At 41.9% G+C, this 288,358-nt stretch overlaps 8 protein-coding genes, 1 long non-coding RNA gene and 1 other non-coding gene across 17 annotated transcripts; 5 read left to right on the top strand and 5 right to left on the bottom strand.

The window, feature by feature from the left end:
* Positions 1-17,923: 17,923 nt before the first annotated feature.
* Positions 17,924-26,829, bottom strand: LOC120059417 (ERBB receptor feedback inhibitor 1-like). 2 transcript variants are annotated; one of them, XM_039008452.1, is made up of 4 exons: positions 26,482-26,829; positions 23,513-23,717; positions 22,786-22,874; positions 17,924-21,571 (listed from the first exon to the last, which is right to left on the bottom strand). In XM_039008452.1, exons 2-4 carry the CDS (start codon positions 23,602-23,604, stop codon positions 20,427-20,429), a joined length of 1,326 nt encoding a protein of 441 aa, XP_038864380.1. In that variant the 5' UTR covers positions 23,605-23,717; positions 26,482-26,829; the 3' UTR covers positions 17,924-20,426. The 2 variants fall into 2 exon arrangements, with proteins under 2 accessions (XP_038864380.1, XP_038864381.1); XM_039008453.1 differs by lacking the exon at positions 26,482-26,829 and adding an exon at positions 24,106-26,411.
* A 27,038-nt stretch (positions 26,830-53,867) lies between these two features.
* On the top strand, positions 53,868-61,302 carry LOC120058709 (coiled-coil domain-containing protein 63-like). The gene is made up of 13 exons (XM_039007455.1): positions 53,868-53,934; positions 54,083-54,182; positions 55,613-55,802; positions 56,501-56,623; positions 56,721-56,834; positions 56,936-57,003; positions 57,150-57,337; positions 57,657-57,803; positions 59,153-59,235; positions 60,036-60,204; positions 60,548-60,711; positions 60,975-61,029; positions 61,298-61,302. The coding sequence occupies exons 1-13, from the start codon at positions 53,868-53,870 to the stop codon at positions 61,300-61,302; spliced, it is 1,473 nt and encodes a 490-aa protein (XP_038863383.1).
* Positions 61,303-62,335: 1,033 nt separating this feature from the next.
* Positions 62,336-72,665, bottom strand: zgc:154075 (uncharacterized protein LOC556929 homolog). 2 transcript variants are annotated; one of them, XM_039008447.1, is made up of 14 exons: positions 72,580-72,665; positions 71,156-71,267; positions 70,815-70,899; positions 70,476-70,549; positions 70,222-70,281; positions 69,892-69,999; positions 69,581-69,637; positions 69,061-69,191; positions 68,900-68,954; positions 64,937-65,029; positions 64,590-64,724; positions 64,068-64,169; positions 63,519-63,680; positions 62,336-63,110 (listed from the first exon to the last, which is right to left on the bottom strand). In XM_039008447.1, the coding sequence occupies exons 1-14, from the start codon at positions 72,627-72,629 to the stop codon at positions 62,991-62,993; spliced, it is 1,344 nt and encodes a 447-aa protein (XP_038864375.1). In that variant the 5' UTR covers positions 72,630-72,665; the 3' UTR covers positions 62,336-62,990. The 2 variants fall into 2 exon arrangements, with proteins under 2 accessions (XP_038864375.1, XP_038864376.1); XM_039008448.1 differs by having other exon boundaries at positions 71,156-71,264; positions 72,580-72,663.
* On the top strand, positions 72,621-74,552 carry taf10 (TAF10 RNA polymerase II, TATA box binding protein (TBP)-associated factor). 3 transcript variants are annotated; one of them, XM_039008450.1, is made up of 6 exons: positions 72,621-72,730; positions 72,899-73,058; positions 73,388-73,545; positions 73,789-73,853; positions 73,976-74,090; positions 74,254-74,552. In XM_039008450.1, the coding sequence occupies exons 2-6, from the start codon at positions 72,926-72,928 to the stop codon at positions 74,344-74,346; spliced, it is 564 nt and encodes a 187-aa protein (XP_038864378.1). In that variant the 5' UTR covers positions 72,621-72,730; positions 72,899-72,925; the 3' UTR covers positions 74,347-74,552. The 3 variants fall into 3 exon arrangements, with proteins under 3 accessions (XP_038864378.1, XP_038864379.1, XP_038864377.1); XM_039008451.1 differs by having other exon boundaries at positions 72,676-73,058; positions 74,257-74,552; XM_039008449.1 differs by having other exon boundaries at positions 72,676-73,058.
* Positions 74,553-74,688: 136 nt separating this feature from the next.
* On the top strand, positions 74,689-111,426 carry ppih (peptidylprolyl isomerase H (cyclophilin H)). 3 transcript variants are annotated; one of them, XM_039008443.1, is made up of 9 exons: positions 74,689-74,916; positions 102,931-102,995; positions 103,258-103,281; positions 107,445-107,489; positions 107,838-107,880; positions 108,207-108,299; positions 108,475-108,562; positions 108,655-108,695; positions 110,656-111,426. In XM_039008443.1, the coding sequence occupies exons 1-9, from the start codon at positions 74,851-74,853 to the stop codon at positions 110,722-110,724; spliced, it is 534 nt and encodes a 177-aa protein (XP_038864371.1). In that variant the 5' UTR covers positions 74,689-74,850; the 3' UTR covers positions 110,725-111,426. The 3 variants fall into 3 exon arrangements, with proteins under 3 accessions (XP_038864371.1, XP_038864373.1, XP_038864374.1); XM_039008446.1 differs by lacking the exon at positions 74,689-74,916 and adding an exon at positions 78,104-78,266; XM_039008445.1 differs by lacking the exon at positions 102,931-102,995 and having other exon boundaries at positions 74,846-74,916.
* Positions 111,427-120,369: 8,943 nt separating this feature from the next.
* On the top strand, positions 120,370-127,472 carry ybx1 (Y box binding protein 1). 2 transcript variants are annotated; one of them, XM_039008441.1, is made up of 8 exons: positions 120,370-120,626; positions 122,365-122,428; positions 122,698-122,731; positions 122,867-122,956; positions 123,691-123,966; positions 124,680-124,765; positions 125,695-125,966; positions 127,154-127,472. In XM_039008441.1, the coding sequence occupies exons 1-7, from the start codon at positions 120,521-120,523 to the stop codon at positions 125,939-125,941; spliced, it is 903 nt and encodes a 300-aa protein (XP_038864369.1). In that variant the 5' UTR covers positions 120,370-120,520; the 3' UTR covers positions 125,942-125,966; positions 127,154-127,472. The 2 variants fall into 2 exon arrangements, with proteins under 2 accessions (XP_038864369.1, XP_038864368.1); XM_039008440.1 differs by having other exon boundaries at positions 123,691-124,029.
* Positions 125,000-125,080, top strand: LOC120059643. The gene has a single exon (XR_005478167.1). It is a non-coding gene; the product is annotated as a small nucleolar RNA SNORD111 (small nucleolar RNA).
* Positions 127,462-163,657, bottom strand: arhgef16 (Rho guanine nucleotide exchange factor (GEF) 16). Its single transcript, XM_039008442.1, has 15 exons — positions 163,529-163,657; positions 157,472-158,085; positions 156,497-156,548; positions 154,899-155,056; positions 152,605-152,661; positions 148,687-148,847; positions 144,450-144,602; positions 143,892-144,021; positions 143,131-143,205; positions 139,888-139,980; positions 139,560-139,714; positions 136,946-137,131; positions 130,688-130,752; positions 128,281-128,382; positions 127,462-127,942 (listed from the first exon to the last, which is right to left on the bottom strand). The coding sequence occupies exons 2-15, from the start codon at positions 157,988-157,990 to the stop codon at positions 127,803-127,805; spliced, it is 2,046 nt and encodes a 681-aa protein (XP_038864370.1). The 5' UTR covers positions 157,991-158,085; positions 163,529-163,657; the 3' UTR covers positions 127,462-127,802.
* A 1,061-nt stretch (positions 163,658-164,718) lies between these two features.
* espn (espin) lies at positions 164,719-267,667 on the bottom strand. The gene is made up of 13 exons (XM_039007454.1): positions 267,284-267,667; positions 258,208-258,401; positions 244,751-244,937; positions 241,048-241,230; positions 236,805-236,936; positions 229,106-229,355; positions 226,690-226,970; positions 209,216-209,377; positions 206,287-206,518; positions 195,114-195,259; positions 180,457-180,819; positions 168,326-168,405; positions 164,719-167,158 (listed from the first exon to the last, which is right to left on the bottom strand). Exons 1-13 carry the CDS (start codon positions 267,575-267,577, stop codon positions 167,011-167,013), a joined length of 2,652 nt encoding a protein of 883 aa, XP_038863382.1. The 5' UTR covers positions 267,578-267,667; the 3' UTR covers positions 164,719-167,010.
* Positions 187,347-189,132, bottom strand: LOC120059410. The gene is made up of 3 exons (XR_005478143.1): positions 188,972-189,132; positions 188,641-188,694; positions 187,347-188,300 (listed from the first exon to the last, which is right to left on the bottom strand). It is a non-coding gene; the product is annotated as an uncharacterized LOC120059410 (long non-coding RNA).
* Positions 267,668-288,358: the final 20,691 nt, after the last annotated feature.

Here is a 288,358-nt window from a genome sequence, read left to right as displayed (position 1 = left end):
CCTCATGGTGAAATCCCTGAGCGGTTTCTTTCCTCTCCAGCAACTGAGTTAGGAAGGACGCCTGTATCTTTGTAGTGACTGGGTGAATTAATACACCATCCAAATTGTAATTAATAACTTCTCCATGCTCAAAGGGAAATTCAATGTCTGCTTTTTAAAGGTTTTCCAATAAACCAATAGGAGCCCTTCTTTGTGAGGCACTGGGAAAACATCCCTTGTCTTTGTGGTTGAATCTGTTTTTGAAATTCACTGCTCGGCTGAGGGACCTTACAGATAATTGTATGTGTGGCGTATAGAAACGAAGTAGTCATTCAAAAATCATGTTAAACACTATTATTGCACACAGAGTGATTAAGCACATTTTGACTCCTGAACTTATTTGGGCCATAACAAAGGGGTTGAATACTTTTTGACTCAAGACATTTCAGCTTTTCATTTTCTATTAAATTGTAAAAATGTCTAAAAACATGATTTCACTTTGGCATTTTGGGGTGTTGTGTGTAGGCCAGTGACCCAGAAAATCTAAATTTAATCTATTTTACATTCAGGCTGTAACACAGCAAAATGTGGAAAACGTAAAGGGGTGTGAATACATTCTGAAGGCACTGTAGATAACAATGGGAAATGGTGGGAATTGGTGGGAAACTCAACATTTACAATCCTTACCATATGTATTTGGATGATACGATTTTATCAAATGGGGTGGCTATATACATAAAATGCATTAATGTCTAAATGGTAAAACATATACAGTACATATATATATATATATATACTGTATATGTATATATATAAATATGAAAATACCCCCAAATAAAAGGTGACATTGTCACTTCATATTTATCATTTGATCTTAAATCCAAAATGCTGGAGTTTAGAGCCAAATTAAACTGTTTCCTTCACTGCCCAAATATACTGAACAAAAATATAAACGCTACATGTAAAGTGTTGGTCTCATGTTTCATGAGCTGAAATAAAAGTTCCCAGAAATGTTCCATATGCACAAAAAGCTAATTTCTCTCAAATTTTGGCCACACAAAGCATATCTCCTTTGCCAATATACAGTAATTAATCCACCTGACAGGTGTGGCATATGAAGAAGCTGATTAAACAGCATGATCATCACACAGGTGATGTGTTGGGGACAATAAAAAGCCACTCTGAAATGTGCAGTTTTGTCACACAACACAATGGCACAGATGTCTCAAGTTTTTAGGGAGCGTGCAATTGGCATGCTGACTGCCGGAATGTCCAACAGAGCTGTTGCCAGAGAATTGAACATCAATTTCTCTACTATAAGCCATCTCCAACGTCGTTTTAGAGAATTTGTCAGTACATCCAACCGGCCTCACAACCGCATACCACTTGTAACCACGCCAGCCCAGGACCTCCACATCTGGCTTCTTCACCTGTGGGATTGTCTGAGGAGGGGGAAGGGGGGGGGGGTATATTTTTGTTCAGTGTATATATGGTGAGGAGGACTATAGTGTCTCCTTTGTGTCAACACAGGACGGCTGGGCATCCCTGTAAACTAATTTCTGTAAAACAAAGTTAAATGTTGCTAATGGGACACTGACAAGGCAAAATAATATTCATAATCCTCACTTACTGAGTACAGATTTATCTCAAGCAAATATTACATGTCTGATTATGATTAGCATTACTGAATATCTGAATTTGCATGAATACTCATGTCACTCAAATTAGGAACCCCAATTCAGAAAGAACATATATCTATGTACTGGGATTTTAATGGGCATCTCTGTGGGGCCAACACCTATTTTATTTAATCTATTGAACTACACTCTTAATACGACACAGCACACTCATGCATATCATAATTAATCATGAATAAAAATATTTTATTTATGGAGCGCTCTCAAAAGTGTCAACTACAAATGCAGGTGCAGTGACGAACACAGATATTTAACATGTACTATTCTTCATGTTTTTTCAACATTATATGAAATTTTAAGACATCCGAGTTCTTGCATGTCTCAAGAGAGAGCAAAGTTTAAGACCCCCTCTCTAACAAGCCGGTCCCTGGCATGTGACAGACTGGTTGGTTGTTTTTCTATAATCAGTTAGCACAGGCTGCCTTTGAAAATGTCAGAAAGAAAGGATTCTGTTTAACAAAGATGAAAGTTACAGCCTCAATTTTACATGCTGTCTCAATTGGTTTCACTAAATCAATCTGGGTGACCAACCCATGAAAAGTGAATCAGTTGATGCCCCATATGCCTCCCACTCACTCCCAACCCAACTTTCACTTCTGCTGTATAAGTGTGTGGGTGAGTGAGTGAACACGTGATAAAATATAAAAATTATTTGTGTACAATACACATTTTATTTGGTGGCCATTTTATATTTTACAATTCCATTTGTTTTCCAGGTTTAAGGTTTACTGGACAATTATCCTGAAAAGATGAGAAGAACAAGTAAAATGGCCCCCAAACATGTGAAATTGATACATCTATGGAGAACATATTTCATGAAACGTGTGAGAATAGGTTGAAACCTATTAGTATGTCTTAGGCTCTTACTCATTTCTGCAATGTTATCTTACGAGACTATAGCCTGTGTGTTGAAAGTGAGTCTACTTGCCACAACTTACACCAATATGTATAAACAGCAATAAATGCAAAAATGAAACTTTTTCAACAACCAGTTTATGCTTAGTTTAAAATGACATGATCTGGCACAATAGCCATGCTTGTTTGACTGTGAATTGAGAGTCTGGACATGGTCACATTGTAGTTCATTGTTCCCTGTCGAGGGTCCTAGATTGAGAAATCTGGATAGTTTCCTTTATAGTGAATATGGTAGGCCAGACTGACATTGCAATCACAACACTGGTTCAGCAAGAGACCAAGCCGATTAGAGAGGCAAAACATTGATTTAAATCCCCACTTTTCTCCCCCAATTTTCCAAATGCGTTGGAAGCCATTGGACAGGAAGTAATCCATTGAGTCTGACCAAATTACTCGGCAAAATCGCTCTTCTCAATCTTTCGGCTGTCTCGTCATGACCGTTTGGTTTCAGAGAGCGTGGAGGTCTCAGTAAACGACCTGAAACACAAATGTTAGTGCAAACCGATAATCCGATTGAAAATGGAGAAAACGATTCCCCATACAATTAAATGAGGCGTTCGCTAGATTTAGGGGCCACTGTGTCTATGGTCACCATAGACAACCCCAGTAATCTCAATTAGGAGTGGGGTATTGGATACAGAGATGGTGCATAAACCCTGAAATACCACCTTTCAAGCAATTTGGACATCAACTTCTACCTCAGTGACAGCCCAACCATTCATTGTGTGTTATACATCTCAGTCATTTTGCAACCGTGCTTTATGATGGAAGTACTCAATGCATGACTATGACTACTACTACGACTACTGCTACTACTTTTACCGCAACTTCCATCTCCTCTACAGCCACTGTCATGTTCTCATTGTTGAGCTAGTCATCTGGTTCTACATGTGTATAAAAGTATGGAACCGGCATTAGGCCTACAGTATGTGCAATCCTTAGAAGCACGTAATACCATTTAGATACTTGTTGAAAATCAATCAGTCTCTCAAACATAGAAAATACATATTTTATATTCTGCCTTTAGACCTATGTCACGATCGTCTTGCTGAGAGAGAGTGGACCAAGGCGCAGCGTGTGCAAAATACATTCTCTTTTATTTTAGAGAAAAGGAAAAACACGTAACGAACACTTTAACAAACCGAAACAAAACAATCGTGAAGCTATCGACGTAAGTGCACACACAAGCTACAAACGTACAACATAGACAATTACCCACATTAACCTAGTGCCTATGGCTGTCTTAAATATGGCTCCCAATCAGAGACAATTAATGACATCTGTCTCTGATTGAGAACCATTCAGGCAACCATAGACACAGCTAGACACCTACACTAAACACAAACCCATCTACTCTACTTAACCCCCTAAACCATACAACCACCCTAGACAATACAAAAACACATACATTCCCCATGTCACACCCTGACCTAACTAAAATAATAAAGGAAACAAAGAATACTAAGGCCAGGGCGTGACAACCTAGTAGATTCATGCAATAGCACAGGAGTAAAATTGCATTTGTGCACATTTCAGTTAGACACTCAACAAAAACATCCCATTGCCATATTGAAAGCACTCTAAACCCAACACAAAGTTCATGTTCGCAGGCCAGTATCGTAAACATAGCTAATTTCTTATGGTGGGGTATTTTTTACCATTCTCCGGCTTGTTATCGGCCCCATCCAAGCATCGCTAAGTTGTTTTTCACAGGCGATTACTGCTGGAACAGGCTGTCTCAGAGTCCAGAAGAGCATGGGACCTCCATTAGGGGCGCGAGGCACCTCTGGGATCAATGGTAGCCATTTTGTTGATCAACCAACGCAGATCCACCATGCAAGATGCATTTCGTTTGCTAAGTAATTATCTGAAGTGCCTATTCATTGGGCGATTTTTCACAGGAAAAAGTGGATAGCGTGATGATGACGCTGTTTGGTTGAATAACATTTCTAGTCTTTATTTGGCACAATGTTATATTATATTATTACTGTGGACAGACTGCTGTGGTATTCTTACTCTTCCTCAACTGATCTACTTTAAAGGGTGTGTCCAGTCAGTAGGCCCATGTCTGCATGCATGGACAACACCAATTTGGTGTCAATGAGCAAGCAAGAAGGTTATTAAAGTTCTTTAGTCTATTGACTGCTATCATTGTAGCACAAAAACAGATATTGCTTTTTGTGTACTTTGTTCTCTTAAACTGGACGAGGAAGGCAATACTTCAATTTGTCCATCTAGAGAGCCTCCACATTTCTATTGGGATCCAAAGTGTGCTATGCAATGGTGTGGCCAACAATGTTAGACCTACTTTGGGTTATGAAGTTTCAATCAGACCTGGGTAAAATATACATTGTATTTTGATTCAAATTTTGAATGTAATTTTCTTAAAGTGTTTTCAGACTATGCCGCAATTTCAATCAATTGCATATAACTAACTGTAAGTCGCTCAGGATAAGAGCGTCTGCTAAATGACTAACATGTAAAATAAAGGAAAGCCCACTACAGGTTCACTCCAAATGTTTAGTTTACCCTGTATCAGGGGTGTTAAGCAGTGGTGTAAAGTACTTAAGTAAAAATACTTTGAAGTACTACTTAGGTTGTTTTTGGGGTACATTATTTTACTATGTATATTTTTTGACAACTTTTACTTTTACCCATAGTACAGAATAAGGACTTAAAAGGGTGGACATCTGCAGATCTGAATGTCAGGAGTGTATATACGCTTTTGTTCCCGCCCAGCTCATACCTGATTACAAAACTAAGCTTATCGCCATGATCTGTTATGTTGATTATTTAAGTCAGGTGTTAGAGCTGGGACAAAACCCTTCACACACTCCTGCTCTTCAGGACTTCCTGCAATGACTGAAACAGACCAAAGCAGGAGAATAGTGTTCCAGGTTGAAACAGCTTACTAGTAGCTATACTAATGAACTGCTGTCCAGAGGGTAACAGCAAAGAGATGAATATCTAAAGTAAGCACACTGTTGACTCACAGTGGTGTAAAGTACTCAAGTAAAAATAATTTGATTCGTTTTTTGGGGTATCTGTACTTTACTAGTTATATTTTTGACTACTTTAACTTTTACTTCACTACATTCCTAAAGAAAATTAGAAACCTTTTACTCCATACATTTTCCCTGACACCCAAAAGTACTTGTTACTTTATGCCTAGCAGGACAGGAAAATGGTCCAATTCACACACTTATCAAGAAAACACCCCTGATCATCCCTAATGCCTCTGATCTGGCGGACTCAATAAACATACACTTCATTTGTAAATGATGTCTGACTGTTGGAGCGCTCCCCTGGCTATCCGTTAATTTAAAAAACAAGAAAATGGTGCCGTCTGGTTTTCCTAATATAAGGAATTTGAAAGAATTTATACTATTACTTTTGATACGTAAGTATATTTTAGCTACTACATTTACTTTTGATACTTAAATATATTTAAAACCAAATATTTTTATACTTTTACTCAAATAGTATTTTACTTTGTGACTTTCACTTTTACTTGAGTCATTTTCTATCAAGGTATCTTTATTTTTACTCAAGTATGACAATTGGGAACTTTTCAACCACTGGTGTTAAGCACATTACAAGAGACACACAATCAATTCCTTTTGTGGAAATTGGCACATTACCTGTGTGATCCGAGAAAGGTCCCCAAGTTTGACTGACCGGGTTTTGAACCTGGGTCATCCAGACAGCTCAAGACCATGCTAGACCACTGAGCTAAAGTTTAGGCATTAGGGCATATACCTAAATCCATCTCTGCTACACATGCATTGATCATCTATCATATTGAAGTGAATTTGGGGTGTTGACAGTGCATATAGAACCAAACTCCTGATCTTCTTGTCCCAAAACAAACACACTAACCAGTCACTCTCCTTACCAAAAATGTAAACCAAAATTGATTGCTGGCTCTGTGAAGTCATGTATTCATAATCTACAAAATGGTTACAACATAAAACCACTGTGATATTATCCTTATAACAATTTTAATGTTGTATTTCAAAATGATACTGATCATAAATGCAACAGCTTTGGACTATTGTGACAGTTGGGACTGTTGGAACAGTATGTCAGTTAGTTATCAAGGTGCAAAGCAAAGGATGCTCATCTTTTGTGTTGATGGCAGTCCGGAACTCTTCACTTGTATATATAGAGTTGGGAAGGTTGCAAAGCATTGGTAATGTTTATGCCAATGTCTCGTATTTTAAGGAAGATGGCATTACTTTTTACTTGGTTGACCTGCTACAAACAATTGCTACTTTGCGGTTTGAACCTTTCTTACTGAAAATCTTTTCATGGACTCAATGTGAAAGCAATACATTTTAATTAAGACAAATATCATTTTATACGTGATTTGAGAAAAACGGAGACATTGTTCATCTCTCAGCTGTGAAAGAGTATGTAAACAAAAATTATTTTTTTCCAGACTCATTTTATTAGTGACTAGTGATCTGAAATGGCATGCAATTGCAGTTGAGACTTGTTGGGCATGATACAATCTAAACTTTCAATAATTTTAAATATCCACTTGTTTCAGATGAGTAATTTCATAAGAAAGAGGTAAAAAGGAGGAAATCATGTAAGAATATTTAGATTCATCAGATAGATCCATTTAACTGGCGTGTTGCTTCTACTTCGATTTCTGATATTATACTGCCATCTGCTGTTCACAATTTGAAAGCATCTGCTTGATTGAAGCAAGGATCTTTTATAGAACAAACGAAACGCGAACGAGCATGTACACGCTGGAATTAGTATGCACAGTAGTGAATGCCAGAAAACAGACGTGAATGGTCAGCGCCGTCAAAAGCGTCATGCGCTTCCAATTACATGCTGGCCACACCGGCCTCGTTACGTTCGCGAGCGTTGAAAAATAAATGTACACACGTTATTGAATAATTTCATCCAAACTGCTCCCGCCCATCAACAAGCATCTGCGTAGGGAGGCGCTAAATAGACGCTTGATGCACTGCAAGTCCTGCCTCTCCCATCTCCTCATTGGTTTTTAGGAGCATATACCCATGTGGTGATTGAAAGATGAAGAAGGTCCACACTCCAGTCCAGCTGGCTGCAGTAATGCACCTTGAAGTTGGTTGCCAACGTCATATAACATCCACAGAAGAAGAAGACTGAACTAGGAGAGATTACTAGAAACTAACTAGGTTTCCCCTTTTCTTTTTTTTAAAAGAAGCTGCAATGTGGACATTGGTGTAGTGCTATTGTTTTTAGGTGAGAGAGTGCAAAAAAATTATGAATGAAATCATAATTTCTCAAAGTTTGTACCGACAGATGTACACTGAACAAAATTATAAACGCAACATGTAAAGTGTTTGTCCCATGTTTCATGAGCTGAAATAAAAGATCCAGAAATTTTTCAAAAAAAATTCAATAAACTTCTTTCTCTCAAATTTGGTGTGAAAATGTTGTTGCATCCCTGTAAGTGAGCATTTCTCATTTGTCAAGATAATCTATCCACATTTAAAAATATATATTTATTTTTTATTTCACCTTTATTTAACCAGGTAGGCCAGTTGAGAAGAAGTTCTCATTTACAACTGCGACCTGGTCAAGATAAAGCAAAGCAGTGCGACAAAAACAACAATACAGAGTTACACATAAACAAACGTACAGTCAATAACACAATAGAAAAATCTATGTACAGTGTGTGCAAATGTAGAAGAGTAGGGAGGTAAGGCAATAAATAGGCCATAGAGGCGAAATAATTACAATTTAGCATTAACACTGAAGTGATATATGTGCAGATCATGATGTGCAAGTATAGATAATGGGGTGCAAAAGAGCAAGAGGATAAATAACAATATGGGGATGATGTAGTTGGGTGTGCTATTTACAGATTGGCTGTGTACAGGTACAGTGATCGGTAAGCTGCTCTGACAGCTGATACTTAAAACTAGAGAGGGAGATATAAGACCACGTGTATGGCATTGTGTGGGCGAGTAGTTTGCTGATGTGAACGGAGTTCCCAATGGTGGCCATGGGGCTATGGTATAGGCAGGCACAAGGAACATAATTCCATTTTATTGATGGCCATTTGAATGCACAGAGATACCGTGACGAGATCCTGGGGCCCATTGCTGTGCCATTCATCTGCCGCCATCATGCATGGCCCCATGTCGCAAGGATCTGTACACAATTCCTGGAAGCTGAAATGTCCCGGTTCTCTTTCATTGTTTGCATTCCCACCAGACATGACACCTCTTGAGCAAGTTTGGGTTACTCTAGATCGACGTGTAGAACAATGTTCCAGTTCCCGCCAATATCCAGCAACTTCGCACAGCCATTGAAGAGGAGTGGGACAACATTCCACAGGCCACAATCAACAGCCTGATCAACTCTATGCAAAGGCGATGCCGCGCTGCATGAGGCAAATGGTGGACACACCAGATACTGACTGGTATCTGTGACCATCAGATGCATATCTGCACTCCATTGATTAGGGCCTTACTGATTTCCTTATGTGAACTGTAACTCAGTAACATCTTTGAAATTGTTGCATGTTGCGTTTATATTTTTGTTCAGTGTAGTTGAGCCAACCATGTTTGTTTTACCCCGTTGTGTTGCTAAACAACCAACGCTTCTATAAGGCTGAAATTAGATTTCATATGGAGATTACAAAGGTTTATGACAGCTCTAGTGCACCAAAGCTTGTTTTAGACTTTTTTCAGTAGTCAAGTGGATGGGACTTTCTATGGGTTAAGGAAGGATCACATAATTCCATCCAGGTCATAAGGAGAGATGTTTTTATTTTTTAACATTTATTTAACTAGGCAAGTCAATTAATTATACTCCTGAGCAAATATTCCATAACTGCAGGTGGCAGTAAATCAACAACCGTAGCTTTATACCTGTTCAGAAAACACAATCCAGATGGCAGTATGCACCCTTTCAGTTTGTTTACCTAGTCAAGTATAAGAAGAAGAAATGTACTACTTCAAAGAGCAACTGAACATAATAAGCAACTTCAACTTTGGAAAACAGCCTATAGACAGACAGGTTGGCTGACATTGTTACGAAAATTATGTAAATGATTTGCGTGCATCGACGTGGCCAGAAGGCGTGCATTGTTATGATTCTGAATGGTCAGATGGCTAGGAACAATGACAAGAAGCTGCCGTGTGGGGACTCGTAGGTGGCTCGTTTCAGCTCATTTAGTCTTGTTATTGATACCATTTCTTGTTTTTTAGGTGTTTTGATTGATGTCATGACTCTTGTCTATGCTAATATGATTAAAATAGCTAGCTATCTAACCAACGACTGTAACAATTTATTTGAGAGACAGCAAGTGCTCATTTTGCAAACGTATTTATATTTCAATCAAAATTGAGACTAAATCATATTTACATGTTGTCAACAGTCTAAGCCATCCCTGTCTGTTTTTCCCCATAGTTGCGCATACATTGGTTTTGTTGCTAAACAACCAACCTGTCTATGTGGCATCGACGAGTCAGAAACATTTATTGTAGTGTCAAAATTGACTACGTGTAAATAGGATCATTTTGAGGATAAGATTTGCAAGATAATTAGGAAAAAATGGTATGTCACGGAATGAAGTACGTAACAGTTTCTTCAAGTTTTATTGGCGAATCGCAACCAACTGCATACACCGCCACCCACTGTACTGGAGTGTGAGGCCGGTCACACTTTATCTATACCACTATATTATCTTAACTAACCCTGAATTTCTAATAAAATAAAATAATTTCCTACAAACCTCACTACTCCTATCACCCTCACCAGAAATACCACCCACTCCCATTCCATTCCAACCTCTCTGACCCTGTCAAGCCTCTCCATTTCTACATCATACATTTCACAAAATAATAATACATGTTAAACCGTTTCCTCTTCCATACATCCATTACACATTCCAGTACCATGTTGCCCTATCAATTTCAAATATGAATTCAATCCCGTATGCCCTAATCTCATCCTACACAACCTCCTCCTTTATGTTCCCATGATATGACACTATCTACCATGCAGATTTCCTTGTCTCTGCCAGCAATCTAACCCATTTTTCTGAATCAATGTTTTAATTTCTCCTCTACCCAACCGCACCTGTATGTCCACAATATTACTTTTCACTGCTCTTTTTGCTATTATACAGTGCATTCGGGAAGTACTCAGACCCCTTGACTTTTTCCACATTTTGTTATAATACAGCCTTATTCTAAAATTGAGCAAATTATTTGTTTTACTCATCAATCTACACACAATACCCCATAATGACGAAGCGAAAACAGATTTTTTGAAATTTGTGCAAATGTATAAAAATTTAAAAACAAATATCCTATTTACATAGCAATTTAGACCCTTTGCAATGAGACTTGAAATTGAGCTCAGGTGCATCCTGTTTCCATTGATCATTATTTTTCCTCATCAATCTACACACAATACCCCATAATGACAAATCAATAAAAAATGTAAAACTGAAATATGACATTTACAGAAGTATTCAGACCCTTTACTCAGTACTTTGTTGAAGCACTTTTGGCAGCAATTACAGCCTTGAGTCTTTTTGGGTATGACGCTACAAGCTTGGGACACCAGTATTTGAGGAGTTTCTCCCATTCTTCTCTGCAGATCCTCTCAAGGCTCTGTCAGGTTGAAAAGTGAACCTTCGCCCAGTCTGAGGCTCTAAGCGCTCTGGAGCAGGTTTTCATCGAGGATCTCTATGTACTTTGCTCCGCTCATCATTCTCTCGATACTGACTAGTCTCCTAGTCCCTGCCACTGAAAAACATCCCCACAGCATGATGCTGCGTAGGGATGGTGCCAGGTTTCCTCCAGACGTGACGCTTGGTATTCAGTCAAAGAGTTCAATCTTGGTTTCATCAGACCAGAGAATCTTGTTTCTCATGCTCTGAGAGTCCTTTTGGGCAAACTTCAAGCGGGCTGTCATGTGCCTTTTACTGACGAGTGGCTTTCTTCTGGCCACGCGACCATAAAGGCCTGATTGGTGGAGTGCTGCAGAGATGGTTGTCCTTCTGAAAGGTTCTTCCATCTCCACAGAGGAACTCTGGAGGTCTGTCAGAATGACCATTGGGTTATTGGTCACCTCCCTGACCAAGGCCCTTCTCCCACGATTGCTCAGTTTGTCCAGGTGGCCAGCTCTAGGAAGAGTCTTAGTGGTTTCAAACTTTTTCCATTTAAGAATGATGGAGGCCACTGTGTTCTTGGGGATCTTCAATGCTGCAGAATCTTTTGGGTACCCTTCCCCAGATCTGTGCCACGACACAATCCTGAGCTCTACAGACAATTCCTTCGACCACATGGCTTGGTTTTTGCTCTGACATGTACAGTCAACTGTGGGACCTTATTTAGACAAGTGTGTGCCTTTCCAAATCATGTCCCATCAACTGAATTTACCACAGGTGGACTCCAATTAAGTTGTAGAAACATCTCAAGGATGATCAATGGAAACAGGATGCACCTGAGCTCAATTTCAAGTCTCATTGCAAAGGGTCTAAATACATATGTAAATAATATATATATATATATATATATATACACTGCTCAAAAAAATAAAGGGAACACTAAAATAACACATCCTAGATCTGAATGAATGAAATATTCTTATTAATTACTTTTATCTTTACATAGTTGAATGTGCTGACAACAAAATCACACAAAAATGATCAATGGAAATCAAATTTATGAACCCATTGAGGTCTGGATTTGGAGTCACACTCAAAATTAAAGTGGAAAACCACACTACAGGCTGATCCAACTTTGATGTAATGTCCTTAAAACAAGTCAAAATGAGGCTCAGTAGTGTGTGTGGCCTCCACGTGCCTGTATGACCTCCCTACAACGCCTGGGCATGCTCCTGCTGAGGTGGCGGATGGTCTCCTGAGGGATCTCCTCCCAGACCTGGACTAAAGCATCCGCCAACTCCTGGACAGTCTGTGGTGCAACGTGGCGTTGGTGGATAGAGCGAGACATGATGTCCCAGATGTGCTCAATTGGATTCAGGTCTGGAGAACGGGCGGGCCAGTCCATAGCATCAATGCCTTCCTCTTGCAGGAACTGCTGACACACTCCAGCCACATGAGGTCTAGCATTGTCTTGCATTAGGAGGAACCCAGGGCCAACCGCACCAGCATATGGTCTCACAAGGGGTCTGAGGATCTCATCTCGGTACCTAATGGCAGTCAGGCTACTTCTGGCGAGCACATGGAGGGCTGTGCGGCCCCCCAAAGAAATTCCACCCCACACCATGACTGACCCACCGCCAACCGGTCATGCTGGAGGATGTTGCAGGCAGCAGAACGTTCTCCACGGCGTCTCCAGACTCTGTCACGTCTGTCACATGTGCTCATGTGCTCAGTGTGAACCTGCTTTCATCTGTGAAGAGCACAGGGCGCCAGTGGCGAATTTGCCAATCTTGGTGTTCTCTGGCAAATGCCAAACGTCCTGCACGGTGTTGGGCTGTAAGCACAACCCCCACCTGTGGACGTCGGGCCCTCATACCACCCTCATGGAGTCTGTTTCTGACCGTTTGAGCAGACACATGCACATTTGTGGCCTGCTGGAGGTCATTTTGCAGGGCTCTGGCAGTGCTCCACCTGCTCCTCCTTGCACAAAGGCGGAGGTAGCGGTCCTGCTGCTGGGTTGTTGCCCTCCTACGGCCTCCTCCACGTCTCCTGATGTACTGGCCTGTCTCCTGGTAGTGCCTCCATGCTCTGGACACTACGCTGACAGACACAGCAAACCTTCTTGCCACAGCTCGCATTGATGTGCCATCCTGGATGAGCTGCACTACCTGAGCCACTTGTGTGGGTTGTAGACTCCGTCTCATGCTACCACTAGAGTGAAAGCACCGCCAGCATTCAAAAGTGACCAAAACATCAGCCAGGAAGCATAGGAACTGAGAAGTGGTCTGTGGTCACCACCTGCAGAGCCACTCCTTTATTGGGGGTGTCTTGCTAATTGCCTATAATTTCCACCTTTTGTCTATTCCATTTGCACAACAGCATGTGAAATGTATTGTCAATCAGTGTTGCTTCCTAAGTGGACAGTTTGCTTTCACAGAAGTGTGATTGACTTGGAGTTACATTGTGTTGTTTAAGTGTTCCCTTTATTTTTTTGAGCAGTGTATATATATATATATTTTTTTTTTTTCTTTTTATATATATATATATATATATATATATATATATATATATATATATATATATATATATATACATTTACACAAATTTCAAAAAAACAGTTTTCGCTTCGTCATTATGGGGTATTGTGTGTAGATTGATGAGTAAAACAAATAATTTGCTCAATTTTAGAATAAGGCTGTAACTTAACAAAATGTGGAAAAAGTCAAGGGGTCTGAATACTTTCCGATACTGTACATTGTTTGTAATTTTGTACCTTTGCGCTTCCATGGCTTTCTGTTGTACTTCACATCCTCCATATGCTGCACTGTTCTCCGTCACAGTTACAACATTTAACTTTAGCATCAGGCCCACATTTCCCATACTCGTGACCCCTACCACACTTTGCACATCTCATTTTACCTTTGCACCCATTAGCAACATGCCTCATCCATTGACACTTAAAGCACCGAAGTGGAGTCGGCACATATTCTCTAACCGGATCCTAGCCGCACCCTATTCGGCAGGTTCCCCTCAAATTGTAACTATGCAGTTGTAGTGTCCACTCGACTCTTTTTGCTTTTCGCGTCAATAACTTTTCCTCCTTTCAGGGAAGCCTTAACTTCTTCCATGGTCATTTCCAATGGCATCCCAGCAATTACTCCTCCTCAATTAATCCTTTTAGACATAGCACCGGGAATGTGACATTTCACTCAACCCCCATTGAGTGAGTTCAATTTTAAAACTTTCTCCTGCTGAATTTGACTATTTGCAATGATCCGGACCTTCCCGTAACCCATCGGTTTGGCATCCTTAATCACCCCAATCTCTACCCCAATCTCTGCCTTTGTCAATCAAATGCAAAGGATGGAAGTACTTACCTGCTGGTTCTGGGAACACTACCATAACTTTATCTGTGCTTTACAGGTCTACTCTCAACACTACTCATTGTTTCCCCAGCAGTATTCATCCCTCCATCACCCTCATTGCGATTTATCTTACTCCTGTTCCTCCTATTTACAAGAAAGGTGTAAATAGCTGATCATCACTGGCTTTATCATCATTATTAATTGCCCTAATGCTACCATCTGAACTATCTGCCATGCCGACCACAGTCACAGTACAATTGTGCCAAATGCACCAAGCCAAGATAGATCTTGTTCACTCTTTTCAACCACCTCCAAATGACTATGGGCACTAGTCAATCTGTGTCACATAACAGTTTTCCTTGGGTTGGGTTTATTTCAACTCTGCCCACAGCTGGCAGCACCCAAGTGATTATCACTTTGGAGCCCAGCTGCACATGATATAATCATAATGCCCATGGTCAATTCAGTTTGACATCCCTATGAGGCTAGTTAGGGACCATCAGTAACTTACAAAATTTACATTTTTATTTAACTACACAAGTCAGTTAAGAACAAATTCTTATTTACAATGACAGCTTACCAGGGAAGTGTTTTCAGGAGCAGAACAACAGATTTTTACCTTGTCGGCTCAGGGATTCGATCCAGCAACCTTTCAGTTACTGGCCCAATGCTGTAACCACTAGGCTACCTGCCACCCCATACATGGCACAAACCAACTATATTATAGAAATGAATATACACATATTGAAAGCATTTAATAAGACAACTAAAAGGTGTGCAACATGAAAATATTTTCCCATTTACATTGTGTAATTTTTTGACGATCCCAAACAAGCCCCATAGATAGGCTATCCAAAGTCAATCCAACTTTGCCAAGGTCGCACACCAGCTGACTGAAGCTAAATGGTGAAAGAAGTTGGCAAGCTAGCTTGCTAGATAGTCTAGGCTTCTTCCAGATACAAGACCTGGTTAGAATGTTTCAAGTTATCTAGAAGGGTGAGTGACTGTAACTGTGTCCTGTTTTGGCAGGGTGAAAGTACAAACGCTTTCCACATTCGAACACACATACAAGAGGCACCCCACATCAAAGCACGCCTACAAAATCCAAATCTCATTCTCAGTCGCATTTCCTACTAAGGATAATTGAAACTGAAGCTAAATCAGGAAGTTCAGTCGCCCGGGAGGGTAAATTTCTCCTTATTTGCAGTCTTTTTACTCAATGTCTTTAGCTTGCTGGTAGACTAGTGCTTAGATCGTTGGGCCAGTATCCAAAAGGTTGCTGGATCAAATCCCTGAGCTGACAAAATAAAAATATTTTGTTCTGCACCTGAGCAAGGTGGTTAACCCACTGTTCCCTGGGTGCTGTGGATGTTGTTTATGGCAGCCCCCCACACCTCTCTGATTCAGAGGGATTGGGTTAAATGCAGAAGACACATTTCAATTGTACAACTGATTAGGTATCTCCCTTGTTTCAAAATTGGCTTGCTCCGAGTTTGGTGTATGGAACACAACAAAGGTTTTTAATGACGTTCCAAAGTCACTTTACTTGCCTTTTCAGAAATGTACACTAGGGGGAATCCAGAGACGTCCGTGTACATGCGCCACCTCAGTAGCATCACAGAATTGTCACCATAGAAATATAATCTAACTAGATCATTTTTCTACGGTTGTCACTGCAAACTATTGTCCACTAGATGGTGCCTAAGACCTTGATGTGGACAGAATTTAAAACAACTTGACCCCTCAACCCTGCTTTTTCCTGTAAGGGAACTGTAGCCAGTAGCCTGTTAAATAGCAGGGATCAAGTGCAGTTAGCTTAATATGTTTTTGTTATGTCTCATGTTGTTGAACTGCACATGTTTAGAAGTTGTAGTAACTCTTGATAAAACAGTAGAACCTTTAGGTTGGAATGGATTATAGTATGGATTATGGATGACCTATATTACGGATTGTGTGTAACCTACTGCAACTTTTTTTTCGGATCCCTATTAGCTGATGCCAATGGCGACAGCTAGTCTTACTGGGGTCCGACACATCACGAAAAAGACCTAACAGACAAAAAACTTGACCATTTACATACATTTAAAAACATTAACATGTAGTGTGCGTGTGTGTGCATCTATCAGTTACACATACATGTCAGTACACACAACAAGTAGATCACATGGGGGAGAGGCGTTGTGCCGTGAGGTGTTGCTTTATTTGTTTTTTGAAACCTGATATCTACCTTGACATTTTGTATGGCTAGTTGCCTTAGTGCCAAAAGGAAGTGATGCTCTCTTACAAAACACACTTTCATAATATTCACTATCACTTGACTTAGCCAGATTAGGCTACAGCTAGTAATAACAACAACGATAGGAGATGTGTTCTTACACTAAATAATGATAACCCTATGAGAACTAGTCGTGTTGATACATCAACACAAAAATGTAACACTGTGTCTCTTTTTTGGACAATGGTGTCTCTGTTTCGTTTAGTGCCATGATCAGTGGTGTAAAGCACTTAAGTAAAAGTACTTTAAAGTACTACTAAAGTTGTTTTTGGGGGTACCTGTACTTTACTATTTATATTTTTGACTACTTTTACTTCACTACATTCCTAAAGAAAATAATGTACTTTTTACTCCATACATTTTCCCTGACACCCAAAAGTACTCTTTACATTTTGAATGCTCAGCAGGACAAACATTTTTTCAAATTCACAAGAATCAAGAGAACATCCCTGGTCATTCATACTGCCTACTATGTTGGAGTGTGCCCCTGGCTATCCGTGAATAAAAAATAAATTGTGCCATCTGATTTGCTTAATGAAAGCAATTTGAAATGATTTATACTTTTACTTTTGATACTTAAGTATATTTTTGCAATTACATTTACTTTTGATACTTAAGTATATTTAAAACCAAATACTTTTAGACTTTTACTCAAGTAGTATTTTACTGGGTGACTTACACTTTTAATTGAGTTATTTTTTATTACGGTATCTTTACTTTTACTCAAGTCTGACAATTTAGTACTTTTTCCACCACTGGCCGTGATAAAATATTCTCGTTCCTGTTTCAGCTCATACTGAAACTAATAAAAAGTATAGATTGAAAAGAGTGTCCTGTGACAATCCATTTTTTGAGTAATGTTCAACACTGGTAAGTTGAACCATTACGATAGTACAAATGTTAGCAAAATGTGTTTGTAGTAAATATCTGTGTATGTATGGGGTTAACCACTGTGCATGTTATGATGATGATTTGAATGGGTTAATTGCCTAATTTACCATAAAGCATTATTGTATTGAATACCATATGATAGCCTGAAAATGAAATGCAGAAAAAAACATTTAATAAATAAGATATTTATTTAAATAGATTAAGAATACATCATTCAACATTTTTGTCCAACATAAGCACTTTTAAATACTGTAGAGAACTACCCATGAAATGACAACACTTTTTAAAGCAGAATCTAACCATGTCTGCTATGGGACAAACTTCAACGTCTGTTGATGTAACAAGTATCATATCATGTAAACAGTTTTCTGAACTTCAGAATGAAAGGTAACACTCTCGTTTACAGCACCTACATAGCCCCCCCCCCCCCCCCCCCCCCCTCTATCCCTCTATCCCTCTATCCCTTGAAATAGATGTATGCTGCAATACACAATTGTAGAAACTACAAAGTCACCATACATACAGTGCATAAAAATATTATAATGAATTATATTCCATGTTAATTGCATTGATCATATTAAGTAGCACTACCAACTCATAACAATTTAAGTACAGATATAAATCCATAGTATTTACCTGGTTATCATTGGGCGGGAAATCAGTGTATAGGGAAGAGTAGCCAATACAACTAACACACCCTCATTCTATCTCCCATTAATATAGACACTTTTCAAATACATTTACAAAGAAAATACTGTGAGGTGAAATCAAGAGTTAAACTTGGCCAAATTATGATAATATAAATAATGTTAAATGAAAAAAGTAGATACAATTATGAGAGAGAGACTTATTTATAGAACCAGAAAATCCACAACATCCACTTTGTGTAATACTTGAAAACAGACCAGCTGTTCGAAATGGAGGAGCGACCCAATCTCCATTCATTGTTAAAGGCCCTGTGTTTTTCCTGTGTTTTATATCGTATTGTACAACAGCTGATGAAACTAACACTGTAAAAGTAAATCAAATGTGATCAGTGTTCTTTCCTGATAGTTGCTGGTTGAAAATACAATCTACACAGGACCTTCTAATCAGCAGGTTTGCATGGCTGGGAGTTCCCACTGGGCAAAAACTTGTTGAATCAAAGTTATTTGTAAAAAATTCAATGTGATGACGTTGAATCAACTCAAAAAACTTTTAAAGTCATCAATGTAAAGGAATTTCTTTCTTTTTTACCCACCTTTTAACCTAAACCCATGACACAGTGAAATGTTTAGTTGATTTCACATTGAATTCACATTAGTTGACAACTCAACAAAATGTAAATCAAAACTAGACATTGAACTGATGTCAGTACCCAGTGGGTTTCAGCTTTCCGAAAGAGTTCCAAACCTCTCTGCCAATAACAGCTAGTTTTCGATTTTCCCCTCCCCACTCAGACAGCCTTAGCTAAATTCTTGCTTGAGAAATTGTTTTTCGCTAAGAAGCAATTTTTGCCCATTTAAATGGAAATCTATCACAGTGAGGTACTTAATTGTTACCCAGAAATGATTTGATATTGGTATAAAAACGGCTGCATTGGGCCTTTTAATGTAATCACATAGATTGTGGGGTAACTTTGATGTACAGCAAAGGCCAATAAAACAACAGTCTACAGCCACCCCCAAAAAATGCCTTTCGTGAACTAACATTCGCACTTGACCTTTTCCCCTCTTACTAGTTCTGACTTTGCTGACTAGCTACTTTGTTTAGGAAACATTTACTTACTGGGATAAGTGGTTGTCCCACATAGCTATCTTAAGATGTATCTATAAGTTGCTCTGGATAAGAGCATCTGTTAAATGAATAAAATATAAAATGTCTGAGTCAAGGCCATCCACTGTAAAAATCTGTGTCAGGTAATCCAATAGGATGCCTACTAGGGGGGAAATCTTTGTGACGTCCAACTCTGGTCATACTGGGTCATATTCATCAGTGCACACACTAGCAAAGCGTTTACCAACAGAAAATGAAAATGAACGTTTCTTATTGGACAAGTTCAGGTAGTCCCTCCCTGTTTCAGTCGGTTTTCTTCCATTTGGTGACTAGTTAATACGACTCTGGCTGAAAAGGGACGATTTCTATACATATTTTTTTGTGAACAGATAATTAGTGGGTACATACTCCCTAGACTTGGAATATTATAAATATACCTTTCCCCACATTGAGTAGAACATTTTCCATTAGTTGACACATAACCATGAACAGTAGGAGCCAACTAGACCTAGATCGATTAGTTTAACACTAAACCGATACCTTCAAATGAATCCCTCAACAGATTGGTCTTTCAACAGCAAAATAATGTACAACAAATGTTTCACTTGCATGTCTTCAGTTAACCCATACCATTTAACAAAGCACTACTCACAGAGCACCACAAAGACCACCTTATACCAATCCATTACACTGTTTTCTGTTTGGATGTAGTGACAGTACAGATCGGACACTTGAAGCCTCCAGGCATCTATGGTTTATCTTTGCAAAAATTCTGTTTGTTGCATCAAGTGAGGTGGCAAAAGTTTTAGTGGTAGCACCATAGACTGAATGACTAAGGGTTCGTCCCGAAATGGCACCCTATTTCCACTATATAGGGAATAGGGTGCAATTAAAGATGCACATTAGTGTGTGGGGGTTCAGTCTTCAAGCTTCCCGCAATGCTGAAGCTCTATATGATGACAGGGGGTTTCTGCCTGTTCTGGCAACCCCACCCTGAGCTGGGAGTGTTGCTGGACACCATCTGCCTCCTTCTCCCTCAAGAACCTTTCTAACCTGTCCATGTAGGATGGCCGCCGGGGTAGGAGGAAATAGTGCGTGGCGCTGGCTTTCCTCCCATCCTCCATGATGGGCACGATACAGGGGGAGCGTGGGCCCACCAAGGGCCCAGTGGTCCCATCCCTATGCTGCTTTTGTGGCCTCTGGAGGACCTTGCTGACATATTTGGGGTTGGGGGCGAAACTCTGCGTAGGGGGCATCACCCCATTCACGTATATAGGGAGGCTCTTGGGACTAGGGGTGCAACAGGAGCCACAAGGGGGCGCTATCGGTTCCCTGGGAGGGACTTTGGGAGGCTTGTCTTGGTCCTCGGCGACAGACCAACGGTGGCAGTTGGCAGTCTTGGAGGGGCGTGGGGGGATGGGGATGCGGGGAGGAACTTCAGGCTTGTCCAGCTGGGGGTGGCCCCTGTAGCTGCCATGGTGGTGGTGGTGAAGGTGGCATGACTGGCGCAGGCCAGAGGGCTTGAAGGAGCTTGCAGGGCCCGAGTGAGAGCGCCGCAGCTTGGACCATTGGGGCCGATCGGGTTGCTTGCTAGAGATGTCCCTCGCCGCTACCACCACGGCCCCTGGCCCTCTCTGTCCCCCAAACTGGGCCTGCTGCTCCTGGGTTCCACTTTGGGCTCCACCATTAGCCGAGCCGCTAGCCCCGGGGTGCCCCTCAAGGTAGGCATAGTTGACCTGGCCACAGCCCCTGAAGCTGCGTCGTCCGGTGGCTCCATAGTGGAGGGCCAGGGCCTTCGTGGAGCAGCGCTGGGGGAGTAGGTGCCGCCTCTCGTCGATGAAGAATTCCACCTCGCTGTCCGCCGCCTCATCTGAGGAGTTATCCTCTGGGTCAGGGAGAGGGGGCAGGGGCTTGGGGCCGCAGGACGGACCCTGCTCGTAAACTGATAGTCTCTGGAAGGAGGGGACCACCTGGTCCCCCTCAGGAGGGCGGGGCATAGTGGAGTGAGAGGTCAAGGGATGGCTGCTAGAGTACAGTGGATGGTGGGGCTGGGGCATCTTGTCTGTAAAGACAGCAAATAGAGAGAACATTCAACATAACTTGAATGAAAGAGTCATATTTGCTATACAGAATGAATCTGATGTTTTTAATACTCACAATTTACAGTCAAATTAAAAGAGAATGAGCAAAGGAGAAACATTAATTTATTGAACATGGAAAATAGAAAACAGAAACATTTTAGCCTTAGGATTGTATTATCTTCACTCTTATCTCCTCCCACAAAACAACAGATTTGAACCAAATTTATTCAACAATAGTGTACCACAACCACTACATATAAATGATACAAAGAGCATCAATTTCCATCACAAGGAAGGAGTGTCCTCCACAGACAGACCACTTTCTGAGAGGAAGCTCTGCTCTCTGTAAAACATCAGCCACAACAACACCCAGATTAGTTGACGAATAATTTATCAGCGACGCAAGTGACAATCTTCAAGAAGCTTCCCATAACCTTCTGGAGCTTCCTGAACAACATCCTCCAATGAAAACATCCGATTCTGATTCCGCCACAGAGCTCAGGGACAGCCAGTGACCAGACAGCGAGAGATAGCCTTCTTCCTTTCTCTCTGCCCCAGCCCTCCCTCTCTCCCATCCCCGAGCCCAGTGTAGACTACAGCAGACCTGGGTCCAAGCAGTATTTATTTTCTTTCAAATACTTTAGGTGAACTTGATTTAGCTTTTAGCTGACCTGGCATAATGGAACCAAACCCCTCATACATTTCCGCTTTAGGGACTATTCCATTGTTGCCATTATGCTTGGCAAAGCTCAAGAAAACAAACTACTATTTCAATCTAGGTCTGATCAGACTCAATTCAACTCTAGGCTCAATCAAATCTACAATCCAGTATTAACACAGTGGCAAATAAAATTAAAATTCCATTTGTCGAACAACACAACATAACAGCTTTGGATCAGAAACAATCCTAGGTAGACACTGCCACAAGTGGAAGGTTCACGTTTTCTAAATAAGACACATGGCATGTCCACAGTAGGAAGTACTTTGAAAACAAAGACACTGGGGAAATGTGCGTTTACACATGCAGCCCAATTCTGATCTTTTGCCCAATTATTGGCAAAATAGCTGATCTGATTGGTGGAAAAATATCAGATTTGGGATGCTTGTGTAAATGCAGCCTCAGACTGGTTGAATTGAATTGTTTTTGCTAGTGCAAGAATATTGCAAATGTCTGCCGCAAAAGTATTTCACTCACTGTCAAAGCCCTGGGACACTGTGTGGTGTTGGTGATGCTCTCTCAAGTTGTGTTCCATTGCGTCGTCAGCATCCAGGCTAAAGCACAGGCTGAAACACAATGACACACAGAAGAATGCTTGAATTCAACACTTGGCCATGTAGATAGTAGATACAGTATGTAGACTGGTCCTACACTTGTCATTGTGGCTGTAATGTCATGCATTATGTATGCATTAAGCTTGAGTCCGAATTCTAACTTTAGACAACTGCACGTAATTCAAATGAACTCAAAGAGAAGTCAATGCAGGATTTTTGTGAGAGTTGGGCGCGAGTTAGGATTCATCCTTCAGTAACATGATTGCACTAAACCCATTCTCACTTTGTGCAATAACCATACTATGTGTGTCAATATTTGACAAGCATCAATATAACAATATCGATTATGGATATCATAAGGTGAATGCACCAATTTGTAAGTCGCTCTGGATAAGAGCGTCTGCTAAATGACTTAAATGTAAATGTAAATGTACACAATTTGAATGAATGATTTTTAAAAAAAAAATGTTTTTATTGCAACAATAACAATATTACACATCAATACAGGGACATTCCTGGGAATACAATGAAGTTACAACTGATTATCAAGTATTTCTGAACTACATGTTACATTGTTTTAATAATGAAATGTTTATCAACTAATAATAATTCCTTAAAGTGTACCTTATTGTAAAGTGTTACCCACTCACCTGTTTGTGCAATGTGGCTGTCCCCAGTATGCCTTGTTTCGGGCCATGCTGTGACAGAGACTGGGGGAAGGCAGGCTGCTCCTAACAGACATGTAGATGTAGATCCATAGAGCACCCAGTCCTCACAGAGACACTGTCCATCTGCTTACTGCAGTCCAGCCAACCAGTAGTTGTCATCCTGTCTCCTTGTTAGGTGCTGGCATACCTGAATAAGAGAGTGAGAGCGAGAGAGAACGAACGAGAGACAGAAAGGGCACGAGAGAGGGAAAGAAACAGAGAGAGAGAGGAAAAGAGAGAGGGTAAGAGAAAGATAGTGAGAAGAAATAAGCAAACATTCAAGTGTTCATCAACTATGTTGCTAACCATTTTGCTAACCATTTATTTCACAGGCCTGTTTCAGCTTCCGTTTGCCTGGTATTTTTGCCTTGTACACAACAGGTAAGCTACCTGGTACTAAATACATAGTGGGCCTTGTTATAATAAATCCAGTCAACAACAAAGTAATTATTAAACTATGTACTTTCCATTTGACAACATAATTTCTCTGAAAACACCAAATAAATTACCAATAAAATTGAATCATAACCTCTTACCCCTTTAACCATAACCTGACCACTACACTCCTTGTACCAGCGGTTGCTTTGCCTTGCTTTACTGAGCTAAGCCTGTCATGTGTGTCTCTCCTTTGTAGATCCAGCTCAAAGAGCCTGACTGAGTCTGACTGAGGCATTGCACAACCTCTGGGTCAACAGTGGGCAGGCCTAAGCACTTTCTCCACTCCTTCTTCCCCTCCCAGGCCTGTGAGGCTGTGCTCTGCTCTCTGTACTCTGTAGTCATTCTTATTGCAGCGCTGCAGCGTAGGCCCACACCAAGGGGCCACAACAGAGGCCATTGTGCAACAAGCTCCTGTGACGCTGGAATGACAAACACTCCCAGTGTGACAGTGCGCCAACACTCACCGAATGTGCGAAAAGTTCCTCACACATTTACATACAAGCGTGCACACAAACGTACACACGCACACACACACACAGTAAAGACCTACTTGGTTAGGAGGAGAGCGCCACTGGCAAACAGTTCAAGTACTTTCCATATGTCATATGAAAAAAGTGATTGTCTCCGATACCACAGAGATCAACATGTTTTTTTCAGAGCTGTACAGCCAGGTGTTCTTTTCAACTTTTTTCTTTGAACATAGTCTTCATACTACCCAGGAAAAAAGGTTCAATTCCAAGTTCAAAACACTGACAGCTGACAACAACAATATCGATAATGACAAGTCCACTGGGGAGGAAGACTGGACAAAGTGTCACCACATGCTACACAACAACCTGTGCCCTTTCCTTGCGCCACGAACGGGTCATGGTCTTGCGAAAAGCTGCTCTTTATGTAAACAAGTGTCAGTGTGACAAAATGGGATTTGAACTATAACTGTAATGGTGAAAAGTTGGTTAACGTGTGGTGTGGGAAGCTTATGCATATACCATCCATGGAACGCTCTCTAGACAAGACATAACATTTATGTACCTTCAAGTACAAGAAACAACTTTCTACGTAATTTATGTCAAGAGAGAGCTCAGAGATGCAAGAAACCAAACAATAAGGAATTCTACCGGCAAATAACTCAGTGGTCATGAATGGGGCCACTCTGGGCCATGAATGGCCCTTTGTGTTTTGGCTGTGCGGAGAGAGGCCTGCGAATCCCAACGAACTCTCCCATGAGGTCAGGCCAGAGACATGCCATGGAAACATCCAGGGATGGCAGAGGTGTGTGAGAGAGAGAGATTCCTGGTGAGATTATGACCCGCCATTGGCATCTAGAGATCCGTTTGAGGAAGAGGAAACTAACCTAAAACACAGTTAGCACTAAGCCCATTAGAAGAGATATGTGTTTATCGTCTATCAGGGGCTGTATGATAAGGGGGGGGGGGGTTGTAAACATTACACCATTGATAGGCCTCTCACTCTTACCCCTTGAAACAGGTGTAAATTATGCTATTCATCACATATCAAGCTTCTCTGGCGTTCAGCCATTTGTGGACTATTGCCCAAATTAAGGTTGACAGCAAAGAAAAAAGTGAAGAACGGTGATAACTTGTGCAATATTACACCAATATAAACTATATTTTAAGACGGAGTAACTCACTTCTGATAGTCCTTAGTTTTAGGCTTGAATACGAATAACACCACCTATCTCAATTTGATCAGACTACTTCATACTATTTTCTCTTTTCATAGAGCCCATATTGCAATTAGGCCTACATTATTGTGATTTGTTTTATAACGTGGCAAAAGAGCAAAGAAAAGAAAAATCAAGGTAATAAAGACAAAAATATATATTTAAACATGACCAGAATATGGCACTATAATATTATATTTGGACTGGCCTAGCCTAATATAATAGGCTTATTATTATCATGGCGTATTACAGGTCAATAGCAACATTCTTATTATGCATTTCTGTCAAACGTATATGTGATTAAATAAAATTATTTTGTCACTGTCAAATGTTCCCAAACCGGGCAACTATACCTGCTCTACCTGTGCAACAGGCAAAGAAGCACAAACAGAAAACACACCCTGTCCGGCAGACTCTCCCAGCTGACCGGTGACTCAGGTGCGAATCATTTCCCAAATAGAGGCCCTCTACATTATTCCATTACTGTGTTCAAGTCAAGTTTATTTGTCATATGCACAGGATACACATGGTAGGCGACACAGTAGGCTACAATTAAACGCTTAATCGCTTATTTCCGACAATAATATTAAGATATAACTTTTTTTTAAATAAGCCTGTTGGTCTAATAATCTTCTCATTCACAAATAGGCTAGTGTCTGTTATTGACACAATACTTTCATTCCAGTCGCAGCAGGCTTTAACATAGTAGCTCCTAGGTTAAAACAGCCTATTTAATTGTAATATTGTGCTACTATACTGTCATTGTAAATGAATTTAGTAGGCTACTTACCATCAAAGTAGGCTGCTGTGTAGTAGAGGTTTCGTAGTATAGTAGCTCCTTCGATTTCTAGCAGGTCTATCCAGTTATTGGCCGACTGCTGACGACAACAAAACTTGCACGTGCTATATCTTTTCCGACAACATTCGCTCGGGAAATTAATTTGCTCACAGAAACGCGGTTTCTCTATCTTTTTATAAGCATGGGTCAACGCTTGAACATTTGCTCCACCCGTGCCTTGCTCTTAAAGTGACCAGTTCTTATTTCCAGTTACTTGTAACGTTATCTATCCTCTCTCTTTGAACTATCTCCAATACAGCACTGTTCCGAGGTGTAAAGACAGGCTACCACCCAGAATACTCTGACATAGTAACCTGTCCGACTTCTGACACCAATTGGACACTTCTTACACCAGCATAGCAAAGGAGGGCGGGGATTATTGGAACAAACATTTAAACCCAACAGGAGAGGTTCGATTATCTGGTGAGGACAGTACAGTAAATACTGGTCAACTGGACATGACATGTTAATAACACTGACGTGTTAAACAGTTCCAGAGTAATTAGGCTACAGTTTAAGAAGTAGTTTTCGATTATACCAATTTATATTAACATTTATTTCTGTCAGTGGGGGACGAGGTGTTGCTGACTGTAGATACTATCACCATTCACCAACTTTGTTTACCACCGCATGAGGTCCAGATTTAGATTTGATTGGGAACCCAATTAGCCAACGCCAAAGGCAGCATTCTCGAAGTAGGGCTGCTGAGGGTGCTGCTTCATTTGAAAGAAATTGGCAAAATTATGTAAATTAAGTATTTCTGTATTTTAGTCACAATACAGTTGCACATTTTTCTAAAAACATGTTTTCACTTTGTCATTATGGTGTATTGTGTGTAGATGGGTGAGGAAAAAAAACATACATTTAATCCATTTTGAATTCAGACTGTAACACAACAACATGTGGAATAAGTCAAAGGGTATGAATACTTTCTGAAGGCACGGTACCTATACATATGCCTTATCTAGGTTTACTAGGTCAGACGTGGAGAGGAGTTGTGTTGTGAGGTCTTGTTTTAATTGTTTTTTAAAGAAAATGTTGCTGTATGCTTGGATAATTTGAGATGGAAGGGAGTTCCAAATGATCATAGCTCTATATCAGGGTTCCCTAACTGGTGCCCGCAGGTTGAAATTTGGCCCATGGGTGATTTTATTTGGTCCCCCCAAGTTTTCTGGACATAAATGACTGCAAGAACACCAGCATATCAGCTCTAAGTGATTTTCATTTTGAAAATCTGTTCCAAAGTATTCCCATGCATTATAGAGAGATATATGTGATCGTTTGGAATTATTGTTTTCGTCAAATATTACATCTGTTTGGGCTTCTTGTGGGCTACAAATGATTTGTAATTATGTTCCGGCCCCCTGACCATCCGCTCAAGAAAGAATCGGCCTGCGGCTGAATCTAGATGAGGATCCTTACTCTATATAATACTGTGCATTGCGTTTCCTTGAATTACCAGATGGACATTGATGAAGTGAAGTTCTATTGCACGTCAGATAACAATGTGAGGGTGTGGGGACCCAAGAGCGTGTGTGGGTGGAAGTTCACGGGCGAGTGTGTGGGTGGCTTTGGGCGAGTGTGTGTGAGTAAGTGTTTACATGACAAGTACAGTACAATGTTTCTGATCCATAAAGATACAGTGGAAGGGCCATGTGAGCAGGTTGGAAACCTCTGTCTGAACTAACTTGTCTGTTGTTGTGACCAATATATAATATCCATGAACTTTGTTCTACCAAACCAAACACACACACACACACACACTACCCACCTAACCCTTCACCCTTCCTTTAGGCCAAGAGTTTGATGTGTTGACATCATAGAGACAGGAACTGCCATATAAGGACATGTCTGACTGCACCTGCAGCCAGGCTGCAGAGGAACAGAGGGGCTCTACAGTATATAGATCCACTGCAAATGCTCCAGCAGCACAACAGTTTTACAGCAGAATCATCTGGTGGTTTGACAGTTTGAAGTGTGAAATAGACATGTCATGTCTATCTGTGTCAGTTCTCACTAATGTCACATAGTATTTATTTAATCAATTGATCACTAGTCACTTTAAATAATGCCACTTTAATAATGTTTACATATCTTATATTACTCATCTCATATGTATATACTGTATTTTATACCATCTATTGCATCTTGACTATGCCGCTCGGCCATCGCTCATCCATATATTTATATGTACATATTCTTATTCCATCCCTTTACATTTGTGTGTATAAGGTAGTTGTTGTGGAATTACTGCACTGTCGGAACTAGAAGCACAAGCATTTCGCTACACTAACCATGTCTATGTTGCCAATAACATTTGATTTGATTTGAGTAACTTTCATCTTTGCGACCTCCACGTCAATTGGGCTTCTTTCTGCCAAGCTTTCTGCTGGGATAATTCAAGCAGGGGAATAACATGATTAATTTCCTAATAAAACAACCAGTACGCTGGTTATTACCCAGCGGGTGACGTTTGGAAGTTTTGTTCATGTATTTTTAGCAACCAGTAAAAAATATTTTTGGGACTTGTAAACTAGTTTTGTGGTTGAGAAGACGTCATATAACAGATTACAACCAACTGATCTCTGTTATAACCAGGTATCTTGTCTTTTTTCATTACAAGATAAAGATGTTATTGGAAAGACGTTATATTTTGGTTGTTATCAGTCAAATAACCATATAACAACCAGATAAGTTAATAAATTAATAACAAACATTTCTTATACAACCATTACACAACCTGACCATAAAAAGATGTCATAATGACGTCATCATTGCAACCGTTTTTGCCCACTGGAGAGAGCACTCAATGCCTAAATACAACATAACTATTCTCTAAGGCTTGGCTGGATTCAATCAATTAAACTGGCACTGATGTCAAACTGCACTCTGGAAAAATGCCTGTTTTCATGTCATGTGCCATTAAAATGTAAGATTATATCAAGGTAACTATTGGCGAATAGAAATTGTTGGAAGTAATATGAAGTCACTTTGATTTTAATCAACAATTTTTTGCAGAACATTTTTCCATGCAGTTTTGATTGAATTTTAGCCTAAGTCTTTAATCATCTCATGGATCTTGAGGTCCACTTAGTGAGAGGACATTAACAGACATGCATGATATATGGCTTGGTCCTCTCCCCCTGTTCCCCCCTACTGCAGTTTCTAACAATGGGCCATTCCACTGAGAGCTCTGTGGGTTGTAGCTACATTATGGGGTGGGCCCAACTGAACTCCCACAGGGGGAGGTCGAGTCACTTCCTGCTTTGAGACCTCTGTCCCTCACATCTGTTTGTGCCATGCAGATCCCCCATTTGCAACTTCCTCGGCTCCATCTCCATCAAAGTCTTATGATGGATAGATTGCCGTGAAGAAATCTTCAAGCTCTTTGACTTCAAACAGTTGGTCTGAACTGTTTGAAGTCAAAGAGACGTTTTTGAGTTTTTTTAGCAATAAAGCTCAACATGAAATCAAGAATCTGTACATTGTATGAATGTTGAATGTTCATTCTCTTACTGGCTGGCAGTTAGCCATGCTGACATGTGTAGGAGGTGAAATATCCCAGCTGTCTTGATTAAAGGTGTTCAACTGTACACATCCATTCTGGTAAATACATTGTGTAGGCTTGGCTTCATTACATCATGTCAAGAGGAGTTTCCTTATAGAGAAACCACCTATGAACAAACATGACATAACAATTACATTTCCAGGACAGGACTTTATATGACTGGGATGAACTTTGAATTTAACTATAAATTATGGTTAAGTAATGTCCTTGAATCTGATTGTAAAAGTAAAGTTCTAATGCAGTAATTAAGAATTAATACAGTTAGTGCTGTTAAGAGAAATACATTAGGAGAAAACAACATGTAGGGAAAACGTACATTTTGCAACATTAAATCCAACTTGATCTCAATACACTTACCAGTCAAATAGACTCCTAAAGTACATTCAAATCAATTAAAACGTTATTTCCAAAACACTATATCCAACAATTTTTCACATTTGTGTTTCTTCACCAGAAATGATTGCCTATGGGTACCTTCATTTATGTGTAAAATATTACTGTTCTAAGATTTTTAATTCATAGATTCGAGGTGTGTATTAAAATCTGTTTTTTTTGTTGCAAAATGCTGTATATCCATTGTTGAGCTTGAATGGAAAGGTCATACCCTGTATATTTGACTGTGGTATTTGATTGTCTCACCTAGCTATCTTAAGATGAATGCATTATCTGTAAGTCACTCTGGATAAGAGCATCTGCTAAATTACTAAAATGTCAAATGTAAATGTTTTACATACAGATCTAATATTACTGTACTGATTCATAAAACAAAATATATATATACACTGTATATAGATGTCACAAATGTATCATTTTTACAGTTCTTTATAAAAAAATGTAGTTATTTGTTTCATTTACTGTGTAAAACCTAGCATTACTACTTACTTCTCTTAGAGTGAGGCGGCTATACAGTATAGCATTTTGCAAAAAATCTGGATTATTTGTCTCTTTGTGATAGATTTCAAAGAAATACATGTCTGTCATTCAACAACCCCATGCTATGATTAGATAGTTTTAAAAAACACCTATCCCTTTCATAAGTTCTTTAAACAATAACAACTAACCATGTAACATTTCTGAAAATGGATATATAGCATTTTGGAAAGAAACTCTTCAATTATTGAAATATGTTTAAAAATTATAATAAAATTGAAAACCTAAAAGTAAAATTAATTCACCAGCAAAAAGTAGGTCACATGTTGTGGGAAACATAACAATTAACCTTTATAGGATTAAGATAGGATGAGACAGATAGGAGTTTATGGTCATTGTCACACCCTGATCTGTTTCACCTGTCTTTGTGCTTGTCTCCACCCCCCTCCCGGTGTCGCCCATCTTCCCCATTATCCCCAGTGTACTTATACCTGTGTCCTCTGTTTGTCTGTTGCCAGTTCGTTTTGTTTCGTCAAGACTACCAGCATTTTTCTTGTGCGCCTGTCTTTCTCTAGTTCCTGTTTTCTAGCGTTCCCGGGTTTTGACCATTCTGCCTGCCCTGACCCTGAGCCTGCCTTCCGTTCTGTACCTTGTCACACCACCCTGAATTACTGACCTCTGCCTGCCCTGACCCTGAGCCTCCCATTCTGTACCTTTCGGACTCTGCTCTGGACTACTGACCTCTGCCTGCCCTTGACCTGTCATTTGCCTGCCCCCCTGTTTCTGTAATAAACTTTTGTTACCTCGAAACTGTCTTCATCTTCTCCTGAGCCTTGATAGTCGTAACTGTATGCTCCTAAGCAAACAATGTCAACACAGCCTTGCATTCCAACTCCACTACACTCATACCTCTCCTTTGCAATATCAAAATGGTATTGGGTAAAGTAGGTGTACAGTATAGTATACAATGGGCATTTCACTATTTCATGACCACTTGAAGTGATCCGCCTCATTCTCAATGGGCGATGTCACAATCAGAATCCAGGAAATGTGCCATAAAGGTTGTGACTAAACTGTGTGATGAGGGCCATGACTAATGTCCATATTACGTTCTTACTTACTGACTTATCAATTTATTCCACTCTTTGTATTATCACTTTCCTGGTATGTGTTTATAATGTACTGCTTTTTTCTCTCATAAAGCCTCCTCTTGAGCACAAGATGAATCATTGTCCTTCACAAAATTAAGGTCTATATGGGTCAGTTTCCCTATATGGATCAGTTTTCCTTACCCAGAGATTAAATGAAGCCCTGGATGAAATATCATTGTTGATATATCATTTCTTTGTCCAGGCCAGGACTAGGCTTAAGGTCCTAGAACCCTGCCCTATGTGTGTTATAGATACAGTACCAGTCAAAAGTTTGGACACACCTACTCATTCAAGGGTTTTTCTTTATTTGTACTATTTTCTACATTGTAGAATAATAGTGAAGACATCAAAACTATGAAATAGCACATATGAAATCATGTAGTAACCAAAAAAGTGTTAAACAAATCAAAATATATTTTATATTTGAGATTCTTCAAAGTAGCCACCATTTGCCTTGATGACGGCTTTCCACACTCTTGGCATTCTCTTAACCAGATTCACCTGGAATGCTTTTCCAACAGTCTTGAAGGAGTTCCCACATATGCTGAGCACTTGTTGGCTGCTTTACCTTCACTCATCCCAAACCATCTCAATTGGGTTGAGGTGTGGTGATTGTGGAGGCCAGGTCATCTGATGCAGCACTCCATCACCCTCATTCTTGGTCAACTAGCCGTTGAAAAACAAATGATAGTCCCACTAAACTCAAACCAGATGGGATGGCGTATCGCTGCAGAATGCTGTGATAGCCATGCTGGTTAAGTGTGCCTTGAATACTAAATAAATCTCAGACATTGGGTCTTTCTTTCCTGTGGCGGTCCTCATGAGAGCCAGTTTCATCATAGCGCTTGAAGGTTTTTGTGACTGCACTTGAAGAAACTTTCAAAGTTCTTGAAATTTTACGCATTGACTGACCTTCATGTCTTAAAGTAATGATGGACTGTCGTTTCTCTTTGCTTATTTCAGCTGTTCTTGCCATAATATGGACTTGGTCTTTTACCAAATAGGGCTATCTTCTGTATACCACCCCTACCTTGTCACAACACAAATGCATTAGGAAGGAAAGAAATTCCACAAATGAACTTTTAACAAGGCACACCTATTAATTGAAATGCATTCCAGGTGACTACCTCACGAAGCTGGTTGAGAGAATGCCAAGAATGTGTAAAGCTGTCATCAAGGCAAAGGGTGGCTACTTTGAAGAATCTCAAATATAAAATATATTTAGATTTGTTTAACACTTTTTTGGTTACACCATGAATCCATATGTGTTATCTCATAGTTTTGATGTCTTCACTATTATTCTACAATGTAGAAAATATTAAATAATTAAGAAAAACCCTTGAATGAGTAGGTGAGTCCAAATGTTTGACTTGTACTGTATGTTTATTTTAAATAAAGTAAGCTTAAGAACAAATCCTTCCAGGAGTGCTACCAATATGGCAACCCAGTCATTGAATGAATAACTGCTATATTCCTCAGTGTGCTGTAAACTGAATATCCTGATAGTCTTTCCCTCTACTCACAAGTCACTTCCTTCTCTCTCAGATGTTCCTTATTGAGTTCTCCTTTATGTGTTTACTGATGTCTGCCCGTAGGCCTACATCCTCGGGTTACGCTCTGGGGAGGATGCTAGCCAGAGTAGCCAGGTGACTGTAACTTGTTCTTCCGTTCTGTGAGCTCTGTGAGCTCTGGAGGGTGGGCTGCTGTAGGGATACAAAGGCCTAGCGTGGTGGTGTGGTAATGACATTACCGCGCCAGAGAGCTACTCTGCTAAATGGTTTTGGCTTATCAGTCTCCATCTCCTCTCCTCTCACCAACACTATCACCACTTCCATTTCCTAATCGTTGTAGCTAACATCCAATAGTGCTACTTTTGTGGGATTTTTTATTTAGAATTGATATGCTGATGAAATATCTCATTAATTATGGAAATTATTTGTCTTATGCCAATTCATAGCTATATTTCCTGTATCGTATCTATTCATTGTGCATTTTCTTTAAATTAACATTATACACACCAGTATCTGACTGGTGTATTTCTAGGGAGATCCAACCAATCACAGCCATGTCACACCTGCAGTATGACTCAAATAATAACATGTATACCAGGGCAATATCATAGAGCTCAATCTTTTTTAAGTAGTGGAACCTGACTGGCCAGTTGGATAACTTGTACTTCCGGTTGTTGTACTAAAGAAGAATTGGTACATTTGAGTCACATCCAATCAGTGAGCACCTTTTTACATGTGGCGAACCATCCAATGATCAAGCGGTCAGTGGGAGGGAGTGGTTTGCCACTGTCACCCCATGGTAACACACACACATACAGTACACAATGTCAAAATACACACACACACAATATCAAAATGCACACACATGCACTAATTAACAGTGTGATTTCAATAACAGAGGCTTGAACAATCGGATGCTTGTTTATCAATGTGTCAACGTGAACGTATCTGTCCCTATCCAACTAAACTATTCATGAAATAAGCCTGGCTGAATGAAAGCTTGGCATATCTGCTTTGGTCCAACATGAAAAGGAACTGGACTCCTTAGATGTATGCGTGGGCTATACTATGACCTTTGACCTTGACCCAGAAGAGAACAGCTGTCACAGCAAGGTGGCGGGCTGAGACATCAACCACGGGGAGGAAGAGGAGGATGGACAGAGGATGGATGATGTTTGTTTTTCTTCTGCGAGTCAACTAGGAGGTGGGAGAAGAGCTCCGGTAGCCCACAGATGTGGAATAAGATTGATATACCTGAACCAATGAAAGTTGTGAATAAGCACTTTATGCTGTATGCATTAGGGCTGTAACAATATTGAGTCTTTAAAGTTGATGACACAAGTGTACCAATATTCTGTGTCTGTGTTGTGTATATGCATTGGTCATTTCAACCGGATAACCTAATCAAAACACTGCACTCTATCATATTGAGGGAACTTGAATGCAGATGGGAAAACCCACTAGGCACAGACGTCGTCAGTTCAACGGCTAGTTTTGATTTACATTTGGTTGAGTTGTCAACTAACGTGAATACAACATGAAAACAACAAAACATATCGACATGTTATTGGATTTAGGTTAAAAGTTGAATGAAAAAAATATGAAATTCCCTTACTGTGAGGACTTTTTGCAAACCCAATCAGTTTTCCACCTGTACATAGCCCATCTGTAAACAGCCCATCTATCTACCTCTTCCCCATGCTGTATTTATTTATTTATCTTGCTCTTTTGCACCCCAGTATCTCTACTCACACATTCATCTTCTGCACATCTACCATTCCAGTGTTTAATTGCTATATTGTAATTACTTCGCCACCATGGCCTATTTACTGCCTTAACTCCCTTATCTTACCTCATTTGCAGTCACTGTATATATACTTTTTTGTTTTCTTTTTTTCTACTGTATTATTGACTGTATGTTTTGTTTATTCCATGTGTAACTCTGTGTTGTTGTATGTGTCGAATTGCTATGCTTTATCTTGGCCAGGTCGCAGTTGCAAATGAGAACTTGTTCTCAACTAGCCTACCTGGTTAAATAAAGGTGAAATAAAAATGACAACAAAAAAAATTGATTCAATGTCTTCACATATATTATTTTGTTGTTGAAATGTTGTGGAAACAACGTTGATTCAACCAGTATAAATTACATTGTACTGCATATACAGCATTTCAGCTACACACAGTTGTTTGCAATCATGGCCAGCTGTGGTTAGAAATGTTGAAATATGGTTCTATATCATTTTGTTGTGTTGTGTGAGTGTATACAGGGGTGTATTCATTACGCCGATTCTGTTGCGAAACGCTTTGTCTGTTACAAATGTTTAGCAACATAAACCGTTTACTCCAAACGGAAACCGGTTTGCAACGAAAATGAGAGTTTCTGTTGGACAAATTCAGGTAGGTCCTTCCACGTTTCGTTCTGTTTGCTTCTGTTTGGTTCTTAAACGATAAACGGTTTCCGTTGCAAGACGTAATGAATACACCACTGGATTCCATGGTTGGTATAAAAAGTTGGTAGTTAAACCCTAGGGAAAAGTATAGAGTATTCAGTCCGTATCGTAATCCTGGGATTCCAATAGAACAGAGTATGTTTTTTAATCAAGGATAATTGTTTCAATTGCCAGCAGGAGATTGGAAATGAAAAGATTAGCACTAGACTACATACACAAACACACACACATACACATACTTTCACAGGATGCTGAGAGAGGGTGAAACAAAGTGAGTCAGTGACTAAACAACTGGGCAAGGAAGTGGGCATGGATTAAAGTGATTTTAACACAACACAAATTATTTCATGGTGACGGCCAACTGTGAAAGCAAGTTTAAGTAGGATCTCCTAAATGAAAGGGGTGATTCTTTGCTGTTTGCCCAGGATACAGCACTGGAGGCCTGGGCAGCTTCCCTACCCGTAGTTCCAGGCCATGGCCAGGGCAGAAGGTTTGCAGGCCCAGCAGGAGGCCTTCCGCAGCCCATTGTGAGAGAAAGGCCCAGTGCATTAATTTACCAGTGAAAGACTGGGAAAAAGAAACTCCAGCACACTGGCATTCTTGTATGATCCACAATGTTTTTAATGGGGCTACTACTACTGAAGTACTCCCAATTAAAAAGAGGAAGAGAGGGCGAGTGGGGAGACAGAGAGACATAGATAGGCTTATTTAGGATTAATTCAAGAGAGATATATAGGCTTATGATGAGTGGGTTGGAAAGTAAAAATGTATTTCCACACCAACACTGAAAATATGATGAGTACTTTGTGAAATGTCAAATGCTTATATTCATCATTCTATGACATTTTTATATTTACTTGTTTTCTTTCCCGTCAGGGACGCTGTGAGTGGATAAGGGTGACAGTGTGTACACAGCGTGTGTAACCACCTCCTGGTGAATGTGGTAGTGGTGTTGCTCATGTGTGTTTGTGTATGAGTGTTTGTGAAGTTCTGTTGTATGTATTCATCTGATAAAGTTAGGGGAGCAGTGACTGGGACGTCTATGTATTTTCGGCCCACAAATTTCCTCTGAGGTCCTCTGGCCTCTCTCTCTGGCAGGAACTTGTTTTGGAATCCAGAGGCATTACAAAATATAGCCGCACCCCCTCCTCCCTCCTTTCCTTCTCCCACCTACTCACTCCCACCCTCCTCTCTTTCCATCCACCTCACACTCCACTTCCTGTTGAGTCACAGAACAAGACAGAACCATGTTTTACACTTTTACAGCTCCCCTCATCCCTTTCTCCCTCCCTTCTTTCTGCTCTGTCTTTCGTTTTGTTCAATCCCTTACAGAGGGAGAATGAGTTGGAAATATCTTTCCCTTGGCAGCAAGCAAAATCAATGAATAGCAGATGGTATGAGTGTACAGTATGTATCCATTCCTGGCAATTGAAGTTCAGCAGAGTTCATTGCTACAGTGCATGACAAAGTGGATCATTGAATTATGAGCTTTGCAGAGAATATTCAACGGCAATATTACACCATAAAGAGAGGATAGAGGGGAATCTGTGAATTGTAACCATCCTAAGTGCTGGTATGTATCAACATAAACACATTCAAAGGCACACACACACACGCGCGCACACACGCGCGCACACACGCGCGCACACACGCACACACACACACACACACACACACACACACACACACACACACACACACACACACACACACACACACACACACACACACACAGATACATAGTTAGTGTGGAGGCACAGCAGCCAACTGAGTCAGCAGCAGTATTTTAAATGAGTCAACCAGGCAACCACTGAGCCCTTAGTGTTTCCAGGTCCTCCCACACGCATACAAGCACGTAGCCTACATTACACAGTGCCCTCCCTTTGCCTCACCATAGACCTTTCCCTCTGTCTGCCAAATTTGTTACCACCTGGTTTTTATTAAATGTAATGATGCTTGTATAATGTCAAAGTATGCAATATATTTATAGCGAGGAAAAATGTTTGAGGCAACAAAATTGGACAGAATTGGACAATGCTGTAATGACATTTCTCGCAAATGGGCTCTCTAGTAGTTACTTTACCATATATGTAGCCTACATAATGTTAGGGAACGAGAAACACTGAGATAGGGTGCAAACAATTTAAGGGTTTTATTTATAAAATTTGCAAAATACAAATTAAAACCAGAACAAAGTGCTTTAAAGTGCTTAAAAAAATGATAAAAATGAAATATATAAACGATTTATTTAATTTTTTTAAACAGACCGTCCTAAAAGCATCAATTTAAAAAATAACTGAGGATAAGGTTCAGGAACAGAGTGTAACATACAACTCACAAGAGGGGACTACAGACAGAGAATTTTGGAGTGGCCAGTTCCATTCTCAGATTGAAGGGGGAAGTCTGCAAACATCAATTTTAAATACAGACTAACATTACATAAAAATTTTATGTACTGATCAAATTTGAAATACAAACATTATTTTACATTATTGTAGCATTAGTACACAACATCAATGTATCAAACTACTTAGCTATTTTAAACTTTTTAAGGGAAATTAATTCCCCCGCGGTGAATAGAGGGGTGGCATTTCCCAACACTGCTCCAGATCCATTCTTCAGTATTCCTTTACCAGAACATAACCGGCTTTCATGCTGCGCAGGCATGTTGCCGGTGTGGTGATACTGATGATTTGTCGAGACTGATGGTTTGTTGACAGCAGTAGCATTTTAGCTAAGCCTAACCTACTACGGACAGAAGTGACTTTTCGCAGCAGTTTATGAGAACCATGCAGCAGGTTAGGGGAATTAATGTAGCAGATTAGGAAAAGTGTAAGGGTTAGGTTTAGCAAAAATGATTATCCCAGACGTGACAACTAGATAGATCTGTACTGGTAGCCACAACCGTACAAACCTGTCTCGACAAACCATCAGTATCATAACACTGGTAACTCTGAAGAGACATAGAGGTGAAGAACATATGGGTAACTTTTACTGTTTGTTAAATTATAAAGTTAGATGATTAAATTATAACAGTGACTGTTAATGTAAAACTATGAAGCAGGCATTCAAGAAACGCTGTTAACAAATGCCAAGATTGCATTTTTTAATTTCTGCATAAAGTTATGTGATATAAGAAACAAAATATATTTGTCACGTTGCTATTTATATATTATGTGTTAAGTGTATCGCCATGTGGATAGTGCAAAGTGAGTGTTGTGTATATAAATAATATCTGTTTGGCAGTTTCTTACTGTGCAGTGCAGCCTTCACACATACCGACCTGGGTCAATAGGTACTTGATTTAGCTTGCCTGGCGTGACAGGTTGACAGATTTTGCACTTTTGGGAATATTACATTGGCTCCATTTTGCTGGGCAAGCTAAATCAAACGCATCTATAATATTTGAACGACAACAAATACTATTTTGACCCAAAGAAGCCCCTGACTTGAGCCAGGCTAGAGTATTTCCTCTGATTCTATCCCTCTAGTGACTTAATCTGTTTACACTATACCCACCCACAAATATTGTCACAGCCATGTAGGAATTGTGTCAATTGCTACAAGAAATGAAATGTGGTTCTACTGGTAATGTGGACATTGTGACGTAGCCAGGATTACTCACATTAGAAGTGTTGCAAGAACATGATCACTCACATCAACATTCCCAACACTGTAGACAATGACATTAGGTCATGACATGAGCAAATAATCAGTGGTATGTACAGTACTAGTCAAAAGTTTGGACACCTACTCATTCAAGGGTTTTTCTTTACGTGTACTGTTTTCTAATGAACTTATCCTCAGCAGCAGAGTGGGGGGGTACTGTCACGCCCTGACCTTAGAGAGCTTTTTATGTCTCTATTTTGGTTTGGTCAGGGTGTGATTTGGCTGGGCATTCTATGTTAATTTTTCTATGTTTTGTATTTCTTTGTTTTGGCCGGGTATGGTTCTCAATCAGGGACAGCTGTCTATTGTTGTCTCTGATTGGGAACCATACTTAGGTAGCATTTCCCCACCTGTGTTTTGTGGGTAATTATTTTCTGTTTTGTGTTTCTGCACCTGACAGAACTGTTCGTTGTCGTTTTGCTCTTTGTTATTTTGTTCAAGTGTTTTTTCAGAATAAATCATGAACACTTACCACGCTGCGCTTTGGTCCACTTCTTCATGCAACGATGACCGTGACAACAACCATGAATTCGCATCACCATTGTTTCTCTACTAACATCATCAATAATTTAACAGGGCATTAAGTATGCATGTTTATGAGAAAACAATATTCTTTAGAACCTATGAGAACATTGATACCACTATCAATAACAAACTGCAAATGCATCCAAAAATGTTGTAGTCATAAGCTTGATGTAGTCATTGCTTGCTAGAAACTGTAATACACTCTAAGTGAATTTGTCCAAATACTTATGACTTCCTCAAATGGAGGGACTATATACAGTACCAGTCAAAAGTTTGGACACACCTACTTATTCAAGGGTTTTTCTTCATTTGTACTGTTTTCTACATTGTAGAATACTAGTGAATACATCAAAACTATGAAATAACACATATGGAATTATGTAGTAACCAAAAAAGTGTTAAACAAATCTAAATATATTTTATAGATTCTTCAAAGTAGCCACCCTTTGCATTGACGACAGCTTTGCACACTCTTGGCATTCTCTCAACCAGCTTCATGAGGTTGGGCTGGGCTGGAGGCCGTCTCTGGAGGCTACGGGCTGGGCGCAGGCACAGGACTCACCAGGCTGGGGAGACACACAGGAGACCTGGCTCTGGGAGCAGGCACAGGACTCACCAGGCTGGGGAGACATACAGGAGGCCTCTTCCTTGGCCAAGGCACCGGATACACTGGGCCGTGGAGGCGCACTGGCGGTCTCGAGCGCAGAGCTGGCACCACCCGTTCTGGCTGGATGCCCACTTCCACCCGGCAAATGCGGGACGCTGGCACCGAGCACACCGGCCTGTGAATGCTCGGCAGAGACACAGTGCGCATCACCACATAGCACGGGGCCTGACCAGTCACATGCTCGCCACGGTAAGCACGGGGAGTAGGCTCAGGTCTCCAACCTGACTCTGCCACACTCCCCGTGTGCCCCCCCAATTTTTTTGGGGGGGGGGCTGCCTCTCGGGCTTCCTTGCCAGCTGTGTTCCCTCATAACATTGCCGCTCCGCTTTAGCTGCTGCCTTCGCCTTCCTCTCTGCTTCTACCTGCTCCCAGGGCAGGCGATCCTTCCCGGCCAGGATCTCCTCCCACGTCCAGGATCCCTTGCCATTTAAAATGTCCTCCCATGTCCAGTCCTCCTTCTTACCACGCTGCTTGGTCCTTTGGTGGTGGGAAGTTCTGTCACGTTCGTCGTCGGAATGAGAAGGATCGGACCAAAGCGCAGCGTGGTAAGTGTTCATGATTTATTCTGAAAAAACACTTGAACAAAATAACAAAGAGCAAAACGACAACGAACAGTTCTGTCAGGTGCAGAAACACAAAACAGAAAATAACTACCCACAAAACACAGGTGGGAAAATGCTACCTAAGTATGGTTCCCAATCAAGATGGAGTTGGCGTGCCTGGATGACAACCTTTCCTTGGACGCGCTCGTCGCGATGGCCATCCATCTGGACAACCTCCTTCAGGAGTGCCGGCACCTTCCTCACCCCTTGCCCTCCTCCAGAGACAGAGACAGCTGGAGCTGTGTCCCTATTGTGGCCAGGAGGGCACTAACTCCAGCGGTGTCTGGTACATCCCAAACCGAGGTCCACTAGGGCAGAGGGACTTCCCCGTGATCATCCGTCTCCCAGGGTAGGTGTGAGTATTCCTTCATCGTTTTCCGCCAAACCCTTCCTGGTTTCCATTTTGCTGGCTGTCCCTCAGGTCGTGTCTATACAGCCCTAGTGTACTCCGGTGCCGTGGGGAATTTCATCGACCAGACCCCCGTCTCCTCCCTGTACATCACCTCATACCTGCTCTCCTCTCCTTCTGGCACTATCACGCACATCACAGCACCACTCACCCTTACCGTGGGACCCTTGCACCAAGAAAGCCTTCCCTTCCTCATCATCACTGCACCCATTCACAAAGTCTCCATGGTGATGGATAAACTTTACAACAATGGGCAACTATATCGGGACTCTAGAGTAACTCCCTGTCTATTTTAATTCAATGTTCAAATCTGAGTTTGTGTTGTAGTGTATCATGACAACTTCAACTATAACAAATGCATGCGCTATTGATCTCCTCTTGACAAGGAAAGGGTTGCATATAGCTCAGGTTAATGTATGTAGCCTTCCTCACAAAATACATTAGGTTTTTAACTTGGTCAACATAAATAATATTAATATTTTAGCTTTGACCGAAACACATTTGGATGAATCTGTAAATGATGGGCAAATTAACTTTCATGATATAGTCTACTTAGAAGAGATAGGCATGGTGGGGGTGTAGTACTGTACATTCAGAATCAAATACCTTTTAAGAGGGGGGCGACGTTAAGGTATGTCAAATAGAGGCACTATGGGCTCAAGTACATCTGCCTCACCAGGCACCCATATTGGTAGGATGTGTGTAGGACACATTAGAGCTAGGTGGCCTATCTGGGTGATTTATGCACTGGGTTTGACCAGGCTACAGTAACAGATGTATTTATCTTGGGTGATTTCAATATAAATTGGAAGGATCATAATGTTACATTCGTCGATGGATGGATCGGACCAAGGTGCAGCGTGGTAGGCGTACATTTTAATTTATTAAATGAACACCGAAAAAACAACAAATACAAAACGAAAGTAACTTCTAGTAGGGCTAAACAGCACAGTACCAAAAACAAGATTCCACAAACTACAGGTGGAAAAGGCTGCCTAAGTATGATCCCCAATCAGAGACAACGATAGACAGCTGCCTCTGTTTGGGAACCATACCCGGCCAACAAAGAAATATAAAACATAGATTGCCCACCCTAGTCACACCCTGACCTAACCAAATAGAGAGTAAAAAGGATCTCTAAGGTCAGGGCGTGACACATAATTAAAATATAACTCAATTAATGCGATATGCAGAGAGCTGTGGTTTGAAACAAATGGTTAATGATACTACTAGATCATCAACTAAGTTAGGTCACTGTTCGGACACGTGCATTGATCTGCTCTTCTGTAATATACCATTGCAATGCTTAAAATCCAGATCAATGCCAGTGGGCTGGACAGACCATAATATTGTGACCATAACCATGAACACCAAGGTTCCAAAGAAACCTCCAAGGATTGTGGTCAAGAGAAATGTTAAAACACTTAATCAGGAGCTATTTCAAAATGATTTGGCTGCTGTACCCTGGGAGCTGATTTATCTCGAGGATGATTTAAATCACGCTACATAATGTTTCATTGATTTGCTCACTGAGGTAATGGACCATCATACTCCAGTAAGAAAGAGTAGCCTGGTTGAGGATTAAAATCACCACCTGGGCACCAGGATGCCTGAAGACCTGCTTTCCCTTACCTTGTGGTTCCATGTCGGTTGAGAGTAGAGGTCGACAGATTATGATTTTTCAACGCCGATACCGATTATTGGAGGACCAAAAAAAAGCCGATACCGATTAATCTGCCAATTTTTATTTTTTATTTATTTGTAATAATGACAATTACAACAATACTGAATGAACACTTATTTTAACTCAATATAATACATCAATAAAATAAATTTAGCCTCAAATAAATAATGAAACATGTTCAATTTGGTATAAATAATGCAAAAACAAAGTGTTGGAGAAGAAAGTAAAAGTGCAATATGTGCCATGTAAAAAAAGCTAACGTTTAAGTTCCTTGCTCAGAACATGAGAACATATGAAAGCTGGTGGTTCCTTTTAACATGAGTCTTCAATATTCCCAGGTAAGAAGTTGTAGAAATTATAGGACTAGTTCTCTCTATACCATTTGTATTTCATATACCTTTGACTATTGGATGTTCTTATAGGCACTTTAGTGTAACAGTATAGCTTCCGTCCCTCTCCTCGCCCCTACCTGGGCTCGAACCAGGAACACATCGACAACAGCCACCCTCGAAGCATCTTTACCCATCGCTCCACAAAATCCACGGCCCTTGCAGAGCAAGGGGAACAACTACTCCAAGTCTCAGAGCGAGTGATGTATGAAACACTATTAGCCCGCACCCCGCTAACGAGAAAGCCATTTCACACCGGTTACACCACCTAATCTCGGGAGTTGATAGGCTTGAAGTCATAAACAGCGCAAAGAGCTGCTGGCAAATGCACAAATGTGCTGTTTGAATGAATGCTTACGAGCCTGCTGCTGCCTACCACCTCTGTCAGACTGCTCTATCAAATCATATACTTAATTATAACATAACACACAGAAATACGAGCCTTTGGTCATTAATATGGTCGAATCCGGAAACTATCATTTCAAATACAAAACGTTTATTCTTTCAGTGAAATACGGAACCGTTCCGTATTTTATCTAACGGATGGCATCCCTAAGTCTAAATATTGCTGTTACATTGTACAACCTTCAATGTTATGTCATTATGTACAATTCTGGCAAATTAATTACGGTCTTTGTTAGGAATAAATGTACTTCACACAGTTCGCAATGAGCCAGGCAGCCCAAACTCCTGCATATACCCTGACTGCTTGCACGGAACGCAAGAAGTTACACAATTTTCCTAGTTATAAGAGATTCATGTTAGCAGGCAACGTTAACTAAATATGCTGGTTTAAAAATATATACTTGTGTATTGATTTTAAAGAAAGGCATTGATGTTTATGGTTAGGTACATTGGTGCAACGACAGTGCTTTTTTCGCAAATGCGCTTGTTAAATCATCACCCGTTTGGCGAAGTAGGCTGTGATTTGGCACCGCATTGATTATATGCAACGCAGGACACGCTAGATAAACTAGTAATATCATCAACCATGTGTAGTTAACTAGTGATTATGTTAAGATTGATTGTTTTTTATAAGATACGTTTAATGCTAGCTAGCAACTTACCATGGCTTCTTGCTGCCCTCGCGTAACAGGTAGTCAGCCTGCCACGCAGGCTCCTCGTGGAGTGCAATGCAAGGCATGTGGTTAGAGCGTTGGACTAGTAACCTGAAGGTTGCAAAAACTAATCCCCGAGCTGACAAGGTAAAAATCTGTCGTTCTGCCCCTGAACAAGGCAGTTAACCCACCGTTCCTAGGCCGTCATTGAAAATAAGAATGTGTTCTTAACTGACTTGCCTAGTTAAATAAAGGTGTAAAAAATAAATAAATAATAATAATCGGCCAATCGGTGTCCAAAAATACAGATTGTTATGAAAACTTGAAATCGGCCCTAATTAATCGGCCATTCCGATTAATCGGTCAACCTCTAGTTGAGAGTCCTGTGAGCGCCCTCCAGCCCATCTTTCCACCCTCCCGTATCGTTGGTCCTGTGTTTTGGGATGTAGATGTGGACATCCGCCAGGTTCTGGAGAGGGACCCGGCGCCTGCTACCTGCCCTCCTAAGCACATCTACATCCCCACGGTGGTGAGGGATCGGCTGTTGACCTGGGCACACATATCCCTTGCCGCTGGACACCCAGGTATCACCCCCACCAATCAATCCATCTCCGTGAAGTACTGGTGGCCCAACTTGGCACAGGATGTCGCCCGCTACGTCAATTCATGTTCTGTATGTGCCCAAACAAAATCTCCCCGGCACGCTCCACCAGGGAAACTCCTTCCCCTTCCCGTGCCTCAGCAACCTTGGTCCCATCTGTCCATAGACTTCGTTACTGATTTCCCTCCGTCTGATGGTTTCAGAGCTATTATGGTTGTTGTGGACAGATTCTCTAAATCCTGCTGTTTTATCCCTCTGGTCTCCCTACCGCTCTCCAGGTCGCTAAGGCACTGTTCCAGCAGGTCTTCTGGCACGATGGCCTTCCAGAGGACATCGTCTCCGACCGTGGCCCCCAATTCACATTGTGTGTATGGAAGGCCTTCATGGAGCAGCTGAGGGCCACAGCCAGCCTCACATCCAGGTACCGTCCTCAATCCAACGGGCAGGTGGAGAGGACTAACCAGGAGCTGGAAGATTCTTTAGAAGGACCGGTAGGGGGAGTGGGCCCGGTTCCTTCCCTGGGCAGAGTATGCCCACAACTCACTTCGTCACTTCTCCACCAGGCTGACTCCTTTCCAGTGCATCCTGGGGTATCAGCTGGCCCCGAGGACCCTGAGCCAGATCGAGGTCCCTGCGGTGGATGAGTGGTTTCGGCTGTCACGCCTACTCCCGCTACCCCGCTCAGGCGCCCAACGTCGCCGTTCTACTAACCACCGGCCCTAGGAATCTTCATTACACACACCACTGTTTATCATATGCATAGTCACTTTAACTATACATTAATGTACATAGTACTTCAATTGGCCCGACCAACCAGTGTTCCCGCACATTGGCTAACCGGGCTATCTGCACTGTGTCCTGCAACCCACCAACCCCTCTTTTACGCTACTGCTACTCTCTGTCCATTATATATGCATAGTCACTTTAACCATATATACTGTACATGTACATACTACCTCAATCAGCCTGACTAACCAGTGTCTGTATGTAGCCTCACTACTTTTATAGCCTCGCTACTGTTATTTTTCACTGGCTTTTTACTATTTTTATTTCTTTAATGACCTTTTTTGCACTATTGGTTAGAGCCTGTAAGCATTTCACTGTAAGGTCTACACCTGTTGTATTTGGCGCAAGTGACCAATAAACTTTGATTTGATTTGCAACATGTCCCTGATAAGTCTGTAATACCAACATGTTTCAAGCAGACCACCATAGTCCCTGTGCCCAAGAACGCAAAGGCAACCTGCCTAAATGACTACAGACCCGTAGCATTCACGTCTGTAGCCATGAAGTGCTTTGAAATGTTGGTAATGGCTCACATCAACACCATTATCCCAGAAACCCTAGACCCACTCCAATTTGCATACTGCCCCAACAGATCCACAGATGATAAAATCTCTATTGCACTCCACACTGCCCTTTCCCACCTGGACAAAAGGAGCACTTACGTGAGAATGCTATTCGTTGACTACAGCTCAGCGTTCAACACCATAGTACCCTCAAAGCTCATCACTAAGCTAAGGATCCTGGGACTAAACACCTCCCTCTGCAACTGGATCCTGGACTTCCTGACGGGCCGCCCCCAGGTGGTGAAGGTAGGTAGCAAAACATCTGCCACGCTGATCCTCAACACTGGAGCTCCCCAGGGGTGTGTGCTCAGTCCCCTCCTGTACTCCCTATTCACCCACGACTGCATGGCCAGGCACAACTCCAACACCATTAAGTTTGCAGACGACACAACAGTGGTAGGCCTGATCACCGACAACGACGAGACAGCCTATAGGGAGGAAGTCGGAGACCTGGCCGGTTGGTGCCAGAATAACAACCTATCCCTCAACATAACCAAGACTAAGGAGATTTTTGTGGACTACAGGAAAAGGAGGACCGAGCACGCCCCCATACTCATCGACGGGGCTGTAATGGAGCAGGTTGAGAACTTCAAGTTCCTTGGTGTCCACAACAACAAACTAGAATGGTCCAAACACACGAGAGAGTCGTGAAGAGTGCACGACAAAGCCTATTCCCCCTCAGAAAACGAAAAAGATTTGGCATGGGTCCTGAGATCCTCAAAAGGTTCTACAGCTGCAACATCGAGAGCATCCTGACTGGTTGTATCACTGCCTGGTATGGAAACTGCTTGGCCTCTGACTGCAAGGCACTACAGAGGGTAGTGCGTACGGACCATTACATCACTGGGGCAAAGCTGTCTGCCATCCAGGACCTCTACACCAGGCGGTGTCAGAGGAAGGCCCTAAAAATTGTCAAAGACCCCAGCCACCCCAGTCATAGACTTTTCTCTCTATTACCGGATGGCAAGCAGTACCGGAGTGCCAAGTCTAGGACAAAAGGCTTCTCAACAGTTTTTACCCCCAAGCCATAAGACTCCTGAACAGGTAATCAAATGGCTACCCGGACTATCTGCATTGTGTGACCCCCCCCAAACCCTCTTTTTACGCTGCTGCTACTCTCTGTTTATCATATATGCATAGTCACTTTAACTATACATTCATGTACATTCTACCTCAATTTGGCCGACTAACCAGTGCTCCCGCACAGTGGCTAACCGGGCTATGTGCATTGTGTCCCACCCACCACCCGCCATCCCCTCTTTTACGCTACTGCTACTCTCGGTTCATCATATATGCATAGTCACATTAACCATATCTACATGTACATACTACCTCAATCAGCCTGACTAACCGGTGTCTGTATGTAGCCTCGCTACTTTTATAGCCTCGCTACTGTATATAGCCTGTCTTTTTACTGTTGTTTTATTTCTTTACCTACCTATTGTTCACCTAATACCTTTTTTGCACTATTGGTTAGAGCCTGTAAAGTAAGCATTTCACTGTTGTTGTATTCAGCGCACGTGACAAATAAACTTTGATTTGACTTCATCACCTTGATTACCTTCCTTTTATTTAGCCCTGTCATAAGGTCTGCATCGTATGAGACACTGTGTCACGCCCTGACCGTAGATTGCTTTGTATGTTTCTATTTTTAGTTTGGTCAGGGTCCGCCTGTCCGGCACTGCCAGAGCCTCCCGCCTGTCCGGCGCTGCCAGAGCCTCCCGCCTGTCCGGCGCTGCCAGAGTTTCCCTCCTATTCGGGATCCATTGTAAGGGTCCCCAGTCCGGGGTCGGCGGCGAGGGTCGCCACTCCAGAGGCGCTACATAAGGGGGCCAAGACTAAGGTGGAGTGGGGTCTACGTCCCGCACCAGAGCCGCCACCGCGGTGAAATGCCCACCCAGACCCTCCCCTATTGGTTCAGGTTTTGCGGCCGGAGTCCGCACCTTTGGGGGGGGGGGGGGGTACTGTCACGCCCTGACCGTAGATTGCTTTGTATGTTTCTATTTTTAGTTTGGTCAGGGTGTGATGTGGGTGGGTATTCTATGTTGTAGGTCTAGGTTTTCTATTTCTATGTGTTTGGCCTTGTATGGTTCCCAATCAGAGGCAGCTGTCTATCATTGTCTCTGATTGAGAGCCATACTTAGGTATCCTGTTTTCCCACTTTTGTTTGTGGGTGGTTATTTTCTGTTTAGTGTTTGTTGCACCTTTCAGAACTGTTCGTTGGTCGTTTTGTTGTATTTGTTCGCGTGTTCATCTTTATTAAAAGTTTATGGATACGTACCACGCTGCACTTTGGTCCTCCTCTCCTTCTCCCAACGACAATCGTTACACACTGACTGCAGATTGGGTTCCCAGTGGGATGGACTAATAAATGGTAATCTTTGATCATCACTACTATAGTTAAAATGATCAAGTATTAATTTCCTGTGCTAAGTATGAAGATCCCTCCTGAGCTCCATACGATCTTAGCGGGTGTAGGGATAAACATGAGGCCCTTCTCCAGAAGTTACTGTTCTGCCACTGTAAGCCTAAAAGTAACTGATAGGTTAAGGACATTGGTGTGTTGGGGAGTGACACTAGTACTGTCTTCCCCTCTTAGTAGTTTAATTGGTCTAGCCAGTAGTTCAAAATCTTTACAGCTGCATCTGGTCTCCAATGCACTGAATCGTAATGCGCTGTGTAGAATCTGAGCTCAGTTCCGTAAAAATGTCTGGATATGCTTATTCAGTTGGTTCAGTTCCTCCTGCAATTCCCATGGAAGCTCATCCGAAAAGTGTATGAGTGTGCATGAGAAACTTTAGTTGCTCTATTCAGTAGCTGTTGTAACTGTTTGACTGCAGTAGTGTACTCCTGATTCAGACCATTAACAAGAACCACTGATAGAATAACCTGTGTGTTCAGCTGTGGCTCCAGCTTGCCTATCACTCCTGAAATATGTCTGAAAGTTGCTCTAGGGAAACTATCTGTATGCTAGTGTCAGTGAAACTAGGAATGCGAGCAAGGTTGGAATCCCCAATAAAATCCACAGGTTTTGTAATCTCAACACTTGACTTTCAGTGCTAGATTGACATTGGGTAGAGAAGTTAGCGTTAGCCACCTAGTAACTTTAGCTAGGTGGCTAAAGCTAGCTAGGGGTTAAGGTTAGGGTAAGGAGTTAAATTAAAGGGTTAGGGGAAGGGTTGGTGACCTAACAGCTCAGCAACTCGGCGGAAGCAAATATTATGTTTGAATCAGATGGCATGCCGAGTGGAGATGCGCGTGAGAGGAATTGCAAAAGGAAATAAGAGAAGTAAAGTGGTAGTGGAATCTAGTAAATGAAAGCCTAGTTATTTTTTGGTTGGAGTAAGGGTTTTGGATCAATGTTATCTGGGAGATCTGATTGAAGTCTCTATAAAAATTGTGTAGGTGTTGGATGAGGTGGCTTCTATGAGAGCAACGAGAAGTGTGCTAATCAGTTTTTTTGTGTGTATCTATGAAACAGAAGGAGCGTGCTCTGCACCTCAAGAAGATATCAGATTGTAATGTGTCGTGTGGTGTGTGGATCTTCGAAGCAGGGCGCCTATCAACGGTATCTCTGGGGTGGCGCTAGAAGTAAAAGCAAATTATATATATGAAGAATTGGATGAAGTGGTTGGTGCGCACAGACTAACCAGCATGGTGGATGGAATGAGGAAGCCCACTCCATCCATTCTATTGTTTTTTTATGAAGAGTCTCTCCCTTCTCACGCGTATTTGGGTTTTATGATATTTGGTCATGTGTCAAGTGTATCTAGACCGGGGGGGGGGTATCGTATGCCAGCTGAGCAGAAATGTTGCAATTGTGGTGGCAAACATGCACCCAAATTTCTGAAGTGTCCTGTTAGGGTGAAGGAGACAGAGGTGAAAAGAATATGGACTGTCCAGCATGTCTCCTATGCGGAGGCAGTGAGAAGAGTAGAAGAAAGGAGTGAAGTTGAAGAAATAATGATAGGAGTAGAGACGCCGGATAATATTCCTTGTCAACAGAGGGATCCTGACATGTTGCATGTCAAGTAGATGGACTTTGTAGCGTTTATTGCACTGGTTGTCAATGGCACAGCGCAAACAGAGAGGAAATCTGAGAAAAAAGGCATCATTGTGAGCGTGGATGAGCAAATCTTCCTGCAATGGAATTGTTTTTTTTCAATACCCCTTAACAATCGGTGTAGTCTGCCATAAAACCTCAAAGAAGAAGAAGTAGGGGACGGGTTAGCTAACATGCTAAGTAGGTGCAAAGTAGCTACAAAAGTAGTAAGTAGTTGCAAAGTTTCTAATTAGCTAAAATGAGGTTGTCCATGATGAGATTCAAACACGCAACCTTTGGGTTGCTAGACATTCGTGTTATACGCCCATCCATCTTTCGTTTTTGCCTTAAGTAACCTTCTGTCATTTGTAACCATACCAAATGTAACATATCATACTAATTTGAGTGTCCCAGATTTACATTTACTATGTTACGTCTAGTCTATGAGACCAGGCTGGTGTCGCGTGCTCACTGCTCAAGTAGCCTAGCTTCATTAACGTTTAGTCGGTCATTGACCATAAATCTATATCTAATAAATCTATATCAAGCGTCATACATTGTTAGCCATATAGGCTTTGACATTGGGGGAATATGTACTGTCACTCTCTTTGCACATGAATTCACTGGTTGTCAGTTGGGGTGTGCTGGAGCGTGCACACACACACACACACACACACACACACACAGTGGTGTAAAGTACTTTAGTAAACATAGTTGAAAGTACTACTTAAGTAGTATTTTTGGGTATCTGTACTTTACTTTACTATTTATATTTTTGACAACTTTTACTTCACTACATTCCTAAAGAAAATGATGTACTTTTTACTCCATTTTCCCTAACACCCAAAAGTACTCGTTACATTTTGAATGCTTAGCAGGACAAGAAAACAGCCTAATTCATACACTTATCAAGAGAACATCCCTACTGCGCCTGATCTGGCAGACTCACTAAACACATGCTTAATTTGTAAATTATGCCTGAGTGTTGGAGCATGCCCCTGGCCATCCGTAAATAAAACAAAAACAAGAAAATGATGCCATCATGGCTTGCTTTTTTATAAAGAATGTGAAAGTATTGATACTTTTACTTTTGATACTTAAGTATATTTAAAACCAAATACTTTTAGAATTTTACTTAATTAGTATTTTACTGGGTGACTCACTTTTACTTGAGTCATTTTCTATTAAGGTATCTTTACTTTTACTCAAGTATGACAATTGGGTACTTTTCCCACCAGTGCGCACACACACACACACACACACACACACACACACACACACGCACACACACACCAGAGGTTGTCTAATACAATACAGCTGTAGCATAACTATCCATAGGCAAGGCCTAATATCTGTTTTGGCCTACACAGACAAACATCAAAGGTGCTTGACAGACAAGCGTAGAGGTTGAACAACTCTGACACCCAGTGGCAGTCACTGAAACTGCAAAAAAATAAGTCGGTCTCACAGTGCCTTCTATAAAATATCCGCGCTTCAAGATCCTTCATATACACTGAGTGTACAAATAATTAAGAACACGTACTCTTTCCACGATAGACTGACCAGGTCAATCCAGGTGAAAGCTATGATCCCTGATGTCACTTGTTAAATCCACTTCATTTTATTTAAGTGCCTTTGAACGGGGTATGGTAGTACGTGCCAGGCGCAAAGGGTTGTGTCAAGAACTGCAACTCTGCTAGGGTTTTGACGCTTAACAGTTTCCCGTGTGTATCAAGAATGCTCCACCAACCAAAGGACATCCACCCAACTCGATCCAGTCAACTGTGGAGCGCATTGGAGTCAACATGGGCCAACATCACTGTTGAACACTTTCGACACCTTGTAGATGCCATGCTCCCAATGACTTGAGGCTGTTCTGAGGGCAAAAGAGGGTGCAACTCAATATTTGGAAGGTGTTCTTCGTGTTTTGGACACTCTGTGTACACATACTGTCATTGGTCTATGACCCAATGTTTGTTTGTCAATATCATGGCTGCATACATTATTTACAAACTCACATCTAAACTACCTAAAACGAACGATACAAATCTAGAAATTTAACGTAACTTATCAGTACTGCAACATTGTAACTGGCCAACTAGCTACATATTTTGTCAGTAGATATTTTGCTACATGTGTGTCGCGTGCTCAAGTAGCCAAGCGTCGTCAACGGTTACAATCGGTCATTGACATTGGAGAGAAAGTCAGCTAGCCAGTCATAGGCAAATGTGTTGCAAATTATTTTCGCAAATATCTACAAACTACAAGGCTAGGACCAAGTAGAGGTAGTCAAAAAGGAAGCTTCAATATCCTGATAACAGTAAGAAAGTCACAAATTTTTGTTAGCCAACGTTAATGTAAGTTAACCAGTGTTCGCTGCAGCCAGCCAGCCAAATGAGGCAGTTTGTAAATACCGTTAATGTTAGGTGTAATTATGGCCGTTGGACAATATGCCTTATATTAGTGGTCATTGGCCAAAGGCTGTTCCTTCATATTTTTTCTGATCTAGCTAAATATATATATATATTGTAACTAAATGCATATCAGGTAAGCATATAGCAATTATATGATGTTAGGCATAGCTAACTTTATCAGGGGTCCACCCTATGTTCCTTCAGCCTTATGGCCCTATGTTCCCTCAACCTATATTCCCTCACCCCAATGTTCCCTCAGCTCTATGTTCCCCCAGGCATAGGGCCCAGGGAACAAAGGGCTGAGGGAACATAGACATGGTCCCCTTTATCATATCACATGATGTGATCTGAATTTCTCTCCTCCAGAACAATCACCACCATGCGTCGCAGAAGATCAGCTTGTAGAGTCAACTCTGACAGCAGTGAGATCGATATTGATCTCTTAGGTATGCGTTTTCACAGTTCACCTACCTACAAGCACTCAATAGCATCTGTTGCATGACTAAGAAATGTCCTTTTATCTGATATCCTACCCATTTTTATCCCATAAAACATTGGGATACACTTACCAGTTTTCAAAGTTGTGTGTTGCAGCTGAGACAGAGTTGAGCAAACTCCAGAGACAGTTTCGCATCATGGAAGGAGACAGGCAGGCGTACAGCGTAGAATCACAGGATCTCATTCGCAGACAGCTGTGAGGATATTTTCGTCTTAAAGACTGAAAACATTGAAGATTACTTAAGATTCAGTGTACCTCTAAAGTTGTCTTTTGCTATGTTTACCTGGACATTGAAACTATACTGTATGCCCATGACAACTTATTGTGGGACATGTGAACTCCATTCTGCCACCTCTGGTCACTTGTCCCCCCCCCCCCTACTCCAGTCTCCTTTTTACCTCATTTATCACCTGATTTACTTAGCAAAAGGCACATCTTAATAGGTGGTCCAGGTAGCATCATGAAATTAGGATTTTTGTCTTGTTCTCTATTGCTAGAGGGGGAGGCCGATGACATCAGAGAGCGCCATAAGACCAACTCCTTGAATGGCCTACTCCTTGAAGTTTGCAGTTGTGTCTGAAAAAACATTATTTGCTCAAAATAATACTATTTTATCCTTACGTGTGTTCATTACTGTATTTATACGTGGGATATTGTTTTTCAAAAGGAAAAGTTCAAAAATAGCTGGAGTGCGTCTTTAATACCCCCCCCCCCCCATTTGTTTTAAATAAATGACGCCCTTGCTTTTCGTGAAGTAATACTATTTTTTCCTACTAGCACTGACTTTGCTGAAGGCTACTTTGAGGAAAAATGTACTTACTATGACTGAGATGTGGTTTTCTCACCTAGCTTTCTTAAGATGAACACACTAACTGTAAGTCACTCTGGATAAGAGCGTCTGTCACGTTCCTGACCTGTTTTCTGTTGTTTGGTATGTGTTTAATTGGTCAGGGCGTGAGTTTTGGGTGGGTAGTCTATGTTATGTGTTTTCTATGTTGGGTTAATGGGTTGCCTGGTATGGCTCTCAATTAGAGGCAGGTGTTTGGCGTTTCCTCTGATTGAGAGTCATATTAAGGTAGGTTGTTTCACATTGTTTGTTGTGGGTGGTTGTCTTCCGTGTCAGTACATGTTACCACACGGGACTGTTTTCGGTTTGTCTGTTCCTGTTCGTGTGTTCTTCGTTTCATGTAAGTTCGTAAGTTTAGGTCTGTTTAGTTCGTTTTGTTATTTTGTTTTCTAAAGTGTTATTTTGTGTTTCGTCGTTTGTCTAATAAATCATTATGTCCACATACCTCGCTGCGTGTTGGTCTGATCCATGCTCCTCCTCATCCGAGGAGGAGGAATATGACGACGATCGTTACAGCGTCTGCTAAATGACTAAAATGTAAATGCAAAATGTAATAAAAAGGAGTTTAGTTGGAGAAATGTGGCCAGCCCAGCCACTGTCAATTGAACTGGCTTAATTGCTAACAAAAGATTTTTAAAACAGTATGATTAAGTGTAGTACAGTGTTCCTCCATATCAGGGATAACGCTGTCTCTAGTAAGAGCACTAAGTCCAGTATGACACAAGCACATGGCTTCTTCCTTTGACACTGAAACGATGCATGTCTGTTACCCAACCAGGAGGGAGATCCAAAGGCTCCATGGTGAACGCGAGGAACTTCTCCGTAGCCTGCGTGTCTCAGAGAGTCCATTTCAATGCTGGGATGACACAGACGCCACGCAAAATCTGAGCAGCATGCTGGTGTACCGCGACAGGGTGGTGGAGCAGCTCGACTCTGAACAAGGGAAAATGGCTTATCTGAGACAGGAGGTGTTTGTATTGACGATTGCTTTGTTACAAACATCATAGATGTGAATTGCCCAGATAATCAGGAATTCATGATAGTTTAACCTCATCCTACCCATGCTAGAAACTGACTTTACCCCCAAACCTGCAGGTGTAGCAGAGGGGAAACTCTTTCAGCAGCCTGAAGTGTCGCCCCTTGCCCTGTTGAAGGCTTTTTTCAATAGCGCGATGGGTTGGAACTTTTTAGGAGGGCGGTCATGTGTTTGGGAGGTTGTGAGTTTGAGAGCTGAATCAGAGGAGAAGCAGTACTCACTAAGCAAGAAGCGTGACATCCTTTACAATGGTGCTGTGACCCGGATCTGCAGCTGCACTCAGCTCAACCGCTGGGATTGCTGTGGAGTGAGTTTGGAGGGGGAATGTAGCAGATGAGGACTTGTGAAACTCATTCCTCAGCCTGCAGTGTCGCCCCTAGCTCTGTTGAATAAGGCCTTTTTTCAATAGCGCAGAGTTCCTAGATTTGAGTCTTGGTATAAGCTGAATCAGGTAGAAGCGCTAAGCAAACAGCATGAAGTCCTTTACACAGGCCTATATCTTTTTCAAATTTATTTTATTTTAATCAGCTCCAATTGACAATGTTTTATTCTTGATCAAATACCTAGTGATATTACTTAGGTAACCAGATTTAATTGCTTATCTGCTTTTATCTGCTTCTTCTGTGGTAGATTTTGACTTGGGAGAGTAAGCTGGCTGGCCAGAGGAGAGGGAGCACCACATACCACAGTCAGAAGTCGGAGGCAAACCAGACACTGAAGAACAGCCTCATCCTGGAGAACAAACTGGACAGGGTTAGCAGTAGCCTGAGTGCCAGTCTGTTTCTGCGCTCTTGCCAACTCCTTATGGAATTGTCATGGTGTTGACATGCCACCCATGTCTTTGCACCAGGGTCGTGTTCGCTTCAACAAGCTTTTGGCCAAGAACGGGCAGCTGAGAGAGGAGCTGAAGATCTTGCACGTGGAGAGGAAGCAGTTCCTCCACCTCTACTGCAGGATGGAGAGGGTAAGGCTCACAGCACCATAAAAATCAAATTACTAGAATGGGTAATGAATTGGGATGCACCCAACTCACTGAGCAATGTTGTGTTCCTGTTTGTAATTCAGGAGCTGCAGGAGATTCGCAAGGACATCCGAGACATGATGGCTCAGTCCACTGCTGCTTTTGAGGCCAGGTAATACATACAGCTTTTTTGTGTTGATGTGTTTTTGAGTAGAAAAAGGTTATTTGGTCTGCATTGTAGAAAACAGACTAAAACAGGGAGGGACTACCTGAGCTTTTTTTTTAAGATGGTGTGCCCTCATGAATATGATCCTTCAGAGTGGAGGCTCGGTGCAAACGGATGCTGCTGAAGGAGAAAAAGGTGAAGGACCTGACCCAGTATGGCACGGAGGTGAGCGAGCTGCAGCGGGTCATCTCCCACGACCACCGCCTAAAGACCTTCATGAGCATCAAGGGCAACGAGTGCAGCAGCCAGGAGGAGGGCCAGGACCTGAGCCGCAGACAGGGTCATAGATGAGATACTTATTATAAGCCTTGTTATAAGACATTATAAAGGCTTATACATGCTTATGACAAGTGACAGAGCATTATACCTGTATGCTTTAATTCACACAATGACAACAATTACAAAATGACAAATTACTAAATCAAATACACAGCGCAATGGCTTTTCAGCAGACCGATTATTTTATTTAATAGCCGAATGCAACGCAGAATAAGCAATAGTTGAATAGTTCTGATTTGGTGCACTGAGTTGATGGTGTACTGCTTTATGTAAGTCTGACTTATATCTGTCTGATTCTTACCTCTAACCTCTGTCTTTAGTTGAGGAGAGGCAGCGCAGGAGACTGGGACTGGACACTCAGGGAGGGACTTTTGGGACTCTCGATTCCTTGCAGGAGACCTTCCACAAGATCCACTGTGTCACAGGGGAGGAGGACCTGCACAAGCTGGTGGGGACCTTCATTCAGAGTGAGTCACAAAGCCATGTCTCCTCAGCAAAGGGGCACCTCTTAACTTCAAAATAATCGCATTTACTACTTTATTATGGAAATATGATAAGGAAATATGCCGTCCTCATATTTTAGGCCCTCGAGTATGCTCCTTAACTCTCAAACTACCAACATATTTTACATACATTTTACAAACTATTGGAAAAAGCAACAATCATAGCAAAATATCAACTTAATTATTTTAAAACATCATTAGACATGTAAATAATGTTATCTGAAATAAAACAATAAAAATAACCAGTAAAAGTATAGTTAATTAGCATAATCTGTCAAATTAAGATATACATTTTTCCCTTATATAATGTGCAGCATTTTTCAAAAGTATAATCCACATTATTAATAAAAAGCTAATTTACAACCATTTGATTGTAGTATCATTTCGTTTTTTTGAATTTTGAAGTAAATATTAACGTTGCCATATTTGTGGTAAAAAACAACATTTGAAATAGCCTATACTTAATGTTATTGACAATAAGTGAGAGATGGCCTAGTTTTCTTTATTTACTTACCCCACAGCCAACATTAGCATTGCTGCTTGTGTAACAATGGGAGTGGTAGGGCCTATGGCAGAATGCTTAAAAAAGCAAGCCAAACCCTCAAATTCACTTCCAACCAAATGTTATAGCAACCAAAATACCATAAGTTGCAAATATAGAATATTGGAGGGTATTGTATGAGTTCTGGTATTTCTATAACATTTTCCATATAATCACATTTTTTGTAGAATAAACACCAATATGCGGCAGGTAGCCTAGCGGTTAAGAGCGTTGGGCTAGTAACAATGTTCTCTGGTTCGAATCCCTGCAGCCAACTAGGTGGAAAATCTGTCGATGTGCCCTTGAGCAAGGCACTTAACCCCAATTGCTATGGGGTTAAGTGTAATAAATGTATTACAGCACTGTGCAAATTCAGAAAGTTGCTGGTTTCTGTAATTACAGTTCTACCAAGTATTCATAGCACTGACAGACTTTTATGAGCTGTTTTGACTGCAACTAAGCATATAACTAATTTAGATTTTGTACACGGTCATACCTAGTAGTTATAACCATAGGCGAAGGTGCATGTGATCTGTTTATCCGGTCAAGATCGCTCCACCCTCTGAGGATATGTATGACTTGATATTATGAACAAGTTGATTGACAAATTTGAAGAATTTAATGAACCACCTTTAGGCTATGATAAAAAATATATATCCCAGTCGGTAGTTTGAGGGTTAAACAAGATCTGTGTTGACACGAGGCCATCTAAGATCTATTCTGTTATATTTGTAACTGTGATAAATACCTTTTGTGTTTCTGCATCCTACAGTTGAAGACAAGAATTTTGCTTTGCTAAACTTTGTTAACGAACAGAACAACGAAGCCGAGACCTTGAAGGACGAAATCAACCAGGTCTGTATGAAATTGAAACTACATGCATGTTTACCTTTGAAATAAGTAATTTCTTTGGATGTTGTGCTTTAATGCACACAGTAAACTACAGGGCACCTTCCTTTCTATTTGGACACTTTGTTAAATGTAGCCAACTAATTGGAGGAGTGTGTGCATGTGTGAGTTCTACGTGTGTGTATTATTGTGCATTCATGTGTCCATTAGGTGCCTCTTCTACTTTTGTGTTCAACCTGATCTCAGAGCATTTCATATTATTCTGTATGTACATCCGAGACATTTATTTTTGTATGATATGTTACGCTTCGTATGGTATGTATTAATTTGTGAATGTCCGTCACCCATTTTGTATGATACGTTATGAATTACAATTTGTACAATATGTTACGAATTAGCAAAACTTTCAATATCTTACAAGTTTGCAAAACGTATATGTTACAAATTCTAGCTAGGTTGGTAACGTTAGCTAGCTGGCTAGGGGTTAAATATAGGAGTTAGGTTAAAGGGTTAAGGTTAGCTAAAAGGGTTAGGGGAAGGGTTAGCTAACATGCTAAGTAGTTGAAAAGTTGTTAAATAGCTAAAATGCAAAAGTTGTCCGTGATGAGATTGTCCGTTATGTGCCTACCCATCCACCCCGACCAACCACTCTAGTTTCGTTTTTGCCTTAAGTAACTACCTGTCTTATGTAACCATACCAAACGTAACATATCATACTAATTTGGGTGTTACAGATTTACATTTACTATGTTACATCTAGTCTATGAGACCAGGCAGTTGTGTTTTGGTGTGTGTGTGTGTCACAGATCCGCTGTGAGATGGAGGTGTTTTCCAGAGAGGAGCGCAGGCAGCATGAGGAGAGCAGGGCCGTGCTTCGGGGGGTCAGTGTGCAGCAGCAGGCCACAGAGCAGCAGATGGGAGGCTACCAGCAACGCATCACCTCAGTGGGCAAGATCCTCAACCAGCTGAAGACAGGTATGGATGGGAAAGAATGGTTTGTTTTGTTTCAGCCCAGAACTATCTACATCTTACGGCTATGACTTCCCTTCCTGTGGAGGCCTTAATAAGCTACTTACTATGACTTTTGGTACTTATACTACTATAACTAATATAACTATTACTACTAACTTATTTTTTTCTTCAAATTCAACTAAATCAAGGGTGTGTTAGTGCTGGGCTGTAACAAAATGTGCACCTCCTGGTGGTCTTGTCTCTCATTGCAGTGAAGAGACTCGCCGAGTGCCAGTTTCTATCTGCTTCTTTAGACAACCAGATTGAGAAGAACCCTCAATTCTTCTTGTGTGTTTCCGTGCACCAGGAATAGACAGTGTGTGCCACAACATAGACTGTGACCGGTCAGTGATCGAAGACAAGTTAGGCTCCTCGACCGGGATCCGGGACAGCACCATTATGACTTACCTGGGATTGGTGGAGCGCAGGACCAACGAGCTGCTGACTTTGCAGTCTTTCCTCAGCTCCAAGGTCATTTCAATGTCACAAGGTTATTTAAAATGCATCCATCCCTCCTTCATTACTTCTCTGGAGTAAGAATGGATCCGATAGGACTGGATTGATGAAAGCTATTGTAATGTAGTGGAAACCTACTACTACTATCAAATTGTGTCAGATCAGGGATAGGCTACATCAGTGGAGGGAGGGTGGAAGTATGGATTTTAGAAGTGAACAGAGCCTCAGTGAAGTGTTGCCCTTGAAACATTTTATGTTGTTCTCTGTCTCTGCTCCAGGACCTTGATAAAGATTACAATCCTAGAATGGTTGCCAGGCACCTCCTAGGGCAAAGTCCACCACTGCCTAGGCAAAACAAAACGGTTGAGCCTCCCACTTCTGGGTATGTCTGTCTGTGTGTGTGTGTTCAATATAGAAGCTGCTACATCTAATGCCGGAAAGGGATGCCAATGAACAGTCAATGGGACAGCAGCAAGTTTGTTTGCAATCCTGTAACAATAACCTATAAAATACATGTGGTTCTGTTTCTGAAATATATCCCCGACGATGCAGTTATATCCACTTTGCAGCTCATGTTTTTTTTGTTTTACTTGTGCTGCAGCTTAGAAACTTTTTAACCTGCCCAACTGTATTCACAACCTTGCCGGAGGACAAACTAGTGTGCTATTCCAGGGCAGTGTGCTATTTTAAGAGCCTATTTTAGGAGTAGGACCTACATTTTCAGTTTCTCACGTTCATAAGGAAATAGTAAGTGAAAGCAATACTTGGAAGTGTGTTAACCATAGAAATATAACTTATAGTTTAACTTTATGGTGGTAATGTAAGACTACTACTATTTTAGGGATAACAATGACCCAGAGGAGTCCCTGCTAACAGACCAGGTGAAGCCCCTCTCCAAGGAAGAGCTGCTCCCGCTGGTAATGACGAGGGTGAGGCCTTCCCTTCAATCAACATGGACCACCACAATCATATAGCCGGGGATGGCCTACCTGACTCTAGTTTAACCCTCAATTGGTAGCAAAATAGTGTCCACAATTATAAATATCATCCATACCTGATCATTGTTATTGTAATACTATGGGTTGATAGCATTCTGAATTTCCTACCGCACACATAACAAAATACTGTCTCATTGGGTTGTTTTCTGCCACAGATGCAGAGGAAGGCAAAGATCGTCCGACCAGAGGTCCGAAAATCAGACTCCAAACTCAGCGTTGTGGCCAGCAGAATCCACCATGGCTCCCTAGGACTCTGAACTCATCATCCCTTTATGAATATTGATTGGACACACAAGGAAATAGTTTATTGACCTCATCCCTGGTAGATAGACAGACCTCATCCTTGGTACCTTGACCTAGTCCCTGGTAATCTGACCTCATCCCTGGTAGTCTGACCTCGTCCCTGGTAGCTGCAGACTGGGGGACCGCAGGAGGCCCACTCCTGTGGAAAGCAGCATCACAGCCCTGCTTTCATGAGCCATTCATAATCTGTTACTTTTATAATGCTTCATTAGTTGCAAAATTTAGTTTAAAATAATTGAAGTATTCATTATTTGTTCATCAAATAAAATATTCTGTGGTGTAAGCGTTTAAAGATGTATAATAAATAATTTAAATCAGAATAAATGCCAGCCTCGGAATTCAGATAAGACATTTTATTTTTACTATGGCGTGCAACATGGTTCAACGTGCCAATAAATCAGCACAAACGTCTTTTTCGGTTATCCAAATTGGCAGCGTCTTGGAGCAAGAATTGGTATCATCTATACTGTGCTAATGACGATACAAAAGAAGAGTAATGTAGAGCAAAGTACAATATGGCAAAAGAGCCATTTTTGGTAAGTGCATGGAGTGTATTTATAGATGTTTGCTTAGATACGCTACATGTGTGTAATTTCAAAAGCACTTTCGAGGGGGCCTTGATTCCAGTTTCATACACGATATTAGAACAAACACACAATCAACATTTTTAAAAACTGGCAAAATATCTGATTCTTTGAAAATCAGTTTCTCACATTAAAACAGTTGCTGACATGACAAACAGTACATACATCATCACATTTTGTTAAGAAAATCATTTTCATGGAATGTGCACAAAACAATCCTTGAATTAAACAATCTCATCACTAGGCCTAGCTACAAATTACATAACAGTAAAATTAAATATCCAGTTACTTCATCATTTTCATGTGCTGCCTGAGTGAGCTCTGTCATAATCATTAGAGTTGAATCATTAATGTTGATGATCAAAATGATTATGTCCCTTCACGTCACCGTTCATGTTGACGTCTAGTCCTAGTCAGTCCCACAGAACACCACCTTGCTCTCCAGTCGAGCCCGCTCAGCCTCAAACACCAGCTTGTGGCTCAGTAGAGTCTCCTCTGGTCCGGAACGGATAAAAGATGCATCTCCACTCTACGCGACACACACAAACACGAGTCACATTTTTCCCATCCACATGAGTATAATGTAAGGTTACTATGAGTGATACTGCAAAAGGTGTCATGACTTTTTTTAAAGGTGTTATGAATGCCTTTTGTATACCCCCTTCAGGTAAAGAGTTAGGTTAAGAGTTTTTACAGCACCCAATACCATTCTGTGATTTTATTGAACCAGGTACTGCAACAGTGTAAATTTCACAATGGGGTTTGATTGAATCCTAACAACGATCTAGATAACTCAAATAACATTTTGTTCCACGACATCAATTTTTAGGCTTGTGTTAATCATAATTAACACAAGCCTAAGTCAAAGAACAGATCTCAAGTGAAAAAAAAATATTGTCCCTCAATGTTGACATTCACACAGGCTCCCAGCACTCACCGCCACAGCAGAGATGAAGGCTTCCACCAGTTGGTAGTCTGCCCCGCCGTGCCCGCCCATGCCAAAGGCCCCTGGGGCGCAAGTCTCTGCTGTGTGCTTGGTGGCCCTCCCTGTGAGGAAGTCAAACACTCGAATCTCATGTCCGTCACACGACAGCTCCCCCTATAGGAACAAAGCAATCATTACATGATAAGAAAATGTTTGCAGGTTATCTTTATGTACTAAAATCAGACAGTAGCCAGATGCAGTAAAGCTAGAGCTGGATGTTACTACAAATACAGATGATTATAAGGATAAATATTCCAGAGAGAGATAAAGTTCATAAACTATGACACAGAAATTCAGGTCAATAAACTATTGCAGTTTGTGTGTGTCCAATCAATATTCATAATCTATCTCTTTCTATTCAATCAATATCCGTATCTTATCATATCACATTGATTCCAATCACACAAGTGGCATATTAATGATCAACAATGAATTATTCATAATGATTTAACTTGATCTTGGATTATTCAAGATTGTCTCTGGACTGGAGTGCTACAGTACCTTGCTGCCATAGATGGTGGTTCTCCGCTTACATATCTCCTCTGTAAATGCCACCATGGAAAAAGCAGCTGTAAGACCCCCTTCAAACTCCATGTTCACCACCTGTACACCCAGGTACAACAAGGTGAGAGAAGAGAGATAAAGAGAGGAGCTGTGTCGACTTGAGCCTATATCAAATCCAAATCAAATCAAATTGTATTTTTCACATACATGTGTTTAGCAGATGTTATTGCGGGTGTAGTGAAATGCTTGTATTATTATTTCTGACCGAAGCATAAACTTAATTTAAATACAACAAAAGTGTGCAGGACTTAATTTACAATTCTGTAACCTCTCTTCTGACACTTGGAATGGTCTCTGTTACGAAAGAGATACTTATTCTAAAGGAGATATCCTGTTAAAATAAAGGTGAAATACCGAGTAATAAATAATAATACGTGTAGATGTATAAATGTAGGATAAACCTTTTTCTAAGCATGGTTTCTCTGCACTAGCGGCTAGCCAGATGGTGGTCAGTCTTACCTGGTTGGTGCAGACGTCGTTGTCACACTGGTAGACACAGCGGCCGTACGGCCCTGATTTCAGAGCCTCGGTCACAGACTCAATGTCTGGGAGAGAGCTGGAACATATCACAGACACGGGCCAGCCCACACAGCCCTGAGAGACACACACAGGCCGGGTTACTGTAAAGTGCTTTGTGATAACTGCTGATGTAAAAAGGGCTTTATAATTACATTTGATTGATTGACACAGATATAGATACACACACACGGTCATTTTCTATGTGCCTTCTAATTTACACTGCTTGCCCTGAATAATAATTGCCCCTCGTGGGACAAATCAAATGTAATTGACATGAATGGAAAAACCTGTTTGACTCTGTCCAGGTAGATCTTGCGTGCAGAATATGGGCAAGATTCCTCTACAGGGCAGTCTAGGCAGCGGTCTGCAGCACCTGGTGGCTGGAGGAAAAACTCTTTAGCACTGAATCACCTTTGACTATTCTAGGGTGGGTTTCCCGAAAGCGTCGTAGCACTCACATCATTTACAGCAAATCCGTTGTAGGCAATGGACGAAAGATGATCTTAGTGCTACAAAGCTTTTCGGAAACCCACCATTATACACTGCTCAAAAAAATAAAGGGAACACTTAAACAACACAATGTAACTCCAAGTCAATCACACTTCTGTGAAATCAAACTGTCCACTTAGGAAGCAACACTGATTGACAATAAATTTCACATGCTGTTGTGCAAATGGAATAGACAAAAGGTGGAAATTATAGGCAATTAGCAAGACACCCCAAAAAAGGAGTGATTCTGCAGGTGGTGACCACAGACCACTTCTCAGTTCCTATGCTTCCTGGCTGATGTTTTGGTCACTTTTGAATGCTGGCGGTGCTCTCACTCTAGTGGTAGCATGAGACGGAGTCTACAACCCACACAAGTGGCTCAGGTAGTGCAGTTCATCCAGGATGGCACATCAATGCGAGCTGTGGCAAAAAGGTTTGCTGTGTCTGTCAGCGTAGTGTCCAGAGCATGGAGGCGCTACCAGGAGACAGGCCAGTACATCAGGAGACGTGGAGGAGGCCGTAGGAGGGCAACAACCCAGCAACAGGACCGCTACCGCCACCTTTGTGCAAGGAGGTGCACTGCCAGAGCCCTGCAAAATGACCTCCAGCAGGCCACAAATGTGGATGTGTCAGCATATGGTCTCACAAGGGGTCTGAGGATCTCATCTCGGTACCTAATGGCAGTCAGGCTACCTCTGGCGAGCACATGGAGGGCTGTGCGGCCCCACAAAGAAATGCCACCCCACACCATGACTGACCCATCGCCAAACCGGTCATGCTGGAGGATGTTGCAGGCAGCAGAACGTTCTCCACGGCGTCTCCAGACTCTGTCACGTCTGTCACATGTGCTCAGTGTGAACCTGCTTTCATCTGTGAAGAGCACAGGGCGCCAGTGGCGAATTTGCCAATCTTGGTGTTCTCTGGCAAATGCCAAACGTCCTGCACGGTGTTGGGCTGTAAGCACAACCCCCACCTGTGGACGTCGGGCCCTCATACCACCCTCATGGAGTCTGTTTCTGACCGTTTGAGCAGACACATGCACATTTGTGGCCTGCTGGAGGTCATTTTGCAGGGCGCTGGCAGTGCACCTCCTTGCACAAAGGCGGAGGTAGCGGTCCTGCTGCTGGGTTGTTGCCCTCCTACGGCCTCCTCCACGTCTCCTGATGTACTGGCCTGTCTCCTGGTAGCGCCTCCATGCTCTGGACACTACGCTGACAGACACAGCAAACCTTTTTGCCACAGCTCGCATTGATGTGCCATCCTGGATGAACTGCACTACCTGAGCCACTTGTGTGGGTTGTAGACTCCGTCTCATGCTACCACTAGAGTGAGATCACCGCCAGCATTCAAAAGTGACCAAAACATCAGCCAGGAAGCATAGGAACTGAGAAGTGGTCTGTGGTCACCACCTGCAGAATCACTCCTTTTTTGGGGGTGTCTTGCTAATTGCCTATAATTTCCACCTTTTGTCTATTCCATTTGCACAACAGCATGTGGAATTTATTGTCAATCAGTGTTGCTTCCTAAGTGGACAGTTTGATTTCACAGAAGTGTGATTGACTTGGAGTTACATTGTGTTGTTTAAGTGTTCCCTTTATTTTTTTGAGCAGTGTACTATGTAGGACAAAATGGAAGCTCATTGTGGACTTATGTCCGAAAGGGGCCAAAGAGGGTTGAGTACCTTTGACAGAATCAAAAACAATCTACAAACAAACATTAATACAACAAATGATAATATCACAGAATGAATACAGTATGATTAGAAGGTAACTCAAAAGTGGAAATAAAATGTAAATGCATGGACATCAGCTGCTTCGGGAGAGGTGGATGTAAGGCAGGAAAATGGGGTTGTGGTTGTGGGAGTGTGATGCAATGCTTTGTCAGCTATATTTTCCCAGACAAAGAATCACCAGGAGTTAGTTACAGTCAGTTCTCAGGCTTATGGGGCAGCATCTGTTCTCCCACTGTATCGCCTGTGGTGTACTGTTATTCTGACACAGTGACTCTGTGTAAAGGTTGTATCTGCTGTTGCTGTAATGTTTTCCTTACCGATCCATATTTTCCCTAGTTTGGGTCCAAATAGTTGTGAAATCAGTGATTCCAGTATATTAAAAACTAAATGATATATAAAGTATTTGAGATGGTACGGGAATGCGGATGCTAATATGTTAAAGTAACACATTCATTCATGTGTATGTAACTATGGTTGTCATCACTCCAGGGCCTGTATTATTGTTCAATGGCATGCCAAACCCATTGTTTAAAACTATTTTGAGTTCATTCAGTGTCCAAAACAGACAAACATAGTTGTACCACTTCCTTTCTGATTACGTGCATTCGGAAATATTCAGACCCCTTTACTTTTCCCACATTTTGTTATGTTACAGACTCATTCTAAAATTGATTAAATTATAATTTTCCCCTCATCAATCTACACACAATACCCCGTAATGACAAAGTGAAAACAGGTTTTTAGATCTTTTTGCAAATAAAAACAATTTAAAAAATACCTTATTTACATAAGTATTCAGTCCCTTTGCTGTGAGACTTGAAATTGAGCTCAGGTGCATCCTGTTTCCATTGATCATCCTTGAGATGTTTCTATAACTTGATTGGAGTCCACCTGTTGTAAATTCTAATGATTGGACATGATTTGGAAAGGCTCACACCTGTTTATATAAGGTCCCCCCATAAGGTCCCACAAACCAAGTCATGAGGTCGACAGAATTGTCCGTAGAGCCCCGAGACCAGATTGTGTCATTTGGAACAACCAACTCTTCCTAGACCTGGCCACCTGGCCAAACTGAGCAATCGGGGGAGAAGGGCCTTGTTCAGAGAGGTGACCAAGAAACCGATGGTTACTCTGACAGAGTTCCAGAGTTCCTCTGTGGAGATGGGAGAACTGCTCGGAAGGACAACCATCTCTGCAGCAGTCCACCAATCAAGCATTTATGGTAGAGTAGCCAGACGGAAGCCCCTCCTCAGTAAAAGGCACATGACAGCCCACTTAGAATTCACCAAAAGGCACCTAAAGGACTCTCAGACCATGAGAAACAAGATTCTCTTGTCTGATGAAACCAAGATTAAACTCTTTGGCCTGAATGCCAAGTGTCACGTCTGGTGGAAACGTGGCACCATCCCTACAGTGAAGCATGGTGGTGGCAGCATCATGCTGTGGGGATGTTTTTCAGCGGCAGGGACTGGGAGACTAGTCAGGATCGAGGGAAAGATGAACAGAGCAAAGTACAGAGAGATCCTTGATGAAAACCTGCTCCAAAGCGATCAGGACCTCAGACTGGGGCGAAGGTTCACCTTCCAACAGGACAACGACCCTAAGTACACAGCTAAGATAATGCAGGAGTGGCTTCGGGATAAGTCTCTGAATGTCCTTGAGTGGCCCAACCAGAGCCCGGACTTGAACCCGATCGAATATCTCTGGAGACACCTGAAAATATCTGTGCAGCAACGCTCCCCATCCAACCCTGACAGAGCTTGAGAGGATCTGCAGAGAAGAATGGGAGAAACTCCCCAAATACTGGTGTGCCAAGCTTGTAGCGTCATACCCATGAAGACTTGAGGCTGTAATTGCTGCCAAAGGTCTAAAAACCTGTTTTTGCTTTGTCATTATGGGCTATAATGTGAAGATTGATGAGGGGGGAAAACGATTTAATCCATTTTAGAATAAGGCTGTAATGTAACAAAATGTGAAAAAAGTGAAGGAGTCTCAATACTTTCCAAATGTATATGAGAAGACCACACACCCTTTTCTCTTTGCGGAAGTGACTGAGAGATCCAAATGATGACACTTTCAAACACCTGTGAAGAACAAGCTTTTTTTAATAGGGCTGTCAGTCGATCAAATAAATTAGTTGATTAACTTGTTATTTTATTTATAAAAAAATTAAAAACATTGCCTCTTTACCTTCGTCCTCCAGCCCAGTGATGTATCAAGTCAATGTCATGGCAGGATTTGGCCAGAAGTGCAAATGAGCTCTCAGCCTCATTCCTCCAGTTCCCTCGAACAAAGGAGTGGGCAAAGTGAAAGAAACCCACCTAGAACAGGAGAAAGTAACCATGGAAATCTTTGCAGATACTTCAACCCATGCAGGCTGCACTGAGAGTGGAGTGGAGGTCACTATTCAAATGTACAATACTGTACGAAGACCTGGGTTCATATACTATTTGAAATCGTCCATAGATATAAGCGTTTGCTATAGCCTGTCTGGAGAGCCTAGTTGAGCGTGCTTTGCAGTTTTGCAACTATTCTATTAAGTGAAGTTTATTTATTTATTCTCTTGGTTCCACTGTGCACGGCAAGATCGCTCAAACACAGATAAATTAAATAGTATTAGTACTTTATAGTAATAGCACTTGAACCCAGGTCTGGCTATGCTCCATGTAAATTATGTAAAATTTACACAGTATTGTAAATACATCCCTACCGGTTCTAGGTGTTGAATATGGACCGGGTCTCCAATCGCTCCACTGTCCATCAGCACCTGTGGGGTCAATTCCAAAGCGTTGGCAACGCACTATATGGCAGCTCTTCTCAAGATTGATTTGACTGCTTCTATCCCGCGAGGAGTACCTTGTTACTAGGCCTATTTTCGCTCAAGCTCTGATTGGGCATTAAATCCAATCACAGTAGCCACTGTCCTAATGATGCTGAGTGAAAAAAAACTTTTGCTACGCAAAAAGCACAGATCTGTGCAAAACATACTGTAATATTTCAAATAAATGAATATACACTTACTTTTATCTTGTGAATGACAGGGTCATATCGGAGGACATGGCACACTGTTAGCATCACACCATTTTGAATGCAAGTTCTTACAATCTCTGTGCAGTCCTCAGCTGTTACCTAATATGAAAAAATATACATTTGACACTGTGCGTACACACGCCTGCACGCCCACAAAAACAAACACGTACAGACACAGACACACTCTTTCTATATCTCTAGATATGATTGATTGTATAAACTACGTGTACTGGGCTGGTATAGGATAGCTGAAATGATCTTGTCTTGATCAGACATCACAACAACACACATCGTTTCTACAGGGGTTGGGGGAACACTCACAGCCATGGGCTTCTCCAGAAGAATATGGTAGCCTTTCTTTGCCAGTGCCACAGCGGGGTTCTTGGCAAGAAGACAAGAACACACACTCACTCAGAACAGCCATCATGGATTCTCAATCTTAGCCTGCTGTAGCATCAATGGGCAAAATACTAGACACTGAGCATCCTAAAATAGTTCTGTTGAAATGGTTGCTCAGATTCTGTGATATACCAAATTTGATTAATTGAGTAACAAGTATGCTCTACTACTATTACCTTATGTTGGCGGTCTGGGGTACAAATGAACACAGCATCAGCAAACTTCTCCCTTTGTACTATACCATGCCAATCTGGGAAGGAGGAATATAAGTAACATATGTCATACCACTTTTCATAACTGATTACAATGCATGCAAAATTATACTGGTTTGTACTTGACATTCAGAGACACAAGATGCCACGAGAGCTTATTTGTTATGACATGCTTGTGATAATATGACGCTGTTATGACGTATAGTTCAAATGAAGTGCTACCAAATAATCAATCCAGCGTATATCAAAAAGGAGAGGGAGAAAATGGGTGTGTACCGACAATTAAATATTTTTCACTCATACCAGCAAACACGTTGACATCTGCTATTCTGTGTTGCTTCTGAAGTTTCTCCCGTGCAAATTTCCTGGGTTCAGCCACTCCAATGACCTACAATTCATTTGAGTTATCATTGTTTCCATTATTATCATCATAATCATCATCATGACTTTTATGTAAAACCTTAGTCAAGACCGAATGGCTACTAATCGGTAGCACACTTCAATTCTGATGGAAAGAAGTGATGAATGATTTAGCCTAGCAGGAATGAAAGCCTATATCTCACTAAGATCAGATGGTCTACTCATTAAGTTATTTCAGTCAATATTGACAAGATCAGATGTAGAGAGATGTTGGGGAGCCTTACTCGCATGCGTTGAGGCTGGAGGGAGGCAAAGTGTGAGTACGTCTCCCCACGGTTCCCAGCTCCCACCACAATGACATCCACAGGTGATGCCATCCTGTCTTTCTGGGCCCTGCTTCAAAATGACGAAGACATCAGTTCAAACCAGCCATGTTTCATTTATTGATGTATATGATGTTTAATGCTATTGTTGTCGTTGACTGGACATCCTCTTAAGATTGACTGAGCTTTGTGTAATAGATCGTGCATGGTGAAAAATATTATTGTGCCAAGTTATATTTGAAGAATGACTCATTTCTTGTTTTCCTAGTTGAACTTCTTTTATTTACGTTTACATTAATAATGTATTCTTTTAAACAAGGTTGTTACTAGTTAACACAGCCACAAAGTCATAATTGGCCATGTTGTAAAAATTCATGCAAACAAATATGAGGTTTTTGGTCTTCATTCAAGCTTAGCAGTGTTGTTAAGGTAAGGTTTCAAATCTGATTTTAACATGCTAACTACACCGGGCACGCATGTTGATTGTGTCCATCCACAGCAGACACGATCAGAACATGCAGGTTGAAATATCATAATATCATAACGAACTCTGAACCAACTATATTAATTTGGAGACAGGTCGAAACACATGAAACATTCATGGACATTTAGCTAGCTAGCTTGCTGTTGCTAGCAAATTTGTCATGGGATATAAACATTGGGTTGTTATTTTACATGAAATGCGCAGGGTCCTTTTTTCCCTGGATCTTTGTAGAATTGTGACTAATTTTGAGTCACACAAAATCGTGTGTTATCTAATCCGACAATTAATCCACAGATAAATGGGGAAATTTAGATAGTTTCTAGTAATCGACTTTATATGGCAGCTAGCAACCAACTTTAAGGTGCATTACCACCAACAACTGGACTGGAGTGTGGACCGCCAGCTTCCAATCACCTGCGTGGGTATATGCTCCTAAAAATCAATGACATGGGAGAGGCTGGACGTGCAGTGCGTCAACCGTCAAAAATAGAACCAAGACCTATTTCAGACCTATTTCATAGGAGCTCGTTGACGCACACAAGCAGTTTGGATGAAATTATTGAATAACATGTATGTGTAAGAATGTAAGAAAATATATTGTAGAAATAGGCGGGGTTTAGCCATAATTATGACTGTGACTGTGTTAACTAGTGACGATCTTTTAAACAAAGCATGTACGTTGTTTCCCTTTACTGACAAGATAACGTGACTGTCACATGTAAAACTCAGCAATAGTAGGCTAAAGGTTCAACGGGGATGCAATATTTCAACAACAAAAACACAACGACCATTATTCACGCCAGAGTTTATCTTTGACCGTGTACAAAAAACGCGAAATTCAGATCTATATTTTTTTTCTACAAACGTTTGCATACAATATAGGCTACAGTAGTCTACCTACCTTAAAAACCGGTGGTCTTCTTCAGTGAATCCAAGATTCGGTGGATGCATCTGCGCACATTCTTCTGGGGGGGGGAACCAATAGTAGGATAAGACATGGTTATGCCGGACATTGAAATTGATGCACACGGAAGGCGTGAAAATACAATTTCGTAAGCTAACGCCACTGTTTGCTAGCACGATTATAGTGTACGAATGATCTTTATTTTTCGCTATTTGCCCATACACTGTTGTAAAAGGGTATTTTTGGCAGTTAATTTAATCCTTTCACTATAGCTAGCTAGCTAACTTAATTTTTTGATTTTGTCTATTTCACCAAGCGAACTGCGGTGCAGCCAGCAACCAATATGAACGTTGATACTCCACAGCCAGTCATACCAGGGGGCTCTTCTTTAATTTCCTCGACATCCAGTAATTGCATCACTAACAACAATGCAGCAACTAATGTCAGCAGTATCCCCTCGGTTGCCATAAGTAATGGTAAGTATTTCCACTCATTTTGAGGTTATAAACAGCTTTATGAGCTGGCTTTAGACCCGGTTACACAACACACGAATGGTCTGCTATTTACTAGCTAATCAAACTAGAACCAAAGTGACTCAGAACTGTTGAAATTCTAAAAGGACAGTAGCCCACACATCATATAGCACTATACAGAACTTGACACCCATCTTAGATCTAGCACGTTCATTGCTTGCTGCTTTGTAAAACAGTCCATAGCTTAGCCAAGAGCTGGACCTTGGCTATCAACATCTCAGCTACATTTAGGAAGATATTAAACCATGTCATTATATGTTTTTTTGTTTCAGCCCCAACCTCGGCTACCATGGCTACACCATCATCTGACACATCCGTGTCCAATGGTGTCTATGTTCCCGGTGGCATTGCCAACGGCGATGTGAAGCCTATAATCTCCACCACACCACTGGCTGACTTTCTCATGCAATTGGAGGACTACACTCCTACAGTGAGTCATACCCCTTTTTAAGTCGTAACATTAGTTCACGAGAAGACAAATGTAGATTACTTTTTTCGCATACCTAGGCTGATGTCGACAGTCAATTTACTTATATACATATTGCATATTTGGGTAAGTAGTTTATATTTAGCATATAAATGTCCTTCCGGTATCAATTGTGGTGATGCTAGGGTACAAAATACCATACCAAAACGCATCACAATGACTTAAGTCCAACCATTTGTTTGCCAGATCCCTGATGCAGTGACAGGCTACTATCTCAACCGGGCCGGCTTTGAGGCGTCTGATCCGCGAATGTAAGCCTCATCTTGTTTACCTCTTTACCTGCAAAGTGTCCTCCATCTATCAGCTTTTACACCAGTTATAGCAACTCATTTGAGCTCCAAATGTAAACAACATATATGCCCATCGTTTTCAGAATCCGTTTGGTCTCCCTAGCAGCTCAGAAATTCATCTCAGACATTGCTAACGATGCCCTGCAGCATTGTAAAATGAAGGGCACTGCCTCTGGGAGCTCCAGGAACAAGACAAAGGTTGGTGCATTTCTGATGGTATTAAAACACAACATAGGCTATACATCTCAGTGAATGAACACATTAACTGTTTACATGAGTTGCACAGAATTATTCATGCACAAGTATGACTGTATTGTTGATTGGTTTCTCACTACGTCATCCCACCTCTTCTCTCCCAAAGCAGGACAAGAAGTACACATTGACCATGGAGGACCTCTCCCCTGCCCTGTCTGAGTATGGCATCAACGTAAAGAAACCTCATTACTTCACATAGGATATTGGCATATGCAGTCTGGCAGCTTCTGCTGTTTCTGCACCTCATAAACCCCTTATGATGGTCCTTTAGGATGGCCATGGAATATTAATTGCAGTCACTCTTTTGTTCCGTTTTTTTTCCCCCAAGTAGAGCATGCTTTGCTTTGTGTGAATTTGAGCTTGTAATATTTTATTAAGACAAATAAAATGTTCGGCAATTACTTATTTCTGACATTGTGCCTTTTCATTTATGCACTCTGGTGTACAAGGAGAAGAGTTATGGGTCGTTTATATACTCCATGATTTGGACGCGATAACACTAGTACCCCCAAAAAATGTTTTCTTGAGTGGGGGCAATCAGTAATGTTTGTCCATGGAAGTGAGCCGTAGTAATTGTCCACCTGCGGCTACCGTAGATTTAGGAACCGCAGTTCTTTTTGAATTAGTTCGCTAATGACATGCTTTTGGCTAACCACTGAAGAGTTTCACGTATTGTTTTACTTGTGAGTGAAAATAAATAACAATGAATGTTCAGCCTTCTAACCCCAACAACCCGATTGTGTTCTTTGATGTCACCATTGGAGGACAAGTGAGTAACTAGTTTTATTGCTTTCATAGCTATGAAATGGCCAGCTAGCACGTTGTTGGCTAGCCTGCCAGCTAACGTTAGCTAACTTTCCCCCAAAATGTAATTATGACAAATCTAGCTAGCCATCACGTTGAGGCTCAAAAACATCCCATATAATATGTAGACATGTGGTCTCAAGCAATAGATAGCACTTCGTACGTTAGCTAACGTTACGTGATAATAGTTGATTTGTAGAAGCTACGAATGCACAGTTTCTAAATCCGCAACATCGCGAGACTTCCGGGAACGCTTGCGATACAGATCAAGCTTTCAGGAATGAGAGAAGTGAAACATTCTCCCTTTTAGAAAATGTACTACTCTGAAGATGCAACGTAGATTCGAGCCAATGTCTTCATTATTTTAACATGTTATTAAGAAAGAGACAAACTGACACGTTTTCATTTGTCAAAATGCTTCTCCAATAGAAATTCCCCATCACACTGGTGGGCGACGTTGGCTTGGTCATGCGGAGAACACGTAATCGGAGCGCCTTTGATTTGACGGCATGCACATGCGCAGTTCGTCGTGAGACGGCCTTTAGACCGGATGACGTTTCTCTTCATGAATTTAGCTAGCCAACGTCGTCATTATTTTATTTATTTATTTATTTTCACCTTTATTTAACCAGGTAGGCTAGTTGAGAACAAGTTCTCATTTGCAACTGCGACCTGGCCAAGATAAAGCATAGCAGTGTGAACAGACAACAACACAGAGTTACACATGGAGTAAACAATAAACAAGTCAATAACATAGTAGGGGGAAAAAAGAGAATCTATATACAATGTGTGCAAAAGGCATGAGGTAGGCAATAAATAGGCCATAGGAGCAAATAATTACAATTTTGCAGATTAACACTGGGGTGATAAATCATCAGATGATCATGTGCAAGTAGAGATACTGGTGTGCAAAAGAGCAGAAACGTAAATAAATAAAAACAGTATGGGGATGAGGTAGGTAAATTGGGTGGGCTATATACCGATGGACTATGTACAGGTGCAGCGATCGGTTAGCTGCTCAGATAGCAGATGTTTAAAGTTGTTGAGGGAGATAAAAGTCTCCAACTTCAGAGATTTTTGCAATTCGTTCCAGTCGCAGGCAGCAGAGAACTGGAAGGAAAGGCGGCCAAATGAGGTTTTGGCTTTAGGGATGATCAGTGAGATACACCTGCTGGAGCGCGTGCTACGGGTGGGTGTTGCCATCGTGACCAGTGAACTGAGATAAGGCGGCGCTTTACCTAGCATAGCCTTGTAGATGACCTGGAGCCAGTGGGTCTGACGACGAACATGTAGCGAGGGCCAGCCGACTAGAGCATACAGGTCGCAGTGGTGGGTGGTATAAGGTGCTTTAGTAACAAAACGGATGGCACTGTGATAAACTGCATCCAGTTTGCTGAGTAGAGTATTGGAAGCTATTTTGTAGATGACATCGCCGAAGTCGAGGATCGGTAGGATAGTCAGTTTTACTAGGGTAAGTTTGGCGGCGTGAGTGAAGGAGGCTTTGTTGCGAAATAGAAAGCCGACTCTAGATTTGATTTTGGATTGGAGATGTTTGATATGGTTCGTTGGATTACATCGCCTACAAGTGTGATTGGAGCTTTCTATTGGAGAATACTTTTAACCTATCTTCATACTGTTATGTCTTTGACAAAGGCAAAAGCAGTACCAAAGATTTTTATTAATAACCCAAGATGGACCACAGCCTGTCGTTTCCAATGGGAGAAAATTAATCAGTGGCGCAGCGGTCTAAGGCACTGCAACCCAGTGCTAGAGGCGTCACTACAGACCTTGGTTCGATCCTGGGCTGTATCACAACTGGCCGTGATTGGGAGACCCGTAGGGCAGTGCGCAATTGGCCCAGCGTCATTAGGGTTTGGCCGGGGTAGACCGTCATTGTAAATAAGAATTTCTTCTTAACCGACTTGCCTAGTTAAATAAAAACAAGCAAGGAGATGGGCAGAGCAAAGCATGAGCTAGCAATATCCTATTGGCACGTTCTAGCAAGTATTTCCATATTTCCGTTAGGGAAAGGCTACTTCGTGAAGTGCGTGTTTGCAATAACTCAATTCACCCTTTTTTATATTTTTTATATACATTTTGTTGAAACTTTGGCAAAGGGTAAAGTCTACAAAACTTAGTCCACTCTGTTTGTAACAGATAGTTTTGGAAACAAAACTGTATTGAGATCAAATGTTTCATCGATGAGTAAATTAGCAGCATTCTGGCCACTGGGCTTCCTCTCATTACCATATAGTGAGTGGAAACGCCAGCTGGATGCTTCACATTTATACATCTGGTGAAATATCTGGTTCATTGTTCCATCTGTGACAGTACAGTATGTAGATAGCCAGAAAGTGCTGCTCCAATAGAAATCCCCAATCAAACTTGTAGGCAATGACATAGGAAAGAAATAGTAATGCTGTCTTTTTGTATGCACTAACTCCGCCATGGTTCGTTGGACAAAGTTAATGTAGAAAATAATGAACTACAATCCCAAAGCTCTGTTTTAAAGTTGAGAAAAGTTATTAATCCTCACTAGTTTTAAGGTTTCGGAAACCTTTGGAACTTAACTTTCATATAAGCAAGAAAGAATCTTTCAAATATAAAAGATAGGCTTACTGTGTGCAGTTTAGCAAAGTAGCACCCAGCTGTTTTTACACACCACCTCGCTATGACACATCCTCTCACTTTGCGGTCGCATTTCCAATGGACCATTCAATTTCACAATTCCGTCTAGATCACGTTTCTCAAAATACAGCAGGGTGCAACTTTCTTAAACTGCGTACAGCTAAGTGTATCACAAGTATGTATATATATATCTTTTTTATTCTCGCTTATATGAAAGTTAAGTGTTTTTAAAGTTGTATCGCATGCTAGGCGTATTTGCGTTTAGACAGAGCATTTCCCTCACAAGGTTAAAGGGGATGTCCAATGGCTCAATGTAATGCAATGGAATTGAAGTTATGAATAAGTTCTAGTGGTTCTCCAAAAACCAGAGAATATTCGGAAAGATATTAAATCCACATTTTGTATCAAATAACATTTTTTGCTTGCATGTGTGTGTCTTTGTTTTGGTCACACTGTCTGATGCGCAGTTATCTACTTCTAAACATGGCCACGTCGCATAGAAACGACTAGTTGCTGCAAAGATGTTGTGAAATGCAACATGTCTGGCAGGTGAAATGGTGAGGGAACTACTCACTCAGTGCAAAATGTGGATTTAATATTTTTCTGAATTTTGTCTGGTTTATCGAGAACCATTTGCAACTGGACACACATTTACAAGATACAATTGTCTTCTGAATTGAGAACAAAGTAAGTAGGCTATCGCCAAGCACAGGTTAGTAGAACATTTGCCTGGAATGCTTTACACTAGCTACTTATCAACAACTATCACTCAGCTGGAACGCAGATAGTAATGATCAGACTAGCCAATGATTTATTAGCTAGCATTGTGGCTCTCCTCACCTAGTCAGCATGGCTATGGGTCTCCAGGTCTATAGGTCAGGGGTGTTCGAATCCCAGCCTGGAGGTCCAGACTAATAGTGCTGGTTTTCTGTTCTACCTGATAATTGATTGCGCCCTCTGCACAGAGTTGTGTGGTGTCCACTCCTAGGTCTAAATCAGTCCTTGTTTAGAGGGAAAGAATGAAAATCAGCAGTGGAACTGGGCTGGTTTTGAGGTCCAGATTAGAGTTTTACTTTGGTAAGGACCAATTCATTTGGAATTTGACTCTTTCCTCTCCACCAGATACACTAAATAATAGACAGCCATTCATATTTTAATGTAATCTGACACAAGAAAGTTTGGTCATGACTCATGAGGACATTGCCCATTTGACATGACCAGCAGATGGAGTCTGTTACCAATATTGTGAATTTTGTTAGGGCAGTTGGACATTTGTCACTTTACGAAAAACACACAGCGTAATTGGCAGGAATGGGCTGGACTGTGTCATCACATTTGATGACTTAAAGCTGTTTTTTAATTGTGTGTAGGACAGTGTAGGCCTACACTGGGGGCTCAATTCAATCATTGTTGTACAGTAGCAGTCTTTTCTCATGGTCAAGGCCATGAGGTCTCATAGGCCATTCCATGGTTGCATATCCCAAAATATTTTTTGGTATCTCAGATTGTTCTGGTAATTCTCACAGAAACTTATATTGAACTAAAATATAAACGCAACATGTAAAGTGTTGGTCCCATGTTTCATGAGCTGAAAAGAAGAAAAAAGACATTTTTCACACACACATCTTATTCCTCTCAAATTTTGTGCACAAATTTGTTTACATCCCTGATAGTGAGCATTTCTCCTTTGCCCAGATAATTCATCCACCTGACAGGTGTGGCATATCAAGAAGCTGATTAAACAACATGATCATTACAGAGGTCATTACAACACAATGCCAGAGATGTCTCAAGTTTTGAGGGAGTGCAGTTGGCATGCGGACTGCAGGAATGTCCACCAGAGTTGTTGCCAGAGAATTGAATATTAATTTCTCTATCATAAGCAGCATCCAACGTCGTTTTATAGAATTTGGCAGTATGTCCAACCGGCCTCACAACCGCAGTCCACGTGTTGCCATGCCAGCCCAGGACCTCCACATCTGGCCTCTTCACCTGCGGGATCGTCTGAGACCAGCCACCCGGACAGCTGATGAAACTGAGGAGTATTTCTGTCTGTAATAAAACACTTTTGTACTGGAAAAACTAATTCTGATTGGCTGGGCCTGGCTCCCCAGTCTTGTGAAACCCATAGATTAAGGTCGAAATAATTATTTCCTTATATGAACTGTAACACAGTGAAATAGTTGCATGTTGCGTTTTATATTTTTGTTCAGTATATTTGGGGGGAATGATGCTTGATATGCTTTTTACATTTGTAAAATAAACCATATTTAAGGAAATTGTGAAAGTGGCAATTGTAGGCCCTTTTTAGACCTATACAGACCTATACATTATACACACTACCTTTGTTTCATTATACTCGGTTGAAGCTATATGAGTGAACAAAGTAAGCATGAGTCATTTGGCACATTGTGGATATAGGATACTCCATCTTATTCCTGCACAATAGGCCTGGCTGTCATTGAAAGATTCAGGTTGATGTATCCTTAGTTGTAATGCGTCATTGAATTTGCAAACGGTGTAGTCAGTGTGAGGAAGTTAGTTGTAAAACAAGAAACAGACCGAGAGTTTGTTTTATGCACCACATATTTTTGGACAAACCAGACCTACAAGAAAGTGTCTACCATTGTCCTAAAAAGAAAGGCATCTTTACTTTAGTTGGGTCATTCTCACAAAATTGACATTTGACAAAACAATTCTCAAGTGTCATTTTTCACAATTTCCTCTCTTGATCACTGAGAGTACTTATCTATTTCATACTTTTTGTTTATTGATCAGATATAATTCATTTTACCACAATTTCCAGTACCAACGCAAAGATTCTCATTACTGCTCATTACCAAGTCCAAAAAAGTAAAACAAATCAATGTGTATGTGCATTTATCTCATTACTGTTATTATTATATATACACTACCGTTCAAAAGTTTGGGGTCACTTAGAAATGTCCTTGTTTTTGAAAGAAAAGCACACTTTTTTTGGTCCATTTAAAATAACATCAAATTGATCAGAAATACAGTATACATTGTTAATGTTGTAAATGACTATTAGCTGGTCTAGTCAGCATATTAGCTCAATCTGCAAATAATAGGGAACGGCCATTTATGAGTCCGCAAAGAATTAACCACATCACTAAAGCCCATTCATGCCTCCATGTTGCTAAGGTAATGCTTCTGACTTTTTCCCAATTTTGAGCTTTTTAGCCGTTTCGGTAATGAGAAGGTCAAGTGGGATAAAGGGGGTGTTTGAGAATAAGAGTCTAATTCTGAAGGCTTATATGCGAATTCGTGAACTTGTGATCAAATTCAGACCCCTTGACAGTTGAAACTGGATTTTAAAGATCGACTCTCTGCTAGACACTAACAAAAGACCCATCATATCTGGCCCTGTGCCCTCTCTGAATCGTGGCATTGAACGCTCTAGCAGGATTCTTTCTCTTCACAACTGGCTACCTGATTATTGCAGCTCAATGGGTGTAACTTTTGTGGACAATTTCGATAGCTTTTGTAAACAAAACACGTTTTATCAGGAGGATGGGATCCACCCAAATAATTTGGGTTCATGGATCCTTTCACAGCATTATGAGGCTGCTTTGAGGCAATGACTTATCAATGACCCAAGCCCAGGTCAGCTAATCCCTACCATTGTGATGCAGAGTTGTCATAATGCTTCAGCAAATATACATTACACCAGGGGTGTCGGTAGATGCAATATAAGTAACTTAATGCATGTCTCTCTAACTGCTCTGAATGCCTCTGCTGATCTTACAGCTATTGTATGCTGTAATCACGTGCCTATGAACCCGATTTATACTGTTAGCACTGAGCCGGTGTGCCCTAGTAGGAAGTCCCACTGTGTGCAGCTCACCCTGCACTAGCATAAAGAACACGAGCGCATCTACTGCTGTTAAGTTTCTGAGTAAAGCAATAAAAACAAGGGAGCATCCCAGAAGAAAAGTGCTCAAAATAGCCCACGTTAACACATGTAGCTTAAGATCAAGGTTCATGAAATCAATAATTTGCTAGTAACAGATGACATTCATATTCTATCTCTGAAACTCACTTAGATAATAACTTTGATACAGTGGTAGCTATACAAGGTTATAATATTTACAGAAAATATAGAAATGCCAATGGTGGAGGTGTTGCTGTATATATTCAGAACCACATTCCTGTAAAGATTAGAGAGGATCTCATGTTAAATTCTGTTGAAGTAATATGGCTGCAGGTTCATCTGCCTCACCTAAAGCTCGTTCTGGTGGGAAGCTGCTATAGACCACCAAGTGCTAACAGTATCTGGATAACGTGTGAAATGCTTGATAATGTATGTGATGTCAATTGAGGTTTACTTTCTGGGTGATTTTAAATATTGACTGGCTTTCATCAGGCTGCCCACTCAAGAGAACATTTCAGACTGTAACTAGTGCCTGCAACCTGGTTATAAATCAACCTACCAGGGTTGTTACAAACAGTACAGGAATGAGATCATCAACATGTATTGATCATATCTTTACTAATGCTGCAAAGATTTGTTTGAAAGCAGTATCCAAATCCATTGGATGTAGTGATCACAATATAGTAGCCATATCTAGGATAAGTTCCCAAGGCTGGGCCTAATATAGTGTATAAGAGGTCATACAATATGTTTTGTAGTGATTCCTAGGTTGTTGATGTAACGAATATGTTGGTCCGTGGTGTGTAAAGAGGAGCAAACAGACACTGCACTTGACACATTTATGAAATTGCTTATTCCAGTTACTAATAAGCATGGACCCATTTTTTTATTTTTATACTTTGTTTTTATTGTAGGAACACAAAGAAAGTACAAATAAAGTCAAATAAAAGAACAAAAATGATCTGGCAGTTACAGTGCACTTCATACCTTCATCATCATATCATCATATTAGTTACATTAGCATCTTTGAATTAGACCTTTTCCAAGTATGAAACCCATTTCTCCCAGTATTCCTGACCTCTCTCTTGTTGAGTTCTTAAAGCAAAGGTCATACGCTCCATGTGGTGTATTTCTTCTACAATGTCTATCCATTGTGTCACTGTGGGAGGGTCTTTTTGTAGCCATTTCCTAGTGATAGCCTTTTTACTGGCTGCCAGTAGGACCTTCAAGAGGTACTTTTCTCTATTGTGTAAGTTATCTGGTGTTTCACCCAAGTACAAAGAAATGAATGTTTGTTCTATGTCAAATCCCATTATCTTTCCAATGTTAGATCTTATTTCTCCCCAGTAAGTTTCGATTGCGGGGCAGGACCAAAAGATATGAGAGTGGTCCGCCCTCAATAGACCGCATTCTCTCCAACAAGGGTGTGGTGAGCCAGTCTGTTTTGATTTCAGTTTAGGTGTTATGAAGAAACGTATAACATTCTTCCAACAGAATTCTCTCCATGACCTTGAGTTGGTGGAGCTTTGTTGAGTCTCTAATATGTTCAACCATGTTTCATCAGTTATTTCAATGTTAAGTTCCTCCTCCCATTTCTTTTTAATATAGTTTGTAGAATGTTTCTTTGAGGATTGAATACCCAAGTAGAGATTTGAAATCGTTTTTTTGTTACTCCCCAAGTTGTATGCGTTAGTGAATACTTGGATTAATTTTGGAGGTGCTCGAGGGTCAGTCACTTTTATCTCCCTTAAGAAATAGTGTCGGACTTGTAGGTATCTGTAAAAATCTTGTTTATCCAAGCCATGTTTTTTACTTAAGTCCTGGAAGTTATCTAGGTTCCCATTCCTTATAATTGTACTGAATAATGTGATGCCTTTCTGCGTCCATTGTTTAAATCTGCTGTCCTGAGTTGCAGGGATGAAGCTGGGGTCGTATGCGGGCCAACTCAGCAGTTTGATCTCTCTGTCTAAATTATTTTGCTTAACTACCCTAAACCATGTCTTCGGAGAGAAATTAATCCACTGATTTTGTCTATTGTATATTTCTTTTACCATGTCCTTATTTCCCAAAACTGACTGTATGGGTATCCCTGTCAAAGTAGTCTCGATGTCTTTCCATTTGGATTCGTATTCTGAATTGAACCAACAAACCAGGGGTCTCAATTGGGCTGACACATAATAATCTTTTAGGTTTGGTAAGGCCATACCCCCACAGTTTTTTGGTAATTGTAATGTTGTATATCTAGTTCTTGGTCTCTTACTGTTCCAGATAAACCTTGATATCCGTTTATCCCATTCCCTAAACTGTTTAGGTGGGATTTCTATGGGCAGTGATTGGAACAAATACAATAACCTCGGCAGGATGTTCATTTTGATTGTTTCGATTCTACTACTAAGATCTAAGGGAAGTGAGTTCCACCTGTCTAGGTCATCATATATTTTCTTGTTGATGTGATCGTAATTCATGCAATAGAGTTTGGGTGTATCTTTTGGTAGGTATACTCCAAGATATTTAATGGATGAAGAGGTCCAGGTGAAGTTATACCTATTCTTCAGCTCTTCCTGTGGGGTATAATTATATACTAGGGCTTGGGTCTTGTGTACGTTAAGCACATACCCTGAATATGTTCCAAATGTTTGTAGAACATCCATCAATCTAGGTACGCTTGAGCCTGGGTCTTTAAGGAATAACAGAACGTCATCCGCATACATGCATATCTTATGTTCACTGTCTCTTATTGTTATTCCCTCTAAGGTTGGGTCCTGTCTTATTGCCTGTGCTAATGGTTCGAGGTACAAGGAGAAGAGTGTGGGTGAAAGATTACAGCCTTGTCTTGCCCCTCGCTCTAATTTTATCGTTCGTGTCAAATGTCCATTTATCTTTATTCTAGCGGTCGGACATGAATACAGTGTTTTGATGCACTGTATCACTTCTTTGTTGAAACCAAATCTTTCCATAACTTGGAATAGGTAATCCCATCCCACTGAATCAAATGCTTTTTCTGCATCTAGACTGATTAATATTTCACTTGTCTTATTCTGAGTAATGTGGTCCATGACATGTAGTGTTCTCCTTATATTGTCCGTGTCTGCCTATTTTGTATGAAACCAGTTTGATCTCCGTCAATCAATTCTGGGATTATGTTCTCCATTCGTTTGGCTATTATTGATGCATATAGTTTATAATCTGTGTTAAGAATTGCGATAGGTCTATATGAACTGCATTCTTTCTTATCTTTACCCTCTTTTGGGATTACAGATATGATGGCCTCTCTCCATGACGGTGGGAGACCACCCTCCTTCAGAGTCCAGTTAAAACAGGCCTTAAGTAGAGGTGTTAGTTGTTCTCTGAAGGTCTTGAACCATTCTGAAGGGAAGCCATCAGTGCCTGGAGACTTGTTGACTTTTTGTTGAGATATTGCTTTATTAATTTCTTCGGTGGATATTTCTAAAGTTAGTCTATCATTTTGCTCTGTCCCAATTGAGGGGAGATCAAGTGAGTTCAAAAAGTGCTCTATTGTCTGTGCATCTGCCTTCTCTGGTTGCTTGTACAGATTTGTGTAATATGATTCAAATGCATTCTGTATTTCATCTAATTTGCATGTGATCTTTTTTGTTTTGGGGTCTTTTATTTTAAAAATTGTATTCTGTGCTTGTTGTTTCCTGAGTCTCCATGCTAGTAATTTGGTTGCCTTTGAGCCTGCTTCATAATATCGTTGTTTCAGGAACCTAAGCTTTTTCTCTACTTCTTCTCTATAAATCTGGTCAATTTCCTGTTTTACCTTTTGAATCTCTCGTAATATAAGAGGGTCTTTGTATTGACTATGAGATCGTTCTAAGTTTCTTAGGGTTTCCTGTAATTTCAGCAATTTCTGTGCTTTAATCTTTTTCTTGAGAGACGATGTGGCTATGATTTTTCCTCTAATAACCACCTTAGCTGCATCCCACAGTATAGCAGGAGATACTTCCCCATTATCATTATTCTCCAGATAGATGTTCAATTCTGTCTTTATTGATTCCTTGAATGCTGGATCATTCAGCATGCTTGTATTAAGTCTCCATGTAGTATTTCTTGGTTTGCTATCAAGGTGTAGAGTGAGGTAAACTCCATTATGATCTGATAAGTCGCTCTGCCCGATCCTACAATCCTTAAGCCTGTGTCTATCTGCACTGTACATAAAAAAGTAGTCTAACCTGGAGTATTCAGTGTGGCGGGCTGAGTAAAAAGTATATTCCTTATCGGTCTTGTGGGTGTCACGCCATACATCGAGCAGTCCTAGATCCTGCAGTATCCTATTGATCTTTTTGGCAACTAGGCTCATTTTCCTATTTTGATTTGTGCTGTCCAATTTTGAGTTTAGAATTGTGTTAAAATCCCCTCCACAGATAAGAGTGCCAGTGGTTTCTGTGGCAATTAAATCAAATACCTTCCTATAGAAGACCATGTCACTCCCTGGGGGTGCGTATACATTAAATAATGTAACTTCCTTGTTATCCAGTTTACATTTAACAAGTATAAATCTACCCTCCTTGTCTTTTATTTCTGACATAAACTCAAAATTAACTGAATTTGGGATCAAGATTGCAACTCCCCTTCTACCCATTTTGTAAGAAGAAAAAAAAGTGTTCCTATATCCCATTTTCTTGAGTTTCTCGTGTTCAGGTGTGGATAAGTGAGTTTCCTGCCAGAATAGTATGTCAACTCTCGCCCGTTTCATCTTTGCTATTACCTTACTTCTCTTGATGGCACTCCCCAGTCCGTTTACATTGAGACTTATGACCTTAAATTCCCGATGATGCATCGATATAAATAAAAAAAGCTGTGCACCATATCTGCCTGCTTATCATGAACCTAAAAATGAACGAAAATTCAAGAACGATAATAAAGTAAACCAAAGTGGGAAAGTACTTTGGTATTTGAACTCCCATGTCAGAGGACTGTCTCTTGCCTCTGGGGTTTGAGGGGATGAGCCTGTCCGCAGGATGGGCCCCTCGCTCAGATATGAAAATGCGTGACGTAGTCACAAACAAGACCTGGTGGAAGCGAAAATAATAAGGGCGCCTATTTCGTCGCTTATACACATCGGTTAATTACAAGTGAAAACTATATCGGTCATGCGTGCATATCATGAATCCTCCCCTTGATATGCCATTCTGTCGCCCCGTTGTCAATGTGTCATTAATCCTTAGCTAATATATATGTTATTAACGTGACGCTACTTAATGTGTTCATAAAGAACACATGCTTTTGGGTACTCACCCTTATTCAGCATTGGGGGAAAATAGGGGAGATATTTTATCTATTGCAATGTCAACCGTAACAACCCAAAGTCTTAACAGCTGCGGTAACTATTAATTCTGTTAAATCCGATTCAGTGTCTTTCATCTTCCCGTTGGAAATGCCTGAGTTTCTCTCGGATGTGAACGTCCTCTCGCCGAGATGGTTTCCCTCTTTCTCCATGACCTTGCTTGTTGACAATGATCCATTGGAGAGCCTGCTCGAGTCTTTCTGCTGGTGATGTCGCCTTTCTCCTGGCGGTATACTCCACTGGGAAGCCCCTTGACTTCAGGTCCTCAGCCGCCTCGTCTGCATGCTCGTATGTAACCGGGCCATTTTTCAGAAATACCCGCATTTTTGCCGGGTATGGTGTTTGGAAGCGAATACCCTTCTCTTTAAGTGCTTTCTTAATGGGGGTGTATTCTTTCCTTCTTTTCAGTATCTCTCCCGCGTAGTCATGATCAAAGAACACTCGTTGGCCTTGGAAGTTAACAGGTTTTTTCCAGGTAGCATGTAAAACTTTCTCTTTGACTGAGAATTTTAGGAACCGTATTACTATGGATCTTGGTGGGGCGCCGCTGGGGGGTTTTGAGGCCAGAGCTCGGTGTGCTCTCTCGATTCCCAGGTCAGTTTCGTCATCAAGTATGTCCTTGAATAGACTCTCCACGAAGTTGGGCATAGAGTCTTTTTCTGCGCCCTCTACTACGTTATAAAGTCTAATGTTGTTTCGACGTGAGAAACCTTCGAGTTCTGTCACTTTTGCCTGTAGTGCATGTTGGCTTTTCAGTGACTGTTCAAGTATTTCCTTGACTGCGAAGTTCCATGTGTCCGTTTCCCCAATGCGCTGTTCTGCGTCCCCCATTCTTGTAGATATGCTGTGAAGTTCTAATTTGTTTTCTTCCAGTTTCTGGTTAATGCCCTTCTTGAACTCATTTAGTTATTTTCTTACATCTTCTCGAAGTTCCTCTCGTAAGCCTGTGAGCGCCTCGCGCAATTCCTCCTTCATCACCTCACGAAATGAGGGTTATTTTGCTGCTGCTATCTTATTTGCGCTAGCATTAGCCATTTCGGGTTCTTCGACGATTATATCTTCTGCTGTCTTGTTACAGGCTGTTGTTGTAGCTCCACGACCTTTTCCTGTTTTCCCCTTTTCCATTTTGCGTAAGTTATTATAATGCTCAGAGTAAATACTTGAATTTGGGGGGGAAATTCCCAACCGATGTGCAGTACGAGAAACTAGGCAGCCATTTCCTAAGTTGCGTCACCCAAGCATGGACCCATTTAAGAAAATTACTGTAAAAACTGTTAATGGGGATTGATGAGGAATTGAAACATTGAATTGTTGAGAGAGATGAGGCAAAAGGAATGGCAAATAAGTCTGGCTGCACAAACGATTGGCAAACATACTGCAAAGTGAGAAATCATGTGACTAAACTGAAATAAAAAGAAGAAGAAACTACACTATGAAACAACGAAGATAAATGACATAAAGACTGATAGAAAAAAGCTTTGGAGCACCTTAAATTAAATTTTGGGAAAAAATGCTAATTCAGCTCCATCATTCATTGAATCAGATAGCTCATTCATCACAAAACCCACTGACATTGCCAACTAGGGTTGCACATTTTGGGGAATATTCAGAGGTGGAAACTTTCCGTGGGAATATATGGGAATTAACAGAAATATATGCAAATGAATATTAATACCATTTAAATGTAGATGTTTTTTGCATTGGATATATTTACCATATCATAGGGAGACAGAAACCTAAATACTTTACCTCATAAGTAGAAGTAAACTATTTAGTTCCAAATTGAACTTTAATTAAATGAGTTGACTCTTCACATGGGATGATTTCACTGAACAACAAAAGAAAGGGAATATTGAATGATCCCCAATGATCCATTGCATCTCCCAAAAACATTTAACAAACATTTGTAAAATGATAGTCTAGAAACTAAAGCTTTGGTTGTCTTCCTCTCACAGGCCGACTACACCGCTCACGTCGCGTGCGCGAGTGTTGCAAAATAAATTTAGACATACATGTTATTCAATTATTGCACCCACACTGCTCGCGCGCGCGCCAACGAGCATCTGCGTTGCCATGGGCTAAAATAGAAGTCAGTTCTATTTCTGACGCAGATCGCACTGCAAGTCCTGCCTCTCCCATCTTCTCATTGGTTTATAGAAGCAGGTACCCACGTGCCATCTCCTCATTGGTTACACCCACGTGGGTGACTGAAAGACGAACACGGTCAGTGCCGGTAATGCACTTAATTTCTGAAAGTTGCCAATCGCAATATAGAGTCAAGAGAAGAAAAAATCTGGAAGGAGGAGAGATGACGAGAAACAATTCGGTTGACCGTTTAATGTGTGGATTAATTGGCTGAGTAGAGAACTTTGTGCATTTCAGGTAAAATAACAACTCAATGTTTATATCCCAGAACAAATTAGCTAGCAACAGCAAGCTAGCTAAATAGGACAAATTAGCTAGCAAGTGCAAGCTAGCTAGCTAAATTGCCATAAATGTTTAATTCTTTTCGACCTGTCCCAAATTAATATAATTGGTTCAGAATTTGTTTTGATATTTTAACCTGCATGTCGTGATCGCGTTTGGTGTGGGGGGACAAAATACATTTATGCACGATGGCGCACGCGCACAGCCGGTTTGGGTTCCGTGTCAGGCTTCCATGTCTTCTCCCTGGACCTTCTCACTGTCCACCTCTTGAACATCAGACTCTGAGGCCTCATCTTCACTGTCACTTTCCTGGTTGAGGATGGCTCGTTGTCAGGCTCAAAAAGCCTCAAATATGCCCGGATGGCCACCAATATTTCAACCCTTGTATTGGTCAGCCTGTTGAGTGCGTTGGTGTGTCTGTGTGTGTTCCCAAACAAGGAACAGTTGCACTCCGAGGCAGCTGATGTTGGTGGGATTTGGAGGATGATGGGGGCAACAGGGGAAAGAGCCTCAGATCCACAAAGTCCCTTCCACCAGGTGGCTGATGAGATATGTTGGCACGGCTGACATCCCAAAGCCCTTGCTTGGAAGTATACTTCGCCAGACTGCCAAGAACCTTGCCCTCATCCAGGCCAAGGTGGCGAGACACGGTAGTGATGACACCATAGGCCTTGTTGATCTCTGCACCAGACAGGATGCTCTTGCCAGCCTACTTGGGGTCCAACATGTACGCTGCGGTGTGTATGGGCTTCAGGCAGAAGTCTTCACACTTTTTGATGTATTTCAGAACTGCAGTTTCCTCTGCTTGGCGCAACAGTGAAGTGGCCAGTACAGATTTCTTCTCTTACATCTGCAAGCAGAGTCTGAACAACAGACAGGATAGCATTGTCTCCCTCAATCTGTGCAATGGCTACTGCTATAGGTTTCAGGAGTTTCATGCTGCTTACCACTCTCTCCCAAAATACATCATCTAGGAGGATCCTCTTGATGGGGCTATCCATATTGGCAGACTGTGATTATGGTCATTTCTTGGAGAGACTCCTTCCCCTCCAGGAGACTGTCAAACATGATGAAAACACCACCCCAACTGGTGTTTCTGGGCAGCTTCAATGTGATGCTCTTATTCTTCTCACTTTGCTTGGTGAGGTAGATTGCTGCTATAACTTGATGACCCTTCACATACATAATCATTTCCTTGGCTCTCTTGTAGAGTGTATCCATTGTTTTCAGTGCCATGATGTCCTTGAGGAGCAGATTCAATTAATGAGCAGCACAGCCAATGGGTGTGACGTGAGGGTAGAACTCCTCCACTTTAGACAGTGCTGCGAACATGAAAGCTGCATGGTCTGTCACCAGTGCAAATACCTTCTGTGGTCCAAGGTCATTGATGACTGCCTTCAGCTCATCTGCAATGTAGAGACCGGTGTTCCTTGTGTCTGTGCTCTTGTAGAATACTGATTGAGGGGTGGAGATAATGTAGTTAATTATTCCTTGCCCACAAACATTCGACCACCCATCAGAGATGATTGCAATACAGTCTGCTTTCTCTATGATTTGCTTGACCTTCAGTTGAACTCTGTTGAACTCTGCATCCAGCAAATGAGTAGATAAAGCATGTCTGGTTGGAGGGGTGTATGCTGGGCAAAGAACATTCAGAAATCTCTTCCAATACTCATTGCCTGTGAGCATCAGAGGTGAACCAGTTGCATACAAAGCTCGAGCAAGACATTCATCAGCATTTCTCTGACTACATTCCTCCATTGAGTCAAAAAAACTTCTGATTCCACTAAGACCATGAGCTGTTGCTATAGATAAGGTGCCTGCTTCATTATTTTCACCTCGAATAGAAGTAGAGGGACTTTTGTCAGAGGTTGCTTGTTGTGAGCGCCGAGGGAACTTTATGCACTTGGCCAGATGATTCTGCATCTTTGTTGCATTCTTCACATATGATTTGGCACAGTATTTGCAAATGTACACAGATTTTCCTTCTACGTTAGCTGCAGTGAAATGTCTCCACACATCAGATAGTGCCCATGGCATTTTCCTGTAAAGATTAGGTAAAAAATGGTAAAACAAATACAATTCCATGTTTAATCTAACTGCTTAACTATTTATCTGTACAACTCCTTTGTAAGATAAATGTTTTAAAATGAAACATGTATGGAAACAGGTGAATTAACACTCCTCAGTTAGCAGGCTCAAGCAAGCTTAAACCCACATGGTAGCAAAAACGAACTAGCAGAAATTGTGAACAAGTTAGAAATGATTTAAACAAACTATTTTAAACACACTGTTACTACTACTATTTACTAGTTAACTTCTTCTGGCTGCAAGCCCGAGGCCGCCCACAATATGACAACAGCCACTTCAAGTGCAGGGCGCGAAATTCCAAATATATTTTTTCGAAATATTTAACTTTCACACATTAACAAGTCCAATACAGCAAATGAAAGGTACACATCTTGTGAATCCAGCCAACATGTCCAATTTTTAAAATGTTTTACAGCGAAAACAGCACGTATATTTATGTTAGCTCACCACCAAATACAAAAAAGGACAGACATTTTTCACAGCACAGGTAGCATGCACAAAGCCAACCTAACTAACCAACAAACAACTTCATCAGATGACAGTCTTATAACATGTTATTCAATAAATCTATGTTTTGTTCGAAAAATGTGCATATTTCAGGTATAAATCATAGTTTACATTGCAGCTACAATCAGAAATTGCACCGAAAGCAGACAGAATAATTACAGACACCAACGCCAAATACCTAAATACTCATCATAAAACATTTCTGAAAAATACATAGTGTACAGCAAATGAAAGACAGGCATCTTGTGATTCCAGCCAATATTTCCGATTTATTAAGTGTTTTACAGCAAAAACACAATATAGCGTTATATTAGCTTACCACAATAGCCAGAAACACAAGCCATTTCCCAGCAGCAAAAGTTAGCGATCTTAACAAACCAGTAAAAGATATATAATTTTTGACTAACCTTGATAAGGTTCATCAGATGACAGTCCTATAACATCAGGTTATACATACACTTATGTTTTGTTCGAAAATGTGCATATTTAGAGCTGAAATCAGTGGTTATACATTGTGCTAACGTAGCTACTTTTTCCCACAACGTCCGGATTTTTTTCTGACACTTTTTCTGACACACATATTCTGACCAAATAGCTATTCATAAACATAACTAAAAAATACATGTTGTATAGGAAATGATAGATACACTAGTTCTTAATGCAATTGCCGTGTTAGAATTCTAAAAATAACTTCATTACGACATCCAGCTTAGGTATGGCGAGAGAGTACCCAAAAGCTGGGCGCAAACGACTAGTTCACATGTTCGACAGATATATGAAATAGCATCATAAAACGGGTCCTACTTTTGCTGATCTTCCATCAGAATGTTGTACAAGGTGTCCTTTGTCAAGAACAATCGTTGTTTGGATTTAGAACGTCCTTTTTCCCTCTTGAATTAGCAAGCGCACTAGCCAAGTGGCGCGAAGCTCTCCTTTCTGAACAAAGGCACACAACGCAACACGCCTAACGTCCCGAATAAATTTCAAAAATCTAATAAAACTATATTGAAAAAACATACTTTACGATGATATTGTCACATGTATCAAATAAAATCAAAGCCGGAGATAGTAGTCGCCTATAACGAAAGCTTTTCAGAAGGCAATTCCAGGTCCAACCTCGCGCCTTCCTGAAAACAGGAAATGGGTGACACGTCATTCCAAGAGGATTTATTCCAACTCAGACCAAGATAAACACTCCATTTCTTCTCTCACAGCCTCTTGACATCCAGGGGAAGGTGTATGACGTGCATGTATACTAATACGTATCATGCCCATTTATAGGCAGGACCAAGAAGAGAGCATCGATTTCAGATTTTCCACTTCCTGGTCAGGAAGTTTGTGCCAAATGAGTTCTGTTTTACTCACAGATATAATTCAAACGGTTTTAGAAACTAGAGAGTGTTTTCTATCCAATAGTAATAATAATATGCATATTGTACGAGCAAGAATTGAGTACGAGGCCGTTTGAAATGGGCACCTTTTATCTGGCTACTCAATACTGCCCCTGCAGCCCAAACAGGTTAACAAAAAATCATGTATGTCATAAAATATTTTCACCACACCCAGTATTGTAATCAAAACGTACCAGAAAGCATGTAGTCCTTGGCTCAGACAGTGTAGTAGTGTGGGCTGAATAGCATCTCATTAGTGTGCAAGATCTTGAGAATCAGCTGCACAGTCATGGCCAAAAGTTTTAAGAGTGACACAAATATTCATTTCCACAAAGTTTGCTGCTTCAGTGTCTTTAGATATTTTTGTCAGATGTTACTATGGAATACTGAAGTATAATTACAAGCATTTCATAAGTGTCAAAGGCTTTTATTGACAATTACATGAAGTTGATGCAGAGAGTCAATATTTGCAGTGTTGCCCCTTCTTTTTCAATACCTCTGCAATCTGCCCTGGCATGCTGTCAATTAACTTCTGGGCCACATCCTGACTGATGGTAGCCCATTCTTGCATAATCAATTCTTGGAGTTTGTCAGAATTTGTGGGTTTTTGTTTGTCCACCTGCCTCTTGAGGATTGACCACAAGTTCTCAATGGGATTAAGGTCTGGGGAGTTTCCTGGCCATGGAACCAAAATATCAATGTTTTTGTACCCCGAGCCGCTTAGTTATCACTTTTGCCTTATGGCAAGGTGCTCCGTCATGCTGGAAAATACATTGTTCGTCACCAAACTGTTCCTGGATGGTTGGGAGAATTTGCTCTCGGAGGATGTGTTGGTACCATTATTTATTCATGGCTGTGTTCTTAGGCAAAATTGTGAGTGAGCCCACTCTCTTGGCTTAGAAGCAACCCCACACATGAATGGTCTCAGGATGCTTTACTGTTGGCATGACACAGGACTGATGGTAGTGCTCACCTTGTCTTCTCCGGACAAGCTTTTTCCGGATGCCTCAAACAATCGGAAAGGGGATTCATCAGAGAAAATGACTTTACCCCAGTCCTCAGCAGTCCAATCCCTGTACCTTTTGCAGAATATCAGTCTGTCCCTGATGTTTTTCCTGGAAATAAGTGGCTTCTTTGCTGCCCTTCTTGACACCAGACCATCCTCCAAAAGTCTTCGCCTCACTGTGTGTGCAGATGCACTCACACCTGCCTGCTGCCATTCCTGAGCAAGCTCTGTACTGGTGGTGCCCCGATCCCGCAACTGAATCAACTTTCGGAGACGGTCCTGGCGCTCGCTAGACTTTCTTGGGCGCGCTGAAGCCTTCACAACAATTGAACCGCTCTCCTTGAAGTTTTTGATGATCCGATAAATGGTTGATTTAGGTGCAATCTTACTGGCAGCAATATCCTTGACTGTGAAGCCCTTTTTGTGCAAAGCAATGATGACGGCACGTGTTTCCTTGCAGGTAACCATGTTTGACAGAGGAAGAACAATGATTCCAAGCACCACCCTCCTTTTGAAGCTTCCAGTCTGTTATTTGAACTCAATCAGCATGACAGAGTGATCTCTAGCCTTGTCCTCGTCAACACTCACACCTGTGTTAACGAGAGAATCACTGACATGATGTCAGCTGGTCCTTTTGTGGTTGGGCTGAAATGCAGTGGAAATGTTTTTTGGGGATTCAGCTCATTTGCAAGGCAAAGAGGGACTTTGCAATTCATCTGATCACTCTTCATAACATTCTGGAGTATATGCAAATTGCCATCATACAAACTGAGGCAGCAGACTTTGTGAAAATTTATATTTGTGTGATTCTCAAAACTTTTGGCCACGACTGTACGTTTTGATGGAAGAATTCACTGTGCATGCAGAGGGTTGCAATTCCATTGAATTGGGGATAGTTTAACAAAAATATGCCACAAGACCTAGAATTGCCTTATGTGTATCCCACAAAAAAGGTTCACTGTTGTAAGCTAACTCTTTTGATGAATTTAAGCCAAATTCCTGGGCTTAACTTCCCATGGAAATTTACCAGAAGGTTTCCGACCCTTTGCAACCCTATTGCCAACTACTTTAATGATTTTTTTTTTTACTTTAAATATTTCAAAAACTAAAAGCATTGTATTTGGGACAAATCATTCACTAAACCCTCAACCTCAACTAAATCTTGTAGTAAATCATGTGGAAATTGAGCAAGTTGAGGTGACTAACCTGCTTGGAGTAACCCCAGATTGTAAACTGTCATTGTCAAAACATATTGATACAGTAGCTAAGATAGGGAGAAGTATATCAATAATAAAGCGCTGCTCTACCTTCTTAACAGCACTATACAAAGGCAGGTCCTACAGGCCCTAGTTTTGTCGCACCTGGACTACTGTTCAGTCGCGTGGTCAGGTGCCACAAAAAAATACTTAGGAAAGTTGCAATTGGCTCAGAACATGGCAGCACAGCTGGTCCTTGGATGTGCACAGAGAGCTAATATTAATAATATGCATGTCAATCTCTCCTGGCTCAAAGTGGAGGAGAGATTGACTTCATCACTACTTGTGATTATGAGAGGTATTGACATGTTGAATCCACCGAGCTGTCTGTTTGAACTGCTTGTGCACAGCTCGAACACCCATGCATACCCCACAAGACATGCCACAGAGGTCTCTTCACAGTCCCCAAGTCCAAAGCAGACTGGCAGGCGCACAGTACTACATAGAGCCATGGCTACATGGAACTCTATTCCACATCAAGTAACCGATGCAAGCAGTAAAAGTAGATTTTTAAAAAACAACATAAAAATACACCTTATGGAACAGCAGGGACTGTGAAGCAACACAAACATAGGCACAGACACATGCATACACACACATACACGATAACATGCGCACTATACACACACGTACAAATGGATTTTGTACTGTAGATATGTGGTAGTGGTGGAGTAGGAGCCTGAGGGCACACAGTGTGTTGTGAATGTATTGTTATGTTTTTAAAATTGTGTGAACTGCCTTAATTTTTCTGGACCCCAGGAATATAATCAATACAAAAGTAAGGATTACTAATCTAGATGATGCATCATGGGAGAATAAATATGTATTTAACTGTTTTTACAGGAACTTGAAAAAGTGTTACTTTAATGAGAGACTAGTATAGAATTTTTATTATTTATGGACAAACTACAGCATACTGTTTTTATTCAAACAAGTTAAAATTGTTAAAAATGACCAGAGAATTTAATCCTGACACATTTCAGTAATGAGAATTAGGGGTGTAAATTTACAAAATTCAGGCAGAAATCTCAAATGTCTTTAAAATATGACACTTTACCAAAAACTAGGCATCTAAGTCTTCAGAATGATAGTTGCTTTTTGCAGATGCATCATGGTTTTGTAACTCAGTTTGCAACAGACAGTTAAAACTAGTTTAATGAGAATCGCCCAGTTTCTCTAAAGCATATTGAAAAACCTGTAACAGAGAAACATGAAACTCGAGGAGTGGGAGTCAGTACAGGTAGTTTATTGAGAAAACATACAAAGTACACTACTACATAAAGTGTTGCAGGTCCTTTATTATGCCCATGTTGTTGGATGTGTTTGTCGTAACAATGAGAGAGCCTAAACTAACGGCACCACCCTTCATACAGTTAACATATCAAGGGCAGGAACTACTGAGAATCATATAGGATCGTAACAAGGCTATCAGTAGAAGTATGTAACAGTAAAATTGCTTTCTTTGTCCTCATATCTGAAACAAACATCATCAAAGGATTGTAAAGGTAATACAGTAGGCTTATCTCGCATCGTGAGCCAAGTCCTCTTTTGATTGGCCTAATTCAGACATGCAGGAGTGGGTTTCTGTCCTTGCCTGACAGGCTGAACACAGTCTTGGGAAGTTTCTCAGAGTCTCTAACGGGTCCTCTACTTAAGTGCCAGTAAACCTGCCACTGGCAGATGTCGTCCGGGAGATCGCTGTACGGCCCCAGCCAGTCGCTTTTGAGCCAGAACACCAGCCCTACCAATAAGCTGTTGGCACACTCCAACCACAGGAGGTTGATGGCAATGTAGGCGGGAACCGCAATGCCCCAGAGCTCACAGGCAACGCACATGACCAGGTATGATCCCCACGTTGTGCTGAAGCCCAAAGTCAGTCCGAGGTAAAGGGGGTACCTCTGACATTCGGTCTCCACCGCCAGTGCTTTCTCCTCGTCCTTGTCAGCCCCTGGCTGGCCGAACTTGGCATACCTGAAGCTCAAGTCGCTGTGCAGCGTTGGGTTGATGTTGTCCCTATGCTCTGAGAGCCTGTTGGCCTCCTTCAGCCACGAGGAAAGACATTTGTAGTGCAGCATCAGCACACAGCAGATGGCTACGGAGATCCCCACTGAGAAATGTACTACAAACACAGACTCTTGCACCACGCACCCTAAAGCATGCCTCCCTCCCTCGTACTCCACCTCTATGAGGTTGGTGAAGGATGAGCAGCCGGAGCGCACGCCGGCTAGCACCCACACCAGAAGCGTCAGGGTGCAGTTCCACAAGGCCCTGCAGGGGGCGGCATGGCTGGAGGTGTAGCATGACTCTGTGGCGTAGTCCAGCAGCCCCAGGCCCAGCACGGGCAGAGGGAGCGCGTTGAACACGGCCGAGGCCTGCGCCAAGAGGAAGCACATGGACACTGGGGAGCGGGCAGGTCCTAGTAACCAAACAGCGACAACGGCGCATGCCAACGCCACGTCGACCAGGAAGACGGAGAAACCACAGACGCCCATGAAGGAGGTGTTAAGCCGGCGCAGGCTGATGAACAGGACCAGACAGTCCATGCCCACCTTTAACAGCAAGATGAACAGAAACTGGCTGGTGTTGTCCTTGATACAGCTCCCTTCCTCTTCCCACGACTTAATGATGGCCAGCATGTTGAAGCTTTTGCCGTTGAGACTGAGCCCAGACCAAGAAGTAACCTATTGGGTCTGTGATGTTCCGGTCGACGTCACCATGCTCAGGAAAAAGCTGTCGACGAGAGAGTGGAGCAGTTAGCAGTAATCTACAAACAGCTTTTACCAAGAAATTAGACTGTTTCTAGTGTTAGCAGTACTACCTGGCTTTTCATGAGTCGTCTACAGAAACAACAACACCTTATGGAAGTCGAAAATAAGAAACTTCAACTCTCCCTAGTGTATGTTGGCACCAGTGTGCGGATAATATTTTTGGTTTCTCAGATTGTTCTGGAAATTCTCACATTTCTCACAAAGACTTAAGTGTTTTCGGAAAGTATTCAGACCCCTTCCATTTTTCCACATTTTGTTACGTTACAGCCTTATTCTAAAAATGGATTAAATACATTTTTTCCTCAGCCATCTACACACACTACCCCATAATGACAAAGCAAAAACAAGTTGTTAGAAATTTTTGCAAATGTATAAACAAAAAAAAAGAGACCTTATTTATGTAGGTATTCATATCCTTTGCTATGACACTCTGGTGAATCATGTTTCCATTGATCATCCTTGAGAAGTTTCTATAAGTTGATTTGGAGTCCATCTGTGGTAAATTCAATTGATTGGACATGATATAGACAGGTGTGTGCCTTTCTAAGGTCCCACAGTTGACAGTGCATGTCAGAGCAAAAACCAAGCCATGAGGTTGAAGGAATTGTCCGTAGAGCTTTAAGACAGGATTGTGTCGAGGCACAGATCTGTGGAAGGGTGCGAAAAAATGTTTGCATCATCGAAGGTCCCCAAGAACAGTGGCCTCCATTCTTAAATGAAAGAAGTTTGGAACCACCAAGACTCTTCCTAGAGCTGTCCACCCGGCCAAACTGAGCAATCGGGGAAGAAGGGCCTTGGTCAGGGAGGTGACCAATAACTCAATGTTCACTCTGACAGAGCTGTAGAGTTCCTCTATGGAGATGGGAGAACCTTCCAGAAGGATAACCGTCTCTGCAGCACTCCACAAATCCAGCCTTTTTGGTAGAGTGGCCAATCAGAAGCCACTCTTCAGTAAAAGGCACATGTCAGCCCACTTGGAATTTGCCAAAAGACTCTCAGACCATGAGAAACAAGATTCTCTGATCTTATTAAATGAAAATTGAACTCTTTGGCCTGAATGACAAGCGTCACGTCTGGAGGAAACCTGGCACAATCCCTAAGGTGAAGCATGGTAGTGGCAGCATCATGCTGTGGGGATGTTTTTCAATGGCAGGGACTGGGAGACTAGTCAGGATTGAAGGTAGGATGAACGGAGCAAAGTACAGAGATCATTAATGAAAACCTGCTCCAGAGCGCTCGGGAGCTTGGAAGGTTAACCTTCGCCCCCAGTCTAACAGGACAACGACCCTAAGCACACAGCCAAGACAATGCAGGAGTGGCTTCGGGACAAGTTTCTGAATGTCCTTGTGTGGGCCAGCCAGAACCCAATCGAACATTTCTGGAGACCTGAAAATAGCTGTGCAGCGACGCTCCCTATCCAACCTGACAGAGCTTGAGAGGATCTGCAGAGAAGAAGAATGGGAGAAACTCCCCAAATACATGTGCCAAGCTTGTAGCTTCATACCCAAGACTCAATGCTGTAATCGCTGCCAAAGGTGCTTCAACAAATTACTGAGTAAAGTGTCTGAATACTTATGTAAATGTGATATTTCAGTGTTTTATTAAAAAATTAGCCAACATTTCTAAAAAACTGTTTTTGCTTTCTCATTACGGGATATTGTGTGTAGATTGATTTTTAACCCCCTCATCAATGTAATCAATTTTAGAATAAGGCTGTAATGTAACTATGTGGGAAAAGTAAAGAGGTCTGAATATTTTCCAAAGGCACTGTATGTTGTAAATCGCCCATAAGTTTGAAAAATATAAATATGATTTCTAGGCCATATTGCCCAGCCCTAGTTTGAAGAGTATATTGCTACAAACAATATGTCCTTAAAATAAGAAAAATAGAAAATGGTAGTTTTAAGATATTATTATTTTATGTTGAATAAATGAATGTGAAAATGTGTATTTCAAAATCTATACATAGGCTTACTCCATATTTCTGAGAATGTTAGGTATAATGACACCAATATGTTGCCTGTATCATGTACGGTTCACAGATCATAGGGTCTTACAGGAGGAGGCATGTATATGTCTAAAAAAGGGCCTAAAATTGCCAATTTGATTATGCTTTTCTCAAAAATGGTTTGTGATACAAAAGTATGTTAAAAATCAGTCCTCCCAATGAAGTTCCTATGTGAGAATTCTTAGAACAATCTAAGATGCAAAAAATAGTTTCCACTCCCACTGGCGTGGAATCGCCCATGTAGCATGCCTCAACACTCATTGTTTGGAGTCCACCAACCTCAAGTGTTAGGAAATACAAGTAGCCTATTATGTATATATTTAACTGCTGACAGCCTGAGGCTAGACAAAAGCTAATGTTTCAGGTCTGGCAATCCAATCCGTTTACTATTCCTATAAAAAAACAGGTTTGTTTACGCGTAGGAGGAAATGCGTGCCTTCTTTTGATACACTGCTATTGCTTAACCCAGACATTTCCAGTTACGGGAGTCTTCAAAGATTAAACAATATTTTAAAGCGTATCAACTATCATGCTGATCTCATGGAATGTTAGTCCTGGCATCCATAGCTCCATCTATGAATTTGAGCATGATTAGGCTACATTCAGCCAGCCCCACCCCTCAGCTCAGCTCTATTGCAAACCCAGGGATAGGGCTGCCTTATACTTAATAATACAAATAAATCGAATTAAGAATTGTTTTACGATGACAACGAAAAAGCTATCAATCCACATAATACTGTGATCTTTTGAACACTGCAAGTAGGCCTTACCTCTTAATCGTTGTGGGTAATCCTGGTCATTTGTGTAGTTTGAGATCCAGTGGCAGCATCAACAGGTGTGTGCTTTACTCTTAGCAACAGGCTAGTGTTTGGCAAGCACTTCCTTATTATATGGTCATTTTACTGCCTCATTGTGGGTGGGTCTATTACCTGCTCAGGCTTTTCTGGGAGAAACTAGCCTTGTAGCCAACCTGACACACCTGTAATTCTACCTGGCGGTTTCAACCATCCTCCTTGCCCTTCCCTCCTCAGGTACAACCTTTTCTCTGTTTTGAATAGCCTGTTGAGTTTTGGGTGGGGTGAAGATTCACCACTAAGACCATGCAGAAACTGTTGTTTGGTTGAAGAGTCCGTGTGTCTTACAAACATGCTCTTCCGCCGTGATGCCGATATGGGGACAACACTGTTCAAACCCGAGACATCCATCAGGAATGATTCCTGTAAAATCGAGTCTAAGCTTATGGTCTAGAGTTCCATTTTATAATGTAGTCCCCCCCCCCCCCCCCCCCTCATCAGGCTATCGATGATGTGAACTGTTGTTTTGTAAATGCATGTGTACTGTAAATGTATGGCCTGAGCGGTGTAACGGGGTTTTTTATGACAAAGTAGTTTGACGTTCATGATATGTGCTGCTAATAGGTTGGCATATGTTGGTTGGGCATTCTTTTGTTGTTGTAATGGCGTGTTTTGCATAGCAGGCTGAGGGCTATGTAAGGTGTGTAGGAGGGGGGAAAACACATCTACTCTGTTTGTTCAATGCAATAAAGAACTCCCTACCACCTCAGTGACCCAACCCCTGCATTAGAGCAGCCAGAGGCCAGCCAGTGTTTGCTTGGTGATCTCTGTAAATGTTCAGGATATTATGTCAAGTGATTTGTTTTGGTTCAGGGGAAGTGAAATGTACTGTCTCCAAGGGGAACAAAGGCCAGGTCTAGATTTCTTTCTCAACCTGAACAAATTGTTAATTAACAGTGATGAAAGGAACACCTATACTAGGGTGTTAAAGCCTATTTATGGCCTATCCGGTATACATTACGCAAAGGATCCGCTGGGCGATTGAGGCAATTACCGAGAAAATCGAAGTGTGCACGGTGTTGGCTAAGTGGAGGGTGCCCCTGCACCTCCAATATTTGTTTAACAACACAGAAGCTCTCCGGGGATGCCTTGGGGACAAATGGCTCTTTTCAGAGGGGCTGAATTTCAAAGCTGTAGCACAATATTTGACATAAAGCAGGTTTTCAAAGAGTTTAGTCTGCTTCTTATTTTCCTTTTTGCCATGGAAAATTTGAGTATCGTCTCACGGGGTGGGCAATTCCAGTCCTAGAGGGCCTGATTTGGTGTCACAGTTTTGCCCCAGCTAACACACCTGACTCCAAAAATCACCTAATCATGGCCTTCAGTTTAGAATGCAATTTGATTAATCAGCTGTGTTTTGCTAGGAATGGAGAAAAAGTGTGACGCCAATCAGGCCCTCGGACTGGAGTTGCCCACCTCAATAACAACTAGTATCATGACAACCCTACAGTTGGTACTGCTTAATTAATCCAGTGGGAACAGGTATTCATTAAGTAGCCTATTAGTCATTTAATTTGCGTAAAGTGTCATACCATGTGAATAAGATATGATGATAACAAAATATTGTTGAATACAAGAAACCAGAAGTTCTTTGGTCAAAAGATATAGAGACTATGTTTTGTCATATACATTTTACACTGCTTCCAGAAAACCATTTCTCATGCAAAACATTGAATGTAGTTTAGAAATACTAATTGATAAGCATACCAGGAAATATGAATGTGGACAGAAGCGGCTTTCAAAACCCGGTCGAGCAAGGTGATGACTATTGTGTTCTCTTTCCTGTCAATATTTGCATGTGGAGTGTTTACAGAAATCAGCCCTTTGACTTACTGTTTTCCAGGAAGTTGGGAGAATGAAGGTAGAACTCTTTGCCGATGTGGTTCCAAAGACGGCTGAGAACTTTCGGTAATTTGACCTAAACAAATTGCATGACTTCCTAGTGCAAAATCATGCCTTAACTGTCACATCAAGGCCACATTCAGTATGGCATAATGTTGTAGAATGTCGGATAGAAAATAATTCTGTAGAAGAGACATGCCTCTGACATATCTGCAATGTTTAGTACATTGCACAAATCCTGAATTCTTAAAGATTTGTTAGAGATGATTAGTAGAGGTGATTTTTGCCCTTCCAATGAAGAATAAATTATTTATTTTGTCTTTTACAGGCAGTTCTGCACAGGGGAATTCAGGTAAGGGCATCTCTATGGATACTAGAGTAGGCTATATATTTATCCCTGGTACACTTGCTTATCTACTCGCTCTGACCACCCAGCTGTACCCATGTACTACTACAGTTACAAGCACAGTCACTGTATGAAAGGCTGTAGTCAGGAGAGATTTTATTGCTCACTTGACACAAGTATCTAGCAGGTTAAGGTGTTGGCTGTACAACGCCATCTACTGGAGCTGTAGAACCCTTCCCACTAGCATAGTTCACCCTTGAAGAGAGTTCAGTATTTGATTAAAAGAATGGGCCTGTTCACCGGCCGTGGTGTCCACTTAGTGGAACAGGTGTATAGAGTGTTATTTTTTTCCTCGGTACAGGTGTTTTAATTGTGTTAAATGTCCCTTTTCACTTATTGTTTAGGCTGTTGAGCACAACTTAAATGACAGTAGTCGGGCCAGTTCCTTTGAGATGTGTCAACTCTGCAATATGCAAAACCTTCTGTGCACTCTAATAGGAGAATGGTAGGGAATCAGTCTTCACACCCCAGAGTCAATACTTGGTATAATCTCATTTGACAGCCTTTACAGCTGTGAATAGTTTTGAATAAGATTCTACTAACCCATTGCAAAAGCTCAGTAAATTTGGTTGGGAACAGCAATATTCTAACCTTATCTCTGATTTTCAAGCAGATTTAAGTCAGGACTGAGACTGGACCATTCAGTAACACTCAACACCTATTGGAAAGCTATTTTGGTGTGTCTTTGGCATAAAAATGTGTGTAATTGTCCCACTGAAAAATAACAATATAAACTCTCACTGTCAACTGCGTTTATTTTCAACAAACTTAACATGTGTAAATATTTGTATGAACATAAGATTCAGCAACTGAGACACAAACTGAACAAGTTCCACAGACATGTGACTAACAAAAATTGAATAATGTGTCCCTGAACAAGGGGGGGTCAAAATCAAAGTAACAGTCTTCTCCTCATGGACTGCACAAGATTTGCCAGTTCTTGCTGTGAGATGTTACCTCACTCTTCCACCATGGCACCTGCAAGTCTTTCTGGGGGGAATGGCCCTAGCACTCACCCTCCGATCCAACAGGTCCCAGACGTGCTCAATGGGATTGAGATCCGGGCTCTTCGCTGGCCATGGCAGAACACTGACATTCCTGTCTTGCAGGAAATCATGCACAGAACGAGCAGTATGGCTGGTGGCATTGTCATGCTGGAGGGTCATGTCAGGGTTGAGCCTGCAGGAAGGGTACCACATGTGAGAGGAGGATGTCTTCCCTGTAATGCACAGTGTTGAGATTTCCTGCAATGACAACAAGCTCAGTCCGATGATGCTGTGACACACTGCCCCAGACCATGACGGACCCTCCACATCCAAATCGATCCCGCTCCAGAGTACAGGCCTCGGTGTAACGCTCATTTTTTCGACGATAAACACGAATCCGACCATCACCCCTGGTGAGACAAAACCGCAACTCGTCAGTGAAGAGCACTTTTTGTCAGTCCTCTCTGGTCCAGCGACGGTGGATTTGTGCCCATAGGCGACGTTGCCGGTGATGTCTGGTGAGGACCTGCCTTACAACAGGCCTACAACCCCTCGGTCCAGCCTTTCTCAGCCTATTGCGGACAGTCTGAGCACTGATGGAGGGATTGTGCATTCCTGGTGTAACTCCGGCAGTTGTTGTTGCCATCCTGTACCCGTCCCGCAGGTGTGATGTTCGGATGTACCGATCCTGTGCAGGTGTTGTTACACGTGGTCTGCCACTGCGAGGACGATAAGCTGTCCGTCCTGTCTCCCTGTAGTGCTGTCTTAGACGACTCACAGTATGGACATTGCAATTTATTGCCCTGGCCACATCTGCAGTTCTCATGCCTCCTTGCAGCATGCCTAAGGCACGTTCACGCAGATGAGCAGGGACCCTGGGCATCTTTCTTTTGGTGTTTTTCAGAGTCAGTAGAAAGGCCTCTTTAGTGTCCTAAGTTTTCATAACTGTGACCTTAATTGCCTACCGTCTGTAAGCTGTTAGTGTCTTAACGACCGTTCCACAGGTGCATGTTCATTAATTGTTTATGGGTCATTAAGCAAGCATGGGAAACAGTGTTTAATCCCTTTACAATGAAGATCTGTGAAGTTATTTTGATTATTACGAATTATCTTTGAAAGACGGTCCTGAAAAAGGGATGTTTCTTTTTTTGCTAAGTTTATATATTCAGAAGACTGAGACAGAGTTTTCTCCTACTTTTTATCAGGGCTTTGCTCCTTTCATATTTCTTTTGATCCTGACAAACTCCCCAGTCCCTGCCGGTGACAAGAATACCCATAACGTGATGCTGCCACCACAATACTTGAAAGTACAGATGATCAACAACATTGCATTTACGCCACATTACTGGCCAGTATGGCAAAGTGAAAAGAAAAAAATCCACTCCTGTGTTAAAAAAGATCGACTCCAAATCATCCATTGTTTTTGCAACAAGGCTGTTAAGTGATACTGCAAGACAACACGGCAAAGAAATTAACATTTTGGCCTAAATTAAAAACTACAGGCTTGGGTCAAATACTACACACTACAGGGTGAAACCCTCTATATTTTCAAGTATTGTGGAGGCAGCATCATGTTATGGGTATGCTTGTCACCGGCAGGGACGGGGGAGTTTGTGATGATCAAAATGTTTTTAAAAATCCCCCCCATTCTTCTGAAAGCCTAACCCTAGCTTGGTTTCCATCCAATTGGCGACAGATTTTCCTGCAAATATTAAAACATCTGCATAAAGGAAAATATGCACGTTTTCCCACCAGTGGTGTTTCCACCAAAGTGACTTGTGTATAAAAAGCAGTGTGTGATGACGTAGTGCACATAAAAGGTACTTTTTTGCTTACGTTTTCATGTACTGAATGAAAATGTAAAGTTCAATATTTTTCCAGGGCATTTTCAACTCTACCAATTTAGTTTTGTCACAAACTGTTGCGTTAAATAGCAAATGTGCCCACTCTGGTCTTGGCACGTACGCTCTAGCCAACAGCTCGCAGATACAATGCATGAGAATATTATGAATGAGACTCACCGCCCTGTGAAGTTCATAATTTATTTAATCTGTAGCCTAATAAACTGCATGCACCACACAACATATCATCACGTGACTTCAAGTTTACTTCAATATGATGGTTATTATATTCATATTTGAGCAGAAAGGCGTTTTCATTGCCATTTCTTGCGTAATGAATTCCGTTCCCGCCATGTCGAATGAACAAATTGTCGGTCAACATTTATGAAATTGTACCGACATTTCCTGTTTCCATCAGTCCGGCCGTGACTTTTTTTATGCTACGGGTAATTCATCCACATGAAATGGTTGGATTGAAACCTGGTTCCTGAGAGTTTTGTTTTTCAGCAGGACAATTAACACATTTTAATGCCAAAGACACCAGAATGGCTTTCCAAGAGGTGTTGAGTGTTCCTAAGTGGTCGAGTCTGTCCTTATTTAAATTAGCTTGAAATCTGAGAATATTGCTGTCCAATGATTCCCAACCAAATGTGCTGTTTGACCAATTTTGACAAATAAAATGGTTAAATGTTGTCTTCAGAGTTATGCAAAGTTGGTAGAAGCACCTTTGGCAGCTATTACAATGACTGGTAGGCCGTCATTGTAAATAAGAATTTGTTCTTAACTGACTTGCCTAGTTAAATAAAGGTTAAATAAAATAAATAAGATTTCACCTAGTATTAACTCTATGGTGTGAAGACGTACGCAGTTAAGATATTTGAGTTTTATGTAATTTCGCAACATTTTCTATAATTTCTTTCAATTTGAAAATGTGCAGTAGAAAAAAATAATTGAATTTATTTTAATTTGGGATTTAATTTTAAGGCAGCAAGGGCTGCGTAGACTTTCACTAGCGACTCTATATTTCCCAGTTAATAGTAAGGATATATGTCTGGTTTGTGAAACTTAATGTTTATTACTTTTCATGTGAGTGCGCTATTTTTAACTACCTAGCGCTGACTTGGAGGTGTAAAATGAGCTAAATCTAAAAAAGGTTTTGTTTTAGTGAACGAGCCTATTCCTTAAACTTTAGAGTCTTTCTGTATACTCTGCTGACTTTTATATCAATACCACAAAGGAGGCAGTACCATGTTAACTTATCTGTACAAACTCTCTCCTACAGAAAAGATGGTGTCCCTATCGGATTTAAAGGCTGCACCTTCCACAGGTATGCTTGAGGGGGATGATGGAAGAAGATGTGACAAGTGTTACTTTACATATATTTTTGATCTGACATCAAATCACAATAATGGATATTGTGATAGGCTAGGCATTGTCTCTTAGAAGCAACAACATGCATTTTAAGTAATTATTGAATCCATAAAACCTATATCTTGATGGGGGTGTTTAGTGTCTTTGTGTTGGTAATGCTTTTCTTCGCAAGCACATTCTTACGTGTTATGATTTGGTAAGATACAATATGAATATTTTTGTATAATTGAATTTGATTGTTAGATAAAAAGCTCCTCAGTCTGTTGCCAGTTTTTTAAAGTTGTTTTATTGCCTCCTCTACTAGGGTGATAAAGGACTTCATGATCCAAGGCGGGGACTTTGTAAATGTAAGTCAATTCACTGTTCTTTGTTGTTTCTGATTTGTTCTTTTAGAATTCCCGCAAAACTATTAGTTTAACCTATATCTGCACTGCGGTGCAGGTTAACTTTCTCATGTACCCAACTGTAATAGTGTGCTACAGAGTTGGAAGCCGCACATATCTGCTATTCGATAAGTCAATTAAATATGGTGCGAAATATGTAATGGGCCGGCTGACTATCGCTCTCTGCGACTCTGGACTCTGTAATGCCAATGTATTGCTAATTTAATACAATCTAGTTCTAATCTAATTTGTCCTCCTTTGTTTCCCTTGATCCTGTGGTGCACCTGTAGGGTGATGGTACAGGTATCTGCAGCATCTACAGAGGACCATTTGCAGATGAAAACTTTAGAATGAAGCACTCTGCCCCTGGCCTCCTATCCATGGTACCTTTTATTTCAGACAAAAAAATCACACGTATGCACACACACTGCTGTTCATACCCACATGTTCCATTGGAGACATTTAAACATTGATATGAATAGACATTGATTATAACTGATGTTATTGGTTGATGTAGGTGAAGCATCCAGTATTAACCCTCCAATCCGTCCTCTGCAGGCAAACAGTGGCCCCGGAACCAATGGCTGTCAGTTTTTCATTACCTGTACGAAATGTGACTGGCTAGATGGAAAGCATGTGGTCTTCGGTGAGTATTACTATATTGTGGATTACAATGGATAAGCTTTAACATGCTGTATGTGTATTTGGCTCATAAAATATTTGATTTCAACATTTCAGGGAAAGTGGTCGACGGCTTGCTTGTCATGAGAAAAATTGAGGTAAAAGCTCTTCATTTGATAAGGGTTTGTGCCCAGGGCAAGATATATAATGATGATCCTCAACAAAGATCAAACTTTAAGGGCCGGTGGGTTCCATGGAAGTAGAAGCAGGGAATACTGTTCTTAGATAATCCAGATTTAGAAACGTGATTTCAGAGCCATGTTTTAACCTTGGATTACATAGTATTGGATTATTGAGTCCTTGACTGCTAGAGAATAACAAGGCTAATTTATCATCTGAATTAGTCGCTTAGTAGATCTAAATAACATTGGGGCTGTTTTCTCGACACAGATTAAGCCTAGTCCTGGACTACAGAGAATTCTCCATTGAGTTTGCTTTTTAGTCCAGGACTAGGTTTAAAGGGAGACTGAACGCAAACACCAATTTATCTGAAAATGGCTTATGTGGCATTGATATTAGTCAGAAAAAGTTATTCCAGAACCAGAATGGACTAAAAAGTGTAAGTAGGTTAATTTTGGTTATTGAGTGCGTATCCTCCAAAACATAGTTTTGTGAGATTTGTGTAATCGAGGTCGTCACGATACATGAGGTTTGGGTTTGGATTACAATCATGCCTACTAACATAGGATTTTAACGCCTAGGGAGAATTTTCATGCACAGAGAAACAGCTGCGTTCATTGCGCTTTATTCAATCATAGCAGTGAACCTCCACAGACACTGAGACAGACCTGCCCATTACACAGCGCCTTGGACTTGGACCTGTTTACATAAGACAACACGTCGCCAATGTTATGTTGAAAGAACACTTGGCCCTTAGCCGTTTATGGAGTGGCCACTTCCTGGTGTGTTTCATAGTGAGCACTTCAGTCTGCCACTATTTTGGGCAAAATGAGAATTGAGACGATGCGCACTTATATCAACTGCCACATGTCAATATAAAGAAATTCTAAAACCTTTTGCAAGCATTTTGTGTCCTGCCGCGACCTGTTTTGTAACATGATCTGCAATGAAACACTGCCAGACAGACATACTCTAGCAATAGATAGTGAGAAAGTTGTAAAAACTAAATGGCACCGAAGCACACACGTTGCTTGATAAGCTAATTTAGCTAACTTGGGCAGCTACTAGCTAGCTTCATTGACAAGCAGAGATGGAACTTTGCTAGCTAGCTAGTGATTTTGGGCACTGATACACAGCGGGTAGCAGCTTGTGCTTTATTTACGATAGTTTGACAGCTTGCTGCTGATGAAGTTGTAGACGTTCTCTGAAATCAGTCCTGAGCGCAGCTGCCGGCAGCTGCCTCCATACTGTCTGCAGTGCACTTTTTTTTAATGCAAATGTTTTTAACTTGAGAAATACTGCACCAAACACCTTAGCTAGATATGAAATTGTGTGACTAAGACCTCTGCAAAAATGTCAAAATTAAAGATTTCATGATTTAGCTTAGATTAATTCAGACTATTTTTGAGGAAGTGGTAGTGACTATGTTGTTGCTACTGTGCCTCAATGACAAAAAACAACTGCCAGGGTACGATAAAGCAAAGTAAACCCATCCAAATCGTACCACATCCCCAAGACCAAAATCTTGTTTTTCATAATGAGCAGCAGAAAAGCATGTGGAATCATTAATCCGCTCTTTAATCTGTGTCCGGAAACTTCCCCATTTGTGTTTCTTGAAAGCAGACATATGTTGTTGTATAGTCAGTCAGATTTGACTATACATATCTGTCTGGGGATAAAAATCTTAGTTTAACCTCAAAACCCTTCTACACTTCAGAGTACACACTGTTTAGACATGAAAATATCTGTCGCCGGTCCCAAGCTGTCTGCAACAACCATCTGATTAATATACGTCAGAATTCTTTGTATACAGTACATCTATTGCTGGTAGTAGAATCACAACCCTAATTTGGTCTCCAACAAATGTCGTAGTGTAGAAATTACTGTACCATTTTAGAATGTTATATTAAACGTTATCTGGACTCCTCTTTCCCACAGAACGTTCCTACCGGCCCAAACAACAAGCCCAAGCTTCCCATCCTCATAGCTCAGTGTGGGGAAATGTGATTCAACTTACAGAGCAAGTTTCTTTTTTAGGACAGCCACACAACCTCTTTTTGTACTTGAATAAGTGTGTTCTTCTCCCATGTTTGCGCTCAATAGACATCAACCAAATTCTGTTTACTTCTGTAAGTTGAGTGGAAGTCAGTTTGTCAGTTTGCCACACAATCATGACGTCTCCTATGAATAGTATAGCTATACAAATTGCCAACACTTTTGCATTGCTTGAGTCGGTAAAATTCAGAGACTGTAAATCTAGGATGTAAGACATCTTGGACATCAACTAGACTTGAGCCTCATTACTCCTTACAAAAAAATGTTTCAGTTCCAAGTATCACCAATCGATACATGTCCTATGTGTAATTCGATAACTCACTAGTAATTGTATAGACTACTGTAGCTTACTCAAATGTTTTCTCAATGCCTAGCTATGAATAGCAATTATTGGGAATTCAATGTTTTGTATGGAATCTGTTGCCTTTTTATAAATGGATAATATAAATGTGCTTTTTGGTGCAGCGGTTTTGTTCAGTAGTTGTTTTTCGAAATGTCAGGTTTTCAACAATTATTTGGTATCCCCCACCAACAATGTACGTGAGTAACAAGACAAGAGTTTTCGTATAGCCTAAACAGAATAGATTCCACATATGGACAATATTGAGGTTTATCAATTTGTCAGGTATAATAAATTAACTTCTTTGTCAACTACTGCTGGTATTCTAATTTATTAAGACTTTTAAACCTATGAACCAGATTATATATTAGGGTTGAGAAGCAATCTCAAAGGCATTCACAAAGTTCCTCAGGTAATGGATGGACTATAAATTGGACAAAATCTGACCTTTTTTAAAACGGGACTTAAAGAAAATACGCTTCCCAACCCCCACGCCTGAACTCGCCTTGGACCCTTTCCCTCCCAGTACAAAAGAATCCTTTCAGATGGAGCTCGGCTCTCTTATGGAGCAGGAAGAGTTTTTGGGGGGCTTGGTGGGAGGCTTCTGGGGTCAATGTTAAAGGCCGTCTTTGTGTGGGACAACAGGGTCCGACCATTAACAACAGGCTCTTCACACATCAACCAGTACTCATAAACCGTGCCAGCGGGGCATTAACATGACAAAAGATGGGGGGGTGGTTTGGGGCTGTTTCACACTCAGGCTTGGGATGGCTGGCTGTCTAGTCTACCACACTGGCAAGTGGATCCTTTTAAATGTTGGATTTTAATCGAGGACAATGATGACAATTTAGCAGTGGTGTAGAGTACTTAAGTAAAAATACTTTAATGTACTACTTTGGGGTATCTGTACTTTACTATTTATATTTTTGACTACTTTTACTTCACCACATTCCTTAAGAAAATATTGTACTTTTTACACCATACGTTTTCCTTGACACCTTAAAGTACTCGTTACATTTTGAATGCTTAGCAGGACAGGAAATTTGTCCAATTCACGCACTTATCAACCAAACATCCTTGGTCATCCCTACTGCCTCTTGATCTAGCGGACTCACTAAACACACATGCTTCGTTTGTAAATTATGCCTGAATGTTGGAGGGTACCTATGGCTTTCCGTAAATTAATAAAACAAGAAAATGGTACCATCTGGTTTGTTTAATTTAAGGAATTTTAAATAAAGTTTAAAAAGAAAAAGTATAAATTAAGTATATTTTAAACCAAATACTTTTAGACTTTTACTCAAGTAGAATTTTACAGGGTGAATTTTACTTGAGTCATTTTCTATCTATACTTTTACTCAAGTATGACAGTTGGGTACTTTTTCCACCACTGCAATATCGGGTTTGTTTGATTTGAGGTATATTGTTGATAGGAAAACCAAGTCCCTTCCTGTTAAAATGAGCCAGAAATCTTTTTGGATAGAAACGCCTCTTGGTGCTGCTACAGACTAAAGAGAAACACTTCACATACTGTTGAAGTCAGAAGTTTACATACACCCTTAGCCAAATACATTTAAACTCAGTTTTTCACAATTCCTGACATTTAATCCTAGTAAAAATTCTGTGTCTAAGGTCAGTTAGGATCACTATTATATTTTAATTATATATATACAGTGGGGAGAACAAGTATTTGATACACTGCCGATTTGGCAGGTTTTCCTACTTACAAAGCATGTAGAGGTCTGTAATTTTTTATCATAGGTACACTTCAACTATGAGAGACGGAATCTAAAACAAAAATCCAGAAAATCACATTTGTATGATTTTTAAGTAATTCATTTGCATTTTATTGCATGACATAAGTATTTGATACATCAGAAAAGCAGAACTTAATATTTGGTACAGAAACCTTTGTTTGCAATTACAGAGATCATACGTTTCCTGTAGTTCTTGACCAGGTTTGCACACACTGCAGCAGGGATTTTGGCCCACTCCTCCATACAGACCTTCTCCAGATCCTTCAGGTTTCGGGGCTGTCGCTGGGCAATACGGACTTTCAGCTCCCTCCAAAGATTTTCTATTGGGTTCAGGTCTGGAGACTGGCTAGGCCACTCCAGGACCTTGAGATGCTTCTTACGGAGCCACTCCTTAGTTGCCCTGGCTGTGTGTTTCGGGTCGTTGTCATGCTGGAAGACCCAGCCACGACCCATCTTCAATGCTCTTACTGAGGGAAGGAGGTTGTTGGCCAAGATCTCGCGGTACATGGCCCCATCCATCCTCCCCTCAATACGGTGCAGTCGTCCTGTCCCCTTTGCAGAAAAGCATACCCAAAGAATGATGTTTCCCCCTCCATGCTTCACGGTTGGGATGGTGTTCTTGGGGTTGTACTCATCCTTCTTCTTCCTCCAAACACGGCGAGTGGAGTTTAGACCAAAAAGCTCTATTTTTGTCTCATCAGACCACATGACCTTCTCCCATTCCTCCTCTGGATCATCCAGATGATCATTGGCAAACTTCATACGGGCCTGGACATGCGCTGGCTTGAGCAGGGGGACCTTGCGTGCGCTGGAGGATTTGACGGCGTAATCCATGACAGCGTAGTGTGTTACTAATGGTTTTCTTTGAGACTGTGGTCCCAGCTCTCTTCAGGTCATTGACCAGGTCCTGCCGTGTAGTTCTGGGCTGATCCCTCACCTTCCTCATGATCATTGATGCCCCACGAGGTGAGATCTTGCATGGAGCCCCAGACCGAGGGTGATTGACCGTCATCTTGAACTTCTTCCATTTTCTAATAATTACTTTTACAGTTGTTGCCTTCTCACCAAGCTGCTTGCCTATTGTCCTGTAGCCCATCCCAGCCTTGTGCAGGTCTACAATTTTAACCCTGATGTCCTTACACAGCTCTCTGGTCTTGGCCATTGTGGAGAGGTTGGAGTAGGTTTGATTGAGTGTGTGGTCAGGTGTCTTTTATACAGGTAACGAGTTCAAACAGGTGCAGTTAATACAGGTAATGAGTGGAGAACAGGAGGGCTTCTTAAAGAAAAACTAACAGGTCTGTGAGAGCCGGAATTCTTACTGGTTGGTAGGTGATCAAATACTTATGTCATGCAATAAAATGCAAATGAATTACTTAAAAATCATACAATGTGATTTTCTGGATTTTTGTTTAAGATTCTGTCTCTCGCAGTTGAAGTTGTACCTATGATAAAATGTACAGACCTCTACATGCTTTGTAAGTAGGAAAACCTGCAAAATCGGCAGTGTATCAAATACTTGTTCTCCCCACTGTATATATGTATTATAATATATTTTAAGAATGTGAAATATCAGAATAATAGTAGAGAGAATGATTTATTTCAGCTTTTATTTCTTTCATCACATTCCCAGTGGGTCAGAAGTTTACATGCACAATTAGTATTTGGTAGCATTGCCTTTAAATTGTTTAACTTAGGTCAAATGTTTTGGGTACCCTTCCACAAGCTTCCCACAATAAGTTGGGTGAATTTTGGCCCATTCCTCCTGAGAGCTGGTGTAATTGAGTCAGGTTTGTAGGCCTCCTTGCTCGCACACGCCTTTTCAGTTCTGCCCACAAATGTTCTATAGGATTGAGGTCAGGGCTTTGTGATGGCCACTCCAATACCTTGACTTTGTTGTCCTTAAGCCATTTTGCCACAACTTTGGAAGTATGCTTGGGGTCATTGTCCATTTGGAAGACCCATTTGCGACCAAGCTTTAACTTCCTGACTGATGTCTTGAGATGTTGCTTCAATATATCCACATAATTGTCCTCCCTCATGATGCTATCTATTTTGTGAAGTGCACCAGTCCCTCCTGCAGCAAAGCACCCCCACAACATGATGCTGCCACCCCCATGCTTAACGGTTGGGATGGTGTTCTTCGGCTTGCAAGCCTCCCACTTTTTCCTCCAAACATAACGATGGTCATTATGGCCAAACAGTTCCATTTTTGTTTCATCAGACCAAAGGATATTTCTCCAAAAAGTATGATCTTTGTCCCCATGTGCAGTTGCAAACGATAGTCTGGCTTTTTCATGGCGGTTTTGGAGCAGTGGCTTCTTCCTTGCTGAGCGGCCTTTCAGGTTATGTCGAAATAGGAGTTGTTTTACTGTGGATATAGATACTTTTGTACCCGTTTCCTCCAGCATCTTCACAAGATCCTTTGCTGTTGTTCAGGGATTGATTTGCACTTTTCGCACCAAAGTACGCTCACCTCTAGGAGACAGAACGCGTCTCCTTCCTGAGCGGTATGACGGCAGCGTGGACCCATGGTGTTTATACTTGAGTACTATTGTTTGTACAGATGAACATGGTACCTTCAGGCATTTGGAAATTGCTCCCAAGGATGAACCAGACTTGTGGCGGTCTACAATTTTTTTCTTCTGAGGACTTGGCTGATTTCTTTTGATTTTCCCATGATGTCAAGCAAAGAGGCACTGAGTTTGAAGGTATGCCCTGAAATACATCTGCAGATATACCTCCAATTGACTCAAATGATGTCAAATAGCCTATCAGAAGCTTCTAAACCCATGACATCATTTTCTGGAATTTTCCAAGCTGTTTAAAGGCACAGTCAACTTAGTCTATGTAAATTTATGACCCACTGGAATTGTGATACAGTGAATTATAAGTGAAATAATCTGTCTGTAAACAATTGTTGGAAAAATTACTTGTGTCATGCACAAAGTAGATGTCCTAACCGACTTGCCAAAACTATAGTTTGTTAACAAGAAATTTGTGGAGTGGTTGAAAAAACGAGTTTTAATGACTCCAACCTAAGTGTATGTAAACTTCCGACTGTATACATATCAGCCGAAAATGATACACGAAAGCTGTAATATGATAGAGATGTGCCTAGAAGTACATTTGGCTATTGAATAATATCCTTTATTTGTAAAGCGCAATTTCATACAGTGACCAGCTTTTGTTCATAATAAAGAATGCATATAAAAACAATGAAACATATTAAATGATAAAAGCAGCATAGAATAATACAAATTAATACAAACACATAGGAATAAGATGTTAAAAAGGAAGACAAAAGTGAGCAAGACTAATTACAAGCCAAACTAAAGAGGTTGAATCTTAACCTTGCTTGTAAAAAAATAAAAAATGGTTACTGTTTTTTGCCTCCTTCCTTTATAGATGACGTGGTACAGCATTCCAGTTGTGGGTTGTAAAAGCTAAAAGCCGCTTCCCCACTTGACAGTAATATGTGTACGGAATTCCAGAAAAATCTGGAAAATACTTAGAAATTGCCTTGGAGCACTCTATTAATAGCTCCTAGAATAATCTGCTCTTTAGTTTTGATGTCAGCAACTATAGACATTACTATAAGGTTACATTAACTGACTAATAGCCTGCATTGTTTAAGGGCACTCTGTTTTTTGAAATGATGCTGGGACACAACAGGACACTTGACATTCATGAGAGCACCCTGGAACCTACCTCCTTCCTATTCTCTTTTCCCAACCCACAGCCATTCCAGTGGGGATTTTGGCGCCATTCTGGCCATGATAACCAAACTGAAACATGTCCAACTTTTATAACAACTAAAGGATAGGCTAGGTAGCTATCCGGAGCTCCTGGCTGAGTGGTTCATAGCTAGTGGAGACTGGTAAATGTGAAATAGCAACGTGAAGGGCACAGTTAAACTCAAAGCAACCCTTTTAATATAATAATATATGATTCACAGAGAAAAAAAATATGAATTATGAATTATTTCATTATTATTCATTTGTTATTTTTCATTCATTCATGTATAATAATGATTGATCCCACTTAAAATGAAAAATGACTAAGGCATAATGAAGCCTTCACCTTTCATCAGGCCTATATAGATGCTTCAGAAATCATTCATTAGCAATTGTCTATAGTTATAAAAGGGTGACAAAAGGCTTGTTCCACTGTCATATTTGGCAAATCACCAGAAGGACCTTTTATATCACTCATATGACTTTGCTTAGTCCTTTATGTGATTTGTGAAAGATGTATGTAGTGCTTATGAAGACTTTATGAATGCTCTATAAACCCTTCAAGTCGTTGTTAGTTTAAAATGATGAGGCCCAACATTTTATACAGACATACAGTAGCAGTCAAAAGTTTGGCCACACCTACTCATTCCAGGGTTTTTATTTATGTTTACTATAATCTACATTGTATAATAATAGTGAAGACATCAAACTATGAAATAACACATATGGAATCGTGTAGTAACCAAAAACGTGTTAAACCAATCAAAATATATTTTATATTTGAGATTCTTCAAAGTAGCCACCCTTTGCCTTTGACAGCTTTGCACACTCTTGCCATTCTCACAACCAGCTTCATGAGGTAGTCACCTGGAATGCATTTCAATTAACAGGTGTACCTTTTATTCAAAGTTAATTTGTGGAATTTCTTTCCTTAATGCTTTTGAACCAATCAGTTGTGTTGTGACAAGGTAAGGGGGGTATACAGAATATAGGCCTATTTGGTAAAAGACCATGTCCATATTATGGCAAGAACAGCTCAAATAGGCAAAGAGAAACAACAGTCCATCATTACTTTAAGACATGAAGGTCAGTCAATCCAGAAAATTTCAAGAACTTTGAAAGTTTTTTCAAGTGCAGTCGAGAACCATCAAGCGCTATGATGAAACTGGCTCTCATGAGGACCGCCACAGCAAAGGAAGACCCTGAGTTAACTCTGCTGCAGAGGATAAGTTCATTAGAGTTACCAGCCTCAGAAATTGCAGCCCAAATAAATGCTTCACAGACTTCAAGTAGCAGACATCTCAACATCAACTGTTCAGTGACTACTGCGTGAATCAGGCCTTCATGATTGAATTGCTGCAAAGAAACCAGTACTAAAGGACACCAATAAGAAGAGACTTGCTTGGGCCAAGAAACACGAGCAAACACTTAACCAGTATGGCTACCACAGCATTCTGCAGCAATACGCCATCCCATCTGGTTTGCTCTCAGTGGGACTATCATTTGTTTTTCAACAGGACAATGACCCAACATACCTCCAGGCTGTGTAAGGGCTATTTGACCAAGAAGGAGAGTGATGGAGTGCTGCATCAGATGACCTGGCCCCCACAATCACCCAACCTCAACCCAATTGAGATGGTTTGGGATGAGTTGGACCACAGAGTGAAGGAAAGGCAGCCAACAGGTGTTCAGCATATGTGGGATCTCCTTCAAGACTGTTGGAAACGCATTCCAGATGAAGCTGGTTGAGAGAATGCCAAGTGTGCAAAGGGTGGTTACTTTGAATAATCTAAAATATAAAACATTTTGATTTGTTTAACACGTTTTTGGTTACTACATGATTCCATATGTGTTATTCTGTAGTTTTGATGTCTTCACTATTATTCTACAATATAGAAAAAATAAAGAAAAACCCTTGAATGAGAAGCTGTATCCAAAGTTTTGACTGGTACTGTATGTAACATATGTTTATTGGTGAAACTCACTCCTCAGCCTGAAGTGTCCCCACTTGCACTGCCAAATAGCTAGCTTTTCAGTGGTGCTACTAGGTAAGATGCTTCAGGAAAGCAGTCATTTGCAAGGCGGAGGCCCTGTGGTCGAGCCTTTGTATGAACCGAATCAGGAACTCGCAATGCAAGCAGCGTGACTTCCTTTACACTGGTGCCAGGACCCTCATCAGCAGTTGCGCTCTGCTAAAAACGGGGGTCACTGTGGAGTAAATTGGAGGGTGAATGTATCACATGGGAATGCGTGAAACTCACTCCGCAACCTGAAGTGTCTTGTGCCGCTGAATAGCTAGCTTTTCGGGGCTGTGACTTAGAGACTTCTGGAGGGCGGTCAAGTGCGTTTGCGAGGCAGAGGTCCTGGGTTCGAGCCTCTGTATGAGTTGAATCAGTGCAGTAATCAATAACAATGTAATACTAAAAATAACATACTCTGTCCAGGGGCCCCCCTTGGGTGCACATTTAGTTTTTTGCCCTAGCACTACAAGGGTGATTTTCAAATAATCAAAGCTTGATGATGACTTGGTTTTTTGAATCAGCTGTGTAGTGCTATGGCAAAACCTACAAATAAGGTATTTAAAAATAAAAAAAACTAATTTAGTAGCAATAATTTAAAAACATGCATACCAATCAGGTTTCTGGGTCAGAATTAACATTTGAAGGTTTAGCCTCAGCATGTGTTTCAAGTTTTATGTTAACTTTGACCTAAACCTGGTTAATGTTTTGTTTTATCTTTATTGTAGTTGCTGGGAGCACTGTACAATGTATCTTTACAAAATTGTGTAGCTACAATGGCGGAATCGATTATGCTCAGTCGCGGGTCACCGGTATATGGCCTGGGACGTGAACGCGCAAAAGTGGTGAGGGAGGAGCGCCTTCTCAAATCGAACAGTAATCTCAGCCATGTTGTCAACAAGGTGCAGCTTCCAGAAACATTTCTTTTCCATAAAATATGTTTCAAACTAGTTTTAATTGGGAAGGCAGATAAAGCGTTTTTATCAAGTAATCTCTTTTGCATGTGGAAACACAGAATCCTACTCATTACTCCACATGCTCCCACATCACTTGGGTTTTGAGCCGATTTCGCCGTGGGCTTTGAACAGGGCAACTGTTTTTTCGCCATTGAGGCAGCCCGGTTCCAAAATGTATGCAATCAACTTTCACCCGGTGCAAAACTCGCTTTGCCGGGCCAGATTAATCTAATCCCCTGTCTTGGTCGTCTGTCTGGCTCTAGCTCATAGGTCTGGCTCTGTCTTGTAGGCGGTGTTGGTTTTCGACATAATTTCTCTTGTACCAATTAATTTTCAGGGCAGCCATATTTCTGAAAAACTGGCAACCAATGAGGGGATTCTATGAATCTGGCTCGAGCGCCCGGTAGACGTATTTTGCGCCGGGTGAAATTTGATAGCATTCGTTTTGGAATCTGGCTGACTCCCGGGCGTGAGCCAGGTGACCTGCTCAAAACCCACTGCGAAGTCTGCTCAAAACAAAGTCGCATAATTAAGCACGTGGAGTAATGAGTAGGACTGTGTTTTGTTTCCGAAGTGATTGCTTAAGATAACGCTTGATGTGACTTCCCAATTAAAAGTCGTTGGCAAATTAAAACGTATGTACGTTCCTTTCCCGTTCATGTCACGGGCCATAGACCGATGCCCCGCGGTTTAGTTTAATCGAATCCGCCCATTATTACGTTTATCGAGAGGAAATAATTGACCAATTATATTAGAGTGGGCGGGACTATGGCTGGGGATAGTCCACTGCATCGTTTCTCGTTCCTCCCAGTTCGATCGGCAACGGGAGAGAGGAAAGTTGAGAGCCCGAAGGCAGCAGCCCCCACCACCGCCGGCCCAGGTTACCATCTAGCACCGGGAATCTACACTAGAGAGCCACCGCCGGCATTACCAACCAGAAACCATGAGCAGCGAGGCCGAGACACAACAACCGCCGGAGCCTGCTGTGGATTCGGAGAGCCCACCCAGCCCGCCAGCTACAGCTTCCGCGGGGGATAAGAAGGTCATCGGTAACGTTAAGCTACATAACGTTAGCCAAGTGGAACATTATTGAATTCCAAATTAGATTTTATTGGCACGGTAACGTTGTTTTCAAACATGAATCAAACTAGATACGTCTAAATAATTGTAGTTAACTAAGTTAGTAACTAGGATGGTTAGCGTGAAATCGTTAACTAAAACGAACGTTATGTTCTCATCAGATGTATGTTAACTAAAGTGCCAATTCAAAATGTCAGTTGGTTTAACGTTTTTCTACTTCATACGTTACCTAGCTGACGTTACCCAAATTCTCCGAATTTACTAACTATAGTGCTTAGATACTATAACTCGTCAGTATGCTGACCATATATATATATATATGTGAGTCAAGTTCCGAGGTAATGAATACTGGAAGTTAGCCTGTCCTCCATATCCGCTGTCTCAGGCTTCTATGTCCTAATAGTGATTTAGCCAACCGCAGCTAGCCTTTCTGCTAAATGTCTTGAAAGAGTTGATATTGGCCTTGTTCGTGACCGATTACCGGACCCCCAAACGCATACTGGTTGCACATAAAATAACACAGATCCCATGACCAGGATAGGTACTACACAACGTGTATTTTACGCAATTCCCATTTCGAAAGTAATTGTAGCCCTTTTTTAGGGAGTTGGAACAATGAATTGGAGGCCAACGACTGCACACAGAGCCACGATTGCAATCGTATGATATCCCTTTGTTTGCGGAGATGCTAGCTTGCTGGTTAGCCTTAGCACGATGGCTATCAAGCAAGCTAAGGTAGCTCGTTACTAACGTTATATTGCTAAATTTCGATAACTAGCTAATGTTATGTTTCACCTCCCCCAGAATTAGTATTTTGTGCAAACTTAGTTAAGTTGCAGATGGAGTAGCTAGCCAACCAACTAGCTTCCCATTATGTAGAGTGGATAGTGGCGACCAAAATGTCCGCCTCGATGTTCGGATTCTATTAATTTCTTTTGTCCAGCTTTGGCTGACAATTTCACTGTTATCGCGCCTAAAACCTTACCCATCACCCGCGTAAGAAATACTCACTCGGTGCCCATGTGGGTATTTATTTGAGTTGTTGAATAACAGGTTTAAGCATCCTGGCCCGTATCCAACCACATGGTTGAGACCAAAGGCAATATGCTAACTAAGTTAGCTACAGTAGCTAGCTAAGCTTGCTTGCTAAATCGCTAGCTAGCATCTTAGGGCGCGACACCACGTGTAAAGATTCAAGCACTTCCTTGTGCGCATTGAAACTGGGTTGTAATGGTTTTGCATCTCTAGTTCCGGGCAGTAAATGATCCGCCCATGTTACACATTATACCAGACACTCTGATCAGTTGTGTACATGGCGTAGAACACGTTGAACGTCTAGGTTGGTACTGGTAAGCTCTGGCCTCATAAGACCCTCGTCACGTAGGACGGTCATTATTGCAAGCTAATAATATGCGTTGGACCATGCCATAGCAGCTGGCAGACAAACACCAAGGGTTTAGCGACGGAATCTATAAAAAGCTCAACAGTTAATTATAACTTGCTTCCCCAGTGTATTTTCCTATCCTGGTTTGTGTCTGTAATCTTTCATTATCAGTCTTGCCATTTGATTGCCCACATGAAGTGCTCTTGACCCTTTCCCCCTTTGAGTAATATTTGATTGAGAACGAAAGCAGCTAATGTGCACGGTACATCTTTGCAGGGCTATTTATTATAGTTGGTAACTCAGCTACATTTTGTCTTTTTCAGCAACTAAGGTTTTGGGTACAGTCAAATGGTTCAACGTCAGAAATGGCTACGGGTTCATCAACAGGTATGTTGCACCCTCCTGGGCGTGTCCAAAAGCCGCAAATATGAAGTGTGTGTGAAAGAACATTCTCAATCCTATTATGGCTTTGATTTGCTTACAAAGCTGGGAAGCAGATTTGGCTGTCCGCGGCATGCTCTTGTTGTAGTGTAACAATTAAGCCAGATGGTACTGTTAAAAGCTGTTAGCCTCAATTATAAAACAGACATATCTTTTAATCCAGTGGTTTTTATTGGCCTAAATGTAACTATTCGCATTCTCCCTTCTACCACAAGGAATGACACAAAGGAAGACGTCTTTGTCCACCAGGTAACAAGCTCAAGTTCTCCACGGATCGAGTAATGTATTGTGTAACCTTTCACCCATTTCCAGGAGTCAAAATCAGATTACAGTTGGTGTCCCAAAGGCAAAAGTTTATAATGAAATGTTATGCTTTTTTTTTAGACTGCCATAAAGAAAAACAACCCAAAGAAATACCTTCGCAGTGTTGGAGATGGCGAAACTGTGGAGTTTGATGTGGTTGAGGGGGAGAAGGTAGTTGCAGGCTCATATACATTAATATGCCTTAATATGTTTGGGAATGTTTAAAGCTTGAAATATGAGTTATAGATCTGTCATTCTCATTGAAAGCAAGTCTAAGTGGTAGAGCTGTTCTGTGTGCTTCCTGTTAAGTGTAGTTTTACTTACACTAGCTGAAAATAAAACAGTTATGGAAAATATATTTCAGTGGTTTCGGCTGTACAATCATTCTCTACACAATATTTGCTTGTTTTGGTACAAACTGAAATTAGGCAAACTATAATTTTGGCAATCAGGAAATAGCTGCGCGATTGCTGCCTAGTGCACCTTTAAGGCATCCAAATGTACTCTAACATCACGTACCTCCTCAGTTATGATAAACAGTGATTCTAACGTGCCTGGTTAGTTTTGACTAGTCATCAATCCTATGCAAAATAACCTAATAAATAACAATTTAGTGGGTGCTTATATTTGTCCTATTAAGTATTGTGTGTATTGGAAATGTTTTTATTGCATATCCCAACTCTCCCTGAGACTCCCTGGGGTATGGCATCAATTCCCTAGAGCAATTAGGATTCAGTGCATTGCTCAAGGGCAAATTGACAGATTTTTCACTTTATTTGCTCGGGTATTCGAACTAGCAACTTTTCGGTTACTTGCCCAACGCTCTTTGATCGCTAGGCTACCTGCCGCCCTAAACTTCTCCAGAATGGTAGTGGTCTGAACAGTGTGTTTGAATCTCTTCCCAGGGAGCAGAGGCAGCCAATGTGACCGGCCCAGCGGGTGTCCCAGTCCAGGGGAGCAAGTATGCAGCTGACCGGAACCGCTACAGGCGGTACCCCCGCAGGAGGGGCCCAGCCCGTGACGGCGAATACCCGGACAACTACCAGAGTGACGGCGAGGGTGAAGGAGAGCGCCCCCCCCGCAAGAGCCGCGAGTGTGCTGAGAGTGCCCCAGAAGGAGAGATGCAGCCCCAGCAGCGCAGGCCCCCCTTCCCCGGGAGACGGCGCTACCCCCCATACTTTGTACGTAGACGCTACGGCCGTCGGCCCCCGTACACCAACGCACCTCGCGGAGAGATGACTGAGGTACGCTGTCACAGGCACTCCTGAAGCAGTCCGGCCCCGTTCCAGTGATGTCATACACACTCTCATCGAACACGCGCGCTACACTTGGTTTTGGCCGGACAAAACCAAACCTCGAGTGTATTAGTTAACAGACCAATACAGGTTCACCAAAATAGGTCTACATAGTCTATATACTGACAGGACCTAAAATTGTCTCCAAACCACTTGTCAACAGACTACAATTAAACCTTGAGTGTGTTGGTCAACAGACCAATACAAGTTGACCAAAATAGGTCTGTCAATCCATCATAAAACCCCCAAAGCGTTACACCTGCTGTTGGTCGCCACACGAGCAGAGACTAAAATATAATATGGTGGCTGGTGCTTCTTTCTATCCAGATAATAGGTAGAATCTACCGCACACCAAGGCAAAACTGGAATAACAGGAAACGTGCAGAACTGGAAAAACAGGGAAGTGTCTCCCCACAGAGGCAAATTAATTTAATGGTAGCTAAGCTTTCTGTCAGTCAGTTGTCATCAGAGCATATCTTTTCCTGTTTTTTCACATTCTTTCTATACAATAGTGAGTTTCAGACCCGGATCTGGGTTGAGTCAGGACTTCGTGAGCCTTGAGTGATTCATGACTGTGACTAACTCTTGTTTGTTTTTAGGGTGGCGAAGGTGACGAGAACCAGGGAGGTCCAGACCAGGGCAACAAACCAATGAGACAGAACTACTACAGAGGCTTCCGACCAAGGTTCGCATGTTGTGTTTATTGACACAAGGCTGTAAGAAGGGGTTATAACCTCAACACGGATGGACCCAGAACTTAATTGAGCAGCTGACCTATTACAACAGAGTTTAGTTCTGGGTTAACCAAGATGATCCCTATAAGTATTATGAAATGCATGACCCTGGTGAATTGGCCAAACCGTATCTATGAACTATGATCTTAAATAATTCCAGAACCAAACAATGTTTGTAAATATCAATGCTGTTGAAATGATGATTTTCTCATGTCTCTTCTCTGACAGAATAATGGAGAGAGCATAAACACCTCTGATCTCAGCATGTTCACATTTGCTTGCCCCTCAACAGCCCTGTTTAATTTGAGAAATATTAGTTTTTTTCCATTTTGAATGTCATTGTTTTGTCAAACCGTAGACTGTTTGGTCGTAGATATTTCCACTTCACAATAGCAGCTCTAGCAGGGCAGAAATTTGACCAACTGACTTGGTGGTTGCATTCTATGACAGTGCCGTGTTCAAAGTCACTGAGCTCTTCAATAAGGCCATTCTACTGCCAATTGTGTATCTATAGAGATTGCATGGCTGTGTACTCAAATGTTTTATACACCTGTCAGCAACGGGTGTGGCTGAATCCACTAATTTGAAGTGGATCCACATACCTTTGTGTGACTGTCTCAATTCAGTCTTATTTAGATATACATTAGATTAAAGTAGACTCAGAGCAACAACAAAGAGATATATTGCAGTTGAGGAACAATTGGAAAATAATTCCGCTTTGAAAGTTAAACTTGTAACCACACTTTTGAGAAAATGTAATTTTTAGTGGTTACATTTCAAATTCCCATCCTTAAAATGGAATTTGTTGTCATGTTATGGGTGCTAGGGGCCATCTTGAGTTGAGGCAGATGTTAAAGTGTGTGTCCCTCAACTCCTACAGCAGGGGTGGCGGTCCACCCCGTCCCAGACCGGTGCGGGACGGCGATGGGGAAAACAAGGAGAACCAGGATGGTGATGGTGAGAACCAGGAGCCCCGCCAGCGCCGCTACCGCCGAAACTTCAACTATCGCCGCAGACGCCCACAGACTGGCGGCAAGCCCCAGGATGGCAAGGAGGCCAAGACCGACGGCGAACCATCTACAGAGAAAACGCCCGCTCCCGCGGCCGAGCAGGGCGGGGCTGAGTAGAAACTGCCGGCATACCATCGTCCGGGTGAGTCCCCAACACACACATTGCTACTCAGCATACCCGATTTCTGGGGGGGAAATGATAAAATCCCATGCAGCTAGCATGCTGGATTAAATTAATGCAGTCAAGCTTAATTTATTCGATATAGGACTGCAAGATTATTCATGGTAAAACGTACAAATAAATTAACTTTTTCCCACACGCACGCATAGATATTTATTGTATAGGTTGGAGAAACAGGTCCTTATTGCTTAACTTCTCTGGGATATGTGGGACGGTAGCGTCCCACCTAACCAACAGCCAGTGAAATTGCAGGGCGCCAAATTCAAATTCCTCAAACATACAAGTATTATACACCATTTTAAAGATAAACTTCTCGTTAATCCAGCCAAAGTGTCTGATTTCTAAAAAGGATTTACGGCGAAAGCACACCAAACGATTGTTAAGTCAGTACATAGCCACAGAAAAACACAGCCATTTTCCCAGCCAAAGATAGGAGTCACAAAAAGCAGGAGATAAAATTATTCACTGACCTTTGATCTTCATCGGATGACACTCATAGGACATCATGTTACACAATACATGTATATTTATATCCACAAATCTCGGTTTACATTGGCGCCATGTTCAGAAATGCGAATTAGAATTAAAGATACACTTGTTCTTAATGCAACCGCTGTGTCAGATTTCAAAGACATTTATGGAAACACCACACCAGCCTCAGAATTCTCACTTCCTGTTTGGATTTTTTCTCCGGTTTTTGCCTGCCATGAGTTCTGTTATACTCAGACAGTTTTAGAAACTTGTGTTTTCTATCCAAAAGTGAAAATGCTGCCCCCTATCAAAGTTAAAGATCAATTTCAATTTAGTGATGTGCGAGTGTCGTTAATATTCCAACTATTAAGTACATGCATTGTTGCATTAAATCTGCGACCCGATTCAGTGGAAAAGTCCATATCAGATGGCCATTGGTGTAGTGTCCTGGGCCAGTTCACTCGAGTTCTAAAGCCAGGCTCAGTCTGCACTTTCTATTGACACTGTGCTCCATCGCCCAAGGCAGGGGCAGAATGAGGTAATGCCATGGATTTGATAAAGCAAACTGGCTGCCTGTTTAGTCCTGCCATTGTGCCAACCTCTGCCCCGGTTGCACATTCATATCATTTGACTGATGTAATGTATTTTCTTTAACAGTCTCCCTCTTTTCTCTACAGTTGTCATCAAGAAGAAACAAAGATCTGAGCAATAAGAAAGATTTGACTTGACGATCGTCTTAAGCTTGCACCATGAATTTGACCAGATTACCACCGATTGCCTGCAGAATCTATGCAGACCTGTTTTGTTCCATTATTTGTGACAGCTAAAAAAAGTTTGGGGGAAACGGCAGATGTTTTTCTAAAATCGGTCCTAAGTTTTTACACCAAATGGTTTTTAAAAGTAATTTGATATCTGGTCAGTTGACATTTTTAAATAACTTTTTATGTATTCAAACATGAATTTTAACGCAAGCTCAAATAAAAAGTCAAAGGAGAACTGTTGACTCAACTGTTTGTTTTGCACCAATGGTCTGTCCAAATACATGACAACCACTTGGTTGGGTATACTGTAGTTAAGAATGTATACAAGTTTGAATATTTATTTGGCACTTGCAGGCATCATACACAATTCTTAACATTGATGGGGAAGGCATTGCTGACACTGTCCCACCACCATGGCATGTTTCAAATGAATGTAAAATAGAAATACATTTACAGAATAACTGACATTAAATTCATACAACACTACCATTTCAAATGTACATGGCAACTACTTCCTGGCCAAGCAAGTGAGGTCTACTGATATGGAGGCGGGGATGTTGGTTGGCTAAACGTTGGTCTCCTTGCGCAGACGCTTCATACGCTGTACATTGTTCTCCATAGCAATGCGGTTGGTGATCTCCGTGGCACAACTGGCAGGAAACCAGCCTCTCTCTCCATCCCTCATCCTCTCCCCATGGCACCAGTCTACAACAGGAAGGAAGATATTTTGGTAGCAATATGATTTAAGATTATCCTAACCTACTCAGTTTAGACACGTCAATGCATTATTTGCCTTAAAGCAGCAAACCGCACTCCATGGTTTCACTAAAATGCTGAGGGATGGGGTTTGAGAAGTAACCAAACTCAACCAGAGCTATGGATGCAAGGACTGACATGGGTGAAGCTATACTTTTGATTCAAACATGGATTAACGACAGTTGGGGTAAACTACGGCATTTCTTTAAATCAATGGGTACATACTAATTTACAAGTCCCAAAATTGATGTGGCTGCTGCAGGTTGCCCGTTTCTATCCAGACTTACCCTCTTCTTTCTGCAGGAGGATGACTACCTCTGCTTGCTGCAGGCCTAGCTCGTCTGGCTCCTTGGGCATGTAGGCTTTGGTGGCCTCGTACTGCGGCAGGCCTGAAACACACCACCATAAAAAGGCCCACTAAGTTAACCAATGTCATTGAAATGGAAAGCAGATACATGAAGCTAGTCACATCTGAAATTGTTTAAGTAAATTTAATTAGTATAGATAAAATCAAACATTTAATCTGCATTAACATTCAAGTTTAAGGAACTATTGTGGCTTCCTGTTTCACTGGGGTATAGAAATGGGTAACGTGAATGTAAAATCCCTTCTGCTGTTTTCCATGGTGATGGATGACCTTCATAAAAAACAGGCAACGGGTACAAAAATTGAAAACAAACAAATTTACCACTAAGGGAACAATTAAGTTTGGTAGATGACCAAGGAAAACACTTTTGCCTCCCAAAAGAAAAAGGCCATGGCCACAGTTGGAGAATAACAGAACTTAGTCACATCTTAGGGTCTCAATCTACAATGAGACACCATCTCCATGCCAATAGGCTATTATTGAGATCACATGTAAACACCTTGATTTGCTAAATAGCATTGGCACTTGGATTGGAACCGGATGCTCTGGTCAGATGAGACAGAACACCAGTGGTGGGTTTGGCCTTGAAAGGAAGCATATGCAGAAAACCTCATACCTACTGTAAAATATTAAACTTGGCCGCAAATGGATCTTCCAGCAAGACACTGACCTCAATCCACACTTTATTGACCACCAAAAAAATCAATATTTCAATCACAATGGCCATCTGTCTCCAGACTTGAACCCCATTTAAAACTTGTGGTTTGAATTGAAGAAGGCAGAACATAGGCTCAGACCGAAGTATGGCCCTGGAAAGATTCTGTGGTCTAAGATGCCAATATGTACTTTAATCTCATGAGATTTAGCTTTTTTCTAAGTGATGTTATCCTTTCAGAGGGTATTGAAAACAGGTTGCAATAACTTACATCCATGTTTGATATTTTTTTAATTGTATTAGTATAAAATAACACTTCCCAATACAATGTAGCTCAGTATTTGAATAATTTAAAGCGGGTTTTTTTGTGTGAAACTCCATGAGCTGGCGCACACCCCTGACTAATAGCGAGTAAACTAGGCTTTAAAAATAGTCATAGGACCTCCCGAGTGGCACAAGGCATCACTACAGACCCAGGTTCAATCCCAGGCTGTGCAGCTGGCCGTGACCGGGACCCATGAGGCGGCGCGCAATTGGACCAGCGTCGTCCGGGGAGGGTTTGGCCGGCCGGGATGTTCTTGTCCCCTCACCTAGCGACTCATGGCGGGCAAGGCGCATGCACACTAACTTGTCGTACGGTGTTTCCTCCGACACATTGGTACGGCTAGCTTCCGGGTTAAGCGAGCAGTGTGTCAAAAAGCAGTGCGGCTTGGCAGGGTCGTGTTTCGGAGGACTCATGGCTCTCGACCTTCACCTCTACAGAGTCCGTCCGGGAGTTTCAGCGATGGGACAAGACTAACTACCAATTGGGGAGAAAAAGTGGTAAAAGTTTTAAATGTAAATAGTCAAGCATTCATGATATTACCCTGCAGAAGGCACTGATCCCAAAACGTTGGTTTACACAATAAATTACTGGGAGCTTATATACTGTATATAGTGTGCAATAATTTTTATAGCATGGTCTTTTTTGCTCATCTTTATCAAGGGTGCTAATCATTTCAGATGTGATTGTATATGCCATCAGTGTCTTCAATTTGAGCCAAAAGGTGCAAGTCATTTGATAAGGGAAAATATAGGTGTGCCTCAGGAAAGTTTATTCCATCAAGTTGTGCTGCAGTTCAGAAAAGGTTGGAAACAGATATACTGCTTATGTTATCTACGGTAAATAGCCAAAAGATGGCCAATATCCAGTGGTGGACTAGTGAACTACATGTAGTTCAACTAGTAATTGAACTACCTTTTGCAGTAGCTTGGTTGTAGTTTAATTAAATTCCAAATATTGGTAGTGTTTTCAGTAGATAATTACTGATTTTCCATGTAGGTGGTCTAGATAACCACACTACTGTTTTGGCAAAAATAAAATAGGGTATTATTGCCCTTCACCCATGTCTCGGCATCAGACCTGCCTAATTCTCATTTGAAACATGTTTGTGTTTAAAAGGCCAAATTATACATTCTGATAAGGCATTTCAGATTTGCATATGATTTTTCAAAAAGTAGATCACTAGATCCAAAGTAACGTCAGTTAGAACTATATTTTTCTTAAGGTTTAGTGTAGCTTAACTTCTTTCAGTGTGAAGTAGTTGGTCAATTATATTTTCAGAGTAGCTTCCCCCAACACTGACATCACCATTCAGCATCATTCAAGGTAAATTGCATCTAATAATCCTACCGTCTGCACTGGTCCTGTTCTGCTTGTGCTCCCGGAGAGCACTTACCCAACGAGCACGGTCGACCCTTGAAATTAAGACAAAGATCAGACACTCAAATGATTAAAGAACATGGCATTGTTAGTAGAAACTGATTGTATCAGTTAGTGGTGCATTCCAAAGCATGGGGAAAGCGGGTGAGGAGATTGATTATCAGTTTCACTTTTGGTAAAGATGCTCTACAGACTATCCTAACTCTGACCCTTATTCGAAACCTAACCGTAACCCTAGCAAGCAGTTGCTTATCAACAGATAATATGACCATCTGTAGAACATCTACAGATGGACTATCCAAATAAGGTGTGACCCCACTTTGTTTCCAAAAATGCTAGCCATGATATTCTGGATTTTGCTAAATTACTAGTTAATGAATTTTAAGCTAAAACTATCCCTATAAACATGTGGTATAATGCAGTTACAGTGCATTCGGAAAGTATTCAGACACCTTCCACATTACAGCCTTATTCTAAAATTAAGTCGTTTTCCCCCCTCATCAATCTACACACAACGACAAGGCAAAAACAGGTTTTTTGAAATGTTTGCAAATATATTAAAAACAAACTGAAATATCACATTTACAAAAATATTCTGAACCTTGACTCAGTACTTCGTTGAAGCACCTTTGGTGGCGATTACAGCCTCGAGTCTTCTTGGGTATGATGCTACAAGCTTGGCACACCTGTATTTGGGGAGTTTCTCCCATTCTTTTCTGTAGATCCTCTCAAGCTCTGTCAGGTTGGTATTTGGCATTTTATTAGGATCCCCATTAGCTGTTGCACAAGCTACTCTTCCTGGGGTCCACACAAAAACATAAGACAAAAACAGCTCAAGGACAAAACTACATACATTTAAAAAATAAAAAAAATTAGGGCACACGTAGCTACATATCAATGCATACACAAACTGTCTAGGTCAAATAGGGGAGAGGCATTGTGCCACGAGGTGTTGCTTTATCTGTTTCTTGAAACCAGGTTTGCCGTTTATTTGAGCAATATGAGATGGAAGGAAGTTCCATGCAATAAGGGCTCTACATAATACTGTACATTTTCTTGAATTTGTTCTGGAGACTATGAAAAGACCCCTGGTGGCATAAGTGTGTGTGTAAGTTGACTATGCAAACAATTTAGGATTTTCAACACATTGTTTCTTATAAAAAGAAGTGATGCAGTCAGTTCTCAACTCTTAGCCAAGAGAGACTGGCATGCATTGTATTTATATCAGCCCTCTGATTACAATTAAGAGCAAAACGTGCCACTCTGTTCTGGGCCAGCTGCAGCTTAACTAGGTCTTTCCTTGCAGCACTGGACCACACAAACTACTGGTTGCTCGACATTTGCTTTCTCTCCAGTATTGAATAGTTTACAGTCCGGTTGAAATATGATTGATTATTGATGTTAAAAACAACCTGAGGATTGATTATTAAAAACGTTTGACATGTTTCTACAAACTTTACGGATACTTTTTGGAATTTGTCAAGCCTTGATGACCTGCCTAAGGCTGTGTAATACTGAACATAACGCACCAAACAAATGGAGTTTTTTTTATATAAAAATAATCTTTATCGAACAAAAGGAACATGTGTGTAACTGGGGTTCTCGTGAGTGCAAACATCCGAAGATCAAAGGTAAGCGAATAATTTTATTGCTTCTCTGGCTTTCGTGACCAGGTGTTCTTAATGTTTTGTCTAGTGAAACTAAAACACTTGGATTGCTTTCGCTGTAAAGCATATTTTCAAAATCTGACACGACAGGTGGATTAACAAGCTAAGCTGTGTTTTGCTATATTGCACTTGGGATTTCATGAATATAATTTTTTTTAGCTTTTTTTTATTTATTTGGCGCTCTGCAATTCAGCGGTTGTTTATGAAAATGATCCCGCTAAAGGGATCCGTGCGTCAATAAGTTAAGGAATGATTTGTATCAAATACAATGCTCTTAGTTTTAGAGGTGTTCAGGACCAGTTTATTACTGGCCACCCATTCCAAAACAGACTGCAACTATTTGTTAAGGGTTTAAGTGACTTCATTAGCTGTGGTTGCTGAGACGTATATGGTTGAATCATCAGCATACATGTGGCTTTGTTAATGCCAGTGGCAGGTCATTGGTAAAAATAGAAACGAGTAGAGGGCCTAAAGAGCTGCCCTGCTGTACACCACACTTTACATGTTTGACATTAGAAACGCTTCCGTTAAAGAAAACCCTTTGAGTTCTATTAGATAGATAGCTCTGAATCAACGATATTCCGGAGGTTGAAATCCCATAGCGCTTAAGTTCTCAACAGGTTATGGTCAATAATATAAATTTCAACCAATCATCAGTCATTCGTGTCAGTGCAGTACATGTTGAGTGCCCTTCTCTATAAGCATGCTGAAAGTCTGTTAATTTGTTTACAGCGAAATAACATTGTATTTGGTCAAAAAAAGATCTGCTGTTAGAACCAGTAAAGGCCGCTTTACCACTCTTGGGTAGCGGAATTACTTTGGCTTCCCTCCAGGCCTGAGGACAAAGACTTTCCTCTAGGCTCCGATTAAAAATATGACAGATGGAAAGCTACGGAGGATGGTGGCTGACTATAGCCAAGCCTAAATTGTCAATGATTTTTCCACCTCTCCTACACTAACTTTCTCTTTCATTATTACATGTATTTTTTTATGCATGAATATAATTGCTCACTGTTTGTCGTGGGCATTTCCTGCCTAAGTTTGCCAATTAAATAATAATTAAAATAATTGGCAACATCAAATGGTTTTGTGATGAATAAGCCATCGACAAAAGATGGAGTTGAATGTCTTTCTGCCCATAATTTCAAGTACAAGTTTTTTTCCATCATTCTTTATATCATTGATCTTGGCTTCATAATACAGTTTCTTCTTTTTGTTGAGTTTAGTCACAATCTCAATTTGCAGTAAGTAAACCAGTCAGATGTCAACCATACAGTTTTTCAATTCCTCATCAATCCATGGAGCCTTAATAGTTCTAACAGTCAGTTTCTTAACAGGTGCACGTTTATCAGTAATTGGAAGAAGCAATTTCATAAATTCATCAAGTGCAGCGTCTGGATGCTCCTCATTAATCACATCAAACCCACAAATATTTTTAATATCCACAGCAAAATCTTTTGTATGATCTCTTATACACTATTTTAGGCCCAGCTGTTGGAACTTTGGTTTTCCTAGATCGCCACTATATTGTGATCACTGCATCAAATGGGTACGGATATAGATTTAGAACAAAGTTCTACAGCATTACTAAAGATGTGATCAATACATGTGGATCATCTTGTTCCTGTAGTGTTTGTAAACACCCTGGTAGGTTGATTAATAACCTGAACATGATTACAGGCACTGGTTACAGTGATAAGCTTCCTCTTGAGCAGACAGCTTGATGAAAACCAGTCACTATTCAGGTTCCCAAGAAAGTATACCTCTGTTTACATCACATACACTATCAAGCATTTGACACATTATTTAGATACTGACTGTTAGTACTTGGTGGCCTATAGCAACACCCCAAAAGAAAAAAGGCTTTAGATGTGCCATGTGAACCTGCAACCACAACACGTCAATAAACACAAAGATTTTCTCTAAGCATTACAGGGATATGGCTCTGAATATATACAGCAACTTCTCCCCCATCAGCATTTCTGTCTCTTCTATGAATATTATATCCTTGTATTGCTACTGATGTACCAAATTAATTATCTAAGTGAGTCTCAGAAATGTCTAATGTGAATGTTCTGATGTTAGCAAGTTATTGATTTCATTAACCTTATTTCTAAGACTACATATATTGATATGGACCATTTTCAGCCCTTTCCTGAGTAGCTTATCAGAGAGACAAAGCAATACATAAAAATAAAAAAAACACATTCAGCAGTCCATTAATCAATTTGTGTGTGCGTGCGCTGCGGGGTTACGAACCCATAGGCTAGGCTCTCATCACTTGCAGGCTTCTGGAGGGAGGGTGGACAATGAGCCTGTCGTAGCGGATGTACGCAATGTCCCCACACACTCTGGCACCTTTCATGGCTGGGATCAGTGCTTTCCTCTGGCGCACAGCTTCAGGATAGTCCTCGTTGAGGAAGATATACGTTCCTCTCCAGTTCTTGGCTCTTTGGCTCTCGTACCCTGGGAGAACTGCAAACTGTTCTTCAGGTCCTGGACCTCTGGTCAGGTCGTCCATTCTTTTATTAGTAGAATCGACGAGTATTTGGACAAAACACTTGAAACTATTTTCTTGTTGTAACAACTGCTTATATGTCTCTTTTTGTTTGTTTAAAAGATCCTTCACGTGTGATAGAGAGACACCACTGGCACTGTCCTCAACGGTACTCCCGCTGGCTTTGGTCCTTGTCATGGTAGCTAGCAACGTATGTTAGGCTGTTACTCCTCGCAGTTCCAGAAAGGGCAGGTCACAGGGAAAATTGAAAACATCAGGGATCTACAGTCACAAACCCGGGACAATCTGCAGTCCCAGCCACAATGGCTAACCGCGTCGCGGGCTGCGTTCAAGAACACTGCACTAGCTTGACGTCCAGCTAGCTAGCAGCGACGCCAAATAGCTCCTCAGACCCGTCCTTAGTCGGCAGGATCACTGGAACAATACAAGCAGTCCCAGCAACTGATGCCAACTGCGTCGCGGGAACCAATATAAGCTAGGTAGCTACCAAGAACTTTCCAATATACTTTTAAACAAACAAAACCGAGCTCTTCCTCGTACAACAGGAAGTGACGAAATTAAAGTCTACATAGCTGGATGGGGAGCGTCGCTGCACAGCTATTTTCAGGTCTCGCCAGAGATGCTTGATCGGGTTCAAGTCCGGGCTCTGACTGGGCCACTCAAGGACATTCAGAGACTTGTCCCCAAAGACTCTTCTGTGTTGTCTTGGCTGTGTGCTTGGGGTCGTTGTCATGTTGGAAGGTGAACGTTCACCCCAGTCAGAGTTCCGGAGCAAGTTTTCATCAAGGATCTTTCTGTACTTTGCTCCGTTAAGCTTTCCCTCGAGCCTGACTAGTCTCCCAGTCCCTGCTGCTGAAAAACATCCCCACAGCATGCTGCCACCATGCTTCACTGTAGGGATGGTGCCAGGTTTCCTCCAGATGTGACGCTTGGTATTCAGGCCAAGGAGTTCAATCTTGGTTTCATCAGAACAGAGAATCTTGTTTCTCATGGTCAGAGTCCTTAATATGCCTTTTGGCAAACTTCAAGCGGGCTGTCATGTGCCTTTTACTGAAGGGTGGCTTCCGTCTGGCCACGCTACCATAAAAGCCCGATTGGTGGAATGCTGCAGAGATGGTTGGTCTTCTGGAAGGTTCTCCCATCTCCACAGAGGAACTCTGGAGCTCTATCAGAGTGACCATCAGGTTCTTGGCCCCCTCCCTGACCAAGGGCCTTCTCCCCCGATTGCTCAGTTTGGCTGGGCGGCCAGCTCTAGGAAGAGTCTTGGTTGTTCCAAACTTCTTCCATTTAAGAATGGAGGCCTTTGTGTTCTTGGGGAACTTCAATGCTGCATACATTTTTTGGTACCCTTCTCCAGATCTGTGCCTTGACACAATCCTGTCACTGAGCCCAACAGACAATTCCTTCAACCTCATGACTTGATTTTTACTCTGGCATGCACTGTCAACTGTGGGACTTTATGTAGACAGGTGTGCCCCTTTCCAAATCATGTCCAGTCAGTTGCATTTACAACAAATGGACTCCAATCAAGTTGTAGAAACATCTCAAGGATGATCAATGGAAACAGGATGCACCGGAGATCAATTGCAAGTCTCATAGCATAGGGTCTGAATACTTATGTAAATAAGGTGTTTGTTTTGTTGGAATACATTTGCAAACATTTCTAAAAAGCCCCCCACACCTGATTCAGAGGGGTTGGGTTAAATGCGGAAGAACCATCAGTTGGACAACTGACTAGGTACCCCCCTTTCCTAAAAAACTGTTTTTGCTTTGTCATTGTGGGGTAGTGTGTGTGTAGATGGATTAAAAAAATAATTTTAGAATAAGGCTGTAATGTAACAAAATGTGGAAAAAGGGAAGAGTACTTGACGAATGCACTGTATATGCGTTAAGACTTATCATGAACAACTGCCTTATGATGACCCTGACTAAATACAATTCTGATAACATAAGCCTTAAGACTTTAAAAAAATGACTCATACATGCCTGTAACCAGTTGTTGACATGTATTGGACTGAATGAGAGTGAAAGAGCTAGTGATACCTGGACTCAGCGACCAGAGCGATCTCCTCCGGTCTCCCCTCGCTGTTCCTCGACATCAGCAGCCGCAGAGACAGGTGGGCGGAGCCTCCCTTGGCGGGTGGTGATGTCCGTCCCTCCATCTCCTCCGCCGATTCCACCTCCACATTCACCAGCGTGGCATAGTCCATCACCACATAGCTCTCGTCACTGGACACACGAATTACATGTTCATGTGTGTTTGAAACATATCCTGTACATGCATGTATAATATCACCACACACAGTACCAGTCAAAAGTTAGACACCAACTCATTCAAGGGTTTCATTTTTTAAACAATTTTCTGCATTGTAGAGTAATAGGCTGAGACAAAACTATGAAATAACACGTATGGAATCATGTAGTAGTCTGAAAAGTGTTAAAACAAAATATATATATATTTTAGATTCTTCAAAGTCACCACCCTTTGCCTTGACAGCTTTGCACACTATTGGCATTCTCTCAACCAGCTTCATGAGGTAGTCACCTGGAATGCTTTTCCAACAGTCTTGAAGGAGTTCCCACAGATGCTGAGCACTTGTTGGCTGCTTTTCCTTCACTCTGCGGTCCAACTCATCCCAATTGGGTTGAGATCAGGTGATTATGGAGGCCAGGTCGCAGCACGCCATCACTCTCCTTGTTCAAATAGACCTTACACAGCCTGGAGGTGTTTTGGGTCATTGTCCTGTTAAAAAACAAATGATAGTCCCACTAATCCCAAGCCAGATGGGATGTCGTATCGCTGCAGAATGATGTGGTAACCATGCTGGTTAAGTGTGCCTTTAATTCTAAATAAAATCACTGACAGAGTCACCAGCAAAGCACCCCGACACCATCACACCACATGTGTAGATCATCCGTTCACCTACTCCTCGTCTCACAAAGACGACGGTTGGAACCAAAAATCTCAAATTTGGACTCAAGACCAAAGCACAGATTTCCGTCGGGCTAATGTCCAATGCTTGTGTTTCTTGGCCCAAGCAAGTCTCTTCTTATTGGTGTCCTTTAGTACTGGTTTCTTTGCAGCAATTCGACCATGAAGGCCTGATTCACACAGTCTCCTCCTGAACAGTTGATTTTGAAATGTGTCTGTTACTTGAACTCTGAAGCATTTATTTGGGCTGCAATCTGAGATGCAGTTAACTCTAATGAACATCCTCTGCAGCAGAGGTAACTCTGGGTCCTCATTTCTTGTGGCGGGCCTCATGAGAGCCAGTTTCATCATAGTGCTTGATGGTTTTTGCGACTGCACTTAAAGAAACGTTAAAAGTTTTGAAAGAATGACTGATCTTCATGTCTTAAAGTAACGGACTGTCGTTTCGCTTTGCTTATTTTAGCTGTTCTTGCCATAATATGGTCTTGGTCTTTTACCAAATAGGGCCATCTGTATTCCAACCCTACAACTGATTGGCTCAAATTCATTATGGACTAACTAATGAAGCTGGTTGAGAGAATGCCAACAGTGTGCAAAGCAGTCATCAAGGGAAAGGGTGGCTACTCAAATATGTTTTGATTTGTTAAACTATTTTTTGGTTACTACATGATGCCATGTGTTATTTCATAGTTTGTCTTCACTATTATTCTACAATGTAGAAAACAGTAAAAAAAAAAAAAGAAAAACCCTTGAATGAGTTGGTGTCCAAACTTTTGACTGGTACTGTATACAGTCAGGTCTATAATTATTGGCACCCTTGATAAAGATGGGCAAAAAAAAAGAAGTATATTATACTGATACAATTTCACAAGTCATAAAAAAATTATTATATATATATATTTTTTTTTAAATCAGGGGGTTAAAAATTGCCACCCCTTTTCAATACTCTAGCACCCTCCCCTCATGAGGATAAAAACAGACTTTTGCTAAAAGGTTGTGAGATTAGAGAAGACATTGTGTTGAAATTAGAACATTCCGCCATACAGAATCTTTCCAGATCCTTGACATCCTTCCTCTGCACTTATGAACTGCTCTCTTCAATTAAAACCATAGGTTTTCAATTGGGGTACAAGTCCGGAGACAGATTACCATTACAAAATGTTGATTTTGTGGTCAATTAACCATTTTTGTAGATTTTGATTAGTGCTTGGGGTTATTGTCTTGCTCTAAGATCCAACAGTTGGCATGACTACGGAGTAGGCAAAAGCACAAACAGATCTGGGACCAGGCTTCTTTCGACAGTCATTGTGACCTGAAGAAGATTGTAAGATTGCCTCGAGACACAGTTTTGAACATGACACCAGCACACTGGCATATCGCTTCCTCTCACCGTTGACATGGATATAGCCTTCTCACTCAGGGGCATGGACACACACACATGCTGACTGGAGTCTGCTGAACAGACATGATGTAAGGGGGTTCTAGGAATCCCAGGCATGCTCAGCAACATTTTCCCTCCCTCTATCCTCTCCTACCTTTCATGACAGGTCACAGCTGGCCCTACTCACCCCCCCCCCATGTTGCTAGAATCCGCCCTGGGACAAATGTTTTATGGACGGAGGCCAGAATTAAAAATCAAACCACATTGCGCCGACATCAAACTGCACTTAACTTTTAATCTCAGCCCATAAAGATTGGTATTGTCAAAGGCTGAGGCTCTCTCACCTCTTCTTTTTGGTGACGATGAGCACGTCGTTGAAGAGGAACAGGTAGTAGCTCCTGTGGCTGAAGGCCTTCCAGAAGATACTGAGCTCCTCAGTGCAGACGGCCAGCTCCCCGCGCTTCTGCAGCCACCGTGATGACGACACCAGTGGGAAAGGCTGAGGACAGATTCAGGTTTATTTTATTAATTAAAAAAGGTACTCAGTCACAACACATTTAAAATAAGATGGCTCAAACAATAAGTATAAATAAACTGGTAAAAAAGCTAACAAGACAAACAAAAATGTATCTTGAAATGTAGAGCTGTGAGTGAAGGTCTGCTTGGCCGTACCTTGATCTTGCCAAACTCCATCTGCTTCTGAATAGTGTACATCTGTTCCGTCCTCTCCATTCGCCTTGCTCCGTTGTTGCAGCTATTCACCAACTGATGGGATGAGAACACATGTAACAAAAGTAATACATTTTACTTAGATCTATTTTGGTTGCACAATGCTCAGTAATCCAACACACAGCAAAGGAAATGTACTGTGCATTCAGACCTGGACTTTTTCCACTTTGTTACATTACAGCCTTATTCTAAAATGTAAACTCAGCAAATAAAAGAAAAATGTCCTCTCACTGTCAACTGTGTTAATTTTCAGCAAACTTAACGTGTAAATATTTATGAGCAACAAGATTCAACAACTGAGACAAACTGAACAAGTTCCACAGACATGTGACTAACAAATGGAATAATGTGTCCCTGAACAAAGGGGGCGGGGTCAAAATCAAAAGTAACAGTCAATGCAACTGGTGGCCACACCACACCAATGTCAGAACGCTGACATTCCGGTCTTGCAGGAATTCACGCACAGAACAAACATGGTCACATTGTCATGCTGGAGGGTCATGTCAGGAGGAGCCTGCGGGAAGGGTACCACATGAGGGAGGAGGATGTCTTCCCTGTAACGCACAGCGTTGAGATTGCCTGCAATAAGCTCAGTCTGATGATGCTGTGACACACATGGCCTGGGGCAGCAAGTAGCCTAGTGGTTAGAGCGTTGGACTAGTAACCGAAAGGTTGCAAAATCGAATCCCCGAGCTGACAAGGTAAAAATCTGTCATTCTGCCCCTGAACAAGGCAGTTGTTCCTAGGCCATTATTGAAAATAAGAATTTGTTCTTAACTGACTTGCCTAGTTAAAAAGGTCAAATAAAATTTAAAAAATTAACGCCCCAGACCATGACGGACCCTCCACATCGATCCCGCTCCAGAGTACAGGCCTCGGTGTAACGCTCATTCCTTCAACGATAAACGTGAATCCGACCATCATCCCTGGTGAGACAAAAAAAACACAACTCGTAAGTAGAGAGCACTTTTTGCCAGTCCTGCCTGGTTCAGCGATGGTGGGTTTGAGCCCATTGGCGACGTTGTTGCCGGTGAAGACCTGCCTTAGAACAGACCTACAAGCCCTCAGTGCAGCCTATTGCGGACAGTCTGAGCACTGATGGAGGGATTGTGCGTTCCTGGTTTAACTGTACCTGTCCCGCAGGTGTGATGTTCGGATGTACCGATCCTGTGCATCTGTTGTTACACGTGGTCTGCCACTGCGAGGACGATCAGCTGGCCGTCCTATAGCGCCGTCTTAGGCGTCTCACAGTACGGACATTGCAATTTATTGCCCTGGCCACATCTGCAGTCCTCATGCCTCCTTGCTGCATGCCTAAGGCACGTTCACGCAGATGAGCAGGGACCCTGGGCATCTTTCTTTTGGTGATTTTCAGAGTCAGTAGAAAGAACTTAGGACACTAAAGAGTCTTCATAACTGTGACCTTAATTGCCTACCGTCTGTAAGCTGTTAGTGTCTTAACGACCGTTCCACAGGTGCATGTTCATTAATTGTTTATGGTTAATTGAACAAGCATGGGGAACAGTGTTTAAACCCTTTACAATGAAGATCTGTGAAGTTTGGGATTCTTACAAATTATCTTTGAAAGGCAGGGTCCTGAAAAGAGTTAATTAAATAAAAGCTCAATCTACACACAATATCCAATAATGACAAAGCAAAAACAGGTTTAGAATTTGCCACTTTATTAGCAGAAATACCTTATTTACATAAGTATTCAGACCCTTTGCTATGAGACTTAAAATTGAGCTCCGGTGCATCCGGTTTCCATTGATCATCTTTCAGATGTTTCCACAACTTGGAGTCCACCTGTGTTAAATTCAGTTGATTGGACATGATTTGGAAAGGCACACACAACTGTCTATATAAAAAGGTCCCACAGTTGACAGTGCATGTCAGAGCAAAAATCAAGTCATGAGGTTGAAGGAATTGTCCGTAGAGCTCAGAGACAGTATTGTGTCAAGGCACAAATCTGGGGAAAGGTACAAAAAAAATATTTATGCAGCATTGAAGTTCCAAGAACACAATGGCCTCCATCATTATTAAATGGAAGAAGTTAGGAACCACCAAGACTCTTCCTAGAGCTGGCCGCCCGACCAAACTGAGCAATCGAGGGAGAAGAGCCTTGGTCAGGGAGGTGACCAAGAAGCTGATGGTCACTCTGACAGAGCTCCTGAGTTCCTTTGTGGAGATGGGAGAACCTTACAGGACATCCATCTCTGCAGCACTCCACCAGAACTTAACATGAACTTAACATGAAAACAAGATTCTCTGGTCTGATGAAACCAAGATTAAACTCTTTGGCCAGAATGCCAAGCGTCACATCTGGAAGAAACCTGGCACCATCCCTACGGTGAAGCATGGTGGTGGCTGCATCATGCTGTGGGGATGTTTTTCAGCGGCAGGGACTGGGAGACTAGTCAGGATCAAGGGAAAGAGGAACGGAGCAAAGTACAGAGAACTTGCTCCAGAGTGCTCAGGACCTCAGACTGGGGCAACAGTTCACCTTCCAACAGGACAACGACACTAAGCACACAGCAGTGGCTTCAGGACAAGTTTCTGAAAGTCATTAAGTGGTCCAGCCAGAGCCCGGTCTTGAACATCTCTGGAGACCTGAAAATAGCTGTGTAGCGACGCTCCCCATCCAACCTGAGAGGATCTGCAGAGAAGAATGGAAGAAACTCCCCAAATACAGGTGTGCCAAGCTTGTAGAGTCATACCCAAGAAGACTTGAGGCTGTAGTCGCTGCCAAAGGTGCTTCAACAAATTACTCAGTAAAAGGTCTGAATACTTATGTAAATGTAATTTCAGTTTATTTTTAATACATTGCAAAAATGTCTAAATACCCATTTTTTCTTCGTCATTATGGGGTATTGTGTGTACATTGAGAAAAAAAACGATTCAATCCATTTTAGAATAAGGCTGTAACGTAACAAAATGTGGAAAAGTCAAGGGGTCTGAATACTTTCCGAATGCACTGTAAGTTGCTACAGCGCCAGGGTACAGCTGTAGCAGTACTGCAACATACCAACAATACACCATGCACGATTAAGTTAGATGTATAGAACAATATGACAAATCAAAATGGATGTCTGTTGCGGGCCTGTGAAGCGTTCAAAAAGGTCGATATTTAGAAATGTTGGAGGACGGACGAAACAATGAACATGCAGGGTTTGTGGAGCAGCCTACCTTACTGATGGCCTTCAGGGCCCACACTGCAGCAAAGTGTTCCGCCGTTGTGTCTAGAGTTTTCTGACAGATCGTCTGGTTGGGAGAGAGAGATGGATGAGGTTGGGGAAGGGAAGCTCTCCCAGATACTACAAAACCACCTACTATTGCCCATCCGGATTTCAACCCCTGGATGCCAGACGTCGCAACTGGTTTACCCTGGGAATCTGCTTATAGAACAATGAATACCTCTAGGCCCTATAGTAGTAGCCTAGTCGGGTCACGTCGACAGGAGAGACTCCTGTCCGTAAGGATACACAATCCCTCTACAACAGGGGTTTCCAATGCTGGTCCTGTGGATGTACAGGGTGTGCAGCAATTAATTCCTGCCCAACACTAACGCATCTGTTTCAAATAATCAACTAAACAATTAGTTGAATAATGAGTGTTGGTGTTGAGCAAAAGCCTGCAGACCCAGCAGCACTCCCCAGGACTGGAGAACCCTTTCCTATACCAGTGGCAGGGCTTTGACTATTATTGGTCTGGTGTCAAATCTCTCCATTAGGGTGCGCCCAAGGCCTCTCTGCAGTGTGTCATAGCAATTCAGCAATGTTTGAATCTCACGGAGCTCTCTCCTTGAGGGACATTACGAGATCAGAGGAAAATACCTAATTTTCTCCTCACTTACCCTTGACGTTTTGAAAAGGAGGATGCGAAGAATCAAGACAGACTTTTGGGATTCACCTGTTGACTCCATCATAGAGGAATCGTGAGGGACTTACATCTAATAGCAGCGGCAGCCGGGTGACTCTCTGCATTGGAAGGATGAGGAAGGAGATCATGGGCAGGCCTTGAGACTCGCCACTCCCCTCAATCCGTTTCAGCACCTCCTTAAAAGCAGTGTTGCTCGTTCTGAGAGAGACACACACACAAGGAGAGAAGATGAAGGAAGCCAATATAAGTCATGTTTGAATCATATCAACATCCTTTAATACTTAGCCCAATCACTGATCGGACATGACTGGATTGGTATAACCTACGTAGTGGAAAACTTGATTTTCATTTATCCAACCATTTAGATTTGGTGATTTGATTACTTTAAGGAAAGGATGCGAAGTGATGCATGTTAAAAGGATTTTAAAATCAAGGTTTCTGTTACTGGCCCTGTTCGATTACTTCAGAAATGCATACTTCTTTTCAACTTTACCTGATGTAATCACAGAGCTGAATTAGTTTGATTGGATAGGTGTACTCTCACCAATCTCTTACAGATCTGTACTTGATGGAAGGATGCATTTCTGAAGTATTCAAACAAGGCCCTTAATTTGTCCCCTACTCACAGCAGCTTCTGCAGCGTCCTCTGCTGGAAGGTCTCGTTGGAGCAGTACACGATGTAGGGCTCAAAGTGGTGGGCGGCGTGGTTCTGCACTATGTCGCTGATGTCCTGGATCACCACGTTGTGATGGTGACGCCTTTCAAGGTCGTCAAAAAACCTGTCGAGAACAGAACACATGCATAACTGCCCCCTTCCCTCTCTAACCATGATAAGAGCTACTGTACCGGAGCAGCCGTTGAATAATAACCGAGGTGACTAAGGCAGTTACGTGCAGAATATTCCAAGCGCAGCCTGCAGCAGCATTGCACAAAGGTTGTAATTGACCTCTTAGTGCTGCCCTGAAAATGGCACTTGTGAGCTTTTGATTGCTTAGACTTTTACAGTTCAATACCTGAGACTGATAGCTTGTCATAATGCAGGGTCTCCCCAAACTCCATCCTTGGGCCCCCCCAGGTGCACATTTTGGGTTTTGACCTAGCACAACACAGCGGATTCAAATAATCAAAGCTTGTTGATGGGTTGGTTATTTGAAAATCAGTGCTAGAGAAGAAAAAAAAAAGTGCACGTGGGGGAGGGCAGGAACCAGGACCCAGTTTGAAAAACCATGTCATAATGAACAGATCTAAAGACGGGTGGAGGGAGGGGGGACATTGATTTTATTTGGTCGTGAACCGATATTGGAGATAGCAAATGTAAAAACAGTTGTTTGTCCACTTTCAAAAAGGCATAAGGTGGTAATAAAATGTATGTTCCACTATCTCAGAGTGCACATTAATGAAAATAACACAATCTACTACTCTAAATGTGAGCCAGGAAAGCATTCAAAGAAATCAAAACACAATTAGCTAAGCTAGTGAGGACAATGATGTATTACTTATAGGGCTGGGCGGTATACAGTATTTTATGATATACCGGAAATGGGAGGATGGTTTGGATTTTTACTTTAACTTCTATACCGGTATTTGAATGTTTGGTTTGTTAAATGTGATATACGCCATGTGTACTTTACTTCGCTACTTGGAGTGGCAGGTAGCCTAGCGGTTAGAGTGTTGGGCCAGTAACCGAAAGTTTGCTAGATCGAATCCTTGACAAGGTTAAAAAAATAAAAAATAACGTGTCGTTCTGCCCCTGAACAAGGCAGTTAACCCACTGTTCCTAGGCCATCATTGTAAATAATGTTTTTAACTGACTTGCCTAGTTAAATAAACTTGAGTCATCTCTCCACTCTTTCGCTCAGTGCCGCTTTGCACACAGACCTAGGCCCCTGTCACTCAAGGAGCGCATTTGATGTTCCTCAACCACGAGACATTTGCGTTCAGTCTGCATGGGCAATGCTGCACATGATGACAACAATGCTGTTTTCACTTTACTTCTTAATATAAATCCACTAGCGTTCTATAATGACACTGCTAGTTTGTCTTTTCCTTAGCAAGTTGCCCTAAATCTTGTGAGTCGCTAATTGTTAGCCGCTAATGCTAATAGCTAGCTAATAAATGTACTGAGTAAGAGCAAACATAGCTAGCTAATACAGCCTGATGGTGTAGACCTAAATCAGCATGTTGTTTGTGCAACAGTGTCTTCTAAATCAAAGAAAAATATGCAAAGCAAGAACATGTTAGCTACATGAAGTAGCTAAGAGAAAACATCCAATGTAGCCAAAGCTTATAGGGTCCCCTAGGAAACACTTAAGTTCCTACCCTGTCACAATAACTCCTCCCTGGCATTTTAATTCGTTGTCATCTCAAACACTGTATTATAGAAGAGTGATTCTATTTCCATGATTCCAACAGTTTTGCTCTAATTCGCAAGTCAAATCGCAACATTTGGTTAAAAATAAATCCTAGATTATTTGCCCATATCGTGCAGCCCTACGTGGCAGTGTGGAAATTCTCTCAATTGAGCAGTGGTGTAAAGTACTTATGTTCAAGTACTATTTAAGTCGGGTTTTTTTGGTATCTGTACTTTAATATTTCTTGACAACATTCCCAAAGAAAATATCCTACTTTTAACTCCATACATTTTCCCTGACACCTAAAAGTACTTGTTACATTTTGAATGCTTAGCAGACCAGGAAAATTGTCCAATTCACACACACTTGTCAAGAGAACATCCCTGGTCATCTACTGCCTCTGATCTGGAGGACTCACTAAACACAAATGCTTTGTTTGTAAATTATGTCTGAGTGTGCCCCTGGCTATCCGTAAATTAAAACAATTAAAATGGTGGCATCTAGTTTGCTTAATATAAGGAATTTGAAATTATTTACACTTACTTTTGATACTTAAGTATATTTAAAACCAAATACTTTTACTCAAGTAGTATTTTACTTGGTGACTTTCACTCGAGTCATTTTCTATTAAGGCATCTTTACTTTTACTCAAGTAGGACAATTGGGTACTTTTTCCACCACTGCAATTGAGTGCAGAAAAGTGAGTGCTGAAATTTGTTTTGGTTGAAGTTGAATTGAAGAGTATAAAACGATCAGAATGCAGAAGGGCTCATTGAAATCACTTAGGATCACTCACTACTCATAAAGCAAATGTAGAACTTATTATTCAACAACTAAAAACACCGTCAAACCGTCCAATATTTTTTTCACCCAGCCCTAGCTTCTAATAGTACAATTTCCAATGTGCCAGTAGATAGTAAAGCTACAGTTGTTACTTCCAGCCCCACCCATTACAGGGACTCATTTTTTGCTGACAAACCTTGAGTAAACTGACACCCAAAACAACAGCTCAACTGAAGCAGCAATGTCACACACTCCCACACGATAGTCGAGCAAACCCTGTCAAGACAAGTTCCACCCATCAGTTTCATTAGAACTGCGCACTTTCCATTAAATTTTAACAGTGGGCAGCCGCATAACGATTTGTGCAATTGCCATTGACAGAGACTAGATCAATTTTCATTCAAAAAGCAGCAGTAACAAACAATAACAATGTAGCCTTGAACGCGACATTATTAAGCTCTGCTGAATACAACCTGACCTACTAGGCAGTGGAACCGGTTGAGCCAGCGTGTCTAAACACGTTCCGTGAGTCCTTCCAGGAGACTTGCTCCTGTTCAAATTCCATCGGAGGCTGCGTTTACACAGGCAGCCCATTCTGATCTTATATCCCACCAATTGGTCTGTTGACCAATCACATCAGAACTTGTTCAGAGCTGATCGGTCAAAAGACCAATTAGTGAAAGAGATATCAGAATTGGGCCAGCTGTTTAAAGGCAGCCTAAATGAACCCATTGTGAACCTTTAAGCTGGGCAAACAACCAAATCTAAAATGGGAATAACAGTACAGTATTTCATTACTAACAGATTTTTTTATTCACAGATGTTTCAATGTTGTGTCAATGTTTGTCCATACAAGCATTTCCAAAACATTGATAACATCAATCATTTTGCTCTAGGTATGTCTGTTACTAGTCCTAGCTAGAAGAGCCAGGTCTGCTAGCTTTCATTGAACCTCAGATAAGATGCAAATTCACTCTTAGATGGCCTGTAGTTTCTCGGAGATCGAGCAAGATAACTGAAATAATGATTTCCACCATCAAAGTCACATAAGTAATGAATGACTTGACTGACCAACAACAACCTAAAGCTGAGGGTCAAGGAATATGTTGTTTCAGCCTCAGCCTGCACTTCTGAATGCCTCCAGCTGCTCAGTTTGTGGAATTTGATGCTTATGGTGAGATCTCCTAGTGCTAGCCTAGTCCAGATATGCGTGCGCTTCAGCCAACTGCTCAGCTCTGACTATTATGCATTGGTGATACAAATAAATCGATAGTTACATATCTGGATATTATTTATGACGATATAGTGTATCGCTTTGACAATATAAATTGTGCTAGTTGGCTGTACCTGCGCCAACACAACTGAGAATGCCAACAGTGTGCAAAGCTGTCATCAAGACATAGGGTGGCTACTTTGAAGAATCTCAAATATATTTTGATTTGTTTAACACTTTTTTGGTTACTACATGATTCCATATGTGTTATTTCATAGTTTTGATGTCTTCACCATTTTCTTACAATGTAGAAAATAATTTAAAAAAATAAAGAAAAACCTTTGAATGAGTCAGTGGGTCCAAACTTTTGACTGGTACTATATATAGGCCACGGCCCCATTTGCCACTAAATAACCTCACTATTCCAATTGCAGGCCAGATAGAAATGTTGTGACCTTCATACTGAGACCATCCTAACCCAGCAGTCTCCAACTGGAGTCCGGAGAAATATAGTACCTTTTGCTGACACCTTCGATGACAGCAATGTTGGAGAAGAGGTGGTGGTGCTCTGTGGCAGTTATGGTCTTCCGCAGTGCCTCACTCCCTTTGAAGTGCCTCACCAGGATGCCAAGGCTGTGGAGGTACGAGAACTCTGAGGTGATGATCTCAAAGATGGCCTGCCAAAACCACATGAGAGAATGTCAGTGGGGAAAAAGGCCCCTTATATGGCAGGGTGAATCCTAAAAAGAAGACCTGTATTGTGCAATGAACAGTAGTGAAAAAAATATATTTTAAAAACCCAACAATTTCAAAGACTTTACTGAGTTAGTTAGGCGAGCTGGCGAGCTGGTTATTGTCATGCACGAGACTGCCAGTTTCTGTAAATTGACCGTTAATTAACAAAAACAGGTTTAGCATCTACAAGCCTCCACACATACAAGCAGCTGCTACGTGCCATCTACATTTTAAAAAGTCTAATAAATCAATTTAATATACACATCACAATAAATCCATTATTTTAGTCAGGTTAAAAGAAACATTATGTATTTAAGAAGAACAGAATGAGTTGGCCTACATTATCTGGCTATGTGCCATAAGATGACAAGATATGCTTATAAGTCCCATGACAATTTTATTGTAAGAAGAATAGAATTAAACTTAACTGAATAAAATTGAAAGAGTATTTTTCCCATTACAGAGCGAGTGCACGTACGAAGTGGCTATGTTGAGCGTAAAAGTGATAATTTGAAAACAGGTCCTATATGCTAGATTGAGTTATCGGCAACTTTAGTTGCAAATGATAAACCTTATATGTTTTGATCTAAGAAATTCTTTGGGCTGCATGATGCGATCATAGGCCATTGATGATTTGAGAAAGTAGCAAAAAAAATTAAGTGATCATATTTTGACCCAGTCTATTTTCAATGTAATCTTGTCTTTAAAAATCATTTTACATATTAGTAATTTAGAATGGCTTTTCCGCAAGTCTGTTTTGTAGGCTACTTGGGTTTTATAGCGGAGCATGTGCTTAATATGAGCAGCTGAGAAATATTATAAGAACATGTATCAACCACTGATATTCCTGTCGCGCAGTTACATGTTTTCGCAATGAAACATTTCACTAAACTGTTTGACAGCCCGTCTGTGCGCTCAAGAAAGGAATAAAGGAGAAGATGGAAATGCATGGTGGTGAGATATTCTGTATAGCTTATGGTAATGTCACAATTCATTCTTAAAATCCCTATCACTAGGCTATTCAAAATCAAATTCGTTAATTGTAGGCAAACCCTGCACAATCAACAAACCTAGGGCTATACGCCTAGGGCTATACGTTCTTTCCCAGACTCGTGTATAGACATTTAAGTGTAGCATAAGGTAACCAGTCAATCCAGTATGCATAATAATACTACTACAGTCCACACTCAAACGTGATTACTTGAATGTTAGTTTTTGGAGTATATTTTGGGGCTTGGGCTCATAAGCCCTCATATGGAGGTTTTGAATTAATCACCGCTGTCTATTTCATTGTGTTAGTGTAAAACATGTTTGTTTTTTTGTGGATGTTTCAAAACATGGCTCAACCTGCTGTTGAAGTTTTTTCTTCAAATTGATCATCACTGTGAGGAGAGTTGTAAAAGTACTATAGGCCTGCTGTTTTGATAAGTGTTTGATGTGATTTTCAAATGCATTTACATTGATGTCAGAGGTTAGAGGGACAATAGAGCCCTGAGTACCAGGTCATTAGGACCTGGCGGTCATTAGCAAGTTGGGTACTACCAAAGCATGTCCAAAGTGCATAAAATGAGATTGCATGATTCAACAGTCACATGGAATTTTACTGCGGTCATGACTCATTACTGCCAGTGTGGCGGTAATATGGTCACCGCAACAGCCCTAGTTACAGTTCATATAAAGGAAAATAAGTCAATTGAAATAAATTCATTAAGCCCTAATATATAGATTTCATATGACTAGATACAGATATTTATCTGTTGGGTCACAGATATCCTTAAAAAAAGGTAGGGGTGTGGATCAGAAAACAAGTCAGTATCTGGTGTGACCACCATTTGCCTCATGCAGCTCAACATCTCCTTTGCATAGAGTTGATCAGGCTGTTGATTGAAGAGTGAGATAACATTCCACAATGGCTGTGCGAAGTTGCTGGATATTGGTGGGAACTGGAACACGCAGTTATACACGTCGATCCAGAGCATCCCAAACATGCTCAATGAGTGACATGTCTAGTGAGTATACAGGCCATGGAAGAACTGGGACATTTTCAGCTTCCAGGAATTGCGTAAATATCCTTGGGACATGGGGCCGTGCTTTATCATGCTGAAACATGAGGTAATCGCGGCGGATGAATGGCATGACAATGGGCCTCAGGATCTCATCACGGTATCTCTGTGCATTCAAATTGCCATCGATAAAATGCAATTGTGTTAGTTGTCCGCAGCTTACACCTGCCGATATCATAACCCCACCATGGGGTACTCTGTTCACAACATTGACAAACCGCTCGCCAACACTATGCCATACATACTGTCTGCAATCTGACCAGTACAGTTTAAACCAGGATTCATCTGTGAAGAGCACACTTCTCCAGTGTGCCAGTGGCCATCGAAGGTGAGCATTTGCACACTGAAGTCAGTTACGACTTCAAACTGCAGTCAGGTCAAGACCTGAAGCTGGATGTAGAAGTCCTGGGATGGCGTAGTTACACATGGTCTGCGGTTGTGAGGCCGGTTGGATGTACTGCCAAAATCTCTAAAATTACATTAGAGGCAGCTTATAGAGAAATGAGATTCTCTGGCAACAGCTCTGGTGGACATTCCTGCAGTCAGCATGCCAATTGCACACTCCCTCAACTTGAGACATCTGTGGCATGGTGTTGTGACAAAACTGCACATTTGAGAGTGACCTTTTGTCCCCAGCATAAGGTGCACCTGTGTAATGATCATGTTGTTTAATCAGCTTGATTTGCCACATGGATTATCTTGGCAAAGGAGAAAATGCTCACTAACAGGGATGTAAACAAATGTGTGCACAAAATGAGAGAAATAAGCATGTGTATATGGAACATTTCTGGGATATTTTATTTCAGCTCATGAAACCAACACCTTACATGTTGCGTTTATATTTTTGTTTAGTGTCTTTACAAATATAGCGGTATACATATACAAAGGTCTGAGCAGATCAGCATTCAAAGATACAACTGGATGCATACTGCTAACGACAATAATTAGCAAACAGCAGCAATGATAGAGAACGTAGCATCGCCATTTCGTTTGTTTCATTCGCAGACACGTCCCTAGAGTTAACTATTATAGTAAAATAACCTTACAAGATGTGTAAAGGATTAAATGGGATAATAATATTGTGAATGGGATGCAAAGGCCACTTGTTTGGAAACCAAAAAGGTCACTGAAAGGTGAAACTATTTTGAAGAAAACTTTTCTTTTTAATGACGTCTACTATGTGTTCCCAACTTGTATGGGAACAAAATGTTACACATCTTTTACCATTTTGAATGGACCGTGTCCAATTCATACACAATAGAGAGCCATGCCTGTACATTACAATGTTTAAAGGACACTAATGCAATAAAATATATGGACTAAAAGTTGAGCTAGCTATAGCTTTACGCATTCGCCTTACAGAAGATGTATCACTGAAATCTAGTTTGAAACTCAGCTAGCTGCTTCTAAGACTTTTGAGAAGGGTGACCGTGCTATTGACATTACAGGGTTAGCCAGCAGGAGTGGAGGGACTAAGTTAGCCAACAAATGGAGGGAGTGGCTGCATTTAGCACACAGAGAGCGTACCGGGTGGACTTTGATATTTAGACAATAGTGTGTTCTGACTACCAATAAAAGAGTCCCAGGGCTGGCACTCTCAAAGACCCTGCTGTAAACTCAAAACAGAGTCCCTTACCTCCTGTCGCTTCCGCTCCTCAGCAGAGATCAGCTGAAGAATGTCGTTATCCTTCACCTGAGGAAGATGTTCACAGCAAAATGATTAGTACATAAACTGGCTGTCATTACATCATAGTCAGGTCCATCAATATTTGGACATTGACCAAGTTATTGTTTTAACTGTCCACCACAGCATATTGGAGTTGAAATTAAATAATGAATATGAGCTGAAAGTGCAGACTTTTACATCCAAATCTGGTGACTGGTGTAGGAATTAGAGCACTATTTATATGTGGTCCCCACCTTTTTTTAGGGACCAAAAGTAATTGGACAATTGGCTACTCAGTTGTTCCATGGCCAGGTGTGTTTTATTCCCTCATTCATTCACTTACAAGTAAGCAGACAAAAGGTCAAGAGTTGATTAAGTGTGGCATTTGCATTTGGAATCTGTTGCTGTTAACCCTCAATAGGAAATCCAAAGAGCTGTCACTGCCAGTAAAGCAAGCCCTCATTAGGCTGAAAAATCTAAACACACACATCAGCGAGATAGCAAAAACATTAGATGTGGCCAAATCAACTATTTGGTACAGTCTTAAAAAGAATGAACGCACTGGTGAACTCAGGAACACCAAAAAGACCACAGAAAACAACTGTGGTGGATGACAGAAGAATTCTTTCCCTGGTGAAGAAAACCCCTTTCACAACAGTTGGCCAGATCAAGAACATCCTCCAGGAGGTAGGCGTATCTGTGTCAAAGTCAACAGCCAAGAGAAGACTTCACCAGAGTAAATACAGAGAGTTTACCACAAGATGTAAACCATTGGAAAGCCTCAAAAACAGGAAGCCCAGATTAGAGTTTGCCAAAAAAACATTTTTAAAAAGCCTGTACAGTTCTGGAACATCCCATGGACAGACGAGACAAAGATCAACTTGTACCAGAATGATGGGAAGAGTATGAAGGGAAGGAACTGCTCATGAGCCAAAGCATACCACCTCATCTGTGAAGCATGGTGGAGGTAGTGTTATGGCGTGGGATTGTATGGCTGACACTGGAACCCTTGTATTTATTTATAGATAATGTGACTGCTGACAAAAGCAGCAGGATGAATTCTTAAGTGTTTAGGGCTATATTATCTGCTCAGATTCAGCCAAATGCTTCAAAAACTCATTGGACGGCACTTTACAGTGCAGATGGACAATGACCCGAAGCGTACTGCAAAAGCAACCCAATACTTTAAAGGCAAAGAAGTGGAATGTTCTGCAATGGCCAAGTCAATCACCTGACCTGAATCAAATTGAGCATGCATTTCACTTGTAGACAAAACGCCCCAAGAACAAGCAGGAATTGAAGACAGCTGCACTAAAAGGCCTGGCAGAGCATCACCAGGGAAGAAACCCAGCAACTGGTGATGCTATGGGTTCCAGACTTCAGGCAGTAATTGACTGCAAAGGATTATGTTAGTTTGTCCAATTACTTTTGAGACCCTAAAATTGGGGGGCTATGTACAAAAATGGTTGTAATTCCTACACGGTTCAGACAATAATTGACAAAGATGAAAGTCTACACTTAAAGCACATCTTGATTGTTTCCGTTCAAATCCATTGTGTTCGTGTACAGAGCCAAAATTATGCAAATTGTCACTGTCCTAATACTTATGGACCCGACTGTTATATGTTGTTTAAGCAGTATGACAGAGCACGCAGTCAGAAAATTGGATCCATATGGGAATGCAATTGCACTGAAAATGTTGTAAAATGCAGAGTTAAGATGGAATTGAGCCTCTATTAATGAAAATGGCCAATACTGTCAGGCGAGTTGGTTTTGAATTCATTCATAAATAATGGTTCAAATAGAATTGAACACCACCTTTTCATTTAAAACAGTATATTTGTCTTTATGGAACTAGGCAAGTATAAAAAGTTAAATGGAAAATGATAACAGTTCTGTTCCTAAAATCTTTAATTTGAAGTCTTTGAGTGATATACTGTGACTAAGTTGAATTGAAGAGTGCAAGTTATTTTAGGATGTTTTTAGGCCACATTGTCATAAACGCAGTCAATGCATTGTTTACTTCACAAGGCTTTCTGTAGAGCTTGAATTAAAATTCTAAGACAGCCACAAAATAATTAAGATTGGGTTCAAATTTCAGAAACCCATCCCTTTTATTGCCTTCGTTAAAGCGTATGATCCACTCCGAAGTTCGGTGTTGATGCACAGTCACACAGATATCTGCTGTCAGGGTTCAGACCCCACATCTGTGCCCCTACCAGTCCCTGCTGGCCTGGAAGACCCCTCTGCTCCTCCCTGCTTACCTGTTGTAGCGAGCTCCAGGTGACCTGCGCTGGCCTGTAGCTCTTTACCACTATGGCCTGGTCCTCCCCAGGTGGCTCCACGTGGACAAAGTCATCATCATCCGCAATAGTGGTGGGCTGCAGCCCCCGCTCCCTGATCTCCTGGTACAACCGAGGATCTACGGCCAAGAGAAACGAATTGGAATAACTTTATTGTTCCATGCAATGTTGAAATGGCTTTTGTAGTTATGTGATACTGACATGGAAAATGTTGAAATGTTTGAAGAACTTCAAGTCCTCACTTGACTGTCATTAAGAACACTTAATTTGGCACATTCAGCATGGTTACATGGACACAATAAGACGATTATTGTGGATAGTCAGATTAATGTACGTTACATGCTTTGCAAGAAGAACGATTTCCCTAACAAGCCTGTATACAGTACATCTGAAATCAGGCTACTGATGGGCCTTTTGATACATGCAAAACATTGGCTTTCTACCACAATGACCATGTTATTTTTGCGAATACTATTTAATTTGGAGTTGGGACATAGTTCTCACATATACATTTTAAGATGCATATACGTTTTTCCGCACTCACTTTACTTGCGCACAAGAGCGAGGATTGCGCTACCGGTGCTGGCATGTGCATAGATCAAATATACAGCTGATTAAGCGTTCCAGTACCATGTCCTAATAATTCAAAAGATTGCTCAGAAAACCAGGTGCTTTAAAATCGGCATGTTTACTTTATAACCTTAACGTGATTAAGATAAGCAGATCGAGGTGCTTACATGACTAATACCATACTCCGCCTTCTGCCATAATCAGTTTAATATTGAATTATTAGTGTGCATGTTAACGTACTTAATGAGAAATATCCAGTATCTCTAGGAGCAATAGTTACGATTTGTCGGGTTGAATATTTTCTTAGCCATAAAATAAGCTTTTAAAACATGTTTTTATCCAGGGTTTCCCCATTTTCTGCCTGTGGGATGCCATTGTCCATTCTAGAACACAGGCACACGAGTATCTCCCACTTCTACAGGCGGAAAATGGGAGACCCTGGATAAAAACGAGTTTTAAAACGCTCATTTGATAGCGAAGGACACATTCAACCCGACGAATCGTAATTATTGTTCCTAAAAATACTGGATATGCCTCTAACGTTATTTTGGTGAAGTAGTTTAGATTTGGTTGATCAAGGACGCCAGGCTACGGAAGTTTCCGCAACGAGCCATCTGTCTAAACAATGGCTCGTTGCAGGACAAAGCCACATGCTAACCAGGAATGACGGTCAACCAACTCTATTTGAACTTCAAGAAGTGAATTGAAAATAAATGACAGAAATCTTCACTCGAAAGAAATAATGCGCAATTTTAGATTCATGAACTGGATTTTGATTAATCCCCTGACTTTCCCATATTTAAAAATGTATTGAATAACAAAGATGCTAACTGTTTTTTGTCATTTGATCTTTTCCTGTCATCTGCTAGCCTGGGTGCCAGTCTGTTTCTGCTCTTTTGCAAACTTATGCAGAAATACACTGGCATGACTAGTCATCTGGATCTCTAGGGGCAAAGCCCTGTCAGCCGGGAGGAGTGACACATAAGTACCGTCTTTGAATGAGCCCCCGTGCCTCTGGTTCCTCTTTCTCCCCAAGGTTCTCTAGAAAGGAGATGGTGGAAACATGAGTTAATCATAGAACAGGCATCATCAACTAGATTCAGCCACAGGATGATTTTTTCTTGAGCGGATGATCAGGGGGCCGGAACATAATTACAAATCATTTGTAGACTGCATAAAGCCCAAACATAATATTTGGCTAAGACATCATTTCAAACCTTGCTTACATTGGTATACAATCACATACTGTATATCTCACGATTATGTGTGGAAATACTTTAAAACATATTTCAAAAAAGAAAATCACTTGGAGCTGATTTGCTGGTGTTCTTACAGTCTTGTCCCCCCTCCCGGCAAAAAATCAAATAAAAAAATAACTCGCCCCGGGAAAAATTTGGCCCACGTGCCACCAGTTTGTGAACATTGTCACAGAGGAATGAATGTAGGAGAGGGCCTCCACAGAAGGACATGGAGCCCTCTCAATTTTGTCAGTATGTTTTGCTCCATGTTAAAACCATAGTGCAGGACTTCCTCGACTGACAACACTAACAGTTTATGCATGGGAAGCTGTCCTGGAAATTTGACCTCACTAACTAAAAAGATGGCTTCTAACTTAGGGACTTATCACCAGCACTATGGCACTGATGACTCAAGACAGCTAGGTTGCTGAATAGACACACTGAGGAGTGAGGTGTCCAATAGAACTATCCCTTCCAGAACCACAGAAGTTTCCTACCACAGTTTCAGTGATTGAAATTAGCCAACAGACCTGGTCTCCCAGGTCTAAAGCAAACATGTTCAATCATAAACACAAAGTGCCTGTGGAGCTCCAGGACCAGGGTTGCCTACCGCTAGGGGATAGCAGGGGGCTAGAGGTGAAATTCAGCCAGCGATACGCTCACACTTGCCTTGCGTCCGGGAAGGTGTGCCGGCCCTGGGCTGGAGGCTCTGCTGTCCTCCTTCACAGGCATGAGCGTGTTCGCACCCCCGTTGTTCACAGCAATGGCTTCCATGTCAGGGCTGGTCACCGCCACCCGGTACGACTGGTTCCTGCGGTTCCTCCTCGATGAGAAGCCATTCCCGTCACTGTCGTAGTCCTCCCAGGACGCATCAGGCTCCATGGCAGAGTGACGGCTCCTGGAGGAGGAGGTGGTGGAGTCGGCCTCCAGACCCAAGGGGAAGGTGACCACGGTGGTGTGGTGGCGGGGCTTACTGGGCCGACTGGTCACCGCCAGACTCTTGGGGATTAGCTGTTGGGTGCCCAGCTTCCGCGCCGCCGCACTCTGAGTGCTCAGGACCACCGGCTTCCGCACCGTAGAGCCTTCGGCCAATGAGGGCTCGGCCTGGGACGTGGGCGAGCCCTGCGGTTGGCCATGGTGGTTGTCCAGCGAGTCACAGTCCAGCTGCAGGTCGGAAGAGAAGCGTTGCTCCAGCAGGAGGGAGGTCTGGTCGCCCATGGAGCCGTCTGATTGTCTGTTGGACATTCCTGGTCCGTGGTCCCGGTGGTTCAACGTCTACCTGCCTGAGAGCTTGTTTATCTCTGCAGCATCAGCAAAAGGCTACCATAGCAGCATAGAGACTGTTGGGACAAATACAGGATGTCAACTGGAGCCAGGTAGGGGATTTAAGTTTTGCAATTGAATGCAACTATAAAAATAAACATTTGTTTCACTATGTTTCAAAGATTAAACTCAGTGGAATGTGGAAAATATGGGTGGAAATAGATACTGCTTTGAATGTGAATGTCCTGCTTTGAATTTCCCGCTCAAATGCCAGACAACTAGCCAACCGATGTTCCCTGGCTACCCAAACTCTTTGCACCGGCCAAACGCTACGCCACTACCACGGACATTAGTTCCTTCTCCGCAATGAGTCTGGATCTGAGTAGGGTCCTTGCTATACAAGATCCTTGGGACGTCCCTACCACATTGAAAGCTTAAAAGTGTACACTGAACAAAAATATAAAAACGCAATATGCAACAAATTGCAAAGACTTTACTGAGTTACAGTTTGTACAGTGCATTCGGAAAGTATTCAGACCGTAACTTCTTCCACATTGTTACATTAGCCTTATTCTAAAAGAAATATTTTTAATTCCCCTCAATCTACACACAATACCCCATAATGACAAAGCAGAAACAGGTTTAGAAATGTTTGCAAATTCAGACCCTTTACTCAGTACTTTGTAGAAGCACCTTCGGCAGCAATTACAGCCTCGAGTCTTCTTGGGTATTCTTTTTTGCAGATACTCTCAAGCTCGGTCAGGTTAGATGGGGAGCGTCGCTGCATAGCCATTTTCAGGTCTCTCCAGAGATGTTCGATCGGGTTCAAGTGTGGGCTCTGGCTGGGCCACTCAATGACATTCAGAAACTTGTCTCGAAGCCACTCCCGTGCTGTCTTGGCTGTGTGCTTAGGGTCATTTTCCTGTCGGGAAGGTGAACCTTCACCCCAGTCTGAGGTCCTGAGCAAGTTTCATCAAGGATCTCTGTACTTTTGCTCTGTTCATCTTGCCCTCAATCCTGACTAGCCTCCTAGTCCCTGCTACTGAAAAAAATCCCCACAGCATGATGCTGCCACCACCATGCTTCACCGTAAGAATGGTGCCAGGTTTCCTCCAGGAGTGACACTTGGCATTCAGGCCAAAGACTTAAATCTTGGTTTTATCAGACCAGAGAATCGTGTTTCTCATGGTCAAAGATATTTAGGTGCCTTTTGGCAAACTCCAAGCAGGCTGTCATGTACCTTTTACTGAGGAGTTGCTTCCGTCTGGCCACTCTACCATAAAAGCCTGATTGGTAGAGTGCTGCAGAGATGGTTGTCCTTCTGGAAGGTTCTCCCATCTCCACAGAGGAACTCTGTCATAGTGACCATCAGGTTCTTGGTCACCTCCCTGACCAAGGCCTTTATCCCGATTGCTCAGCACTAGGAAGAGTCTTGGTGGTTCCAAACGTCTTCCATTTAAGAATGATGGAGGCCACTGTTCTTAGGGACCTTCAATGCTGCAGAAATGTTTTGGTACCTTGCCCAGATCTGGGCCTTGGCACAATCCTGTCTCCGAGCTCTGCGGACAATTCCTTCGACCTCATGGCTTGGTTTTTGCTCTGACATGCACTGTCAACTGTGGGATCTTATATAGACAGGTGTGTGCCTTTCAAAATCCTGTCCAATCAATTGAATTTACCACAGGTGGACTCCAATCAAGTTGTGGAAACATCTCAAAGATGATCAACGGAAACAGGATGCATCTGAGCTCAATTTCGAGTCTCATAGCAAAGGATCTTAATAGTTACGTAAATACGGTATCTGTTTGTTTAATAAATGTGCAAAAAAATCAAAAACCTGTTTTCGCTTTGTCATTATGGTGTATTGAAGGGGGAAATAATAATTTAATCAATTTCAGACTAAGGCTATAACTTAATGTAACAGTATAACTTTACGTCCGTCCCCTCGCCCCGACACAGGGACCCTCTGCACACATCATCAACTGACACCCACGAAGCATCGTTACCCATCGCTCCACAAAAGCCGCGGCCCTTGCAGAGCAAGGGGAACCACTACTTCAATGTCTCAAAGCGAGTGACGTCACCGATTGAAACGCTATTAGCGCGCACCACCGCTAACTAACTAGCCATTTTACATCGGTTACATTAACAAAATGTGGAAAAAGGGAAGGGGTCTGAATACTTCCGAATGCACTGTACCTTAGGGTAGGGCCGTGGATCAGAAATTAAGTCTGTATCTGGTGTGACCATTTTACTCATGCAGCACGAAACATTTCCTTCACATAGAGTTGATCAGGCTGTTGATTGTGGCCTGTGGAATGTTGTCCCACTCTTCAATGGCTGTGTGAAGTTGCTGGATATTGGCGGGAACTGGAACACGTTATCGTACACATCGATCCAGAGCATCACAAACATGCTCAAATGGGTAACATGTCTGGTGAGTATGCAGGCCATGGAGGAACTGGGACATTTTCATGTTCATTATGCTGAAACATGAGGTGATGGCGGCGGATGAATGGCACGAAAATGGGCCTCAGGATCTCGTAGCGGTATCTCTGTGCTTTCAAATTGCCATATATTAAATGCAATTGTGTTCATTTTCTGTAGATTATGCCTGCCCATACCTCTACCATGGGGCATTCTGTTGACATCAGCAAACCGCTCGCCCATACATGCTGTCTGCCATCTGCCCGGTACAGTTGAAACCGGGGTTCATCCACGAAGAACACACTTCTCCAGTGTGCCAGTGGCAATCGATGGTGAGATTTGACCACTGAAGTCAGTTACGACACCGAACTGCAGTCAGGTCAAGACTGATGAGGACGACAAGCACGCAGATGAGCTTCCCTTAGACAGTTTGAGCAGTTTGTGCATAAAATGCTCAGTTGTGCAAACCCTCAGATGATCCCGCAGGTGAAGAAGCCGGATGTTAAGGTCCTGGGCTGGTGTAGTTACATGTGGTTTGCGGTTGGACTTGAGGCATCTGTGGCATTGTGTTGACAAAACTGCACATTTTATTGGCCTTTTATTGTCCCCAGCACAAGCTGCACCTGTGTAATGATCATGCTGTTTAATCAGCTTCTTGATATGCCACACCTATCAGGTGGATGGATTATCTTGGGAAAGGATTAATGCTCACTAACAGAGATGTAAACAAATTTGTGCACAAAATGTAAGAGAAATAAGCTTTTGAAGGTATAGAAAATATATACATTTTTGTTCAGCGTAAAACGGTTACGTAAGGGTTAACGTTGGGGTTAGGTAAGGGTTAAAGTTTGGGTAGGGTAGGCATGTTCCAAGGATCCCAGATAGCACTAACCATCTGAGTACCACCCCAACGATTTCTAGAACAAACACATTCTGACCGTTCTGATTGGGCCCAGAAACCAATAGGTTGGGTCAGAGCCAGAACACACGTGGGTACAGCAGCGTTTGGAAAATGTGTCATTGGCTTGATACTTTGATTGGATATAGTTTAATTAGTTTTCTACAACACCCGTTTTTTTGGAACGACCAATGATGGCAACATAGCCACGGGAAGCAGTTTGGGAATGGGGGTGCAGTGATTTGGGGGGAGGGGATGCCGAAAATTGCCTGCATTGAAGACGTCTATATCGGTCCACTAATACAGAACTAGTAAAAGGCCCAGTGCAGTACTGTTGTGCTTCTTTTTTTTTTTTAATACTAAATGTATTTGAGTGTTTTCCAGCATTTGTAACTTGAGTCTGATAATTATCTGTACAAAACAGTTAATCTGACAATACTTGTGGAATATAAAAATACTATATGATTTCCAGTTTCTTGACACTTTGCAAATCCAACTTATTTCTGTGAAAACTGTAATGGTCTATTCATTCCTTTTCCATGTTAGTAGACACTCTTATCCTAAGCAACTTACAGTAGTGAGTGCATACATTTTCATACTGGTCCCCCATGGGAATCGAACCCACAACCCTAGCATTGCAAGCACCATGCTCTACCAACTGAGCTACATCATCCATCACATACCACTTGATGTTTCAATGTTCTCAATTACTGTATTGTGCATTGTTTTTCTTCATGGCGATGGAAAGTCTACAGGTACAAACCTAGATGACAAGTCTATGTACAATACAGTAATTTACATTAAGTGGTTTGTAAGGATGGTAAATTAATACTGCGCAAAACGAGTTTGTTATTTGATCAAGAAATATATTGAATTTGAGATCCTATTGGCCCGTCCTAGCATGCATCTGCATATTTCCGTTAGGGAACGCCTACTGTGTTAAGTGCACGTGTGCAATAACTCCATTCGCCTTTGCATTCCTTCTAAACATTGCGATTTTGTAGCGATTTTGTAAAACTTTGACAACGGGTAAAGTCTACAAAAAGTAGTCCACTCTGTTCAAAGCATATTTTAGTTTTGGGATCAAAAAACTGTACGGAGATCAAATGTTTCATTGTTCGCAGAATGTCGGCCAAAATGAATCTTCTTCCATCTTCTCCCACTACCGGCGACTGGGGTTCTCTCACTACCATATGTGGTAGTGAGTGGAAACGCCAAGCGGATGCTTCACATTTATACATCAGGTGAAATGTCTGTGTTATTGTTCTATCGCTCTGCCATTTCCTGGTTGCTAAAACTCCAATAGTTCGCCTAATTTCAGTTTGTGACAAAATAAACGAGTGTAGGGAATTATTGTACCATCTAAACCGCTGTGAATTATATTTTCAGCTGTTTGAAACCGAAAGTAAAAAAGATGCAAAAACAAAACGTAAGAATGGTAAGCATAGAAATAGGACAGAACAGATCTACCGCTTCTTAGACTTGCTTTCAAGTAGAATGGTAGATCTATAACTCACAATTCTATGTGAATTTGGTCGTGTCGCCCAAAAAGTTACATATTGCAACTTCAACTGTGCCCGTTCCCAACGGAATAACATGGCAATCAACCCATGACTCGCCCCTCACACCTACCCTCTACATACCCCCAACACAAATCTGTGAACTGACTGAACTGCATTTATAACAGTTTGTAATAAACCGAGTGGGCTACTTTACAGACGCATGTATATAGCCTTGAGGGAAAAAACGACTTGCACTGCAGCCAAACATCACCCGAACCCGTGTCTATCACACAGGTAGATTGTGTAACTGTAGGTTTATAAATCATAATGACTGTACACTTTTAAAAAAAAGTTAGAACGCAAGTATGGTAAATACGCGTAGTTTATGTAGGCTATGGGATCTCAATTTGGTAACTGGCCTATAATTTGCAAAGACAACGTTGTAGGGACAAAAATACGAATAAGTGTATCGATGCAGTATTTGTAACAACCCCATTTATCACATATTCGTGTTTTATGTTCATAATTTCAATAAAACAATGGCATACGCACGGTGGGTGCACCTCTTGAAAACTTCACCGTGTATAAGTTGATTAGAAAGGAATGTGAGCGTCGCACTCACACGGTCCACGACCACTATAGCTCTAAACTAAACGTAATTAAAAACTACTTATAAATGTAGTACTACTGTACCTGTTCAACTCGAAAAAAATTGTCATCTTCCAAACAACTACGTGTTATATATCTTGCATGTGTTCAGAAAGTGTCCAGCAGAACAGTCGCGGAATTAAAAAAAAAAAGAAAAAAGTAGGCTAAATTGACTCCCTTTCGTGTAGACTACTTTTCCTTCTCTTCCTCCTCAGTTTACATATATAACAGAGCCCATCAATCTGTGCATGCTACGTCACTACAGGTGTGTGAGGGCGCGTTCCTCTGCCCAGGCGTTGCTGAAGCATACCAGATCTTACAATGCCTGGATAGGTATTTTAAGTATCAGCTAACCATATATGTTATAGCAGTCTGTCAGTGGATGACACAGTCTATAACGTAACACGCAAACGTTGGTTGACGCTTGCAACGTCTGAGGAGGTGAACGGGACCTGAAATCTGCTGTCAAAACAGCGAGATTTTGACAATGTCAGAATATTTTCCAGAGAAGCATTGGTTAAATATGAAGCTATTGCGATGTAACTTAATTGATAGATTATCCCTTTGAAATTGAATTTCATTTGTCAGTGGATTAAATTGAGAGAAAAACAATTACAACATAATTTGAAGCTACAAATTTGCTTGTTTAGTCAACCCATAAAATATGACCCACCAATAAACCTACATAAACAAAGGAGCAATAGGGTTTAGCTACAAGGTGCATTTCATTACATTTTCAAACTCAAATTCCACTTGAAATAGCAGTCTCTGCTAAAAGTGATATTGCATGACAACATTATTTACCACCTGTTTTGAAGCTGTCCATAATGTGTTTACAAATCTCTTATGGCAACCAAAACAATGGAGTAGATTCTCATTTTTGGTATTATGATGGGGAAGTATTATAATACTGTAAATCACATTCTTATAACGTAAATTGATATTTTCATTAGTTGAAATGGCGAATGAACGACTGAAAATCGCACAGATGTACGTTTTTACGGACTAGTAGGCCTACAGATCCTTATATAACCCCTATGGTCCTCCCGCTCTAGGGGCCAACTCCAGGATAAAGGTCTCCCCTGTTCTGGTGAAGAGTTTGCTATATGACTGGGGTGCCATCTAGTGTGTTTACAGCTATATTACATGTGCAAGGCAGTGGTAGAGAATCAACTGAAAAAGATAAAAGATTGCAGTAAATTGTAATTTATTTATTTAATTCCATTTGACAGTCTGAAAATATAGTTTTACATTAATGAAGCAATAATCTATGTAAGCAAGGCTGAGAACTGTAATATCATGCAATTTTGGAACAATGAAACAACAAGTATTGAGGGTTACTATATACAGTATTTATGTATAGAAAATCTTCTAATGGCAATGACGTTTACATAGTTTTGAATTTCAACATCAATATGGCATCCAATGAATTGAATATTTCCAAATGATTTCTCAACAAAGGACCATGCACTTCCTAATATATTATGTATGTAATGTATATGTTTGATACACCCAAAATATACAAAGTAAACCTACAGCACATTTTCTGACATTGAGGGGTTCCCATATATTTGTTATATACACATTCAGAAAGACACATCTGGCACATTTCTCTGGTCCAACAACTCTAGCCACAACAACTACAGTGCACAGTCTACCAACCTATAAAACCTACAATGTGTCTATGGTCATTTCTGAGAAAGATGATGCCCGAGTTACCTTTAGTTTGGTCCCCTGGCAAAAGAACCACAATTTGCCTAAATTAAAACCTGTAGGTGGATTGAAAATAATAATGTAGGCGAATAGGAAAACAATGAGAAAGAATAGAAAGCCAACATTTTCCTGTGATCCACATAATGGTATTATACACAGAGCAGCATAATTGAAGGAGTGTTTAATTTTAGCCGGAGAACACACAAAGAAAAAGGGCATCCATGAGGACTTGTGTTTCTCAGACACACACACAGAGGAGAGAGAGTGGGGGAGAGAAAGAAAGAAAGAGAGAACATTCTCCTCTAGTAAAGGGATCTGCTCATAAAATATTAACTTCCAAGGTTTACTGGGACAAACCAGATATAGGTCACAGGACAGGAGTCACTGATGTTTTTTGAGGACTTTTGCAACATTCAGTTTGCTGGTTAGACTTCTGTTACGATTGTGTCCCTAATATTTTCCAGATCACTTCAAAAAAACATGTTTGCTTATTGAACTCAGAGATTTGCTAAATAGTATTTTTTCAAAGTTGCATGGATATTTCTTGGCATGGTTGTGAAATGTGGTCTGGGGTGTTCAATTCTCTTGGATAACAAGAGACGTGCTTTTGTTTTGACAACACAGAAAATTATGACATCCATAAGACACAATATGCAAGACACAAACAATTCACCATGATCACAATAACTTAACATTTAATGACATTCATTGAAAAATAAAAAAGGGTTATATGCTCAATTTATTAATTATTAATTTAAGATGATACGTTACTTAAATTACGCTTTCCAGAACTAGCAAAATTAAACCCATTTTAAAAATGTTTCTGGTTGCAGTTAAAAACCATATGATATTCATGTCCACTGAAAAATGTAAAGGAGGGACCTCTATCAATTTCCCATCTGTTTCAATAATATCTCTGCAGTTCAGATGGGCTCGGTGAGAAATAGCATCATTACGTAGAATGGCCTGATTCCATGTCTTTGTGCATTAAATGCAGATTAGGATATATGCAGTATAGAAATGCCTGCTGTCATAGGAAAACAAATATTTAAGTCTTAAGCATCTATCGGAGTCCAAAACGTGTATGTGTACGCACAGCAGTGTTCTAGAATATTGGACCGTTGGCTTTCCTCCTTTTCAAATTCTCAGCACAGCTCAAGCAATCTCTCCAACTATCAACACATTCAAATGAATAGAGGACGTGTACGACGAGCCGCGTTGGTTGGGAATTATGGGGGAGGTGCGCATTCGGGCTGTGCGTCCCCCGCGGACGGTGGCCTCAGAGCCTCGTAGCTATGTCACAATGGGATGCCGGACTATCATATCACTGCGTCATTGCACTCTGAATTACACTTTACTGGAGGTTAGGTTCAACAAGCTGTTGCTTATTACGTTGACCATGACACTTTCCATCCTAAAAGCAAACATACAGTAGCCTACAACAGTTTAGTTTAAGAGCTCAGTTATCAATGTAAGTAGTGGGTGTGGCAGATGCAGGGAAAACAGATGACATTTGGGAAAAATGGCTGGACATATAGCCATGACAGATGTAATCACCACAGTAAAAAACTACTTTTCCCACAATGCCCCACAAGAGAGACCAACATTGAGCAAGGTTGTGATAGTGTACGGTGTGGGAACTTTCTACAAAGTGTCATGTTAAACAACTTGACGTAAAGTAAGCTAGTGTATATGATTCAAGACTTAGGGTCTTCATGGTAGTTGGGTTGGGGGGGTTGACAATGAAGGTGCAGAGGGTTGGACAGGGAGGTTGATGTGGGCAAGGACCTGGGGGTGCCATGGAGAAGGGCTGTCTACGGTTTCGCTATGTCTCCTTTCTTTAGGATGATCTGCCGTTGCCATGGCGCCAGTTTGCTCTCGTCGTAACCCAGGGTCCGTAGTCGCTCCTGCTCCGTCTTCTCCTCGCTCTCCTTCTCCTTCTTTGCTCGCTCCTCCTCTTTTCTGAGTGCACCAATGAGAGGGAAGGAGAATACAAGGTGTCAGTATGATTCAATGCTTGTGTACCATAACAAGTGACTGTCACCGGTAACACTTCCTTTCACAGTTCTGTTTCAGCTGGTATTAAGAAACAATTGCCTGAGTCACACTATAGAACCAAACCGAACCGTACTGTGATTGCTCTGATATTTTATTTTTACATTGTCCTTCCCAGCTCAGTTCCAGAAACTATGGTAGATGTGTAACCAGGCCAGCCCAGTACAGCTCGCTCGGTTTGGCCCTGTTGTATGAATAACAAGGTCACAATTAGCAGTCTGTTAAGCTATCAATACACTCCGTGCCATGTTTGGAATGACACAGAGTACAAGGAGTAGCATGTAAGCACAAAACAGGTTCTGAATTTCAGGCCAGATCACAATCAGACCTAGGTCAAAAACAAAAAGTTACATTGAAGTATTTGAGGTGTTCTTGAATTAGCTGGGAGTTTGGGACTATTCCATTGTACCAAATCAAGCACAGCTCAAGTATTTGACACAGGTCTGGTAACAATGGATACTTTTGGTACTTCTGGTAACTACCTGGTAAACCAACGTTACGGTGTAATTTATAAATACGTACCAGGTAAATAGACTTATGCCTCATGGATGTTTTATCTATATCTTTAATGCATGTATGGTATTTCATGAAGCAGGATTGATGAGTTAGTGAACTAACTCTGATCAACAATCAGCAATGATGTGAAACCAAAAATGCCATATGGCACCAATGATAATAACAAATGTTTATTTCTTACCTTTTTTGCTCCCTGCCCGACCCGGAGAAGATAAGCACAATGGGGAATTTAAGTAATTACAGTATTAATCCATGGCATTCAAAATGTTACATTACTTAATGACTACAGGAAAGAATGCATAGCGGTTACAGTAGGTAGCTAACTATATACTCTAAACATTTCAGGATCTACATGACTTGCAAATTTTAGAATCAACCCACCCAACTGAACTTGAGGTGGGGAAAAGACAGAAAAAAGAAATAAAGCATTAACCAGACAGACATAAACAACCAGAGAAATTGACAGAAGTGAGGACAAATCAGAGAGCAGAGTGACAGTGGAGACCCCTAGGGCTCCTGATTGGAGGAATGGGACGGGTAGCGCCGTCTCTCACTCACTTCTCTTCATCAAGCTTTTTCTTCATGATGTCCCTCCGCCACGCTGGCATGGATGCCAGGCGCGCCGCCTCCTCGTCCACCTGCAGAGGACCAAACACACAGGAGCCAACATCTGTCATAATGGGGCCCCACTGGTAACACTGTCCCTGCCCGTCTCCAACTCCACTACTACAGTCATCCCTTTAGCCTCCCAGGAACTGAGACTTTCCCATCCTTTCTTGTTTCTATGATGTAGCTCACAAAGGTGACACACCTGATGGGATTAAGCATAAATTAGATTAAGCATCAACTTAATCTCCAACACCACCCCAACATCAACATATGTGAAAATGGCACATTTCTATGTATTGTAGTAAAACAAGATACATGAAGATAAGTATTTCCAATGATGTCGGTATGCAACATGGGATTTTAACCAATTATGAATAGGCATTGCCTACTAATTAATTGGTTGATGATGTCATTGGAAACACTTATCTTCCCCTATCTTTTTTACTACAAAACATAGAAACGTGTCATGTTCACATACATTGATGTTGAGGTGGTGCTGGAGATGAATATTGTATAGAGCAGACCAGGCTTCGAATACTATTTGAAATCATTTCAAATGTATTATCTGGGCTTGATTGAGCTTGCTTGGTGCAAGGTAACCAATAGAGTAGTTGCAAAACCCCGCCCATCTGGCACTCCAGACAGGATAAAGCATTTTCAAATAGTATTTGAACCCAGTATAAAGACCCTATCAGCCAGACTGCGGCATAGAGAGACACATTTTTAATCGACTTAAACCCAGTTCATTGCAGACAGGTTGTGGACCGTCCACGCACAGAGGCGTGTGCACACACTACCTGAAACTTGACCGACTCCCCTCTTTCAGGTCGTAATTGGAGGCGGGGCTGAGAGGAGCCATCTTGGATTTCTAATATTCACATAGCTACAGATCTATTACACCACACCCCCACATAGCATTTCACTGGCCCTAGCCAACAGTATCCTGGTAAGCTTATCTGTACACATTGCATGTTTAATGATTCCCCAGGGAATTATAAAATTTGTGTGTGGGGGGGGGGGTCATTTGATAGACATGCAAGGAAAGTGAGACAAAGCCAGTTTAATGTTACCAATACAACAGGAGAGCATCCATTCTAGATTGACATGGTTGGATACTAATTGCATCACATCAGAATAGGCGTTCAGCGCGCAATATCGGCTTGCATCCATTCAAACATGCATACCTGGAGGGGTAACTATTGCCGTTTAGGGGATGCAAGGAAATTCCTCTAATTACGTAAAAAAATATATTGTCATATTTAACTTGCAACGGTCATCAAAATTGTTAAACTGTTTTAAAAAGAATTATAATAAATGCAACAGTTGGCAAATGGATGAAGTTACTCGTAACGTTAGCGGGGAAAAACAACAGGCACAATATAAACTCAACATGTAAAGTGTTGGTCCCCTGTTTCATGAGCTGAAATAAAAGATCCCAGAAACGTTCCATACGCACAAATAGCTTATTTCTCTCCAATTTTGTTTACATCCCTGTTAGTGAGGATTTCTCCTTTGCCAAGATAATACATCCACCTGACAGGTGTGGCATATCATGAAGCTGATTAAACAACATTCTCATTACACATGTGCACCTTGTGCTGGGGACAATAAAATAACACTATAAAATGTGCAGTTTTGTCACACAACACAATGCCACAGATGTCTCAAGTTTTGAGGGAGTGTGTAATTGGCATGCTGACTATAGAAATGTCCACCAGAGCTGTTGCCAGACAATTGAATGTTCATTTCTCTACTATAAACTCCATTGTTGTTTTATAGAATTTGGCAGTACGTCCAACCGGCCTCACAACCGCAGACAACGTGTAACCATGCCAGCCCAGGACCTCCACATCCGGATTATTCACCTGCGGGATCGTCTGAGACCAGCCACCCGGACAGCTGATGAAACTGAGTTTGCACAACCAAAGAATTTCTGCACAAACTATCAGAAACAGTCTCAGTCTCATCTGCGTGCTCGTCTTCCTCACCAGGGTCTTGGCCTGACTGCAGTTCGGCGTCGTAAACAGACTTCAGTGGGCCAGTGCTTACCTTCGATAGCCACTGGCATGCTGGAGAAGTGTGCTCTTCATGGATGAATCCCGGTTTCAACTCTACCGGGCAGATGGCAGACAGCATGTACGGCGTCGCGTGGGTGATAAATTTGTGGATGTCAACGTTGTGAACAGAGTGCCCCATGGTGGGGTTATGGTACGGGCAGGCATAAGCTACGGACAACGAACACAATTGCATTTTATCGATGGCAATTTGAATGCACAGAGATACCGTGACGAGATCCTAAGGCCCATTGTCATGCCATTAATCCGCTGCCATCACTTCATGTTGCGTTTAGATTTTTGTTCTGTGTAAATTGACAATCATTCTGTCAAAATTAATAATCAATATTTGGCTGGGGGGCCGGTGTTTGCGTTTATAAATTGCCTTAGATAATAGTCTGTTGGGTTTCCGGACATCTAGACAGTACCCTCAATCTCAACCATGTCTCCAGTATACAATCTTGCCTCCATCCTGTACTCAAATCTATGTATAGACCTATCGCTATGGTTACCACGAGACGAGAGTGCCTCCCACCTCGGATTGATTGGCTTAAAGTAGATCAGAAGTCGTCCACTGTAAGGAGTAACCTCCTTGTGGCTTCAGTATAAGCCACCTCTCACTAGCATGACAGCAGGTGACAGTAAGAGGGTTACTAGCCCAGGGGGGCGGAATTTAATCTGGACGACGAGAAAACGCTATGACAAAATGTGTCTTTGCTGCCATGGCTGTCTGTCGCAGTAGAGGAATAAATGTTGGTTGACAAATGTAGAAATACCCACATCGACTGGCTCCCTTGTTGTGCATACTGGTGTAGTACTCTAGTAGGGCGAAAGGAAGCACAATTTGTTTTTTAAGCGCACTATACTCTTACTCAATTTAGGCTCATTGCATGGATCACATTATACTAGGCTAATTGGGAACGGGGAGCTTTGCATGACCTTTGAAAAGGCAGTAGAGAACCAATCATGAACAGGCTCTACAGGGGATTCTTGAAAAGTACGTTTTATGTTTCAGGCAGAAAGATTAGACCGTTGATCGTTAATGAAAAAAGAACGTAAATGTCTGGGGGTAATTAAGGAGGGCGCTACATGTAGGTGCTACACATCGATCAGATAGATATGTTTTGTGTAGAAAATACATGGTCCTCTGTCATGTAAAAAAAAAAAAAAAAAATTATAGCCGCTCTGCACATTACATTTCTATTTGGAACGTTTGGAATATTGCACCCCACTGAATAATACCCTGAAGTGGTCAGCTTCTTGTCACCTCGTGAATCTGACTTTGACCTGCTCCTAAACAAAGCATACATATCAAACAAAAAGTTACTTACTCAAACTTTATTGATAGGAACTAATTATGTAACAAATGAAAAAAAAACACACATCTAAATGCAAAACAGTTTGAATAATAAATCATCAAAAAGTATAAACTGCAATATCTACATAAGTGTGAAGATACACTGTATATATTCTTACTCTACCCCATGCATCTTCAGCAATCTGAAGGATTTAAGAATGAAAATTAAATCGGCTGACCAAATCATTTGCTGGTGTCTCAGCATGTGAAAGTGTTGATGCAAAACAATACCGTAACAAAAGCATAATTCATTTCCATTGAATACAAACCCTGCTATCATCAACATGCTCCTCACTGAAAGGTGTGCAATGTATACATCCCGATAAGGTCAAAGGCTGGGGTAAAAAGAGAGCATGTGAGCCATCGAGTAACACTTAAACCTAACACTGGAGACCTCCTGTACTTTCCTTGCCTTTGAGCTCATGCAACAACTAGTGCGTCAAGCATTATGTGTGAAACTGAGGACAAGGAATATATGGCCCTGATCTGGTTATCAATTTGTAGAAGCTAAAGTGATCATAATTCTTGAATATGAATCCATTATTCATAATCAATAATTGTATATGCAAGAGTAGAGCTTGACAGTCAATTGGAACTGTAGAGTTCTAAGGGAATATTTGTCAAATCTATATAATGAGGCCAACCTACTGTATTTGTGTCTGCTTAATGATAGCATAGTGTATCTCATGTAGAAGTTTAACTAATAACTAATAAAGGCGAAACAGCATACACCCTAAAAATGCACTAGTATAAATATCATTAGAATGACACTCGAGCATGCCACGGGTGCAGTTTCCCAAGGGGGCACCTTGCCCAACTCTTCTCTACATTATGACATAAAAAAATAATCTGCATTATTCCTGTTTGATCGAACTATGTTACATACAGTAGGTTGCATTATGTCCAAATGGACTTGCTTAAGTATAACATGTTATATTACATTTGGATGAAAAACCACCTCACACACTACATTCTCCAACTTTAGGGCCTGTCTTTGGAAATCAAAGAACTACTGTAGCAAACCAATAACAGATAAGAAACGTTAATAAAAAATATTTGTTCCAAAGACTAATTAGAATTCAGGGAGTCATTGCTGGTAGCGCATCTAGAGCACTCCCTCTTCTACTGTATCATTACATCTGATCGTTTTTTGCATATCAGTGGTTGACAAGACAAAGTGATTTGACTGCCGGACATCCAATCACAGGGTGGATGCTCCTTTCCTTACTGAAACCATGTCACAGTTCCTTGTGTTATCTGAGGCCTCAAGGCTAAAACACAGATTAGCTCTCTCCCTAGCATGTTCCACATAGGAGGTTAGTTTCCTTGACACTTTCCCTCGTGGCTTTGTTGCCTGCTTTGTCCAAGCATGTTTAGCCTAACACTTTTGTGTAAAGAGTATTCCACATATCTTCTGCTTATCTCTGATGGTCAGATATCAAACAGTTCAGCTTCCTTTTCCTTCCAGAAGGCAAAGCTGCGCTCAATGTATCTGCTGATCTCCTCATTGCTGAACTCTTTCAGTTCGTAGATCAGTTTGATTGAGTCTTCATTGGGCTCTTCTCTGTGCAGAGGTTCATATACGGGTGTGACTATGGTGACTTGAAGTGGAGCAGGTGCAATGTCCTGCGTCACACACTTCCCTACACTCTGTACTGTGGTCTCAGTTGTCACAACCTGGTCTACTGAGTCTTGCAAAGCCTCCTGAACAGTATCCTGCCCAGTTTTCTGTGCTGAATCCTGCACAGAAGTCTGAACTGTGTCTTTTGGAACACTCTCTTGTGCTACACTTTCAGGCTTCACGGCATCCTGAATAGGCCCATTCGTTGGACTCGGCTCAGAAGTGTTAACATCTGCCTGAACAGTGTCCTCCACAGTGTCCTTCACTGCACTCTGATCTGCATGGTTAATGCAGTCCTGAGCAGTAAGCTGGACACTATCCTGTACAGCAATCGAAGGCAAATACATGTTTGGTTCTGGGGCAGGCAACGGCTCCTGGACTGGCACTACCGACACCTCAGGAGCAATTGAAAGTAGCGAGGCGGTCATCATTCCTCCCCCATCCGCAGAATCACCAAAGTACTTTTGCTTAATGTCTTCAAAGCTGTCCGCCCAGTCCCGCTTCCCTTGCTCAATCTCCTCCATGACCTCACGGTGGAACTGGCGAATCAGCTCCCAGCTGTAGCTTCCGAGGCGGTCGAACATCTCGTAGCACAGTAGGTGGCGGAACTTCCGCTCGCTGCGAGACATGCTCATCTCTAGGAGTTGGAAGTAGCCCAGCATAAAGAGGTCTAGGGTCAGGGTCTCGTAGCTGACCGGTGCTCCATTAACGTGTGGCAGGAAATGCTCCGGCCAGTAGATCATCTGGGCCCGACTGAGCCGGCGGATCTGGCGAGTGGGCACCTGGCTCATGATGGTCCTCCAGTGGCCAATCAGGTTCCCTACCACTTGCCTGGACTTCATGAATAGGAGTGTTTTGTCATCCTCACTCGGTGTGTCTCCTTCCAGATCAGCGGTGAACCGGTTATATTCGTCCAGACCCACCCTTAGACTTCCCCGTTTGCCTGTGTACTTTGGCCTGTAGGACTCTGAGAGGGTGTACTTTCTCCAGTGTTCCAGGAACAAGAAGACGATCCGCTCCTTCCTCATCTCAATGCACTCTTGGACGTAGCTCATGTCCGTCTGCACCTCCAGGCTCCGGGTCAGCTGCTCGTGGTTCAGTATAGGGTCTGTAGACAGAACCTGGTTGAACTGATCAGACTGAGGGATCACATCAGAAGACTGGTATGTAAGAGGAGCATGAGATGGCATGATTAGAGGTTCCTCCACCAGCGGCAGAGATTCCTGGACTGGAGAAAGGTCTCCATTGTTAGGGGACTGGAGGACCTCTGCAGGGGAACACGGGACCTCATCCTCCTGAATCGGTTCGGGGCGATAACTGGACTCGCTCACAACAGGGAGGGACCTCTTGCGCTTGTATACCCGGTTTGTTTTGTCGTCAGCAAACTGGAACTGGTTCTGAATCTCATAGTTGGCCTTCAGGTTCTTCACAGAGACGCCACACTGCTTGATCTCCTTCTCCACCTCCTCCCTAGTGGAGAACGACTGGGATCGTCCGATGACCCCAGTGGCAATGGACCCTGCTGGGGTCATCTGGCCCATCCTATTGTTACTCCCTTCCTCCTGAGCATATCCGGGAGATATCAAATCCAAGATGTCTATCGTCTTGCCTCCCAGGGTGGCCAGGAGAATAGCCATGCTCTTGAGTAGCGTTGAGATTTTGCTGCACCAAGCTGGTAGATCTTCCGCTTGCCCGTGAACTTGCTTGGGGTTGATGTAGAAGTGCTCCTGGTTGAGGGCGGCAGAGACGGGAAGAAGTTGTTGAAGCTCTCGCTCCAACTCTTCCAGTTCCTTTTCCACCTCCGTCACCTTGTGCATGACCTGCAGGTTCTCGATTTGCTTCTCAATGCGGATGAGGTCATCCTCCATCATCAGCTCTCCAAAGGGGCCCAGGATGGCATTGTGGACATGAGAGTAGTGCCACTCCTGAGGCTGGTAGTGTCCACTGGCCGCAAACTAGATTAGAGTTCAAGGGACAGCAAAGAACAACAGAAAAGAGGGGGGAAGGGGGAAGTTCCTTCAGCTTGCACTTCCTGGTGTACTGTTAACACACGGCGCATGTTCATACTTCCTCGTCACACAGGATTTACATGGATTTAGTGGTGCAATGGCACTGCCTCAGTACAAGCTTCATAACTCCTAGATTAGCTGAGAGTCAGGGCACAGGCTACTCCTTTATGAAAGCAGGGTGGAAAAATCCTCTGCGCACAACTGCTGGCTGAATATGGTTGGGTGTATGGGTTCACTTTATTTGGAGGTCTGCTTTTAAACGGCTTATAATTCATTATTTAATAGTTTATTATATACTATTATAACGGTTTGTAAATCATTCAATATCATTTGTATATGTATAAATAAATTATGATGGAGAGGATCAGGCTCATGCATGTATATGGTTAACAAAATATGTAATTAGTGGTTATAAGCAGTTTATAAGCAGACCTTGACATAGAATGTTCAAGTTTTATGTCATGATAAAAAAAGTTCCCTTTCTTTTTTGATCATTGGGGCAAATGAATTATACTCCTAGTTAGTATTTCATTATAATTGTGTGTGAACCGGGTTGTTTTAAAAATCCCTCTTAGTTTTATAGGGAGTTTTAATAGGCTTATCCATAGCAAAAAAGAAACCCAGAGAAGCATCCTCAAAGAAGTAGATAACGTGGAGTGTATGGATGGACATGGGGCTAGTGTGAATAGGCCTTGCATCACACCACTGAATCAGCATGTAACGACTTAGAGCTGCACTGCTCCATCTCCATGTACTAGCCACACTGTGAAGCCATCAGCCAGATCCTACTGCATGTCAGGCTTTTAAACGGGCTAGAACTGGAATGGGCACCGTAGCCTGTAAGTATCCATTTCACCACACTCTGCAGGGCCTGGGTTCAGCACAAAAGTCAAGTAAAATAAAAAATGCATGCATTTGTTGTGACCCATGAACTCAATATATCAAAGCAGGATATACAGTATCTGCATGGCCTGATGGAGGGGCGACAAACAATCAGATTCAGCATCATTTAGATTGTACTTATACATTCGGAAATGGTTACGTCAGCATACAATGTATGGGTTCTTCATCGACTTAAAAATAATGAAGGCACCTGTCACTATATTAGTACAGTAGTCAATGCCCACCATCTTGGATGGAACAGGTACTGACTTAAGTATCTGAAATCATATTTAATGTTCCAGTCAAAACAAAGCAATCTGATAGTGATATGTTTAAATAAAATATAGATTATATAAATTAACAAACACCTACAGTACCATTCAAAAGTTTGGACACACCTACTCATTACAGGGTGTTTCTTTATTTTGACTATTTTCTACATTGTAGAATAATAGTGAAGACATCAAGACTATGAAATAACACATATGGAATCATGTAGCAACCAAAAACGTGTTCAACAAATCAAAATATATTTTAGATTCTTCAAAGTAGCCACCCTTTGCCTTGATGACATCTTTGCACACTCTTGGCATTCTCTCAACCAGCTTCATAAGGAATGCTTTTCCAACAGTCTTGACTTCACTCTGCGGTCCAACTCATCCCAAACCATCTCAATTGGGTTGAGTTCGGGTGATTGTGGAGGCCAGGTCATCTGATGCAGCACTCCATCACTCTCCTTCTTGGTCAAATAGCCCTTACACAGCATGGAGGTGTTTTGGGTCATTGTCCTGTTGAAAAACAAATGCTAGTCCCACTAAAAGCAAACCAGATGGGATGGTGTATCACTGCAGAATGCTGTGGTAGCCATGCTGGTTAAGTGTGCCTTGAATTCTAAATAAATCACTGACAGTGTCACCAGCAAAGCACCATCACACCTCCTCCATTCATGGTGGGAACCACACATGCAGAGATCATCCGTTCACCTACTCTGCATCTCACAAAGACACAGCGGTTGGAACAAAAAATAAAAAATTTGGACTCAGACCAAAAGGACAGATTTCAATCGGTCTAATGTCCATTGCTAGTGTTTCTTGGTCTAAGCAAGTCTCTTCTACTTATTGGTGTCCTTTAATACTGGTTTCTTTGCAGCAATTCGACCATGAAGGCCTGATTCACGCTGTCTCCTCTGAACAGTTGATGTTGAGATGTGTCTGTTACTTGAACTCTGGGAAGCATTTATGTGGGCTGCAATTTCTGAGGCTGGTAACTCTAATTAACTTATCCTCTGCAGCAAAGGTAACTCTGTGTCTTCCTTTCCTGTATCAGTCCTCATGAGAGCCAGTTTCATCATAGCACTTGAAGGTTTTTGCGACTGCACTTGAAGACACTTTAAAAGTTCTTGAAATTTCCCAGATTGACTGACCTTCATGTCTTGATGGACTGTTGCTTTTCTTTGCTTATTTGAGCTATTCTTGCCATAATATGGACTTGCTCTTTTACCAAATAGGGCTGTCTTCTGGCTCAAACGCATTAAGGGTGGCTACTCAAACGCACTAAGGGTGGCTACTTTGAAGAATCTCACATTTTTTAAATATATTTTGATTTGTTTAACACTTTTTTGGTTACTACATGATTCCATGTGTTATTTCATAGTGATGTTTTCACTATTATTCAACAATGTAGAAAATAGTCAAAATAAAGATAAACTAGAATGAGTAGGTGTGTCCAAACTTTTGACTGGTATTGTCTGTTGCAAATTTCCTATTATCAATAGTTCTAAAAGAGGGACAAGAGCAAAGAATCCCTCAAACTGCTTTAGGGACATTCGACCATGGGGAATACATGCACAGTTCTAACATGTCAATCAATTATTCATGTTTCTAATTGTATTATGATAAAACTGCTGCCATTGTGAAGAATCATTTATGTTCAAGCTCCCACAGGTAATAGTAGCCGATACTAAGGGCACAGGTACTAGTACCAAGCAGCTAGGAAGACCAGAGACTTCGACTACACATACTAACTTATTGAACCATAACAAGACTTAAAACATAACCTCTGAAAAGGATTGTTGTTCATCTAATCACAAAACATGTAACAGTGCCTTCGGAAAGAATTCAGACCCCTTGACTTTTTAAGTTACAGCCTTATTCTAACATTGATTAAATAACAAGAAATCCTCAGCAATACCCCATATTGACAAAGCGAAAACAAGTTTTTAGACTTAAAAAAACAAACAGAAATACCTTATTTACATAAGCATGAGACTCGAAATTGAGCTCATGTGCATCCTGTATACATTGATCATCCTTAAGATGTTTCTACAACTTGACTGGAGTCCACCTGTGGTAAATTCAATTGATTGGACATGATGTGGAAAGGCACACACCTGTCTATATAAGGTCCCACAGTTGACAGTGCATGTCAGAGCAAAAACCAAGCCATGAGGTCGAAGGAATTGTCCATAGAGCTCAGAGACAGGATTGTGTCGCAGCACAGATCTGGCGAAGGGTACCAAAAAATGTCTGCAGCATTGAAGGTCCCCAAGAACACAGTGGCCTCCATAATTCTTAAATGGAAGAAGTTTAGAATCACCAAGACTTTTCCTAGAGCTGGCCGCCCGGCCAAACTGAGCAATTGGTGGAGAAGGGCCTTGGTCAGTGAGGTGACCAAGAACCCGATGGTCACTCTGACAGAGCTCTAGAGTTCCTCTGATGAGATGGGAGAACCTTGCAGAAGGACAACCATCTCTGCAGCACTCCACCAATCAGGTCTTTATGGTAGAGTGGCCAGACGGAAGCCACTCCTCAGTAAAGGCACATGACAGCCCGCTTGGAGTTTGCCAAAAGGCACCTAAAGACTCACCGACATTGAGAGACAAGATTGGTCTGATGAAACCAAGATTTAACTATTTGGCCTGAATGACAAGCGTCACGTCTGGAAAAAACCTGGCAACATCCCTACAGGGAAGCATGGTGGTGGCAGCATCATGCTGTGGGGATGTTTTTCAGCGGAAGGGACTGGGATACTAGTCAGGATCGAGGAAAAGATGAACGGAGCAATGTACAGCGATATCCTTGATGAAAACCTGCTCCAGAGCGCTCAGGACCTCAGACTGGGGCAAAGGTTCACCTTCCAACAGGACAATGACCCTAAGCACACAGCCAAAACAACGCAGAAGTGGCTTGGGGACAACTCTCTGAATGTCCTTGAGTGGCCCAGCCAGAACCCAGACTTGAACCCAATCGAACAGCTCTGGAGAGACCTGAAAATAGCTGTGCAGCAACGCTCCGCATCCAACCTGACAGAGCTTGAGAGGATCTGCAGAGAAGAATGGGAGAAAATCCCCAAATACAGGTGTGTCAAGCTTGTAGCGTCATACCCAAGAAGACTCGAGGCTGTAATCGCTTCAACAAAGTACTGAGTAAAGGGTCTGAATAATTATGTATATGTAATAGTTCCGTTTTTTATTTGTAACACATTTGCAAACATTTTTTTTTTTAAAACAGTTTTTGCTTTGTCATTATGGGGTATTGTGTGTAGATTGATGAGAGGAAATAAAAAATAAATAAAAAATTAGAATGGCTTTAAGGTAACAAAATATGAAAAATGTCAAGGAGTTTGAATACTTTCCGAAGGCACTGTATATTAAAACTTAAAAGTAATGACTGAAAGTAGACTGCTCGTGTAGAAGTCCTCAAACCATCTGACTACAACCTGCCTACTTCTAAACATATTATAAAATTAACAATCAATTCAGATTATAAACTCAACCATCAGATACTGCAACACCGATAAAACATCAGAAGCACTACAACTATAATGTTCTTACTCAAACCAAATTTAGCTCCCTTTAAGGAATATAATTCATATACTATATTCTGACATGCAGTGATGGCCATATCAAGCTCTTTCAAAAGACACAGCAAAGGCTTGAGCATGCGTTCAAACAAAACCAACCCACCAAAATCGCACACCAACCCACATTTCAGCCATCCTCCTTGTGCTTTCAATCCCTTTTAACCACGTCTGACCGTGGTATTCCCCCGAGCACCAGTTCTGTGATAGCAGCACAAAAAGGAGAGCTGAAACTGCGAATCTTTCTCATCACACTTGGACTTCTATCTTTCTCTCACACCCCCTCCATTTAAGCCTACCTTGCGTTTGTGTTCTTCCTCCTCCTGCATCTTGACCTGGAGCTTGCGCACCATCACCTGCCTCTTCCACTCGGGGATGGCCCGGCCCTGCTCATCGTGTGTGGGCACTAGGGCCTCCACGTCCGCCAGGCTACCCTTCCGGGTCTGGCCCATCAGGCTAGATGCCGACGCTGCTCCGCTGCCATTCCCATTGAGGAGCTGCTCGCTGCTCTGAGAGGTGGAGAGGGTCCGGGGCGTGCCGGTGCCAACCGGGCTGGGGGTGGTGGGTGGCGAAGTGGCGCTGGCAGCAGGGGGAGGGGACATGGGCTTGGCTGATGGCGGGCTGACCGTGCGGGTCGGAGGCGGGGACGTAGGGCTCTCTCCCTGGAGGATGGAAGGAGTATAAAGTCAAACTGGAATTTGTCCATGGCTTAAACTACATGGGCTCAGTTACAATATACATACACTTCATAGAATCTACAACATTGAAACTCCCCTATGTACAGCGCCTTTGGAACGTATTCAGACCCCTTGACGTTTTCCACATTTTGTTAGGTTACAGCCTAATTCTAAAATGGATTAAATAAAACATTTTCCTCAGCAATCTACACACAATACTTTTTGCAAATAAAAATACATTTAACAAATACCTTATTTACATAAGTAATCAGACCTTTTGCTGTGAGACTCGAAATTGAGCTCAGGTGCATCCTGTTTCCATTGATCATCCTTGAGATGTTTCTACAACTTGATTGGAGTCCACCTGTGGTAAATTCAATTGATTGGACATGATTTGGAAAGGGACACACCTGTCTATATAAGGTCCCACAGCTGACAGTGCATGTCAGAGCAAAAACCAAGCCATGAGGTTGAAGGAATTGTCCGTAGAGCTCAGAGACAGGATTCTGTCGAAGCACAGATCTGGCAAAGGGTACCAAAAAATTTCTGCAGCATTGAAAAACACATTGGCCTCCATCATTCTTAAATGGAAGAAGTTTGGAACCACCAAAACTCTTCCTAGAGCTGGCCGCCCGACCAAACTGAGCAATTGGGGGAGAAGGGCCTTGGTCAGGGAGGTGACCAAGAACCCGATGGTCACTCTGACAGAGCACTAATGGGAGATGGGAGAATCTTCCAGAAGGACAACCATCTCTGCAGCACTTCACCAATCAGGCCTTTATGTTAGAGTAGTCAGACGGAAGCCACTCCTCAGTAAAGGCACATGACAGCCCACTTGGAGTTTGCCAAAAGGCACCTAAAGATTCCCAGACCATGAGGAACAAGATTCTCTGGTCTGATGAAACCAAGATTTAACTCTTTGGCCTGAATGCCAAGCGTCACATCTGGAGGAAACCTGGGACCATCCCTAAGGTGAAGCATGGTGGCAGCATCATGCCGTGGGGATGTTTTTCAGCGGCAGGGAATGGGAGACTAGTCAGGATCGAGGGAAAGATGAACGGAGCAAAGTACAGAGATCCTTGATGAAAACCTGCTCCAGAGTGTTCAGGACCTCAGACTGGGCTGAAGGTTCACCTTCCAACAGGACAACGACCCTAAGCACACAGCCAAGACAACGCAGGAGTGGCTTCGGGACAAGTCTCTGAATGTCCTTGAGTGGCCCAGCCAAAGCCCGGAATTTAACCTGATCGAATAACTCTGGAGAGACCTGAAAATAGCTGTGCAGCAATGCTCCTCATCCAACCTGACAGAGCTTGAGAGGATCTGCAGAGAAGAATGGGAGAAACTCCCCAAATACAGGTGTGCCAAGCTTGTAGCGTCATACCCAAGAAGACTCGATGCTGTAATTGCTGCCAAAGGGGCTTCAACAAAGTACTGAGTAAAGGGTCTGAATACTTATGTAAATGTGATAGTTTAAAAATATATATATATATATATATATATAACCAAACATTTCTAAAAACCTGTTTTTGCTTTGTCATTATGGGGTATTGTGTGTAGACTGATGAGGTTAAAAAAAACGTACATTTGGAATAAGGCTGTAACGTAACAAAATTTGGGCAAAAATCAAGGGGTCTGAATACTTTCCGAAGGCACTGTATTTATTTGGACAGCGAAGCTAAAACATTAAATTTGGCTCTATACTCCAGTATTTTGGATTTGAGATGAAATGTTTTATATGAGGCGACAGTACAGAATGTCACTTTTTATTTGAGGGTATTTTCATACATATGTTTTACCGTTTAGAAATGAAAGCACTTTATGTATCTAGTCCCACCATTTGAAGGTATCATTAGTATTTGGAAAAATTAACTTAGTGTATTACAGTATTCAAAAGTTTCATATTCCTAGTACGCAATGACCACATCAAGCTTGCTTGTAACTCTACAAACTTGTTGGATGCATTTGCAGTTTGTTTTGGTTGTGTTAGAAATTTACCCTCACACACCACCACACTTTATATACCAGGGTTGGCTGGCCTTCTCTAGTCAATCGTAGGCTCAGTCACTGGTATACTTTCATTTAGAAAGCCATTTTGGGGACTCTATCATTTTATTTGGCCATTTGTATTGTTCAGAAATGTGGTGGGTACTCTCTTCTTTCGCAGGACTTTATCCTGCTAACTGTTCCATATGTCCGAACTGAATTTGGTAAAAGGGCTTTTACGTCCTCTGCGCCATCGGCTTGGAACGCCTTACAAAATACTTTTAAACTTGAAGAACTTGTCCTGATTGGTGTTTTTAAATCATTGATGAAGGATTTTGAGGCTGATTCCCTGACCTGTCAATGTTTTTAATTTGCTGTTTTTGTTATACTCTTGTGAATTCTATGGTTTTTTACTAGATTACCTGTAGTTTTTCATGTCTGTCTGTAAACATCAAAAGGTTGGTCATTGAAACAATATTTCTAACGTAAATAATGTGGGAAATGGTTGGTGGGGCTCTAAATAATAATCATGTCAAATAAGTTGTTGTTTTGTGATATAATTAAGAACTGTATAACCAAATAATGGTAACTCTACAAATGTATTTGTCCCAGTTATCAGATTTACCTCTAAATGCTGTGGAACTTATATGATTAAATATGAAACTATTTGTGAGAAGATGAAATGTGATTTTAGCCTTCTAAATGAGACTTGTCTTTCATGTAAAGTTTTACCCAGTCAGTAAACACGCACATGTGAGCACAGACATTATGACAAAAGGAGGGAACGCCCTTTTTCTCCAAGTGTTTATAAAAGGACTCCTAATGAAACATTACATTAGACCAGAGAACGTGAGGATCATCCACTCGTTTGAAATGGTGGGAATTGTAATCTCTAGAGACCAAAACATGCTGGTTTGCTGCCGGTGTGGACAGTGGTCTTAGCTGTACCCTGAATAATCAACCATTTAGACCAGTATACGGACGGTAAGCCGGACGTCACAAATGGTTTAAAGCTAAAGACTCGTATACGTGCAGCGCGATCTGAACACGTTACGAAATGGTTTAGACTACAATACCAGAAAATGGCAAGACCCTCTGAAACTCTCTCTCTCTCGAAGAAGAAGAAGAAGACTACACAGGGACATATAGTCTGCATGTCACGCCCTGACCTTAGAGAGCCTTTTTATTTCTCTATTTGGTTAGGTCAGGGTGTGATTAGGGTGGGCATTCTAGGTTTTCTGTTTCTATGTTAGTGTGTTTGATTCCCAATCGGAGGCAGCTGTCTATCGTTGTCTCTGATTGGGAATCAGATATAAGTTGTCAGTTTCCTTTTGGGTTTTGTGGGATCTTGTCTTTGTTTGTTGCTTTCTGCAGGACTAGCTTTACGTTCGGTTTGTGTTCATTGTTTTTTCCCGGTGTTACGTTTTCAAATAAAGAGAGAATGTATCCCTAGCACGCTGCACCTTGGTCCGGTCATTTATCATCCGATGACGAGAGTAACACTGCAGCTGTTTATGCACGGTTAGCCTAGGAAACTCGACCAAAGACGAAGAACAATTTCCTCTCACCACTATAGGTGGGTATCTATTCTAAACAAACAGAGCGAAGGACAAGGACTGCTAAACACCACGTGGTACACCTCTGGAAGATCCGTTATAACAGACACTCCGAGACCAAGAGGCTACGACTACAAAAGACATGATCTCTGGTGGACAACCAGAGACTTACATAGAGACTTTCTGTCGACTGACTCCAGGCGCTTTCAACAGGGCGAGACGACAAAGACATACAAGCGTAAATATTTACCTTGCATTTCTAAATCCGAATGAGCAGTGCTAAATATCCCTACTTACAATGAGTGTCTCTCCTCCTCCCGCACTTTCTTCCACCCCCTTTCATTGCGTAACAAGCTGTCATATCGGGTTAGTCCAATAGGGACTTTTCATTGCATCATGTTAATAATCAGTGTATAATCTATCCTGTGTGTGTTATGTATGTATGTTCTATTGTTTATTTTTTGCCCCCCCCCCCCAGTTTTCTCCCCAATTGGTAGTTGCCGTCTTGTCTCATCGCTGCAACTCCCATACGGACTCAGGAGAGGCGAAGGTCGAGAGCCATGCGTCCTCTGAAACACAACCCAACCCAACCCAACCAAGCCACACTGTTTCTTGACACAATGCCCACTTAACCCGGAAGCCAGCCACACCAATGTGTCAGAGGAAACACCTGGCGACAGTGTCAGCATGCACTGCCCCCGGACCGCAACAGGAGTCGCTAGTGCGCAGTGGGACAAGGACATCCCTGCCGGCCAAACCCTCCCCTAACCCGGACGATGCTGGGCCAATTGTGTGCCGCTCCATGGGTCTCCCGGTCGCGACCGGCTGCAACAGAACCTGGACTCGAACCCAGAATCTCTAGTGGAACAGCTAGCATTGCGATGCAGTGCCTTAGACCACCGCGCCACTCGGGAGTCCATGTTAATGTATTTCTGTGTGATTATTTCATTAGTTAGTAAATAAATAATTAAGCCAATTTGTGTAAGCTGATTCATCATGGAGAATAGGGTTCGTGCAGATTTAACGGATTATTCGACGTTCAGAATGAGACTGATGAGGTAAATAAGAATTAATGAATTGACTGTGACTGATGTAAGAGATATTATATCTTTAGAGTTTAGTCGGGGAGATAGTAACTCGTTAAATAACTTTTCCCATGGTGCCCAAAGATCACGAATTGTTACATGATTAATTTAATCATCGTAATAATTAAACAGTTAATGGATTTGATAAAATAACTGTCAAACACATTAATGATGTCACGGATCCCCCCGGCACTGCTCCTCATTCTGTTCACCAGTTCCGGAGGTCTACGTCACCGGCTTTCTAGGCTTCACTATCATCAACCCAGGACTGTCTTGTCTGATTACACACACCTGGTTCCCATTTCCCCTGATTAGTATGTTATATATGTGCCCTCTGTTCCCTCTGTCTTTGTCGGTTATTGTTCCCATGTCCTTTGGTCGTGTGAGTACCTATGCGTTGGTGCAGCTGTTATGCTGCGTGCTACATATAGTGTGTATTACGGAGAACATCCCGTGTCGTCCAACGAGGTTTACCCTCGCTCTTTTGTTTGGGTACAGCCCAGTGTTTTGTATACGTGTTTGTTTTGGGTGTATTAAAAACTGCTATTGTGTATTCCTGCGCCTGTCTCCAAATCCTTTATACCAGCATGACAAATGATAGCAACGTCACAACACTAGTTTATCCAAATACATTTCATGAATATCACAATGCATTGATCCAGAAGTTGAAGTCAACACTATTGTTTCTGATGCAGCGGGAATCATTTAGTCACTTGTCAGTACACTTGTAAAGGATATTATATAAAACTATAAAATTATACACAGTACCAGTCAAAAGTTTGGACACACCTACTCGCTCAAGGGTTTTTCTTGAATGAAAAAATTAAATAACACATACGGAATCATGTAACCAAAAAAGTGTTCAACATATCAAAATATATTTTAGATTCTTCAAATTAGCCACCCTTTGCCTTGACGACAGCTTTGCACACTCTTAGCCTTCTCTCAACCAGCTTCATGAGGAGTGCTTTTCCAACAGTCTTGAAGGAGTTCCCACATATGCTGAGCACTTGTTGGCTGCTTTTCCTTCACTCTGCGGTCCAACTCATCCCAAATCATCTCAATTGGGTTGAGGTCGGGTGATTGTGGAGGCCAGGTCATCTGATACAGCTCTCCTTCTTGGTCAAATAGCCTTACACAGCCTGAAGGTGTGTTGGGTCATTGTCCGGTTGAAAAACAAATGATAGTCCCACTAAGCAAACCAGATGGAATGACATATCGCTGCAAAATACTGTGGTAGCCATGCTGGTTAGGTGTGCCTTGAATTCTAAATAAATCACAGACCGTGTCACCAGCAAAGCACCACCACACCTCCTCCATGCTTCACGGTGGGAACCGCACATGCAGAGATTATCCGTTCACCTACTCTTCATCTCACAAAGACACAGAGGTTGGAACCAACCATCTCAAATCTGGACTCATCAGACCAAAAGGACAGATCTCCATCGGTCTAATTTCCATTGCTTGTGTTTCTTGGCCCAAACAAGTATCTTCTACTTATTGGTGTCCTTTAGTACTGGTTTCTTTGCAGCAATTCGACCATAAAGGCCTAATTCACGCAGTCTCCTCTGAACAGTTGATGTTGAGATGTGTCTGTTACTTGAACTCTGGAAAGCATTTATTTGGGCTGCAAACTGATTGGCTCAAACGCATTAAGAAAGAAATTCCATAAATGAACTTTTAACAAGGCACACCTGTTAATTGAAATGCATTCCAGGTGTCTACCTCATGAAGCTGGTTGAGAGAATGCCAAGAGTGTGCAAAGCTGTCATCAAGGCCAACGGGTGGCTACTTTGAAGAATCTCAAATATATTTAGATTTTTTTTAACACTTTTTTGGTTACTACATGACTCCATATGTGTTATTTCATAGTTTATGTCTTCACAATTATTCTACAATGTAGAAAATGAGTAGGTGTGTACAAACTTTTGAGAGGCAGCAATATCTATACCACAATGCAGTTGTGAACATACTAGGTATTCTATATTATACTAAAACATCAGTCTAACTGAATATGGGTGTTGGTTGAATGTTCCAGGCAGGTTCCAGAATGTTCTTCAGCTGGTGCACCTCTTCTACTGTTGGGTAATGTCAGCTGGTTTAGCAGGCTTTGGCGCTGTGGCAATGTTGGCAGGGGGAGCTGTGAGTCTGGCTGCTTGTTGACAACAGTCTGTTATTTTCTGCACTCCACAACCAGGTGGATAAGCGTCTCCCTGAAGTGGTGGGTTCTGGGCTTGTGCACTTTCTTCACCACCCACTTCTTTGACCTCTTGCAGAATAATTGTTTGTACTGTAAGTATCCTGGAAAGACATGACGACTGATCATGAGGATGTATAATCATAAAATAAACCATGTTAATCTGTAAACAAAACATGGAACAGTAAACAGGTATGTGTTTTGTTACATTTAAATAATGGGGCTTTGAGATGGGCTGCTAACAGATGTGAAAAGTTTGAGGGGGGCTTGACATATAGACAGTCTAGTTGTGTATTGTTGTGTATGAGCACCTACAGTTGTGCTGTTGAGTAGACAAGCACTGCCAACAATGGAGTGAATAGGCTAGAAGAGTAAACTAACAACCCCTCTCAAAGAACTGACTACAAGGGTGTGACAAGTTTGAGGAGCACTTGGCTTGTAGACAGTTTAGTGTATTGGTGATTTTGTTGTTTTCTCAAGAGGGTATTTGTGCTTTCATAAATGCCTTTGGCCGTCCTGGCTTGTTTACGAGTCAGATGATGTTGAGCTTGTTCCCGGCTGAAAGCTTTCATCCAATGGGTCTGCGGGCTCTGTACTACTAAAGCTGGTGTTAAGTTCATCGTCATCAGTAGCAGGGTTAGCCTGTAGGACACACAGTAGTCAGTGATTAGTCAAAATTGTACTACTTTGTCCCCATCAATACCCACGCCCCTTACGTCAATAGATCATGCATATTAACCTTCACCCCCCCCCCCCCCCCCCCCCCCCCCCCCCAACAGACACCAGTCAGTCACACACACCTAATATCTCCTTTTTCCATTTTCAAACATGAACAATCAGCTAAGCCGCCATAATATAGAGAAAACTACAGTCGAAGTTGTAGCTTCTATAACAACAAGACACAGAACATGTTTATGCCTAGCTCCAGTATATGTATTTGCTCATCATGGAGTCATGGAAAAATCTAGCAAAAGTGACTTACAATAGTTCCTGGTGCTGAGCTTGATGTTGATGCTGCTGCAGATGGGATCGGGCTCTATAAACACATAATCACGTTAGCCTCTGTGGTAGTTAGATCGCTAGCTAGTTAACGGTTAGATACAGTCCAGTAGGCTGTAGCTAGCTAAATTAACCTAATGAAGCTCACAATGCAACATTTCAAATCACGTCGCCAGATAACAGCTGGCTATTTACATTGATTTACTTTGGAATGTTTAGCCAGTGTATTATGAAAGCTAGCTAGCTAGATTTTGGTTTAGATAAACAAATGTAGTTCGCTAGCTAGTTAGCTAGGTAACGTTAGCTACCTTTACCTCAGCTTGACTTCTTTTCTGCTGCACTGATGTTGGCTGATCGCATGCCTTCCTCTTTGAAGTGAAGGGGAAAATCAATGGAAAAGCATCACTTTAACGTTCGACCACCTGGCAACCCCATCAGTTTCGAAATCCTCTGGCTGGAAGTGCTGGCTACAAACACAGACATTTTGATATTTCTGCACGTCCTGAAATCGCTACGAACTCTGGATATTGTGGTTTGCTAACAACCAGAACATGTAGACGGCCTGTTAAAACCAGTGAGATGCAGAAACGCTCGTATTTGCGTGTTGCAATTTTTATGACACACATGATATGTTAATAACATATTAAATGGGCATATGGTGAAATAGAGCAGCAGGGAAATTTCCCTTTAAGTTTACAAAAATATTGTTGAAAATGTTGAAAATCTAATAACAAGGTGTGGAGAACTAAAGTGTTTTTACATTTCAACTTATTTTAGAAGAAATAGAGAATTATTTAAGAAAAGTGAAAGGGTACCAATATATTTGGCCGGTACTGTATGTATGGAAATACCCTAAAATAAAAAGGTGACATTCTGTTCTGTCTACTCAAAAAAATATTTGATCTCAAATCCAAAATGCTGGAGTATAGAGCCAAATAAAACATTTTAGCTTCACTGTCCAAATAAATACGTAGGGGAGTACATTTGAAATGAGCCAGAGTGCTTAAGGGATACTGCTGCACGATGAGAATTCCTTTTGTGGATAACTTTGCAGCTTTTACAGACCGACCAGGTCTATTTCTTCGGGACAATTTACATCTTAACAGGTATGGCTCCAGCATCCTCTCCACCAACATGTCTCTTACTCTTGCCTCATGTAGAGCCTTTGATACCTGACGTTGTGTATTCTCGGGGGTTGACTTTTGGGATTGTACGCTCCCCTATCAGACTATGTTCAATGCTCCTCTCCCAGTTTCATTAATTAGTTCCTCAATTGCAAATATGGAACAAACTACAGTTAACAACCCTTCTGCAATTCCTAGTTTATTGTCCAATCACCGTATTGCGAATACTACTCACATGCAGAGAGGTATTGTTAGTAGTAATCTTGTCCCCATAAAATTGAGCTCTGTCAATAGCTCGAAAATGGTTTATTGCTCATCTAGTGCAGCTTCAGGTGCTACCTTGGATACTCCATCTGATATGAATTCCCGTAGCAATGGTATTGGAATAATTCATTTGAATGCTAGAAGCCTGATCCAAAAGTTGGACTTTATTGAAATTTTGGTCTCACAATCAAATGTTGACGTTCTGATTGTATCTGAATCGTGGCTGTGTGATTCTGTGCCAGATTCAGATGTTCAGTTGATTGGATACAATATTTATAGAACTGATAGAGTTGGTAGAGGTGGTGGTATTGCGATTCATGTTAAATGCTGCTTAAATGTTTCTGTGTCCATATCAACCTCTGTCTCAAAGCAATATGAATGTCTAGTTTTAAACGTGGTACTTGGTAATAATGCTCATTTAACTCTAGCAGGGGTATATCGCCCCCCCCCTCAGCTCCTCCTTGTACTCTATGCAATTTATCTGATATACTGTCTAATTATGCAAACTCTGAATTACTGATTTTGGGAGATTTTAACCTGGATTGGCTCTCACCAGTATCCGATAAATTAAAAGGCATTTGTACTGAGCTAAATCTAACTCAGCTGATAACTAAACCAACCCGTCCCAACTTTAAGAACCCAGTAAAATCCACTCTACTAGACATTATTCTAACAAATACCCCCCATAAATACACAGCCAGTGGGGTTTTTGCAAATGATATCAGTGACCACTGCCCTATTGCTTGTATTAGAGATACCAGGCTGAAACACTCTGATCCCTGTATAATCTCTAAGAGAAATTATAAACATTTCTCACAGCAAGCTTTTATCCTTGACTTATATCACTCTGAGCTTTTATCCACTTGCTGCTTTCTGGACCCGGTTTTAGCCCTTGCTTTTTTGTCTTCTATTGTTACCTCTATGTCTGATAAACATGCCCCGCTTAAGAATCACAGAGTAAGAAACCGAACCAGTTCTTGGTTCTCTCCTGAATTGTCAGGTCTTTTCCTGCAAAAGAATCGGGCCTGGGCCTTGGCGAGGAAAACAGGTACTCCAGCTGATTGGCTGTTTTTTAGGCAATTGAGAAATAAATGTACTGCAGCTGTCAAAAAGGCAAAATCAAATTACTTCCTTAATGCTATGACAGATTCTGCAGGAGATCCTGCAAAATTCTGGAAAACCGTTAATTCACTGAAACGGGGGAATTCTGCTGTTTCTCTTCCTAAGCAAATTACCTCAGACTTCTGTATTCTAACTGAAAAAAATGATATTTGTGATGCTTTTAATAAGCATTTCATCTCTGCTGGTTTTTTATTTGAAAGGAAAAGTGGACTTTGTGGTACTGGCCAGTTAGTTGATTTTTCGTCTTGCTTTTCAACCGTTACTCTGAAAAATGGTAACCCTGTTTTTAGTTTCCAGAAAATAACTGAAGCAGAGGTTCTAATTGCCCTGTGTGCCATTGATACTAAGAAATCCTTAGGCGCTGACAATTTAGACCCGTACTTACTTAAGTGTGCTGCACCTATTTTTGCTGGTCCAGTAACACACATTTTTAATCTAACATTAAGCACAGGAAATATCCCTAAGGTGTGGAAAGCAGCTTTTGTTCTGCCATTACATAAGGGAGGTGACGGTAGTGATTTGGATAACTATCGACCCATCTCTAGGCTCCCTTGTCTGGTAAAGATTCTAGAATCTATAGTCAACAAACAGTTACAATCTTTTCTTTCTGCTAACAGTATTCTTAGTACCAATCAATCTGGTTTTAGATCTAAACACAGTACCACATCGGCCACTATGCTTGTTGTAAATGATATTGCAAATGCCTTAGACGATAGAAAGCACTGTGCTGCGTTGTTTGTAGATTTGTCAAAAGCTTTTGACACTGTAGACCATGCTATCCTTTTGAGTAAGCTGTCATCTATAGGACTGGGCACTGATGCCTGCCGATGGTTTTATGACTATCTTAAAGATAGAACTCAAGCCGTCATGGTCGATGGGGTCAAGTCTGACCCCTTACAGTTACTTAAAGGGGTCCCTCAGGGTTCAATAATTGGCCCACTATTGTTCTCACTTTATATAAACAACATTGGTGATGATGTCAGATATTGTAAATTCCATTTATATGCAGATGACACAGTTATGTACTCTATTGCTCCAACAGCGGACCAAGCTTTAATGCAGTTGGAGTCTGATTTTAGGATACTACAGGGGTCTATTTTACAGCTTAAACTTGTTTTAAACGCTAAGAAAACAAATGTCATGTTTTTTTCTAGGTCTAAACTCCCAGTTAGAAACACGTTTGTAATCACTAGCTTGGATGGTACTCAAATCAATAAGGTCTCTGCATATAAATACTTAGGGGTATGGTTAGATGATAGGCTTTCTTTTAAAAAACATGTTACTGAATTGGGAAAAAAGCTCAAATTCAAGATAGGATTCCTTTACAGAAACAGGGCTTGTCTGTCCTCTGTAAATAGGAAAAAAATTGTGCAGGCTACTTTTATGTCCGTTTTAGATTATGGTGATATTATCTATATGCATGCATCGGCAAACACATTAAAACCACTGGATGCTATTTACCATTGTGCACTCAGGTTTATCACGGGTGATAGTTACAGAACTCATCACTGTATCCTATATCAACATGTGGGTTGGGTCTCTCTATCTGTGAGGCGAGAGCAACATGCTCTCTTGTTTATTTATAAAGCACTTCTTTTAAAACTACCTCCATATATATCATCATTAATTTCCACAAGATGTACTAATTTTAAAACCAGATCACAGATGTGGATTACATTAGAGACTCCTGCGGTCTCCACAGAGTTGGGTAGGACTGCCTTCAGTTCCTTTGCACCTTATTTATGGAACAAACTGCAGATCCAACTTAAGTTAGACACTCTGGTGTCCCTTGCCCATTTTAAAATGTTTATGGAGGATCAATATGATGTTGTCTGTGATTGTTTCTGTTGAATTGTGTATGTTTTGAAATGTTCTTGTCTGTATGTCTAAAACTGTACATGTCAACATGTTTACACAGGGCACAGCCGTAAAAGAGATCTAGGTCTCAGTCTGTTTTCCCTGTTAAAATAAAGATAAAAAAAAAAAATAATAATAATAATAATAATAAAAAAAAAAAATAACTGGAGAACCTAACACGTTGCTTTGATGTGTCACACGGCAATTAAGAAGACAAGACAATGCCCACACAGAGCGCCACTAGTATTGGATTGCTTATTGTGTTCGCTGAGTGGACGCTTTGGGCTGACTCCGTGTTATGCAACCAAGCATGGGGGTGGAGGCCAGGCCAGCTCTGCTACCAGGAGGAGAACAATGGCTCGAGTCAGGTCACAGAGTTTTAGACTTCCTCAATTCTTTTCCACAGTAGCAGAGTGCAGTAAGCAGCATTAAAAGCCACCATTCAGTGACATGTTTGTTCAGCCATCAGTGAGTCATCATTTGACCATGTGTTAAATGATCATATTGTGATATGTGCAAATGGCTGAGGTCACTGTCTGGTTAGTCTCAAAAGGGACAATGGTCACACTGTACAGTACACACAGAGTGTATGTTGATCATGTGAAATGCGAGCGGGTCTCATGTTGCAGAGTGTGTCTAGTCACTCAAATGAGGTTTCACAGGTCAATCGACAGTGTGCACTCAATCTGGGGTCCTATACTACAGTATTTACTGTAGTATGCTGTAGTATTTACAGTTAACTATAGTATAAATACTGTAGTAAAAGGAAACGGTAGTATATACTATAGTAATTAATGTAGTGTTTTTGCCGGTTGTAATATACTTTAGTATTTACTGTAGTGTTTTTGCAGACATTACTGTAGTATTTACTACAATGTACTTTTGCAGATAATACTGTAGTATTTACTATAATAGCCTACAGTATACTACAACATTCAGTGGTAAGTACTACACACGCGAGGGATACTACAGTGTAGTATAGTATTCTACAGTATACTACAGAATTCTATAGTAAATACTGTAGTATTATATAGTAAACTGTAGTATTTTGGGCAAATCCAAATATTTGCCTATGCAGCAGAAGCCTTTACAATTGAACACAGTTTTAGATGCGGTAGCATTGTGGATATTGACTAGAATTACTTCCAGTCTTAGCTGTACAACCTGGTTATAATGACATAACCGTTTCCCTTGGCTTACTGCAAACAATGATTCTATGTTGGCAGTACACAACGTTACAGTCTCTCCTAATACTCAGTTGTGACTACTTCTACTACTGTCTGAGCTAAAAAGTCACGATTCACTCACAAGTATATCTTTGGTATTAATATTTCTGTGTTTTGGCTTTTGCTCTTCCAACGGTCAGTAGTAAGACGAGCACTTTTGGACAACGTCAAAGGAGATGCGACTCGCTGTCCTACTCTGGCTACAACTGCTAACTCCTGCGTTGGCAAGTAGATATGATGGCACAGTTTGTTTGAACATTTCTTATTGTCAACGACAACAGACCAAATGATAGAATGCTGTTTGAATGTCGCTTTTAAAGAAGGACTAAGTGACTAGAGATCCCATATTACCTCCAACACAGATTACTGAACCTAATTTTCCAGAATGAGTCAAACTGCTTTGCTAATACTACGCTATCCAATCTGATGGCTCAGTTGGTTGGAGCATGCTGGAGTTTGTAACAGCACCATATTTTTCCTTGAATACGTACTTAGGGCGAATCCTAACTTCTACTTAAGTCAAATTTTCACTTAGTCTCACATTGACACTTAAGCAAGTGAAAATTTGACTTCAATTGAAGTCAGGATTTGACCCATACAGAATATGTGAATCATAAGTCTTTGTTGAATGTGGATAAAGTGTCTGCTACAATGAACATATCATCTGACAATGCAAAAATCTGTCGTTCTGCCCCCGAGCAAGGCAGGTAATCCACTGTTCCCCAGGCGCCAATGACGTGGATGTCGATTAAGGCAGCCCCCCGCACCTCTCTGATTCAGAGGGGTTGGGTTAAATGCAGAAGACACATTTCAGTTGACTAGGTATCCCCCTTTCCCTTTCCTGTAGATATTGTGCCACCTACGTTGTTGCCCGGCGGGCCACTGTTGGAGAAGACAGTGGTGTAGCCTTTACTGTGTGGAGTGGGCTTCAGGTTCTTCCCCGCTTTTATTTCGGCCAGCAGCTCAGAGTTGTCTCCGGTGGGGGACATCATGTTGAAAGATTTGTTGCCTGGGGAGGACAAAAAAAAATTATGGAAAAGTGAGGCAGGGGGAGAGAGAGAGCAAGAGAGAGAGGGGAGCAAAAGAGAGAGGAGAGCGAGGGAGAGGGGGGAAAGAAAGAGAGAAGAAAGAGTGAGGGGAGAGAGGAAAGAGAGAGGGGGGAGAAATCTAGGCAGCCTACCCAATCCCTTTTTATAGGTACTGTTGACAGGCCTCCTGGGCTGTATACAGCGTTCCTCGCTGAGATCCCTGAATTCCTATCGGAACTTGTAGTCATGGCAGATAACATTCACATTTTTGGCTACTTCAATATTCACATGGAGAAGTCTACATCTTATTACGTTTAATGGTAACAAAAAATTAGCTTAGACCCCAACAAAGGATTATCTACCCAAAGATTCATTGATGCCCTTCCAGACTCCCTTCCACCTACCAAAGGACGTTGTGGTACAAAAATCAGTTAACCACCTAACCAAGAATGTAAACTTAACCTTGCATAATACCCTATATGCAGTCGCACCGCTAAAAACAAACAAAAAATGTGTCACAAGAAACTAGCTCCCTGGTATACAGAAAATACAGAGCACTGAAGCAAGCTTCCAGAAAACTGGAACGGAAATGGCGCTCCACCAAATTGTAAGTCTTCTGACTAGCTTGGAAAGATGGTACCATGCAATAACGAAAAGCCCTCACTGCTGCCCGATCAGCCTATTTCTCTAACTTGATTGAGGAGAATAAAAACAATCAAAAATTGTCGCAAAGTTAACTAAAAAGCAGTATTCCCCGAGTGAGGGTGGCCTTCACTTCAGCAGTGATGAATTCATGAACTTCTTAGATGAAAAGATCATGATCATTCGAAAACAAATTACGGACTCTTCTTGAATATGGATATTTCTCAAAAATTCTGTTGTCCTGAGTCTGCACAGAACTGGCAGCACCTCACCACCTGGACAAAAGGAACACCTACTTGAGAATGCTATTCATTGACTATATGTCAGCGTTCAACACCATAGTGCCCTCAAAGCTCATCACTAAGCTAAGGATCCTGGGACTAAACACCTCCCTCTGCAACTGGATCCTGGACTTCCTGACGGGCCGACCCCAGGTGGTGAGAGTAGGTAGCAACACATCTGCCACGCTGATCCTCAACACTGGAGCCCCTCAGGGGTGCGTGCTCAGTCCCCTCCTGTACTCCCTGTTCACCCACGACTGCATGGCCAGGCACGACTCCAACACCATAATTAAGTTTGCAGACGACACAACAGTGGTAGGCCTGATCACCGACAACAACGAGACAGCCTATAAGGAGGAGGTCAGAGACCTGGTCGGGTGGTGCCAGAATAACAACTTATCCCTCAACGTAATCAAGACAAAGGAGATGATTGTGGACTACAGGAAAAGGAGGACCGAGCACGCCCCCATTCTCATCGACGGGCTGTAGTGGAGCAGGTTGAGAGCTTCACGTTCCTTGGTGTCCACATCACCAACAAGGTCCAAACACACCAAGACAGTCGTGAAGAGGACACAACAAAACCCATCCCCCCTCAGGAGACTGAAAAGATTTGGCATGGGTCCTCAGATCCTCAAAAGGTTATACAGCTGCACCATCAAGAGCATCCTGACTGATTGTATCACTGCCTGGTACGGCAACTGCTCGGCCTCCGACCGCAAGGCACTACAGAGGGTAGTGCGTACGGCCCAGTACATCACTGGGACTAAGCTGCCTGCCATCCAGGACCTGTACACCAGACGGTGTCAGAGGAAGGCCCTAAAAATTGTCAAAGACTCCAGCCATCCCAATCATAGAATGTTCTCACTGCTACCACATGGCAAGCGGTACCGGAGCGCCAAGTCTAGGACCAAAAGTTTTCTCAACAGCTTTTACCCCCAAGCCATAAGACTCCTGAACAGGTAATCAAATGGCTACTTGGACTATTTACATGGTGTCCCGCCACCCCCACCCCCCAACCCCGCCAACCCCTCTTTTACGCTGCTGCTACTCTCTGTTTATCATCTAGACATAGTCACTTCAACTATACATTCATGTACATATTACCTAAATTAGCCTGACTAACCGGTGCCCCCTCACATTGGCTACCCAGACTATTTGCATTGTGTCCCACCACCCACCACCACCCACCCGCCAACCCCTCTTTTATGCTGCTGCTACTCTCTGTTTATCATCTATGCATAGTCACTAACTATACATTCATGTACATATTACCTCAATTAGCCCGACTAACCAGTGCCCCCGACTCTGTCCCGGTACCACCTGTATATAGCCTCACTACTGTTATTTTCAGTGTCATTTTAAATTTTTTATCTTTATTTCTTTACTTATCTATTGTTTACCTAATACCTATTGTTTACTTAAAAATTGCACTGTTGGTTAGGGCTTGTAAGTAAGCATTTCAGTGTAAGGTCTACACCTGTTGTATTCGGCGCATGTGACAAATAAACTTTGATTTGATTTGAAAATAGTCATAGCCTCTAAACCTTCCAGCTGTCTGGACCCTATTCCAACTGTGTTTGGCCCTCCTATGTCGAATATAATAAACAGCCCCCTATCCTCCGGATGTATACACAACTCACTAAAAGTAGCAGTAATAAAGCCTTTCCGGGAAAAGCCAAACCTTGACCCTGGAAGCCTACGTTTCAGACATAAGGAAGTGGATGGCGGCAAATGTTTACTTTTAAGCTCATACAAAACAGAGATGCTAGTTCTAGGTCCCAAGAAACAAAGATCTGCTGTCAGATCTGAAAATGAATCTCGATGGCTGTACAGTCGTCTCAAATAAAACTGTGAAGGACCTTGGCGTTACTTTGGACTCTGATCTCTCCTTTAACAAACATATAAAAATATTTAAAGAGCAGCCTTTTAATCATCATCTTCATAACATTGCAAAACTCTTAACCTTTTTGTCCAAATTTGATGCAGAAAAACTCATCCATGCTTTTGTCACTTCAAGATTAGACTACTGCAATGCTCTACTCTCCGGCTACCTGGACAAGGCACTAAATAAACTTCAGCTAGTGCTAAATACAGCTGCTAGAATCTTGACTAGAACCCAAAAATGTGATCATATTACCCCAGTGCTAGCCTCGCAACACTGGATTCCTGTTAAGGCTAGGGCTAATTTCAATGTTTTACTGCTAACCTACAAAGCATAATATGGACTCGAGCCTACCCATCTCGCTGATTTGGTTCTGCCGTACATACCTACACGTAGGCAATGGTCACAAGACGCAGTCCTCCTTATTGTTCCTATAATTTCTAAGCAAACAGCTGGATGCTGGGCTTTCTCCTATAGACCTCAATTTTCATGGAATGGTCTGCCAGTCCATGTTAGAGACGCCGACTCGGTCTCAAACATTAAGTCTTAACTGAAGACTCATCTCTTCAGTAGATCCTATAATTGAGTGTAGTCTGGCCCAGGGGTGCGAAGGCGAACGGCAAGACACTAGAGTGACGAACCTCCCTTACTGTCTCTGCCTGGCCGGCTCCCCTATCTCCACTAGGATTCTCTGCCTCCGACCCTATTACGGGGGCTGAATCACTGGCTTGCTTGCGCATCTCCATCCTTCTTGTCCTTGGGCTCATGCGGTGGGGAGATCATTGCGGGCTATACCCGTCCTTGTCTCAGGGTAGTAAGTTAGCGGCCTGTTGATATCCCTTTGGTGGTGTGGGGCTGTGCTTTTCCAAAGTGGGTGGGGTTATATCCTGCCTGGTTGTCCCTGTCCAGAGGTAACTTTGGACGGGACCAGTGTCCCCCGACCCCACCGTCGCAGCCTACTGTATTTATGCTGCAATAGTCTATGTGCCGGGGGACTATGGTCAGTCTTATATCTGGTGTCCTGTGTGATCTTAGATACGCACCCTTTAGTCCTCCCATCTCTCTTCCCTCCCAGAGGACCTGAGCCCTAGGACCATGTCTCAGAATTACCTGGCCTGACGACTCCTGGCTGTCCCCGTCCCTAGTCCACCTGGTCGTGCTGCTGACCCAGTTTCTGCTCTTCCGCCTGCCTCCATGGAACCCTGACCTGTTCACCGGACCCTTCCCCGCATATACTCAATTGCCATGTACTCTTACAGTATAATCTCAACTCGGTACAGTCAGAAGTGGACTGGCCACCCCTTAGAGCTTGGTTCCTCTCTAGGTTTCTTCCTAGGTTCCTGCCTTTCTAGGGAGTTTTTCCTAGCCACTGTGCCTCTACATCTGCATTGCTTGCTCTCTGGGGTTTTAGTCTCGGTTTCTGTATAAGCACTGTGACAACTGCTGTTGTAAAAAACGTCTCTATTAATACATTTGACTGATCGATTGATTGAGGAGAGAGAGCTAGGAGAGAGGGGAGAGAGAGAGACTTGGTGGCGAGTAGGGCTGTAACGGTGACCGTATTACCGCCACACCGGCAGTCACGAGTCATGAAGGCAATCAAATTCCACGTGACCGCCAAGCTCTGATGCTGCTAATGGTCATTAGTAACCTACCATACTTGCTAACTTAACTGCCTGGAACTCAGCACTCTATTGTCCCTCTAATCATTCTGACATCAATGCAATTGTAATCAAAAGTCTAATCAAACACTTCATGTTGCGCAACATTTCTATAGGCTATGGAATTGCATGAGAAAACAGAGTGATGGCTTCTATTAAAAAGAGGAGGATCCCATCCGTTTTCTATAGGCTAGGCCTATTATATTTATATCTTAACTTTCCTAATATTAAGCACATTGCTTTGTCTTTACAACAGAAGTATAGCCTACCTGGCTGGCATGAAAATTAACCATAGGAAAAGTGTCCTACATTTGCTATTTAAGTGCATGGATTACATGTATTTTCCCCCCTGCCTCTGCTTCGAGACAGGTGCATGATAATGGTCAATTCTAAATCAAAACTAATTTCACACATATTATTTAGTATATGTAAAGACAAGATTAAATCAAGAATAGTGGGATGGGTGACAATATTAGCCTATCAATTGTATATTATCACTTGTGAATGATGCTCAGCGTAAAGCAAGAAACAATGCATACCTTTTTAATGCGACTTTAGGGCTACACCTCATGTAGCCTAGTCCATAGGCCTATATGTTTTGATAAGGTTTGTATCACAACTAAAAGTGGCCAAATAACTTCTTAAAGGTGTAGAGCCTAACTGGCATGCATTTGCGGTCACTTTTGATAATGGCGTTTTCCCGCTAATGGAACATTCAAGCTTATAGCCTACTACCATGTGCGCATTGCTGCGCTTATAATGTGAAGAAATAGCCCAATAGTTGATCGACATTTTAAGCTAAACATTCTGATCTGTTGCGCCAGCCACATTGCGTACATTTTTGGGGGGATGCTAGAGGTTGTATTAACTTGCAATCTATCACATCCCACACCTGTCCCAGACTATGTTTGGAATATTTATTTCTCGCACAGAAAATAATAGGTAAACTTTTGTACTATGGGGGATAGTAGATTGACATAGGCTAGTACTTTTGCTGTTCATTAGGCCTACTCATCTTCTTGGCTGAAAAGGAAATGTGGACAGTTCTTCCAATATCTTCAATATGCGCCTTGGAAATGGATAAGTACGTCCTCGATGTGTCCGTCTTCACCTGTAGCCTGTGAGAAAGACCCGATCACGTGACGGAGAGCCATGTGCGTGAGAGGTGCTTTGGAGCACACAGCACGCATGGAGAAGGGAATGCAAATTATTATATTCAGCCCAAGGGCAAAACGACAGCTGGCCGCAAAAGGCATGGATTCTTTTAGGGGGCATTACAGCCACACAAAGGGGATTCCGCTGGGAAATTCGAGGCATTATCACATACTTGTCAAATTGTGAATGAGAGACTGATGAAATGTGTACAGCCTACACAAAAAAAACAAAGCAGAGCTCATGCCTTTCATGCAACTTTTTTCAAATCATCATTAGTCGCATTTTGCAGCCTTAGAATGTATAATTTTTGTTTTTACACACATTTTGTTTTTACACTGTTTGTATTACAACTTAAGTTACATAAATAACTCTAAATTAAGCATATAGACAAAGCTGTTTCTTTGTTAACCGCTCAACACAAAATAGCCGCATGTTCGTACTCCCTCGAATCATTTGGAGAAAATATCCTTTCTATTTTATTCAGCTTTGTTCAATTGTATTCTTCATACTGTAAAATACTACAAAATAATGTCACGTAATTCTAAGCAAATCTTGTCTGCTACATGAGTGTAGCCCACAGCCATATGGCATTGCCAGATCAGGACAACTCAGAGTATGCTATTTTGTTCTTCTGAAATAGACTACATTTTCTTCATATCATGTTTCTTTAGACCTGTCTAAAATAAATAATGTATTTATTGTGAAGGTGTAGGCTATATTACATGAATTTATCAGACTTGTAAAAATGTTGATGTTCCAAAGGTCTACATCAGTGGCTTGTAGGCTATGTGTGGAAGCCAGGAGATGCTAAATGTGTTTATGTTAATTAACGGTGTCAATTACCGTGAGACCGGCAGTTATTTGCTTGACAATCACCAGCTGACAAAATTTTGTGGCTGCCACAGCCCTAGTGGCGAGTGACACTGACAGACACCTGGATGTTGAATATTTCATCTGCCAATCGGTCAGGGAGAGGGAGAGAGAAGAGTGAGAAAGAGAAAGAGGAGAGAGAGATGGGAGAGCGAGAGAGAGAGACTTGGTGGCGATTGACACTGGGCACTGGTAGACACCTGGCTGTTGAATATTTCATCTGCCCATCGGTTAGTGGCAGACACAATACTGACCTAAGGCCTGTATGAAACGCAAAAGAGGAGATGAGTGCAAAGGAGCCTTGATGCTGTTTTTATTGTATCATTTTTTGAGTGCCTGCTTGGCTCCACTTGGAGTAAAATGACACCCTTGTGACAGGACCATAATGGAGCCTCCACTTTCGGGTTCTACTCATTTCATCTCCAATGATCATATGGTTTGGAAACTAAGCGAAAAACTATTTTGGCCAGAAGGGTCATGTGCACCGGATGATATATTTAGGCAAATCTGCAAATAATCTGCGAGTGCAACTCCAAGGGAAAGAACAAGACTTTGCACCACTCTAGAGCTAATGTAGAGATAGATTGACACAGTCTGCCAATATGCTGCAACTGAGAAAATGCTGCAGCAAATTATTTCACGCGACCAAACCGAAACAAACAATCAAGATGCACAGATTAGGAATGCTCCAGCACAGCGACCGTAACAGCTCATTGTGTAAAACAAAAAAATCCTGTTTCGCTGCCACGAGCCCCAATCTCTTTACGACAGAATAGTGCCCTAAAAATTGGGTCTGCTATTAATTGTTAAATCTAGAAAACAAAAGCACTTTGTTTGGAAATTGTACTCGTGTAAAGGACATTGTACTCGTGTAAAGGACATTGGAGAAACAGAGGTTTTCTATCTGGTAAAGAAATTAATAGACAACACATCCTGCAATGCCAACAGGTGATTTGTCTAAAGAATGCATCGAGTGACAATGGTGACTGTCTATTAACACAATAACAGGTATTAAACAATTGTTGAGTTACCTGAGAAATGTATTTATGCAAAGTGGTTTTTACATATGGCAAAGGCACTTAGTTAAGTGACTAATGGGTGTACTGTGTATATACACTGAGTGTTCAAAACCTTAGGAACACCTCCTCTTTCCATGACAGACTGATCAAGTGAATCCAGGTGAAAGCTATGATCCATTATTGATGTCACTTGTTAAATCCACTTCAATCAGTATAGATGAAAGGGAGGAGACAAGTTAAAGAAGTTTATATTTTTTTTTTACAATTGAGACATGGATTGTGTATGTGTACCATTCAGAGGGTTAATGGGCAAGACAAAATATTTAAGTGCCTTTAAACAGGGTATATTAGTAGGTGCCAGGCTCACCGGTTTGAGTGTGTCAAGAACTGCAACGCTGCTGGGTTTTTCACACACAACAGTCTCCCGTGTGTATTAAGAATGCTCCACCACCCAAAGGACATCCAGCCAACTTGGCAACTGTGGGAAGCATTGGAGTCAACATGGCCAGCATCCCTGTGGAACGCTTTCGACACCTTGTAGGGTCCATGCCCTGACGAATTGAGGCTGTTCTGAGGGCAAAATGGGGTGCAACTCAATATTTTTTACTGACAAATAAGAGCAAACCAACTAACTCAGTTTAGATAACACAAACGTATTCAAATAACATTAACAATTAAAGGTAAAATCAACAAGGGCTACCTAAAACCATAAAACCAAATCAGACTGACAACTCAATCAACAGGTCAAACACTAAACTATACAATAATAGAATTAACACAACTGAATAACAAGACTCATCATACCTTTTCTAAGACACCTAAGGTCCTATCTTTAACATCCCAATGACAGACAAGGCATAAAGCTCACTCAAAACAAATAAAACAGTAGGATAGATACATCACCTGAGTTTAAGTTATAAATTTCCTCTCAACTTGACGATCCAGTACACTATGGATCATTCATTAATTCCTGCCTGCCGGGGAGGCAAAAACCCGACTTGCTGCGAGGCAACGGCAACAGGCTGACCGAGAAACCGGGGCAAAGCTTCATGCAGTCACCCACCCCTTCTTACCCCCCCTCCTCCCCCCCCTCTCCCTCCTGCGCTCTCCCCATCTCCCTCTCCGCCCAGAGAAAAGAGAGCAGCTGTCTATAAAGGACCCGTCGTAGTTGGGGAGAAATCCAAAGGAATCAGTGGTAATTGGCGCCGACAGCGAGCGGCTTGCCAAACTGGGCCTGGATTTAAGATCCAGCCTTACCCCACTTCCCCCGTTTGCCTCATCCTGCCTCCTCCAGCCCCACCCCTTCCTCACCCCTGCTCACATTAGCACTGCCGGTAGATTAGAAGGAGGGAGAGATCTCAGTCAGGCAAGCTAATGAGCAGCCTAGTCCAATGAGAAGCCTGATCACACACAGCCAGCCAGCCTGACCATTGACATAAAGCGAGATCTAGAAGCAGACCCTTTCAGCTCCAAGGCACCATCACGGCCCATCATCTATTCTAAAACAAAACGCTACAGGCCACATTCACCTCATTCATTTGACAGATTAACCATATATGTTTCATATATATATTTAGATATAAATCCACACAGACCATACACAAAAATATCCATAAAATAGCGGCCTCTGACAACTGATGGTATTACCCGCCGATGGGCCTACCTTCGTCTTTTTGGTCCGGGCAAATATTCACTGCGGCGCACAAGCTCAGCTTTAGCGATTCAGAGTCTACAAATGCAGAAAGCTCAGTTTTGTGTGGTGTGATATTTTCTCTAGAGGAAAGGATGACGGGTGTGGACTGGTGTAGCACAGCAATGGGACCGCAATAGCACAGCAATGGGAATGCAATGGCACCAGGTTTATGGTTAATTTCTAATGGTTATACTGCTGCAGGCTGCATCTAAGGGCCATTGAAGCGTCTGAAGTCCCTTTACCCCCCTTTACCCCCACCAATAACCCTCTCTCATCAGGAGGAAACACGTGTTGCTGGTCCTATTGGGGATACTTATTTCGGAGGTTTCAGATACATATATTTAAGTACCGTAGAACAGGTATGCTCGACGCTTCTTAGCCATGTTATGGAATAGGGGAATCATGTCCGCTCTATACTGTATATGTCTATACACCTAATTTAAATAAGCTCTTTGTTACACATCTACCCATCTATTATTACTTTTATGTGACTCTTATTAACCCTTTATAACCTGCCAACTAACCAGGATACAGCCTCCGACCCCTTTTGCTTTGTCGTTTTCTGCCCAATAGACTGTGTGGACAATGACAAACAGTCTCAAGCAGGCAGACAGTGAGACAAGCATCATGGCAGGTGGATGTAAAAGAAAGGAGGGGTAGAATGGAAACGGTGTGAACTGTTAAAAGACAGGACATCTGTCCAGTGGGAGGACGAGGATGTTGATTTGAGACTCGCCTTAATTGCCCATGAGGGGATAAATAAAGTTATATTGAATTGGAGCTCCCAGTACTTACTCTTCATCACCTTGAGTGGGCCGCCTTCTGACTGAGGAGAGGGGGACAGAAACGCCCCGCCTTGGAGAGGCGGCAGTGGAGAGAGAGATAAGAGGAGAGCGAGAAGGGGCAGGCACATGCAGTCAGATAGCAGGTGTTCCAGAGGGGAGGGGAGGAGAGGGATGGGACCATGAACACAATTGAAGGAGGAGGAATAAGAGAGCTCATTAGTAGAAGACAGATGAGTTTCAAGTTCAAGAGGACAAATCAAATATGAGAAAGTCAAAACCATAGAGATAAAAACTATAGAGGCTGACGTCATAGATCCCCAAAGCTCTGGAATGGAACAATTTGCCGGCCTCTTACCTGAGGACAGTTCTAAACAAGCAACATCTGCATTCTATGGTCAAAACGTTCTTTGACATCTACTACTCAATTGAACATTTCCCCAAATTCAAATTCCCCCCAAAGCAGAGAAAATAACCAGCATCTTTGTAACTAGAACAGAGGGAGCAGACAGGGGCGACGAGCAACCATGGCGAAGAGCAGCCATGTCAGGTAGTGTCAGTCAGTCAAGGCAGAGAGAGAGGGGGGCAATTAAGGAAATGGCTGAACACTAAACCGGTTCTCAAGGTAACGGTAGCCCTGAGCAAGGGCATACATTTGTAATCAGTTATCTGGGACGGTAAGGCCAGACTCATCTCTCTGTCTCTACAGAATGAGATAACATTGTTTTTGCGCCTGCCCCAACTCAGCTTTCCAGGAATAACTGCACTATCAGGGGGAGCGGAGGAGTCTATTGACACTTCGCACAGGTTTTGCCATCTGTGAAATGCAATGGCCAGGCAAAAAATACATAATAAACCATTTAAAATACAGTAGCAAATATACCATGACATGTTTTTATTCAGAATGAACTGCAGCACAATGTCAGAAAGAAAGGGAGAGTGAAAACAGAGACAAAGTGAAAGCGAGGAAAGCAAAATAAAGAAAAAGAGCGAAAGCTACAGGTAGCGGCAGTGGGCACTCACTTCCTGAAGAGGAGGAGGGGCGTCGCTGGTTGGTGTTTGAGGAAGGGCTGTACTGGTAGGTGGGCATTTCCGAGGGCAGTGGTGGGGGAGGAGGGGGTGCCGGGGTGGGGTTGCCGATGGGGAGGGGAGGTGGGAGAGGAGGAAGAGGAGGAGGGAGGGACAACTCCTCCGTGGTGCCGTTCTCGGGGCTGGGGGCGGGGCTGTCGGCTGGCTCCTCCAATAGCACAGAACCCTGATTGGATCATAAAAAATAAAAAATAAAATGGTTAGTTTGTATTCCACCAGTCAAAACATAACAGATACCTGTCCATCTTAAATATGAAGGGTCTCATTTTGACAGAGCTAAAATGTAGAGATGTTACAAAAAGATCATTTAAAATACTCGGACACTTAATAAAAAGCAAATTTTGTTATTGAATCGCAGACGCACTATATTAGTTTTAAACACATCCATAAAATCGCTCCCTTTGCCATGGACATCGGAAAAGAAGAAATGGAGCTAATTATTTATTATTTTTGGTAAACATCTCCCAATTTTTGCACCGCCAAATGGTGATCTTTCTATCAACTCATTCCTTGACAGCTGGAAAGGAAGTTGTAATAATGGTAGGAGCCAATGAACCGTATCACCCCTGACTGCACAGAAAGACATGCCAATAGACAGTCTAGCAGTGCTTGGCTGGGCCCATAACATTATTGCATGTGGGAGGAGAGGGAGAATGATACTGTGACAGATGTACAGTAGTTGACTCTATAATGACGGCCCAATTAGACACTTGTTGTCTAAAACACCCCGTGGGAATATTAATGCGCACCCATAATAATGGAGTGAATATGGCATAATCTAAGGTCTTTCTGGGACAGGGACACCAGCGGTGGAAAAAGTACCCAATTGTCATACTTGAGTAAAAGTAAAGATATCTTAATAGAAAATGACTCAAGTAAAAGTGAAAGTCACCCAGTAAAATACTACTTGAGTAAAAGTTTTAAATTATTTGGTTTTAAAAATACTGAGGAGTATCAAAAGTAAATGTAATTGCTAAAATATACTTAGGTATAAAAAAAGTTAAACCATTTCAAATTCCTTATATTAAGCAAACCAGACGGCACAATTTTATGGTTATTTTAATGTACGGATAGTCAGTGGCACACTCCAACATCATTTACAAACAACGCATGTGTGTTTAGTGAGTCTGCCAGAAAAGAGGCAGTAGGATGTTCTCTTGATAAGTGCTTGAATTGGACCATTTTCCTGTCCTGCTAAGCATTCAAAATCGAACGACTACTTTGGGGTGTCAAGGAAAATGTATGGAGTAAAAAGTACATTATTTTATATATGAATGTAGCGAAGTAAAAGTAAAAGTTGTCAAAAATATAAATTGTAAAGTAAAGATATCCCCAAAAATTACTTAAGTACTACTTTAAAGTAATTTTACTTAAGTACTTTACACCACTGAGTGACACTAAGGGCTCAGAATAGCGTTTGTTGGCCGAGAGTACTTAGCACCTTTGAACATAATTTGTGCGACGAGTTCACACCAATTTTACATGTAGACTCACAAGGTCCTAATTGGCTCAATGTAGATTACACCCAATAGTATTCAAACTGTCGATACCTATGACATTATGGGGCCGCTCCTTGGGGGGGGGGTTGCGGTTGACTGTGCGTGCAGGACCTCATGATGCGTGTCTGTGGAAATATGTATCTGCACGTTTTTTTTCAGCACAAAACATCTAAAACACAATTTTAGTTTTTATAGACTATATTTTTTGTTCGGACAGGAAACCCACGTATTCGTTAAACCATTTATTTGAAAATAGATTGCAATACTTGTGGTTTTGGCATTAGGCTCTGCTCGTTCAGGGGAGCTTACTGCCAGAGCAATGTGTCAATTATTATCATTATTAATCAACTAAAGGCAGTGAGTGAGATATACCAATCCCCCTAACGGGAACAAAAAGAAGAACCAAACAGTTGGGGTGGTGGTGGACTAGCAGAAAACACAACGCAGAGTGGGTGGCAGCAATGATACAGCAGCAGCAATATTAAGAAGCAAAGAAAAGCCAAATCGCATACCTTAGCGCAACCTTTGAAAGGTTAAGCACAGATTTGTTATAAAGCCAAGTTTGCATTCAAATGTAATTTCCCTGGTAGTACAGTGCAGTCCTGGTTAGATTCACTTTGAGGATAATAATGGAACAGTAATCAGTTTGTTTGTGCCTGTGTTTTGCAAGTGAGTTTTCACAACAGGGCGGAGATCAGGCGGTATCCGTTGGTATCGGTTGGTATCGGATGTTATGTAACACAGAAACACACTGCCGTCTGTGGCCCTTTAGGACAGCAGTTTCTTTCTCTGTCCCGCGACAGAGTTGTGCTGCACTATGCTGGCTTGTCAGGTGGGGCAGCAAGACCTGGGTTGAGGTGAGGATTAGGGCCTGGCTGGGAGGAACAGAGTTCTGCTAGATTAGAGCGCAGTCACTGGGGGATGCACTGGTCTGACCGACCGCTACAGGAGCCAATCCTGTTGGTGCAAGCCAGTTGACTCTAATGGGGAATGGTATGGCAGCCATTTTGATTATCAACAGCTTGAAAACGCTGTGCGGCTGACTTGACTATTACAAAACTGATCTTGTGTTTGTCACAGAACCACCAGACAAAATATTTAAAATGTTAAAAGAGGGGAATAGCCCATGAACCCCCCAAACAAACGTCTCCCTCTTCTACAGTGAATATACTACGGTCCTGGAGAGATACTGGGTGAGCATGCTTGTGTTCCAGCCCAGTACTATCACACCAGTTTCAGGCAATCAACTGGACCATGATAAGTTGAATCAGGTATATAGTGCTGGGCTGGAACACAAGCTTGCACACCCAGTTTGCTCTCCAGGAATGGAGTTGGAGAACAACCCGTTGTCTGGTCCTGCTTACCTCCTCGTTAGGCGCCATGGCTCTGATCCCACGGTTGTCGACCGTGTCGCTACCCAGGGCTTTGTAGTAGTCCCCGGTGCTGGGCTGCTTGTTGAAGTTTCGAGACTTTCTGTTGGAGTCCACCCGACGCAGCCTATCGTGGTGATCTCCTGGAGTCAGTTGCTGGGTAGAAACAAGAAAGGGGCCAATGAGCAGTGAGTAAATATATAACATACTGAACAAAAATATAAATGCAACATGTAAAGTGTTGGTCCTATGTCTGCTGCCCGGTTCAGTTGAAACCGGGATTTATCCATGAAGAGCTCACTTCTCCAGCGTGCCAGTGGCCATCAAAGGTGAGCATTTGTCTACTGAAGTCGGTTACGATGCCGAACTGCAGTCAGGTCTAGACTCTGGTGAGGACGACGAGCATGCAGCTGAGTTTCCCTGAGATGGTTTCTGAAAGTTTGTACATAAATTCTTTGGTTGTGCAAACCCACAGTTTCATCAGCTGTCCAGGTGGCTGGTTTCAGACGATCCCACAGGTGAGGAAGCCAGATGTGGAGGTCCTGGGCTTGCGTGGTTGCATGTGGTCTGCGGTTGTGAGGCCGGTTGGACGTACTGTCAAATTCTCTAAAACGATGCTGGAGGCGGCTTATGGTAGAGAAATTAACATTAAATTCTCTGGCAACAGCTCTGGAGTCAGCATGCTAGTTGAACGCTCCCTCAAAACTGGAGACATCTGTGGCATTGTGTTGTGTGACAAAACTGCCCATTTTAGAGTGGCCTTTTATTGCGTCGTGTGGGCGAGCGGTTTGCTAATGTCAATGTTGTGAACAGAGTGCCCCCTGGTGGTGGTGGGGTTATGGAATGGGCAGGAATAAGCTACGGATAACAAACAAAATGGCATTTTATCGATGGCCATTTGAATGCACACAGATACCGTGACGAGATCCTGAGGCCCATTGTCGTGCCATTAATTCGCCGCCATAACCTCATGTTTCAGCATGATAATGCACAGCCCCATGTTGCAAGGATCTGTACACAATTCCTGGAAGCTGAAACTGTCCCAGTTCTTCCATGGCCTGCATACTCAGACATGGCACCCATTGAGCACGTTTGGGATGCTCTGGATTGAAGTGTACGACAGTGTGTTCCAGTTTCCGCCAATATCCAGCAACTTCGCACAGCCACTGAAGAGGAGTGGGACAACATTCCACAGGCCACAATCAACAGCCTGATCAACTCTACGCGAAGGAGATGTGTTGCACTGCATGAGGCAAATGGTGGTCACACCAGATACGGACTCGTTTTCTGATCCACGCCTCTACTTTTTTTTAAAGGTATGTGTGACCAACAGATGCATATCTGTATTACCAGTCATGTGAAATCCATAGAATAGGGCCTAATGAAACTCAGTAAAATCTGTGAAATTGTTACATGATAATGATTATTGATAGACCTCTTACTAAATATATTCACTGTTGCTTTCAAAGTCATCCAAAGGGTAGATTTAACAGAGCAAATGAAATGTAACCATACTTTATAAGTCACACAGTATATCATCAATGATACTATTTAGGCCTATATAGCATTTGTAAAGTCATCAACTGTTATTGTTTACATTTAACCCAGGGTTCAACTAAAAATATACAATACATATAGGCCTAGGAATTCAAGCTTCGGTCGATTTGAAATATAACTTCCAAGTTAATCATTAATACGTTGGATCCACGTCTATCTCAACCAAAAATCTAACTTAAAGAAAACGACTAAATCAAATCAAACTTAAATTAAATGTATTTAAAGTTAGGTTAGATTAACTCCTATTCTTAAACATACATTTTTAGTTGAGATAGAGACGTAAATCCAATATATCAATTATTAATTTGTAGACAAACTGGATATTGAATTGTTTTCAGTTGTCAACGCAACCAAATATCAAAGTGCAATTAAAGTTTGATTTGATTTAGTCCTATTCTTCAACTTTGATTCTTGGTTGAGATAGAGACGTAAATCCAACATATTCATTATTAACTTGTAGACAAACTGGAATTTGTTGACAACCACACACAATTCAATATCAATTTTGTAATACAGTAAATAGCCTATCGACAAGTTAACAAATTATATGTTCGATTCATGTCTCCAACTAAACCAAAAATGTAAGTTAAAGAATAGGAATAAATCTAACTTATTTAAAGTGCACTTAAAGTTTGATTTGATTGAGCCACGGCTCAGATGAAACTATGATGTGTTGTCAACCAAACAATTCAATCATCTTTTTCTAATACAGTATCCTAACTTTAAGGCTATCTTGCAAACTAATGTAACTGTATTTATTTAACCTTAAAATGAGTAACACATCCATGGCCACTGAGGTAAGCCTACTGTAACTAAAAATGTCTTCTTATGTAATCATAGAAATGTCTTCTTATGTAATCATGCATGTTCAAGATAGCACGCAAAGGTTGCAGGTCCTTGGAGATCTTCACGATTGCTGTAATCTGTGCCGAATCTTGAACAGCATTGATCACTTGCACCATGTACGTTTAGTGTAATCTCAACTGGCATCCAGGTCATTTGGTTGTGCTATTAGAAACAAAATATCTGACATTGTATTCTCATTTGACCTTTGTTGTGCTTTTAAATGGTTGATAGTAGGGCCAGTATATTACCAGTATCTCAATATTTTTTACACGGCAAAAATGAAAACACAAAGCAGACCAAACTCTTTGGTCCTTTAAAAACATGCTGTATGTAAAATATGGTGTGCTATAGCTTGGAAAATAAATACATGTGACTCTGGATGACAACACAATGATGTTTGTTTTCAACATTAGGGCTGTATTCCTAAAGAACTTAAATCCGCTTCTTGTTTTGTTGCCTTGCCACGATACTAACGAGTATCACGATACTGGTATCGTCCCGGCCCTAGTTCAAAGCGCAGATAACACATTTAGATGACAACTAAACCAAAAATACAGTTTTCTATTGGAATTTGGCTGTTCTTTTAAATGGTTGAAAGCATACTCATAACACATTGGGAATTCAACAAACTTATAGCTGTCTTTTTGAGTGGGTAAACAAAGGTCGAAATCTCACTGATCAACATCAACCAAATATTACCCAAATTTCACAATTGAAATGACATGGTGTGCCCAGTGGGATGGCTCCTTCGTCTCCGGGGTTCTCACTTTCCCATTCCGAGCTCTCTAGGCCACTTGTTGAGGAGAAAGTTCATTGGACCCCTGACACAATAGACCCATGTTTCAAAGATAGCTAGGACCTTAGAAGATACTGCTGTAGTCCAAGGTTGGGGACAATCCCAGTGGGCAAAAACTGGTTGAATCAACTTTGTTTCCACGTCATTTCAACTTCAAAAAAACAAACAACGTGACAACATTGAATCAACATGGAAAACTGAATGGATTTGCAAAAACTCATCAACCTAAGGGCGTTTAGTCTTTTTTTCACCCAACCTTTAACCCAAATCATATGACATGGTGACATCAAAACTAGACATTGAACTGACGTCTGTACCCAGTGGGATTTTATTTCAATTCAGTAAGTAAATATGAGTTGATCCCAAACCTCTTCTTCAATATGTTTTAATCTTGTGTACTAAACACCAATGGAGTGCTTTTCCACCTACGTCTTTTTTGGGGGGGTATTTACCTAATGCAAAGTATTGCATTACGACTATTTGCATTGAGTGCATTGCTTGACTAAGAAAAGCTGGGATGTGTGGGCCTTTTCTTTCCTTTCCATCTCCTCAACTCAGTTAAGTATGGCCAGGCTTACTCCATGAGATTGAACAGCCCGAGTGTGTGCTTTTTTAAAGAATTCCTGCTCACAAAAACACATGAAATAGTTGTACTCTACGAAATACCACCCAGCAACCAAGCAGTAGAACGAGGGGGAAACGATTTCTTATTTTGGGATCTGTACTTATCACTATAGATAGACAAGTATATTGTTTATAGTCCGCAGAGTATAACCAATCAATCAGATACAGGATTATACTATATTCATAGAAAGTGAATAAAGTGAGAAGGCGGTTGATTTCATTCGAAGCTATCGGGTCAACGTCCTCATTTCAGACACTCACTTTGCCTGTCAAATCGCACAAAAACAAGAGCATCACAACCGGCAAATGTCGACATTTACATTTGAATCGCATTCATTTCGTTTTCGAGAGGTACCGCGGCACAACCTAGAGACATCCAACAGATGTCTAAAATCCTAGACAATGTACACACAGGCAGAAATAATTGACAGTGATCCCCAAAGGCTGTGACGTCACTCTTTCCCTTTATATTGTCCTGTTGTTTATTTTATATTTTCTTGTCCTATGTGGCATTATGGGTGTATTTACATTGTTGACTTACGTCTGCTGTCAGAGACAAGGTCCCAGAGCAGCACTTAGCCAATTGTGTACGTGTGTGTAATGTGAGTAGGGAAATCCACAGGTGGTTTAATGGTCATCCTCTGAGGGATTGAGGGACATCATAATAGGTAGCAGACCCGTGTACAAAGTCTTAAGACCACCACCCCTACTCCACCATAACCACCCTTAACCCCAACACCTCCCATCACACTGATGTCTGGCTGTTGGATAGACACCGCGATCTGTGTTCATTTAGCGCGCGATCTGTGTTTTCTTCTTACTTTACTGTTGAACGGGTCAATGTGGTCGCGCTGTGGCATACATCTCATTTGCATGGACCACTACTAAAATCAGAAACATACATCTAATTTGCATGGACGACGACTAAAATCAGAAACATACATTACATTTGCATGGACGACTACTAAAATCAGAAACATACATCTACGGTTGGTTGTGCATGGTTGGAGAAGCAATGAGCGTTCAAGTGTCCGTTCATACTTTGTCAATAATTCAGTAGCTCATATGAAAGATATGAGCAAGTACATCATACATATGAAGTATGTTTCAGTGAGGGGATCATTGCATGAAAAAGCCTCCACTTATTAAAAAAAAGAGACATTGTGCAACATAAGACTGGTCCTTAAAACAACCTCTAATTTGATTTGATAAAGTGATAGGGGTCTGAGACATATTTTTGCAAAGTCATATCTGTCTGGCTTGTTAGCTTCCTTTTCCATCTAGCCAACTAGGAATGACAAATCTACAACCCCCTCAGAACCTATGCAGAGTAATCAGTGTTTCCCTTGTGATTTCTTTCCATTGAAAATGTTTTACCATCCTGAAAATGATGGGAGTAGCGGCAACGATTTACCAGCAGTGGCCCTGGGGAAACACTGGTACTGTATGTTCCCCATATGCAAAGATGCCATACAACACAACCATTCATACAAAGAGCACATCCTCCCTCCCTTACAAAGCAACTGCTAATACCCACGCAGGTCGGTATAAACCAAGAGATTGCTCGTAATAACACTTCAAATGCAACAGTTCCCCTTTAAGACGGCCAAGTCACTCACAGAAAAAGCTGTGGTCACTTTTAGGCTTACCGTAGTTTCAGTTCTTTCCCCTCAGTAGTACTTTTGGTCTTGACAGATCCGACCCAGAAGCTCAGAGGTGCACTGAGAGCAGCAGTCACCACATTTCCAGATCTCCTCGTCCCCCTGCGCTCTACTGTGTCACTCTACCTGGCCCTCTCACTTTACCCACAGGGCCTCATTAATAAGGCACACCTACAGCGACCCGTGACATCAGCGCTTCAGGCCGCCGACCAACCAACCACAGCGCGGCACACGCCCGGATGAGCTCTTATGCAAAGTACGGAGCAGTAAAGGGCCCAGGCAGTGCGGGCACAACCCTCATGGCTGCCCACACTCAAATCTCCCAGGGTTTATGGATTAGAAGAATTCCTGCTGGCTCCATTTTGATTAGCTATGAAAGGCCAGACAACACCTTCTTTGCTACTGTTATAATTGTAGAGCGAGCCGCTCCTATAAAAAACGTCAGTCATAATACATAAGTCTGAGTCTAAGTGGCCAATGTACAAAAACATCACCTGTCACAAAACAAAAACACTGAATGGGGGGGTTGAATTCAAGCAAACCTGCACTGCGAAAACCTGTACTGTAGAAGAAGAAAAAACTACATAGCACCAGCAAAGCACAAAATGGCCCCTCTTGAGTTTTGTTTGATTGTACTTAGAATGGGAATCTGCAGTTGCTACATCCATTTTTGGACTTTTTTGGATAAATTAATGATATACAGTACGAGTCAAAAGTTTGGACACACCTACTCAGTTAAGGGTTTTTCTTTAGTTTTTACTATTTTCTACATTGTAGAATAATAGTGAAGACATCAAAACTATGAAATAACACATATGGAATCATGTAGCAACCAAGAAAGTGTTAAACAAATCAAAACATATTTTATATTTGAGAATCTTCAAAGTAGCCACCCTTTGCCTTGATGACAGCTTTGCACACTTGGCATTCTCTCAACCAGCTTCATGAGGTAGTCACCTGGAATGCATTTCAATTAACAGGTGTGCCTTTTTAAAAGTTCATTTGTGGAATTTCTTTCCTTCTTAATGCATTTGAGCCAATCAGTTGTGTTATGACAAGGTAGGGGTGGTACACAGAAGATAGCCCTATTTGGTAAAAGACCAAGTACATATTATGGCAAGAATAGCTCAAATAAGCAAAGCGAAACAGTCCATCATTACTTTAAGACATGAAGGTCAGTCAATCAGAAACATTTCAAGAACTTTGAAAGTTTCTTCAAGTGCAGTCACAAAAACCTTCAAGCGCTATGATGAAACTGGCTCTCATGAGGACCACCACAGGAAAGGAAGACCCAGAGTTACCTCTGCTGCAGAGAATAAGTTAAGTGTTAACTGCACCTCAGATTGCAGTCCAAATAAATGCTTCAGAGTTCAAGTAACAGACACATCTCAACATCAACTTTTCAGAGGAGACTGCGTGAATCAGACCTTCATGGTCGAATTGCTGCAAAGAAACCAGTACTAAAGGACACCAATAATAAGAAGAGACTGGCTCGGGCTAAACACACAAGCAATGGACATTAGACCAGTGGGAAACTGTCCTTTGGTCTGATGAGTACAAATTTGAGATTGTTGGTTCCAACCGCCGTGTCTTTGTGAGATGAGGAATAGGTGATTGGATGATCTCCGCATTTGTGGATCCCACCGTGAAGCATGGAGGAGGAGGTGTGATGTTTGGGGGTGCTTTGCTGGTGACACTGTCTGTGATTTATTTAAAATTCAAGGCACACTTAACCAGCATGGCTACCACAGCATTCTGCAGCAAAACACAATCCCATCTGGTTTGCGCTTAGTGGGACTATCATTTGTTTTTCAACAGGAAAATGACCCAACACACTTTCATGCTGTGTAAGGGCTATTTGACCACAAAGGAGAGGGATGGAGTGCTGCATCAGATAACCTGGCCACAATCACCCAACCTCAACAGAGTGAAGGAAAAAGCAGCCAACAAGTGCTCAGCATATGTGGGAACTCCTTCAAGACTGCTGGAAAAGCATTCCAGGTTAAGCTAGTTGAAAGAATGCCAAGAGTGTGCAAAGCTGTCATCAAGGCAAAGGGTGGCTACTTTGAAGAATCTTAAATAAAAGAAATGTTGATTTGTTTAACACTTTCTTGGTTACTACATGATTTTATATGCGTTATTTCATCGTTTTGATGTCTTCACAATTGTTCTACAATGTAGAAAACTGTCAAAATAGTGTCCAAACTTTTGACTGGTACTGTATACCATGTGATTCTTATAGAATGTACAGTTGAAGTCGATAGTTTACATACACTTAGGTTGGAGTCATTAAAACTTGTTTTCAACCACTCCACAAATTTCTTGTTAACAAACTATAGTTTTGGCAAGTCGGTTAGGACATCTACTTTGTGCATGACACAAGTAATGTTTCCAACAATTGTTTACAGACAGATTATTTCACTTATAATTTACTGTATCACAAATCCAGTGGGTCAGAAGTTTACATACACTACGTCGACTGTGCCTTTAAACAGCTTGGAAAATTCCAGAAAATTATGTCATGGCTTTAGAAGCTTCTGATAGGCTAATTGACATCATTTGAGTCAATTGGAGGTGTACCTGTGGATGTATTTCAAGGCCTACCTTCCAACTCAGTGCCTCTTTGCTTGACATCATGGGAAAATCTAAAGAAATCAGCCAAGACCTCAGAAAAAATAATTGGAGACCTCCACAAGTCTGATTCATCCTTGGGAGCAATTTCCAAACGCCTGAAGGTACCACGTTCATCTGTACAAACAATAGTACGCAAGTATAAACACCATGGGACCACGCAGCTGTCATACCGCTCAAGAAGGAGACGCATTCTGTCTCCTAGAGATGAACGTACTTTGGTGCGAAAAGTGCAAATCAATCCCAGAACAACAGCAAAGGACCTTGTGGAGATGTTGGAGAAAACAGGTACAAAAGTATCTATTTCCACAGTAAAACGAGTCCTATGTCGACATAACCTGAAAGGCCGCTCAGCAAGGAAGAAGCCACTGCTCCAAAACCGCCATAAAAATGCCAGACTACGGTTTGCAACTGCACATGGGGACAAAGATCATACTTTTTGGAGAAATGTCCTCTGGTCTGATGAAACAAAAATGGAACTGTTTGGCCATAATGACCATCGTTATGTTTGGAGGAGAAAGGGGGAGGCTTGCAAGCTGAAGAACACCATCCCAACCGTCAAGCACGGGGGTGGCAGCATCATGTTGTGGGGGTGCTTTGCTGCAAGAGGGACGGGTGCACTTCACAAAATAGATGACATCATGAGGGAGGAAAATTATGTGGATATACTGAAGCAACATCTCAAGACATCAGTCAGGAAGTCAAAGTTTGGTTGCAAATGGGTCTTCCAAATGGAAAATGACCCCAAGCATACTTCCAAAGCTGTGGCAAAATGGCGTAAGGACAACAAAGTCAAGGTATTGGACTGGCCATCACAAAGCCCTGACCTCAATCCTATAGAAAATTTGTGGGCAGAAATGAAAAAGCGTGTGCGAGCAAGGAGGCCTACAAAACTGACTCCGTTACACCAGATCTGTCAGGAGGAATGGGCCAAAATTCACCCAACTTATTGTGGGAAGCTTGTGTAAGGCTACCCGAAACGTTTGACCCAAGTTAAACAATTTAAAGGCAATGCTACCAAATACTAATTGAGTGTATGTAAACTTCTGACCCACTGGGAATGTGATGAAAGAAATAAAAGCTGAAATAAATAATTCTCTCTACTATTTTTCACATTCTTTTCACATTCGACATTTCACATTCTTAAAATAAAGTGGTGATCCTAATTGACCTAAGACAGGGAATTTTTACTAGGATTAAATGTCAGGAATTGTGAAAAACTGAGTTTAAATGTATTTGGCTAAGGTGTATGTAAACTTCCGACTTCAACTGTAGTTTATAGATAAATGCCTCATGAGCTTAAACTGTCAAACCCCATCAGAACACAAAATATTAGCTTGTTTTAACTCCATTGTTTGTAAACATAAACCATGTATAGCCTCAAAACATGCTTGAATCTATACTTTTTATATACTGGATAGTCAGTCCTTACATCCTTAGCTATGTCTATGAATTTGAGAGTGGTTACATTTCTCCAGCCCAATCCCTCAGTTTTTTAGCCCAATCCCTCAGCTTTTTAGCCCAATCCCTCAGCTTTTAACCAAGAAGCGGGTGTTTCAACAAAAGACTGCTGCTTTAACGTAACTTCTGGGAAGTGAAGATAAGTCCATGGGTGCTGATAGGTAGATAAACAATTTACCAGGATAGTGTTACCCTGCTTTGCCGTTTCTATGGCATGCCGGGCAGATTGTTTTCACTGTGTCTATGGTCTCTCTCTCCTCTCTCCTGTGTGTGTGTGTGTTTAATTGTTAATGAAGGCGCACACAGGGCTCATCACCTGGGTACCGTGAAAGGGGGAGGGGAGCTCATTAAGAAGACCCTCCCTCCTGGGCCGAACGGCACACACTCAGACCATGGCAACTGACCACACCATGGAGACGTGCCATGGCAACAAGATTGTTATGTTGTTACAGTATGTAAATTGGACTGGGGTATTTACCAGTAACTCAGTCATCAAACACCTGTAAGTCTAAACCATGTTTCATTCTCTATCATTCAGGGGACACTTATTACAGAGATGTGACTTGGTAACCTATAACGGTCACCTTTAAAATAGATTGTGTTTTATGGCAAATTGAACATCTGTCAGTGCCAGTCGGTGCAGTTTAAGATGAGGGAGGGCAATACATATTATGAGCATAGCCTTAATTCCATTACTACATATTGGATAACCATCATTGGGGTGGCAGGGTAGCCTAGTGGTTAGAGTGTTGGGCTAGTAACCGAAAGGTTGCAAGTTCGAATCCCCGAGCTGACAAGGTACAAATCTGTCATTCTGCCCCTGAACAAGGCAGTTAACCCACTGTTCCTAGGCCGTCATTGAAAATAAGATTTTGTTCTTAACTGACTTGCCAAGTTAAATAAAGGTACAAATTAAAAAAAGAGAAATTCCATTCATCCAGCTCAATGTAACATCAACAGGTTTAGGCAACTACATGACTACTACACTCAACAGTTCCCTTTACCCACCATGAGGTTGCTACAACCTAGCCTATAAATGAAAGCTTGCAACGTAGGTGCACAGGTTGAGACAAATTTAAGTAATCAAGGTGACAGACAGTGACATATTCAATACCTACCGCCTTGCACACTCTTGCCTGCATCTAGCTGATCTAGGGTGCAATCATTAGTCCAACAGTTGCAAACGAGAGTTTCTACTGGACAAATTCAGATATGTTTATCCCTGTTTTGTTCAAGAAACGTTTTTCAACAGAATCGGCTGAATGAATACCCCTGATCACACGCAAACACAGTTCACTTTCATAGCAGCCACATACAAACAGCATGAGCCCTTTGGTCATTGGATAATTCCTTCTCACATCTCCTCTCACCTGTTCCCTTTGCTTGTAGACTTCAGTGCACAACACATCCGCTGTCTGTGACCAGAAAAAAAAAACTTTCCAAGCCAAAATCTTCATATCATTACCGCTAACCACTACACACAGCCTACATCGTTGTCACCATATTAGCTAACGTCATAGTCAACATAGTTCTATTAGCTAGTCAGCAAGCAGTTTAGCAGTTCAACTGGCGGGCCCTGATGGCAATAAATTAATCAAACCAAAAGCTTACCTTGACTTGGAAGAGTTTCAGTGTTGGATAGCCACAGCCAGCTAGCTAACATTGCATCCCCCTCTGTTTGAACCGAGTGTTTGTGTAGGCTAAACTAGCTAACTGCATTCGCTAGCTAACTGAAAAAAATACAACATATAGCTCTCTCTCCCTCTCTCTCGCTTCTCCTTAATTTTTATAGAAATGTATTGGTTCAAAACTGTTCAACTATTGTCTTTCACTCTCGTTGTGTCAACTACACCACATTTTATGCACTGCAGTGCTAGCTAGCTATATCTTATGCTTTCAGTACTAGATTAATTATCTGATCCTACACCATGGTACCAACACCTACTCATTCAAGGGGTTTCTTTTATTTGTACTTTTTTCTACACTGTAGAATAATAGTTCAAAACTATGAAATAACACATATGGAATCATGTAGAAACCAAAAAAGTGTTAAACAAATCCAAATATATTTTACATTTTAGATTCATCAAAGTAGCCACCCTTTGCTTTGATGACAGCTTGCACACTCTTGGCATTCTCTCAACCAGCTTCACGAGGAATGCTTTTCCAACTGTCTTGAAGGAGTTCCCACATATGTTGAGCACTTGTTGGCTGCTTTTCCTTCACTCTGCGGTCCAACTCATCCCAGACCATCTCAATTGGGTTGAGGTCGGGTGATTGTGGAGGCCAGGTCATCTGATGCAGCACTCCATCCCTCTCCTTCTTGGTCAAATAGCCCTACACAGCCTGAAGGTGTGTTGGGTCATTGTCCTGTTGAAAAACAAATGATAGTCCCACTAAGCGCAAACCAGATGGGATGGCATATCGCTGCAAAATGCTGTAGTAGCCATGCTGGTTAAGTGTGCCTTGAATTCTAAATAAATCACAGACCGTGTCACCAGCAAAGCACCACCACACCTCCTCCTCCATGCTTCACGGTGGGAACCACACATACGGAGATCATCCGTTCACCTAATCTGTGTCTCAAAAAGACACGGCGGTTGGGACCAAAAATCACAAATTTGGACTCTGGACAGATTTCCACTGGTCTAATGTCCATTGCTCGTGTTTCTTGGCCCAAGCAAGTCTCTTCTTATTATTGGTGTCCTTTAGTAGTGGTTTCTTTGCAGCAATTCTACCATGAAGGTCTGATTCACACAGTCTCCTCTGAACAGTTGATGTTGAGATGTGTCTGTTACTTGAACTCTGTGAAGCCTTTACTTGGGCTGCAATCTGAGGTGCAGTTAACTCTAATGAATTCATCCTCTGCAGCAGAGGTAATTAAAAATAAAGTACATTACAATGATATATTTTAGTTTATGGGGACTGAATTCTAAGTTAGGGCTTCCAAGCTTGCTAGGACAGACCAGATACAACTTAAATTAGCACTGAGGGTTGAAGTGAGAGGTGTCAAAGCCTTTGAGCCCAACAAATGGCAGGAGTCTCTCACAGCCTACCCAACCAAAACCCAGAGGCCTTTGAAGCCCCCTCCCGCTGTTCAGAGACTGGCATTTTCTACAAGAAATCTACCTCCAGAAATAACAGCTTCTCCCAAGTCGGTGTGACACCTACTCCCTTTGCCTGCTGCACTGCTGCTTGGACTCCACCTGGCGATCTGTTTCCCATCTGCCCTGGCCTGTCTCCCCCTGTCTGGTACAGGTACCCTCACCACACTCCCCCCTCTCTCCCAAGCTTTGGCTCGCCTCCAGCACACACACACTGTTGGGGCGAGTGACTCTGAACTTACAATGGTTAGCCCCAAGTCGTCATATATATATATTTTTTCTCATGCATTTTGCTATTTCCTATATGAACTTTCTTGTTTACCCAACCGTGGGACAGACTGTTTGTTCCCACACTCGGGACTCTGACTCTACTGGCTACACAGACTTTTGGTCTCCCATCCTATTCTAACCACCTCTCGCCGGCTTTGTATTCATGTTACCTGATGAAATTGCTGTACAATATGATCTTGTTGCCATCTGATGCACATTCAATTGTCATAAATCAACACTGCAGAGCTCTCCCTGTCCTCTGCCGTGCCTTGATTGTATTACTGCTGATGTTATCTGGAAATGTGCATGTACACCCTGGCCCATCTACTTTTGCTAGCCCCAACTCTGATTTGTGCTCTGATATCTGCTTCCCTGATTTCTGCTCTCGTAAAACCCTGGGTTTTCTGCACGTTAACACTAGAAGCTTATTACCTAAAATGGATCAATTGAAAGTGTGGGTTCACAGCTCCAATCCAGATGTGTTGGTCATTACTGAGACGTGGTTAAGGAAGAGTGTTTTGAATACTGATGTTAACCTCTCTAGGGTATGTGGGACGGTAGCGTCCCACCTCGTCAACAGCCAGTGAAACTGCAGGGCGCCAAATTCAAAACAACAGAAATCCCATAATTTAAATTCCTCAAACATACAAGTATTTTACACCATTTTAAAGATACACTTGTTGTAAATCCAGCCAAAGTGTCCGATTTCAAAAAGGTTTTACGATGAAAGCACACCAAACGATTATGTTAGGTATGAGCCAAGTCACAGAAAAAGACAGCCATTTTTCCAGCCAAAGAGAGGAGTAACAAAAAGCAGAAATAGAGATAAAATTAATCACTAACCTTTGATGATCTTCATCAGATGACACTCATAGGACTTCATGTTACACAATACATGTATGTTTTGTTCGGTAATCATCTCCCACCCCTTCTAATGTGACTAGCCACGATGCTCCTCCCTCTTTTTCCCCTACCCCGCTACACAGTTTCTCCCTGCAGGCGGTCACTGAGTCCGAGGTGCTAAAGGAGCTCCTTAAACTTGACCCCCAAAAAACATCTGGGTCAGATGGTTTAGACCCTTTCTTCTTTAAGACCTTTTAAGAATGCTCCCCTTTTTTTCAATTTTCACCAAAAATTTACCCAAATCTAAATGCCTGTAGCTCAGGACCTGAAGCAAGGATATGCATATTCTTGATACCATTTCAAAGGAAGCACTTTGAAGTCTGTGGAAATGTGAAATTAATGTAGTTGAATATAACACATTAAATCTGGTAAAATATAATACCATCATCTTTGAAATGCAAGAGAAAGGCCATAATGTATTATTCCAGCTCAGGCGCAATTTAGATTTTGGCCACTAGATGGCAGCAGTGTATGTTCAAAGTTTTAGATTGATCCAATGAACCATTGCATTTTTGTTCAAAATTGCCCAAATGTGCCTAATTGGTTTATTAATACATTTTCAAGTTCATAACTGTGCACTCTCCTCAAACAATAGCATAGTATTATTTCACTGTAATAGCTACTGTAAATTGGACAGTGTAGTTAGATTAACAAGAATTAAAGCTTTCTGCCAATATTAGATATGTCTATGACCTGGGCAATTTTCTTGTTACTTACAACCTCATGCTAATTGCATTAGCCTATGTTAGCTCAACCGTCCCGCGGGGGGACCCACCGATCCTATTTTTATTGACTTGGACAAAGCTTTTGATACGGTAGACCATTCCATTCTTATGGGCCGGTTAAGGAGTATTGGTGTCTCTGAGGGGTCTTTGGCAAAGAAGTAGAGAGACAAAGAAGTAAAAAAGAAGCCTGAAGAAGGAGGAGATGACGAGAAAGGAATTCGGTTTACAGTTTTATTTGTGGATTAGTTGTCAGAGGACCTTGTGCATTTCAGGTAAAATAACAACACAATGTTTATATCCCAACAGCAAGCTAGCTAGCTAAATTGTCATAAATGTTTAATGCTTTTCGACCTGTCCCCAAATTAATATAATTGGTTCAGTGTTTGTTTTGATAGTTCAACCTGCGTGTCCTGATCGTGTCTGGTGTGGGGGTACAAAATCAACATGCGTGCGATGGCGCACGCGTGGTCCGGTTTGGTCAGAATGTCAGGTCTCTTTATGTAGTGTTGTGTTGTCTCTCTTGTCGTGATGTGTGTTTTGTCCTATATTTTCCTCCTCCCGCAGGTGGCCTTTTGCCTTTTGGTTGGCTGTCATTGTAAATAAGTATTTGTTCTTAACTGACTTGCCTAGTTAAATAAAGTTTAAATAAAAATAAAATGACTCTAGGTCTTCCTTTCCTGTGGTGGTCCTCATGAGAGCCAGTTTCATCATAGCGCTTGATGGTTCTTGAAATTTTCCGCATTGACTGACCTTGACTGACCCATGTCTTAAAGTAATGATGGACTGTCATTTCTCTTTGCTTATTTGAGCTGTTCTTGCCATAATATGGACTTGGTCTTTTACCAAATAGGGCTATCTTCTGTATACCACCCCTACCTTGTCACGACACAACTGATTGGCTCAAACGCATTAAGGAAAGAAATTCCACAAATGAACTTTTAACAAGGCACACCTGTTAATTGAAATGCATTCCAGGTGACTACCTCATGAAGCTGGTTGAGAGAATGCCAAGAGTGTGCAAAGCTGTCATCAAGGCAAAGGGTGGCTTGTTTAACACTTTTTTGGTTACTACATGTATTCCATATGTGTTATTTCATAGTTTTGAGGTCTTCACTATTATTCTACAATGTAGAAAATAGTAAAAATAAAGAAAAACCCTGGAATGAGTAGGTGAGTCCAAACTGTTGACTGGTACTGTATTTATCGTAACTTTAATGTTTCACTATTTTTATGAAATTTACTGAGGTAGATGGTCCTCCCCTTCCTCCTCTGAGGAGCCTCCACTGACATCTGTGGACCAAAAAAACTCCCATGTGTCAGAGTCTGGCGTAGTGGTTATCCCCCAAGACCCTGGACCTATACTCCTGGCAACGTGGGTACGAATCCCATCTCAGCCCTTCCTCTTGGTCTCCCTCTGTATCGTTCTCTCCTCTACATTCTCATAAAAAAGGAAAAAATATATATTTAAATTGTTGTTTTATTTAAATCGGCCATGATATAAGCTTAGTAGTGGGAGGGAAGTTGTTTTGATCTATGGAGCCCACTCACAATGTGGCCAGAGTAATTAGTGGAATTAACGTTGGGCCCATCACTCTGCTCATCAAGAGGTGCCAATGGGGAGGGCCGGCTCGTAATGAGGATCCTCGTTAGTACAATAACAATAGTGCGGACTGGAGAATCCCTTTTCTTTTCTGCCTTCGCGCTGGGAACAGGGGACGTTGTTACACTGACTGGCCAAGTGATTAGTGGTCGGCGCGACAGGGAAAATGGCGCCTCGACTCCCTGCAACCTAAACACCTCGCTCTGCTAGCCGCTTAACTATCCAGAAACGTCTTTTCAGTCCCCATTTTGAAACGTCTCAGTGGAGCAAACAGTATCCGCAGGGGGTCATTGTTTCTATGTTGTAGCTACTGATTTCATAAACTGAGAATGCAACCACTAACACTCACAACCTGCTGTTTTTAAGGGCCTGTCCACCCCTATTCTAGAGAGCAACTTCAAGCTAAGACAACTGCGGGCCCCGTTATAAAAATCAGCTTGTGGGCCAGCCACCAGTTTAAGACCCGTAAACAAGCAGATACAGGAGATGGACAGTAATAAACAGATCTGTACAGCCATTAAATCCTGCATACACAATTGCCTTTGTCAATAGAAGTCTCTGTGCGTTCCCTCTCCTAATGGTTAAGGTTATGATATAGGGAAGGGTAAGCTGGTCCTATATTTTATCTGAACTGTATCTGAGCTTGTTCTTATGGGGGGCTAATAGTGGGGTCTGTTTGATCAGCTTACTGCTCGTTAATTGAGATAAGACTGCTGAAGAGGGTTCAATCACGCAATCACACCAACTGAGTCCACTAGGCTAGGGCTTCCAACCACTCCATTGGCTCCCTGTCCAGCCATCTTGTGGCATAATGAGTCTTGGATATTGCTGTCCTATGCTATTTCACGCTAGAATATTAGCCACAAGGCTTTTAGAGGATTTAACTGATCACTGGACTGGTCATCAGGATAATGACAAGCTGGAAAGCCTGGTATTGATAGGCCACCCTCTGTGAGGACTTGGCCATCTGTCACCAGCATCCAGAGAGAACAAATGAGGCAACCATTTTTAGACTGGGGGCTCAATGGCATCAAATGGTTAGGTTGAGAGGAAATCGATCTCCTTAATTCCTGGATACAGCATGCTCTGTTTTCTCAATGGACACAGAAGATGTAGTCTTGAAAAAGGCTCATTAATTAATGTGAAGGACTGCATGTACAAGTGACTTGATAGTGTGACACATCTCTACTCCAGGGATTCGTTAATAAAAAAACAACAGGACTGTGGCCCTTGAGGAACCATAGTCGTGACCTTCTGCTTTTCACCAGTAAAAGAAGAGAGAAAGCTCACCTCATTCTCCACATGCCTCAGGTTGCTCTTCACCTTCAAGTAGATCTCGGCGTCTGAGTCCTCGGGGGGCTGGGGTGGCGGGTAGCCGGGGGGTGGAGGTAGTTGGGAGGGGCAGTCAGGGGGAGGGGGTGGTGGAAAGGCTGGCGGGGGTGGGGGAGGCTGCTGAGTGGTGGCGTTGATGGCGGGGTCCTTGTTGTTGGGAACTCCACCCCCTACGTCTGGGTTCAGCATGTCCATGTAGGTCTGCATGTCATTGATGGTCGACTCCGTTGGGCCCCCACCTGTGATAAGGACACGGTGGGTCAGTGGTGAGATTTCTGCCACAAAATGGCTGATGTGGCCATGGAAATATAATTCATTGTACGGACATCCCCATTCAAGTCGATGGGTGGATATTTCTATGGACATACAGTGGCTTGCGAAAGTATTCACCCCCCTTGGCATTTTTTCTATTTTGTTGCCTTACAACCTGGAATTAAAATATATTTTAAAAAATTGGGGGGGGGGGGTTGTATCATTTGATTTACACAACATGCCTACCACTTTGAAGATGCAAAATATTTTTTCTTGTGAAACAAACAAGAAATAAGACACACAGAAAACAGAAAACTTGAGCGTGCATAACTATTCACCTCACCCAAAGTCAATACTTTGTAGAGCCACCTTTTACAGCAATTACAGCTGCAAGTCTCTTGGGGTATGTCTCTATAAGCTTGGCACATCTAGCCACTGTGATTTTTGCCCATTCTTCAGGGCAAAACTGCTCTAGCTCCTTCAAGTTGAATGGTTTCCGCTGGTGTTCAGCAATCTTTAAGTCATACCACAGATTCTCAATTGGATTGAGGTCTGGGCTTTGACTAGGCCATTCCAAGACATTTAAATGTTTCCCCTTAAACCACTCAAGTGTTGCTTTAGTAGTATGCTTATGGTCATTGTCCTGCTGGAAGGTAAACCTCTGTCCCAGTCTCAAATCTCTGGAAGACTGAAACAGGTTTCCCTCAAGAATGTCCCTGTATTTAGCATCATCCACCATTCCTTCAATTCTGATCTGTTTCCCAGTCCCTGCTGATGAAAATCATCCCCACAGCATGATATGGATGGTGGATGGTGTTCTCGGGGTGATGAGAGGTGTTGAGTTTGCGTCAGACATAGCGTTTTCCTTGATGTCCAAAATGATAAATTTTTGTCTCATCTGATCAGAGTACCTACTTCCATATTTTTGGGGAGTCTCCCATATGCCTTTTGGCGAACACCAAATATGTTTGCTTATTTTTTTCTTTAAGCAATGGCTTTTTTCTTCTGCCACTCTTCCGTAAAGCCCAGCTCTGTGGAGTGTACAGCTTAAAGTGGTCCTATGGACAGATACTGTGACTTCTGATGGTAATTGGTTGCACCAGATCTTATCTAGGGGCTTCATAGCAAAGGGGGTGAATACATATGCACACACCACTTTTCCGTTTTTAATTTTTTAGAATATTTTGAAACAAGTTATTTTTTTCATTTCACTGCACCAATTTGGACTATTTTGTGTATGTCCATTACATGAAATAAAAATAAAAATCCATTTAAATTACAGGTTGTAATGCATCAAAATAGGAAAAACGCCAAGGGGGGATGAATACCTTTTCAAGGCACTGTAGCATCACCCAGGTGGGGTATTACACAATATAGATGATGCAAGTTTCATCTACATAATATGTAAAGTGCTTTAAGCACCTGGAAAAGCGCTAAATAATCCATTCTATTATTATGTTATGACCTACGTTTTTCAAACAATCAACTAATCAGTCTTCAGTCTGAACCTTCATTATTTAAAAACAGGTGTGCAGGGGTAGAACAAAAGCCTGCACCCCCAATAGCTCTCCGGGATTGCATTTGCAGACCCTTGTTCTGGAGAGCGTGCAGGGTTTTGGAATTTGGTTGATTCACAGACAGATTATTTATCCTATCTGCCACTAGAGGGTACTACTTGTATAAAGCGCTGCCGTGGCACCACACAAAAGGAATGCAAACTGTTACATGGAATTTGTTCCAGTCAGATGAGCGGTTGAAGTTCCCACCATTGTTATGATAATAGAGTGCAGGGTGCATTACCCAAGCAAATATGTCATGTCATGTTTGGGGGGGACACACACACTCTAAAGTTGGCTAAAGCACATAAAATCATACAAAGAGTGTATTCAATAGTGTATTCAATGGTGTATTTGGCACAATTGCCTTGCCATAGCATGACATAGACTTTTTCTTCCTGTGAAATCTGAACTATTATCTTCATCAGGGTTCAACTTCAGGAAGTGAATTTAAATAGTGCAAGTGTTTGTGTGTGCACGTGCATGCGTGTGTGTTTATGTGCGCGCATGTGTTTTGGCATGTGTAAGTGCCTCCATGTGTGACAAAGCGTGTGTTTGTGACTGACCAGCCGGGGCTCGCGACGATGGGGGCGAGCCGCTCCTTTTCCCTCCTGTGCTGGACTGACTGGAGTTGGCCGAGTCGTAATTGGACAGAGTGCTGGAGGGCGAGCCCATGTCGAAGTGGGCGGGTTGCTGGGCCTGCCCCGACCCCGCCGGGGGCATGGTGTTGTTGGGGGACGACAAACCTGAGTCAGGCTGTTTGTTGTACTCCAGGTCAGCCGATGGGTCTCTGGAAAGCACGCGGTGCTCCACACTCTGGAGAAAGACAACCACAATGAGGGGTTAACGAAACATGGTCAACCAAGAACCTGGGGTACAGCACCGCTAACCTAGCATGGGACTGAAAATTAACATTTCCTGAAGAAAATGTGTGTGCTTGCTTGTCTTGAAGTAACTGGTGTTCAGTGAGGTCGCGTTCAACGTTTCGAATGTTATATATCAAAAATAATTACACAAAGCCTTCTGGAAACACCGTACAATGGTTGTGCAAACATTTTTGTGCACATCTTCAATATCAGTATCAGTTGTATCACAACCAAACGTTGTGTCAAATGTGTTTAACAACCAGAGTGTGTACAGGGTCTTTAACACTCCTTAATTAACAGGCCCCAGGTCAGTAGTCACAACAACAACACAACAAATTACAGATGATCATCTTTAGGTGCTGACTTCTAGCTGGCACGAGCCACACAATTTAGAATCTAATGCAGCTTGAGACTGCCACTTTAAAAGTCTCGACCGCACTGACTGTCCGTAATCTGTCACGTCAACGCCAAGGTAAGGTTGAGGTGACATTGAATGACAATCAGTTAGGTACTACAGTTCATTGAGGAGGTGTCGGAGGGCTGCAGGTGGATGTGCCTGCTGTGTTTGATGAGCTGTGCAATCAATCAACCCATTTCTGCTCTCACTAGTTGATCCAGGAACCCAGTGAAGCTTTACCCTGGTCCCAGATCTGTTGTTAAGCCAACTACTAGGTTTGTCAATGTTTGACATGACAAGGAGTTGGCTATGCAGCACGCACAAATCTTGGACTGCAGCTCCTATTTATAAAGCATCTCAGTCAGAGTAGGAGTACCAATCCAAGATCAGTATCGGCATTTGTATAATAATGAATATGATTACACGGACAAGGGTGACATGATCCTAGATCATTATTATTCTTAAATGTAGAAAATTGTAAAAATAAAGAAAAACCTGGAATTAGTAGGTGTAACCAAACTTTTGACTGTATATATACAGTACCAGTCAAAAGTTTGGACTCACTTACTCAAAGGTTTGTCTTTATTTTTACATTTATTTTTACATTTTTCTACATTGTAGAATAATAGTGAAGACATCAAAACTATGAAATAACACATATGGAATCATGTAGTAACCAAAAAAAGTCTTAAATCAAAATATATTTTAGATTTTAGATTCTTCAAAGAAGCCATCCTTTGCCTTGATGACAGCTTTGCACACTCTTGGTAATCTCTCAACCAGCTTCAACTGGAATGATTTCCCCAACAGTCTTGAAGGAGTTCCCACATATGCTGAGCACTTGTTGGCTGCTTTTCCTTCACTCTGATGTCCAACTCATCCCAAACCATCTCAATTGGGTTGAGGTCGGGTGATTGTGGAGGCCAGGTCATTTGATACAGCACTCCATCACTCTCCTTCGTGGTCAAATAGCTCTTACACAGCCTGGAGGTGTGTTGAGTCATTGTCCTGTTGTAAAACAAATGATAGTCCCACTAAGCGCAAACCAGATGGGATGGCGTATCATTGGAGAATGCTGTGGTAGCCATGCTGGTTAAGTGTGCCTCGAATTCTAAATAAATCAACAGCAGTGTCAACAGCAAAGCACCCCCAAACATCACACCTCCTCTTCCATGCTTCATGGTGGGAACCACACATGCGGAGATCATCCGTTCACCTACTCTACATCTCACAAAGACACGGCGGTTGGAACCAAAAATCTCAAATTTGGACTCATCAGACCAAAGGACAGATTTCTATCGGTCTAATGTCCATTGTTCATGTTTCCTGGCCGTAGCAAGTCTCTTCTTCTTAATGGTGTCCTTTAGTAGTGGTTTCTTTGCAGCAATTAGACCATGAAGGCCTGATTCACAACAATTCGCAACAAAGCATGCTTCACTCATGCTGCCAAACATACCCTTGTAAAACTGACTATCCTACCGATCCTTGACTTCGGCGATGTCATTTACAAAATAGCCTCCAACACTCTACTCAGCAAATTGGATGCAGTCTATAACAGTGCCATCTGTTTTGTCACCAAAGCCGCATACTGTCACGCCCTGACCGTAGAGAGCTTTTTATGTCTCTATTTTGGTTTGGTCAGGATGTGATTTGGGTGGGCATTCTATGTTCCTTTTTCTATGATTTGTATTTCTGTGTGTTTGGCCGGGTGTGGCTATCAATCAGAGGCAGCTGTCTATTGTTGTCTCTGATTGAGAACCATACTTCGGTTGCCTTTTCCCACCTGTAGGTGTGGGTAGTTGTCTATGTGTAGTTGCCTGTCAGCACTGATTTTTGTAAAGCTTCACGGTTCGTTTGTTATTTTGTTAGTTTGTTTAGTGTTCGTTCTTTGAAATAAAGAAGTATGTACGCATCCCACGCTGCACCTTGGTCTCCTCACTACGACGAACGTGACACATACACAGATGAAGTCGGGAAGTTTACATACACCTTCGCCAAATACATTTAAAGTCAGATTCACAATTCCTGACATTTAATCCTAGTAAAAATTCCCTGTCTTAGGCCAATTAGGATCACCACTTTATATTAAGAATGTGAAATGTCAGAAAAATAGAGAATTATTTATTTCAGCTTTTATTTCTTTCATCACATTCCCAGTGGATCAGAAGTTTACCTACACTCAATTAGCATTTGGTAGTATTGCATTAAATTGTTTAACTTGGGTGAAACGTTTCGGGTAGCCTTCCACAAGCTTCCCACAATAAGTTGGGTGAATTTTGGCCCATTCCTCCTGACAGAGCTGGTGTAACTGAGTCAGGTTTGTAGGCCTCCTTGCTCGCACACACTTTTTCAGGTCTGCCCACAATTTTCTATGGGATTGAGATCAGGGCTTTGTGATGGCCACTCCAATACCTTGACTTTGTTGTCCTTAAGCCATTTTGCCACAACTTTGGAAGTATGCTTGGGGTCATTGTCCAGTTGGAAGACCCATTTGTGAACAAACTTTAACTTCCTGACTGATGTCTTGAGATGTTCCTTCAATATATCCACATAATTTTCCTCCCTCACGATGCCATCTATTTTGTGAAATGCACCAGGCCCTCCTGCAGCAAAGCACCCCCACAACATGATGCTGCCACCCCCGTGCTTCACGGTTGGGATGGTGTTCTTCGGCTTGCAAGCCTCCCCCTTTTTCCGCCAAACATAAAGATGGTCATTATGGCCAAACAGTTCTATTTTTGTTTCATCAGACCAGAGGATATTTCTCCAAAAAGTACAATCTTTGTTCCCATGTGCAGTTGCAAACCGTAGCCTGGCATTTTTATGGCGGTTTTGGAGCAGTGGCTTCTTCCTTGCTGAGCGGCCTTTCAGGTTATGTCGATATAGGACTCGTTTTACTGTGGATATATATACTTTTGTACCCGTTTCCTCCAGCAACTTCACAAGGTCCTTTGCTGCTGTTCTGGGATTGATTTGCACTTTTCGCACCAAAGTACGTTCATCTCTAGGACAAGGAACGTGTCTCCTTCCTGAGCGGTATGACAGCTGCGTGGTCCCATGGTGTTTATACTTGCATACTATTGTTTGTACAGATGAATGTGGTACCTTCAGGCGTTTGGAAATTGCTCCCAAGGATGAACCAGACTTGTGGAGGTCTACAATTTTTTTTCTGAGGTCTTGGATGATTTATTTTTATTTTCCCATGATGTCAAGCAAAGAGGTACTGAGTTCGAAGGTAGGCCTTGAAATACATCCACAGGTACTCAAATGATGTCAATTAGCCTATCAGAAGCTTCTAAAGCCATGACATCATTTTCGGGAATTTTCCAAGCTGTTTAAAGGCACAGTCAACTTAGTGTCACGTTCCTGACCTGTTTTCTGTTGTTTGGTATGTGTTTATTGGTCAGGGCGTGAGTTTTGGGTGGGCAGTCTATGTTTTCTGTTTCTATGTTGGTTTTGGGGTTGCCTGGTATGGCTCTCAATTAGAGGCAGGTGTTTGACGTTTCCTCTGATTGAGAGTCATATTAAGGTAGGTTGTTCTCACTGTTTGTTTGTGGGTGATTGTCGTCCGTGTCAGTGTTTGTCGCGCCACACGGGACTGTCTCGGTTTATGTAGTCTGTTCCTGTTCGTGAGTTCTGCGTGTATTTTATGTAAGTTCCATGTCCAGGTCTGTCTACTCCGTTTTGTTATTTTGTAAAATCCTTCCAAGTGTTTGTTTTCGTGTTTCATCGTTTGATTTAATAAATCATTATGTATTCACAACCCGCTGCACTTTGGTCAAATCACTACTCCTCCTCTTCGTATGAAGAGGAGGAGGAACACCGTTACACTTAGTGTATGTAAACTTCTGACCTACTGGAATTGTGGTACAGTGAGTTATAAGTGAAATAATCTGTCTGTAAACAATTGTTAGAAAAATGACTTGTGTCATGCACAAAGTAGATGTCCTAACCGACTTGCCAAATCTATAGTTTGTTAACAAGACATTTGTGGAATGGTTGAAAAACAAGTTTTAATGACTCCAACCTAAGTGTATGTAAACTTCTGCCTTCAACTGTACTACCCGCCACTGCAACCTGTATGCTCTCGTTGGCTGGCCCTCGCTTCATATCCGTCGCCAAACCCACTGGCTCCAGGTCATCTATAAGTCTTTGCTAGGTAAAGCCCCGCCTTATCTAAGCTCACTGGTCACCATAGCAGCACCCACCCGTAACACGCGCTCCAGCAGGTATATTTCACTGGTCACCCCCAAAGCCAACTCCTCCTTTGGCCGCCTTTCCTTCCAGTTCTCTGCTGCCAGTGACTGGATCGAATTGCAAAAATCACTGAAGCTGGAGACTTCTATCTCCCTTACTAACTTTAAACATCAGCTGTTAGAGCAGCTTACTGATCATTGCACCTGTACATAGCCCATCTGTAAATAGCCCACCCAACTACCTCATCCCCATATTGTTATTAATTTTTATGCTCCTTTGCACCCCAGTATCTCTACTTGCACATTCATCTTCTGCACATCTATCACTCCAGTGTTTAATTGCTAAATTGTAATTATGTCGCCACTATGGCCTATTTATTGCTTTACCTCCCTAATCTTAATACATTTGCACACACTGTATATACGCTTTTCTATTGTGTTATTGACTGTATGTTTGTTTATCTCATGTGTAACTCTGTGTTGTTTGTGTCGCACTGCTTTGCTTTATCTTGGCCAGGTCGCAGTTGTAAATGAGAACATGTTCTATACTGGCCTACCTGGTTAAATAAAGGTGAAAATAATAATAATAATAATAATTTCACGCATTCTCCTCTGAACAGTTGATGTTGAGATGTGTCTGTTACTTGAACTCTATGGAGCATAAATTTGGGGTGCAATCTGAGGTGCAGTCTTCCTTTCCTGTAGTGGTCCTCATGAGAGCCAGTTTCATCTTAGTGCTTGATGGTTTTTGCGACTGCACTTGGGGAAATTTTCAAAGTTCTTGAAATGTTCTGTATTGACTGACCTTCATGTCTTAAAGTAATTATGGATTGTCATTTCTCTTTGCTTATTTGAGCTGTTCTTGCCGTAATATGGACTTGGACTTATACGAAATAGGACTATCTTCTGTATACCAACCCTACAAATGATTGGCTCAAATGAATTAAGGGGGAAAGAAATTCCACAAATTAACTTTTAATAAGGCACAACTGTTAATTCAAATGCATTCCAGATGACTACCTCATGAAGCTGGATGAGAGAATGCCAAGAGTGTGCAAAGCTGTCAAGTCAAGGCACAAATCTGGGGAAGGGTACCAAAAAATGTCTGCAGCATTGAAGGTCTCCAAGAACCCAATGGCCTCCATCATTCTTAAATGGAAGGAGTTTGGAACCACCAAGACTCTTCCTTAAGCTGGCCGCCCGGCCAAACTGAGCAATCGGGGAGAAGGGCCTTGGTCAGGGAGGTGACCAAGAACCCGATGGTAACTATGATAGAGCTCAATCTCTTCCTCTGTGGAGATGGGAGAACCTTCCAGAAGGACAACCATCTCTGCAGCACTCCACCAATCAGGCCTTTATGGTAGAGTTGCTAGATGGAAGCCACTCCTCAGTAAAAGGCACATGACACCTGCTTGGAGTTTGCCAAAATGCACCTAAAGGACTCTCAGACAATGAGAAACAAGATTCTCTGGTCTGATGAAACCAAGATTGAACTTTCTGGCCTTAATGCCAAGCGTCATGTCTGGAGGAAACCAGGGGCCGCTCATCACCTGGCCAATACCATCCCTACAGTGAAGCATGGCTGTGGCAGCATAATGCAGTGGAGATGTTTTTCAGCGGCAGGGACTGGGAGACTAGTCAGGATCGAGGGAAAGATAACGGAGCAAAGTACAGAGATCCTTGATAAAAACCTGCTCCAGCGTGCTCGGGACCTCAGACTGGGGCGAAGTTTCAACTTCCAACAGGACAACGACCCTAACCACACAGCCAAAACAACACAGCAGAGACTTCGGCACAAGTCTCTGAATGTCCTTGAGTGGCCCAGCCAGAGCCCGGACTTGAACCCGATCGAACATCGCTGAAGAGACCGGAAAATAGCAGTGCAGAGACGCTCCCCATTCAACCTGGCAGAGCTTGAGAGGATCTGCAGAGAAGAATGGGAGGAACTCCCCAAATACAGGTGTGCCAAGCTTGTAGCATCATACCCAAGAGGAGTCGAGGCTGTAATCGCTGCCAATGGTGCTTCAACAAAGTACTGAATAAAGGGTCTGAATACTTATGTGAATGTATTTTTTTAATACATTTGCAAACAAATCTAAACCTGTTTTTGCTTTCTCATTATGGGGTATTCTGTGTAGAATGATGATGGCGGGGGGGGGGGGGGCAATTTAAATACATTTTAGAATAAGGCTGTACCGTAACAAAATGTGGAAAAAGTGAAGGGGGCTGAATACATTCCGAATGCAGTGTACACTGACTGAAATGGATCAAACAAATGATGTTAATAAGGGATCATAGCCTTCAGCTGGCGTCACCTGTACGGTCTATGCCATGGAAAGAGCCGCTGTTCATAACAAAATCTTGGAACAAATGAAAACAGCCTAAAAATGTCAACATCCCACGGACAGTGGCGAGAACCCAACTAGCCTTGTAGTGGTGATCGTACTCTCCCCTCTTCTAAACTAGGGCTCATGCCCTCTTATTGCTTTCCCATAACACACCACGTGAACTCCTTTCACATGGAGCCTGTGATGACACAAAACATTGAATGTGGGAACTGTAGCCACAGGACCCAGCATGTCCCCCGACTGACACCGGTCTCTCCACTAATGACAATTACTGCTATTTACCTTCTCTGCCTGGCATGGCCCTTGTGGGTGGCATGAGAAAAAATAAACACTTCTGAGACTCCCCAAGGTTTGTGGGAAACACGTCTCACTCCTCCCCCTCCCCCATTTCCATCTCTGTCCCGCTCTTTCTCCTTTTGCTACTGTGTGTCCTAATGAATACATCCTGTGTCTCTCACCATGTTCTCCACATTGCGCAGGTACTTGGCACACTGGGCGTGCCCGTTGTACTCTGCCAGGTCGGCCGCGGAGAAGCCGTCCTGGTCCCGTATGCCCAGGTCCACGCCGTTCACCACCAGGATCTGACAGCACTGAGAGAGAGAAAGAGAGAGCGAGAGTAGGGAGAAGGAGAGTGAGACAGAAACACAAAAAAAGAGACAGAGGAAGAAAGAGACAATGAGAGAGACAAAAGACAGAGAGGTCAGCTCGTCACAAAAAGAACTGTGTGGGATGTTGTAAAGAGAGTTCTCACAACAGCTGTGGGGCGTCTAACCTAAGGAAGGGAGATAATCTCAACTTGCCGCTCTCACTTGGCTAGTTTCTGGACTTGAATACTTGGACTTGGTATGAAGTTACCTGTTTGTTATTCCCATCCCCCTTGGTGTCTTGACTAGCCTCTCTCCCTTCCTACCCCCTCTCGTCACATACAGTATGGCCCACTGCCCTTTGACTCACCCTCCCCCCATCTTCCCCATCTTTCAAATACTTGAACTCTTCAAAAATACCTTTGAAAAAAAGACATACAGTAGATCTTCCTGGGCCTGCTAATGGTTGTAAGCTGATATGGGCATTACCCTCATCGGCCAAACAAACACCACAACACGTACGAGTCAACCAGCTAATGTCAACCGCTGCAGATTGCGATCTCTAATGGGAGTATACTGTGTAAGCGCACGCATGCTTCACAGCCCTATATGGTGTCTAAACCCATTGACCCATTGTCTTGTCCCCTCCTACAGATCCTGCCAGTCCTCTGCTACAAGTGTGACATCAGCAGCCTCATCGACTTCAGGTGCCGGTTGCACCAGTAAGCGGGTCGTAACGATACTTCCGTTAATATACCCGTTGCACCACCTGGGCGTAAATTCAACGCCTAGTAGGGAGCAGGCGTAGGGTGTGAAATTGGGCCGATCCTCATGAAACACATAAAAATGTATAGCAATCTATATTTTCAAAGGCATGCGAGTCTCGGGTTCATATTTCACAACCTCTGCGGGCTGTTGGAGTTGCATATGTGTGAGTCAATAGTAAATAATAGCCTACACTTGATTTAGGCTACATTAGCATGCTAAATATTTGTTTCTGATAGATGAGCCAACCAATAGATGAGCTATCACCTCCACTTATTTGCCCAGTCAGAGATCAATTAATTGATTAGGCAAGTCATGGGCTTTTGGTCGAGTAGGCTACCATGCAAGTAAAGATGAAAAAAAATCCACTTGTTGAGATGTGCAAACTACACAAGATGATCATGAGCACCCACCTCAACTTAGCTAGGCTAGGCTGGTAACAGCCTAGTAATGGACGCTGCCTAGAAACCATCATAATGAAGCATCAAATCTCATGAATGTGCATTGTTTATGCTGGACAGCTACGACTAGTCTTATTTTTGGTTAGTGCAACAGGTATAAATTCGGATCACAAAGTCGGACGTAGCTACGCATTTAAGATCAACTTATTTTACGACCAATTGGATGCAACCGGCCCCAGTATCCTAGACTGTTCTGTGGACAAATGTCATCCACTACCTACCAACTCCCTATATACATATAACATATTATTTGTCACATGCGCAGAATACAACAGGTGTAGTAGACCTTACAGGGAAATGCTTACTTACAAGCCCTTAACCAACAATGCAGTTTTTTTTTTACAAAAAAAAAGTATGAGATAAGAATAACAAATAATTAAAGAGCAGCAGTAAATAACAATAGCAGGGCTATATACAGGGAGTACCGGTACAGAGCCAATGTGCGGTGGCACCGGTGTCGAGGTAAATGAGGTAATATGTACATGTAGATAGGAGTCATTAAAGTGACTATGCCGTACACACTACCCTCTGTAGTGCCTAGCGGTCGGAGGCCGAGCAGCTGCCATACCAGGCAGTGATGCAACCCGTCAGAATGCTCTTGATGGTGCAGCTGTAAAACCTTTTGAGGATCTGAGGACCCATGCCAAATCTTTCAGTCTCCTGAGGGGAAATAGGTTATATCGTGCCCTCTTCACGACTGTCTTGGTGTGCTTGGACCATTCTAGTTTGTTGGTGATGTGGACACAAAGGAACTTGAAGATCTCAACCTGCTCCACTACAGCCCCGTCAATGAGAATGGGGGCGTGCTCGGTACTCCTTTTCCTGTAGTCCACAATCATCTCCTTTGTCTTGATCACGTTGAGGGACAGGTTGTTGTCCTTGCACCACACGGTCATGTCTCTGACCTCCTCCCTATAGGCTGTCTCATCATTGTCAGTGATCAGGCCTACCACTGTTGTGTCATCGGCAAACTTAATGATGGTGTTGGAGTCGTGCCTGGCCATGCAGTCATGAGTGAACAGGGAATACAGGAGGGGACTGAGCACGCACCCCTGAAGGGCCCCAGTGTTGAGGATCAGCGTGGCGGTGTTGTTACCTACCCTTACCACCTGGGGGTGGCCCGTCAGGAAGTTCAGGACCTAGTTGCAGAGGGAGGTGTTTAGTCCAAGGGTCCTTAGCTTAGTGATGAGCTTTGAGGGCACTATGGTGTTGAACGCTGAGCTGTAGTCAATGAATAGCATTCTCACATATGTGTTCCTTTTGTCCAGGTGGGAAAGGGCAGTGTGGAGTGCAATAGAGATTGCATCATCTGTGGATCTGTTGGGGCGGTATGCAAATTGGAGTGGGTCGAGGGTTTCTGGTATAATGGTGTTAATGTGAGCCATGACCAGCCTTTCAAAGCATTTCATGGCTACAGACATGAGTGCTACGGGTCGGTAGTCATTTAGCAGGTTACCTTAGTGTTCTTGGGCACAGGGACTATGGTGGTCTGCTTGAAACATGTTGGTATTACAGACTCAGGTTGACAATGTCAGTGAAGACACTTGCCAGTTGGTCAGCGCATGCTTGGAGTACAAGTCTTCGTAATCCGTCTGGCCCTGCGGCCCTGTGAATGTTGACCTGTTTAAAGGTCTTACTCACATCGGCTGCCGGAGAGCGTGATCACACAGTCGTCCAGAACAGCTGATGCTCTCATGCATGTTTCAGTGGTATTTGTCTCAAAGCGAGCATAGAAGTTATTTAGCTCGTCTTGTAAGCTCGTGTCACTGGGCAGCTCTCGGCTGTGCTTCACTTTGTAGTCTGTAATAGTTTGCAAGCCCTGCCACATCTGACGAGTGTCAGAGCCAGTGTAGTACGATTCAATCTTAGTCCTGTATTGACGCTTTGCCTGTTTGAGGGTTCGTTGGAGGGCATAGCGGGATTTCTTATAAGCTTCTGGGTTAGAGTCCCGCTCCTTGCAAGCGGCAGCTCTACCCTTTAGCTCAGTGCGAATTTTGCCTGTAATCCATGGCTTCTGGTTGGGGTATGTACATACAGTCACTGTGGGGATGACGTCATCGATGCACTTATTGATGAAGCCAGTGACTGATGTGGTGTACTCCTCAATGCCATCGGCAGAATCCAGGAACATATTCTGTGCTAGCAAAACAGTCCTGTAGTTAAGAATCTGCTTCATCTGACCACTTTTTTAATAGACCGAGTTACTGGTGCTTCCTGCTTTAATTTGTTCTTGTAAGCAGGAATCAGGAGGATAGAATTATGGTCAGATTTGCCAAATGGAGGGTGAGGGAGAGCTTTGTACGCGTCTCTGTGTGTGGCTTAAAGGTGGTCTCGAGTATTTCCCCCTCTGGTTGCACATTTAACATGCTGATAGAAATGAGGTAAAACTGATTTAAGTTTCCCTGCATTAAAGTTCCCGGCCACTAGGTGCGCCACCTCTGGATGAGCGTTTTCCTGTTTGCTTAAGGCTCATTGAGTGCGGTTTTAGTGCCAGCATCGGTCTGTGGTGGTATGCGTGCTTTCAGTTCTTCCCATTTATTTCCCAGCGATTGAACGTTAGCTAACAGTACGGATGGCAAAGGCAGATTAGCCACTCTTTCCGCGAAATCTCAGTTTACTTCTCCAGCGAATGACGGGGATGAGGGCCTGTTCGGGTGTTTGGAGTATATCCTTCCCGTCCAACTCATTAAAAAAAAAGTAGTCCAATTCGAGGTGAGTAATCGCTGTTCTGATGTCCAGAAGCTCTTTTCGGTCATAAGATGTACAAAATAAGTTACAAACAATGCGAAAAAACGGTTGGTTAAGACCCAATAAAACGGCAGCCATCCACCATGGCGCAATCTATACGGTAGCGCATTAAAAACTGGCAACCAACACAGAAACACACACACCTCCAGCTCCCCGTTCTCGGCGGCGTCGTGTAGCGGCGTTCCGCCCCAGCTGTCGGTGATGATCTCGCCGCCGTGCAGCAGCAGCCAGCTGAGCACCTTGGCGTGGCCACGGCTGGCGGCAAAGTGCATAGCCGTGGCACCGTCACCATCCCGGTCGGACAGGCTGATCTCTGTGAAACTCACCTGCAATGGAACAACAGTAAAGGTTAAACCAGACAGGTGCAAACTACGGCCCGCGGGCCAGATCCAGCCCACTAGCCAATTACTGTAGAAGCAGCCCAGGGTGGATTTAGAAAATTAAACAAAAAATGTGTCAACTGAATGCGTGTAACGGTTGTCGTGGGGAGAAAGAGAGGACCAAGGTGCAGCGTGGTAAGTGTTCATCTTATTTAATGAAAGTGAACACTTAAAAATACAAAACAACAAAGAGAAAAACGAAACAGTTCTATCTGGTGCAGACACACAAAGACTGAAAATAACCACCCACAAAACACAATAGAACACAGGCTACCTAAATATGGTTCCCAATCAGAGACAATGACTAACACTTGCCTCTGATTGAGAACCATATCAGGCCAAACGAGAAACCCCACATAGAAACAGAAAACATAGATAATACCCACCCAACTCACGCCCTGACCACACGGTCAGGACCATGGTCAGAACATGATAGTACCCCCCCAAGGTGCGGACTCCGGCCGCAAAACCTGAACCTATAGGGGAGGGTCTGGGTGGGCATCTGTCCGCGGTGGCGGCTCTGGCGCTGGACGTGGACCCTACTCCACCATAGTCTTAGTCCGCTTCTGTGGCCTCCTAGGAACGGCGACCCTCGCCGCCGACCCTAGCCTGGGAACCCTAATAAATGGCCCCACAGGACTGAAGGACGCCTCTGGACTGAAGGACGCCTCTGGACTGAAGGATGCCTCTGGACTGAAAAAACTCCTCCGGACTGAGGGGCAGCTCAGGACTGAGGGGCAGCTCAGGACTGAGGGGTAGCTCAGGACTGACAGGCGGCTCTGGCAGCTACTGACTGGTGGGAGGCTCTGGCGGCTCCTGACTGGCGGGCGGCTCTGGCGGCTCCTGACTTGCGGGCGGCTCTGGCGGCTCCTGACTGGCGGGCGGCTCTGGCGGCTCCTGACTGGCGGGCGGCTCTGGCGGCTCCTGACTGGCGGGCGGCTCTGGCGGCTCCTGACTGGCGGGCGGCTCTGGCAGCTCCTAACTGGCGGGCGGCTCTGGCGGCTCCTGACTGGCGGGCGGCTCTAGCGGCTCAGGACAGACGGGCGGCTCAGACGGCGCTGGACAGACGGGCGGCTCAGGCGGCGCTGGACAGACGGGCAGCTCAGGCGGCGCTGGACAGACGGGCAGCTCTGGCCTGCTGAGGTGCACAGTAGGCCTGGTGCGTGGTGCCGGAACTGGTGGTACCGGACTGGGAACACGCACCTCAGGGCAAGTGCAGGGAGCAGGAACAGGGCATACTGGACCCTGGAGGCGCTCAGTAGGCCTGGTGCGTGGTGCCGGAACTGGTGGTACCGAACTGGGAACACGCACCTCAGGGCGAGTGCGGGGAGCAGGAACAGGGCATACTGGACCCTGGAGGCGCACAGTAGGCCTGGTGCGTGGTGCCAGAACTGGTGGTACCGGACTGGGAACACGCACCTCTGGGCGAGTGCAGGGAGCAGGAACAGGGCATACTGGACTCTGGAGGCGCACAGTAGGCCTGGTGCGTGGTGCCGGAACTGGTGGTACCGGACTGGGAACACACACCTCAGGGCGAGTGCGGGGAGCAGGAACAGAACACCCCGGGTTGTGAAGGTACTCTGGAGACCTGGTGTGTATAGCCGGCATCAATTGTTCCGGAATTAACACGTTTCAGGATGAGTACTAGGAACTGACACAGGTGGCATCAGACAGCTAACACGCTCCTCAGGGCGAATGCCGTGCATACTACGCCAAACCAACAGCTCTCTCTCTTCACTCTCCTCCAATTTCATCAACAACTCCTCGAATGTCTCATAATCTCCCCTCCATTCACTCTCCTCTAATCTGTCCAATAACTCCTCAACATTCTCAGACTCACACCTCAACTTCGCCGACTGCTCTGGTTGCATCCTTGGCTCCTTACGGTAAGCACGGGAAGTTGGCTCAGGTTCTCAATCAGAGGCAGGTGTTAGTCATTGTCTCTGATTGGGAACCATATTTAGGTAGCCTGTGTTCTATTGTGTTTTGTGGGTGGTTGTTTTCAGTCTTTGTGTGTCTGCACCAGATAGAACTGTTTCGGTTTTCACTTTTGTTGTTTTGTATTTGAAGTGTTCTGTTTTGATTATTATTAAATTAAGATGAACACTAACCACGCTGCGCTTTGGTCCTCTCCTTCCACCGACGAAAACCGTTACAATGCGGAGCTTAGTTCATTAGAACCGCGTTTACATGAGTAACTTCCAATGTCCGCTATTGCAGGTGGAAAAAACGGAAAAAAACGATTGATTTCTGAAATTATACAGTAATAGGCCCACTGTTCTTAATTCCCTGAGTCTCTCTTCAGTGTCTTTCCTGGAAACACCTTCAGACAGCTCACCTAAATGTTCTCAAACCCAACCAAAGAAACCAGTCCAACGTGTTCATGAAAAAAAGTAAGTTAATAACTTTTGTTCCAGGGAAGATGAGTTTGAATGGTGACATTTTGTTAGCATGCTGCCATTAGCTAAGTTTGCTAATTGGCGTTAGCTAAGTTTCCTAGCTGGAGCTGCTTTTTCCCCTTTGTAATATTCATTACCCATACAATTAGAGTATTACAAATGCAAGAACTATACAACTATATTGGTTATTTATGCCTATGTACTGAATAGCACATTTCAAGCACAATCATTGGACTAGCAGTTTTACGCAATTTCTGTTATACAATAAATATACAATAAATCTTGCTTGCCAACATTGTTATCTTTTTTGTTGCTTGCCACATATGTGTACTACGCTACCACATGTTAGCCTGCAAGTGAGCCCCTATTGGTGACGCTGGTGTATTCCAGTAGGACATTCCTGCTAGCCTTCTAGAACATTAGTTTTAACCTTTAGCTATAGCTTGTTTTCCACCATAATGCATTGCTTTGCTTTAAGCATATTAGTATTTCATTTGCATATTGCAGTTGTCTGATGTTGCTAATAACATTTCATATCATTAGCATTTTATTGCCGCAGGAGCGGTAGAGATACTCTTAATGATCGGCTATGAAAAGCCAACTGACATTTACTCCTGATTATTATTTGACCATGCTGGTCATTTATGAACATTTGAACATCTTGGCCATGTTCTGTTATAATCTCCACCCGGCACAGCCAGAAGAGGACTGGCCACCCCTCATAGCCTGGTTCCTCTCTAGGTTTCTTCCTAGGTTTTGGCCTTTCTAGGGAGTTTTTCCTAGCTGCCGTGCTTCTACACCTGCATTGCTTGTGGTTTGGGGTTTTAGGCTGGGTTTCTGTACAGCACTTCGAGGTATTAGCTGATGTACGAAGGGCTATATAAAATAAACTTGATTTGATTTGATATTACCATGAATTAGGCTCTTTATGGTTTCTGGATATTAATGTACACCCATATTGGATTTATTTGGCGCTTATCTAGGACCAAAATATACAATAAAATAGTACAACAAATACAGTAGAAGAAATAACAAAAGACAGCATGAAGTGGGGACCATTGACCTACCAGCCAGACGATGACAGTGTTATGGCCCATTTGGGCGGCGGCGTGCAGAGGTGTCATCCCGTCATTGGCTCTGATGCCTGGCTCCGCCACACAGTCTTTCACCAGGTATTGGACAACCTCCAGGTGACCTTCCTGGCAGGCCAGGTATAGGGGTGTGGCACCATTCTTTGTTTGGGAATTGACAACACTAAAAGAGAATTTAAAAAATAGACCTGTATTCAGCTTTATTTAACTAATTACCATATTATTACATTGTGATTCTTGAACAACATAACTACTTTGGGTTAACCAAGAAGAGTGTATAAACATGTATCCGGTTGCTAACATTGGGCAGTAATGTTATTCTAGGAGGTTTTCTTTGTACCCAAACTAATCTAATCACTGACAGGTCAACATAACTTCATAACAGCCCTTGGAATAAGCTCGGTCCGAGTTGCCACCTTAAGGATCCTTTCCATGAGGCTCCAGTCCAAGTAGCCATGACTGGGGGAGGTATTCTGACTAGCACATCGAGCCAACTCCACCCCCTGGAGCCACACTCCGCCCTCCCTGTTCTCCCCGTTCCCCAAAGGCCAACTTGGCAGTGGAGAATTCTTTGCCCCATCCAATGACAATGCCTCTGCTTGTCCCAGATCTCCTAGTCACAGAGGGAGTTCAAGGAGTGAAGTGAAGTGCTTCCCCTCTAAATCCCATACAGCCTTGCTTTATTTGGACACTGACTGACAAGCGGGCAATGAGTCCAGTAAGAGGCTTACTACCCTGCTGGTTCTGTTCCTCACTATCTCAGGGTTAACCAGGTGGCACTAAGTGGTGACAGGCCAAAGGGAGGGAGGAAAAGAGATGTAAAGAGGGGGAGGGGTAAAGGAGGAAGGGTGTCTCCCCTCAAACCAAACACAATTGCACCCAGTTTCCCCTCACGGAATAGCAGTTAGAACCCAAGCCAACAACTTACTCGACTGAGTCGAGGTTGTTACTAAAGCTATATTTGGACGATGTATACGTTTCCTGGATCCAAAACGTAACACCTTAAGTAACACCTCCTTTCCTTTGTTTTGTTCCTTGAAAATATGACAAAGCCCCAAATCTTAGGCGTGACCAACGGGGCATCCTTGGGGTGCATTTGGGGCGAGGTTCCAGGTAAAAACAAGTGCCCTTTAAATATTTCACCACAGGAAGGGGACCTAATCTGCAGTTCTATCATCAGGAAGTAGGCAGATGGCTGCATAATTCATGAGTGTAACTAAAGTGGGCCGGAGCTCTCCTGCATCCCGGGGTCTGGAGAGGGTGCGCAACATACAGTATGTTTATGGAAAGGGGCTGACACTAAACATGCAAACATTGACGCAACACACAAACCCCCTCAAATACACTTAACACTGGATAGAAACTGCATCAAGGTGTCTATGTGCTCTTATGAGATGCCTCATGACAAGGGTGAATACTGAGTTTTAGCCAACACAGACTCAGGTACTCCACTAAAGGAATTGCTTTAGGAGTACAGGTGTAGATTTCAAAAGGGCTTAACAAAGAGGCTTGTCTTTGTGCGAGGGTAGAAATACAAAGTGTGACAATAGATGATACCCCGTCCCACACACCCTCAACAAAAACATGCACATGAGCAATTTTGTTTGTCTGTAACTTGTCAACTTGAAATTGCCTCCACTATTACTGGATACAATACACACCATTCTCCCTTCCTCCACGTTCAGTGTATGTAACAAAGGGCAATCTTATCTTCATTATTAGCAAAGTAATTGATGTTGTCACACTAATAGGCTTCTTGCCTGATAAAAGCTTATTGCGTTCTCAGTGGCTTTTCTTGTTTAAATAATTAAGTGACCCATGACGAGAAAAGTTTCCTCCATAGTGTTACAGAGGACTGAAGAAATGACATAGTTTAACCAGCATACACCCCCCCACCAAAAAAGTTAAAATGACTTACATTCTGAACAATTATTAGGTGTTACTATTTTGTTTTTTTCTATCTTACTGTTACCTGCACCCTCATACAGTATATAGACATTTTTGGGCACCATTGATAAAGATGACAAAAAAATGTATACTGAGCTATATCGAATGCTCCAAAAAATTGGAAAACTATATTCATTTGGAAAGCGATTTTGTTTAAGCAATACTTTTTTTCTCAAAAAGATGGGTCAAAAGTATTGGCACACCTAAAGATTCTTAGAAATAAAATCAAACAAAATGACATCCGCATTAACATTCTACTTTTTAAAATTCATCTCAGTTTAACATCTACGGGATCAGTGTCCCCCCGGGACGGTTGAGCTAACATAGGCTAATGTGATTAGCATGAGGTTGTTAGTAACAAAAAAATTCACAGGACATTTTAGACAAAAACGTGGTTGCCTCTGCCAGGAGGCTGAAACTTGGGCACAAGGGAATCTTACAGCAAGACAAGCACACATCAAAATCCACAAAGAATTTTTTTTTGCTATGGCCATCTCAGTATCCGGACTTGAACCCCATCAAAAACCTCTAGTTTGAATTGAAGAGGGCAGTCCATAAGCGCAGACCAAAGGATAAAGGATATGGAAAAATTCTATATGGAGTAATGGTCTATATCCATCCCAATGTGTTCACCAATCCCATTTTTTTGAAGGCTCAGTGCAGTTATCCTCGAAAGGGGAGGGTGCCAGAGTATTGAAAACAGGGGTGGCAATAATTTTGACACCTATCTTTGAGATTTTTTTTATTACTTGTTAAACATAATCTATTTTTCTGAGTAATTGTAAAAGCATAAAATAATTTTCAATTTTTCCATTTCCATACAATATAGCTCAGTATTTGTATTATTCATTTTATATTGTTTTTTGCTCATCTTTATCAAGAGCGCCAATAATTTTGGATGGGACTGTATATATTCGTTTTTTGATAAACAACATCAATAGCGGTTTACAGACTTGGATGAATCCAGACACAACAATACATTGCTAGACTCAACAAGATATATTCTTAGAAAGTTAAAGATTCTAATCCCCCCCAAAATAGCTTTTAACCTTCAATTTATGCCTCCTTTGACCCTAACAATGACCCTAACATAGTTGCGCTAAATATCTATCTACTATAATTGGCTAGGCAGAAAATATAGCATGGAAAAGGGACGTGGGAAAAGTGGGAGTGCATTAGGCTAATCCAAATCCTACACTCTAAATATACTTGAGACGTTCTGCCTGAGTGCCACGGTGGGTGAACTTTCAGCAGCATCTCGCTCTCTGGGTCTAAAGCAGGGGTAGGCAACCCTGGTCCTGGAGTCATGTTTTTCATTTAACCGACCTGGAAGACCAGGTGTGTTGAATTTAGGCAATCATTGAACTAATCAATTAGCTAAATTGGTCAGATGTGGTGCCTAGTTGGAACAAAATCCTGCACTACCTGCGGCACTCCAGGAACAGGGTTGACTATCCCTGCTTTAGACCCAGAGAGAGAGATGCTGCTGAAAGTTCACCCACCATGAACACTTGGGCATCTAGAATGTCTCAAAAGTAGATTTTATGGCCCTCAGTCGGCAGCAGTCGCCCCACCCCTTTTGACCCCATGCTGCAATTAAGCCCTGGCAAAGCTCTTAATCTGCGCTAATTGATTGCATAACATGTTCCTTCTCTCTCGCTTTCTCTGTGAGTCTGTGCAACCATCTCGCTGAGGTTTATTGCCAGTTCGTCGCCTGTCTTTTATGTTCCAGCAGCACTATCAGCGGAGACACAGCACGTCATCCTGTTAGCTTTGTGGAGACACAGGATGACAGGGAAGTACAATTCACAGATTCAGCCCTTTGAGCCCAGGCCCATACATTTGGTGGCCATTGTCTAGGAACTTAATCTGCGTCAGTCCTGCATCCCTATCCCCATTTTCGACCACAAAAGACAGACAGACATAGCCTAATGAGCAGCACACTGCTGACAGCTGAGTACTTGGCATGTTGACTATGGATCACACCTCACATTACACTAGGCTCACACACCTCACACTGCCGCCCCGGCAGGTAGCCTAGTGGTTAGAGCATTGGGCCAGTACCCAAAATGTCGCTAGATCAAATCCCTGAGCGACAAGGTAAATATCTGTAGTTCTGCCCCTAAACAAGGCAGTTAACCCACTGTTCGTAGGCTGTCATTGTAAATAAGAATTTGTTCTTAATTAAACTGACTTGCCTAGTTAAATAAAGGTCAAATAAAATTGGCTTCGCTTCATAGCTGCAGCGGAGTGCCTGACAACTGACAACTGTCCAGACAAACAGTTGACAGCTAACTAAGTTACCGTAACTAAACAGCCATTTCACAAAACAGTTGTATAACTTTAGTAATCCGTTTTGTGCAAATACAGTACAATATTAGGCTAAACAATGGAACACTTCCCACGGTATGTTGTGCTGTCAGAACTGTGATGTAGGTTGACGATTTCACCGTACACTTTTAGAATGGTCAGCCTAACTCAACTTTGTAAAAATTAAAAACAAAAAGTACAAATGTGAGAACAGTTGCACATGAATGGCTTGCCTTGGAGTCAATCATCAAAGAACTTTAGAGGTGATCTGTGGAATGGATTCTAGGGCTTTTGATGTTTTTTTCTGCACTGTAAATTGAGCAAATGTTTAGCATGTGGGTTTCCAAGGCCTTGAAACCATCCATCTGTAATAACGTGCTCTAGACAAATCCAATCCTTACCACATTCTGTGCAGCTAACTAAGTCGGATTACTACCAACAGGAAAGGGAAACTATAGGGGACTAAACCATGATGCTGAATGTAGCTTTTTACAATCCGCTAACTAGTGCTCAATAAAAATAAATGAAGGAACAGTGTCGTATGATAAAGGAGAAATGCTTCCCTTGTGAGGGGCTGCCTCCCTTGTGATTTCTGAGAGCTAAGGTAACAGCTGTCAAACAGGCCAATTACCCTTTGAAATCCATAAGATAACATTATGTTCTACATCGTATAATAAACCGTGATATAACAATGCTATCTCCCCACAGCAAAAGGCCTCGGCTAAACAATGCCAGAGACGACTAGAAAGCGGTCCCCTTCTTCATGCCTGTATTGTTTTCCCTCATTAGCTTATCGCTGGTTCGCTACTGTGTGTCACCATGGCTGCAGCGGTAAATGGCATGAGGGGTGGGGGAAGGGAAGAGGCAGGAGTGAATGGAGCAATGCTATCAGGCACAGCCACGTCTCTGGGGCCAATTAAAGATTCAGGAGCTACGCACATGTCTGGGTTGCACCTAGACAACACTGGAGTTCTTGGTAGGTAGGCCCCAAACTCCAACACCAAAGCCAGAACACTAGCCTATAGCCCTCAGACTCCACCTCTTCAGCCATTTAGGGGTCATTGTCACTCTCACTCTTAGAGATCGGGCCATACATTTAATTTTTATTTTTAAATCAGCTTATTTCTATAGATTTATGGCAGAGGTGAATGATCTGTGCCGCATGTTGAAGTGAACAGAACAGTCCCATTGGACAGCCTTGATGAGGCCTTAAGTGGCAGCTGGCTATCTGTTCCCTATCATATTTTATACCTTTACAAACACCAGGATGTCACCATTGCTTATCTATTGGTTAGGCTATAGGCTCAAACATTACACTGTTGTCTCTCTATGTTCTGCAAACATGCTCTTCATATACAGTGCATTCGGAAAGTATTCAGACCCCTTGACTTCTTCTACATTTTGTTACGTTACAGCCTTATTCTAAAATGCATTAAATCGTTTTTCCACCTCATCAATCTACACACAATACCCCATAATGACAAAGCAAAAAGAGGTTTTTAGCACTTTCTGCACATGTATTAACTATGAAAACTGCAATATCACGTTTACATAAGTATTCAGACCCTTAACTCAGTACTTTGTTGAAGCACCTTTGGCAGCAATTACAGCTTCGAGTCTTCTTGGGTATGACGCTATAAGCTTGGCACACCTGTATTTGGGGAGTTTCTCTCATTCTTGTCTGCAGATCCTCTCAAGCTCCGTCAGGTTGGATGGGGAGCGTTGCTGCACAGCTATTTTCAGGTCTCTCCAGAGATGTTCGATCGGGTTCACATCCCTGACTAAGGCCCTTCTCCCCCAATTTCTCTGTTTTTGATGGGTGGCCAGCTCTATGAAGAGTCTTGGTGATTCCAAACCTCTTCCACTTAAGAATGATGGAGGCCACTGTGTTCTTGGGGACCTTCAATGCTGCAGACATTTTTTGGTACTCTTCCCCAGATCTGTGCCTCGACACAATCCTGTCTCTGAGCTCTACAGACAATTCCTTCTATGGCTTGGATTTTGCTCTGACATGCACTGTCAACTGTGGGACCTTGTAAAGACAGGTGTGTGCATTTACAAATCATGCCCAATAAATTGAATTGACCATAGGTGGACTCCAATCAAGTTGTAGAAACGTCTGAAGGATTATCAATGGAAATAGGATGCACCGGAGTTCAATTTCGAGTCTCATAGCAAAGGGTCTGAATACTTAAGTAAATAAGGTATTTCTGTTTATATATTTTTTAAATAAATTTGCAACAATTTCTAAAAACCTGTTTCCACTTTGACAAAATTTTGTTTATGCCATCTCCCACCCTATTGCCTCAACCCCATCTCCCACCCTCTCCTCAACCCTAACCACAATTTAACTGATGTTGACAGACAGCAGTTCTTTGATTGAATATCACACCCTGCATGGGCACTCAGTGTTGCTAATGCCTTGGCATGTGTCCATGACAATCGTAAGGCCATATGGCTCCATGTTCTCTCTGTGGCACGGCTCCTGTAGTGCAACAGTGATTAGCACCTACATTCAATAACATTACACACACACACCTCTCTCACAACAAACACCACACACATGTCCACACACACACACACACACAAATTAGATTCTACACGACAAAACCAATGCACGATTATCATGACAAATCAAGCGATGAGCAGGGGACGTCCTATATGTGACAACATTATTATTAATCCAGGACAATCGATCATTTAGCCCCTGAGGACAATTCAGCAAAAAAGGCAGCAAATGTCATATTTGGCCATGGTTGAGTGCATTCTTTTAGGAAGTATTTCATCATGTGATTTGAACTGAAGGTGACTAGTTTACTCAACAGTTGCCAAAAAAGCAAGTGTCAGATTCCCTGGCAACATATGTGATCTCTTGAAAATCCCTTGTTAGCCCGTAGTGTTGACAAAAGACAAATCACTGAATCAAAACATGCATCAGAGCCTGAGTCTCTGTAATGTTTTTAATACCACTTTACAGTAGCTTTCATTAATAAGTCATTAAAAATGCTTATAAATGGGTTAGGGTTATTGGCTTATTTGCCTTAATTAATCTTAAGCGTTAACCATGTTATTATTACGGAAAACTACGAGTTAAGGCAGATGATTATCTGCATGTAATGCCCCAAAAATGCTCAACATAACTGTGAAAACGTAGTATTCTGTGGCAGTCCTGTTGACTTAGGAAATATCTAAGGCCCACAGTAGGCTACCAATTAAGAGAAAAAGATGGCTGCCATGTCTTAGTGTTCACTTAAAGTATATTCTCACTCCAAGAGATTCTCTAAAGTTTGAGAAAATACACTCGGCTCAACCTTTTACAGTAATCTTGCAAAATTGTCACATCTCCTGCGCCAACTCAGGAGGTCGCTGGCAAGCCTTTTTTGGGAGGGAGTAACCTCCCTCCGAGCCGTCGAATGTAAACAGAATTGTCTCGTGTAGCCAAATGCTCCTACAGTAAAAATCTTAATAGCGGAGCAATGTTTTTTTAACGGCTGAAATGTCTAGACATTTTACTTATATTTTTTGTCTTTTATTTGTCTTTTACCTTCAAATGCAGTAATATCCTGTTTGTGTGGCCTTAACAAAACAGCTGGCAAAAGTGCATCCAGGGATTTTTCTGCCATAGAAACCCTTGGGTAAGCTCTTTTTCGGGACACCTAAGTCTAAACTGTAAAAACAATTTAACATTTCAATATTATATACTCTTTTATTTATTTATTAATATTACTTTTTGGGATCGAAAAATGTTTTCAGTGTAAACTTAAACGACTAGAAAAGATAATGGACCTATATATTTTTTATTATATAATCTTTGAGAACTAACAATCACCAAAATAAAAGCTAAACAGTCAGGGGTATTGTAAATTCCAAAAACAATGAATTTAACAGTATTGATTTTTGTTTGAGCAAAATAACAGCATTGGGCATTGCAAAATGCATAGAAGTGATTGGAAGTCCCATAGTGCAGCGCACAATTGGCCCAGTATTGTAAACACATCGTTCGTGGCCGGTGTTTACTTGTTTGCAGACTTTTTTTGTACAGCTTTGACAGTGCTACCGTATCTTTTTTGACACGCAAAGAACCAAATGTATGTCGTGAAGCTAATAGCAGTGACGCCATTACTGTGTAACTCCGGGAGGGCAACGTCTGAAAAACAGTGCGCTTGGTAGTGTGTACTGGTGCTCGACCAGTCGGCGAAAGCCAACATCACCCACGACAGAGAACGGTTGATTGTCAAGGGCAATGAATTCCATTATCTTGGCTTTAATGGATTTCGCCTTTGAGTTGCCTCGCTGAAATTTTGTTACTCTTTCAAATGACTGCACGATCCACACAGCAGACATTGTGGGCTAGTTTAGGAATGCTGTGTTGCACGTATAGCGCGAAATTTTACATGGCGTCCTTACATCATGTCCATACGCTATATAGGTATGTGCGTCAGCTTTGACATCGGTTTTGCACATCGGGGCATTAAACTAGACGTCGGACGATAGCGATGTTGGCATTTTTAGCTAATATCGTCCGATTCCGATATGTTCACCGATATATCGTGCATCCCTAGTGGTAACCTAGTCATAATGTTGTTAGCTAGCTAGCTGTGTCTGACTCGTTTTGTCATTTGAGTTTGTGTCATGAGAATTATGTTCTCGATGTTCATAAACCCAATTCAATTAACTACTCAGCCTGAAACCCAGAATTTGTAGGAAACTGGTTGAAATGAATCAGACGGATGCCCAGCTACGATAGTCAGAAAATGTATTTACGAGAGCGCTCCTGCGCATATACAAAGACGTTCCTTTTATAATATTCTCTTAACCTACGCCCATACATCCACACTAGCATTAGGATTTTCTCCTGAAGTCTCACCATAGTTTATTACCACTCAACTGACAGTTCCAGTCCCCCCCCAGATACGGGAAACCTGGAGGGGCTCTCCCTGTCCTATCTTATCTCCCCAGAGTTACAGCCGGGTCGGTTCAAACATAGTTTAATGATCCAGTTTAATGATCCACTTTGTTTTCTTTAGGCACACACATACATTCCTCTCTTCCCAGGTACATGCTACATAACCTCTTTCTTATGAACTAACATTATTTATGATTACAGAAAAACAGGGTAGAATTCAGTTAGTTATAGTTCTACGTTAAATGTATACATCATTATTCATAAAATTCATAACAGTTTGCAAATGGGAAAATAAACAATCTTACAATGCCTGCACATGCTTGTGAATTGGTGTATCTGTATATCATGTTGTATTATTGAAGTATTTAATGGTTTAGATGCTGTTCTTATAGGATTCTTCCAAACTGTCTACTGTGAGATTTACAGTACTAGAGGTGTGCAGGGGGAATGTAGCCAGGGGACACACTATTTTCATGCCATTTCACGAAGTGGGCAGTGCTATGCGTCAAGATGGCAGTGGGATTGTAAGTGCAAGGACTGTCTGATGAATTGCAGGACCCGCCACCTGGGACCTCACTCATAACTTCTTCACTAACATCATTATGGTGGGTTTATACTTTATAGTTTACAATTGCAATTTCATACTAGTACATCATTTTGTTTTATTTGAACTAACGATAGCTAGCTACCAAGTGGCTGGGCCAGTTTGCCCAAAAATGAACGATATGTAATGTCAAGTTTTGCTTGCTAGCCAACCAACAACATCAACGCCACTCTCAAGCCAATCTAAAAACTTAACTGAATGAAATATGAAACTGATCATGACTAAATTGTATCTAATTTCACTGCGATTGGTTAGTAAACATGCAATAATACCTGAATACTGTCAATCAGAGATTAATGATTTGCATTTGATGAACAAAATCAGATTAACTGAGTCTAGCCTACCCTTTCCCCATCCCTTTTCTGTGACTGATGTGCCAAAAAATGTATGCTAACCAATACTTCAGGTCAGTATGATCAATAATTATGCCTAAATATATTGATATGCATGATATGTGTGTGAGTTGAATTCGGTGGCTTTCTATTCGGTAGCTGCATGAAATAGCAAACATAACGTGAATTCAGCGATGACATTACTTCATCTTTGTTACTCCCTGAAGAACCAGTAACAGGTAATGTGTTGAAAATAGATTCCACAATCCGAACTTGAGCAAGTGCTCGGCTCGTTCGACGCTGTGTGCACCTGTATACGTGCTGAAAATTACGGCCATCATATAGCACGGCCCAAAATGACTTGAAAATATTGTGTACTACGTAGCTTGCAGTTATCAGTGTCTTTAGTAGTGTTGCCGAAGCGACGGTAAGTGTAGCTAATGTCAACGCAATTTTTTTTATCTGGTGGTTTACGAGACTGCCGCTGGTAACAAGTCTAGTGAATCTGAACGGGCCCTTACTGTCTAGGTAGTGTTAGTTGTTAGTGTTAACCTCTCTGGGATATGTGGGACGGTAGCGTCCCACCTGGCCAACATCCAGTGAAAATGCAGAGCGCAAAATTCAAATAAATTACTATAAAAATTTAACTTTCATGAAATCACACATTCAATATACCAAATTAAAGCTACAATAGTTGTGAATCCAGCCAACGTGTCAGATTTCAAAAATGCTTTACGGCGAAAGCAAACTATTATCTGAGGATAGCACCCCAGCTAACAATCACAGACCATCATATTTCAACCCTCCCGCCGCGACACAAAACACAGAAATAAAGATATAATTCATGCCTTACCTTTGACGAGCTTCTTCTGTTGGCACTCCAATATGTCCCATAAACATCACAAATTGTCCTTTTGTTCGATTAATTCCGTCGATATATATCCAAAATGTCCATTTATTTGGCGCGTTTGATCCAGAAAAACACTGGTTCCAACTTGCACAACGTGACTACAAAATATCTCAAAAGTTACCTGTAAGCTTTGTCCAAACATTTCAAACTACTTTTGTAATACAACTTCAGGCATTTTTTTACGTAAATAATCAATAAAATTGAAGACGGGATGATCTGTTTTCAATACCGGAGGAAAACAATGTGTAGCATGCCTTCTGGTCACGCGCCTCTAACAAACAGTACACTTCACTGGAGCCTCATTCTGAACATGGCTACTTCTTCATTTCTCAAAGGAAAAACCTCAACCAATTTCTAAAGACTGTTGACATCCAGTGGAAGCGATAGGAACTGCAGGAAGGTCCCTTAGAAATCTGGATTCCCAATGAAAACTCATTGAAAAGAGAGTGACCTCAAAAAAAAAGACATCTGAATGGTTTGTCCTTGGGGTTTTGCCTGCCAAATAAGTTCTGTTATAGTCACAGACATGATTCAAACAGTTTTAGAAACTTCAGAGTGTTTTCTATCCAATACTAATAATATGCATATATTAGCATCTGGGACTGAGTAGGAGGCAGTTTACTCTGGGCACGCTTTGCATCCAAACATGAAAATGCTGCCCCCTATCCTAGAGAAGTTTTAAGTTGAGCCTTAGGGAAAAGTTCATAGTAGAGGTGAGAGTTAGGAGCAGGGAAAGTGTTAACACAAGAACAAATATTGGGTTGTGAAGTAATGCTCGGCACAATGGTTAGGGTGATTGAAGTTGGGACTCCTATTTGGGTTAACTTTAAATGTTAGTAATGATCAAATCACAGTAAAAAAAAATAATAATAACACTCAAACATCTCAAAATCCTGTCAGGGTTAGCTACATAAACCCTGTGTGTGGATTAGTGGTGTGAACGTTTAAACGTTAAAACATTTAAATGAAGTTGGGATCCTTTACGTTAAGAAAAATCCCTAACCGAAAAACAATGGTTTTTTTTTTTGTGTTCAGTCTTCGGTCTGTTGCGTGTAGAAAACCATAGCCTATTCATGGCACCGATGTCATCAGGCCAGTCTTGCATCTAGCCTACTCTTCGTTTTTGCCTCATATGAAATTACAAATGGCTACCCCTAGCCTGTATTGATTACGCTTTTCAGACATAATGGAATGTGGCCCTTTGAAAGCATCCTCCACTACTGCATGTTTGTTTGTCTGTCTGTTAGGGTAGGCTACACTATGGTTTTTTAAATGCCGACACGAAAACTTCTCTGGTGATATGAACTGACATTTTTATTGTCTGTAAAGGAATGCCACTTCTGAAGCCGGACTCAAATCCATCACTTTTCAACCAGAACTGTCAATCAAATAATCTCGAGCTGCTGCGCGCAGCCTGCTTGACTGCTGCCTGTGTGCAGACCACTCTCTCCTAAGTACTTTAAAGTTTGTTAAATACCGTGACTTACCAAGCCATTTAGTAGAAATAAAACACATCTAGCTACCATACCATATTGTTAGGGAAAGAATACAGAACATTTTACGCCGGAGCAGAATTCTACTGTCTGGAAGTCTACTGTCTGGAATTCTACTGCCTGGAATTCTACTGTCTGGAATTCTACTGCCTGGAATTCTACTGCCTGGAATTCTACTGCCTGGAATTCTAAGGTCTGGAATTCTAAGGTCTGGAATTCTAAGGTCTGGAATTCTAAGGTCTGGAATTTTACTGTAATTCTACTGCATGGAATTCTACTGGAATTCTACTGTCTGGAATTCTACTGCCTGGAATTCTGAGGTCTGGAATTCTAAGGTCTGGAATTCTAAGGTCTGGAATTCTACTGGAATTCTACTGCCTGGAATTCTACTGTCTGGAATTCTACTGGAATTCCACTGTCTGGAATTCTACTGCCTGGAATTCTACTGTCTGGAATTCTACTGTCTGGAATTCTACTGCCTGGAATTCTAAGGTCTGGAATTCTACTGTCTGGAATTCTAAGGTCTGGAATTCTAAGGTCTGGAATTCTACTGCCTGGAATTCTACTGTAATTCTACTGCCTGGAATTCTACTGGAATTCTACTGTCTGGAATTCTACTGCCTGGAATTCTAAGGTCTGGAATTCTACTGTCTGGAATTCTAAGGTCTGGAATTCTAAGGTCTGGAATTCTACTGCCTGGAATTCTACTGTAATTCTACTGCCTGGAATTATACTGTAATTCTACTGCCTGGAATTCTACTGTCTGGAATTGTATGATTTTTTTCTTATTGTTTTAATGGCAAAACGATTTTTAAAAATTGGTAGTTTAAACGTTAAGCAAAACTGTCAACTTGTCACAGCCCTAGTGTGGATAGTATATGGATAATGGCTAGTGAGTGGGTTAGCTTAGCGTTAGCATTGGCGCTCTTACTTTGGGCTGTGTCCCAACAGGAGACGGAGGGAGGGTAGGTCTCCCTTGGCAGCAGCATAGTGGACAGGCAGGGCCCCAGTGTCTGTGGACGCCCCAGTGTCCGCTTCCCCGCTCTTCAGCAGCCAATCTGTGATCTCGTGATGGCTGAACCGGGAGGCGAGGTGGAGAACGGTGGCTCCAGAACTATCCCGGTCCTACGGAAGAGGAAAGACACAGGAAATATCAAAGTCAGGTTTCAAGACTTAATGCTGATTCATTTAAATGGTAACATCCTGCGTGGTCTTGAATCACAAAGATGACATTGATCATCAGTATGCTCTGCATTCAAGATATATTTAAGGAGATGACACAAGTGATTGAAAAATGAATATGAAACTATCGTTGAAGACATATACACTGAGTGTACCTGCTCTTTCCATGACCAACTGACCAGGTGAATCCAGGTTAAAACTATGATCCCTTATTGTCACTTGTTAACTCCACTTCAAATCAGTGTAGATGAAAGGGAGGAGACTGGTTAAAGAAGGATGAAGGATTTTTAAGCCTTGAGACAATTGAGACGTGGATTATGTATGTGTGCCATTCAGAGGGCACACATACATAAGTGCCTTTGCACGGTATGGTCGTAGGTGCCAGGCGCACCGGTTTGAGTGTGTCAAGAACTGCAACGTTGCTGGGTTTTTCACACTCAACAGTTTTCCGTGTGTATCAAGAATGGTCCGACACAAAAAGGACATCCATCCAACTTGACACAACTGTGGGAAGCATTGGAGTCAACATGGGCCAGCATCCCTGTGGAACGCTTTTGACACCTTGTAGAGTCCATGCCCTGACGAATTGAGGCTGTTCTGAGGGCAAAAGGGGGTGCAACTCAATATTAGGAAGGTGTCCCTATTGTTTTGTACACTCAGTGTAGGGTAACCCTGATGAATACTTTAATAGACGTTAATCTATTATCTGATTCGGGTATCAAGTGTTTGCACCAGAAACCACTTTCACAAAACAAGCGATGTGTGTCAAGGATGCTCTGAAGCGATGTCAGTGACCCATTGACATTGTGTGGAAACCAACAAGGAGCACCCACTGTGTCAAACCTCATCTAGATTACATTACTAATGGGAAGAGAGACCATATACAAATGTCAGCCAATCAGTGACACTCTTTGTGGTGGTTGTATGGTCAGACAGCCACTCAAGCCTAGCAGTGAATGGTGAACATACACTGAGTGTACAAAACATTAGGAACACCTTTCTTATATTGAGTTGCACCCCCTTTTACCTTCAGAACAGAAAAAAAGAATCCTTCTTTAACCTGTCTCCTCCCCTGCATCTACACTGATTGAAGTGGATTTAATGAAAAAAAAATGTTTTACCTTTATTTAACTAGGCAAGTCAGTTAAGAACAAACTAATATTTACGATGACGGCCTACCACGGCCAAACCTAGCCCGGACGACGCTGGGCCAATTGTGCGCCACCCTATGGGACTCCCAATCACGGACGGTTGTGATACAGCTTGGAATCGAACCAGGGTCTGTTGTGACACCTCTAGCACTGAGATGAGGTGCCTTAGACCGCTGCATCACTCGGGAGCTCATTTAACAAGTGACATCAATAAGGGATCATAGCTTTCACCTGGTCAGTCTATGTCATGGAAAGAGCAGATGTTCCTAATGCTTTGTACACTCAGTGTATGTGGCGGTAATGAAGGGAGCACTTATTAGTCTAGTCCTTTTACTAGCACTAATTTATTGAACAGAAAAATCCCGAAAGGACAAAGTAGTACTAGTAGTAGTAGTAGACATTCCATTGGTTTGGGGGGAGTAACCGCTCATTTAACCCCCTAATATGTTGTTGGACGGTCTGTCATGAGGGTTTAGCTGAGCTTATTCAAGAGGTGATTTGCATAGCATTAGTAAGACTGATGGCATAAAGGTCATTTCAATGTAAAAGGACCCATGAGCACCAACATGTGAAGTTTATAGGAGCGTGTCAAATTGGGTGTCAAATGAAAGCTAAGAGTATTTAGATTTTTTATTAAGGCATATATATATATATACATTTTATTTTTTTAACATTTAACATCCTACAAATAAGGAATAAGCAAAGGCTTTCTGGTCAAACAGATGGAAAAGGAATCTTAGAAAATATCTACCAGAAAAAGTCAATCAAAACACAGTAATGTTGAAGTAGAGACCCCTGCCAACTAATATAAACCTTGTGACTTAATTCCATCAGCAAAAACCCACATAACTTTTAAGATATTTTCACATTTCTCTCTCATGAGAATGAGGGAGGATAATGAAAGTTCACAGAAGTAACAAATAAAGGTAGACCAATCAATTAGTTATTAGTGTTTTTACTGATATCAATTTTGTTTATTAATGATTAAGTGATTAAAAATCGATATTCCGTTAACATTGACATCAGTAAAAACACTAATTGATTGGTCTATCTTTACTTGTTACTTCTGTGAACTTTCATTATCCTCCCTCATTCTCATGAGGGAGAAATGTGAAAATATCTTAAAGTTATGTGGGTTTTTGCTAACGGAATTAAGTCACAAGGCAATGTTTCTTAAACTTACAGAAGGCAGTAACATTTCTCAAACTAAATAGAAGTGTTGATATTAGTTAAATCCAATTTCCCGAAAAAATCTGTAATGGAATTTCTGTAATTGAATTTGATACAATGGGAAATTATAAGGAAAGTAGAGTTCAGTATAGTACACTAATGTACTATACTAAACTGTACTCTACTGAGCTGTACTTTCATGTCCAAACTTGTGAAACATCGATATCTATGATTGGTTCAGATTTGGTCTGGTCTGGACCAACCAAGTTTGTTCTGGCCGGGACCAACCAAATTTGGTCTTGTTTGGAGTCAGAGCTCATTAAAATAATAGCCAGTGTGAAGAATAATACCCAAATATGCAAAGGAGGATATTGCCTATTTGTACCTTTGTGTACCTATTTAGGATACATCACCATGAAGAGAACAGTATGCATAATTATGGATATTAATTTCTGTGTAGTACAGATCAGGAACCCATGATGAAATTCCGTTACTGGCTATAAATCCACTTCACTTAGTATAGTTCAATAACCAAAACAGATTTTTTCAAAGTCAATGTGTCACGTCATAGCTGACACCCCATTCTTTCTGCAGACATTGTTGAATCTTAATTCGGAGCAAATGCCAGTGCCCAGTATGTGTTGTAATAAAAAGGTGTCACATGTTTAAAATCACTGCATGCCAACTATGAACCCCTCCCACCTCTCTCTCTCTCTCTCCCCCTCCCTCAGCCTCTCCCAGCCTCTCTCTCCCAGTCTCTCTCAGCCCCTCTCTTTCCCTCTCTCTCAGCCCCTGTCTCTCTCAGTCCCTGTCTCTCTCAGCCCCTGTCTCTCTCAGCCCCTGTCTCTCTCAGCCCCTGTCTCTCTCAGCCCCTGTCTCTCTCAGCCCCTGTCTCTCTCAGTCCCTGTCTCTCTCAGTCCCTGTCTCTCTCAGTCCCTGTCTCTCTCAGTCCCTCTGACACTGTTCAAACCAAAGCACAAAAAAAACTCAGCACCAGCTTTCTTTCCCTGACCAGCAGGCACTCCCCTTCCTTTGAAGACTTTCCTTCCAACTCCTGACTCTCACTCCATCCCCCCAATAGTGTTTTGCATCTGCACAGTTCTTCCAGTGCGTGTTTCTGTAAAATGTTCAGTGAAAATTGTTAAAAGTAGTATTTGTGCATTGAGTTGTGTGGTGTGTTAAACTTTGAAATCAATGGTTTTTGTTTGGCATACATGTAAAGTGAAAAATTGCCGTCTCCGCATTACCATGGAATTTCCCTATAACAAGTCAGTCATCCCTCCTTTCCATGTACCCTCTCTCTAAAGCCTTGGACATGTATTGGAGAACAGCCAGAGGAAAGAGGAAGAGATGCTCCATCTTTCCTTTCAGACCTTTTGAGACGTTTATGCAAATTCACTACTGGGTAAATCCATTTGAATTCAATCACTTTTTGACAGGACTCCTTTTGATTCGAGTGAAACCTTCCATACATATTTGCCCATTTCAGAAGTACTTAGAAAGTGACTTTTTGGAGCTGAATGCCAAAACATAAAAAGGAGCTCAAAGTTGACCCACTTTATATACCCCACCATTCCATGAGACATCCATGTCTTCATCACTGGAAACGAGAAAACGGTTGAGATTGATATCATTTAAAAGCTTACAAACAGGGTGGTCAAACTATTTTATCATTTCTGGTGATTTTTCTTTTTGTTTTACCTTCAATGTCAAGTATCTAAAAATGTGTAAACGTCAGTTTTTTTTCCCATATTAGCATATGTTGTAGCTTAGACCCTATTATACATCATCTAATGTTTTTGTGTTGTGACGCTATCGGGTAGAGACAGCTCTTGAATAAAGGGTGGGTGTCACGTTTTGGCTGATAAATGTACTAAAATGGGAATACAATTGAAATGGTTGGAGGTCCACACATCAGAGAATGTTGACTAGAATGGGGATATCCATTGTTTTGAAGTATACTGTCAATCCTCCATAGGAAACCTATTGAAATCATAGAACGATAGATCAACTCAGCAGAAAAAGAAACGTCCTCTCACTGTCAACTGTGTTTATTTTCAGCAAACTTAACATGTGTAAATATTTGTATGAACATAAGATTCCACAACTGAGACATAAACTGAACAAGTTCAACAGACATGTGACTAACAGAAATTGAATAATGTGTCCCTGAACGAAGGGGGGGTCAAAATCAAAAGTAACAGTCAGTATCTGGTGTGGCCACCAGCTGCATTAAGTACTGCAGTGCATCTCCTCCTCATGGACTGCACCAGATTTGCCAGTTCTTGCTGTGAGATGTTACCCCACTCTTCCACCAAGGCACCTGCAAGTTCCCGGACATTTCTGGGGGGAAGGGCCCTAACCCTCACCCTCCGATCTAACAGATCCCAGACGTGCTCAATGGGATCGAGATCCGGGCTCTGGGCTGGCCATGGCAGGACACTGACATTCCTGTCTTGCAGGAAATCACACACAGAACGAGCAGTATGGCTGGTGGCATTGTCATGCTGGAGGGTCATGTCGGGATGAGCCTGCAGGAAGGGTATCACATGAGGGAGGAGGATGTCTTCCTGTAATGCACAGCATTGAGATTGCCTGCAATGACAACAAGCTCAGTACGATGATGCTGTCAAACACCGCTCCAGACCATGACAGACCCTCCACCTCCAAATCGATCCCGCTCCAGAGTACAGGCCTCAATGTAACACTCATTCCTTTGACGATAAACGCGAATCCGACCATCACCCCTGGTGAGACAACACCCCGACTCGTCAGTGAAGAGCACTTTGCCAGTCCTGTCTGGTCCAGCGACGGTGGGTTTGTGCCCATAGGTGACGTTGTTGCATGTCTGGTGAGGACCTGCCTTACAACAGGCCTACAAGCCCTCAGTCCAGCCTCTCTCAGCCTATTGCGGACAGTCTGAGCACTGATGGAGGGATTGTGCGTTCCTGGTGTAACTCGGGCAGTTGTTGTTGCCATCCTGTACCTGTCCCGCAGGTGTGATGTTCAGATGTACCGATCCTGTGCAGGTGTTGTTACACATGGTCTGCCACTGCGAGGACGATCAGCTGTCCGTCCTGTCTCCTTGTAGTGCTGTCTTAGGCATCTCACAGTACGGACATGGTCCTGGCCACATCTGCAGTCCTCATGCCTCCCTTGCAGCATGCCTAAGACACGTTCACGCAGATGAGCAGGGACCCTGGGAATCTTTCTTTTGGTGTTTTTCAGAGTCAGTAGAAAGGCCTCTTTAGTGTCCTAAGTTTTCATAACTGTGACCTTAATTGCCTACCGTCTGTAAGCTGTTAGTGTCTTAATGACCGTTCCACAGGTGCATGTTCATTAATTATTTATGGTTCATTGAACAAGCATGGGAAACAGTGTTTAAACCCTTTACAATGAAGATCTGTGAAGTTATTTGGATTTTTACGAATTATCTTTGAAAGACAGGGTCCTGAAAAAAGGGACGTTTCTTTTTTTGCTGAGTTTATTAGAATAGACTTGACGATTTAAGTTGACATTCGACGTGAGCGTATCAGCGGTCATCTTTGTGGTAGTATTTAGAAGTTTCAATTTCAATTGAATTTACATTTCAATCGTGTACCAACAAATTGCAGGGTTCTGAAGGGATAGGTCCATTCTATGAATTCGATTTCTATGATTGAAATGACACCCACCCTATAGTCAAGAGAATGTTGTGTCTCAAGCCATGGAATGCACGACACAAAAACCTCAGATGATGTTTAATAGGGTCTAAGCTACAACATATGCTTATGAAAAAAAAATCTGAGTTTGCACGTTAAAGGTTTCAAAAGGACAATTTTTATTTTAAAAAAAATCCAAGTAATAAAATAGTTTGACAACACTGTTTGTAAGCTTTTAAATTGTATCAAACTCAACCATTTATATTTTCCAATGATGAAGAAATGGATGTCTCCTGGTATGGTGGGGTATGCAAAACGGGTCAATTTAGAGCACCTTTATCTACCGATCGATTCCTCATTGTTACGACTGCATTTTTGCTGAATTGGTCAGTGAACAAAGCAGTGTGAATGCCAGTGTCTTTCAGTCCTAGCCCAGACTAAGTGATTGGAACATGGCGAATAGAGTTATCGAAAGATAAGTCATTAACCAAATTAATTTGCGGACAATGTCATCAGGGCGTACCGCTTTCCAAACTTCTAATCCCATTTGAATGTGCTCTATATAGGGTTTCATCCCTTGTACAGATTTAACACTCTTCAAGTACCCAAATGAAATAACACAGCTACCAGATGCTTCTAGACAGAGCCAAAACAAACTACTATTTCAGTGGTTACATTTCAAAACAAGAAGCAGTGGAGGCTGCGGAGGGGAGGACGGCTCATAATAATGGCTGGAACGGAGCAGATGGAATGGCATCAAATAAATGAAAACCATGTGTTTGATGGATTTGATACAATTCCACTAATAACAATCCAGCCATTACCACGAGCCCATCCTCCCCAATTAAGGTGCCACCAACCTCCTGTGATTAGGTACATTATATAGTTTACTTTCAGACATGTGTTTAGGTGATATTGGACTAATGGTGTACTCAATACCATTCAGTAATTCAGAAGTCAAATGTCATGTCCTCAAATATGTCAATGAATCCTTAAGTTTGATCCATAGTGTGGGTGTGTGACATTATAGTATGTGTTGTAAATTAATATTCAGGGAAAGTGACGTATGATTAGTATCGAATTATCAATATTGGTGCGCACCACTACTCTATGGCTAATAGATATGAAGATTAGAGCTGAATACATCCTTGTGACTCTTTGACCGAGAAGGATTTTGTCAAATCTTGTAACCAATGTCTCTACTGACTCAAGTGTGAAATGACCAGTATGTATTATTGGGTTCAAATGCTGTTTTATCTTGACAAGTCAGACTTCTTATTATTAACATAGAGGGTGGAAACGCTGTTTTATGTTGACAAGTCAGACTTCTTATTATTAACATAGAGGGTGGAAAGTGAATGTCTTTTTCACCCTATAACAATCAGTTTTACACAATAATATTACATTCATATTTCCCAGAATGCTGAAGTGAGGCCAAACATTTATGTAACCTGTGCCATTGGGTAGACAGAGTTAAGTTTGTGTATGGAAATCAATGCGCTTTTACCAAAATGACTTTTTCCCCACGTTTTGTCAAATGGTCCAGTCCCTACACAGTCAGCATGAGGACCTGGGCTCTAGGTGAATTTTTTCTCAAGCTGTTGTAAAAATCATATCAAATTAGTCCAGCATAGGTGACATTGTTGTATAGAACTTAGTCTGCTGTGGTGAGTAATGATACACTTCCCTTAGAATGGGTATTGATGATAATTACAGAGTAATAACTAATACAAGTCTCAGGTATTCTCAATGGCAACAGGTGTGCCTTTAGCCCTTATATACAGTAGCTCAATTATCCTAACCACGTGTTGGTCATTGAGACAAAAGCCTGTACAAGCCTAAAGAAAAGTGGTGCAGTCACTGATGTACAGTATATAAACCCTGGATTGCTGATGCTATGTATTGACCATTGAGAGGCTTTGAAGCCACTTGTCAGTCATATTGGCACTCCCCTGTAGGAGCAGTCCTCCATAGGAATGAATGGAATTCTACAGTATTTACATTAAATGATTCAAGGACAAAATTGCATGTATATAATTATTTTATTAGTAATCTCTAAAAATGATACTTTAATGAAAATGTTTTATATTTTTGGTATGTTTTATTTGTATGTTTAGCTTGCATAATATAATGTAAAATTATGCATTAAGTTGTCTGTAATAGAATAAATGTGGCAAAAATGAATGTAGATATTAATAAAATGCTAAATATGTTTTACAATGGTGGGGGAGTGCCAAGATGATGCACGATGGCTTCAACACAGCGCCCCCTATCAGCCATCTAGTGTAGGCCTATACATAAATCATTGGGGGGTACTAGAGACAAGGGTTATCCTCTTAGGCAGATGGCTTCAACACAGCGCCCCCTATCAGTCATCTAGTGTAGGACTATACAGAAATCATTGGGGTACTAGAGACAAAGGTTATCCTCTTAGGCCTACAATAAAGGTCAAAGAACTGTCTGAGTGACTAATTGTGTTATGCTGAAGTGGTGTGAAGAAGTGATGAATGTAATTTCCAGGCTGGAAATGTGAGGAAATGCTCAATTTGACAGTCAAGCAAATACTGACCTAAGAGAGGAGATGGGTAGGCTCGGGCCTAGTCCAAGATGACTACTCTTGGGAAACAATAGACCTAATTTGTGTTTTTCAGGTCTAGGCTACAGGACTAATGGATTGGAAATGCAAGTAACTGCAGGCCTCGACCTTGCTGCTCCTATAGACCTCTGAGCTCTGACTGGTCTTAAAATGATAACAAGAGGTCTGTGTGATTAATGATGTTGACTGTATTATGGAACTATTAGCCTTTTTTAAAGCTATGTAGGCCTACTGTAGGCTATGTAGCAAGAAAATAACGCCACTCACCGCGGTACGACATCCACCTTGAGTTAATAACCACTGTAAGCAGGCCAGGTTACCAGTGGCAGCAGCGTCGTGTGCGGGGCTGGCGCCATTATTCGCCAAACTGTTGCCGGGTAAACCCGCTTCTTCCACGAGGAAACGTAGGCAAGTCAGTTTTCCAGCACGAGCGGCATGGTGGACAGGTGAGGCTCCGAGAAGGTCCTTTACGTCGCTGTTCAGTACTTTCTCCGCTAATTGCACTTTCAGAGTTTGTACATCCCCCTGCCTTGCGGCAAGCAGTGTCCTCTCCACCACCATAACTGCGGCTAGACAACTCCTCCGTATTTATAAACGCAGCATCTAGATGAGGTTTAACCTCTATTTAACTCTTGAACAATTTTCTTCGTAGATAACAATAAAATGTCAGTCCTGTGATCATTACAGTAAGATAACAAATGTATGTCCACTATTTAGAAGCATATCTCGTTGAATTGACAGAGATCTGCATACATCCTCCAAGTGAGGGGAAAAAAGCCTATTTCTTTGGACAGGTGTCTTTCAATGAGCATGTATTTGGTCATTTTACTTATCAAAAACAAATGTTGTTTTACATAATATCAACAGAATTGTCAAATTACGAGTCATTTTAGTAATTGAGTTAATAAAGTTAACATAATTCATGCATACTGGTAGCCTATAATTGCGCACGACGATAAAGTTCACCTGATGGCTGACTATCTTGTTCTCCTCTGCCTCAACACGCATAGCTCAAACACCTGTTGCAGAGATATTCTTTGGTCTTCATATCGACTTCTTTCTTCATAGTTTCTCTGTTATGATAACGTTATCGAAGTTGTAGGTCATTAAGAATATAATTCCGGGCGGCTGTCTTGGATCCCGTATCCACAATTGCCGCAAATCGCGACATGGGACTCACCACTTGATAAATAATCCATCCGGGGGAGGATCACTCCAGTAGTATGTTGGTCGCTTGAAATCGTCTCAGTAGTTAAAGGGACAGTAGCCTACGTCAGTGGTGGCCAACCCTCCCGTAGAGCTATACTGATGGTCGTGCAGGCTTTTGCTACTAATGAGATATTCATCAGCACCTTGATGAGTAGAATCAGGTGTGTTAGAGAAGGTTTGGAGCAAAAACTTGCAGCTGCTCTCCAGGGGGAGAGCTGACCATACCAACATTTCAAATACTTGAGGTAGCCGAATATAGTTTATCTAGAGTTTCAACTAAAATGCAACTATTTTCTTTTATATTCAAATTCAGGTCTCAGAAAACCAAATTGTATTTGAAAGTATTTTGAGCACCTCTCAGAAAACCAAAGAGTATTTGAAGCTATTTGAATTTAGCTATTTGAAAACCAAAAAAATATTTATTTGATGGCTGCCAAATATTTGATGAAGAACCAACAACTACAAAAGTTAGTTGAATTAGTCTAAATATATGATCATAAGGACATGGTTTGGAGGGCTCTTAGAAATAAATATTAATATGTCCTATAGCCTAATTAAATACAAGAGGGAAATGGAATCACCTCAACATTAGAGTAGACCACTTCTACAGCTTCAACATGACAAAAATATATATTCATGAGTGAGACAAGGTAATATAGGAGCACTTGACATGAAGTTCTTATATATGTTTAGTAACTTTGCGATTATTACAATAGCAACATTGTTGTTACATAGTACTTTGGAAATTGCTTTATAATTGCATAATGATTTAGTTATTACGGGTGCATTTGGTAAATTCGCTCTGGCTATCTACTCCATTTTTAGTGCACTCGTCTGCGTGCCAGAGCGCAGAATAACTGAGCAATTTACGAACGCTCAACACCCGTTGAATATGGCCGGTGTCAGTAAACGTTGGCAAAACAGCGTAATTAAATGATTGCCAGCTGCAGTTACAGTCACCAACGCTCTAGATAACATGAAAACAGCCTATCAGCTCTGCTAGGCGAGTAAAATGGTCAGAGTGAGGTGTTCTCTCATTTGTGTCTGGAATTAGCTAGCAAGCTAGCCAACGTTAGCCAGTTAGCTTGGATGCTTGACTGCAGTTGTTAGGCCAGATCGCTCGATCAACCCTACTCCTCAGCCAGAGCGTCCCGTGTGCGCTCTGACCGCTCCGAGAGAAAAACGCTCTGAATTTATGACTGAACAATCTAACAAACTCTGAATTTACGAAGACCAAGAGGGCACTCTGAGCGCACTCTGGCACTCCAGATTGAATTTACGAACACACCCTACATAAGTGGAATAAAGAACAGTCACTATTCCAATTGTGTACAGTAGTTTAAAAAAAAGCTCAGCTCATTGCTATGCAATTAAAATGCAATTAAGTATTATGTAACAACATGCTAATAAAATTATCCTCTAATTAGTAATTACAGTTTTATTACACAGGCACAAGAACAGTTTAATGTTAAGTGTTACTGAGAATGCTAACAGTAACAAAATATGGCTATTAAGTGTCGAAAGGAAACAATATTCCAAAACTGCCGTCTTGAATCAACTACAGCCAAGATAGGTGGAAATTCATGTTAGGTTGTATTCTGAGTAAACTATCCCTTTAAATATAGTGTAGTGTGTGTTTGAAACAAGAACACTTACCCTCAGATGGACAAAGAAGTACAAAAAAGGTTTTTTCTAAGCATCCAAATTGCTGTTTGCAATGTTTGCAAATAGCTTTGAATTAGTATGCAGTATTTTCAGGTATCACAAAATTAATTGCAGGTTTCAAGCTTTTCAGCAGCATGTTGAAAGAGTCATACAGTAGTTGAACGTTACAACTTATTTACACTTATCTGTACAAAATATAATTGGTTTATTGGTTTGACTTGATTACGTACACCTGGGGCAATGGAGATTCAGGAGAATGGACATATACAGAATGTTCAAATAGAAATGTATTGTGTAGATCAAATATGACTGTCAGATAGATTGGAATAGTATAGGAGATTGTGTGTACTCTATTCATTCTATTTGATTTCTATCTCCAACATGCAACTCCAGATACAGCCCTGTCATTAGTTGAAGGCAGCCAACCCAGTAGTTTCAGAAAAGTAGTCACTTCCTGAGATATGTATAAAAAAATTAGTTGCTCTCTCAGATCGGTATTAAAATAGTTTTAGAAAGTAATTACTTTCTGAGATCTGTATTCAAATAGTTTAGAAAAGTTGTAACTTTCTGAGATCTGTTTTCAAATAGTTTTTGGGACAATAGACCTAATTTGTGTTTTTCAGGTCTAGGCTACAGGACTAATGGATTGGAAATTCAAGTAACTGCAGGCCTCGACCTTGCTGCTCTAGAAGTTGTCCTATAGACCTCTGAGCTCTGACTGGTCTTAAAATGATAATAAGAGGTCTGTGTGATGAATGATGTTGACTGTATTATGAAACTATTAGCCTTTTTTAAAAGCAATGTAGGCCTACTGTAGGCTATGTAGCAAGAAAATAACGCCACTCGCCGCGGTACGACATCCACCTTGAGTTAATAGCCACTGTAAGCAGGCCAGGTTACCAGTGGCAGCAGCGTCGTGTGCGGGGCTGGCGCCATTATTCGCCAAACTGTTGCCCGGTAAACCCGCTTCTTCCGCGAGGAATTGTAGGCAAGTCAGTTTTCCAGCACGGGCGGCATGGTGGACAGGTGAGGCTCCGAGAAGGTCCTTTACATCGCTGTTCAGTACTTTCTCCGCTAATTGCACTTTCAGAGTTTGTTCATCCCCCTGCCTTGCAGCAAGCAGTGTCCTCTCCACAACCATAACTGCGGCTCCATCATACCAATCACACCATTCATATGGTGAATGTGGTACCCCACACGCCACGTGTGGTATAGAAGTTCACCAAAGAAACCAAACCCAAAACGTTTCCCTGGGTTTCGCAGGAAATTGACTTTGAGCTTTTGATCGGCAGTGTACTGTGTAATATTTACAGATAAGGAAAATTATTCTACAACTGAATTATGTCATTGGCAGGTATAGGCTATCATATTTAAATTTAGCATGCTTCTTATAAAGGCCTGTGTCACGCCCTGACCTTAGAGATCCTTTTTATGTCTCTATTTGGTTTGGTCAGGGTGTGATTTGGGGTGGGTATTCTATGTTCTTTCGTTCTATTATTTGTATTTCTATGTTTTGGCCGGGTAGGGTTCTCAATCAGGGACAGCTGTCTATCGTTGTCTCTGATTGAGAACCATACTTAGGTATCCCTTTTTCCCACCTGTCTTTGTGGGAAGTTGACTTTGTTTGTGGCACATAGCCTTAAGCTTCACGGTTTGTTTTGTATTGTTTATTGTTTTGTCGGTGTCATATAAATAAAAAGAAAATGTACGCTCACCACGCTGCACCTTGGTTCACTTCATTCAACGGCCGTGACAGCCTGCTTGAATTGTAACTTGGTGAGCTGTTTAGACCCAGATTTTCATAGTTTCATCATCTCTTAGCTAGCTAAATTAGCTAGTAACAATTGCCTAAAGAATGTTAGTTACAGTAGCTAGCTATAAAAACATTAGCTAGCTATCCTCATCACGTTGTAGCTACATGACATTTCTCTGTTCCCAGTCAAGTCTGTTCCCACTCCGCCCAGGCTCTGTCGCAGCCGGCCGCGACCGGGAGGTCCGTGGGGCGACGCACAATTGGCATAGCGTCGTCCGGGTTAGGGAGGGTTTGGCCGGTAGGGATATCCTTGTCTCATCGCGCTCCAGCGACTCCTGTGGCGGGCCGGGCGCAGTGCGCGCTAACCAAGGGGGCCAGGTACACGGTGTTTCCTCCGACACATTGGTGCGGCTGGCTTCCGGGTTGGAGGCGCGCTGTGTTAAGAAGCAGTGCGGCTTGGTTGGGTTGTGCTTCGGAGGACGCATGGCTTTCGACCTTCGTCTCTCCCGAGCCCGTACGGGAGTTGTAGCGATGAGACAAGATAGTAATTACTAGCGATTGGATACCACGAAAATTGGGGAGAAAATGGGATAAAATTTAAAAAATAAAATAAAATAAAAAGTCTGTTCCCACTCAAGGATGACTTCTTCTTGTCTCAAAAGAATAAGTAAAACACATAAACAGGTGAAATATTTAATCAGATTAGATAGGTACTTGTCATTAAGCTTTAAAAGGGGAAATCAGCAGTTTCTACGTACATCTTTGGACTTGTAAATTAATTATATGTACCCATTGATTCTTGAATAAAATAACTTATAAATGCCTTATCAGCTTAGTTCAACTGTCTTACCCCACCAGGACCCCAAATATAAGATTGTTTTACTCCAATGTTTGTAAACAAAGTAAATGCAAACAAACACTGTATAGCCTCAAGCTATATCATGAATGGTCATTAACTACACTAATTTGTAGTTTATAAATGTTTCATAGGTAGTTTATTGGACCCTTAAGAGGTATTACTTCAATTTGATTTCAGCAACCCTCCAGTCGTTTGGACCAGTGACCTTGCAGTTATTGGCTCTTACTTAAAAGCTGCTAATTAGTCCCTGATAAGTGTGGGCTTAAATAAAGTGTTACTGTTTTAGAACCTCACATTAAGATAAGAAGTATGAAAGAAGAGAAGAGGTTAATATAGGTTCAGAGATTACTTAGACATAATGATTATGTTACAGAAAATGTAATTAGTCATTTGTTTTCAGTATAAAAAGTGTACAATTTACTAGTTCTCATAAAATAAATGTAATGTTTGGTTACTCCTTATGTAGTTTAATAAATGTTCCTCTTATTAAGTTGGAAGGGGTGGAATCTGTCCTCATCTTGAAGAAACATGGGGAACAAAAGGAGGTGCAGCACCTGGCCACTAATGGAGCGCAACAGTTTGTCATGCGAACTTGAGTTGTCAGAGAATTTGGCCTTTACTTTGCAGGCAAAGTACTATTGTAAAACAGATTAAAAGCCAGACAATGTGGTTGCTGTGTTTGTTGTTTTCCTAAGCATATTTTCCATAAATACCTATAATAATAATAACAATTATGTGGGTGTTTATACTAGACCTATATTATGGTAAGTGTCATTCTTCACCATGTTATTTTAATTGTTAATAGGTGTAAACACAACTGGACCACAGCAGGGTCGGAGGAGCCGAGCAGATCTAGTTCATTCAGTTAAAGACGTCTTCAATACTAAATTTAGTATGTTTATGTTTAAAGTGATTTACTTTCTCACAATAGCAAACAGCAGATACATTTAGTCACATCAATAGATTACAGATATGTTTAGTCACATTAATAGATTACAGATACACTTAGTCACATCAATAGATTACAGATACGTTTAGTCACATCAATAGATTACAGATACATTTAGTCACATCAATAGATTACAGATACATTTAGTCACATCAATAGATTACAGATACATTTAGTCACATCAATAGATTACAGATACATTTAATCACATCAATAGATTACAGATACACCTAGTCACATCAATAGATTGCAGATACATTTAATCACATCAATAGATTGCAGATACATTTAGTGACATCAATTGTGTTGTTTAGTGTTACCTGTACTGTACTATGTAACATTTAATGTTTGATATATACAGTATGTATGTATGTTATCTATGTCTTCCCTGTTAGATGAATGTGGTAGAAAAGGTTGGTTCCCCTACCGCTCTTTTGAGGAGGGGACCATTGTCATTAGATGTCTGGGGCATGAGTTAACCATCAAACAACTGTCATCTTTTGGAAAGAAACAGCTGGAAGACATACTGGCAAAGGCAGGGGACTGCAAATTTGAAATTAGTAGGTGTAAATTAATCATTCTATCTTGTTATTGTTCAATTTCCCGATTAAATTATTACTTGAGATAACTGAATAGATATTGTAGGCCGGCCAGCTCCTGAAATGACTCTTAACTGTATCCAAGAGTTTTTTTTGTGTGAAAAATAAGTAAAGGAAGCACTGCACAATAATGTCTCTCTCCCTCTCTGGTTAATGGGTTAATGTCTCTCTCCCTCTCTGATCATGTGTAGAATAAGGCCTTATTAATGTCAGTAATGTCCTATAACTTATGGTTTTGCCTTGTAATTCAATATTCTACTTTGATATTCATCTTTCAGATCTTTCTTGATAGCCTATTAGTGTAACTTAACAATAGTATTTTAGCACATTGCTCCAGTCCCTCCCAGATGTGACGAGGGCCAGCCAGCCCCAGTGTACCTCCAGTCCCCCCCAGACGTGGCGAGGGCAGCCGGGCCACAGTGGACCTCCAGTCCCCCAAAGAAGTGGTGAGGGTCAACCGGGCCCCAGTGGACCTCCAGTCCCCCCCAAGAAGTGGCGAGGTCCAGCAGGGCCCCAGTGGACCTCCAGCCCCATCCAGATATGGCGAGGTCCAGCCGAGCCCCAGTGGACCTCCAGCTCCCCCCCTTGTTGCATCCTCTCCTGCTCAGCCGGTGGGTCTACATTCTCCCCAATCATTTTTGTGACTAAATGAGCCTACCAGATGAGCTAAATGCCTTTTATGCTCGCTTTGAGGCAAGCAACACTGAAGCATGCATGAGAGCACCAGCTGTTCCGGACGACTGTGTGATCACGCTCTCCGTAGCCAATGTGAGCAAGACCTTTAAACAGGTCAACATTCACAAAGCCAACTGCAAGTGTCTTCACTGACATTTTCAACCTCTCCCTGGCCGAGTCTGTAATACCTACATGTTTCAAGCAGACCACCATAGTCCCTGTGTCCAAGATAGCAAAGGTAGCATGCCTAAATGATTACCGCCCCGTAGCACTCACGTCGGTAGCCATGAAGTGCTTTGAAAGGCTGGTCATGGCTCACATCAACACCATCATGCCAGAATCCCTAGACCCACTCCAATTCACATACCGCCCCAACAGATCCACAGATGATGGAATCTCAATTTCACTTCACACTGCCCTTTCCCACCTGGACAAAAGGAGCACCTATGTGAGAATGCTGTTCATTGACTACAGCTCAGCGTTCAACACCATAGTGCCCACAAAGCTCATCACTAAGCTAAGGACCCTGGGACTAAACACCTCCCTCTGCAACTGGATCCTGGACTTCCTGACGAGCTGCCCCCAGGTGGTAAGGGTAGGCAACAACATATCTGCCACGCTGATCCTCAACTCTAGTGCCCCTCAGGGGTGCATGCTTAGTCCCCTCCTGTACTCCCTGTTCAGCCACGACTGCGTGGCCAAGCACGACTCCAACACCATCATTAAGTTTGCTGACGACACAACAGTGGTAGGCCTGATCACTGACAACGATGAGACAGCCTATAGGGAGGAGGTCAGATACCTGGCAGTGTGGTGCCAGGACAACAACCTCTCTCTCTATGTGAGCAAGACAAAGGAGCTGATCGTGGACTACAGGAAAAGGAGGGCCAAACATGCCCCCATTAACATCGACGGGACTGATGTGGAGCGGGTCGAGAGTTTCAAGTTCCTTGGTGTCCACATCACCAACAAACTATCATGGTCCAAACACACCAAGACAGTCGTGAAGAGGGCACAACAACACCTTTTCCTTCTCAGGAGACTGAAAAGATTTGGCATGGATCCCCACATCCTCAAAAAGTTATACAGCTGCACCATCGAGAGCATTCTGACCGGTTGCATTACCGCCTGGTATGGCAACTGCTCGGCATCTGACCGTAAGGCGCTACAGAGGGTAGTACGTACGGCCCAGTACATCACTGGGGCCAAGTTTCCTTTCATCCAGGACCTATATACTAGGCGGTGTCAGAAGAAGGCCCAAAAAATTGTCAAAGATTCCAATCACCCAAGTCATAGACTGTTCTCTCTGCTACCGCACAGCAAGCGGTACCGGAGCGCCACGTCTAGGTACCAAAAGACTCCTTAACTGCTTCTATTCCCAAGCCATAAGACTGCTGAACAACTAAACTAATCAAATGGCCATCAAATGGTTTTTACGCTGCTGCAACTCGCTGCTTATTATCTATGCATAGTCACTTTACAAATTTCCTCGATTAACCTGTACCCCCGCACATTGACTGTTTACCGGTACTCCCTGTATAAAGCCTCAATATTGTTATGTAAGTGTATTGTGTTACTTTTTGATTGATTCAATTTTTTAAGCTTTAGTTTATTTAGTAAATATTTTATTAACTCTATTTCTTGAACTGCATTGTTGGTTAAGGGCTTGTAAGTAAGCATTTCACGGTAAGGTCTACTACACCTGTTGTATTCGGCGCATGTGACAAATATAATTTGATTTGGTTTGATTTGATAGCCATTTTCAAAAGTCTGTTTAAAATATGCTTCTGTAACCACATTGCAACTAGTGAAGACCCTGAAGGAACGACAAAAACAGGGTTGTTAACACCAAAATGTTCAGTTGAGACCAATCATATTTCAGCTACATTCCTGTAGGGGAGGTGTTGAGGGGGCCTGAGCTACAAAGTAGGAACGCCTACCTGTTTGTGAATGCAGGAGAAAGGCTATGGGCCATATAACTGCTATGATGTATTATTAGCAATTTCAAATTCTTTGTTTCAGACTGATGGGTTCTGACTTCTAAAGTTGAAATATTGTTAATCATCAGGTATCCTATTGAAATGAGAAGTGCCACAGTCTGGTTTCTACACCAGAAGTTAATGTTAAGGAGGAAATTAAGGAGGAATGTATAGTTAATGTCAGAGGTTTACATACACCTTAGCCAAATACATTTAAACTCAGTTTTTCACAATTCCTGACATTTAATCCTAGTAAATATTCCCTGTTTTAGGTCAGTTAGGATCACCACTTAATTTTAAGAATGTGAAATGTCAGAATAATAGTAGACAGAATTATTTATTTCAGCTTTTATTTCTTTCATCACATTCCCAGTGGGTCAGAAGTTTACATACACTCAATTAGTATTTGGTAGCATTGCCTTTAAATTGTTTAACTTTGGTCAAACATTTCTGGTAGCCTTCCACAAGCTTCCCACAATAAGTTGGGTGAATTTTGGCCCATTCCTCCTGACAGAGCTGGTGTAACTGAGTCAGGTTTGTAGGCCTCCTTGCTCGCACACGCTTTTTCAGTTCTGCCCACAAATTTTCTACGGGATTGAGGTCAGGGCTTTGTGATGGCCACTCCAATACCTTGACTTTGTTGTCTTTAAGCCATTTTTCCATAACTTTGGAAGTATGCTTGGGGTCATTGTCCATTTGGAAGACCCATTTGCGACCAAGCTTTAACTTCCCGACTGATATCTTGATGTTGCTTCAATATATCCACATCATTTTCCTACCTCATGATGCCATCTATTTTGTGAAGTGCACCAGTCCCTCCTGCAGCAAAGCACCCCCACAACATGATGCTGCCACCCCCGTGCTTCACGGTTGGGGTGGTGTTCTTCGGCTTGCAAGCCTCCCCCTTTCTCCTCCAAACATAATGATGGTCATTATGGCCAAACAGTTCCATTTTCGTTTCATCAGACCAGAGGACATTTCTCCAAAAAGTATGATCTTTGTCCCCTTGTGCAGTTGCAAACCGCAGTCTGGCATTTTTATGGCGGTTTTGGAGCAGTGGCTTCTTCCTTACTGAGCGGCTTTTCAGGTTATGTCGATATAGGACTCGTTTTACTGTGGATATAGATACTTTTGTACCTGTTTCCTCCAGCATCTTCACAAGGTCCTTTGCTGTTGTTCTGGGATTTTTCGCACCAAAGTACGTTCATCTCTAGGAGACAGAACGCTTCTCCTTCCTGAGCGGTATGACGGCTGCATGGTCCCATGGTGTTTATACTTGCGTACTATTGTTTGCACAGATGAACGTGGTACCTTCAGGCGTTTGGAAATGGATGAAGGATGAACCGGACTTGTGGAGGTCGACAATTTTTTTCTGAAGTCTTGGCTGACTTCTTTTGATTTTCATGTGATGTCAAGCAAAGATGCACTGAGTTTGAAGGTAGGCCTTGAAATACATCCACAGGTAAACCTCCAATTGACTCAAATTATGTCAATTAGCCTATCAGAAGCTTCTAAAGCCATGACATCATTTTCTGGAATTTTCCAAGCTGTTTAAAGGCACAGTCAACTTAGTGTATGTAAACTTCTGACCTACTGGAATTGTGATACAGTGAATTATAAGTTAAATAATCTGTCTGTAAACAATTGTTGGAAAAATTACTTGTGTCATGCACAAAGTAGATGTCCTAACCGACTTTCCAAAACTATAGTTTGTTTACAAGAAATTTGTGGAGTGGTTGAAAAACAAGTTTTAATGACTCCAACCTAAGTGTATGTAAACTTCCGACTTCAACTGTATACGGTGGAGTCAATTAAGGTTGAATATGTGCCAGGGGCTTATGAATGTACTGTGTAAATGAGAGGCAATCACATGGTTGCAGTCACTGACAAGGGTGGAGAGCTGTGGATTAGTGAGGAATGGGGGCCGAGGTCAAGTCAGGTCACATTAAGGGAGAAGGAACAGTTTATTACCCGCATCACTTAACTTCCTGCCTAGCAATAAAGATGCAATGTTTAGAGGGAAGGAGGAGACTATATATATACTTGTGCTGGAGAAAACATGTCCTTGTCTGTTCAGCTGTCTGACTCTTTGGGTGAATAATCTTGGTTTGAGCTTTAATAATCGTCCGTGAGTTTTTACAGGGTTCATTTTAGAACCTAACAAGACCTTTGTGGTTTCGTCTGGTGGGTCCACTTCTCTTCACTCCACTGACTCCTCATCATCCTTGCTGGTTCAGCCAGTAGTCCACTACACCTGTCACTCGTATAGTTAACCCTGAACCCATTACAGATGTTTGTATTCAAGACCAAACCTTGACTGAAGTAGCCCACAGTGTCAGAATCTCAGAGTCCATTTGAGTGCAAAGAATTTGCTGATGTCGAGCTGAATGTATTCCTAGCTGTATTTTGTCTAACCTAGGAATTGATATGTTCCTTTTTAGCTATGTTGTCCTTTACGACATCTTTCAGCAGTTTATATTTCTTTATTGACCTTCTTTTACCAACCAAGTTGACTGAAAACACAAACTGTATTACAGCAACAAACTGGGGAGCATTTGCATGCATGGGAAGGTGAGGGGTCAAAATGATGGGTATATAAATCAGGATGTCTTTTCTTGTGTTTTTTTGTGGGGTAGGGTCTGCCTGTCTTGCCTGGACCCCCGGGCCTCCAGGTCCTGCAGTTGCTGGGTCAGTGGGACCCATAACTGACACTCTTGCCCACGCCATGCTGGTGTCAGATGTGAGTCCTAAAAATGGTGGGGATTGAGTCACAAAAATATGCAGAAATTAAGTGTCCAGTATATTGAAATGAAATGCTTCCATCTCATAAGTAATCTATCTGCTGTTTATGTGAGACAGAAAGATGAAAGGTGTGTTTTGTTTAAGTGTTATGCATGTGATAGTATTTAACTGCATGGCAGTAAGTGTTAGTATTTTAGTCAATTTCATAACTATACATGAAATATGCAGTTGGTTATAATGAGTCCTAATACATACATTTGTGTTACAGATAACTCGAGACCCTGGTGACATTGGACATCTCCCAACTTTATGAACATTTCAAATAGAAGAAATCTTCCATTTGTATTTTGGAATTTTGGTCGTTAATAAAGGGAATACAGACAAGTTCTCTAATTTCTCCCCTTTTCACTTGCCTCCTTTTTTTGCAGTAATCCTGCAATCAGTCGGTTGCATGTACGGTATGTATACATCCTATTCATAATGTTGTTAATAAAGATAATACCATTGTTAAACAATCTGCCCCTTCTTTGTTTTTTTTGGCATATAAGTATTCGTATTGCTCATACCAAATGAGCCATATGTTTAAAACTGTCAACTCTGTCATCCATGGTCCAAATAGAATGAAATTCACTGTAAACGTTATCTTATAAATTCAGTAGGCATAGCACACATGCATACTTCCTTTACTCAGGTCACTGTCCTTATTGTCATTACTTAAAGGGCTGTGAATACAATGAAAATGTCACAATATATTTAGGGATGCAAAAACCAGATGGACATAGCATCTTCCTTTCCCAATCCATTGGCAAATGACTTTAAACTGCGTGTTTCTCAAATGATGATTTAGGATGTTAACTTATGATGATCTACTATATCTCACATCTCACCAGATAAAGCAAAGGGTGTGGTGGAGTGTGCTTCAGGGTACCAATGCCTCCATGCAGGTAAGTAAGAAGAAGCCTTGCAGGAAGGAGCCTTGGCTTGTGCGAGCGAAAGCGGCTCATAGGAGCAGCAGGAAAAATGCCTCTCACTAAGTAGTAGAAGCAGATCATTCAGTCAACTTTCCTTCCAGTCCTAGACTATGGAGACATCATCCACATAAGCAAGTGTGTGGGAATTATTTTGCTGTATAAAGAATTTCTGCCCATTGCAACACTACAATAACACATTTCTACAACTCCAAATCCAACACTAATAAGGCCTATCCAACCATTTCACAGCTATTGAGAGGAATGTTACCCAACATATACATTTAAGCAGTGCATTATGTACACTACACCACAATTTTGAATGGTAGGACATACAGTAGGTGCTCTTTCCATTTGTCCTATTGAAGTACACAGAAAACCATAGTATTAAGCCAAAAGCAGCATATGATTTTACAGTAAACTATAGATGTAGGCTACTGTATAGTCACGTGGTATGACGTTAATATGTTAGAGCAGCACATTGGTCTCAACAACTTATAGTCTCTTAGTGAATGTCTCTTAATGAGAAAAAAATCATCCAAATGTATGAGAACGTTGCATTTTGAAATACAAAAATACTATTGAATCTGTAGGCAAATTGAAATAGTGATCACAACATCAGTAGCCTGCGTGAGGGGTGTGTCAGATGAATTAGGGCGTTTTGCAGGGGCTGAATGTTGCACCATTTAGGTCTAGGCTACAGTCGGGAGCCTCCCATGGGCCTACTTTCTCCTGATGAATTTGCATGGGTATGACAGAGACAGACAGACAGACAGGAAGTCATAGAAATATACAGTGCGTAAGCAACGTCAAAAAAGGATGATAAAGACAAATGAGCGGCCTAACATCTAAAACATACAGCTGCACAACAGTCTGAACCACTGGTAGTCCACTTTCCATTGTATTAGCCTACTTGTAGAAATTGTAGTCTACTTACGAATCAATTAAACATATTGGCCTTAACAGGGAACAACAGTCAATCTTATCATATGGCCGACTTACCTTAAAATAGCCTACGCAATACTGCCCTACCAAGCAAAAGAGCAGTAACTGCACATTTGGTAAAAAATAAGTTATAAAAAATGTTATATCATGTGGACAAATATCCTGCCTCCATTGTGTTATATTATGGAGAAAATGGGGGTTCATGTTTGCAGTAACTGCTAAAAGTTAAAGTGAAACCAAGGAAAAAGGCAGTAACTGCCACCCCTCACGTCAGTTACTGCCTTTTACCTTGGATTCACTGAGCTTCGGGCTGTAGTGTCTACGGTAAACCTTGGTATTATTTATTGTTCTTTGCTGATACAAGTATCAAACTATATGACACTGACATCCACATACCAATAAATATACTAATACAAGATTGTACCAAGCAAGAAGGCAGTAACTTCCCTCTAGGGTCAAAGGTAAAAGGTCAGAGGTCAGGGTCAATATGAATAAAAAAATAACCTCAAAGTAAGACAACAGATAACCACATCTCCAATGATCTGCCTACAATTCATTTGGCTGGACAATAAAAAAAACTTTGAAGTTATTTTTCTCAGTGTCACTCTATGAGCAGTTACTGCTCTTTTGCTTGGTAGGGTAGAATAGCCTATAGGCCTATGCAATAATAAGCACATCTTTATAGCAGAGTTTATTATAGGCGCAAGGATGCTACAAGTGAATCTATTTGCTTGGGCTCTATAGGTTACTACTTGACATTGACCCATGTCTATATGTCAACATAGCCTATATTAAAACCATGCAAATAAGTTTATGTTCTAACATGTATGGTGGTATATATCATATGATGCTGCAGCATATAGGCAATTTATGCTGGTGGAGAATGTATCCATCTGCTTGAGCATTACTTTTCCTTGGCAAACATCAAAAGTTAAAACACAAAATCATGGCACTGTCATCTGCATGATAATGAATTCAGTGCATCATTGTCAAGCAATATCCTGAATAGACACAGGACCTATGATAATACGCCTGTATAGGCTAAAGGGAGTTTAATGGCCACACATGATATAAAGACTAAATCATGTATTTTTTAGTTTATTTGTTGAGGCTCTAATGTCAATATAATTTAGGTTTTATATATACATTTACATACTTGTTTGACCGATTATTCAGCTTTTGGTGCGCTAAAACCCTATGTGTTTATCAAGCACGATCTGGTCATGTATGCAAAAATTGACTTTGTCTTTTGTAGCTCAGACTTGAGGTTTGGCACAAATACATCTTTGGGATGATTGAGAATTTTCCAACTCCATAACCCTAGTGCACATGGGGAGGGGGGGGGGGGCTCAGTGGCGACACCCAGAGGTACATTTTAACGACACTTTTATGATTTGTAAATCATGAAAATATTGACATATAACGTAGCTGCACATGAAGATTCACGAAGATACACTTCTTAAATAATGTCAACCCCACATTTCAAGCTTGAATTTTAATGAACGAAAAACACATTTAAAAAAGTGCACCACTTAAAACATTGAAATGGAATGTGCTGATGTAGTACAGCTTTATTTAGGTATTAATGAAGGTACATGTCATGTTACACGTGAATTGGAATTATATTGGTGAAGATATTGATAAATATCAACCGAGCTAGGGTTAGGAAGAAAACTACAAAATGGCGGCATAATTGTAGTTCACAACTCCTCTGGTTTCTGTTATAATGCCAGTTGTTAGCCTATTTGTTACATACATTATTTAAAATAATACGACGTTATATATGGAAATGTAGTTGTGATTCAAACGAAAGAACGACGGAGCAACAAGAATTGATTAATCAGAAAATTCCGAAAGAATCACAGCTGAGACATTGGCCATACAAACGTAAAGGTAATATCCGATTGAGCCGACATGTGCAATGCAGTCTCCGCGAAAGCGGGAACATATCCTTTAAATGTAAATCACGCTGTAAAACTGAACTTCAGTGACGCGGATGGAATAGAGCCCTTTAAGCCTGTTTCTTCCGCAGCAGATAGAAGTCAGAGTTCAGATTGTTATACAGAACTCCCCTTACACCATGGCCTCCAGTCTCCTCTCTCCAGCAAAGTCAATTTATCAGAAATTATGAGTACAAGGCTTGGTCTCTACATTTGTTTCTCTATAGGCTACATACTTAACCCTTAAAGCTAGAATCTTTAATTGTTAAAACCATTTTTGGACAGTTAAATGTTGCAGGCAGGATCAGGTGCAGAAGTTATTTTATTTAAAGATGATAATGGTGATCTAGATGTTCAAATGACAATATTTACAAAATAATCTAAATTGATAGTTACAAACTCCACAACTTACAGATCAATGAAATGACAATACTTTGGAGGAAGCAAACCTGTCTATTCCATTAGACTGAGGTATACCAGGATAATGTCAGGTTCCCCTCACCATGACATAAATGGTAAATGACGTTCAACAATTGCCTGTATCGCATCTAACAATGAAACAGAAATGCCCAAAAAGAGACTTGTCCCGAAGCCAATCCCGCATTGTCTTGGCTGTGTGCTTAGGATCGTTGTCCTGTTGGAAGGTGAACCTTCGCCCCCAGTCTGAGGTCCTGAGCGCTCTGGAGCAGGTTTTCATCAAGGATCTCTGTACTTTGCTCCGTTCATCTTTGCACCTCCCTGACCAAGGCACTTCTCCCCTAATTGCTAAGTTTGGCCAGGCGGCCAGCTCTAGGAAGAGTCTTGGTGGTTCTAAACTTCTTCCATTTAAGAATGATGGAGGCCACTGTGTTCTTGCGGACTTTCAATGCTGCAGGAATATTTTGGTACCCTTCCCCAGATCTGTGCCTCGACACAATCCTGTCTCAGAGCTCTACGGACAATTCCTTCGACCTCATGGCTTGGTTTTTGCTCTGACATCACTGTCAACTGTGGGACCTTATATAGACAAGCGTATGCCTTTCCAAATAATGTCCAACCAATTGAATTTACCACAGGTGGACTCCAATCAAGTTGTATAAACATCTGAAGGATGATCAATGGAAACAGGATGCACCTGAGCTCAATGTCGAGTCTCATAGCAAAGGGTCTGAATAATTATATAAATAAGGTATTCATGTTTTACATTTTTCATAAATTTGCAAAATGTCTAAAGCAATGTTTTTGCTTTGTCATTGTGGGGTATTGTGTGTAGATTTGAGGATTTTTAAAAATGTAATCAATTTTAGAACAAGGCTGTAACTTAACAAAATATGGAAAAAGTCGAGGTCTGAATACTTTCCGAAGGCACTGTATATACACTGCTCAAAAAAATAAAGGGAACACTTCAACAACACAATGTAACTCCAAGTCAATCACAATTCTGTGAAATCAAACTGTCCACTTAGGAAGCAACACTGATTGACAATACATTTCACATGCTGTTGTGCAAATGGAATAGACAAAAGGTGGAAATTATAGGCAATTAGCAAGACACCCCCAATAAAGGAGTGGTTCTGCAGGTGGTGACCACAGACCACTTCTCAGTTCCTATGCTTCCTGGCTGATGTTTTGGTCACTTTTGAATGTTGGCGGTGCTTTCACTCTAGTGGTAGCATGAGACGGAGTCTACAACCCACACAAGTGGCTCAGGTAGTGCAGCTCATCCAGGATGGCACATCAATGCGAGCTGTGGCAAGAAGGTTTGCTGTGTCTGTCAGCGTAGTGTCCAGAGCATGGAGGCGCTACCAGGAGACAGGCCAGTACATCAGGAGACGTGGAGGAGGCCGTAGGAGGGCAACAACCCAGCAGCAGGACCGCTACCTCTGCCTTTGTGCAAGGAGGAGCACTGCCAGAGCCCTGCAAAATGACCTCCAGCAGGCCACAAATGTGCATGTGTCTGCTCAAACGGTCAGAAACAGACTCCATGAGGGTGGTATGAGGGCCCGACGTCCACAGGTGGGGGTTGTGCTTACAGCCCAACACCGTGCAGGACGTTTGGCATTTGCCAGAGAACACCAAGATTGGCAAATTCGCCACTGGGGCCCTGTGCTCTTCACCGATGAAAGCAGGTTCACACTGAGCACATGTGACAGACGTGACAGAGTCTGGAGACACCGTGGAGAACGTTCTGCTGCCTGCAACATCCTCCAGCATGACCGGTTTGGTGGTGGGTCAGTCATGGTGTGGGGTGGCATTTCTTTGGGGGGCCGCACAGCCCTCCATGTGCTCGCCAGAGGTAGCCTGACTGCCATTAGGTACCGAGATGAGATCCTCAGACCCCTTGTGAGACCATATGCTGGTGCGGTTGTCCCTGGGTTCCTCCTAATGCAAGACCTCATGTGGCTGGAGTGTGTCAGCAGTTCCTGCAAGAGGAAGGCATTGATGCTATGGACTGGCCCGCCCGTTCCCCAGACCTGAATCCAATTGAGCACATCTGGGACATCATGTCTCGCTCCATCCAACAACGCCACGTTGCACCACAGACTGTCCAGGAGTTGGCGGATGCTTTAGTCCAGGTCTGGGAGGAGATCCCTCAGGAGACCATCCGCCACCTCATCAGGAGCATGCCCAGGCGTTGTAGGGAGGTCATACAGGCACGTGGAAGCCACACACTACCGAGCCTCATTTTGACTTGTTTTAAGGACATTACATCAAAGTTGGATCAGCCTGTAGTGTTGTTTTCCACTTTAATTTTGAGTGTGACTCCAAATCCAGACCTCCATGGGTTGATACATTTGATTTCCATTGATAATTTGTGTGATTTTGTTGTCAGCACATTCAACTATGTAAAGAAAAAAGTATTTAATAAGAATATTTCATTCATTCAGATCTAGGATGTGTTATTTTAGTGTTCCCTTTATTTTTTTGAGCAGTGTACTTGGATACAACTTTATCGTTTTTGGACCCCAGGAAGAGTAGCTTCTGATTTGTAACAGATCATGGGGATCCCAAAAAAACAAATCAAACGAAAGACTAGAAGTCTGTTCGTCTGTAAATTTGTTTGGCAAAAATGGAACAGAGATGTTTCAAATAGAAACTTTGTTTATAAAAGAGGGAGACATAAAATATCAATTGTGATGCGTTTTTTGGGGGTGATAAATGAAATAGGCCGAAGCAGTTACAACAAACCTTGGGACAGAGTGGGCACTGGGTTCCATCGGCAGTTTCTGGGGCCAGACGGCACAACATATCAAGTATGTCAGAATTCCTCATAGGCCTCATTTGTCAGGGCGGTATACAAGTCTCTTCCCTGAAATGAATGAACAGAGTCGCTTAAAGGCACTCTGATTCATTACTGCATTCCATCAGAGTAGGACATCAACACTCTGATTCATTACTGCATTCCATCAGAGTAGGACATCACATACAGCAAATGCATCTTCACATACAAGTAGAACATGGTGTCTATGACAGATCTGTTTATCAAAACAGGAATTTGGTTATAAACTTTTGCAGACAAAGTAGAAATAGTATAGAATAAGATTATAAAAGTGATTACTCACTGTCCTATGAGGAAAATTGAATGACAGGCCAATGGCCCTCAGTGACACCACTCTCAAGCTGCAGGCTGGTTATCCGCTTGATTAGTGAGGAGACCACTGCAGTCTGAGGCTGGCGGGGTGTGCGAGACCAATGACACTGCTTCTGGCTCATGTACCTAACCAATGGCACTGCTTCCGGCTCACACTAGCAGAGCTCTACTCTCACATCATGCACTCGGCCTGAAAGAAGAAAAATAGTTAGTCATGAAAAGTTGTATTAAAAAGAATGGAGCAAAACTACACATTTTCTAATGCAAATATAAATTGTTTTCTTTGACATATCTGTGATGCGTAACGGGACAATCTGCAGTCAGGAATTTAGTTTCACCATCATTCGGGGTCAACGTAGAAAACTTTGCATTTCACATAGTAAACATAGCCAACAAGTTGAACAAGTTTAGGTTTAGTGAAAAATGTATGGGAAATAACATTACCACTGGGTGCATTATAATTAGCCTTGTCAGTCTTCTGCACTATGGGCTATCTCCTGTTTCAGTAGTGTGAGGTAACTTGATATACAAGTATACCCCTTGGACAGGATATACCCCTTGGACAGGGTGCTAGTCTATCGCAATGCCTTACCCCGAATCCATCTGCTTAATGCGGAGTGCCAAGCAGAGATGCATTAGGTCACGCTTTGTGAGTCTTTGGTATGACAGAACTGGGGATCAAACCCAACCTTCCAATCTCAGGGCCGACACTAACCCCAAGGCCACTGAGTTGATGGATGCATTCTGCTTTAAATAAACATCCGCTGCAGATTGTCAGCTGCTGTAACTGAAAACCTAAAACCTCAGTTCTCTCCTTCAATGATTTGAGGGCAATTGCTTACCGAAACTGTCATGTTCACTTTTAATATCTGCAAAACCATGTATTTTGAGTTGTAAATGGATGGCCAGCCAAATCATTAGTTAAGTCTCCCATGACTATATCCAGTAATAGTTTCTTATTGTTCTAGTTATGATCTCATAACAGTTACGCTACTACAGTTAAGGCATAAGTCATAATCAAGGGGTATACACTGAGTAAACCAAACATTAGGAACACCTTCCAAATATTGAGCTGTGCCCTCAGAACAACCTCAATTTGTCGGGGCATGGACTCTACAAGGTGTTGAAAGCGTTCCACAGGGATGCTGGCCCATGTTGACTCCAATGCTTCCCACACTTGTCAAGTTGGCTGGATGTCCCATTCTTGATACACACGGGAAACCCAGTGTAAAAACCCAGCAGCGTTGCAGTTCTTGACACAAACCGGTGCGCCTGGAACCTACTACCATACACCGTTCATTTTTTGTCTTGCCCATTCACCCTCTGAATGGCACATACACAAACCATGTCTCAATGGTATCAAGGCTCTAAAATCCTTCTTTAACCTGTCTCCTCCCCTTCATCTACACTGATTGTAGATGGGATCATAGCGTTCCCCTGGATTCACCTGGTCAGTCTGTCATGGAAAGAGCAGGTATTCGTAATGTT

The sequence above is a fragment of the Salvelinus namaycush genome, chromosome 14 (assembly GCF_016432855.1).
Source record: "Salvelinus namaycush isolate Seneca chromosome 14, SaNama_1.0, whole genome shotgun sequence".
Taxonomy (NCBI): domain Eukaryota; kingdom Metazoa; phylum Chordata; class Actinopteri; order Salmoniformes; family Salmonidae; genus Salvelinus; species Salvelinus namaycush.
This window is presented reverse-complemented; position numbering and strand designations above follow the sequence as displayed.

Bases quoted from the DNA above. Each gene is read 5' to 3' on its own strand.
- arhgef16 (XM_039008442.1), bottom strand. From the start codon at position 157,990: ATGTCCAACAGACAATCAGACGGCTCCATGGGCGACCAGACCTCCCTC. The intron at 148,848-152,604 runs GTAAGGGACTCT...TGGTTTTGGCAG, and splicing joins AGGAGCGGAAGCGACAGGAG to GCCATCTTTGAGATCATCAC. The intron at 139,715-139,887 runs GTACGGCCAAGC...ATCTGTCCTCAG, and splicing joins TGGAGTTTGGCAAGATCAAG to CCTTTCCCACTGGTGTCGTC.
- ybx1 (XM_039008440.1), top strand. From the start codon at position 120,521: ATGAGCAGCGAGGCCGAGACACAACAACCGCCGGAGCCTGCTGTGGAT. The intron at 120,627-122,364 runs GTAACGTTAAGC...TGTCTTTTTCAG, and splicing joins GGGGGATAAGAAGGTCATCG to CAACTAAGGTTTTGGGTACA. The intron at 122,429-122,697 runs GTATGTTGCACC...TTCTACCACAAG, and splicing joins GGCTACGGGTTCATCAACAG to GAATGACACAAAGGAAGACG.
- espn (XM_039007454.1), bottom strand. From the start codon at position 267,577: ATGGTGGTGGAGAGGACACTGCTTGCCGCAAGGCAGGGGGATGTACAA. The intron at 236,937-241,047 runs GTGTGTGTGTTT...TCTCTCTCTCAG, and splicing joins CCGAGAACGGGGAGCTGGAG to TGCTGTCAGATCCTGGTGGT. The intron at 180,820-195,113 runs GTAGGTGGCACA...TCCATCCTCCAG, and splicing joins GTGGCCCGCCGGGCAACAAC to GGAGAGAGCCCTACGTCCCC.
- taf10 (XM_039008450.1), top strand. From the start codon at position 72,926: ATGAACGTTGATACTCCACAGCCAGTCATACCAGGGGGCTCTTCTTTA. The intron at 73,059-73,387 runs GTAAGTATTTCC...TTTTTGTTTCAG, and splicing joins CTCGGTTGCCATAAGTAATG to CCCCAACCTCGGCTACCATG. The intron at 73,854-73,975 runs GTAAGCCTCATC...CATCGTTTTCAG, and splicing joins GAGGCGTCTGATCCGCGAAT to AATCCGTTTGGTCTCCCTAG.
- zgc:154075 (XM_039008447.1), bottom strand. From the start codon at position 72,629: ATGCATCCACCGAATCTTGGATTCACTGAAGAAGACCACCGGTTTTTA. The intron at 70,550-70,814 runs GTATGAGTGAAA...CCTCCTTCCCAG, and splicing joins AGATGTCAACGTGTTTGCTG to ATTGGCATGGTATAGTACAA. The intron at 63,681-64,067 runs GTACTGTAGCAC...TTGTTCCTATAG, and splicing joins CCACCATCTATGGCAGCAAG to GGGGAGCTGTCGTGTGACGG.
- LOC120058709 (XM_039007455.1), top strand. From the start codon at position 53,868: ATGCGTCGCAGAAGATCAGCTTGTAGAGTCAACTCTGACAGCAGTGAG. The intron at 57,004-57,149 runs GTAATACATACA...ATGATCCTTCAG, and splicing joins ACTGCTGCTTTTGAGGCCAG to AGTGGAGGCTCGGTGCAAAC. The intron at 59,236-60,035 runs GTCTGTATGAAA...TGTGTGTCACAG, and splicing joins TGAAGGACGAAATCAACCAG to ATCCGCTGTGAGATGGAGGT.
- ppih (XM_039008443.1), top strand. From the start codon at position 74,851: ATGAATGTTCAGCCTTCTAACCCCAACAACCCGATTGTGTTCTTTGAT. The intron at 102,996-103,257 runs GTAATTTGACCT...TGTCTTTTACAG, and splicing joins AAGACGGCTGAGAACTTTCG to GCAGTTCTGCACAGGGGAAT. The intron at 103,282-107,444 runs GTAAGGGCATCT...TCTCTCCTACAG, and splicing joins TTCTGCACAGGGGAATTCAG to AAAAGATGGTGTCCCTATCG.
- LOC120059417 (XM_039008452.1), bottom strand. From the start codon at position 23,604: ATGTCTGTTAGGAGCAGCCTGCCTTCCCCCAGTCTCTGTCACAGCATG. The intron at 22,875-23,512 runs GTGAGTGGGTAA...ATTGTGTTTCAG, and splicing joins CAGCCACATTGCACAAACAG to CCTGTGCTTTAGCCTGGATG. The intron at 21,572-22,785 runs GTGAGTGAAATA...CTGTCTTTACAG, and splicing joins AGTGTCCCAGGGCTTTGACA to ACAAGATGCCCCAGCCCCAC.